The sequence below is a fragment of the Rattus norvegicus genome, chromosome 3 (assembly GCF_036323735.1).
Source record: "Rattus norvegicus strain BN/NHsdMcwi chromosome 3, GRCr8, whole genome shotgun sequence".
NCBI lineage: Eukaryota > Metazoa > Chordata > Mammalia > Rodentia > Muridae > Rattus > Rattus norvegicus.
In genome coordinates this window covers 164,927,977-165,168,062 of record NC_086021.1, presented here as the reverse complement: position 1 = coordinate 165,168,062, position 240,086 = coordinate 164,927,977, and the positions used below count along the sequence as shown (strand labels likewise).

Sequence of the window (240,086 nt, the reverse complement as noted above, 5' to 3'; positions counted from 1 at the left end):
TCTGAAGACAGCGACAGTGTACTCACATACATGAAATAAATAATAAATAAATCTTAAAAAAAAAAAAGAGTGTGCACCACCGTGAGGCTCAGTTAAAGAAGATACTCCAAGTATTCACTGGTATTTTTGTTTATTTTGCTTATATGTAGTCGGGTGTTTTGCCTTTATAGATGTCTGTGTACTACATACATGCATGGAGCCTACAGAGCCAGAAAAGGACTTGAGTCCTTGGGGAATGGAGTTACACATGTTTGTGAGCTGCCATGTGGGTGCTGGGGGTTGAACCAAGATCCTCTAGAGCAGCAGCCAGTGCTCTTAACCTCCAAGCCATCTCACTAGCCCATCCTCTGTTATTTTCTTTCTTTCTTTTTTTTTTTCTCTTTTCTTTTTTTTCCGGAGCTGGGGACCGAACCCAGGGCCTTGCGCTTCCTAGGCAAGCGCTCTACCACTGAGCTAAATCCCCAACCCCCCTCTGTCATTTTCTATGGTTCTTTTTTGCCTCTAGGTCTTTGAAAGACTATTGCTTTAATGTTTTTATCTGTATATTTGGGTCCCCCTATGTATTTCAGGCACATGCAGCCAGGCTTTCCTAGTTGGTTTTTTTTTTTTTTTTTAAATAAGACTTTTTTTTCCCTTGGTTCATTTTTCTTTTTTTCTTAAATTGCATTTTTTTTATTTACATTTTAAATGTTATCCCATTTCCTGGTTTCTCCCACCCCTTAGTTCATTTTTCAAAATAGGGGTTTCTCTGTGTAGCCCTGGCTGTCCTGGAACTCACTCTCTGTAGACCAGGCTGGCCTAAAACTCAAAGGTCCACCTGCCTTTGCCTCTCAAACACGGGGATTAAAGGCGTGGGACATCACTACCCAGCACGGATGGCACTTTTTCAAGGGGGAGGGATTATAAGACTGACCTCATGTTACCAGTCTCAGTTTCAAATCCTAGTAAGATTCTCCTTGTCTGCGTTATCTAGAAGTGTTCCACTAGTCTATGGGATTTTAATATCAAATGTGACATAATGGCATAATGGGACATTTAGATGAAATATGGATGGATTTGTAGCTCTTAGCAATACAGAGAGAGAGAGAGAGAGAGAGAGAGAGAGAGAGAGACTCTAGCATAATGGATTGATTACCAGTTTACCAGTAAAACGACACTGTGAGGCCAGGCCTAGTGCTCCAGCCTTGTCCTCCTAGATACTCAAAAGGCCAAAGCAACAGGATCACAAATTTCAAGGCCAGCCCAGGCAATTTAATGATACTTTCCCCCAAAATAAAAAGTAATTTGGCCATGGTGGCCTAGGGTTTTAATCCCAGCACTCCACAGGCAGGTAGAGCTCTGAGAGTTTGAGACCAGGCCAGCCACTGCTACATAGTATGACCTTATCTTAAATAAATAAACACATAAATAAATAAACAAGAAGTAAAAACAGGGCTAGCAAGATGGCTCACCAAATAAGGGTGGGCTGGCTGGGTTTGTGTATCAGTGTGACACAAGCTAAAGTCATCAGAGAGGAAGGAGCTTCAGTTGAGGAAAGGCCGCCATGCGATCCAGCTGTAAGGCATTTTCTCAATTAGTAATCAATAGGGGTTGGGGATTTAGCTCAGCGGTAGAGCGCTTGCCTAGCAAGCACAAGACCCTGGGTTTGGTCCCCAGCTCCGAAAGAAAAAGAAAAGAAAAAAAAATTAGTAATCAATAGGGGAGGGTGGCTGGTGCCATCGCTGGACTTGAGGTCCTGGGTTCTATAAGGAAGCAGGCTAAGCAAGCCATGGGGAGCAAGCCAGCAAGCACCACCTCTCTGTGGCTTCTGTATCAGTTCCTGCCTCCAGGTTCCTGCCCTGCCTGAATTCCTGTTCCGACTTCCTCTAATGATGGAATGAGATATGGAAGTATAATCCAAATAAACCCTTTCTGACCCAACTTGTTTTTGGGGCATGGTGTTGCATCACAGCAACAGAAACCCTAAGACAAAGTGTCTTAGGGTGACCTGAGCTCAAACCCCAAAACAAGTAAAGGGAAAGGAGAGGTCTGACTCCACAGGTTCCACCCCGCCTTCCACAGGAGCACCAGGACACATATGCATATAAACACACAAAATAAGGTTTAAAAAAATGTTTGGAAGGCATGGAGGGCCACACCCTACTTCGCCTGTGGAGGTTAGAGAACTTACTGGAAGTCAGGTTTTTCTCTCCAGTCATTAGGGTCCTAGAGACTGAACTTAGGTCTTCAGGCTTGGTGGTGAGTTCCTTTACCTGCTTGGCCACTTTCTCAACCCTTAGAACACTTTAAAAAAATTTTTCAAGGGCTGGAGAGATGGCTCAGCGGTTAAGAGCACTGACTGCTCTTCCAGAGGTCCTGAGTTCAGATGCCCTCTTCTGGTGTATCTAAAGACAGCGACAGGAGTTGGGGATTTAGCTCAGTGGTAGAGCGCTTACCTAGGAAGCGCAAGGCCCTGGGTTCGGTCCCCAGCTCCGAAAAAAAAGAACCCCCCCCCCCAAAAAAAAGAAAAAGACAGCGACAGTGTACTTATATATAATAAATGAATAAATCTTTAAAAAAAAAAGGCAAAGTAATTCTAGTGGGAATTGTTTATAACCTTTGACAAGAGCAGAGAAGCTACATGGACGAGAAATGGTCCGTGGAGATCTAATTCTAAGAAAAGGAAATCCAAGACCTCTGTGGCTGTAATAAGAACACCCAAACTTTGAAGATAGTGGGTTTTTTCCTATAGTTTGACCTTAGAGTGCAGTTAGATGTTTCTAAGCTGGCAGGTTTCAGGCTGGAGGGATCCTGGGAGAACAGAAAAACCTACCAACCTATTCTCCCAGTCCACGGTGTGGGGGAGGAAGAAGGGGTACTGTTTGGTTTGACTGCTTTAAAGCTTCACTTGTTTTAGGTACATACGTACATGTATGGCTTTTCTGAGCTAAGTCCCTCTGGAAACTTAGCCAATACTCCAAAGCTAAAACTAAAAGAAGGTGAATTGTAGATTAAATTATTTGTGATGGCTTTGAGTGTAAGAAGTACTGAGTCTACGCCCTGAGTTCTGATAGAATCTACAACAGATGCCACACACCTTTAATCCCAGTACTCGGGGGCTGGAGAGGTGGCTCAGTGGTTAAGAGCACCCGACTGCTCTTCCAGAGGTCCTGAGTTCAGTTCCCAGCAACCACATGGTGGCTCACAACCATCTGTAAAGAGATCCTCTTCTGGTGTGTCTGAGGACAGCGACAGTGTACTTATATATAATCAATGAATAAATCTTAAAAAAAAATCCCAGCAGGCAGAGGCAGACAGATTCCTGAGTTCGAAGGCAACCTGGTCTACAGAGTGTCCTGGTCTACAGGACAGCCAAGGCTACATAGAAAAGCCCAACTTGAAGAAAAATAAAGCAAAACAAAGAGAACTTAACAGCAGGAGAAACCTAACCTGAACCTGGGTTTTGTGTGTGTGTGTGTGTCTGTCTGTGTGTGTGGTTTTTTGTTTGTTTAGCTTTATTTATTTTTTTATTGTCAATTCTTTGTTTTGAGACTGGTTTTCCTGGCTGACCTGGAACTCACTATGTACAGCTAGCTGGTCTGGAACTCACAAAGACCTACCTTCCTTCCTCCAGAGTGTTGGAATTAAAGACATGCATGACTGGTTAGAAGTGGGTTTTGTTGTTTCAGATTTTATTTTATTTTGTGTGTTTGAGTAGTTTGCTGTCACGCGTGAATGGGCACCGTGTGAGGGCCTGGTGCCTACATCGGTCAGCAGAAGGTGTCTCTGATCCCTTGGAACTGAGATAGGTTGTAAACGCCATGTGGGTGCTAGAACCCCAACTGGATCCTTTGCAAGAACAAGTACTCTTTTTTTTTTAAAGTATTTATTTGTTTATTTTTTTAAGATTTATTCATAAGTACACTGTCGCTGCCTTCAGACACACCAGAAGAGGGCCTCGGATCCCATTACAGATGGTTGTGAGCCACCATGTGGTTGCTGGGATTAAGAACAAGTACTCTTAACCACTGACCCATCCATCCAGGCCCTGAATGGAGATATTTTGTCTTGCTCTGAGATAAGATCTTTTTTTTATTCATTTATTATATATAAGTACACTGTAGCTGTCTTCAGACACACCAGAAGAGGGCATCAGATCTCATTACAGATGGTTGTGAGCCACCATGTGGTTGCTGGGATTTGAACTCAGGACCTCTGGAAGAGCAGTTGGTGCTCTTAACCGCTGAGCCATCTCTCCAGCCCATCTCTCCAGCCTGATAAGATCTTATTGTATGTAGTCTAGGCAAGGCTTGAACTCCGAATGAGGATGGTCCCTAGCCTCCAGAGATCTGCCTGCCTGTGTCTCCTCAGGGCTGGAATTAAGCATATGCACCACTATGTCCTGTTAATGGAGTTTTTGATAACATTGCAAAGTCACCTGAACAAAGTCTCTCTTCCTAGTGCTTTGCTTTTAGAGATACAGCAAGTAAATCCCTTACAGAATCCTGACCTAATATGGACAGTTTGTCGTGCAGACCCTTGGCTCTGTATATACTGTGGTTTAATTTAGGGTACACTTGAATACTTTTTTTACTTTCAGACAGTATTGTAACAGACCCTATGACCTTAGAGAGGACCCCATACTTTAGCACAACTTATTCCATGATGGCATACCATATGGCCATAAAACTCAGCACATAGACACTACCACCAACCAAAACTAAAACAAATTCCTGATCCATCAAAGTCCATAGTTCTGGAAAAGTCTCTAAATGTTTTTATAATAAAGTTCCTTTGTGTTTATGCATACACAGTGAGACAAGCTTCTTTTTTTTAAAATATTTATTTAGTTATTTACATGTAAGTACACTGTAGCTGTCTTCAGACACACCAGAAGAGGGCATCAGATCTCATTACAGATGGCTGTGAGCCACCATGTGGTTGCTGGGAATTGAACTCAGGACCTCTGGAAGAGCAGTCAGTGCTCTTAATCGCTGAACCATCTCTCCAGCCCGTCTCTAAGTGTTTTAACCTTGCTTTTTGGATTCTGTAGTTCTGACTGTTCTTATTAAGTGAAGTATGTCAACCCAGGAGGTAGTTTTTATGCTTAAAAATCTCTCCCTGAGGGCTGGGGTAGGGTGGATAGGGTGGAGATAGCCCATGCTAGCCATGTTGGTGAGTTCTAGGCCAGCTTCAGCCACATAATAAGACTCTTTCGATAGAAGAAGAGTAAGATGGTTCAATAGATAACAGAGCTTGTCTTGAGAGCCTGGTAGCCTGGTAGCCTGAGTTTGAGCCTGGAACCCTCAGTGGAAGGAGAGAACAATCTGGAAAATTGTCTCCTGGCTTCTCTATGCAGGCCCTGGTCCAGCAGCAATCACACAACACAGACACACACACACACACAGACACACACACACACACCATCATCATCATCATCATCATCACCCCCCAAAATTATAGATTCTTCTCAGATTTTAAAAAAGATTTACGGGGGCTGGAGAGATGGCTCAGCGGTTAAGAGCACCGGACTGCTCTTCCAGAGGTCATGAGTTCAATTCCCAGCAACCACATGGTGACTCACAACCACCTGTAAAGAGATATGATGCCCTCTTCTGGTGTATCTGAAGACAGCTACAGTGTACTTATATATAATAAATGAATAAATCTTAAAAAAAAAAAGATTTATTTATTTTGATTTAATGTGTATTGGTGTTTCACGTATATGTATACCTTGTTTGTGCTGTGCCAGTAGAGGCCAGAAAAGAGTGTTAGATTTCCTTGAACTGGAGTAACAGGTGGCTATAAGCCCCATGTGGGGGTTGGGAACTGAACTCAGGTCCTCTGGAAGAATACCAAGTTCTCCTAACCACTGAACTATCTTTGCAACCCCTGCATATTACTACACAAATGATCTTTTGTTTTTCTACTTGATTCTGAGTATAGCATATTTAAGATATCTATCCAGGGCTGGAGAGATGGCTCAGTGGTTAAGAGCACTAACTGCGGGGCTGGGGATTTAGCTCAGTGGTAGAGTGCTTACCTAGGAAGCGCAAGGCCCTGGGTTAGGTCCCCGGCTCCGGAAAAAAAAGAACCAAAAAAAAAAAAAGAGCACTGACTGCTCTTCCAGAGGTCAAATCCCAGCAACCACATGGTGGCTCACAACCATCTGTAATGGGATCCGATGCCCTCTTCTGGTGTGTCTGAAGACAGTGAGAGTGTATTGACATACGTTAAATAAATAAATCTTAAAAAAAAAAAAAAGCAACAGGGGCCTCAATGGCTAAGAGCACTGACCGTTCTTCAAAAGGACTCTGGTTCAATTCCCAGCATCCATACAAAAGCTCACAACTGTCTGTAACTCCAGTTCCAGGGGATCTGATATCTGCCAGGAAGACATGCATGCAGGCAGAACACCAGTGTGCATAAAGTAAAAATTATTATGAATAAATAAATAAACATAAAGATAATAAAGACCAAACACACGATACTGTAGGAGTAACACACTGCTTTAATCCCAACATTTAGAAGGCAGGCAGGCAGATTTCTGAGTTCAAGGCTAGTCTAGCCTGGTAGAGCAAGTTCTAGGATCAGCCAAAGCTGCCCAGAGAAACTCTTGGCTGGGGAAACAAAACAAACAAAAAAGATACTAGGGGGTTGGGGATTTGGCTCAGTGGTAGAGCGCTTGCCTAGCAACCGCAAGGCCCTGGGTTCGGTCCCCAGCTCCGAAAAAAAGAAAAAAAAAAAAAGAAGAAGAAATGTGCATCACAAAAAAGATACTAAACTAGGGAACTGATCTTTCTCAAACCTGTTTGGCTAAACTTTAATACACAATCTCAGGACATTTACAATGAGGTCTGTCCTAAAAACAGGTTGTGTGTGTGTGTGTGTGTGTGTGTGTGTGTGTGTGTGTGTGTGTGTGTGTGTTGGTGAGAATTAAAATAAAGAAGCAAGGTCCTTATCTCTCACAGCCAAGAGGAACAGGACACCTTGTGTAGGTCCCAGCGGAAGAGGGCTCTGCAATCAGACTGTGTGAGAACTCAGGAAGCTAGAACCACAAACAGAGGAGACAGCCCCCAGAGCTTAAGCACCTTCCTGTCTCGCTCCCAGCAAGCTATCTTGGCCTCACCCTTATGTCTTTCCAGGCTGGTTTGATAGAAAGTTCCTGAGCTCTTCAGGTCTTAAGGCCTCCCTAAGTGAGAGGGAGGAGAATTTCTCAGAATGTCATAGTGCCAGCATTTGGCAATATGCTAAGGAGAGCAGAAGGAGGAAGAAAACTTCTTGTTGTAGCCACTAAAAAGAGAATATCTACCCAGACCACTTCAAGGGTACAGACTTCTTCCTAAGGTGGGGTGCTTGTTACAGGCCTGTAATCCCAGCACTAAGGAAGCATACATAAGCCAAGATGGTCTGTGAAGTAAGTTCCAGACCAGCCAGAGCTACATAGGAAGATCCTATCTCCAAAAAAAATCCAAACCCAACCCAAACCAAACCAAAACACCAGGGGCCTGGAGAGATACCTCAGTGGTGACTTTTTTTTTTAAAGATTTATTTATTATATATGTACACTGTAGCTGTCTTCAGACACAGTAGAGGAGGGCATTAGATCTTATTACAGATGGTTGTGAGCCACCATGTGGTTGCTGGGATTTGAACTCAGGACCTCTGGAAGAGCAGTCAGTGCTCTTAACCGCTGAACCATCTCTCCAGCCCCAGTGGTGACTTTTTAAAAATAATTACATAGTTTTATTTTGCCTTGGTGTTTTGCCTGCATGTACATCTGTGTACAGACAGTTGTGAGTTGCTGTGTGTGTGCTGGGAATTAAACCTGGTCCTCCAGAAGAGCAATCAGTGCTCTCAACTACTGAGCCATCTCTCTGGCCCCCACTTCATGGTGATTAAGAGACCTGGCTGCTGCTCTTAGGATCTGAGCTCTCTTTTCTTGAACCCACTTGAAGGTTCGCAACTATCTGTAATTCCAGACCCTGAGAATCCAAAGTCCCATTTTGCTCTCTGAAGGTACCAGGCATGGCTGTGAGGCACAGATGTGCGTGCAGGCCAAACAGACCTACCCATAACAAGAAAACAGAATAAAGTGAAACCATACAGTAAACCAATCAACCATGGGGCCAGGCCTAAGTGTAAAATGAGATAAAGAACCCATACTAAAAAAAAGGTGGGGGTTGAAAAAAAGAGGGCTCGGGGTTGGGGATTTAGCTCAGCGGTAGAGCGCTTGCCTAGCAAGCACAAGGCCCTGGGTTCGGTCCCCAGCTCCGAAAAAAAGAAAAAAGAAAAAAAAAAAAAAAAAGAGGGCTCAGTTCGTAAGAGTACTGGCTGCTCTTGCAGGGGACCAGGGTCTCGCTCCCACATACACATGACTGACTCACCCTGCTTCCAGGTTGTCCATCATCCCTGGGACACGCACACATGCAGGCAAACATTAGTACACATGAAATAAATTAATTTTTTAAAGAATTAAAGCTGTGTGTGGTAGCACAATCCTAGCACTCAGGAGGTAAAGGCAGAGTCAGGTGAGTCTCTGTGAGTTCAAGGCCAGCCTGGTCTACATGATGAGTTTTAGGAGAGCTGGGGCTATGTAGAAAGAGCAAGCATCAGAACAAACAAACAAACAAACATACAACAGGAATTAAAAGGGAGCAAAAAAAGGGGCTGGGGATTTAGCTCAGTGGTAGAGCGCTTACCTAGGAAGCACAAGGCCCTGGGTTCGGTCCCCAGCTCCGAAAAAAAAAAAAAAAGAACCAAAAAAAAAAAAAAAAAAAAAAGGGAGCAAAAAAGAGTCATTCAGTGTATTTTATATATTTAACAATTATGCAATAATCGATTCCACTAATGATGACCTCTTTCTTTTTTCTCTCTCTCCTTTTCTTTTCTTTGTTTTGTTTTGTTTTGTTTTGTTTGTTTGAAACAGGGTTTCTTGGCTCAGTGGTTAAGAGCACTGACTGCTCTTCCAGAGGTCCTGAGTTCAATTCCCAGCAGCCACATGGTGGCTCACAACCATCTCTGGTGTGTCTAAAGACAGCTACAGTGTAGTCATATACATAAAATAAATCATGAAGGAAAGAAAGAAAGAAAGAAAGAAAGAAAGAAAGAAAGGAAGAAAGAAAGGGTGTCTCTGTCTAGCCTCAGCTGTCTTGGAAGCCACTCATTCTGTAGATCAGGCTGACTCAACAGAGGCCTGCTTGGCTGGACCTCTGGTGTGCTGGGACTAAAGGGGTGCCACCAGCACATGGCTATGATAATCATTTATGTCTCTTTTTCTTTTTTTTGAGATTTATTTTTTCTTTATGTTTCAATGGTTTATGTGTACATATATTTTCAGTCCCTAACTTTTTTTTTTGAGACAAGATCTCTCTATTCTGTAGCTCCGGCAGTCCTAGAGCTCACTATATAGACCAGGCTTGCCTCAAACTCACAGAGATTCACCGCTCTCTCCTTCTCGAGTGCTGGGGTTAAAGGTGTGAGCCACCACCAATCAACTTTCTTTTTTCAAGACATGGTTTCCCTTGTAGCCTTGGCTGTCTTGGAACTTGTTCTATGGATAGGCTGGCCTTGAACTCACAGAGATCCACTTCCCTCTGTCTTCTCACGTTCCTCTGGGATCAAAGACCTACAGGAATACCACCTAGCTCTTTTTTGGCTATCAAAACTGGGTTTTCCTGTATAGCCCTGACTCTCCTAAAACTAGATCTGTAAACTATGCTGGCTTCAAATTCATAGACATTCCTAGCAAGCGCAAGGCCCTGGGTTCGGTCCCCAGCTCCGAAAAAAAAAGAAAAAAGAAAAAAAACCAAATTCATAGACATTGCTACCTCAGCCTTCTATGTACTGGGACTAAAGGCATGTGTCACCTCTACCCAGCTTACTTTTCCGTTTTTGAGTGTTGGGAATCAAACCTCAATTCTCTGCAGGAGCAGTCAGTGCTCCTGCTACTTTCTCTCCAGTCCCCCTTCTGTCTTTTTCATAGCCTTTCACTGTGTGGTACAGGTTGTCCTTGACTTGTCAATCCAGAACAAAACAATTAAGGACAGCTGTAGAGGGGTTGGGGATTTAGCTCAGTGGTAGAGCGCTTGCCTAGGAAGCGCAAGGCCCTGGGTTCGGTGCCCAGCTGGGGGGGGGGGAGAGGACAGCTGTAGAGAGATAGAAAACAGAGAGGGGCTTGATCTCTCCTTAGTTAGGCGAGACCCTGCTTACTCTGGGTGAAAGGGCATCTCTGTCACCCCTCACCCTATGGTCCAAATACCTATAGAGAAAGATGGGATGTGGCCCCTTATAGGGGCAGGGAAGTTTTGGTAGCCCATAAGGGAAGTTGGAAACTATCAGTGGTTTCAGGCACTGTGCCACATCTAAAAGAGAAATGCATATAATCTATTTTTTTTTTTTTCGAGAGAGGGTCTCACTACCTAGTTCTGGCTGGCCTGAACTCCTCAGATAGACTAGACTGACTTCAAATTCACAGATATACCCCTGCTTCTGTTTCTGAGGGCTGGAATTCTGGACAAGCACCACCAGGCATGCTAGAAAAGCCACCCCCCCAAACTGTTCTACATGGCCAGCCCCAAGAAGTTTCCAGCCATGAATCCACTCCATCTTCCTACTCCTAAGGAGCCTTCCTTCATACATTCCATGGAGAGTTTGCATGGTCAACAGACAACATCGACTGCTAAACCTGGGAATTCATTAGTGAAGGTTTGCAACCTTGGTTAGTGTTAAGCCTATCCTTGCTACTAGTTATGATATTCCCCTCTTCAGGAAGAGATGGAATTTATGGAGAGCTTAATTTACTTGCCCAAGGTCATACAGTGTTGGAGCAGCTACACTAACCAAGGTGTGACATTTTGAATCTTTAATACCCTCAATTATTAAGCTGCAGATAGGTTTCAAGACTGGTTTGATATTTCATTTTATTTCAAAACTTTTTCTATTACGTGAAAGGGAAAAAAAATCTTCCAATGATCACTCAGCTTCTCTGTCACAGTATGAACCACTCCCAAATACATAAAAAGCAAACAAAAGAAAAATCCAATAAAAAATAAACGAAACAGTGAATTTACACGTAGACAGTCAAAATCCTAGGGAAAAGCGAGGATACCTTTAAAGTAACAAATAACTCCGACACATAGCCCGACTAAATTCAGGGGTTAGAAAGCTACAAACTGCAGTTTCTTCCCACCCAGCCTCTGGTTTCCAAGGGTGTTTAGAAGCTTAACCATCGAGACCACATCCGACTGGTGACACCAAATGACAAGAAAATCGTACTTTTTATTCCCCTTCGCTTGTGTACATCTCATTCTTGTAAGCATGAGTTTTCACCGTCGGTGAATTTGGACACGAATGTCTTACCCTACAGCCATATGTATTCTAATAGGTTGCCTTATGGCGACCTTGACAGCCATATGTGTGGGAGGACCGGTGTCAGGGGTGGGGGGCGGTCGGCTGTGAGAGGGGAAACCTTCACACCCAGCCGGGATGACAGCAAAGATCCACTCAGCAAGGAATTCTTCCAAAGATTGACAGTCAGTGCACCAACTGTCTTTGCCCTGGAGACAGCGTAGCCTCGCGAGATTTGGTGCATATCTGGAGGGGGAGTCCGAGAAGCCTTTCCGAATTGGGGAAGGGAGAATGGGATCATCTGTGGCGCAATCATTGCACGAGATTGGGCCATAGTCGCCGGAGCCGTAGTGAGATCTCGCGATATTTCGTGCTCTCCAGTCTAGAACACCGGGCAGTTTCTCGCGAGAGCCCGTGCTGAGGCTCCGGGAGACCCCGGGTGTTTGTGTGTGTGTATGTGTTGGTGAATGTGAATACGGAGGAGCAGCGGCCGCCATTTCAGGGAGCTAGCCGACGCTGTCGCAGGGGTGGATCCTGAGCTGCCGAAGCCGCTGCCCTGCTCTCCGTCGCGGGCTCCTTTAATCCCATTGTTTCTTTTAGATTCGTTTGGGCCTAGACGCCCTCGGGGCCCGATATTCGGGTTGGGCGGTACCGCGGCCTGGGCCTAGTGACTTAACAGTAGCAACAGCAGCGGCGGCGGCGGCAGCCGACTTCCCGATTCGAGCACAGGCGCGCGAAAATCCGCACAGGTATAGGGCGTCGCGGACTGCTAGTAGTGGTCAGCCTTCCTTAGGTTGGGAGGTCCGGGATGCCGAGGCTTTAGCGGCTTTTATAGGTGCGCAGAGGGGGAGGGGGCCCTTTCGGCAAGGTCGGTCACTTCTCCCTGGCTGTGCCCTTCAATTCTGGCAAAGTCACTGTGGAGATTTTGGTAGTGTCAGGGACCTCCGTGGGTTCTCGGGCAGATAAAGATCTGTCCTTTTCGAGGCCGGGGCTGGTCGCGACCTCCCAACATGGCGCCTGTCGAACGCTACCTTGGTACACAACCCCTCCCAGCAGAGGGAGTTTCCCTCTGCCGCTAAAATGGCAGCGCGGGTTTTGTGTGAAGGGAAGCGCTCTGGTTCATATTCTCAGGTTTGGTTTTAGGGCATCCTGGGCGGGTTTTTAAAATCGGACATTGAGTTCTGCTCCTATGTTAGATGAAAGATACATTAAATCATTTACTTACCAAATGAAGTTTGTGGAGTGTGCATCGCACAATTTTAGTCACTGGGGCTTTTAAAGGATTTTTCTCAAGCTTTGAGTATTGTAGGTCAAGGAGACATTTTATTTTGGTCGTAATTGCAGGTTGTTTACTTACAGGACTGTCTTGTTCTTCTTTAGGCGAGTAGAGAAAATGGCAGACGATATTGATATTGAAGCAATGCTTGAGGCCCCTTACAAGAAGGTGAGAAAACATGCTAGTGAGCTTCAATATATTTCTTAATTTAGCATTATTCACGAAACTACTGCTGAAATGTAAACTAACCTTCCCGGAGCCCTCTTGATTATCTTATCAGAGATGCATTACGTGTAACTTACAAAAGTAAATATATGCTATTGATGTAATAATATTGTGCAGTAGTTTCACTTCAGCGTGATGAATAAATGCCCATCTATCTCTCTTTGTAGACTTGCCTAACGATATCTCACCTCTACTCCCATGAATTCACCTTTGATTCCAGTGTGAACTGTCAATCATAAGGTAGTAATTGAGTGACTTATCGCTGTACCGTGGTCCCCTAGGTAAAATGACTCAACTAAGAATTACCAGCTCCAGTTTGGTATAGCAAAAAGGTGAATGCAGTGGTTTGGGAAAATTGCAGGGGTCCAAGAATAATAAAATATAACCAGTCTCTGGCAAGAAAATCTTATGAGTCTTGAAAGAAGAAATGGGTGAGATTTAAAATTATACTTTATATAAATAGATATAAGGCTGGTGATAGTAAACCTTAAAACAGGCAGGTATTGATCTGCTTTTCAGTTAATAATTACTAAGATTCTTGGATCCCTGAATAGAAATTAAAGAAAAAAAAACAGAAAAAGAAAAGAAGAAAAGAAAAAAAAAAAAGGAAAGGCAAGAGACAGTATCACAGCTCAGAGTCACTTGATGACTGTTTTACTGCTCTCCATAGCATTTTGTTTTTAATTAGGCCCTGCCATAGTTTTTCACACTAAACTAGAAAGGCAGTATTTTGGCTAGTAATACAATATGACCCATTTCGGTATGACAGTAAAAGTAAGCACTCTTCATTCTTTGACCAGTTGGTGGTGAAAATAGCAGTGTGCATGCATGCATTGTCACTGGTGTCACAGACCTTAAGCCTTGTAACTTAGATATCCTATATTGGTGATGTATTCAAACTGAAATCAACCTTGCGCTTAAACCGTTTAAAAATAATACATTTGTCTTGGAGTGTAGCACGACCATGTGGTGCCTTTTGGATGAATTCTGATAGCTTTAAATAGTCTAATTTTGTAATGCTAGACTCTTGAAGCCATACTTTCTGTTTTAATGTTTCTTGTCTTAGTTTAACTTGGATATAATTCCATGTAAACAGGTATGGAAGTAGGAAATGTTTAGGCTGGAACTGGTGGATTATTAATTAACTTTTCTTGGGTTCTTGGGAGTCAACATTACTAAAGCAGTGTGAATCCCTGTTTGCTTCAGGGCGAGATGTGTGACAGAGGTGGCATCAAGCTCTTACAGTCCCAACCCTCCAACGGAAATGGGCGAAGATCTCAGGAATGGCATCGGTCACAGGAAATCGATAGTGGCTGGCTGCTAGCATGGCCACTTGGGGCTTAGGCAGAAATAGAGCCATGGTACCGACAAAAGGGACAATAGCACACGGAACAAAACTCAAAATGACTTCATGTTTCATAGAAATCTTTAACCACTTCAACATTGTAATTCTGGATGACTTATTTAATATCTAAACAATGTAAGAAAGTAAAATATAATATGTTAAATGTGGAAAGATTTTAATTTTTGTTTCTTGATGACTTAATTATTAGCAACAAAGTGGTTAAACGTATACCTTCTAAATTTTTTTATAGCCTTCCATGTTAAACTAAATAAGTGATTAGTTTTAAAATTGTCTTGTATTTTCTTATTCCTATTCCCTTTACCCTTTGACAACTTGAAATGTTACCACTTCGTCCTCATGATGTTCTTCTATCAACCTTGCTTAGGATGAGAACAAGTTGAACAGTGCTAACGGCCATGAAGAACGTAGCAAAAAGTAAGTTTGATTAAGGAACCTGGGGGGGTGGGAACTAACTTTGTGGAAATCTGTTCTTGTGGCTAAAGCATCAAACTATGGTTTTCTTCGTCTCTTAGAAAACTGCTCATAACATTTGAGATGAGAAAGTTCTTCAGGATATAAAGCCGTGGGCGTTGTGGTATATAGACTTCAGGATATGGCTTCAAAGACCTTCTGGACACTTTGCCCTCTAATCTTCCATGATTTTCTTGAGTTCTTATGTTTTAAATGTGATAACTTTGGCTTAATTTTTGGAGATGTGATGAGAAGAATCATTGAATTAGAAGGTGTTATAGAAAAAATAGTACCAAGGCCATGGAAATTACTGTTTACCTTCTTTTACTTTTTCACTAAAGGAACCAGCTATGAGTTTCTGTTTCTTGCTGCTTAAAAGCCCTTTTGATAGTAACAAAAGAATACTTAATAGGTATTGATGGGATTTTTTTTTTTTCTTTTTTGGGCCTTTTTATCTCTAGAGTATCCAAGGAGACCATTAAGAATATTTAATATATTTTAGATGACTAAGTTGAAATAAGAACTTCATGCTACAGACTCAACACAATACAGTATACAAAAAGGAATATTAACAGTTTAAACAGGATCCAATTTACAAGATTGGAGCCTATCAGCTGTTGTGAAATTACTATTCAGCTCCAAGATTAGTAATTCTTCACATGATAATGGTCATGCTATGTGCATCAAGATGATCTAGCCTATGTTTATAATGCCATACTAAAACATTTTGTCATATCATGACCACATAATACTTAATGAGAAACAATGATAAAATAGCCACTTATTTAATTCTTTTTGGCTCTTTTCCTCCTAAGAGCTCAAAGTGCTTCATAATAACTACCTCAATCATCCTCACAACAACTTTGTTAGGTAGGTTGTTATAATTTCATAAAATAGATGAGAAAATTGTTTGTGGATTACTTAAAGGTTTTGCTTAGCCAAGGTTTTATAATCTTAATGTGATAAGGAATTAATTTTTAAAATTTGGATTGGGTGTTGTGGTTCAGGCTTATGATTCTCTCACTTCAAATAAGCCAAGGTGATCATAAATTCCAGCTGGATTTCTTAGATCATGTGTTTAAAAATGATGTTAAGAGAAAAGAAAGGTCTGATTTATGGAAATTTTTTTCCTTGTGCAAATCTAGTTGGGAATCACTAGTAGTTTCTTAGTAATCCAAAGAGGATATGGGAAATAGTTGACAGGGTTCATAGCATACATTTTTAACCTTTTATGCATTGAATTTCCTAAAGTTTCAGTTTCATAGCCAAAAGAAAACCCAGGAATAGGTATCTACCAGTTTTTAAAAATTATTCACTTTAGTGACTAGTGACCTAGAAAAGTTGAAAAGGCTGAGGATAAACTTGAATGCAAATTCTGCAGTATTTTCTAACATCACTTGTTCCCACTAATATCTTCAGATTGTACTCTTAATGCTGTATCTAAACTCATTAAGATCACCAAGCTTTCATGAGGAATTAGAGCATTAGTGCTCAATGAAATAGTGTTGTGGTGTAGAGTAAGTTGGGTAATTTAATATAATAGTGTTTTATGCAGAGCTTTCCTACATTCTAATATCTTTACAATGCTCAAAATATTTCTGACTTTAGTTACTGCTGCTTTAAATTAGGTGATTGCTTAATTTAATCAGTTTTTACTCTGATGATTTAAAGGAACATGTCATTAAAAGTAATGAACATAATATAGAAGAAAACTTAACTCTGGGTAGATGAAACAAAAGAAATATCTGCTCTTGCTTAAGGTAATTTATATTAACCTAAGGTAGATGTCATTTTTGTGTAGTTCATGTGAAAACTATTGGTTAAAAGCCATTGAATGTGGAGATAACTATTGCTGGTAAGATAATAAGAATAGGAAACTACATTTGAACAAAGTCAGCTAAGTATATAAATAAGAAACTAGTCGTGACTGTAACACACTGTACTGTATCCCAGTAGTAAAGGGATCAAAGTTTAATGGAAAGACCTTTAGCCTATTTTCTGAAGAGGTTTAAAATTTCTAACACTGAGTTTGTCAAGGCCTCTAATGCACTCTTAAGTATCTGAGGTTACCCCTCATGGAAGTATTTGTTACCTTAACCAGATTTGCAGTCTCAAGTCAAACTGCATTTTGTTAAGTCTTTAAAGAATCAGAAAAGGATAACAGGGAAATGGCACAGTTAAAATATATTGGCTACTGTGGTGTCGATTATCAAATTTTGGAATAAATGACTTTTCTATTTTTTTTCTTATTTTCCAGAATACTTTGCATTTAAAATTTAGATCTTCTTACATGGAAGAGGTCAAATCCAGTTATAGCAAAACACCTTTACAGCAGAGGCCATATAACCAAAAAGTCCAAAGGCCCAGTGGACCATTTACTTCAATGATGTTCAGTACAAAATTCCACTGCCACTAAAGACTTGGGAAAGTCCCATTTAAGTTGTAACAGGATTTGACTATTAGGATGGAATTTATGACCATTTCTTTAGTTGAAAAATGTTTTCTAATGCTGGAATTTGTTCTAGAGAAGTTCTTTGGTTTCTTGTAACAGTCTTGTCTAGGCTTTTATATGGAAGATTGTATTTTCTGATATTTGAAGTATGTTGTCTATTTACCTATTTTGGGTTGCCTTCAGATGTGGGTGGGCATTTGCCTATGAAAAGTCTAGCAAGACGTTGAGTTAAAATTATTAGCTGGTTTGTTTTGTTTGTTTTTTTTTTTTAACTTTTGGAGGAATAAGATATGGGGCATATGAGAGGTAAATAGGCAGATGGACTCTGCTATTGAGCATCTTTGAGCAGAGCAAAACTTAAATGTCCTTTTTTTCCCCCCGTGGGGAATGGAATTAATTTTAGCCATATCCCCTAATTTTGAGTTAATAATAGGTAGGACTTACGGTTTTAGCCATCTCAGAATTCTTTAGTCCTAAGAAGTAGTGTCAGGGTTTGAAACATCAAAGTTGGAATGTGAATTGTTACCCTTCCTGAGCATTGGAGTTGCTTTGACTACTAAATAAATAATGAGTGTAGCCTAATTTTCTGTCATGTGCTACCTAGCATATTTCTGACAGTCAGGTGGATTATCTTGAAATTTTAGACAAAGTTTCTGCCTCCTTGGAAAGCTCTACATCTCCTTGTGATTGGAGTGTGGGTTTCAAGATTCCAGAAGGTGGGTGTCTTCATTTTCTATTTTCAATGCACTCTAAGATGACCTGCTTACAGGTTCTCTGAGGCACACCTCAGTTGTTCTTGTGCTAACTTTGCTTTGGTACAAATTAAATAGCTCATTAATTTTCCTAATGATGTAGAGTTGTCAAAATGTTCAGATCTCAAACCACTTACAAACGGACATTTTGGTGGAGTAAACTTAGTTTGAAATGTCTTTCAATTTACATTGAAATATCTGAAGGCACCTCTAATTTGGGTGATGAGGGAGGTACAGATTTCAAGGTTTAATTGTTAAATCAGTGGATGAAATATTGTGAGGAACCCAGAGATGAGTGGAAAGATAACTGACTGGCTTTTTTTTTACTTTCCAAGGAAGGTTAAATTGCTTTAATTGCGTCCCACAGGCTTACATAAACAAGCAAAAAAATGGCATTTTCTATTTCATTATAGCTTTAAGTGGTTACAATAAAATCTCGGGTTGTGAAAGTGAATTTTATTGGATTGTTAGGATCTTGTATTTCTTGTAATTTTGCCCATGAAAAGCAAAATGATATGTTTATTGTGTTTTGAAAAGTATAAAACATGCTTACATGTATACTGTATCAAAATTGACTTAAACTAAATTGTCGATGGAAAAAATTTATGTGACAATTACTATTTCTTGATTGTGAACATGCTGTAACTAACTTAATCTATAGCCTATAGATTACCATAATAATAGTTGGTCTATTAATGTGAATGGCAGTTAAACTTGAATTTTTTAAAGTTCAGGCTTGGTTTTCTACTTACCAGCAAGCAAGTCCTGTTTCTTCTTTCAAGCTGTAGCTGCCTCAGGAGATCATTGCAAATACTTCCTCTTACTACTGTCTCTCAATTCTTTTAACTATCTTCAGTTAACATTAAAGACTGGGTGTTAAGACCCATGCTTAGGAGTTGTTACCCTAAAGTATGATTTTTATACCATTGTACAGTGGTAAAAATAATTTAACAAAAGAATAGACATTCTGACCGTAGAAGGAAGTGTATGTTGGTTAGTATTAAATCAGCATGTAATGGTACTTTTTTCCCCACTTAGGAGAAAAAAAAGCAAGAGCAGAAGCCGTAGTCATGAGAGAAAAAGAAGCAAAAGTAAAGAACGGAAACGAAGTAGAGATAGAGAAAGGAAAAAGAGCAAAAGTCGAGAGAGGAAACGAAGTAGAAGCAAAGAAAGGAGACGAAGCCGCTCACGAAGTCGAGATAGAAGATTCCGAGGCCGCTACAGAAGTCCCTAGTATGTAATTGTTATTAGGACTGTTGTTAAATGTGTTTAGATAGCAATTTAACTGGAGGAATAGGAATAAATAAATCCTTAATTAAGGCTAAGGACATTGAAGGTAGTAAGGAAAAAAAAACAGTATGTGGACTCATATATAAAATACACAGTCTACCAAACTTAGCAGACTTTTTTCTTCACAAGCTAGAAATTGTATAACAGTCCAAATTAAAAACAAAGCACTCAGGGTTCGCTCAGTGGTAGAGCGCTTGCCTAGGAAGCGCAAGGCCCTGGGTTCGGTTCCCAGCTCCGAAAAAAAGAACCAAAAACTACCCCAGAAAAACAAAGCACTCCAGTGATTGATAGAGAAAAACCTAAAGTTTATGAACTGTAAAGTACAGGTAGATGAATTAATTACAAGAAAATCTTGTGTGTAGCTTTAGCTAGCTAGAATTCTTTTATCAATTTTTAGGCTTATTACTCCTATGTATGGTTTTAGAGTAAATTGGAAGTGATTTGTTTACAGATGAAGTTACTGGAATTTATATGCATTTAAACAAATGTAGAATTAATTCATTACAGGTGTTACATAAAATGAACCTGGCCAGGAATATGGTGGCTCGTGCATTTAGTTCCAGAACTCAAAAGCCAGAGCCACTAAGATCTATAAGTTCAAGGAGAGCCAGATTCACACAAAGAAACTGTCTTGAAAAACCAAAAACAAAAAAAAAAAATTTTTAACCTGTATTAACAGCATTGGGAAAGAAATCCATTTCTATGCAAGGGTTAAAACAAGCACAATTCTCCCTTGATGTTTAAATAAGTCCTTAATTCTTTATTAAACACACCTTTTAAAACCACTTTTAAAGTATGCTTGCATGGTGCCAGGTGCCACTTAGTATTGATTTCAGCTTGGGCCAAAAGCATTGGACTCACCCTCCTTAGGGCTGGTGGAGTTAAACTAGGCATTTATGAGCTTCTGCATATGTGGGTACTGTGAACTGAACTTGGAGATATCATGAAAGCTTTATTTCCCTTAACTGGTATGTTTATAAGAGTTAAGTAGTCAGAATTGAATTTAAAGATGGTCGACTGAATGAATCAGCATCTGAGCTTTTGTTAAAGAATAAAGTTAGGGTGTTGGGGATTTAGCTCAGTGGTAGAGCACTTACCTAGCAAGCGCAAGGCCCTGGGTTCGATCCCCATCTCCGAAAAAAAGAAAAAAAAAAGGAATAAAGTTAGACATAAACTAATATTAAAAAGTGGTTGTCAACAAAATATTCATCAAATACTTTTTTTTTAATTTAATGTATATAAGTACACCATTGTGATTTCAGACATACCAGAAGAGGGCATCAGACCTCATTAGAGATGGTTGTGAGCCACCATGTGGTTCTGGGATTTGAACTCAGGACCTCTGGAAAAGCAGTCAGTGCTCTTAACCACTGAGCCATCCTACCAGCCCCTAGATACTGGTATTATTTGAAGGTATTTGAGTTTGGCTTCTGGAGCATATATTTATAATATGTATGTGAGTCTGGATGCCCCTCTGCATTTGTGTTTATGTTAATGTTAGTAGCTTATGTAATAGACATCACATGCTGATAATACCACCATGATAATATTCCTCCTAGTCCCACCTCCTACCCCAGAGCTGAGGACCAGGGTCTTGCACTTAATACCTCTCAGCTAAATCTCCAACCCCTATGATACTGTTTTAATTTTGAATTTTATATTAGAATTTTTGTTTTGTTGATTTCCTCAAGATTTACATTGTTAAGGATTATAAATTTTCTTACAGGGGTGAACTAAATAGCCAACAGATAGCATTAAAAATCAGAATACTATTTTTGAGCAGCTGTTTTTGTTTAAGTCTGACTGGATTTAAATATTTATTGTTTTGATTTGAATTGAACTTAGAGGTGATTATTAGCTAGATGGTTTTATAACCAAAGGATAAATACAGCGAAACTGGCAGAGGCAGACCTTTGTTAATTCAAGGCGGGCCTGAGTACGTGGTTACACCCTGTCTCCAAAGTACTTTTCTGTATTATGCATAACAGAAGGGAAAATAACTTGTCAAATTATATTTATATATACTTAAATGTCCATTAATTCTCTTACTATTATGGATTAGTAAGGCAAAGTAAGAGGATCACTGCTAAGTTCCAGACCACATTGAAATACAAAGTGAATTGTAAGCAAAGTCAGGCACATGTACACTTTTTAAAAAAAAAAACCATTTTTTTCTTTTTAAGGTAGTTAGAAGGGACAATAGAGTTTTATTTGAAGTAACTTTGATTTTAAATTGAAATTTTTTTTGAAACTAAATGTATATAGCCAGTCTTTTGACTTCATTTTACTGAGCCTAAAGCACCCTCATAGTCTGTTCCTTACTATAATTTTTTTTTAAGATTTATTTTATTTATACGTGTACACTGTAGCTGTCTTAAACACACCCGAAGAGGGTATCAGATCCCATTACAGATGGTTGTGAGCCACCATGTGGTTGCTGGGAATTGAACTCAGGACCTCTGGAAGAGCAGTCAGTGCTCTTAACCACTGAGCCATCTCTCCAGCCCTACTATAATTTTTTAAAGCATTTTTTTTCTGATTGTTTTATCTATGTATATGAGTGTTCAATTTCATGTGTTCCTGTATGACAGAAGGTCATCGAATCCTATTATTGAAGAACAAGAGCCACCATGTGGTTTTTGGGAATTGAACTCAGGACCTCTGGAAGAGCAACCAGTGCTCTTACCTATGGAGCCAGTCCTCTTTAATGACTATTAGTGAAAACTATGGAACATATACCTTATGACCCGTTAAGTAAGCTTTATCTTTAAAAAAGTACAAAAATATATTTGTATAATGATTTACTGTGAAAACCCATCTTTTATTATGTTTTACAGTATTGCTGTCAGGCTATGGATCAGGTATATTCCAGAACTGAAAGTAGTCTTTGAATAATATCTTCTACAATAAACAATACCATGAATGTTGTAATTCTTTTTAAGAATTAGTACATGGAAGCTGGGCAAGGTGGCACATTTGATTCCAGCACTAGTCATACAGGATCTTTGTGAGTTCCAGGCCAGCTAGGAAGATAGTGACAACCTATGACAAAAGCACTGCGTGGTTGTGGTAGCAAACACCTTTAATCATGGTATTCAGAAGGCATGGTCAGGTGGACTCTCACTCTGGGTCTATAATGAGTTCCAGTACAGCCAGGTCTGTACCCTTCCTTGAGAAGGGGGAGGAGAGAGAGAGTAAGAGACAAGAAGGAAAATATCAGTAAGGGGTCTCAGGCCTGTAATTCAACACTGGAATTCCACTTTGAGACAGGAGGAACAAGAGTTCAAGGTCATTCTTTGCTCCATAGTGAGTTAAAGACTTGTCTGTTTTTCATGAGAACCCTGTTAAAAGTTTGTGAATAACAACGTATGAGTCTGTACATGTTAGTTAAGTGCACACCTTTTAAAGAATTTCATACGAATCTTATGTTGGGATGAGAGGACGGAGGCAATTGCTTTCATTCTATTTGTATGTTAAAAGACTCATGTTTATAATTACATGATTGAAAATAGATATGATGGATTGCTTTTTTTTTTAATCCTCAAAAAGGTTTTGAGGCTGTAACTTATTCTTGGCACCTTGAACCTGGTCCAGGATACAAAAAACAAGGACTGCAGGTCTGGGATAAAGTCATGATTCTTCTAAGTTCTGTTGTTTCCTCTATATAATTGATGTAGAAAAGCAGTCTAAACAGAGTTACACTTGTTGGTGAGCCCATGAACTTGATTTTAGCCACACACCCTAAACCTGTAACTAGTGTGATTTTGTGTTTTCTTTTTAGCTCCGGACCAAAATTTAACAGTGCCATCCGAGGAAAGATTGGGTTGCCTCATAGCATCAAATTAAGGTTTTTAAACATACTTCTGAATTGTTTAAATTGTATTTCAAAGAACTAATGTGATTGTACCTGTTTGGGTAATATGTCAAACTTTTTAACCTTGCAGCAGAAGACGTTCCCGAAGCAAAAGTCCATTCAGGAAAGACAAGAGCCCTGTGAGGTAACTCTTGGCTCTTTTTGCTTGTTTTCAGGGTTTTTTTTTTTTTTTTTGTTCCCCTCTCTATTACCCAAAGAGGTTTCTAATGGCAGTTATCCTGATCATTTTAAATAGTCTTCATTTCATATGGAAGTATTAAGTAGGAACACTTGTAATACTCTCAAAATAAAACAATCATCACAAGTTTTACTACTTGGTACTGTTTCATGAAAAAGTACATTTCTTCTTACATATCTTAGATAATTCACTGGTCATATCTGTTTATGAAAGTTTCTGAAATTAATTCCTCAGTAAGTTTCCAACTGTATAATGCATAATTTTGCTTCAGAGCACATTTTGTCATCTGTTTTCATGCTTCACTAATTGGTTGAACTTTTGTAGGATATTTTAATTTTATTTTCATTACTTTTTTAAAACATTTATAAATGCGAGTACACTGTCCCTGTCTTCATGCACACTGGAAGAAAACAACAGATCCTATTATAGATGGTTGTGAGCCACCATGTTGCTGGGAATGGAACTCAGAACATCTGGAAGAGCATTCAGTGTTCTTTACCACTGAGCCATCTCTTCAGCCCACTAAATTTATTCTTTTTTAGGGCAGGGTATCCCTCTAAATCATAGATAACGTAGAACATTCCATGTGGCCCAGACTTTCAATTCCACTTGCCTTTGCTACCATGCCCTCATATTTTTTTAAAACACTATTTCATGTGCATATTTGTTTCCAGTAATACTTTTGCAGAATATTCTCCCTGGTACCCTCTAAGGCCATAAAAAGGGTTAGATGTACTGGAACTGGTTTGACCTATAATTCTGAGCAGCATTAGGGTGCTGGGATCTGAACTCCTGGTCTTTGGAAAGAGCAGCCAGTTCTTTAGTTGTTGAACTTGTTTCTGGATATATTCTAATCATAAAACTATTAGATTTGATTAAAATCGGACTTAGACATAGGTAAGTAGATGCTCTTCTACAGAACTAAATTCCCATGTTCTGTGTATTAGTTTTAGTTATTGAAATAACGCCAATTATGGAATCCCAAGAACTATTCTTTTTGTGTGCTTCATTCTCACATTGCTTGTTTGAAGTTTTCAAGTTTAGTTTCATATTTTCTTTTCTGGATTTTTTTGGGGGAGTAGGTTGGTTATTCCATTATGAAGACTTTGTAAACTCCTGGAATTTGTCTTTCAATGGATTGACTGTTTAATATGGAGAACAACTGCTTTGGTGATTTACAGTTGTTTGTATCCTGGTATCCTGAATAGTGTGCCTAGCAGAAATATTATTCACTTCCTGTTCTCCCTATAATGTATGTAGTATATGCACTATGTGCCTGATGGTTTCTGGAGATCAGAAGACAGATACTCTGGACCTGGAGTAGTGATTCACAGTATGCATGCTGGGAATAGAGCATAGCCTCTGCATGGCACAGATACCCTTAAATGCTGACTCATCTTTCTAGCCCCTTGTTTACATTGTCACTAAAGTGTATACATTAAAAATTACCGGAGACAAACTTCAGTGTAGATCGTTTGCCTAATATGTGCAGTCTGGCCCTCAATCCCCAGAAGTGCACAAATTTGATTAAGATGTGTTACACTGATGTAAAAGTGCTTGCCTTACTGGTTTAAAGTTCAAGTTTAATGCCTACAACTACATAGAGTAATGCAGGTCTATGATCTCACAACCTGAGAAGTAGAAACAGAATGAAAAGGTCAATATAAGGGCTATAGAGATGACTTGTGGATTATGAGCACTTGACTGTTGCAAAAAGCCTAAGTTCAATTTTTAGCAGTTACATGGCAGTTCACAGTCTCTAATTCATATTTTGAGGGTGCTGATCTTCTGGGCTATGAATCATTGAGTACATTTGTATACCTTCAGGAATAAACTAGAGAAATGCCACCTAAATAAATGTATTTTTGTGTGTGTATACATACCATATCTTCTTGGTTTAAAAAGTTTCATCTGGGTTGTGGTTGCAGGTGACTTTTGCAGCACTTGGGTTGAGGTACGAGGACCTCAGAGTTTGATGCTTGCCTGGTAAGAGAGGTACAGCCAGGGTTAACAGTGAAACAGTCTTAGAAAACTAAACAAAACAACACGGAGTTTTAGGATAACCATGATACATTAATTCCTGTGTCGAATTTAAAAATGTTGAAAAGATAATTTTATGGCTTTTCTTTTGTTTAGGGAACCTATTGATAATCTCACTCCTGAGGAAAGGGATGCAAGGACAGTTTTCTGCATGCAGCTGGCAGCAAGAATTCGACCAAGAGATTTGGAAGAATTTTTCTCTACAGTAGGAAAGGTAACTGATCAAAATTCAAAGACTACAAGTTGGTTAGTAGAGGTGGTTTCCAGTAACTGTTATTAGTTTTGGTGTAGTGGCACACATATTAAATCCCATAATATGGTATATCACTGACTTCAAGGCTACATAGACTTGTGTTCACAAAATTAGGCAGTGCTCGTGGAAGCCTTTAACCACAGCTCTAAGGAGGCAGAAGCAGGTTGATCTCTAAGTTTGAGGCCAGCCTGGGTCAAAGGTAAGTTCTAAGACATTGGAGGCTACACAGAGAAAACCTGTCCAAAAAATAAAACAAGGGGATGGGGATTTAGCTCAGTGGTAGAACGCTTACCTAGGAAGCGCAAGGCCCTGGGTTCCGTCCCCAGCTACGAAAAAAAAAGAACCAAAAATAAAATAAAATAAAATAAAACAAATACTGTGTATATTTAACACAATAGGGTTACAGGTAAAAATCCTTACTTTACATCCCTTTAATTTCTTCTCATACTCATAAATAGAAATATAATCAGATGAGTTCATTTATTGATCTTAGTGTATCGTTTTAGGGTTGACCACTTAGTAATAGAAAACTAGGTTATCAGGTATGCCTTTTGTTTTCACCAGTGTTGATTTTTTTCCCCCGGAGCTGGGGACCGAACCCAGGGCCTTGCGCTTGCTAGGCAAGCGCTACCAGTTGTGTGAGTGCATTTTCTATTTTTACTTCTGGTCATGGTCATCTAGCTTTTACTTCATTTACTACGAGGAACCTCTGGGAAGAAGTTTCCGAGTTAGTTGCAGCTGAATTCCTCCAAGTCCTCTTTTTTTTTTTCCCAATAAGCTTGTACCATTAGCAATAAGAACTTAGCCTTCAAATTTTGGAGTATAATCCAGGATAGTGGCAATATACTGTTTTGCACATTTAATAGAAGGAAGCAAGGCAGTCTTTGACTAGCGTTTCAGGATGTAGAGACAGGCAGATCTACACAGCGAATTCGAGGACAGTCAGGAGCACACAGGAAATTCTGTCTCAGGAAAACAAAATGATAACCATAAAAGAACGTTAATAAAAAAAAGGGAAACAAGAGTAAGAAGTCACTTAAATTTGTAAGACTTACCATAGTTAGGAAAGTCTGCAATCTCTGGGCGTGTGGTTTTTGCAAGCTTACTCTATTGCTTACCCACTGTGTTGCCTTAGGTTATTCTCTGTACAGGTCATGTTCCTTATGTGTCATATAAAAATAATTGGTCCTTCATGGTTTGAGTTGTGATTATATTTGATGTATTGAAATGAAAATTTTGTATGTATGAAGGTGAGAACACTAGGGATATCCTGGATGTAGTGGCTTCTTAGATGTGTGCTGCTTGAGGTTTAGAGTTACATGACAACCTGTCATAACATCATTCCTAATTATTTTGTATTAAAGAACTTAATCATAGGCTGAACAGATTTTCATTATTATAGTTCATGATGAGGGGATTCAACAGCTAAAGCCCTAACACACAATTTTATTACTTTCCCCAAAGTCAATCCAATAATTTATCTCGGTTATTTTTTTAGGAGTAAGACTCAAGTGACTAATATAATTCTAGTAGAACATAACATGGGGTTAAATACTGACATCCCTGTCTTTTTTTTTTTTTTTTAAGATTTATTCATTTATTATATATAAGTACACTGCAGCTGTCTTCAGACACACCAGAAGAGGGCATCGGGTCTCTTTACAGATGGTTGTGAGCCACCATGTGGTTGCTGGGAATTGAACTCAGGGCCTCTGAAAGAGCAGTCTGTGCTCTTAACCGATGAGCCGTCTCTCCAGCCCCCTTAATTTCTTTTTCAAATCCATTGCTTGAGTAAAGCAAATCTCACCAGCCAGCTTGCTCTGGGGGTCGCTTAACCGCTGAGCCATCTCTCTTCAGCCCCCCCTTTATTTTTATTAAGATAGATTTATTTATTTATTTATTTTTTCCTTTTTCTTCTTTTAGGAGCTGGGGACCGAACCCAGGGCCTTGCGTTTGCTAGGCAAGCTCTCTACCACTGAGCTAAATCCCCAACCCCTTATTTTTTTTAATTATGAGTATACTGCAGCTGTCTTCAGACACACCAGAAGAGGGCATTTGATCCCATTGCAGATGGTTGTGAGCCATGATGTGGTTGCTGGGAATTGAACTGAGGGCCTCTGGAAGAACAGTCAGTGCTCTTAACCGCTGAGCTATCTCTCCAGCCCCTGACATTCCTGTCTTTTTTTTTTTTTTTTTTTGTAGCTGAGTACTGAACCCAGGGCCTTGCGCTTGCTAGGCAAGTGCACTACCACTGAGCTAAATCCCCAATCCATGACATCCCTGTCTTAATTACTAAGTGGTTTTGTTTTTTTATAAGCAGGGTTTATCTTGAGTATTCATGACTGTCCTGGAAGTTGGCTCTTGGACTGTGCTTAGGAGTAAAGGAATACACTACCATCCACATCTATTACTGATTATCGAGCCTCAGTGTATGGTGCAGGCTGGGCTGTAACTTAACTTAGTTCCACTTTTGCCTCCTTGTGCTTTATTAAAACTTTGCCACCACCATAACTCAGGTTCTGAAATTCAGTTCTTGAATCTCTTGAGCCCAGAGATTTACAGATTTATGTGAATTTAAGGCCAGTCTGGTCTAGACAATGAAGTTTAAGCCACAGGGACATATATTGAGAAAATATTTCTGATTAAAACAAATTCTGTTACATGTTGAAGAAATGATGTGAATAGTTTGTATTGGATTATTGACTACAGAATCGTAATGACATTTCTTTTCATTTTAGGTTCGAGATGTGAGAATGATTTCTGATAGAAATTCAAGACGTTCCAAAGGAATCGCCTATGTGGAGTTTGTTGATGTCAGTTCAGTGCCTCTAGCAATTGGATTAACTGGTCAACGAGTTTTAGGAGTGCCAATCATAGTCCAGGCATCACAGGTAACTTGCTTTAGCACTTAGGAGGACAATGCAGGAAGCTTGCCATCAATTTGCAGCAGATCATCAATCTGAGAGATAAATAGTTAAATTGATTTGGAGAACGTTTTTTGACAAAAGGCAAATCAGTGATTCTGTTGTTTACATCATTGTAAATCATGTAGATAATTTGTGGTCAGTGCATAGTAAATATCTGACTGAATAGCAATTTGGACCCATCTCTTTTTGACTTCTCACAACAGAAATAAATATTGTTCACAAATAGACATGGAGAAAAAATCCAAACAGTTTTTTTTATTATTATTAATTTTTATTTATATGAATACACTATACTGTCTTCAGACACACCAGAAGAGGGCATCAGATCTCATTACAGGTGGATTTAGGTATACACGTGCTCTACATGTACACCTTCATGCAAGTTGAGGCTAAAAGACCCAATTATAAATGTGTTGTGAGCCACCACTAAGTTGCTGGGAATGGAGTTCAGAAGTGATGGGAGCCAGATAACACTCTTAACCTGTGCAACATGGCTCCAGGCTCATAACAGTCCCCTTCCCCCTTTTTAATACTATGTGTATGTTTATGTATGTAAGTACCCTGTAGCTGTCTTCAGACACACCAGAAGAGGGCATCAGATCCCATTACAGGTGGTTGTGAGCCATCATGTGGTTGGTGGGAATTGAATTCAGGACCTCTGGAAGAGCAGTGATCTTAACCACTAAGCCATCTCTCCAGCTTCATGACAATCTTAATAGAGAAAAAAGTAGCAATGATTTAGTTAGGTCATTGTTTTATGTATATGATTTTTTAATCCCCTTATTATGTAATTAAAACTGGCTTGTAAGTCAACCAAGGCTTGGCTATGCCTGTTAGTACTGAATGAATTTACAAATACTCAGTGAATAGTCTAAATTTTGTCTGTAATTTTTTTTTGGTGGCATACTCTTCTTTATATTAATTTCCTTTATGATATTAAGAATATAATTTTGTAAATAACTATACATGTACACTTTAAACTTTATTAAAATGGTAAAATAAATACATCAGCTATTGTGTATAAAATTTAAGGTCAGGACATAAATATCTTTATGTTGTGATGTTTACATAACATTCATACAGCTCTGTCAATGCCATTTAGTGCTGTTAATGACATTTACTAAATGGTGTAACTATTACCACTATCCTTCCTCTGAACATTCTGTTTGACCAGAAAATACCATTCTGTCCATAATTCTGTTTCACTTTTCTCTTGTCCGAATGTTTTCTAAAGTCTTGTCTGTTTGCAGTGATTACTCTAAATTGATTTGGGATGTCTTAGTGTTTTGACACGGGTTTTAATTGTTTATAGGCAGAAAAAAACAGAGCTGCTGCAATGGCGAACAATTTACAAAAGGGAAGTGCTGGACCTATGAGGCTCTATGTGGGATCATTACACTTTAACATAACTGAAGATATGCTTCGGGGAATCTTTGAACCTTTTGGAAGGGTAAGTTTAATACTTTCTCCACCCCGACACAGAGATAAGTATGTAAAGCATGGTTATAATCTCTTTAGAGTTGGGTGTGCGTAGATTTTTCTAGGTTTTTTCAAAACAATCTCAAGGAGTAAATTTGTGTAATTTATGTCTTTAAATTCTAGATTGAAAGTATTCAGCTCATGATGGATAGTGAAACCGGTCGATCTAAGGGATATGGATTCATTACCGTAAGTAGTTGTCTTCTGTAACACCTAACAAGTTTTGTGTTTGGTTTATGGATATGGATAGTTAGTTGGAAGTGAGGAATTAATGTTTTCAAGTGATTTGTTAACATGGCCACATTTCTTTTTAACTTGTCGTTTTCTCTGTGTACTGTATGTTTGATATGTGCATATCAGTGCTGGTGTTCATAGTCTAGCCATGTCACATCCACGTGGATATGGAGTTCTTTTGTGTCATTGTTTCTCAGTTTATAAATCTTTTCTTTTTTAGTTTTAGTTTATTTATATGAGTACACTGTACCTGCCTTCAGACAAACCAGAAGAGGGCATCAGATTCTATTATAGATGGTTGTGAGCCACCTTGTTTCTGGAATTTGAACTCCGGGCCTCTTGGAAGAACAATCAGTGCTCTTAACCTCTGAGCTATTTCTCCAGTCCTGTTTTTCTTTTTAACTGTGGCTATAACTTTTTATGTAGGCTAGGCTGGCATCAGACTTAGATGACATTTCTGCCTTCTCAGTGCTAGGATTAAAGTCACAAACTACCATGCCAGTTTTCTTAGACACATTCTTACCTATGAGTCTAACCATCCAAGACTGTGATCTTACTTAACTTTAGCAGCCAGTCCTAGATCTAAGCATAAGCTACTACATGAAGCATGGTTAAAACATGCATTTCTGGGGTTGGGGATTTAGCTCAGTGGTAGAGCGCTTGCCTAGGAAGCGCAAGGCCCTGGGTTCGGTCCCCAGCTCCGAAAAAAAGAACCAAAAAAAAAACAAAAACAAAAAAAAAAAAACATGCATTTCTGTCTTATTGTCAAGTCCATGATCATCTTTGTAAATTATAGGTGTGGTTTACTAAGTGTAGGTACTTGGATATTATGAATTAGTTTGCCCTCATAAACTCCTCTACCACTGAGTGACTTCCATTACCTTTTTCTGTTTGGTTTTTTTTTTTTTTAAAAGATTAATTCATTTATTATAAGTACACTGTGGCTGTCTTCAGACACACCAGAAGAGGGCATCGGATCTCTTTACAGATGGTTGTGAGCCACCATGTGGTTGCTGGGAATTGAACTCAGGACCTCTGGAAGAGTAGTAGTGTGCTCTTTTTTTTTTTTTTTTTTTTTTTTTTCCCCCGGAGCTGGGGACCGAACCCAGGGCCTTGCACTCGCTAGGCAAGCGCTCTACCGCTGAGCTAAATCCCCAACCCCCCAGCTCCCTTTTCTGTTTTTCCATCTTACTATTTTCAGGACACAATTTAAATATAGAGTTTCAGTTTTTTAGATATATGATGTTACCATAAATTAAACCTTTAAAAGTCCGTGAAGTAATGTATTTATTAAATTACTTGTGGCACCAAGAACGCCCGAAGTTTTTATGCCGACTGGAATGCAAAAATCTATCTGCCTCTGCCTCCCAACTGCCTAGTCTAAAGGTTTATAGCACCATACCTGTCTGGAGCAGGTACTTAAAATTTTATAGTATGTATTTTGATCAGTGAATTATAATTTTATATTCATATATCAATAAGTCATTCAAAAATTTCAATCCAAAAATGTTGTTGTAAGTGAGTTTCTTTAGTGGTTATTTCTACCAAGTTCCTGAAGAAAGGAGGGAAGTTCTGTGTTCTTCCATGCACCTCGCCCCTAAGACAGGGTTTTTCTGTGTTGCCTTGGTAGTCCTTGAACTCATTCTGTAGATCAGGTTGGTTCTAAACACACACAGATCAGCCTTTCTCTTACCTGCCAAGTATATTGATTAAAGGCCAAAAATACATTAGGTAAGACTTTGGTGGCAAGCTTACTTATAGGTGCCACCAAATTGGGAAAGTAGTTTTGTAGAAGAGGGGAAAGGAGGTACAGCCTCTCTGACAGTGTTGTCCAGGCGCAGGGACTGAACGTTGATGGCAGTCCAGACATGTTGTATGTAAAAATCATGGACACCATAGAAAAGTTAATGTTCCTATTCTGATTGAGCAAAGAATATACACAGTATAGTGAAGTTAAGTAAAACCAAGCAAAAGTTCAAACAATTATTTACCTTAGCTGTGCTTACAGACCCATCACATAAAAGAATACTTGGATGTTATTAAGATGAATGGAATAAATGAAATCACAGGAATCAACAACAACAAGAAAGCTAACTTGGGGACAGTTTTAGTTTGTTTCCAATAACATTGATGTGTTAATTTTTTGTTTTTGTCTTTTGCCTAGAAACTTGTTTATACTGCTTATTACTAATAAACAAAGTTTTCTTTTTTTCTTCTGAGACAGGATCTCAACTAAGATCTTTTCATTTACTTTCTTAGTCATTGTGGGCCAAGGTCTATTAGTAGTTCTAGAACTCCTTATAAATATTAAGCTTTCCCTTAAATGATACACAGGATTTTAGCATAGCAAAAGCTATGATTAAAGACAAGTCCTACCACATTTGACTGGTTTAGCTAATTTTGCATTATATATGGCTTTGAATACCATATCTTCTTGAATTTGTTAGAATTCATAACCCAGGCCATGATATTTGACTACATCTGTCTTTTTCTGGATCTCAAAATATGATAAATGTCCAGCATTTGTGGGAAACATAGTCCAGTTAGTAATGCCCATTTTTATTCATGAACATTTGGTTCAATATCACATTCACCATTAATATCAATGCTCACCTTTAATCTTATCACATAGGAGGACACCACACTTTTCCACCCCCACTCCTGCAACAAGATGGAATCATGTTACTCAGACTGCAAATAATTTCAGAGTTCTGCCTCCCAAATGTTATAAGACATGAGCTATGATGCTCTGCAAAATTTGTATTTATTTTCTTAAATTTATTTTTATTAGTGTGTATAACAACATGTGTATGCAGGTGGTTAGAGAGATAGAAGAGAGCAGAAGATGACTTTGAGTTGGAATCATAGGTGATTTTAAGCAATGTAGAGTAGATGTTTGGAATTGAACTGTCTAGTCCTGGAAAAGAATAGCAAGTTCTTTTAAACACTGAGCTGTATGTGCCATTACTGTCAAGTTTTCTGGGGAAGTGAAAGGTATTGGAATATTTCTTGAGGCCACAAGAATCATCGATTGAGAAAATAGAATCTGATTTATTTTATTCAGAAGAGTTTCTGTGATAGTCTTAGAATATAGGGCAGAGGGCTGGAGAGTTCCTCAGCTGTTAAGAGCACTGACTGCTCTTCCAGAGGTCATGAGTTCAAATCCCAGCAACCACATGGTGGCTCACAACCATCTGAAATGAGATCCAATGCCCTCTTCTGGTGTGTAAGACAGTGACAGTGTACTCATATATAAGATGAATAAATAAAATCTTAAAAAAAAAAAGAATATAGGGCAGAGAAAATGAACCTGGAGATTGAAGGAAAGAAAGATATGAAAGAAGAAATAACTTTGTTACATTCAGTGGGTGTGCTGGTGATGTTAGAATTTCTAGGAGGAACATTTTTTTCTCCAGTCTGGACACTTGAGATTCTCTTATAAATTCAGTCAGTCTTCTAGGTATGTCACATTTAGTCCCAGAACTGGAATGCTGGGGTAGGTGTTATCTCCAGGCCAGCTTGTTCTACGTAGTTCTTTGCCAAAAGTTACAAATGAAAGTTGCCTAAAAATTTAAAAGGTTTCAGAACTCATTAAGCTTATACCTTTATTGGCAGAATTTATGGTCTAATTATGTGTGTGTATGTATATGTGTGTGTGTATTGTAATTTTAAGATTTTTTTGTATATTTTCAATATATATTAGATCTATTTGTAGAGATATAAATGTATATCAATCAGCTAATATTCCTGTTGTCTATTCTAGTTTTCTGACTCAGAATGTGCCAAAAAGGCTTTGGAACAGCTTAATGGATTCGAGTTAGCAGGGAGACCAATGAAAGTTGGTCATGTTACTGAACGAACTGATGCATCTAGCGCTAGTTCATTTTTGGACAGTGATGAATTAGAAAGGACTGGAATTGACTTGGGAACAACAGGTCGTCTCCAGTTGATGGCAAGACTTGCAGAGGGTAAGTCTTCAATAGTTACTGAATTATCATACAGTGGTGAAAAGGAAAGGTAGCATATAGTGGTGAAATGGAAGGAGCACGTTGTAATCTTTACAAGTGTCTCTTATTGAAATTTTAATGTGTTTTTTTACTTCAAGATTTGTGTTATATATGAGTATACTGTTATTGTCTTATGTACATGCCTGCATACCAGAAGAGGGTATAAGATCCCTTTAAAGATGATTGTGAGCGGGGTTGGGGATTTAGCCCTGGGTTCGGTCCTCAGCTCCTGAAAAAAAAAAAAAAAAACAAAGAAACAAAAAAAAGATGGTTGTGAGCTACCATGTGGTTGGCTGGGAATTGAACTCAGGAAGAGCAGTCAGTGCTCTTAACCACTGACCCATCTCTCCAGTCCCTTAATGTTGTTTTCATTTTGGCATATGTCAATACTAGTTTTTTTACTTTGTAAAAGTTATTAACTTTATTTTGTGGGTATGTTTTTTTATTTTGAGGATGTACTAATGTACACATCATGGATTAGGCAAGAGCCTAGCACCACTTAAAGGAAATATGTTTTTTGTCTGTTTTTTTTTTTTTTTTTAAAGATTTATTCATTATGTGTACAGTGTTCTGCCTGCATATGTGAGTACAGGCAGCCTCAAGAGGGCGCCAGATCTTAGTATCAATTGTTATGAGTCAGCATGTTGCCAGGAATTGAACTCAGGATCTCTGCATGAGTGGTCACTGCTCTTAAACTCTGAGCCATCTCTCCAGCCCCGAGGTGGAATAGGTTTTAACCTTCTACTACATACGGGTACTAAAGGGTACAGGTTATCATCCTCGGTTGTAGCATGGTTTGTTACCACAGAGCGATTTTTGCAGGCACCACTTCGTTGACCATCTTCTTTTAATGTAGTAATAATAACTTGAAGATTTATTCCTTTGCAGGTACCGGTTTGCAGATTCCACCAGCAGCACAACAAGCTTTACAAATGAGTGGCTCTCTGGCATTTGGTGCTGTGGCAGGTAGGAATTGAATCCTTTCTAATTTGAAATCATTGTATTTTCATCTAATTCGAAAATATGCCAAATTTCTTGCATTTCAAAGGACTAACTGAGAATTCAATTCATTAAGTACTTCTAGCATCTTAATGATTGCAAAGAAGAGTAGGTTTAGTATATATTTGTATTATATCCTGAGTGCCCTATGAGACCATGGAAACATCTCAAGTGTAGTTTAATTGTTACTATTAATAGTTACTTAAAACACTAAGCTTTCGGTAAAATTAAGGTTTGCATTACCAATAATACAAAGAAAAGTACTTACTCTTTTTTTTTTCTATGTTTCTATGCTATAAAATTTTGACAAATGTAATGGAATGGGAAACCCCAGTTAGAACTTCCCTGCTTACAACCATCTAAACTCCAGTACTGGCACGTCTTCTTTGTCCAACCTCTGGAGGCCACCAGCACACACAATACACCAACATATATGCAGACAAGTCTTAACACAAATTTCCATAAATCTGTGAGCTAAGGTTTTATTTGATATGCATGTCATAAGCAGAACTATATACAATTTATAAAGGATACATTTTAGTCAGGTATGATGGTGAGGGCCCTGTAATACCAACTTTGGGAGGCTGAGGCAGCATTAACATGGTGGTCTACAAATTGAGAATCCACAAGTGTCCAGATGTTCTAAGTGTGGGAATTTGTGTTCTAGTAGTGTGAGACATTTATAATGCTGATAGTCTAAATCTTCAGAGAGACCTGTGTGCTTGCTAAAGCATATTTATAGCATATGTCCTGGAACAATACCAACACAGATTATGAGAAGGGAAAAGTACGCATTCAGGTATTTGTGCAAGTAAACTGTTGTGTAAGTGCAACACAAGTATCTGTTACGTGTGTTTTCTGCTCATCAACTTTTTAAACATTACCTGTTATGTTTTGTTTTTTACATTGAATCAGTGGTCATAGCATTCTGCTCTTTTTAAGTGAAGTGAACTTATTTTAGAATAAAATCTGGAATAATGAATGTTGAGATGATAGAGCCCCCTGGGCGTGGTTGTTTCTACAGGATTTCATTCCAGTTTCCATCAAAAAGATTAACTCAGCTGCTTCTTCACGCTAGTTGCAGGGAATCTCACACCTTCTAATGGCCTCTCCAGACATCCATACATAGGGATTATGACTCACCTACACATTAATAAAGATAAGATAAAATAATTAAGAACAGTAATGTTTCAGGTTCTGTTGGTGCACACCTTTAATCTCGGTACTTCAAGGGCAGGCAGGGTGATCTCTGAATTTGTGGCCAAGTATTAAGTTCTAGGACAGGCAGGATAACAAAAGAAACCGCTCTTAAAAAACAGCAAAAAGATAAAAATAATGAAGTAGCCAGCCTGATCTACATAGTGCCCTCCAGGCTTTCCTGAATTGTGTAGAGAAACTTTCTCTGGAAAAATGAATGATTATCTAACTTGTTTCTCAGTATTCAAGGTCAAAATTTCACATAGCATAATTGTTACAGGTATTCATTCCACATTCTCACCCTTCCATAATGCTACCATCCTTTAGTTTCTCATGTCTGAGCCGTAAATGATGGCTCATGGGGTAAGAGCACTGACTGGACTTGGGGGTGTTCCAGGTTTTGTCCTCTTTCAGAAGAGATGCATGCCTGTTTGTTATTTAGTAGGTTCCTTTTAAGTATTCATTTCATTTATGAGTCCACTGTTGCTCTCTACAGACACACTAGAAGGGGAGGGGACTTTGAATCCCATTACAGATGTTTATGAGCCACCATGTGGTTGCTGGTAATTGAACTTAGGACCTCTGGGAGAGAAGTCTGTTTTCCTTTTTTTTTTTTTTTCTTTTCTTTCCGAGCTCTGGGGCCCAAACCCAGTGCCTTGCGCTTGCTAGGCAAGCGCTCTACCACTGAGCCAGATCCCCAACCCGCAGTTGGTTTTCTTAACCACTGAACCATTTCTCCAGCCTGCATTAAATTATTATAATAGGAGATACTTTCTTATGCCTCTATAAATGCATGGTTGTCAGGATTATATGTTATGTTGATGTAATCTTCTACCATATTTAGAATATGTACCATATGTAGATTGGCAGCCTGCTTGTTTATGCACTACCATTATATCCTGGTTCTCATTACTGAAGCAGGATGTTTATTCAGTATCCCTGTCATAACTTGATTTTGTGAGGTATTTAGTAACTCAGAGCAATCTTCTTCCCACAGTCTGTGCCTTAAGGACTTCACATTTGAGGTAGAGTAGGGGTTAGGTTGTTAGGTATATAGCCCAAGGTTCCCTTTCAATATCTTATGAAGCTGAGTCTGGCATTGATCTTAATTGTCCCTTTCCTTGGTGCTAGAATTTGAGGAATGCTCCAATAGCCTCAGATAAAGCAAGTTTTCTAGTAAACCTTGTGTAGGATACAATTTGTTCCTAATTCTGTAATGTCTATTGGAACTAACCAAAGTTATTTTTAAAATGTAAAATTGGGATTTGTGCTTATTAGCATAATTCTGATAGGTATACACTTTTTTCCCTATCATGTGAAAAAGAAACTAAGGTATTGATACTGGTTTGTTTAGCATATATAAATCAACAATTTTTCCTTGACATGTCAAACTTTAGCCCTGAGGGCCCAAAATGAATTAAATACAAGGCTTAAATTTCCTTATTCATGCCCCAAGTTGCATGTTTTGAATACTTTGCAGTGATAACAGGATTTTGGCATTTGGTTTAAGTCAAGGTCTCACTATGCTTTATCCCTGGCTGTTCTGAAATTTCCTATATAGATCAGGCAGACTGGCCTCAATGAAGAGCATTTCCTGCCTCAGCCCTGCTATTGCTGGGGTTAAAGACTTGGACTATATCTAATTTGTACATGAATTTGTTCTCCATCTTATGCAAATAGTCTTTACATGTCTGATGTGTTTAATATGCTTTCCTGTATAAAAACACCAGTTCTCACAATAGGTGAGAAAATTAACATTGATCAAATTGTGAACCTGTTGTAGAAAGAATTGACATCTTGAATCTAAGAAGCTCTTGAAAAGATATTCCAAATTGTTGGAATTGTGTCTTTCTGTGGTTAATTCTAAATTTGGAAATCATTGATCACGATCCTATCTCTTGAATTTGTGTGGTTGTATGCCTACAGCTTTAAGACAAGCTTCTGAAATGCTGAATTTTGATTGCTGTTTATTAAAAACAATTTTTCCCAAGTACTTGGAATTGAATTCTCAATCAGGGTTTTTCACATATTTTCTGACTGGCTAGCTCCTTTTTCCCCATTTCCCATTATTCCTAGCTGTGGTATTGTAATGGAACACTATATAACACAGGAGAGAATGCGTTAAGAATACAGTGATAATTTTGTAGCATAAGAGGAAACAAAATGTCCCAAAGCTTTGTCAATGAGGAATGGGGAAGGAGGCTTTGCTGCCAGGTGTTACTAACTTGATTTAAATAAACCCTGCTGTTGAAGTCCTCTTTTATTAATACTTTCCTGACATTTACCCTGTTAGTTGAGGCTCTTCATTGTTCCTGCACTGAGCTGTAGAATTCTCTTTTGTTATAGATTTGCAAACACGACTTTCCCAACAGACTGAAGGTGAGTTACTTATATTTTGACCTTTTTTTCTTTGAAATATAAATATATAAAATATAACTTGTTACTATTTAATATAGTTTTGCCATTTATTGTAACCAATAGTACATTAATAGATAATAAGATAATGATATTTATTTTTATGATTGTTGTGGATTGGTAGAATTTTCACTCGTAGCTTTTAGTTCTTTGATTACTGGAGAGGAATAGCTTAACCCACTCTCCTTGACCTAGAACTCGGTCTTGTATTTCTTTCTTTCTTTTATCCAACTGTAAGTTTTATATAAATGTAAAGATTTTTTACACGTGCCAGGCTTAAAACATGACAATGTGGGACTGTTTAAAGTTCAGTTACGGACTGGAACGATGGCTCAGAGAGATAAAATAGCAGTGACTGCTCTTCCAGAGGGCCTGATGTCAATTCCCAGCACCTACCTGGTGGTTCAGAATGAGTTGCAATGGGATTTTATTCCCTCTTATGATACGCATGAAAACAGTGTATTCATGTACATAAATACATGAAACTTTTTTCTTCAGATTACTTTGGTTTAGAATTACATGTATATTTGATAATGTTTTACTGATTCGTTTGGAATTGAGCCAAGAATAGGGTAGTGGATTGTTTTATTCACATGTATCCTTAAATCATGGCTGTGCATATGGCCATTAGACTGATTTCATGTCATTCTGAAATAAATGGGGAAGTATAAACCATTTTACTGCTTCAGTTTGCTGCCAACTTTACAGTAAAAAATATAAATATAAAAAATCTTGTGAAATTTTCTGGTGAGATGTATTTTAAGTTTCTTTAATATGCCCTATTTGTAATGCTATTTGTAAATGACTAACAGTTCTATCAGTCTTCATTACTCATTTGTTTCGTCCTTAGTACTCATGATCAGTAGTTCCCTCAGTTGTTTTCTTACAACTTTTTAGGTGTGTATACTTGTTTTTGTTTTGAGACAGGGTCTAATTGGTCTCATGGTGTGGCTTTGGCTGTTAATGTAGAGCTGGCTGGTCTAGAACTCAGATATTACTCTGGCTCCTGTTGTTTGTTGCCTCTCTTTAGTTATAACAATTGGATTGATGCTTTTGTTGTTTTTTTTGGTATACTTCCATTGTGTTTAAGCAGTTCTACCTTACATTCCTAGGTATCTAGGTGGAACTTAATAGATCTTAGATTATGTCAGGTTATACTTGTATTCATAGGAGGAAATACAAGGAAAAGACTTCTCAAATTTCTAAAAGAAAATTGCATTTATCTTTGAAGGAAATATTGGAGGAAAAGCACTTGTAATTCTATCAGATTAATTTTTAAAGTATTTCACGATTACCTTTTTTCAGTGAAATTTGATATTTCGATAGGTGATTTTTTTTTTTCATTTCAATCATCTCGATTTCTTAATGCATTATTTTATCCTTAGCTGTTTGTTGTTATACATTGGAATGGGATTTGGTCAGATAATATGATTACGGTGAGTTCTATAACAGCTGCTATAAAATCTTTGGTAATTCTCTGAAATTGGAGTGGCATGAGACCCTGTCTCAACAACAGAAAAACCAAACCTAAAGAACACCAAATAGACACCATTGCATCACCTCACCTGGAAAAGTGTTTAATTAACTACAGACACGTTTGCTTTAAGGTTGAATATTATGGTGTCCAGAATTTTCACGTTATAGTAGTCAAACAGTACATAAATTGCTGTTAATGGTTTTCTGTTTTGTTAAGACAAATTGCTTAAAATGTTACTTTATTATGACATTTTTCCTGGGGTATTTTATTTGCTCTTTTTTTAGGTTGATATATTTAAAACGAATTTGGACCAGACAGAGAGGACTTTAGTTTTAAGCTCTTTATACTTTTGCTTCATGACTAAGCGTGCTTCCCAGCAGCCACATCACAGCTTACAATAGCATTTAGCAAGGTTCAGGTTTCTGGCTCCTGAGGGGGAAACAGGTACCTGTGGTGCGCATGCATGTAGGCCAAATTCTCATACAAATAAGATTTAAAAAAAGAAGTAAGTCTTTGCCTGCTGTAAAGATGAACCAAGTTGTTCAGAGTTCTTATTATATAAGAATCTAATATACTTATATGTGTGTTTTTGTATATCTTTTAAAAAGCAGACACTATATTCCTGGCAAAAGGAAGGGAAATAGAAGAACATTATACTATTGAAGCTGTCCAACAACTGCATTTTGTATTTGCTATCATTTCAGGATAAAACCAAGCTTTCAGTTTTTTCCTTTTTCGTTATGGAATGTTTTGTGTGGAGGATTTGTTTGTTTTTAATATATTTAGGATGCATATCTGTCCTTAACCCTTCAGGTTTGGTTTTGGTTTAAGAAAATTGTCTCTCCATGTAGTCTTAGCTTTATTAGAACTTTTGTAGCCCAACCTGACCTAAGAGCTCTGAGATCTTTTTACCCCTCAAGTGCTGCTGGTATTAAAGCCATATGCCACTGTCCCCCTTTTTAAGTACAGTTTTGTGAGGACAGAGTTTTTTATATTGCTGTCTATCCTAAAATGTGGTAGGTTGGCCTAGATAACTTTGAACTTAAATTCCTCCTTCATCTACCTTTTTAACTCTTAAGATCATAAGTGCACCGAGTTTGTGCTGTGGTTGGTATCAAAACCGGAGCTTCATGCCTGTTTGACAAACACTTTGACAGCTAAGTTCCAAACCCAGCTCCCAAAATTTTAGGGAAATAGATTTGCATGTGGCTGAAATGTGTTAGCAATCCTTTCCCCTTCTCATTCTCTACATAATAGAGTATTTGTACTTTTTGTTGGCTCATATAAGTGAAGCTAAAGATCGTTTAAGGTAGTTTTAAAGGTAGATGTTTGGCTTACTTTGCATATGGTAAAGTTAACTGTCTTTTTTAATATTCATGAAAGTGATAAATAAATTATATCCATATAGAGATAGGGTTGATTTTTTTTCAGTTAATTGTCCAGGGATTCTTACACATTTTCCATGAAGCTAATTTTTAATGCTTTTTTTTAGCCTCAGCTTTAGCTGCAGCTGCGTCTGTTCAACCTCTTGCAACACAGTGTTTCCAACTTTCTAACATGTTTAATCCTCAAACGTAAGTACATTTGTACAAATGTCAAATGGTAGTTTGACATTTAGAATACTTCACAATTAAAAATGTATTAAAATGATTTCATTGCCTTTTTTGGGTTTGTTAGGTAATAATATATGTGAGTTACTCTATCTGTGTATGCATGATGTGTATGTCTCACGTTTGCTTCAGGAGGTTATAGTGGCATGCATCAGGATTGTTGTTTACTGGAACCGGAAGCTGGTATTCTGTAAGAATAAGTTAAAAGTGCTCCTAATCTCTAAGCATCTACCATTAGATTATATTTTTGTCAGAGAGTTAAAACCTGTATGCCTCTGAAGAACATCACAGAGCACCAGTTTTTTTGTTTGTTTTTTTTTTTTGAAACTCCCAACTACTATAGTAGCACTATAGTCCATATAAGCTTTTAGCCTATGATACCTTTGCCTGCTTTTAGTTTATCTTCTTTTTATTCATGTGTTATGTTAGTAATTAAATTTTCTATGTGTATGCCAAGTGTATGAATTCCAAAATTCAACATTTGGTTTTCCTTTTTCCGCCATTCACTTTGGTGTTTTGTTTCTGTGTTTGCCTGCACGTATGTATTCCACATGTTTACCTGTATCTGAAGGTACAGAAGTGTCACATTTTTATAGGATCAGAGTTTCGGTTTCTAGTAACCCTGTTGTTGTTGTTAACTAAGACCTAAATCCTCTGCCAGAGCCACAACTTCTCTTAACTGCTGAGTCAACTCCACAATGTTTACAGTGAACTTGGTAGTGAAAATTGGTAACTTTAACCGAGCCTCCTGTATATCTTTTTTATATATTATAATAACATCTTAAATTTGAACATGTTTAGGTCTTGGTTGATAGTTGAGCTTGTCAGGCTCTATCACATTTGCATGAATGACAACTTGGGCCATTGGTTTAAATACAAATACATGGAGCATGCTCATTGCTTAGCCAGTCCAGTTGAATTGCTGTGTTTCACAAGATTATATGGTTCACTCTAAATAAAGGTGTTTGTTGCAAAGTCTGAATACTAGAATTGGATCCCTAGTTCACATGTGGAAGCTAAGTGGACTCCATATTAGATGATCCACATATATCCCCATACACCCACAATGTACTTAAGTCATTACTTGAATATAATTTCAATGTTTTTGTTACTTTCTCACAGAGAAGAAGAAGTTGGATGGGATACAGAGATTAAAGATGATGTCATTGAAGAATGTAATAAACATGGTGGAGTCATTCATATTTATGTTGACAAAAATTCAGCTCAGGTATTTCCTTTTTCTTTTTTTTCTAGACAGGGTTTATTTGTGTAATAAATATGATGCTGACCTGTCCTACAGGTCTGCCTGCCTGTGCTTTCCCACGTGCAGAGATGGAAGTGTATGCTATTCTCTATCTTTTCAGACATTTAGGGAAAGGATGGTCACTGCTTAGGTTTCCTTTTGTTGTTTGGGTTGGTTTTGGCTTATCTTTTGAGACAGGGTTTCTCTGTGTATTCCTGCCTGACCCGGAACTCTGTACACCAAGCGAGCCTCAAATCAGAAATTGACCTTTATGTATGCCTCCCATGTGCTAGGCATGAGTTACCATACTAGTTTTTTTTTTTAAATGCATTGATTTGTGTGGCCCTTTATTGAAGTTAGCTCTTTTCTGACTCCTCTCCCCATGTTCTGGGATTTATTATAGTCCTGTACCACTGTGCTTGTTTAGTGGTTATTTCCTGAAAGGAACTTCAGTGTGCTAGCTAAATGCACACTCCAAAAAACAGGCAAGTTCAAAATAAAGAAAATTTCATGAGAGAAGTGTTAATTGATCAGTTAATTTGCATCATGTACCCCGGAACTCTTTACACAGCTTCTTTACTCTTTATATAGAAATAAGGGAGGGTGGTAATAGGGCAATAAGATCAATGAGAAATAAAAATACTTTAGTTTTCAAAAACATTTGAGGTAATGACCACATAAGCTATTAGAACAAACTAGAAAGGACTATGTTTCTGTCACCATGTTGGTTGTACTGTTGAGAGCATGTGTTGAGTGGTTGTTTTAATAATTTTTTCTCTTGATCCTTTTAGGGCAATGTGTATGTGAAGTGCCCATCGATTGCTGCGGCTATTGCTGCTGTCAATGCGTTGCATGGCAGGTGGTTTGCTGGTGAGTAACGGCTGTGAAGACTTTATGTTGAAACACTAAGTGATTATTAACATTGAGTAAACACAGCTTAACAAACTTTTTTCTCTCAACAGGTAAAATGATAACAGCAGCGTATGTACCTCTTCCAACATACCACAACCTCTTTCCTGATTCCATGACAGCAACACAACTACTGGTTCCAAGTAGACGATGAAGGAGATGCAGTCCCTGATGTATATAGCTTTTTTTTCTCTTGAGAATTCATCTTGAGTTATCTTTTATTTAGATAAAAAATAAAGAGGCAAGGGTCTACTGTCATTTGTATACAACTCCTGTTATCTGGAAAAATAAAAATGTTAACAGGAATGCAGTGTGCTCATTCTCCCTAACTAGCAAATCCTACTTTATGCAAAACTGTTCTCTTGTTCTGCTGTTTTAAATGTCCATGTAGAAAATTACATTAAGGATCTATAGAATAGCTCTAGGGGAACAAATGTGCTTTCTGTACAAAGGCAGACAGGTAATGTTTTAATGTTTCAGAAACTTAACTTTTTACACAGCAGTTACATTTCACATTCATGTATTCGGCTCATGGTTCAGCAAAGGTTTCCAGAATACACTTTTGGAGTGTGAAAAGTCTAAGTTGCTAAATGGCTGCTTAGCATTTGACCTTGACCATTTGGAAAGTGGGGGATTTCAAAATATTTCTTGATGGTAAATTTTTCAATTACTGTATCTGTAAAAGTTTCTTTGTAAATACTATGTGTTTTAGTGTGTCTTAAGATTCCAAACAAAATGATCCCTGCATTTCCTCAAGGTGGTTGATGTAACAGATTGAGTAAAACAGTCTTGGGCAAGAGATAGGAAATGTGGAAATAGGTTTTGTCTGGTTGCATATAATCTTTGCTCTTTTTAAGCTCTGTGAGCTCTGAAATATATTTTTGGGTTACTTCAGTGTGTTTGACAAGACAGCTTGATATTTCTATCAAACAAATGACTTTCATATTGCAACAATCTTTGTAAGAACCACTCAAATAAAATTCTCTGAAAAAGGCCGCAAGAAGATTTTCGTTTTTCAAATGTTTACATGTTACAATCTTAAGCATAGGCTATCATGATATCCCTTTTTTGTTTCTTCTAATTTTCAAATTAGTGTCTTAGCACTATGTAAATCAAATTTATTACCAAAGTATGTGGGGTGCTAGGAAAGGGTAGGTATATGTGCCATACATAGAATAAGGTTACTTCATTTTTTCTTTTGTAGTAGGGAATATTTTTTATGCCAAAGTCCCATCCAGTGTTTGTTGTCTACCACTGCTATCAGGCTTGTCTTCCATTGAATAAAACATGTTTGTCATTCTTTAGCACAGTAGTTCTTGCTATTTAAGTTGTAAGGAAGAAATGTTTTACAAAAGAATTGACTTCTGCCTGATCAAAAAACATCTCATGTTTCTGGGCAGCCCTGAGCTGTTTCCCACACTGGCTTTTGTGTGACCTTTGATCTGTGTCTTAGCACTACCATCCATGATTGGCTGAAAACATCACCACAAACTACTCCCGCCCCTCATTTACTCCACTCCACCAAATGTTGGAATAGTCTTGTTACCCTTTTTTTTTTTTTGACACTGGGCCTCCCTTTAGTCTTGACCTTTCTTTTTTTTTTTTTTTTTAAGATTTATTCATTTATTATATGTAAGTACACTATAGCTGTCTTCAGACACACCAGAAGAGGGCATCAGATCCCATTACAGATGGTTGTGAGCCACCATGTGGTTGCTGGGAATTGAACTCAGGCCCTCTGGAAGAGCAGTCGGGTGCTCTTAACCGCTGAGCCATCTCTCCGGCCCTAGTCTTGACCTTTCTAAAGCTTGTTACAGACCAGGATGTCCTCAAACTCAGAGCTCCTGCTGCTGCTGACTTATCCTATGCTTTAAAAAATCATTTTAATGCTTTATCTTTGGTTGTTCTACAGCCCTCTAGAAGTAGGTGTAAGGATGGTTGTGAAACAAAAAGTAGGTCATAGGAATTGAAGCCAGGGACTGCCCCTGCCTTTTTCTCAACCAATTAGCATAATATACATTCTAATAGCTACCTAACCTTTTCCAGCAGATCAGTTGAGTCAACCATAGAAGGATGTATAGGAACAAGGAAACTTAAGTTTGGCTTAATTGGGTATCTAAAGTTTGCCAAACAACACATTTTGTCTCCTAAGTGAGATCAAGGAAAAAAGTTGTTTCTTCAATACCAAGTTCAGGAAAGCTATTATTTATTGGCTAATTATGGGCAAATAAATTTCAGAACATGTTAAAGAGTAATCAGGAAAACTAACCAAGACCAATCAGGTTATCCTGTCAGAATTTTGTTAGCAACCTACATAATTAAAATGTTCAGTGTTGAGACTGATGAGTTTATCTGAGATGTCTCTGAACTAGACAATCTCATACACAATTTTCTACTGTTAGAGACCAAAGCAACTAATTTTTATGATTGTTATGCCGAACCAGGATTTTTTGAACAGATTTAACAATGTTTCTCCATCTTCAGAGTGCTTGGACAAATGTCCAAGCCTGGGTAGAGATTTAAGTATGAGTTGTATGCTTCCGTGTATTAGGGGTCTGAGATGTAGAGTTACGTGCACCATGTGTCTGCAGAGGACTTAAGAGTGCATTGATCATAGGAATGTTGGGTCACTATTGAGGTGGATATTGGGACTACAAAACCTCTAGGTCTAGGAAATACACTAGGTCTTTGAAGTCAAATTAGACTGATAACAAGAAGAAAAAAACTTTATTGTACAAGGTTCGAAATGGATGAGGAAGTTTGGGTGTAGCAGGGCATCCGTGCCCTAATTAGCATCGTATGCCCATTCCGATGGCCATGAAAGTGCCAAAGGTACCGCCACTCTGCATCATGGTTTTCCCAATGCCGCCCATCAGCTCCCGACCCCGCATTCCGATCCTGAAGAGGAAAGCAAGAAGGGGCCATTTGGGAATTCAAATACAGGAATACAGATTTGAAGTACCCCCTTTAAGCAGTAACAACTTGACAATCTTGTTTCATTTGTCATTCTTAAAATGTTTCCCCACGTAGGAAAGCGATGACAAGGAACTTATCCAGGGTCTCTAGGACGTGTACTGAATGCTGCATTGTAGATTGTAGACTACAGAGATTAAGGATGAAATCCATGGGTAGGAAAAGCAGTCATGTTTTTGCCTCTATGCTATACATTATCCAGTAGCCATTTTTCTTCTAGATGATTGCTTAGGGTTTGATTTTCTTTTGTTTAATCTAGGTTAGATTAAAAGTCAATCTCTGCAATTTATAAACTGCACAAAGTATAAAAGGGACATCATTACTTTTACAAACTCAGTAACTACATTTTTCAATTTTTTTCAATTTTTTTTTTTTTTTTTTTTTTTGGATACAGGGTTTTTCTGTCTAATTAATATCTCTGGCTGTCTTGAAACTCACTTTCTATACCAGGCTCTGCCTCTCCGACCAGAGTGCTGAATTTAAGGTGCTCATCACTACTGCTCGGCGGTTAACTACAGTACTTAGCACTACAATTTAGTTCGTGCTAGATAAATAGTAATTTATAAGTTCGGTATCCAGATGTGGCGATGACCATTACAATAGCACTTTAGAACATTTGACGACACCTAATTCTCAGTATAACAAAACGCTTCATCAAGTTTGCTTCACTGTATGTAGTTGGGAGTTAAAATGTCAGGCAACAATAATAACCCTTCGCTAAGTAATTACGATGTGTCATATAACATGTAAAACATACTAATATGATTGATTCTTACAAAAGTACAAGTGGTCAGTTAAGTAAATTCAGCCTCTAACTTGCCTAATGACCCTGAACTACAAAAGAGTCAGAAAGCCATTTTGACATTAAATACTGTGCTTTCAACCTATTCTAAGTGGGCTCCGGAGTCCTAGGAAGCCAGGAAGTTACGTCCGCGCGGCTCACCTGAGACAGGAGAAGGTGCCGAACAGGGCCCCGGCCGCCATACCCACGGCGCAACCCATGACAAAGCCCATCTTCACGCGGTCGAAGCAGCTGGGCTGGGACTGCCCGTAGGGACCCACAGCCACCGGCATCTAGGGTGAGAGGGCTCGGATAGTGAGGGCCTAGCCGCCAGCCGTGGCGTCGGCCAGGGACGCACAGCAGGGTTCCGTAGATTCCGGGACAGAAGCCACCCGCAGCACCCCTCCACCACCCTCCTCGCGACAGAGGACACCGCACGCGCGACGCAGGGCACCAAAGGGCCCCACCTCACCTCGTTCTCTGCCGCGGTCGCTCAGCTCGACGTCTCACACCGAAAGCTAGGCGGAGGGCGCTCGCGGCCCGCCGTATCGTTTCCGGAGCGCGGCGCAATTACTTCCGGGAGCATGGGCTGAAGACTTGCAAGCGACGCAGATGGTGGGCTCTGTTGCTGGGAACATGCTGCTGCGAGCCGCTTGGAGGCGAGCGTCGTTGGCGGCTACCTCTGTGGCCCTGCGAAGGTCCTCGGTGCCCACCCGGGGACTGCGCCTGCGCGGTACGTTCCCTTTCCTTTTTTTTTTTTGCTCCTACTTTTTCTGGAGGAGTGAACCTTTTGGGTCGGTGCTGCTAAGCTCTGCATTGTTGCGGAGCCTACCCGCCGTGTTCCATCACCCAAACCTTCCCGTCGCCTGGTCTCATAGTTTTTCAGAATGGCCCTTACATCCTGCCCCGCACATCCCTTGAGCCGGAGTCTCATCCTTCAGACCTCTCCTGGCCAAGTCTTAAAAGATACTAGTCGAGCCTCTTTCAGCCGCTAACCATTGCGCTTTTCACTTTTCTTCTAAACGGTTTTGCTTTTTACAGCTCATCCCACTCTGTGCTATATAGTTTGAACATTGCTCCCTACTGCTGCCAGCGCCCCTTCCGAGAACCCTGTGTCTATTAATTAACTCGATGTCTTTTAATGTGTGTTGTTGTTTACTTTGACACTGGACATTGGCCTTCCTTAAATTCACCTCTAAGAAGCTTTGACCATCTGTTGTCTTGCGTGCCCTTCGTCCACGGTTTCTCACTTTGCTACTGCACTCTGTTGTCAGTTGTAGATCATGCCCCCCATTCGGCTGTTCCCTCCGAGGCAGAGGCAGTGCTGCGACCTCTCTATATGGACGTGCAGGCTACAACTCCTCTGGTAAGGATTAACAAGGGTCCTTTGTAGGGAGGAAAGGTTAGAAGGTCAAATTTCACCGAAAGACGAAATTTCTGTAGACTTGAGAACCTTTATATGTGCTAGAAAAAGGAGCTGCCAGGAGTCAGGAGGCTTAGATGATAGTTTAATAGAAAAGGCTGTACTGCGTTTTAGCTACTGACCTTGTTAGATCCTTCCAGGGCAGGCATTATAATTAATAGTAAACGTTCAGGAACTGGACATTGTGGCATGGAGAGTTTGAGTGAGCTTAACACCGTCCTGCGCTATATAGGGAGTTTCAAATCTTTGTTGTTGTTGTTTTTTTGCTTTGGTTTGGTTTTAATTTTATGTATGTGTATAGCTGTCTTCCAACACAGTAGAGGAAGACATTGGATTCTGTCACAGAGGGTTGTGAGCCACCATGTGGTTGCTGGGGATTGAACTCAGGACCTCTGGAAGAGCAGTCAGTGCTCTTTAACTGCTGAATCATCTCTCCAGTTCCCTCAAACCTGTGATTAAAGAAAATAAAATGCCAAGGGCTGGAGAGATGGCTCAGTGATTAAGAACATGGACTGCCCTTCCAGATGTCCTGGAATTCCCAGCAACCACAGAGTGGTTCACAACCATCTGTAATGAGATCTGATGCCCTCTTCTGGTGTGTCTGAAGACAGCTACAGTGTACTTATGATAAATAAATAAATAAGCAAGCAAGCCAAAAACAAACAAACATGGAATGTGGAATTACCAGGACTACCATGTAGTAACTTCGTGAATTTGGTAAAGTGTTAAATGAGCGGGAAGAAATAGAAGTCCTGCATTTGATAAACATTCAATAATAATAGTTATTGGGGCTGGATATGTGGCTCAATTGATAGAGAACTTGCCTGGCATGTAGGAAGCCTTGAGCTCAATTCACAGCGCCACACAAAACTGAACTCCTGTAATTCCAATACTTCTTGGAGGCAGGAAGATAGGAATCTTAAGGTCATCCTTGGCTACTTCATCAGCTTAAGGCCTTCTAGGGATACTAGACCCTTTTTATTTATTCATTTACTTTTTTTTTTTTCCGGAGCTGGGGATCGAACCCAGGGCCTTGCGCCTGCTAGGCAAGCGCTCTACCGCTGAGCTAAATCCCCAACCCTATTCATTTACTTTTATCTGCCAAGTGTTTGTTTTTGAATGTTTGTCTCTGCACAACATTAGTGCATTGCCTGGGGAGCCAGAAGCTGGAGTTAAGTAGCCTCTTCTGAGCTGCTTTGTGAGTGCTAGAAATGGAAGCTCCGTCCTCCTGAAGAACAGTTACTGCTCTTAACCTCTGAGCTATATCTCTTCAATCCAAGACCCATTTTAAAAAAAAAACCAGAAACCTGGGCCTGGAGAGATGGCTTAGTGGTTAAGAACACTGACTGTTCATCCAAAGGACCCAGGTTCAATTCCCAGCACCCACATGTCAGCTCACAGTGTTTCCACACTGCAAAGTCACAACTCTCTGTACATGTTTTTTTGTGGCAGCAATGGAAACACCTGTAAAAATGGGTATAAGAGGGCTGGAGAGATGGCTCAGCGGTTAAGAGCACCCAACTGCTCTTCCAGAGGTCCTGAGTTCAATTCCCAGCAACCACATGGTGGCTCACAACCATCTGTAAAGAGATCCGATGCCCTCTTCTGGTGTATCTGAAGACAGCTACAGTGTACTTATATATAATAAATAAATAAATCTTTAAAAAAAAATGGGTATAAGAAGAAGACTGTGAGGAATACAAATACAGACTGCCGAGCCCTGGCCCAGCATTCACAAAGTCTTTGGTTGGATCCCCTAGCACTGCATAAAGCCAGGCATGGCGCCGTATAACTCTAATCCCACATGACTCTAAAGAATTAGGGAGGTAGAGGCAGGAGGATTGGATCAGAAGTTTAAGATCATCATTAATAGTAAGTTTGAGGGTATCTTAAAATAGAGAACTCTAAAAACTAAGAAAAGGACAAGAGAGTCTTGCTGGCAGGGGGATTATTTGATTGGTTTATTTTTTGGGCACAGTGGGGGGTGTTTTGAGACCCAGTCTCAACACCTGTCGCCCTGTTTGTCCTGGAACAACCTCTGTAGACCGGGCCTCCAACTCTGAGCTCTGCCTGCCCCTGCCCGCCCTCCAAATGCTGTGATTAAAAGTGTGTACCACCACATCTAGCAGGCTTATAAATCTGATGAGACCAGATTCAACTACGTAAGACCTTATCTTTCAATAAATAATGGAGAAATCAAAGACAGTACTTACAAACTACTTGCCAGAATGGTAGAACATTGTGATTAGAGGTGGTTTTGATGTAGACATATTTCAGGTTGCTATCTGATTAGCGTTTGAGGAGGTGGAAGAAAGCAGACAGCATCTGAAAGGCTGGAAATACACTAAGCAAAGTGGCCATGTATTGGTGATTGGAGCAGGTTATGAATTGACTTTGGACTCAAGGACACTGATCTGTTTTCTTATGTTCAGGACCCCAGGGTGCTTGATGCCATGCTCCCATACCTTGTCAACTACTATGGGAACCCACATTCTCGGACTCATGCGTATGGCTGGGAGAGCGAGGCAGCCATGGAACGTGCTCGCCAGGTTAGCACAAAGGGCTCTGAGAAGTTCCATCCAGTGGTCTGTGGGAGGCATTTCTTTCTTAGAAATGGAAATAGCTGTTTTTCTAGAAGAAACTCAGATAGGAGCTCTGGGGTTTGACTGTAGGTGTTTAATTAGTTCCCATATTCCCTAGGTAAAGTACCTCTGACAAATCCTCTCATGTCTCTAAGCCTTAAACGCCTCATCTACCGGGTGGAAAGTAAAATAGTTCATGCTGTGTAAGATCATTGGGTAAATGAAATGAGACAGTGCTGGTATAGGCTAAATAACACTATGTAACATACGTAGGGAGATTTCGATGAGTACATTTTTAGAAATGCATTTCTTTGTCAATGGGATGCCTCTGTGATACCTTAGCATAATAACTTGAGTTTGATCCCTAAAATCCATATTATTTGTAGTTTTGTTTATACCACTTCATGTTCCTGGCTGATTACAAGCGTGTACCTGCCTAGAAGCTATCTCACATCCAGGAATAGAAAACACACACACACACACACACACACACACACACACACACACACACACAGAGCAGTTATTCTTAAAATACCTTGGCTAACTCAGTAACTGGGTACTCCTAAATCTTCCCCTGCCACCCTAGGTCCAGTTGGGGAAGTGGCCAGAGGCCATGTACCCGCTGGTTGACTTTATCTCCTTCACTACTATACTACTGTGTCCCTTCTCTCTCCTCACAACTCCAGTGTCCCACCCTGTGCTGAGCCATTGGCCACTAGCCATTTTTTCCATAGATCAAAAAACCAATAAAAAAAAAACCAATTAGTTTTTAAAAACAAAACTTATCATTAAAAAATAATTATTTTGGGGTTGGGGATTTAGCTCAGTGGTAGAGTGCTTACCTAGCAAGTGCAAGGCCCTGGGTTTGGTCCCCAGCTCCGATAAAAAAATTATTTTATGTATATGGATGTTTAGCCTGTTCATGTGTGTGTGTGTGTTTATGCGTGTGTTTGTGTATGCACACACACAGAAAGGCAGTACATGCATGTCTAGTGCTTGCAGAGGCCAGAAGAGGCTGTCAGATCCCTTGGAACTGGAAGTTAACAATGGTTGTGAGCCACCACATGGGTGCTGGGAACTGCAATGCAGCCAGTGCCCTTAATCACGGAGCCATCTTCCTAGTTCCGTCCTTGCCTGTTTGTTTGTTTGAGACAGGGTTTCTCTGTGTAGCCCTGGCTCTCCTGGAACTTGCCTTGTAGACCAGGCTATTCTCCCTTCACAGAGATCAACCAGCCTCTGTCTCTTGAGTGCTGGGATTAATGATGTCCACCACTATGCCCAACAAAAAAAATTTTTTTTAAAGATTTATTCATTTGGGGTTGGGGATTTAGCTCAGTGGTAGAGCGCTTACCTAGGAAGCGCAAGGCCCTGGGTTCGGTCCCCAGCTCTGAAAAAAAGAACCAAAAAAAAAAAAAGATTTATTCATTTATTATATATAAGTACACTGTCGCTGTCTTCAGATACATCAGAAGAGGGCATCGGATCTCTTTACAGATGGTTGTGAGCCACCATGTAGTTGCTGGGAATTGAACTCAGGACCTCTGTAAGAGCAGTCAGTGCTCTTAACCGCTGAGCCATCTCTCCAGCCCCAAAAATATTTTTTTTTTTTTCGGAGCTGGGGACCGAACTCAGGGCCTTGCGCTTGCTAGGCAAGTACTCTACCACTGAGCCAAATCCCCAACCCCCCAAAAAATATTTTTTAAAAGTCACGAGTGTATGTGTGTTCATGCATGTGTGTATGTGTTGTGTGTGTTAATTTACTTATACACATATGTACTTAAGTATTCAGTGAGGACATCCCACAATACCTTGGAACAGTCTCTCTCATTCTACCATGTGGCTCTCAGGGAATGAATCCTAGGTCATCAGGTTTGACAGCAAATCCCTTTCCCCACTGATCCATCTCACTGGCCCCTATATTCTCCTTGTTTGAGGCCACCTTTACGCTTTCATCTAAGATGGCTTGGAACTCACTATGTATCCCAGACTGGCCTCAAACTCACGGCAACTGTGTTTTCTTAGCCTCCTAAGTGCACTTGATTTCAGGTGTACACCTCAGTACCTGGTCTGTGCAGAGCTGGAAATCAAACCCAGGGCTTCATAAATATTTTGTAGGCAGTCTACCAACTGAGCTACATTTGACTTTCTTTTGTTTTGTTTTGTTTTGTTTTGTTGAGACAACATTTCTCTGTGTATCCCTGACTGTCCCGGAACTCATTTTGTAGACCAGGCTGGGCTCAAACTCCTGAGTGCTGCAATTAAAGGTGTGTGTCACCATGCCCAGCTTACATTTGACACTCTTGACCTGTCTTAGCATGGAGAAAGGATAGAATATCTGAGCTGTGACAATCGGTTCCTTTTCAGTCCTAGTCAGGGTAAAAAGTTAACCTAAGGCATAGAGTTTCTTTGTAGGCATTTGGTTGGTAGGATGCAGCGGATCTTGTTTTGGTCCAAAACTCTTCCCGTAGCCCTCCCGCTGCCCAGGGATTGACGTGACACCATCTTTATCTCTCGCCTTGCAGCAGGTAGCGTCTCTGATTGGAGCGGATCCTCGGGAGATCATTTTCACTAGTGGAGCTACGGAATCCAACAACATAGCAATTAAGGTAGGAGGAGGGTTCCTGAGCCTGGGAGGGGGAGTGGGAAGGCGGAGGACAGCAGCCAACAGGAGGGAACCACACACTCTTTCTGGCTTCTTGGGGGTAGAGATTAGTGCCCTCTATCAGGTGAACTCAGCTGCCCACTTCTCCCTATTTCTTCCTCTGTCTTAAAAGGAAAATCGTGTGGAGGACAACTTTGTGGAGTCTGAAATCACCTCTCCCTGTACTTAGGTTCTGAGTGTCCATCTCCAGGCACCAGGCATGTATCTGCCTCCCGAGCCATCTGACAAGCTTTCTTCAGCCTTTTGCAGTCAAGTTTTTTTAGCCTGTGGATCTGAATTCAGTGTGGCAGTTGGTTAGGAAAAAAGCTGGCTCTTTGACCATTAACGGTTTGGGTTTTTTAGAATGTTAGTCCTTTAAAAAAGTAAGTAACAGTGAATGGCATAGGTTTCTGTTGCGGTGATAAAACACAATGAGCAAAAGCAATGTAGGAGGAAAGGCTTTATTTCACATTACAGCCTCCAGTCCTTGATGAGATGAGGGGAGGTCAGGGCCCAGGCTTAGGACAGGAACCTGGAGCAGGAGCTGAGGTAGAAGCGATGGCAGGGTGCTGCTAATCCGCTTGTTCCCCAGGGCTTGCTCAGTGTGCTTTCTTACACCACCTAGAACCAGGTGCCCGGGGTGGCCCCACCCCCAGCAGCACAGCACCAGCTCCCACCGGCCATTAACCATGTGCATGCCTTACACATTTGTCTGCAGGCGGCCCCATGAGGCCCGGTTCCAGTTTCATTGCTCTTCTAAGATGACTTTAATGTGTTTCACATTGGCAGAAAGCTACCTCAGGTAGTGACTGAATCCTCCTCTCTCCATCTGTCTGTCCCTGCCTCCCCTTTCTCTCCTAATTTTGTAACAGATTCGTTTACTCTTACTTGAACAAGGCCACTCTCCTGTCAGCTTTTTCTTTCCGATGAGATCTGTTTACAAAGTTCCTCTGCATTTTTAGGTGATTGTTGCCATTGTACCCTCTGTAGGCCTTTGGTCACTTGGGCTGGAATTGGTCCTCCTATTTTTGGGGCATGCACATGCTTCGTGCAAATATCTCACTCTTAATGGTCATGTTGATGTGTAGAACATAGCCATGTTTGACTCAGAACTTTGGTCTGTAAACTTATCTCTCTCTTTTTTTCCTTTTTATGTTTTGGTCCTGTACAGTGGACATAGGCTCTCAAGCTTGCTAAAGCCATACTGTACCACTGATAAGTTAATATTCTCGTATTCTGCCTCTTGTTTGTTTGTTTGTTTGTTTGAGACCAGTTTTTACTCTGCGTCTTTGACTGGCTGCCCTAGAACTTGCTCAGTTGACCAGGCTGGCCTCGAAATCTTAGAGATCTGCCTGCTTCTGCCTCCTTAATATGGTGTTAAAGGTGTTTACTACTACACCAGGCTCTTTTGAAATGGAAATTTGTTCTATTTTACTTTCGTGTGTATCTGTGTGGGGTACGTTCTTGTGAATGCAATCACCACAGAGGACAGAGGCCTTGAGTCCCTCTGGAGCTGGTTACAGATAATTGTGAGCCACCCAGTATGTGCTGGGAGTCACACTGGAGTCCTCTGTAAGAGTAGCACACTCACATCTCTCCAGCTCCCAGGTTCTCAATTAAAAATGTTCAGCTTTTGAAAAGTAATTTATGGGCTGGAGGGATGGCTCAGCGGTTAAGAGCACTGACTGTTCTTCCAGAGGTCCTGAGTTCAATTCCCAGCAACCACATGGTGGCTCACAACCATCTGTAATGGGATCTGATGCCCTCTTCTGGTGTGTCTGACAACCACAGTCTACTCATATAAATAAAATAAATTAAAAAAAAAAAAAAAAAGAAAAGTAATTTATGCATATGCGATGAGATTAATGTCTCTCTTTTTAAGGATGTGTTATTTAAATTTTTGTTGCTATTTCCTGTGTATTTCATTTTTCTTACATGTATGTCTGTGCACCACATGTGTACTTGTCTCATGCTGGCCAGCAGTGTGTCAGACCCCCTGAGCTTAGAATTACAGACAGTTGTGAGCTGCCATGTAAATTCTGGGAATTGAACCAGGGTCCTCTTCAAGAGCAGCCAGCTCTCTTAGCTATGAAGTCAACTTGTAGCTCTCTTATTGATCTTTTTAAGGTATTTCTATTTTATGTATATGAGTGTTTTTGCCTACATGTAAGTCTATGTACCAAATGTGTGCAGTGCCCTTGGAGCTCAGAAGAGGGTGCTGCATCCCTTGGGACAGGAGTTAGAAATGGGCGTGTGCTACCATGTGGGCACTTGGAACTGAACCGAGGTTCTCTAGGAGAGCAGCCAGTTCTCTTAACTGTTGAGTATCTCTCCTGCAAACCCCACCACACCACCTTTTTGGCTTGTTTGTTTTTTCCACACAGGTTCTCTGTGTACCCCTGGCTGTCTTGGAACTCACTTTGTTGACCAGGATAGCTTTGAACTCAGAGATCCATTTGTCTCTGCCTCCTGAGTGCTGGGATTAAAAGTGTATGCCACCGTGCCTGTCTTCCAGATCCTATTCTTATTTTCTGTGTACATCAGTGTTTGTCTGCATGCATGAATGTGCACTCCATGTGTGTCTGCTACTTGTAGAGGCCAAAGGGAAATGTCGGAGCCCCTGGAACTGGAGTTGCAGATGGTTGTGAAGTGCCATGAAGGTATTGGGAACTGAGCAAGGGTCCTTTGCAAGATCAGCAAATTTAAGTGTTGAAAATCAGCATACAAAGTATTGGATTTTTTTATGGATTTTGGTACTTGTATTCCACTCTCCTTGGTCCTTGTTCAGTCGCCTCCCACATTACCCTTCCTCAGCTACCCTATCTGTTCTGCTGCTCCCTTCTACACTCATCCCAAATAGTTCTCTCTCCTTCCTGTCACACACAGCCCATTAGCCTCTCATTCTCTTCCTTCCCTCGTCATGAAGATTATCTCTGCAGCCAGGGAGGTGGCTCAGTGGACAGTGCATTTGCTGTGCCAGTGTGAGGACCTGAGTTCAGATTCTCAGAACACAGGTAAAGCCAGGCCCAGTAGAGTGTGTCTGTGTGTCTGGAATCCCACTGGGGCAGACACAGGACACTCTCCAGAAGCCTGCATGTCAACCATCCTGGTGGGTGCAGCCTAGCAGCAAACAACAAAGAGACCTTGCTCCAAATAAGGTAGAAGCTGAAGATGGACACTAGACTACTAGATGTTGTCCTCTGACCTCCAAACATACAGACACACATATAAAGATCTTTCTCTCCTCTCATGGTCTCCTTTCTACTTTTATGACTTATAAACACACACATATATCTATATTCTCACACAGATGCAAAAAGCATTTATCTTTTTTAATTAGTCAATTTGTGTGTGTACATGCATGTACCACAGTACACGTGTTGGGGTCAACAGTAACTGGTGTGAGTTGGACCCATCGTGGGCTCCTAAGATTGGACTCAACTGGTCAGCCTGTGGCTGGTGCCCTCACGTCTGAGCTAGCATTCCAGCCCAGTATGTGTTTCTGTATCTGACTTATTTTACTTAACATAGTGATTTCTGGGGTTGGGGATTTAGCTCAGTGGTAGAGCGCTTGCCTAGCAAGCGCAAGGCCCTGGGTTCGGTCCCCAGCTCCGAAAAAAAGAAAAAAGAAAAAAAAAAAACATAGTGATTTCTGATTCCATTCATTTTTCTGTAGATACGATTATTTCATCTTTCTTTATGTCTGAATTAATGGTATTGAATATGTAATACATTTTCTTTTTTTTTTTTTAAGGTTTTATTTATTTTATGTATGTGAGTACACCATCACTGTCTTCAGACACACCAGAAGAGGGCATCAGATCCCATTACAGATGGTTGTGAGCCACCATGTGGTTGCTGGGAATTGAACTCAGCATCTCTGGAAGAGCAGTCAACGCTCTTCCCACTGAGCTGTCTCTCCAGCCCCAGTAACACATTTTCTTAATCCACTCATGAGTTAATGAACATGGAGGCTGGTCCTAGGTCTTAGCTGTATAAATAGTTAGTCAGAGCTGGGTGTGATGGTCATTGCTTTCACCCCAGCACTAGGATGCAGAGGCAGGTGGATCTCTGTGAGTTCCATGGCTACATAGTGAGAGTTTGTCTCAAAACCGTAAATCCCTGAACGGTGGTAGGGATTGGACCCTGAAGCATGTGCTCGTCACGAAGAACATCTCTCAAATAAAACAGAAGAGACATCTACACTCGTCAGTGTTTAGATTGCAAAACAGACACAAGACCATGAGAGAGCAAGGCAGTGTGGCTCATTAACTGCTGAGTCAATGACACCAACTGTTTAAATGCCAGATGGGAAAGTTAAAAAGAAATACAACTTACTAGTGAAGGTCCCTACATGGGGAGACCATAGGAGACTCGGGCATCAAGCTCACCAGCACCAGCCCCTCACAGCACTGGAGCTCCCTAACTGGGGGGGCTGCCTGGCTGGAGCCCCTGGGACTTTCCTGTCTTTGCCTCTGCAGGACTAGGACGTAGGAGCACTGGATTCTGGGTAGAGCTCAGTCCTGTGCCTATTTATTAAAACTTAAATTATTTATTTTTATTCTGTGTGTGTGTGTGCACACACACGCCACATATGTACCTGGTGCCCTCAGAGCCTGAAGGGGGGTGTCAGATCCCCTGTCAAGGGCAGCTGTAACCACCAGATGCTAAGTACAGAGTCCAGGTTCTTTGTAAGCACAGCAAGTGCTCTGAGCTGAGGAGCCCTGAGGAGCTGTCACCCCAGCTCCAAGAGGTCCTGGTGCATATGCAGCAAGCACCTTATGATTGAGTCCTTGGACACGTTTCTTCCTCCCTCCCTTCCTTCCTTCCTTCCTTCCTTCCTTCCTTCCTTCCTTCCTAAAGATTTATTTATTTTATGTATATTAGTACACTGTCGCTGTCTTCAGACACACCAGAAGAGGGCATAAGATCCCATTACAGATGGTTGTGAGCCACCATGTGGTTGCTGTGATTTGAACTCAGGACCTCTGGAAGAGCAGTCAGTGCTCTTAACCACTGACCTATCTCTCCAGCCCCCATTTATTTCTTTTTTTTTTTTGGTTCTTTTTTTCGGAGCTGGGGACCGAACCCAGGGCCTTGTGCTTCCTAGGCAAGCGCTCTACCACTGAGCTAAATCCCCAGCCCCTTCTTTTTGAGTCAATATCTCACTGTGTTACTCGTGTTAGTTTCAAACTTAAGAGTTCAAATGGTCCTCTGTCCTCAGTTCCCAAAGTAGCAAGGACACAGGCTACTGTGCTCAGCTACATTGGTTTCCTTCCTTCCCTTTTCCCTCCGTTCCTTTTGTTCCTTTGACTGGAGACAAGGCCTTACTAAATAGCACTGAGTGGCCTGCTATAGAACCAAAATGGTCCCAGTGTGCGGTGTCTTCTTGTGATGCCCTTTCATGCTCAGACTCTAGGTGTGTGGACTGTACTCGGCGATGCTTTGTTTGTTTTTTTGTTTGACCTTTTAATAACATAAATGTTCATCTGAAATTCCGGATATTTCCGTGTTTCTTAGCCTACCTTTATAATTTCTCCTGATGTTAAAAGTCTCACACACATGAGTGGAGCCTTGGTCTGTGCCTTGGAATGTCTGTAGCATGCTTGAGGCTCCAGGTTCGGTCCTGCGCGTACACTCACATCAGTGGGATTCATGTTATTGCCGCCTCCAAGTATGCTACCCTCTTTTTCATTACATTATTATCAATTCTTAGGGAGTGGCCAGGTTCTACAGGTCACGGAAAAAGCACTTGGTCACCACGCAGACAGAACACAAGTGCGTGCTGGATTCGTGCCGCTCCCTGGAAGCTGAGGGCTTTCGGGTCACTTACCTCCCCGTTCAGAAGAGTGGGATCATTGACTTAAAGGTAGGCATGCCACAGGCATGAGGCACAGATTGGGAGGAGCCTTGCTCCATCCCATCAGCCTGTCTCTCCAGCTTTGGGTAGAGCCTAGAGGTTGATCAGTGGCAAGAGTGGAGCATGAATCAGGCCTGACAGAAGATTATGTTCTTTATGTGTGCACTGTTCTTCTTCGTGGAAAACTTGCCTCTCCGTGTTTCTGGTGATCCTGTTTGTATGGGAGCTACTGGACAGGAGTGTAGGCAGTGAGGGACGTACATTCCAGAGAGCTCTGGTCTCTTTTTTCCCCCACATCGATGTTTCTTATCACCCTATGAAGGAAGCAAACTGACTGGAGTGGTAAAATCCTTTTTTTTTTTTTTTTTTTTTTAGAGATTAAATATATATGGTACACTGTCACTGTCTTCACATCAGAAGAGGGCATCGAATCCCATTACGGATGGCTGTGAGCCTCCATGTGGTTGCTGGGAATTGAACTCAGGACCTCTGGAAGAGCAGTCAGTGCTCTTAACCGCTGAGCCGTCTCTCCAGCCCGGGGAATTCTTGAATAGTATGCACAGGCTGTGGGCTTGATCCCCAGAGCTGCAAAAGCTAACATGTTAGTGTAGGCTAGATATGGGAGGTTCACTCCTAAACTCAGGACTCCGGGAGCTCACATGAGAGGCTCACCAGAGTTTGGGGATAGTCTGGACTCCAGAGTGCCTGTCTAAAAGAAAAGACTTGAGTATAGGTTTCTGTGCTTGTCCCTGTCTGACTGCTCTTATTCCTGTAGTTTTGTAGCAACTTGAAACCAGGCTTTGTTTATTTGGTCTACTTTGGGTCTCATGTAAGCTTTTTGGGTTTATTTATTTGCTTGTTTGTTTGTTTTATATTTTCGTCTTTGAAACAGTGTGTCAGGAATCTCAGGCTGACCTGAAGTGGCTATATTGACTTGAATGACCTTGAACTCCTGATCCTCCTTAATCTGTTAACTATTGGTATTACAGTCATGGTATGCAATACCTATCCAGAGAGATTTCTTTCTCTTTTTAGATTTGTTTTATGTGTACCTGGGTGTTGCAGGTGGTTATGAGTGTGGATGTTGGGACTCCAACCCAGGGCTTCTACCACAGCAGCAATTGCTGTTAACCACCAGGCCATCTCTTCAGCCCATATTTCTTTTTTAAACATTTATTTATATATATGAGTACACTGTCGCTGTCTTCACACACACCAGAAGAAGCATCAGATCTCATTACAGATGGCTATGACCCACCACGGTGGTGCTGGGAATTGAACTCAGGACCTCTGGAAGAGCAGACAGTGCTCTTAACCTGTGAGCCATCTCTTCAGCACCCGTATGTTTTTTATTTTTATGAGCTAGGGTCTCATGTTGCCCAGGCTGGCATTGAATTCATGTTCTTCTTGTGTCCCTACCTCCTAAGATCTGTGATTATCCACATGTGCTACCATATCTGACCTTTTTTATGACTTTCATTTTTTGTGTTTGAGAGTTTTGCCTGCATGTATGTCTGTGCCTGGTACCTATGGAGACCAGCAAAAAGTGTCCTATACCCTGGACTTAGAGTTACAGACAGCTGTGATCCTCCATAATGTGCTACGGGTCCTGGGGACGAGCGGGCCATGCTCACTGCCGCTGCGCCATGCCTACAGTCTCTTGCGTTGTTGTTGTTTGTCCGTTGTTACTGTTTTTAAACGGCAGTACTAGGGATTGAGCTCAGTGCCTCACACGTGCTAGGCAAGCGCTGAGCTACACTCCATACCTCTGTTACTTAAACATTTAGATAGGGTTATGGTAAAAGGCCCCTTTTCTAGATTTAAGTTTGTCTTCATTCTTATTTGTATAGCTGCCTCTTGGCATCATATAGACTCCTTACTCCTACATTCTTAGGAACTAGAGGCTGCCATCCAGCCAGATACCAGCCTGGTCTCCGTTATGACTGTAAACAATGAGATTGGAGTAAAGCAACCGATTGCAGAAATAGGTAAGTATGGTAGGTTAACCTGATTCTTAGCCTCTGGGGTCCATGGAAGGAGCAGGGACAGAGTTCTGACACAAAAGCCAAGTGGACCAACAGGAAGAGCTATGTGCCTTACTGACCTGCATTCTAGCTGGCTACTGTGTGAGTTTTTAGAATTTAGGGTTGCGTGCCCTTTATGGTTGTTGTTGCTGCTGTGCTGTTATTTTTTATTTCTGTTTTTGCCCAAAATGACAACAAAATAAAAAATGCCATATATCCTTTTTATCTTTTGCATGTTCTTTATCCTTAGATTAGAATTTACCTCATAATCCCTCTGCAAATTAGCAAAAAATACCTGTTGCTTTTTCTTCTTTTAAATAAAAAAGTATTTAAAAGGGGATGTTACATTCTCAGAGTCCAGGGTTAATGAGGTGGTATGAAGAATCTTGGGCATCAAAATATCAGGTGTGTTTGTCCTTTAGTGTTTTTGCCCTTGACCTTTAGAGTAATAGCAGAGAGGCCGGGAGTTGGGAGGGAGCTGGAGAAGGAGGGGGAGGGCAGAGGGGAAGGTGGAAAAGCAAGGAGTAGGGGAGGACACATGTACACACACACACACACATACATGCACACACATACACACATATACACATGCACACACACATACGCACACATGCACGCACACACATACATACATGCACACATGCACACACATACACACACATGCACGCTCACACATACACACATACACACATGCACACACATACACACACATGCATGCACATACATACACACATACACACATACATGCACACACATACACACATATATAGTATGTGTGTGTATATGTATAGAAACACGTGTGTATATACATGTATGTGTTTATGTATATATGTGTGTGTATGTATTATGTGTATGTATGTATGTAATCAATCACTTAAATTATTCATGGTGCCTAGCGAGATTGCTGTCAGGTTACATCCGGTGTGCCATGGGTCGTCTCTGTCTTTCCTCAGGCCAGATTTGCAGTTCCAGAAAGCTGTACTTCCATACTGATGCAGCCCAAGCTGTTGGGAAAATCCCACTTGATGTCAATGACATGAAAATTGATCTCATGAGTATCAGTGGTCACAAACTCTACGGCCCTAAAGGTACCAGTCCCTGCCTGTTCTTTCAGCTTCTCAGCAGCACAATCACTCAAGACTGTGACTGTTCTCCAAGGAGGTTGTACATTTAGAGTAGCCTGGACTGTAGAAGTATCACTCAACAATAGTCAAAGCCACGTGCCTCTTCGTAGATCCAAGCAGTTGCTGTGTATCTAGCTGGCATTCTTTCTTGATCTCTTCACTATGTCCTTAAAGCGACATAGCTGTCGATTTGGCTGAAGAAACAGGGTTCTGTTAATTCAGGTTTCAGTAGACATATGACATAAATAAAAACAAGAACAAAACAGATTTCATTAGTTAGGCTGATATTTCTATCTGCCCCTCCATGCTGGCTGTCAAGGGCACTCACAGGCTATGATTAAGTCTCGTGAGCTGTTCCTGTATATCTCAACTTGCACTTTACAACGCGACTTGATTGTAGTCACATTGTCTTCTGTCCCTGTTCATTCCTCCTGAGGCTCTTGAGACATAGACTTGCCTTTGAGTTTGTATTCCTCCTTCCTCAGTCGCGAGTTGTGGGGTCGTAGACATGTTTGCTGTGCCATGCCTGGGTGGCTTTTTACAATTGTCTGTTTATTTATAAGGACAGCCATACTTGCCTTCCCCTCCTTTTCCCCAAACTATATATGATCTGATCTTGCTTTTTCATCTAATACTACATCCTAAAATAAAATCCAATGTCATGCATATTCTTTAATTCCAGTGCCCTGTAGACAAGCAAATCTCTGAGTTTAAGGTCAGTTTGGTCTCCATAGTGAGTCTACGCAGTTAGACGCTATCTTGAAAAGAAGAAGGAAGGAAGGAAGGAAGGAAGGACGGACGGACGGACATAAGGGAATCTTCTGTTGATTACACATTGAGTTCCAGGTCTCCCTAGAACGCAGGAGACTCTAAAAGGAAAGCTGAAGCAAAGGAAGAAGCACACAGAGTTGGCCAGGCTCTCCTCCTTCCCTTTCTCATTCTTCGGGATTTTGTACTTTACCTAAGGCTGATGCCCCTCCCCAGTGCTGTGTTGTGGGCACGAGCCACCAAGCCTGACCTCACCGCTTCCCAGCAGAGTGTTTAGAGTTTTTACAATGACAGCGTGAAAGAGTGTCAGTCTCTCCTACAGTTGCTTGGTGTCTCACTGTAGGGACATTCCAAAATGTATTTGACATTCTCCCATGGCCGCCACCTACGCTGTTTCAATCTTTCTTTAAGATTTATTTATTTTAGGTGTATGTGTGTTTTGCCTGCATACGTCTAAGTGTACTGTTTGAGTGCAATGTCCATGAAGACCAGAAGATGTCACAGACTCCCCTGGAACTGTTTGAGCTCTGTATGGGTGGGAACTGAACCTGGGTCCTCTGCAAGAGCAGCAAACCATTGAGCCATCTCTATAGCCCCTAATGGTTTGTTTTTTCTGTTCCTCTTCTCCCTCCCCTTCTCCCTCCCCTCCTCCTCCTCCTCTTCTTCCTCTTCCTCCTCCTCCTTTTCCTCCTCTTCCTCTTCCTCTTCCTCTTCCTCTTCCTCTTCCTCCTTCTTTCTGAACCTTATTTCTTATTATTGGGGAGTTTTGTGATTATTTTTATTGTGATGAGTTTTATGAAAGTAAGTACAGGTCCCTGCAAAGACTCCAAGAGTGAAGGAAGGTACTGGGTTTCCTGAGCTGTGGTTCCAGGCAGTTGTGAGCTCTGTGGTGTGGGCACTGGGAGCCACACACAGGTCCTCTTTAAGAGCAGTATGTACTTATTGTCACTGGCGGGTTTCTAATCCCTTTGCTCTTAGGAATAGTCCTCTGTTGTATGCTGTCATTTCATCATGCATAGGAATCTGCTTGAAATCATTTTGGTCATTAATATATGTTTACCTGCTGTAACATATTTATGCTGAGTACTTTTGCTACAAATTATGCTTTTTCCATTTCTCCTTTTCCTTCTAGTTTTTTAATTTAGAAAAAGTTAACTATAGAACTTGAAATACTTTAACTTTTTTTAGAAAGTAATCTTTTGTTTCATCTGTGTTTCTCTTTTCTTTCTAACAACTTTTCTTTCCCAAGGGGTTGGTGCTATCTATATCCGCCGTAGGCCCCGGGTGCGTGTGGAGGCCCTACAAAGTGGAGGCGGGCAGGAGCGGGGTATGCGGTCTGGGACAGTGCCCACACCCTTGGTGGTGGGCCTGGGAGCTGCATGTGAGCTGGCACAACAAGAGATGGAGGTAAATATTGGGGAGAGCAGTACCCCGGTACTCCCCTCACACAGGCTCTCCCATTTAGTGACGTATCAGCATAGCTGTGTCTGATCTCTAGAGAAGGAAGTCTAAGGAAATTCTGCCTTTGGGCAGCTGGCATCCTATGCTTGTCATCCTAGTTGCTTGGGAGACTGAGGCAGGAGAATAATTTTCAGTTCAAGGCCATCCTGGGCTTCATAGCAAGACTCTGGATCAAAATGAAAAGGAAAGGGTTGGATCAGTCATAGAGTACTTGCCTAGGATGTGCAAGACCTTGGGTTCAGTTCCTTGGAAGTAAATGTAATGTATACATTTATACACACACAATTAAATTAAAGCTTGTTTTGTCAAGGAACTGCAGCCCCTTGTTCTGAAAGAAATGACTGAAAACCCATACATGCCCTGTTTTTAGTTACCAGGCCATTTTTCTGTAGGTTGTTGGCAGCTCTGAGCACCTTTTATACATCAGACACTGCTCCCAGTGCTGGGGATAGAGTGGTCTCCATACATAGGTCAGCAGAAGGGTCTGTGTGATACAGAGTCACTCCTCGGTAGGGAGAAGGGCTTCTGGAGTTGGGTGTACTGAGCTGATTGGTAGTCACTGTACTTAGTTCTCCCCTGCCTGCTCCTTAGTACGACCATAAACGGATCTCAAAGTTAGCAGAGCGACTCATACAGAAGATAATGAAGAACCTTCCAGATGTGGTGATGAACGGGGACCCGAAGCAGCACTACCCTGGTATGGACTCACCCTTTCAGGTTTCACCTGCTTTTCTTTTTCTTTTTTTTTTTTTAAATAAGGATTTATTCATTTATTATATATAAGTATACTGTAGCTGTCTTCAGATACACCAGAAGAGGGCATCGGATCTCTTTACAGATGGTTATGAGCCACCATGTGGTTGCTGGGAATTGAACTCAGGACCTCTGGAAGAGCAGTCAGCGCTCTTAACCACTGAGCCATCTCTCCAGCCCCTTCACCTGCTTTTCTTTTTGCTGTTTTTTTTTTTTTTTTTTAAGATTTACTTATTTTATGTATGAGTACACTGTCGCTGTCTTCAGACACACCAGAAGAGGGCATCAGATCCCATTACAGATGGCTGTGAGCCACCATGTGGTTGCTGGGAATTGAACTCAGGACCTCTGGAAGAGCAGTCAGTGCTCTTAACCGCTGAGCCATCTCTCCAGCCCCTTTTTGCTGTTTTTCTATGCTATTTTTTTATTTTGTTTTTTTGAGACAGGGTTTCTCTGTGTAGCCATGACTGTCCTAGAACTCAATCTGTAGACCAGGCTAGCCTTGAACTCAGAGATCTGCTTGCTTCTGCCTCCCGAGTACTGGAATTAAAGACATGCACTACAACGCCCAACTCTGTTTTTCTTTGTAAACTTTTTTTGTTGCATGGGGCTGGAAGATGCCTTCCACAATACACTTACACAGTCACTTTTCTCCTTCCACTCTCCATCGGTTTCAGAGACAAAATTCAGGTCACCAGGTGTATGTAGCAAGGGCTTTACCTGCAGAGCCGTCCTGGTGCCCCTCCTCCTTCCACCATTCTGTCTTTGTTTCTGAAAACCATTTTGTAGCTATTTTTTTTTGTTTGTTTGTTTGTTTCATTGTCTCCTTCATAGTAGGCACTCTGTACCCAGGCTCTGCTCCAGCTCTCAGTCTCCATTCTGGCAGAAGCTGAGGCCCAGAGCACCGTCACTGTGTGTTCTTTTCTTCAGGCTGTATCAACCTCTCCTTTGCGTATGTGGAAGGGGAAAGCCTGCTGATGGCACTCAAGGACGTTGCCTTGTCCTCGGGGAGGTGAGTTGGACGGTGTAAGCAGGCACTGTGGCAGCACCTGTTACCTGGCCTGTTGGTTTCCTGTGTGTCACTGAGCTTCCTGGTGTGGATATGTCAAGAACTCTTGGTCACAGTAAGCTCGGGCTTTGGCCAGTGGCCATAGGCTGATGTTACCATTCTAGCAGCTCTTGTTTAGAGAGAACTTGGTGACTTGTAGGTCCTAGAAGATGTTTTTTGTTTCATTTTGAGACAGGAGGTCTCTATGTACCCCTGACCATCCTGAAATGCTTTGTATAGATCCCAGTATTATCATACTAATAGAGATCCTCCTGCCTCTGCCTCCAGGTGCTAGAATTAAAGGTGTTCTCCACTTATGCTTGACTGAAGATGTCTTTTGCGTGGTTGAGTTAACAGTTTGGATTTAATCCACCAAGGTTTTGTCTGTCCTCTAGGGTTACATATTGTATTCTCTGCCCTGGCTACAGAGGTTCTCTGACTCTTTTGTCAGGTCCAGTTGGTGGGCTCTCATGCTCTTTCACTCCTTGGCAGTGCCCTTAGTCCAGAAAGTTATCTACTGTAGGGCCCAGAAGTACATACCGGCCCAACCACATTTCGAGGCTGTTTCTTCTGTCCCTGTGGTATGATTTCAGGGCCCTGCCTAGGAAGAATGACCCTGGGCGTGTCCTATGGATTAAAAGGATCATATCTCCATCCTTAGTGCCTGCACTTCCGCATCATTGGAGCCCTCGTATGTCCTCAGAGCCATCGGTACGGATGAGGATTTAGCACACTCCTCTATCAGGTCAGTGAGTTCATGCATGGTGTATGTATGTGAGTGTATGTATATGAGTATGTGTGTGAGAATGTGTGTGATGTGCATTTGTTTTTGTGTATGTGTGAGTAGATGTTTATGTGTATGACTGTGAGTGTGTGTATGAGTATGGGAAATGACTTTCTGTATGTCTGTGTGTGTGAATATGGGCATTTGTGTGTGAGTGTGTGTGTGGGTGTGTTTGGGTGACTGACTGTGTTGGGGTGGGTGTATGTGGTGGGGTGTGAGTGGGTGTGGCTTTGCTCCTGATTTGTTAAGGTCTTGTCAGAAATTCACAGGCTAGTCTTAAACTCTGTCCTGCCTTTGCTCCAGACTGCTGAGGTTGCAGGAGCGTGCTCACTATGCTGGTCTATGCAGTTTGGGGGAATGGTACATGGTAGGCAAGCACACTTGTGCTGAGCTGTGCCCCTGCCCCTTCTTGAATCTTGGTGAAGATGAGGATGTCTAAGTCCTGTGCTCAGATCCTCTGCCCATGAGCTCTCGAGTAGATGTAGGGAACGTGTCAGTGGCTTCTCATTCTCAAGCTGTGTTCTCAGAAACCTTTACCTAGAGAGGTGGGCCTACCATCTCCTATTTTCCTCTTTTGCTCTGGTAGCTTTCATACACCTGGTTGGCTTCCAACTGACTCTGTAGCCAGAGAATGACCTTGCTTACTCTGCCTCTACCTCCCGAGGACTGGAGGAGCACCACCAGTCCAGTCAGGGATTGAGCCCGGGACTTCATGCATGCTAAGCAGGAACTCCAGCCCTCCCTTTGTCTTTACTTAGTGAGTCCTCAGTGAGTATTGGTCAACACGACCAAAAGGCAAACCTGCAGCCAGGTGTGAGACCTTCTCTGTTCTCTCAGGTTCGGCATCGGCCGCTTCACTACAGAGGAGGAGGTAGACTACACCGTGCAGAAGTGCATCCACCATGTGAAACGTCTTCGAGAAATGAGGTGTGCGCCTGCCTGGGCTCTGGGAGACGCCATACTGCTGATTCCTTTCTCATCATTAGACTCTGTTCATACTGCCAGAAACCCAAGGGAAAAGGGTTTGTAGGATGTAAAGATTCCACAGAGCAAGGAAGGAGACCTCCTCGGCCTCTTGTTCTTCAGAATCTGTTTGCAAAACCAGGTTGCTTATACAGTAAAGGTTTGATCCCCAGCCCTGCAAAAAACCAATGGGAGGCTAAGGTAAAGGTCAGTGGTAGAGTGCCTACGTAGGAGACAAAAACCTCAAACCATAGATCATGTACATGCCTGACTTTATGGCCCCCAGGATGCAGCAGGAAGACTGTGTGTGAGTCCTTTAAGGTTGAGAACTGACCGGGGACATGAAAGCACCAAGCTCAGTAGTTGGCTGTCAGGCTCAGTTCAGCAGAAGACACTGCCTTATGTGTGTGAGGCTCTGTGTCTCATCTTCAGTGGCAAAAGCCAACAAAAAAACTTCTCATAGCTATCACTCCCACAACACACAAAGTAGGTTGGGTTGAAGGTCATTACCCACAATCTTCTCAGTAGCATTTCTTGTATAAGAGGGACAGGTGCTCAGGCCTGCGATCTATGACATCCTTTCAGGTTAAAGCAATAGATAGTCTTTCTGATTTTGGAAGGTCTGAAGAACCTGGGATGGAGCAGGACTTATAAAAACTAGAAAAGACTTGTTTGTCTCTTATATTGGGGTTCTCTTATATTGCCGTACCAGGGTAAGGCAGAGAAGCAACAAGGACAGGAGGCAAATGATTCTTCAGGCCTGAGAGGCAGTGTGATCTGCTGCTTTCTGTCTAAATCTCACTCACTCAGTGCTTCTTTTCTTTGGCAGTCCTCTCTGGGAGATGGTGCAGGATGGCATTGACCTCAAGAGCATCAAGTGGACCCAGCATTAGAAGAGTGGACTGTGACTTCGTGCTGGCCTGGCTGCTCTGGCCTCTCCGACCCATGCACAGCCAGGAACCTCATTACATGCTCAAGTCAGATTGGAAGTTCTTCAGTGGCTTCACCACAGAATGTTTTCAAGTGAGAACTTGAAGGGAGGATCTTTGCTAGCCTCAGCTCCTCTGTAGACACGTTCCCTATTCTCCTCAGGAGCTCTTCTCCGCTGTCTAGTGTGGCCATTCTTACCTGAGGACCTGTAGGCACTGCTGTGTTACTGCCACGGGGACTACCTACCCGTGGGCAGATGAAGGAACTAGAAGAAGGCTCTAGGTTCAAAGACTGCTTCTCTGTGAATCTTCACTCTTGCTGCTCAGCTGGACTGGCGCCATTAGGGACAGGCATAAACAATCTTTCTTTTAACCTTTTTTGTGGCTTCAAAAGACATCTTTTATATCAATAGCAAGTTGTATTAAAGTCTCGTTTCCTTTGGGGTCTCAGCTTCTTTTCTGTATTTTGATTTAATGTAGAAATATCCATGACTCCACCCATTATTCTAATAATTTGCTTAGTTCATTAAACTTTGTTGATTTGAAGATTGGAGAAATAAATTCCATTTCCCCTCTTATTCTGTAAGTTTTTTTTGGGGGTGGGATGGGTGCAGCGAACTTTATTGATGGGATTCAAGAGAGAAGGGAGGGCTCCCTAGGCCTCTCCTGTTATTATGGGGTCCGGGATGGAATTGTGAGGGAGATGCTCAGTGTTGGGGGCTGAGTTGGGACGGGGACTCCTCAGCAACTGAGGGCCTCTCTCTTGCTCCCAGTGTCCTTGCTGGGCTGGGGTGGGTGGTCCAGGGTTTCTTATTCCTTGGAGGCCATTAGGCCATGAGGTCCATCACCCTGTTGCTATAGCCATATTCATTGTCATACCAGGAAATGAGCTTTATAGAGTTGTCATTGAGAGCAACGCCAGCCCCAGCATCAAAGGTGGAAGAGTGGGAGTTGCTGTTGAAGTTGCAGGAGTAGCCCAGGATGCCCTTTAGTGGGCTCTTGGATGCCTGCTTCACTGCCTTCTTGATGTCATCATACTTGGCAGGTTTCTCCAGGCGGTATGTCAAATCCACAAGAGATACATTGGGGTTAGGAACATGGAAGGCCATGCCAGTGAGCTTCCCATTCAGCTCAGGGATGACCTTGCCCACAGCCTTGGCAGCACCAGTGGATGCAGGGATGATGTTCTAGGCTGCCCCACGGCCATGATGTCACAGCTTTCCAGAGGGGCCATCCACAGTCTTCTGAGTGGCAGTGATGGCATGGACTGTGGTCATGAGCCCTTCCACGATGCCATAGTTGTCATGGATGACCTTAGCCAGGGGGCTAAGCAGTTGGTGGTGCAGGATGCATTGCTGACAATCTTGAGGGAGTTGTCATATTTCTTGTGGTTCACACATATCACAAACGTGAGGGCATCAGCTGAAGGGGCGGAGATGATGACCCTTTTGGCCCCACCCTTCAAGTGAGCCCCAGCCTTCTCCATGGTGGTGAAGACGCCAGTAGACTCCATGACATACTCAGCACCAGCGTCACCCCATTTGATGTTAGCGGGATCTCGCTCCTGGAAGATGGTGCTGGGCTTCCCGTTGATGACAAGCTTCCCATTCTCAGCCTTGACTGTGCCGTTGAACTTGCCATGGATAGAGTCATACTGGAACATGTAGACCATGTAGTAGAGGTCAGTGAAGGGGTCGGGTCGTTGGTTGATGGCAACAATGTCCACTTTGCCAGACACAGAGCAGAAGGCAGCCCTGGTAACCAGGCGCCCAGTACGGCCAAATCTGTTCACACTGACCTTCGCCATCTTGTCTATGAGTCAAGGCTAGCACTGCACGAGAAGATGCAGCTGTCTCTGGAACAGGGAGGAGAAGATAGCCATTCTGTAAGTTTTTAATCGTCTGAGGGAGAACTGCACCCCAGAACTGTGGAGACTTCCTCCCACCTGCCTTTTGTAGACAACTCAGTTCACTTCCATATCTTTTCATCCAACAATTGAAAGGATTTCCAAGACGCACATTTTTTTCTGGGTACTGGGATGCACCAGTTAATAGGACCAGGAAGGGCACACTGTCCTCAGTGAGCTTTCATACTAGAGGAGAGACAGAAACTCAGAAATAGACACTCCCATATGTGGGACAGTGCTGTGAAAAATGGGAGTGTTCCAAGGAAATAGTGCTTCACAGGGGACTGTGATGATGGGTGCTCTTGAGGAGCTGTTCAGGGCACGCGTGAAGGAACTGTGGAGAGCCACTGCTAGCTGAGCTAGAGAGAAAGGAGCAGAAAGAGCCTGAGATAGAAAACCCAGAAAAGTCAGGCGGCTGCATGGCACACGCCTTTAATCCCAGCACAGTGTACTCATATACATAAATAAATTGTTAAAAAATAAAAACAAAAGAAACAACTTTTTATTTTAATATACTCTTCATATTTTAAAAAGCTGTTGGCAGATCTCTTTGATTTCATTTTTCAATTGCCTTTTTTCCTGCTTTTTCTTACACTATGCACGTGTGTCTGTGCCTGTGAATGCAGGTGCTCCCAGGACCCAGAGGCATTGGCTCCTCTGGAGCTGGCAGTGCCTTGTGAGTTGGTCAATGTGGGTGGGTACTAGAAATCAAACTTATGTTGTCTGGAAGGGCAGCAAGTGCTTTTAGGTGTTCATCCATTTTTAAAAATGTATGTTACAGGGGTTGGGGATTTAGCTCAGCGGTAGAGCGCTTGCCTAGCAAGCACAAGGCCCTGGGTTTGGTCCCCAGCTCCAAAAAAAAGAAAAGAAAAAAAAATGTATGTTACAGAGTCATTTCATGTGTGTTAGTATTCTGTCTGTATGTATCTATATATGTGCACCTTGTGTGCACCATGTGCTCTCAGACGTCAGAAGAGAGCTTTGGATTCCCTGCAGTTGGAGTTGGATGGTTGAGAGCCTCCATGATAGTGCTGGAAAGGCAACAAGTCCTCTTACTATGGAACCATCTTGCTGTGGTCGGTCCCTAAAAATACAAACAAATTAAAGTTTTTAAGGTTAGGCACTCTGAGTTCAGTGCCCAGTCCTGTAAAGAAGCAAAAAAAAAAAAAAAAAAAAAAAGTCTTTTTATGTTGAATGCGTTCAAATGGAACATGGAGGAGTGAGTATACTCTTATCTCAGCACTCAGGAGGCAGAGGCTAGCAATCTGAGTTCCGTGCCAACCTAGTCAACAGAAGTTCCATTTCCGGGATTAAAGGTGTGTACCACCGTGTCTGCTCCCGGTTTACTTCCTTTTGAGTGTAGTTGCTTCAGAGATTATTTGCATAGAATTCACCTCATGATTTCATGCTTGCAGCCTTCCACCTAGCGTTAGCTAGGGAGGAGGAAATACTCGGCCCCTGCAGCTTTCTGACCAGCCAATAAAGCCAAACTGGCAAGCTCCTTCAGTGAACTTCACTGAGAGACCTTGTATTAAAAAATAAGGTGGAAAAGGACCAAGGAAGACACCTGACATTGACTTCCGGCCTCCAAACACATGAACACAACAGATACACACACACACTTGCTCATATCCTTGCACACACAGCTACATACACAAGAGATGTGGTGGGGTAACTTAGTTATAAAGACCAGCTGAGGGCTGGAGAGATGGCTCAGCGGTTAAGAGCACTGACTGCTCTTCCAGAGGTCCTGAGTTCAATTCCCAGCAACCACATGGTGACTCACAACCATCTGTAATGAGATCTGATGCCCTCTTCTGGCGTATCTGAAGACAGCTACTTATATAATATAATAAATGAATAAATCTTTAAAAAAAAAAAGACCAGCTGATACATGCCGATGCATGCCTGAAATGCTAGGCTGAATCCTTATTACTTTATTGTTTATAGTTATATATGCACACACATAAAGATACAGGTATGTATATGTAAAGGGTAGGTTTCATGTTTGCTTTTTGAGACAGGCTGTCAGTATATAATACTGGCTTCCCTGTAACTTGTTATGTAGACCAGGCCTCTGCCTCCTTAATGCATAGGTCTGTAGTTTTGCTTTTATTACTATTATTATTATTGTTATTATTATTTGTGACATCAACTTGACTATATCTGGAATAGAGTTCGGAAATGGTAGGTACACCTGTGACCTAGATCTTGAGGCCAGAAGACACAAGTTCTGATCTAGATCTTGACGCTGGAAGACACACACACTTTTAATCCAGATCTTGAGGCATACCTTTAATCTGGGCCACTACCTCATTTCTGTTTGATCTGTATAAGCATACAAGTTCTTAAACAAATGAAAGGAAGGCTACATTGGATCATGGCAAAAGGCAATCTCGGCCAATGAATCAATTTCCAGACTTGAGCCAGTTTGCAGTCCCAGAACCCCTTGAATGAACCCTTTGAATGAAGTGGTGGCCAGGCTCCCCTGAGGAGCAACCTTGATAAGACAGCTGGCAGTTTTACTTGTTAGCCTTTCTCCAGTTCCTCCCCAGAGGGACCTACGGCCTTTTACAAGGGCAACTGTACACTGGGGGAAAGGAAACAGTTAGACTTTCCAGTATCTATTGGTTACTGGTTCTGAACTGACACTGATCCCAAGAGATCCCAAGCATCATTTTTGCCCATCAGTTAAAGTGAGAACTTATGAGGACCAGATGATTAATGGAGTTTTGACTGATGTCTAACTCTTGGTAGGTCCAGTAGGTCCCAGAACACATCCTGTGGGTCATATCCCCAGTTCCAGAATGTATAAATGGGATAGATATACTTAGAAGTTGGCAGAATTCTTACATTGGTCCCCTGACCTGTGGAGTGAGGGCTATTATGGTTGGAAAGGCTAAATGGGAGTTTTTAGAGTTGCTTCTGCCAAAGAAAATAGTGAATCAAAAAACAGTATCGTATTCCTGGAGGAAATGTAGAAATTACTGCCACCATCAAGGACTTGAAAGATGAAGGGGTGGTGGTTCCCACCACATCTCCCTCTAACTCTCCTATTTGGCCAGTGCAGAAGACAGGTGGATCATGGAGAATGACGGTTGACTATCGAACACTAAACCAGGTAGTAACTCCCATTGCAGCTGCTGTACCAGATGTAGTTCCGTGACTTGAGCAAACTAACACATCTCCCTGTACCTGGTATGCAGCTATTGACCTAGCGAATGCCTTCTTCTCAGTACCTGTCCATAAGGACCACCAGAAGCAATTTGCTTTCAGTTGGCAAGGCCAGCAGTATACATTTACAGTTTTACCTCAAGGATGTATTAACTCTCATGTCCTGTGTCATAAACTTAGTAAGAAGGGATCTTGATCATCTGTCTCTTCATAAAATAGTCATTGGTGCTCTATATTGATGACATTATGCTGCTGGGACCATGTGAGCAGGAGGTTGCTGCCACTTTGTACTCATTTGTAACATGTATGTGTATCAGAGGATGGAAAATAAATCCAACCAAAAGTCAAGGATCATCTACCTCATTGAAATTCTTAGGAGTCCAGTGGTGTGGGGCATGCAGAGGTAATGTTTCTAAGGTGAAGGATAACTTATTGCACCTGGTCTTTGTCACCACCAAGAAAGAAGCACAAAGTTTAGTAGATCTATTTGGATTCTGGAGACAGCACAGTCCTCACTTGGGTGTGTTACTGAGCCTCATATACTAAATGACTCAGAAAGCTACTAGCTTTGTCTAGGGCCTGGAACAGGAGAAGGCTCTTCAACAGGTTCAGGCTGCTATGCAGGCTGCTCTACCACTTGGACCATGTGGTGATTTGTGTATGCTTGGCCCAGGGAATGGCACTATTTGGAGGTGTGGCCTTGTTGTAGTAGGTGTGACCCTGTTGGAAGAAGTGTGTCACTGTGGGGGTTGGGGGGAGCTCAAAGCTCCGCCCATGTGCAAATGTCAGTCTTCTGGTTCCCATCAGAACAAGATGTAGAACACTCAGCTCTTTCTACAGCACCGTGTCTGCCTAGATGCTGCCATGCTTCCTTTCATTATGTTAATGGATTGACTTCTGAAAATGTAAGTTAGCCACAATTAAATGCTGTCCTCATAAGAGTTGCCTTGGTCATGGTGTCTGTTCACAGCTGGAAAACCCTAATTAATGCAGAAGTCAGTATTTTGCACGGAGTGTTGCTGTGATAGGCTCGATCATGCTTTTGTTGGGAGGAATTCGATTTGGGAAGCATGGTTTGGTTTACGTGGTGCTTACTGGGACATCCTAGTAGTAACATGGATGACATTGGTGCTGAGGGTGGTAGGCCTGGCCCAAGAGGTTTCAGTGGAGAAGAATTTCAATATGTGGCCTAGAGACTGTTCTTGTGATATTTTAGTGAAGAATATGGTGCTTTTTGCCCTTGTCTGAAGAATCTGCCTGAGGCTAAGGTAAAAGAGATTTATATTAATTACATTTACAAAAAAGTCCAACAGAGGCTTTGTTCTCTGGGTAAGACTCATGTAGAGGCTTTTGAACAAGCATAGCAAGCTTAGAAAGGAAAAAATATAAAATGTATAGTTAGAGTTATAAAGGAGCACCAGGTAGTGAAATGGGGCTGAATCCTGTGCTCAAGGAGATAAAGAGATTAAGGGAGTGGTGACTTTGCAGCAAGATCCCACCCAGCCTAAGCTTAATGTTTATTCGTTTGCCATTGAACAAAGAATATTAGGCATTATTATTATTATTTTATTATTATTATTATTGGGTTATTGATTTCACTTGGACTTTTTTTTTAAGACTTATTTATTTTATTTATATGTTAGTACACTGTAGTTCTCTTCAGACACTTCAGAAGAGAGCATCCCATTACAGACGGTTGTGAGCCACCATGTGGTTTCTGGGAATTGAACTCAGGATCTCTGGGAGAGCAGTCAGTGCTCTTAACCGCTGAGCCATCTCTCTAGCCCTCACTTGGACTTTTAATCTGGAATGGAAGACATAGGCTTTTGATCCCGATCTTAGGGAATAGTGGCTATGATAAGCTTAGACCCAGGAAAGGAGATCTTTTTCTCTCTGTCTCCCCCCCCCCCCCCCCAACCTCCCCAATCACCCCCTTCCTCCTGCACAGGCGGCATAGTCTGGTGCAGCCTAGGACTTCAGGTATAATCAGATACCAGGGATTATATGGGCGGCCAGGAGAGATTAAAAGACATTTTCCGGGCTGGAGAGATGGCTCAGCGGTTAAGAGCACCCGACTACTCTTCCAGAGGTCCTGAGTTCAGTTCCCAGCAACCACATGGTGGCTCACAACCATCTGTAAAGAGATCCGATGCCGGGGGTTGGGGATTTAGCTCAGTGGTAGAGCGCTTGCCTAGCAAGCACAAGGCCCTGGGTTCGGTCCCCAGCTCCGAAAAAAAGAAAAAAAAAAGAGATTCGATGCCCTCTTCTGGTGTATCTGAAGACAGCTACAGTGTACTTATATATAAAAAATGAATAAATCTTTAAAAAAAGACATTTTCCTTCTTTTTATATTTGTTCTTTATATTTATATCTATTTTCATTTTAATTTTATTAATGTCTCTGTGTAAGAGTTTGTGCACATGAGTGAAGATGTCTTCAGAGGCCAGAGGAGGGCGTCAGATTTGAGGCCCGAGTTACTTGAGGTTGTGAGCAGCTCAAGACTTCGTGAAGAGCAGTATGAGCTTTTATCCTTTGAGCCTTTTCTCCACCCCAAGGCAAAATATTTTCAATAGCCAAAAAAAAACAAAACAAAACAGGACCTTTTGCTTGGTGGTGCGTTTAATCCTGAAGACAGTTCTGCAGTGTAGGCACACTTTCACGGGGGCTCTAAAAGCCAAAGGAACCTGTACAAAAGCTCTGCAGCGAACCTTGGACAATAGCTTCAGGCCGGACTCTGCAAACAGCAATTAAAAAGCCGGGTTTAGCCAAATACCTGCAACTTCCAAAGTTTCCCCCTCCCCACTCCGAAACCTCAGCGCGCCTGCGTCTCCCACCAGGTGACGTCGGTAGCGGCGCTCCGCCCACTCTGGGAACGCGGAGCGGGCGGGCGGCCATTTTGTGAAGCGGCAGCGGAGGTGTTGGCTGCAGTGGGCTCCGGGAAAGCCGTTCGGGCTGGGGCTGTCGGCCGCAGGGCTGAGGCACTCGCGCGGGGGGTAACTCGGGTCTGGGTTCTGGTGCCGCGCAAGCTCTCCCCGGTAAGACTCCCGCAGCCCCGGAACGGGCGGGGCTGTGCGGGGCTCGAGCCGCCTCCTTGGTGCCTCGGGGCGGGGCCTTCCCAGGCCTCGGAGCCCGCGGCCGCGAGCGCCCTACACAAAGGGTCGCGGCGGGGCCGCGGGGGTCCTGGGGCGCTGTTCACGCTCCGCGGTCTCCGAGGATGCGAGAGGTGGAGTCTGCGTGCCGAAGTGGGAGTGGGGCCTTAGCGGGGACATCCCGGTGGTCCTGAGAGGGGAAGCGGCCAGCACTTGGTGGCCTCGCGGCCTGCGAACTACGGGGTTGGGGGATTGCGGTGTAAACGCCTGCACGCAGAATGGGGAAGACATCGTTGGCTTTAAGCGGGAACGAGGTTTTAACTCACCTCTGCCCCAAAGTGAAGAGGTCCCAGTGGCCTATGACCTGCAAAAGGGGACTACCTAGAGACACACCTAGGGGAAGGAAGGTCTCTTGGGAGGCCGGGAACTGGTCGCCTGAAGGTGCAAGGAGTTGTAGCGAAGTGTTTCCTAGGTCCACCGCTGAGGAGGAAAGGTTTCCTAAGGAGTCTAGGTAATTGGAGCCGCCCTGTAGGTAGGAGAGGGATGAAGTCTTGGAGAATTATAGATAGGATGGCTGGTCCTTGTTTCCCAAATAAGGAAGGGCCATTGTCTGCAGCACCTTTACCGCACCTTTGGGAGTTACAGGGAGGAAGGAGGGTAGGTGCCTTAGATAGTTTACTGTCTTGAGGTTGGCGCTACATTGCAGCCGCGTAAAATAGAAGAGAAGGCATTTAAGGATCTACAGGTTAGTATTGCAGTATGGACTAATGTAGCGGGTTGGGGTGCCCGTGAACCAAGTATGTGTGTGTGTTTTATAGTGAAAGTTATAAGGAGTCTCATGTGATCTATTTAGGGTTAATCCAAGTGCTAAAGATTCATTCATTCTGGTAGATAAAGTAGAGAATTACAGGCTGTGTTGCAGAAGTATTCTGGGTCCTAAAGCCTTCTTGGCTCCTAAATTCAGAGATGACCTAATGTGTGCAGTTGGCAGAAACCATTTTATTGGGTGCTTTTAAGATTTAAGTTGATGCGAATCAATTCTATAACCTGGTGGGGAAAAGCTAGGATGGCAGCTGAGCTTTTTGGATAGTTTAAGGTGCAGTTTTTGGAGAACTTCAGTCTTAGAAACAAAAATTGTCTGGGATCTTGTTAACCACTGTGTACTGTTAAAGTGTTAAAGAGTGTTTGCAGTTGGAAAAAAAATCCTACAAAAATATTAAAAAATAGGTAAATAAGACTGATATACCTGTTTTTGAAACTTGCTGCTTTTAATGAGATGGAGACTTTTGGATTAGTAGAAAGTGGTTGTATAGAATGTTCACATAACTTCGAATATAATTTTTGAAGGAAATGAAATGTTTGTGTTTAGGTGAGTTCACAAGGCTGTGCGTAGTGTGTATTGGGTAGTTTATCAAAACGTGTTACATTTTTATATCACCTTATGCTTGATTAAATGTCGGTCACTGTGGATTGTAATGTATAATTTTATGTTCAGATCTGTGAACATCAAACCGATGTGGTGGTTACTGCTCTAGGCTACTAGCAATAGACTTTAGGCTTCTTTTACTTTTTGTGACATGTTGAATGTTTTGATTGACTGAATATTGAAAGTTTGGGACTCCTTGGTACAGTTTTTAGGTGTAAAACTTCATTATACTTCTGTTTTATACTGTGGGCCAGATGTTAGACATTATTGCCAGTCATGACAGCCCCACCTAAGTTTGCATAGAGATGCTGCACAGCTTGATTCTTGGAGGTTTGGTTGTTTGTTCCTCATTGACCATAGGATCTTGTAGCTTAGGCTGACATCGAACTCTTAAACTGATGGAGTCACTGGTAACAGTTGGCTTTTGATATTTAGTTTGAATAAGTGATTGTTTTTCTGAAAATGTTGTTAGTAATTAGTTGCACATTGTATACTAATTTCTAAGTCTCCCCCTAAAATGCATGGTCCACTGGGAAATCTAAAACCTAGCCTACAGTTTTTTTAAGTGTGTGGGTATTTTTCCTGTATTCATGCCTGGTGTCATCAGAGCCAGAAGAGGGTGTCAGATCCCTGCAACTGGAGTTAAAGAAGGTTGTGAGCTGCCATGTGGGTGCTGGGAGTCGACATGGATCCTCTGAATAGCACTGATCTCAACCACTGAGCAGATTCTCCAGCCCTCTATTCTACATATTCTTAATGAATACTCAAAAAAATGAATGCTCACTAAAAATTCTGTTTTAGGCTAAAAAGAAAAACAATTTCACTTGTAGTTCTAGCAGCTTCACTACCAACTACCTGTGTGCCTTTGGTTTGCAGAGTTTTAAGTTTAAAGCCAGCTTTAAGATTGAAAACTAGTGAAAGTAGATGTGGTTAGTTAGGCTAGAAGTAATATTTTTATTTTGAAGTATAAATGAATAAAAAGGGTATTTTTGTTGGTATCAATGATAACAATATTAAAATTCTTTGGCAGGAGGAACATCTTATTTACAAATGTCTTGATTTGCTGCCTGAGTACTAAATGAGAAGTTAACGTGATATCAGTGTCAGAAAAATGTATTCATAAGGATAGTCCCAGGATTGGAAGTGTGTTTTACTTTGTGATGGGGACAAATTCAAGGGGATGAAGCTGTGGTTTCATGATTTCTTGGTGATGGGATTACACTGCTGATAACATTGTGCCCATTGTAATAGAGGCTTTGTTGCTGGTCTCTGAGGTGAACATTTCAGGGGTTGTTGGGATTTTTGTTTCTGCTTACCCTGATTCCTGTCAAGTAAAGGTTGATGACTCTGCAAAATGAGAGTTTACTTTCTCAGTGTTTACTGCCAGGTAAAGAGTGGAAATGCTGGGGTTTTAGCTCATGCCTTCTCTTTGTGACTAAAAGGTTTGTTGATGGACATTTTACTTGGAAGTTTCAAATAATTGGAATGGCTAGTAAAATAAGTATCTTGTTAATATGCAAATACTTAATGTTTGTATCTGATTTCTGCTGTGCTGAAGCAATATCTTTTTTAGGAAATGAAGTGGAAAATATGCTAAATGAGCAAGCTTGTTTTAGGTCTTCTGAATTAAATCTGTGGATTAGTGGCCAATTTTCTCCTTGCTTATATTTTATATGTAGATTAAAATATGTTTATAAGACTCTGTTGTAGTCCAGACCAACCTCAAACTCTTACTCTTTGTCCCTCTGCCTCTTTAAGTGCTAGCATTACACATGCAGTGTCTAGCCACAGTACCTATTTTTTATTTTTATTTTTATTTTACATTTATTTATTTATTATGTATACATCATACAGCTTTCTGTCTGCATGTATGCACCTGCAGGCCAGAAGAGGGCACCAGACCTGATTATAGATGGTTGTGAGCCACCATGTGGTTGCTGGGAATTGAACTCAGAACCTCTGGAAGAGCAGACAGTGCTCTTAACCACTGAGCCATCTCTCCAGCTCCTATTTTTATTTTTTATTTTCTTTTGAGACAGGGTCTTATTGCCTGCTCCTGGCTATCCTGGAACAAGGCTGGCTTCAAACCCCAGAGATCTGCCTGCCCCTGCCTCCATGCTTTGGACTTAAAGACAAACAGCCACATTTGGGTCAATACTTTGTGTTTTCATTTTTTGAGATAGCGTTTCTCTGGGTAGCCCTCGATGTCCTGGTATTCTGTAAATCAAGATAGCCTTAAATTCATAGGTCTGCCTTCCTCTGCCTCCTTGAGTGCTGGGATTAAAGGTGTGTAGGCTTCCCCTATCTACTTTTTTTTTTTTTTTTAAGATTTATTTATTATATATAAGTACACAGTAGTTGTCTTCAGACACACCAGAAGAGGGCATCAGATCTTATTACAGGTGGTTGTGAGCCACCATGTGGTTGTTGGGATTTGAACTCAGGACATCTAGAAGAGCACTTGGTGCTCTTAACCACTGAGCCATTTCTCCAGCTTTTTTTTTTTTTTTATTCTTTTTATTTATGTGAGTACACTGCAGCTGTCTTCAGACACACACCAGAAAAGTGTATTGGATCCCCTTCTAGATGGTCGTGAGCTACCATGTGGTTGCTGGAAGAGCAGTCAGTGCTCTTAACTGCTGAGCCAACTCTCCAGTACCGCATTTTTTTTTTTTTAAATAGAATTGTTTTAGTCATGTCCTTCCAAAGTTTGCCAGAAATTCAGGTGAGCAGGGTTTTTTTTTTTTTTATTTTAAAGATATTTATTTATTTATTTATTTTATGTATGTAGGTAAGGACACTATCACTGTCTTCAGACACACCAGAAGAGGGCATCAGATCTCATTACAGATGGTTGTGAGCCACCATGTGGTTGCTGGGAATTGAACTCAGGACCTCTGGAAGAGCAGTCAGTGCTCTTAACCGCTGAGCCATCTCTCCAGCCCCAGCAGGATAGATTTTTAAATTTGGGATCTTGCGTTCAATTAGATTTTAGCTCACATTTTAACACGTAAGAATAAGCAGACTCTAGGAAAAAAGCACTGCTTCTGTTAGTTTGTGCTTTGGGGGCTAGAGAAATGTCTCAGCAATTAAGAACACTGGATGTCTTCCAAACCACCAGGGTTCAATCCCAGAACTTAAATGGCAGCCCACAGCCATCTGTAACGCCAGTTCCAGATGATGTGATACCCTCTTTCTGGCCTCTACCAGTATTGTGTGCATGTGATGCACAGATATACAGCATCTAGGCAGAACATCCAAACATGATAATAATACATAATTTTTTGAGCTAATAAAAATTACTGGTCTTTACAAAGTGAGATTTGAAACAAAAATGCTGTAGATTTCAGTCTCCATCTGTCTTATTTTGAAGGAAGAGCTGTGGTTAAAAATAACGCTGGTCTGTAGCCTTGATGCGCACACCTTTCCTTGGTGTGGGTGCTGATGGTGTTTCTTGTCTGCAGATTGAGTCTGTACTGTAAGTTGAACACGAAAATTAAACTACACGGTGGCCGAGATCAGCTGGGCTTTCAACATTTCTTAATGTAATAAGAATTTTCCTTACTGTTCTTGTTTGGAACCTTGAGTATAATTAAATTTGTCTTTTTTAGTGTCTGAAAGGGAAAAAAGAGTGAGGAAACTCAGTTCTCTAATATGTGGGAGACATGCTCAGGCTCATACCTTGTGTTTTGTTTCTACTTGGTTTTTCTGCTCTCATTATATTACATCCTAGCTAGACTTGAATTCACTATGTAGTCCATTCTGACTTTGAACCCAGTATCTTCCTGCCTCTTGCCTCCTGAAGCAGTGAGGTTAGGGGAATATAATATAGTACTACATCCTGCTATGCCAGACCTTTCAAATTAGAATCTCCAATAGGTGCCAGATGTTTAGCACAAAAAATTAACTAGAAACTTACCCTGGTTCTTAGCTCCTAGTGCAGTTAGAGATAAGTATTGCAATAATTATTTTTGTTACTTTATTTGAAGCAAACTTTCTGTTTTATATTTCCCTTTGTGACTAGTTATAGAAACTGCTAGATACAGGTTTTGTTTCTGTTTGTTTTGAAACAGAGTTTCTCTCTGTAGTTGTCCTGGAACTCATTATAGACCGGCTGGCCTCAGACTCAGACCCGACTGCCTCTGCCTGAGTGCTGGGATTGAAGGTGAGCGGACCACTCCTGGCAAAAAGAATCAAGAGTTTGGTTAGGCTGTGAGATGCTCTGTGGGAGTGAAGGTACTGCCATCAAGCTTGACCATCCTGTTTCAATCTCTAGGACCCACATGGGGAAGGAGAGGACTGAGTCTCCAAGTTGTCCTCTGCCTTCCACACACACATATGCTATGCTTCTGTGGCACACAAATATACTAACTAGATAAATGTAACTAAATGGAGAGTTCAAGAAACAGCTGGCTAGGTTGTTCAGAAGGTAAAGGCTCTTGCACATACCAGTCTGGATGACTTGAGCTTGGTCCCTGGATCCCACATAAAGGAAGAAAGAAATTGAACTCCACAAAGTTGTTCTCTTACCTCCACACTGTGCTGAATGGCACATGTGCATAGACATACACATCATATACATGTACACAGTGATAGTTGGTACAAATTTGTATTAGGATAGATTTGTATATAACATGGCAAGGGATTAATGTAGTGCTCTGGCCTTTTAAAAGCTTGGATTTTTGTTGCAAAACTCACTTTTGTGTAGTACTTTTAAGATTTTGGAATTTTTGCTTTGTTCATTAGACAAGTTTAGAATAAAACAGGATTTTTTAAAATTTGTTTTACCTTTTTTTTTTTAAAGATTTATTATTTATTATATATGAGTACACTGTAGCTAGCTGTCTTCAGATACACCAGAAGAGGGCATCGGATCTCTTTACAGATGGTTGTGAGCCACCCTGTGGTTGCTGGGAATTGAACTCATGACCTCTGGAAGAGCAGTCGGGTGCTCTTAACCGCTGAGCCATCTCTCCAGCCCCTTGTTTTACCTTTTAGTGATAAAAATTATTACTGTGGCTTACTTGATCTCAAAGAATAGTAACAAAGTGAGAATCATTCAGATAAGTAGTTCTGTTACTAATCTAAGTACCAGAGAGTGGCAGGTTTTTTTCTCATTTTCTGAATTTAGAAATGACTGTCTGAGGCAGTGGTTTAATGGGACATGAGGATCCCCAGACTCTATGTAAAGAAGAAGGAAGTGCACATCTGCAAGCTGTGTTCCTCTGGGGAGCTGGGTGATAGACACAGAAGCCTGAGACGTTCATGGCCCAGCTGACCTGATGTGTTGCAGCCAAAAAGACAAGGAAAGAAGCCTTTCTTAAGGTGGAGGACGGCAAGTGTTGAGACTGAAGAGTCCCCTCTGATTTCCAGAAGCTCACAGATTTTTTTTAAGTCACTATTTTTAAAAATGGTAGCACATGCCTGTAATGCCAGCATGGGCTACAATGTGAGCAAGACCTTCCCTCAAAACAGTTCATACCTTTCAGTGGATCATGCTGACACAAACCTGTACCCTATAGCACTTGAGGGATAGAGATAGGAGGGTCAATAAAGGCCAGCCTCAGCTACTTACTGAGTTTGAAGCTAGGTTGGGCTGCCTGAGACTTGTCTCTGAAACAAAAACAAATAAATTAGTGTATTTGAGCCAGGAGGATCACCTGCCTGATTTAAAAAGTAGAATAGGATGACAATATGACTCTACTTGGTGCCAGTCGTAATGGTCTGAGTTCTAACCCCAGGACCCACATGGTAGAGGGTGAGAACCGACTTTTCAGAATTGTCTTCAGACCTCCACATGCACATCTGCACATAGTATACTTAACATATATAAAGCGTATATACAATAAATTTAAAATATTGAGCTGAGCGTAGAGCTCAGTAGTAGAAGATTTGCTTAAAATGTGTTAGGTTTACATTCAGTCTGGGACTGCTGTATTACTCCCGCCCCCCAAAATGTTAAAAATTAAAAATGCATTTCAAAATGGTCTTTTAAGTATAATTCTGGGTCTAGAGAGAGGGCTCAGCAGGTAGAGCATTGGCTCCTCTTCCAGAGGGGCTGAGTTTGTTTCTCAGTACACACCTGGTAGCCTAACACTGTCTATAATAGCAGTCTGAGGAATCTGAAGCTCTCTCTTGGCCTCTGGGCGCCAGGTGTGGACATGGTATACAGAGATAAATACAGGCAGAAACCTCTACACATAGAGATTACGGTTAAAGGATAAATACGGCTAATTGTTTGGTATATATTTTGCTTGTTAATTGTTAAGAACTTAACTAGTTTGGAAAAAAATTACCCTGAAAGATAAGTACCCTGTTACCTGTGTGTGGTTTGGAAAGTATCGTTATATACTAAGACATTTGCTGGAAAAGTACTTTGTTTTTGAGGCAGGGATTTGTTGTTGGCCTAGGTTGGACTTAGAACTTAGTATGTAGCCCAGGCTAGTCCTAGACTTGGTAGTATTTCAGCTTGTGCTTCTGGAGTGCTGGGTTACACTTGTGCTTTAGATACTTTGTATTAAACAAGTTCGTTTGGGAGTTACATTCAGAGAAATTTCCCTTAATGTGTTGAACACCAGTGGGATTAGTGCTTAGAGTTTAAACTTGCATTTCAGTTGTGTTTTGTGATCTATCATATGGTGCAGAGGTAATCTGTTTGAAAGAGCATTGCAGTGTTGTCTGTGACGGTCCATGTTGATGGCATTTGTCCAGGAATTGTTATTGTGCTTCTTCAGAAGTTTGGTGAGAACTTGTTGATAGTCTTAAGAAATTTTCTGGATTGTGTAAATGTTAAGTGATAAAGCAATGACCATCTGAAACTGAGCTTTAGAACTGTTTTTAAATTTAGGTTTTGGCTATTTTATGGTATATTCTTGATAAAACTACTTGACGTTTTCTTGGTAGAATGGTTTTCAGACTTGAAAGCAACATCAAATTAATATGTTTGGAATTTTGGTGTCTCTTTCCTTAAAAAACAAAACAAACTATACATTCTTATGAAATACTCTGCTGGTTTCAGACTCTTCTTCGTAATGTACAGTTCAGTGTGGCCTCTGCCTGTTGTTTCCTGCATTGATTTTTGCCTCCATTTATTCTCTATTGCAGTCTAAAAGTTGGTTTTAATTGGTTGCCCACAGGATTGACTTGGCCTCTACTTCTTAAGAAAATACATCTCTTGTTTTACAAGGTAAGAGATTTTGAATAGGTTCATTTTTATACAAAATAAAATGCAAGACCTTAAGCAGTATGGAAATAGGTGTAGTAGTAAACTGTGTGCGCGTGTGTATGTGCGTGTGTTTGCTGAGGGATGAGAATGGGATGAATAGTTGTTTCCTGAGAGTCTGTTTCATTTATGTATACATTTATTGCTAGGTAGTAAGCCGGTGCGCCATCCTCCATAGCATTATGATGCATGATAGATTCCAGTGCTTGGCATGGTTACTTGTAGTCCTAAGAAATACAGGGGTAGATGTTAGGGAATAGTTTGTGCAGCACAAACTATTTTAGACCTTGGCCATTGAATTTAACCTTTTGTTGGAGGGACCAAGCTAGACTCAAGATAGGTTAAGATTTGCTTTCAACTAAGTACTTAGTAGCAGAATAACAGATAGTTCTTTATATTTTTCAGAACCTAATAACTGTTTCTTCTTAAGATGGGTTTAGGGAGTAGATCCTGTACTCTGCTTGATTTATTAATCCTCCAACCTTTCCTAGTTGGCAATCTTAGGCAGGTTATTAATCATTGGGATGTTTTCATTGGGTTCATTGTACCGACTTTGAGTAAATCTCTTAGCAATATGGTTTAGAAAGTTACATGGATGTAATTTAGGCTTGTGTTCTTGGGACCATTTTAAGTTCTTATCTTATTCTTAGTTATAAACTAAAGCATGTTTTCCTTAAGTGTTGAATACCTTGCTTACTTACCTATGATGTTACCCCCATAGAAAGTGATGAAACATTTTTTGAAGTTGACCATAGTGCAATCATGATTTGGACATAAACATATTTCAGATTCAGTGAGGAATGTGAGTTTGACTTGGTTATTTGGAAATGTGCTGATATACTTCCATATTGCAATGCTAAATAGAAAATAGAGGTCTATTGGTGATGATCTTTGTTGTGTGTTTTTTTTTAAATAGTTGTGTGTGTGTGTGTGTATATGTGTGTGTATTTGTATGAAAAGGCACTTGCAGTGACACACTCGTGGAGGTCATAGGGAAGGTTACAGAAGCCAGTTGTTTTGTTTCTCCCTGGTGGACTCCAGGGATCAAACTCAGGTTACTGGAGCCTTCTTACCAGCCCTCTTGTTGACTCTAAACAGACCATACCTAAAAAAGCTTCACTCACCCACCCCAGCTCCGTTTCTAGTGTTAGTCCATCATTCTTGGTTACATGTGTACATAATTGTAAGAGTATGAAATCAGTTGGTAGAGTATGCTTAACAAGCACAAAGCTCTGGTTCAATCTGCAGTATAACATAAATTGGATATGGGATAGCACATCCCAACTCTAGGAGGTAGGAAGGAAGAGTCTAGATATATAATTTGGCTGTGTTTGATTTATGAAATGTTTTCAGATGTACTAAACAGTGAGATGAGCTTCGTTGTTTTAGGCTGCCAAGAGTAGTGGTACACACATTTTAATTCCAGCACTCCAGAGGCAGAGGCAGAGGCAGAGGCAGGCAGGTAGATCTTTGTGAGTCCAGGGCTACATAGTAAGAACATATTTCAGAATAAACAAAAGATAAGGGGAATATGTGTTGAGAAACAAAGAAACAAGAAAACCAAAACAACTATCAACTAAACAATATATTCCTATTTTGTATGTAGTAATTATAATATTGTTGATACAATTAGATTTTATTACATTAAATTGGAGTTCATGCAGTATTTGACATTGAAGAATTTCTTCCATTTGTGTAAGTCTTAGAGCTTGAAAAATTATTAAACCCAGATCTCAAGTAATTAAAATTTCCCTGAGCACTCAGAACCAGCTTAATAGGTTTATATTTAAAACTTGATTGATCACATTGGTTTCAAATGATCATTTTTCCAATCCCCAAATTTTGGTTCCCATTCTTTTACAAAAGTTGTAGAAGCAATTAAAAGTGAGAGGGTGATGCTGCCAGGTACTACAATAGGAGCAACAAACAAACAAATAAATGGAAATCTTGAAATCAGATTCACACCTGGGAGATGTAATATCTGTGTTCGCGTATCTTTGTGTGAGTATATGCACATGAGTGTAGGTGCTTATGCAAACCAGAAGTGTTAGAGCTCCTGGAGCTTGAGTTAGAAAGCAGCTTTAAGCCTTCTGACATGGTGCTTGGAACTGAACTCAGATTCCCTGGAAGAGCAGTTTGAGCTTTTTTTTTTTTTGTTCTTTTTTTTGGAGCTTGGAACGAACCCAGGGCCTTGTGCTTCCTAGGTAAGTACTCTACCACTGAGCTAAATCCCCAGCCCCCAGTTTGAGCTCTTAACTGCTGAGCTATTTCTTCATTTCATGTGGTTGCCCACATGTATGTGTATGTGTATCTGGCAAGGCCAGAAGAAGGTGTTGGAGCCCCTGGAAGTGGAATAACCATGTAGTTGTAAGCCACTACATGGGTGTTGGAAACGTAACCTGAGTCCACTGTAGAAACAAGTGATCATAACCACCGAAACATTGCTCCATTCCCCCTTCTATTTTTGAAACAGTCCTGTGTATCTCAGGCTGGCCTTAAATTGGTTAGGTAGCCAAGTACGACTTTGAACTGATCGTCCTGTAACTAAATTTCCAATGATAGGATTACAAGTATATGCCTCCATGCCCGGTTTATGAGGTGCTGGGATTGAACTCAAAGCCTCATGGATGCCAAGCAAGCACCAACTGCATTTCCAGCCCATCTTGTTACTACTTTTTGTGTTTTGAGACAATATCTCACTGTATAGCTCTACTGGCCTGGAGTTCACTGTAGACCAGACTGTCTTCAGACTCAGACATCTGCTCGCCTCTGCCTCCTGGGTGCTAGGATCAAAGATGAGTGTCACCACAGATTTGTCTACTTCTGCCTCCCAAGTGCTGCTGCTGCTATTATCTTCATCATCATTATTTTTTTTAATATATATGAGTATTTTGCTATATATGTATGTGTGTACTGTATGTGCCTTGGTGCCCATAGAGGACAGGAAAGGACATTAGATCTCTTAGAAGTGTTTATGAGCTACTATGAGGGTGCTTGGCCTCAAACTGATGCACTCTTAACTGCTCAGTTGTTTTTTTCTAGCTGAACCTTATAATTACAATTATTACTATCATCATCATTATGATTATTTATATGGCGTGCGTGTATGTAGAATTCTCTTCAGTGTATGAGTCCTAGGGATGGAACTCTTCAGCATTTATTAGCAAGTTAAGCCATCTCACTGAGGCCCACTTCCTTTCCCCCTTTTATTTATTTTTTTGAGAAGATTTTGCTATATAAATAGAGATTCAACAGGAGTTAAGTTGGGTTGGAGGCCCTAATAGTGCATTATACATTAATCTGTATACTTTGTGGTCTTGTTCTTGAATTCAAGATCCTCCTGCCTCAACTTCTCAAATACTGGGGTAATTGATATTCGCTGCCATTCTGAGCATCTGTGGTATTGGGGATAGATTCTTGAGCCTTATGAGTGCTAGGCAAACATTCTGCCAACTGATCTATGTTCCCAACTCCTATTTTGTTCATTTGTTTCTTTGAGACTGAATCTTACTATGAAGCCCTCACTGACCTGGAGCTCTATAGAGCAGAATGGCTACAAACTCAGAGAAATTGGCCTCCTAATTTGGCTCTAGTTGTCTTTTTTTAAAGCAAGATTTAATAGAGTCATTGGACTAGAGTTTTGGTCTAATAGCCATGACGAATAGTGGTGTAATAGGTTCTACTTTAGGGTGATAAATACAGGTTAACTTAGATTTTTTGTAATTCTATTTAGTGTTTCTTTGGAATCTCAGTATGTGTTAACTTTGTTTATAGTAAATCTAGCCCTAGAGAAATGGAGTGTGTGTGTGTGTGTGTGTGTGTGTGTGTGTGTGTGTGTGTGTGTGTCTGCCTGCATGTTTGTATGTGGTCACATGTGAGTCTGTGTATACAGGCAAAGACTGGAAGAGGATGTCAGGTCGTCTATCATTCATTCTGTGCCTTATTATCTTGAGTACCTTTCAGTATACTTGGAACTAGGCTTCCGCTAGGTTTTCAGACATAGGTAGTCATGCTCGTGTGGATACTGGGAATAGAGCTCATGTTCTTGTGATTGTACTTACAGCAAGTTCTTACCAGAGAATCATCTGTGCAGCCTCATATAGTTCTTTCTTTCTTTTTTTTTTTTTTTTTTTTTTCCTTTTTTTCGGAGCTGGGGACCAAACCCAGGGCCTTGCGCTTGCTAGGCAAGTGCTCTACCACTGAGCTAAATTCCCAAGCCCCATATAGTTCTTTCTTTTAATAAAACTATAGAACATAGTGAAAAGTTGCACTATGAAATATGGGATCTGTTATCATTTGAGATTTCTTGTGCTAAGGATTGAATTGGGGACCAGTGTTTGAATGCTAGTCAAACACCACCAGTCTTCATTTGAGACGACCCTACTTTATCATTAGGTATTTGTAATCCAGGAACATTACAGTTTTCTGTTTCTTGTGGCTTTTGAGATTGAACCTTAAAAGGTATCACTCTGATAACTATGAAATTATAAATTTTATATGTGAAAGATGCTAAATCAGCTTTAAATACTAATTTTGATGCATCATTTGCATAATTCCCTGTAGATTTTTGCGCATTTATTTTGTCTTACTGGAGGCTTAGTGATCTAAATGATTTTTATTGTGACTTTACTGTCCTTAGTTTTTCCTGGATCTTTTGAATATTAGACTGGACCTCTTCTAACTGTTGCCAAAATGAAAGTCTTTGGAAGTTGAAATTGTTGAGATCTTTGAATTATCTAAATTAAAGACCTTGTGATAGCTTGAGGGAATGTTTGTGGGATAATGTGGTAGCCGGTCGTTCTTGCAACTAAAAACTTGGTATAATAATGAGGAGTCTGACATGGCCGTTGCCTTTTCTCATCTGCAGGTGTGTTTGGTTTCAGCGCAGCATGGCTGTGGTCATCCGTTTGCAAGGTCTCCCAATTGTGGCGGGGACCATGGACATTCGCCACTTCTTCTCTGGATTGACCATCCCCGATGGGGGCGTGCATATTGTAGGGGGTGAACTGGGTGAGGCTTTCATCGTTTTTGCCACTGATGAAGATGCAAGGCTTGGTATGATGCGCACAGGTGGTACAATTAAAGGGTCGAAAGTAACACTGTTGTTGAGTAGTAAAACAGAAATGCAGAATATGATTGAACTGAGTCGTAGGCGTTTTGAAACTGCCAACTTAGATATACCACCAGCAAATGCTAGTAGATCAGGACCGCCACCTAGCTCAGGGATGAGCAGCAGGGTAAACTTGCCAGCAACAGTACCCAGCTTTAATAATCCTTCGCCAAGTGTAGTAACTGCTACCACTTCTGTTCATGAGAGCAACAAAAGCATACAAACGTTTTCCACAGCCAGCGTAGGAACTGCTCCTCCAAGTATGGGGACTTCTTTTGGGAGTCCAACGTTCAGCTCAACCATTCCAAGTACAGCTTCTCCAATGAACACAGTCCCACCACCACCAATTCCTCCAATCCCATCGATGCCATCTTTGCCACCGCTGCCATCCATTCCCCCAATACCAGTTCCTCCTCCGGTACCAACGTTGCCTCCTGTGCCACCTGTTCCTCCCATTCCCCCAGTCCCTTCTGTGCCACCTATGACCACATTGCCTCCCATATCAGGCATGCCACCCTTGAATCCACCACCTGTGGCACCTCTACCTACTGGAATGAATGGCTCTGGAGCACCTATAAGTCTGAACAATAATCTGAACCCTGTGTTTCTGGGTCCATTAAATCCTGTTAACCCTATACAGATGAACTCTCAAAGCAGCGTGAAGTCTCTTCCCATCAACCCTGATGATCTATATGTGAGTGTTCATGGAATGCCCTTTTCTGCAATGGAAAATGATGTCAGAGAGTTTTTCCATGGGCTCCGAGTTGATGCAGTGCATTTGTTAAAAGATCATGTAGGGCGAAATAATGGGAATGGATTGGTTAAGTTTCTCTCCCCTCAAGATACATTTGAAGCTTTGAAACGGAACAGAATGCTGATGATTCAACGCTATGTGGAAGTCAGTCCTGCCACAGAGAGACAGTGGGTAGCTGCTGGAGGTCATATCACTTTTAAGCAAAGTATGGGGCCTTCTGGACAAGCCCACCCTCCTCCACAGACACTTCCAAGGTCAAAATCGCCCAGTGGGCAGAAAAGGTCAAGATCAAGATCACCTCATGAGGCTGGTTTTTGTGTTTACTTAAAAGGGCTACCCTTTGAAGCAGAAAACAAACATGTCATTGATTTTTTTAAGAAGTTGGATATTGTGGAAGATAGTATTTATATAGCTTATGGACCCAATGGGAAAGCAACTGGTGAAGGCTTTGTAGAGTTCAGGAATGATGCTGACTATAAGGCTGCTCTCTGTCGTCATAAACAGTACATGGGCAATCGCTTTATTCAAGTTCATCCAATAACTAAGAAAGGTATGCTAGAAAAGATAGATATGATTCGAAAACGACTTCAGAACTTCAGCTATGACCAGAGGGAAATGGTGTTAAATCCGGAGGGGGAAGTCAGTTCTGCCAAAGTCTGTGCCCATATAACAAACATTCCATTCAGCATTACCAAGATGGATGTTCTTCAGTTCCTAGAAGGAATCCCAGTGGATGAGAATGCTGTACATGTTCTTGTTGATAACAATGGGCAAGGTCTAGGGCAAGCATTGGTTCAGTTTAAAACTGAAGACGATGCACATAAATCTGAACACTTACACCGTAAAAAACTGAATGGGAGAGAAGCTTTTGTTCATATAGTTACCCTAGAAGATATGAGAGAGATTGAGAAAAACCCCCCAGCCCAAGGGAAAAAGGGCTTAAAGATACCTGTTCCAGGTAATCCTGCAGTACCAGTGATACCCAGTGCAGGGATGCCCGCTGCTGGGATACCCAGTGCTGGGATACCCAGTGCAGGGATACCCAGTGCTGGAATGCCTAGTGCTGGAATGCCTAGTGCAGGGTTGCCTGCTGCTGGGTTGCCTGCTGCTGGGTTGCCTGGCTCTGGAATGCCTGGCTCTGGAATGCCTGGCTCTGGAATACCGGGTCCCGGAATACCCGGTCCTGGAATACCCGGTCCCGGAATACCTGGTCCTGGAATGCCCGGTCCTGGAATACCGGGTCCCGGAATACCCGGTCCCGGAATACCTGGTGCCGGAATACCTGGTCCCCCAATGCCTGGTCCCGCAATGCCTGGTCCCTCAATGCCTGGTCCCGCAATGCCTGGTCCCGCAATGCCTGGTCCCGCAATGCCTGGACCAGCAATACCCGGTCCCGCACTGCCTGGACCAGCAATACCTGGTCCTGGCATCCCCAGTGCAGGAGGAGAAGAGCATGTCTTCTTGACTGTAGGATCAAAGGAGGCCAATAATGGGCCACCATTTAACTTCCCTGGTAATTTTGGTGGGCCCAATGCTTTTGGGCCACCACTCCCCCCTCCAGGATTAGGGGGCGCCTTTGGTGATGTTAGGCCTGTTATGCCTTCGGTTGGAAATAGTGGTTTGCCTGGCCTAGGACTGGAAGTTCCAGGTTTTGGAGGTGCACCAAATAATATAAGTGGGCCATCAGGATTTGGGGGGATTCCTCAGAACTTTGGAAATGGCCCAGGTAGTTTAAATGCTCCTCCTGGTTTTGGAAATGGACCCCCTGGTCTTGGAAGTGTTCCTAGTCATTTAAGTGGGCCTCCAGCCTTTGGGCCTGGGCCTGGGCCTGGGCCGATCCATATTGGGGGTCCCCCTGGCTTTGGAGCCAGCTCTGGAAAACCAGGACCTACAATAATTAAGGTGCAGAACATGCCTTTTACTGTATCTATTGATGAAATTTTAGATTTCTTTTATGGTTATCAAGTAATTCCAGGTTCAGTATGTTTAAAATACAATGAAAAAGGTATGCCTACAGGTGAAGCCATGGTGGCCTTTGAATCTCGGGATGAAGCCACAGCTGCTGTCATTGACTTAAATGATAGGCCTATAGGTTCTAGAAAGGTAAAACTCGTTCTAGGGTAGCCGTTCACATCAGTTCTTTATTGGGTATATCTTTCTTTTTATTTTTGCTGCGATTAATGCATCCAGATTGTTTTCCTAGTAGTCCAGTTAGAACCTGTGGGTTGTTTCAATTGCAGATAGATTGGTTTCTCTAACACAGAGCATTGGTTGGCTGTTTACAACTCACAGAATACACATTGCAATTTGTTACAGTAAAGCTGTCTGGAGAGAACACAAAAACAATTTTGGCGTACAGTAGAGACCGTTTGTAATACTCGATCATATAAAGCTTATCAAGGAATCTAGATTGGTTTTCTTTTATACCACATGGGATGAAGAAAATAGAGACGTGAGTAGAGCTCGAGGAGGGTGCTCGTGCCAGTGCTGACAAGTAGAAGTTGGCCACTTTTGCAATTTGATTTAAAGTTGGACATGTTTGCTTTGTTATAGGGTCAAAGCTTTGTCTGAAACCTTTATTTTCTTTTAAAATTGAATAAAGTCTCTGTATCTGGATTCATTGTATGTACCTTTATTGCTTCTCGAGGGCTCCTGCTGTACAGACGGTCCTGCTTCAGTGTTGCCGCTTACGTGCCTAATTGACTCACTTGTAATAAGTACAACTGTTTTGTTAGCTTTAAATTAATTTCTAATATAAAAACTCCACACTTGTGGTTTGTGCTAAATAACCCTGAACTTTGATTTCTCATGTCACACTTAGGATTGTGTGAAATGACTTTTACCATAAATAAACTTCGGAGTCCTCTGCTGACCTTATTGGGTTTGATCACCAAGTTTTATTTAGTTTAGTAAGTTAAAATTTGTTCATATTGTTTGGATGACAATGAAAATCAGAAACCATTTAGTAATCAGTGTTTAGGTGTTTGATTTGAACTTTACTGTGATGGACTAATTTAGCAAATCGTTTTTGTCCCAATTTATGTGAATTTTGGAACAAAGGAATTCTAGGAAAGAACATTCTATCTTGGAATATAAAACTGAAATTGAAAGTGGTAGTTTTGTTAGCAGTATTGTAGAATGAAAAATCCCTCCGGTGGATCATAGGCTGACGTGTGGTTAATTCTGTTCATTTGGAGGCTTTTGGAGTAGTTGTTTGATCATGAGTCTGTTCACAAAAATTCTTTATGCCGAGTCTAAGTGCAGCTGCCAGAAGAGAGAATTGAGGTCACTCTGTGCATTTTCATAGTCTTTCCTTCTGGCAGTCAGGACACTCAGATGCGCAAATCTCTGGTTGGCTAAATGTCCTTTCCCTTAAAAGCATTTGGTTTATCACATCTTGTTCACTGACACTTAAGGCTCTTTTTTAAATTTAAAATGCTTGAAAGCTATTTCACATTTCACATTAACATACAGAATTGGAGGTTGATGAATAATAATGGGAAGTAAATAGTATCTTTCACATAATGTAGCTTTGGTTTGAAACACCAACATTGAGAAGTCTGCATTTAAGCATTTCTCACATACATTATATATATTTTATATATATATATATATGTATGTATATATACATGTTTCTATGCATGTATACACACATATACATATGCACACACAAATGTATGTATGTTTCTCTGTAGTGCCTTTTTTGTGTTCTAAGGGAGTGGTACACTGAAGTGAAGTTTCGTCGTGTAATTTTAGAGTTAAGAGTGGCAACAGTCTCTTGTGTGGAAAGTTTGGAAAGCCTGTTCACTACTCTAGTCTTAGAGGAGAGAGAGTATGGGGGTTTTGTTCAGGGATAGGATTGTGCAGACTTTGAGAAGTGGCTGCATTGTGAATCACTTGATAACTCACAAACATAATTTACCTGACAGATAGCTACTGCCTCAAAAAGCAATATGTTTTTATGTGAGGTTCAGTTTTAGTAATCATTTCTCGTTCCAAAGACAGAGTATACACACTTCAGAACTATTTTTGGGCATCTTATTTCAACTGCAGGTTATTTTCTCCATTGGAAACTATCTTTATTTTAGAAAAAAAAAATGATTGTTGGAAGGTAAAAATCTTTTATCCTTTCTCACAATTTATTTTGGTTGTATTTTCATACATGCTTATTAAATATTTCATACACTCAATTGCAACCATTGTTATTTCTACATCTTAGATAAATGCTTTAAAAAAAAAAAACCCTGGTTCTCACTGTTCATTAAATAAAGAAAAATAGTGTTGGTGTAGAAATCAGAGAGAATTGTGTTCTGCATTTCCTTTAATCACAGCAGAGCTTGTGGGATGTAATTAAATGCTCTGCCCTCTGGAATCTGAGCTTGTATGTTTGAGGCAGACCCAATTCCTAAGTATATATTGTTTTATGTTGTTTGGGCATTGAAGTTTCAGGTTTTTTGTTTTAGTAACCATGAAAATGTGTTCTATCAAACTATTCATATCTCTTAGACAAATTTTCTCCAGAACTAGACTTGGTATAGATTTGAATTTACATAATTTTTTCATTTGTATGGTATGGAGGTTTTGTAAAGCTTTGCTCAAAGTGTGTTTGTAAACACTGTCAAGGTATTCTCAACTTCATGTGCAAATTTTATTGTCTATTTTCGGTGACTTTGACATTTATGGAAAAGAATATTTTATTTAGGTTTAATTTGTTTCTCCTAAGTTTTTATTAGTGTTTATTTTTCTTTTGGTTTTATAGGATTAGAGAAACCTACAAATGTATTGTATAAATAAGCAAATTTGTAAATTTTTAAAACTCCAGTGCCAGATTTAGCTCATAAGCATAACTTGGAGGTGTTTCTGTGTCTATGCTAGTCTGGATGTACAATTACTAGTGGCTGTGTAGGTTTTGTTTTAATGCAACAGTGTTAAGTGAAATGTAGTTCCTGACTTGTTATTTTAAGTTGTCAAAGCATTGACAATTAAAGCTGCATTAGGAAATGTCAAACTTACAGAGAGTAATGCTCAGTGTAGCTAAGGTCAGTCTTGATCTGCTTGATGAGAATCGAGGAGTGCGTGCCTATATGGAAGTAAGCAAGCACACATGGTTCTAGGTGGAAATGCTCACCTGCACAAACATAAGGAAACAAAAGCGAACTCAAACTCCTTTTTGCTCAATTCTGTGATTGATGAAGTGTATAAAAATAAAATGCACTCAGTTTGAAAGCGCTGGAAAAATGAGTGAAGAACATGTACAATGACTCCTAGTTCGTGTTTTGGGGACGTTACTGGTGGTGATCACTGAGTACTTTTCCCACTCACACAATTGCCATGTGTAAGTTAATTTACCTCGGCGGTTTTATTGGCAGTTCTGTAGTCCAAAATTTTGAACTCAAGCACAGCCAAAGGGCTGTTGACAGTGACCACAGCTTTGCCAGCACATCCTACTTTGGCATTATTTAGCAATTTTTGTTTATAAAGAAGTCTTGGATACTGTTCAATAAACTTGTCACAAAATAAAGGCTGATGCTCTGCTGCTCTAACTGCACAGTACTTCTTTGAGCTGTATACCACATTCAAGTTCTTGTTTCTAACTCAAGAACATATTGTGTGCCTTTGGAAGTGTGGATTGGTGATCTTTGAGGTAACCATTGTTGCTTATTCTCGTCTTCTAATGCTGAAGTGTGGAAAGAAGAGGATGCCTGGGACGGCAGGGAGGAGACTTGATTCTAGGTCAAATCTGTGGTATCTTCGTTTTCAGAATTTCATTTTATTGTGTGTGCTTTGTTAGCTAATGGCTTCGTTATGTGGATTTGGAAAGAACTTGCGGACCAGATACTCCTCCTCACCAGGAGTCTCCAAGGGTCTCAAATACTGGTTGCAGTGGAGAAGGGGAAAGAAATGCTTGGAGTGGTTCTTAATTTCACTCTCTTCCACTTGTGTTTTTATTCCTATTGATGGGCTTGAGGTGGGGAGGAAAAGGTAGCTAAAACAACTGCTGCTTTGTGACATTGGTGTTTTCACATTTGTTCAACTTAATGAAATTAGTAAACGAAGTTGCCATAGACTTCTGGTTTTAAAGAACGGGTTAGAGTTGCTAGAATTAGTGGGCCGTTTCTTACAACCAAAGTTCTCGGGAAATGCTTGTAATTTCTATCTTTTTCATGTAAGAGTTTAGCTCATATTTGAATACCCTATTGCGTGTTAGAGAGTTTGAGCAGGCAGTCTGCCACTGAGCTGCATGTCCAGCTGTAGAAGAGCTCGGGCTAATTAATACATAATTCTACACAGCAACTAAGTGATTTTATTGATTGTATTGCCCAGGCTACTTAGAACTGAATTCGAGCATTCTTCCCACCTTGGTTTGTGGAATAACTGGACAACAGACACAAGCTGCGCTGTCTCGGTCTTTTTAAAACTGACCAATGTTGAGTGGGCATTTGTAGAATGATGAAGTGGCATCAGTACCCCCCCCCACACACACACACACAGACGGGTGGGCTTGAGAGAGGTCACTGCTGCCATTAGATGGTTTCTGCTTTCTAGCATTTTACACAAGAAAGCATCACCGTCCTCCCCAGAGTATATTTTTTTCTTAAGGGGATATAGTAGGACCTAAACTTAAAGCTTTGGCTTTTCATGTAAAAGATGTTATTTTTAGTATAAAATCTGATAGGGTGTGAAAGCTTCCTGTACAGTAGTTCAAAAAGTACTGTGGTAGCACATTTGCAGTGGAAATGGTTTGCAGAAAAGCCTTGTGTCCAGCAACATAAGCAGATTCGTCTCCTGTTAAATGCTAATTCTTAGTATCCTCTGCTGGACTTAATTGTCATGGTTTGAGCTACATTGTATATGTCTTTGAGAGTTGCAAGCATCCTTTAGTTAAGTATGGCTCCTTTTCTGGATTAACATATGTAACAATAAGCAACCAATGCAGCATATCATGCTTTCTACATACCATTCCCCTACTGAAGAGTCCAGGAAAAATGACCCTAATGTAAACATTGCAGCTCCAGGTACAGGAGAAAAGCACTTCAAAAGCACTGGGGCAGTATATTAGGGGAGATCTCTTTTTTTTTTGGTTCTTTTTTTCGGAGCTGGGGACCGAACCCAGGGCCTTGCGCTTCCTAGGTAAGCGCTCCACCACTGAGCTAAATCCCCAGCCCCCAGGGGAGATTTCATTAACCATGGGCTTTGATTTCTGTTGAGCCTCAGGGGCCTTCCCCTAACGAAATGTTAGAGGTTAGGACACGAAACTCAGCAAATAGTTGCAGAGAAGTAGTGAATGGAATAGAGTATTAATATTGGCATCCCCATGTCAGACATCTAGACTCTGGCCTAGAGAACATTATTTTTAAATTCTTTTCAATAATCTGACAACCTCCTATTATGGAAAGAGGAAAAACATAAATACAGATGTTGGCAGTAGCCTGACTCATCCCAGGAAGTCTCTATCAGCTCCTTGGTGTTTCAGCCTCTGCTGCTACCACCAGTTTTCTCCTTTTGCCTTCTCACATGTAAATATATCTGCTGGAAACCAGGGTGATTAGTGTCAGTGAACTGTAGCCGCCTGACAGGAGAGATCATTTACTTCAGAGGTTTTGATTACAAAGGATAGTTAAATGATTCATAGCAGACAGTAATAACCACATTGTGCTGCCACACACTGGCTGTGCTACATTTTAATTCCAGCACTCTGGATCAGCCTGGGCTACATGGGGCCTTCCAGGCCAGCCTGGGCTACATGGTGCCTTCCAGGCAAGCCAGAGCCACATAGTGAGACCTTGTCTCAAGAAGGAAAAAGAAAGGCGAAAGGAGACAAGCAGTAGTAGTCAAACATACCAGCCTGTGCTGCTGCTGAGTTTCTCATGCTTGCTGAACTCTGAGTTAGGCCTCTGTCCCCTACTCCTCATGGTAGGTCGCAAATGGAGACAGTGTGTCTGTAATTCCCTTTGGCCTTGTTATCTGTCTGTGAGACCACCAATGCCCCTTGACTATAAACTTGGAGTGGCTGTTTACTGCAGTAGGCAGACCATTTTGCTGCTTCGATGGTGGAACTCATCTTTGTTGGTCTTCAGACACTTACGTTTTCATCTAGATACAACTGACCATAGCTCTATGCCATGCTAACAGTCTTAGGTGCGGAGCTCAACAGGACTTAATGATGAGAAGGCAAATGCCACAGGATGAGTAAAGCCTTCCTGCCAGTTGACGGTCAGGCAGTTAACTCGTGTGAAATCAAGTTTGTGGCTGTACTGTAATTTCCCTGTTGAAGTTTTACTAGTTTGCCAGACAGAACTTTTGGAGGCTAATACTTAAGATCCTCTACATATCCCAGCGAAGTGAGGTATTAAACCAGTGAGTAGGGAAAACATGCATTATGAACAAAGGCTCTGGTCCACTGTGCTGCATGCACACTGGAGAGGCAATGGCTTTTGACAATGTTCTTTCCCTGGTGGTGCTCGGGAAGATGGTCTGGTACTTCCTCCCATTCTCCATGTATAGCAAGCACCGGATATGTATCTCATAACGGGGTAGGATGCAAGCAGAAGTGAATACCCTTGAAGCTCGCTGCTGTAAGTCACTTTCTTGGGTGAATTTTACCATACATGAGGTATTTGTACGTGTTGTTTAAAAATTATCCCTTTGAAGAAATCCTGTGAGTTTGGAGTCCTGCAAGTCCTCTGTTGCAGTTTCAGTGATAAGATTGTGATGGATATAGACTTCTTTGCATCTGTGTACAAGGCTAGTTAGTATATGTAGGCCAAGAGAGAAGACATATAGTACAGTAGGGGACCGTCTTAAGGAGCTACCTGGCTTTAAGACTGGCCTGAACTATAAAATGGGAGCAAGTGACAGAATGGGACAGAATAATTTCTTTTGATTCCATTAGTTCTTGTGACCCATGGCTAAATGTGTCCTTTGGGCTTTGTTCAGTAAAAGAGGATTCACATTATTCAGTTCTAAGTGTCCATGGTTTTATGACTCCAGTTTTTCCATTTCTTTTGGAAATTGGTATGAGTTTGGCTCTGAAGAGAAATTTAAGTGTGTTTGACTTGGCTGCTTTGGTGACCTCCCCTCCCTATTGAGTGCAGTAGAATAGAAGCCCCACATTGCTACTTGGAAGAGAGATGAGTCACTTTTCTATCATAGCCTGTCCCTATCCTGCCATTTAAGTCCTGTGTCCCACAAGCATAAGGATCAGTGGTGCTACCCCAACACTGAAAGGCACATTTACTTACCTGTGAGGACAGTCAGTATATACTAGGCATCCTGCTAGCCCAGGGACCCTATTGATCACTTAGTGTGTGTAACCATAGCCCCCAGAGTTGCCTTCACCACTCCCATTTTATTGATAGGGAAATCTAAGCAAAATAAATTAAAAATAACTTGTCTGAGGTTCTATTGCTAGCATTAATTGGATAGAGGTTTTTAAATTCCTTTATGGCCCAGGTTGACCTTGAAAACTGATTTTTTTTTCCCCCCTCAGAGTTGGCATTTCAGGTATGAGCTATGAAACTACAAACAATTTTCATGGATGTTCTCATGCTTCATAGGTAGCAAGTGTCTCCTGCTTCTCCCTCATCTGAGGGGCGTCAGGTGGGGCTGAATTCACTGTCTGATCCCCAGTCTATTAGGGAAGAGCCTCCCTCAATGCTCCATGATTTTAGTTCCCCCAGCTAAAATAAATCTGAAGTAACAAGCATTACCCACTAATGTGGTACTGATCAGACTAGGACTTGAGTGGGCAGATGTAGTTTGATATACAGTATGTTCAGAGTCTCTGGGTGGAGAGGAACTTCATATCCAGTTCTCTCTGGCTAGGTTTTCTACTATGGGTCAGGGACGAATGAAATGTGTTTGGTTTTGGGACGATCTTTGGAGATGCTGGAATCAAATGAGTGGCTTTCACATTTTTCTAACCTTTTTCACAAGTTGGGAACCTGCTGCATTTTCCCACTTATGTTCTTGTGTGCACACTTTAGGCTTTGAAGTATTGCCAGATTCTGTCTGACTCTTAGGCTTAGACATGGGTCTAAATAAGTTTCATTGTTTAAAATTGTAATTCATGAGCATACTTGAGTAATGTGCGAATAAATGTAACTACAGTAAGAACGTGGACTTGGTCATGCTGTAGCAATACCTTTAATAACAGCTCTTGAGAAATTGAGGCAAGGACTACTTGAATAGTAGGCCTCCTGCTTTACAGACTGTCTGAAAAGAAAACAGTTTGGGTCATAAATGTCTTTGGAGATGCTGATTTAAATCAGAACCCTAAAGTTAGGCGGGGATGCAGGGGTAAGAAGAGCAGCTGCCTTCTCCATGCCCCTTGCAGAAATGAGAAGGAAGAAAAGTGGTCCTGTCGGCGGTATGGGCTGCTCCAATTTTATGGGGGGAAGGGCTATTCAGTGGGTGGCTATGCTTCAATTGGGAGCCTCTGGAGGATTTCCTGATTGGCCTCCAAGACTTGTTCCAGCATCTGTGAGCTGCCCCATTTTGCCAAGGTAGGCAACAGCAGGTGTGAGCATGACTGAGTTGTCTGAAGGAATGATGCTGCTACACAGAGACTGACCTACTCATGGCCTCTGCCACTTCTGTACCATGAGTTTGAATAGATAAAGGGGAAGTAGGGGTTGTAGGGTTGCCTGATTAAGCTCTTGAGCATGAAGAGGCTCATGTAATTCATGAGCTTGAAGGACCAATAAGTGAATTTCAGGCCATTTGGCACTGAGCTAGATGCACCTGAACCCAGGAGGGGGAAAAAAAACCTGTCCTTGGGTTTATGAAGAGCAGTTAGAGCCTGCTAATGCTGAGAAAAGAACATAAAAAATGAAGGGCACATAATTTCTCTATTACTGAAGAAGGTTCCTATCAACAGCAGTATGCTGGAAACCTCTTCCAGGGAAAGGCAGCATTTAATCTTTCCTCATTCTTAAATATACCAAGGTCACCTGCTCACACAATCCTTTAGGTTCCTTTAAGTCTGGTGCAGTACAGTGCTGCTAGCTTTCCTGAAGTTTTTGTTGTGTGTCGGTCTGTGGCGTATGCGTAGGTCCGTGGTATGTGGCTAGGCATGCGTTGGCAGTTTGTGACCCACAGTCAAGCATTTGGGAGGTAGAGGAAGAAAGATAAGGACCAACTTAGGTGCTCTTGAAAGCTGGAGGGCACTGTGTGCTCTATGAGACCCTGTTACAAAGACTTTCTCAATAGGCAAGGTGGTTGAGGAGCATGGAAAGAGCACAGTTGTCCATTGTAGGTAAAAGGTGGTGCCTCCAAGGTTGAGTGCTGCTGTGAGGGAACTTGTATGAGGCTTGAAAAGATGGTGATGGTTAGCATGCTGGTAATTCCAGCACAGGCCTAAATACCTCAGACCTTGCACATAGTATTTACATGAATCTTCAGAGCTAATCATATCCCCCTTATAGCCAAGGAATCTGATACAGTTATTTTGCCCAAATTTAATAGGTAGGACACCCCCTGGTACAGTAGCATCTGGTGACGGGGAAGAAGTAGGAGCAGTACTGAGTGCCTTCACTGTCCGTTCTTTTGTGCTCTTCAGAGTAATAGTGAATATAAAAAAGTCATTTTTTTTTCAGGAGAGATGAGTTTATAATTCAGAAAGCTCTGGGCCAGGCATGAAGACACATGCCTTTAATCCCTGCCCTTGGGAGGCAGAGGTAGGTGAGTCTCTTAAGTTTTTGACCAGTCTCTTCCAGATTGCAAGTTCTAGGCCAGCCAGCGCTATGTGGTGAGGTGTCTCAAAAACCAAAGTTCTAAGGTCTTAGGAGTCCAGATATTAGAGTTCTCACCTGCATTTTACTTAACCATATGGCCACATTCCAAGACCTGCGTCTCCTGTGTGGGGTCACAGATTGTGGTCTAGACAATCACTCAATGCCATGTTATGTATGATATTACAAACTAAAAGTGAGATGGGGTTTTTCATTTAAGACACATTTTTCATTCTGTAAACTCACAGTTAACTCAAACCTTCAGTCCTCCTGCCTCCACTGGGATTGCAGACGTGCACTCCATGCCCAGCTGTGAGGCTGCTTTGAGAGAGGATGTAACTGTGTTCTGACATAGTATGGGGCTTACAAAGCTCTGAGGTTGGCTTTTGGAGGTGAAGCAAAAAGATAAGAAAATGAAGGGGAGTGAGCCTCCTACCCCCATGTGATCATGAACAAGACAGAAAAGGTTAGAACTCAACTTCCAGATATTTCCATCTGAAACTGTACTAGTCCCAGAGAGAAAGAAGATAACTGAATATGCCAAAAGCTCACCTTTCCCATGGTGGATTAGTCATTTCTGAAGGGCCTTGGCTCATCCTGCAGTTGGTTGAACAGGAAGTATAAGCCAGACCTCTTAAATGAGAAAGCTTGTTTTTCCTTACGGAGTCCAATTACTGTGATAGCCAAGGACTTTAAATGGAAGCCTCATGGTGACAATAGCACTATATGACAGTGAGTCTGGGTAAAGTCTGTAGCTAGCGACAGTGCGTGGTGGGCACAGGCTGTAATCTCAGTACTCTGAAGCCTGAGACAGGAAGACAGTGGATTTGAGGTCAACCTAACTAAGCCATCTGGAGAGGTGTCTCAAAACAAGTGGCTGCTTAGGAGAAGTAAGTGCACCAGGTGTTTTCATCAGGGATAAGCTTAGAAGTAGATTTTAAAGAAGGCTTGGAAAATTAATAATTCCACCGATTATAGGTAACTTAAAGGAAACTTGGCTCAAAAAGTAGAACACTAGCTTTATAGGTAGCCTGACAGTTTTTCAGCTGCAACCCCAGCACTTGAGATGAAGCTGAATTGGTCGTTCAGGCCCGTCAGGGCGGAGACTGGGGAGGGAGCTTAGAGGTAGAACACTTAGATCGCATGCACCAGGCTCCGAATCTGATGCTTAGCATCACAGTAAAGGAAACTGCAGGTTCATTTTGTTGTTATATCCTTGAGTCAGGGTCTTGTGGCTCAAGCTGGCCATGAGCTCCTCTGGCTTCGACTCCCCAAATGCTGGGCTTATAGACCTGGTTCCTAGTGACCAGTGAAACTGCAAATTATCAAGGTGTTTCTTTCCCACACAGTAATGTTCCGATAAGGAAAGGGGGAAAATCTGTGAGAAGAAAACAAAACAACAGGAACCTTTTAGCACAGGAAACTGCAACATTTCGACTAGAAGCAGGACACCTTCATAATATCTCTGAGAGTTGAGCCCTGCATGCTACTTTGCACACAGTGGGCCCCCAGGCTGTATGGTTGGAAATAAGAGTAGACCATGTGAGGCAAAGTCCTACCATGGCATGGTATCTGGCCATCTTACCTAAAGTTCTGGCCTTCCTCAGTCTTAGGGGAAGAGGACACCAGAGATTGGATTTTTATTATTTTTTTTTTTATTTTTATTTTTTTTTTGGTTCTTTTTTTCGGAGCTGGGGACCGAACCCAGGGCCTTGCGCTTCCTAGGTAAGCGCTCTACCACTGAGCTAAATCCCCAGCCCCGGATTTTTATCTTTAATATGCACCTGGATTTCAGGTATCAATCTTTTTCGTTGCTAGTTGATTTTCTGTAAGCATAACTGTCCATTCTATTGGTGGACTCTAGGAATGTTTTGGGCTATAGTGAGTGAAACGGCCGTGTACATTGTGTAAGAAGCTTGGGCAGGATAATGCTTCCGCTTAGACTCTGCTGGGGAACTACACCTGGCTTTGTATGTGTTTGGCTTCCTGACAACTCGGCCAGGCGGCTTACCAAGGTGGCACCTTTAGTGCTTTACAAATTCTTAGGATTCTTATATCCTTAGCCAAAATTTGGCCTTGGTGGTCTTATATTTCATTTTCTTTTGCCTTTCTCTGGTCAGGTTTGCCATGGATCGTTTCATTAGCTTATTTCTTACACATGTCTTATGGGGTGTCCTTGAATCTTTTGCCTACTTATTTAAATTGGTTCTCATTGATACAGAATTATAAGAGTCTTGCATTGAAATTTTATGGTTTGACTTTTGTTTCATTTACTTTGTGTTGAGGGTTGAATGCAGGGCTGTGTGTGCACTAGGCAAACACTCACTACATCTTAGCCCTCCAGATTAAAATTTGTCACTGCAGTTGTTAAAGGAGCAAGACAGGGAAGGTTTATTGTATTCATTCAAATGAAAAGGGCCTGACGTAATTCATTCCACAAGTTCATCAAATAACTGAGCACCAGCTTCCAACACTGAGTACTAGCACTGCGTGTGCATTTAGAGATTTAGTGCAAGTTCTAAGGAACCACATTTAAGTGGAAGAGGAGGAGGGAGACAGTTGTGATTTCAGTATTAACTCAGTTACTGAGTATTAACTGAGGGTCTATTATAAGTAGGTACCAGAGATACAGACAAACTAGACAGGGTTACTGTTCTTAACATAGCTTGCTATCCGTGGGAGAAGATATGGTACATCACCCTGAGCTGGATGGACTTGATACCATGGTGTGAATCAGAAGGAACAGCCCAGCGGGAACACACGTGGGTGGCTACATAGCTCCTTACACATGGGTTAGATTTGGTAGACCATTGTAAGAGCTATGGATTGGATTCGAGTTTTAAATTTTTAGGTTGATATTTAGTGTTGGGGCCATTGAGGAGATGCGGAGTTCATGTTAACAATCAGAAGATAATTTCCACTGTGTAAGTCCCAGGGATCAAGCTCTGGTGTGATGGCAGGTAACTGTACCCACTAAGCCATCTTGCCTGCCACAGAACTTAGGGGGTGTTCATTTGGTGGTGGGGAGGGTGTGTGTGTGTGTGTGTGTGTGTGTGTGTGTGTGTGTTTACTTTTTTGTGCTTGTGTGTATCTGTACGTGAGTCTGCATGTGTCTACAGTGCCTATGGATACCAGAAAAGAAAGAACATTGAATTCCTTGGAGCTGGAGTTGCCTAATGTGGGTGCTGGAAGCTGAACTCTGGTCCCCTGCTACCTCTCCAGCTCTCAGACTTGGGACTTCACACAGAATGTACTGGAAAGCTTTCCCAGGGTTTTAAGCAGAGAAGTGACATGATCTGTCTTCATTTAGTCAATAAACACAGAAATGGCCATGTAGTTACTGAAGAGTGACAGGAAACCACTGCAGTTATCCAAAGGCAATGAGTGAAATCTTACTGGGCAAGGACTCCTAGGGGAACAAGGTAGTCACCAGGTAGGATGTTAGTTCTAATATTCTGCCCTTCCTAACTGAAGGAGCTAAGGAAGGGCTTACACTTTCAGCTAGAAAATACAGGTTTAACTACAACATACCACTACTCACTTCTGTAGAAACTATCCCTTCAGGAGAACAAAGTAGTGTGCTAGAGAGTTTGGTATTAAATCTAAGGGTGACTGGGCAGTTACATAGGATTTTAAATCAGAGACTGGAAATTGGCAAGGTGATGCCGTACTGAGAAGAAACCCATAAGGGCCAGAAATGCTACAACTTCATCCTTCCTGAACTTAATAGTCGATGCCTAAATGTGGGGACTAGCGTTGAGTGGGAAGCTGACAAGACCTGCAAGTGTTTAATACTGAGAACAGTGCAGAAGTGTATAGACTGATAACCTGGTCATGGTGCGGCATAGCTGTAACTCCAGTGCTTAGTAGGGATAGAGGACGGAGGATCCAGAATCTAAGGTCAAATCTTCAAAGTGAGGATACAAAGTCTCAAAATATAAAAGGGGCAATATAGAACATTAAGAAATTCTTTCCCATTTCCATAACATCCCTAAAAGCAACATTGACATGCTTCTGTTTCCCCATACTCTGTGTGTGTGTGCGCGCGCGCGTGTGTGTGTTCACATCTGTTGCATATATATTACCTAAGTAGCATGTTTAAAACTGGGTTACACTCTTGCTGACACATGGTTCTACCGTTGAGCCGATGCTCAGTAATTCCTTCCTGTTTGGTAGGGAGCCCAGCCCCACCTAGCTGATGTACCTTTGAGTTGCCTTGGGTCTTGTGGGTCTCTCTCTTGTTTTCAATAGTGAAAAGAGTCACAAACACTGCCCCAGAGAACATGAGGGGATGACTGGCATCGAATTTGGGTTATGATGGAGCAAAAGCTGTGGTCTGTTGAACCGCTAAGGGAACCAGGCATCTGGAAGGTTCCAAGTCTGTGTGCCTCGTGTAGGCTCACCTTAGACCACTGGGTCCGCCAATCACAGTTTACTTGGGGTTGTTGACTGCCTCTAGAGCATGACCCCTCATGCCCAGATGGAATTGGATTCTGGGGAAACAGGAGGATTCCTGGGTAGGAGTGAGAATACACACCATCTGGCTTAGTTGGGTTCAGACTCTCGGACGAAGAGTAGCGAGGTTGTCCCTATTCATTTGTGCAGGGGGCCCAAGTGCTGAGGGTGACTCTAGAAATAATGTGGGTACTGATCTGGGTGGGAGACTAGAACTGAGGATGAAGTTCAGTGACAGATGGTTGCCTGGTGTGCACAAGGCTCTAGGTTCAATTCCAATGCCATAGAGACACCAACCAACAAGAAACTTAGGGACCAGAGTGAGGCAGCGTAGGCTGGAAGGAGAAGGGGTTGACTGGGATCGTGAGGCTGGGAGACCGCCCAGGAAGTACTGCTGGGCAGCTGGGCTGCTGAGGCACATCAGCAAGAATCTCTGTACACTTGATGTGGATGGTCATGTCGCCTACAGGTCATTATGGACTGTAGGAGGAACTACATTGTAGTCACTCTGGTGACTCATACAAGGTGATGATGTTCCTGACAGAGGAGGCAGGTGGATTGGAGAGGCTTGTTGCTGTGTGAATTTGGAGACGAGGCCAGCCTGTCTGAGAGTTTGGGCTAGAGATGGCCTTTTGGATTTCATGTAACATGCATATCTGGATGCTTGTGATAGAACGGTGCACAGACACATTCTCCTTCATACGGGAGTTTCCATCGTGGTGCTAGAGACTGTAACCAACATATGTGTAGTAAGTTAGATACTGCTGTGAGAGCCACAGTCAAGTCTGCCATGTGTCAGTGGTGGGCGCCAGGGTTTGCATTTCAGAGTGGCAGGCAAGACTTTGCCTGTGTAACATGTGATGATGAATGAACTATACGAGAGAGGAGACAGCCCTGTGGGTGATAAAAACAAGAGTCCCTGATGCTGCAGGCCTTTGTAATAGGAATCTGGTGGGCTTGAGGGATAGTGAAGAAGGCCAGACTGAATGCACAAGGGGACGGCAGGAGATGCTGTTAGAAGGACCTGGCAAGTCCAGCCACACATCAGAACACTGTGGACCGTGCATTTTCTCCAGCTGATGGTCCAGAGTGAGACAGCAGGGGGGTTCTGTTGCTTTACTTCTAATTATTGTCTATGTGTCTGTGGACTAAAGGTGTGAGTCAGAGGCATCAGATCTCCTGGACCCTGAGCTGTAGGCTGTTGTAAGCCACCCAACATAGGTGCTGGGATTGTGCTCAGGGCCTCTGCAAGAGCAAACCATTCTCCTAACTGCTGAGCTAGTTCTCAAGCCCTTTTCTTTGTTTTTGAGTTGGGATCTCATGTAACTCAGGCTGGCCCTGAATTCTTGTTCTACCTTTTGTTTCCCCAGAGCTAGAATTACAGGTGTGAGCCACAGTGTATTTTCTATTTGGTGTTTTAGGCAGGGTTTCGCTTTGTGGCCATGGGTGCCTTGCATTTTCAGCAGTCCTGCTTCTGCTTCCCGTGTGCTGTGGTTCCCATGTGCGCCACCATGTCTGACGTGTATTTTGCCATTGGTTGCTATATTAATAGCCTGTTAGGGGGGAGGTGGGAAATGGAGGCAGGGATAGCTCAGGTTAGGACACCAGCTAGAAAGACCGTTGCTGTTGCAACATAGGTAGCGGCTTAGACTGACCAGGACATGGAAGTGGTGAGGAACGCGCTGGAGCAGCAGGGTAGAGATTAGAAGACTCGGCGGATGGGGTGGAGCCCCAGCGTTTGGAGGGGATTGTTATCAGCTGTTGGGGAGCAGTGCCTGAAATACAGCGGAGTTCAGACCTTGGTGGGCAGTGAGTGATCAGAGTGAGATGGATTACCCTTCTCAGTGGCTAAGGGCTAGAGCCCCAGGTCAGGACAGCATTGCTAAGGTTAAGGCCACTTTCAGAGTAAGAACTGATTTGGAGCCAGAGTTTGGTGTCACAACTGTGTCCTGTGCTAGTGAGCTTACTTGGAGTTCAGGGGTGTGAAGTGTGTGGCTTTCCCAGGCCTGGGAATTACAATTGGTGAAAGACGGTGGAGAGGCCCTGATGTTTGACCCAGCTCTTTTCCCCACAGATGGCCCATTGTGTGACCTTGGTTCAGCTGTCCGTTTCCTGTGACCACCTCATTGACAAGGACATCGGCTCCAAGTCTGACCCACTCTGCGTCCTTTTACAGGATGTGGGAGGTGCCTGGGCTGAGGTGAGATGGATCATAAAGGTTAAGGTCATCAAGGGAGGTAGCATTACGTTTGGGAAGGAAGGTTTGTCACTGATCCTTAGTTACCTGTTGCCACAGCTTTGTCGGACTGAACGTGTTCGCAACTGCTCGAGCCCTGCATTCTCTAAGACTCTGCAGATAGAATACTACTTTGAGACTGTCCAGAAGTTACGCTTTGGAATCTATGACATAGACAACAAGACACCTGAGCTGGGGGATGATGACTTTCTAGGGGGAGCTGAATGCTCCCTAGGCCAGGTAAGTAGTATCAGGGATTCACAGAGTGATCCCCTGGAGCTTGGGTGTCCCTACAAGCAGGACCCAACCCTGCCTGAGATAGATGCCAACAGCTCTCTTACCTCACTTTCCCAGATTGTGTCCAGCCAGACGCTGACTCTACCCTTGATGTTGAAGCCTGGGAAACCTGCTGGACGGGGAACCATTACAGTAAGGAATGGACCCTGGGTGGGGAAGCTGTAGGTTTGATAAATAATTCATGAGTTGATACATTCTTCTCTACCTAGGTTTCAGCTCAGGAGTTAAAGGACAGCCGTGTAGTAACCATGGAGGTGGAAGCTAGAAACCTAGATAAGAAGGTATGTCTGGAAGGAGACCTTGAGGGTCCAGGAATTAAGGAGAGAGAGGGCCAATGCCATGGCCGTCTCCCTTAGTCTTATAACATGGGTCTCTTTGGCATTTGCAGGACTTTCTAGGAAAATCTGATCCATTCTTGGAGTTCTTCCGGCAAGGTGATGGGAAGTGGCACCTGGCATATAGAACTGAGGTGACTCCTGGCGTTGGTTGGATTGGCACAGGAGAGAAACTGCAGGGGTTGTGATTAGCAAGTTTGGGAACTAAGAGAGAAAGACTGTTGGTGGGTAGGAAACAGTGAGAACTCTTCATGGGCCCAACCAGAGCTCTCTACTCTCCCCCTAGGTAGTCAAGAACAACCTGAACCCTACGTGGAAACGCTTCTCAGTCTCTCTCCAGCATTTCTGTGGCGGGGACCTCAACACACCCATCCAGGTGAAGAGCTTACCTCCTTAGTAGATGGATCAAGGGAAGGGGTCATGGGAAGAGACTTTGTCTGTGGTGCATCTCCTTTATACATACACACGCCCTCTCAGGTGCGCTGCTCAGACTATGACAGTGATGGGTCACATGATCTCATCGGTACCTTTCACACTACCTTGGCCCAACTGCAAGCAGTCCCGGTAAGCATTGACTGTTTATAGTGTTTCGGTGGCCCACAAGGCTGCCACCCAGAGGAGAGTCTGGAGAGCGTGGCTTAGGTCCTCGGCTAATTCTTTGGTGGGTTTCTTTCTTTAATTTCTCCCTCCACCAGGCTGAGTTTGAATGTATCCACCCTGAGAAGCAGCAGAGAAAGAAAAGCTACAAGAACTCTGGAACTGTCTGTGTCAAGACTTGCCGGGTAACATGCTAACTCAGGTGACCTGGGCTCCCTGAGATCCAGGCTCTGAGGTCCGAGCTCTGGGCTTTGTGATGCCTGCCCCATTAGCCCTGTCCTAACTCTGCTTTATTCTGCAGGTAGAGACAGAGTATTCCTTCCTGGACTATGTGATGGGAGGCTGCCAAATTAACTTTACCGTAAGTAAATGGAAATGCCTCCTGGGGCAAGGGAACAGGCCTTACACTAAACAGACGCCACCTCCATTCGTGCTCTCTTCCCAGGTGGGTGTGGACTTCACTGGCTCCAACGGTGACCCATCCTCACCTGACTCCCTGCACTATCTGAGCCCTACAGGAGTCAATGAGTATCTGACAGCCCTGTGGAGTGTGGGCAGCGTGGTTCAAGACTATGACTCGTGAGTTCTGAGTTTAGGTCACTCCACTCCTGTACACACTTCAGCTTCTAGACTTGATCCTCCCTCCCACTGCCGCTTTTACAATTCATTGTCCCCCACAGAGACAAGCTGTTTCCAGCATTTGGATTTGGAGCCCAAGTACCCCCTGATTGGCAGGTAAGCATTCATCTTCCTTCCCTCTATTCTCTTTTTCATTATCAGGATCCTAAGTTCAGAGTCTGTGGTAAATTTATTTATTAATTGGCACCCACCAGCTTCAAAGAGAGACACAGGGACCCATTCTTGCAAGCATGTATACCAGGGCCGAGTAGCTCCTGTTAGGATCCTGGTGTGTATTGGAATGCCCATGTTTTGATCTTGCAATTTTTGGAGCTTGAACCCAGGGCCCTCAGCATGCTAAACATGCACTCTGCTGAGCTACACACGAATCCTGAGAGTGCCCTTTATCTTGGCCTAGAAAGGGCTAGAGGTGTCCTACGCAGATATCGCAGTAGTTGAGAGAATTGGCAGGTGCTGCTTTCTAAACAACCGAAGTTCAGTTCCCAGCACCCACAGAGGAAGGTTAGCTACCTGTAACTGCTGCTGTAAAGGGAGCCCAGGGCGTTCTTCCGGTCTCTTTGGGCGTGTATATGCACAGACATCAACATAGGTAAGAATAAAATCTTAGCACGTAGAATAAACCTAACACTCAGGAGGCACAGGCAGACCGATGTCTATGAGTTTGAGCCCAACCTGATCTATGTAGTGAGTTCCAGGACAGCCAGAGCTACAGAATGAGACCCTCTCTCAAAACAACAAAGCAGACAGACAGACAGACAGACAGACAGACAGACAGACCGACCGACCGACCGACCGACCGACCGACCGACCCAAGCTCTTTGCTGAGTGTGGTGGCTCATGTCTTTATCTCAGCACTTGGGAAGCAGCAGCAACTGGATCTCTGAGGTCAAGATCAACTTGGTCTACAAAGACCATGTTTGGGGGGTTGTGGAGGCAGAAGGTGTGTGTTGGGTGGTTTGGTAGGTAAAGGGGGTGTGGGGGAAGAATCTCATTTTTCCTTTTTCTGGTTTTCTTTGTTGAGGCTGACTAGGTGTACACCGATCCTCATCCACTCTGTGCTGGAATTGAAAATGTGTGCTGCTCTGCCCAGCCATGTTTGTGTCACTGTGTAACTCAGGCCAGGCTTACACTCAGTCTTCCACACTCTCCAGTCCTGGTCCCTGTGTGCTAACACGAGCGGGCTGCACCCAACGTGGTTCACTCCTTTTCATCTTGCCCTCAGGTCTCACATGAGTTTGCCTTGAACTTCAACCCCAGTAACCCATACTGTGCAGGTAAATCCCTGTCTCTCCAGTGCGGAACACTGAGGAGTGAGCTTTCGCGGGTACAGACCACTGGGAGGGAGGATCCTGCCCCTTTATAGAGAGGAATGGAGGTTAGAGCTAGTGTAATGAAGATAAATTCATTTAATTACTGAAGTGACTTAGTGCAAGTTGCTACCCCTGTGTGCTTTGGTTTCAAAATAAAGCTAAAATTTCCTGGGCCTAGTGGCAAGGCTACTTGGCAGGTTGAGGCAAGAGAATCCAAAGTTCATGGCCTATCGGGGCAACCTGGTCTCAAAAACAGGGGAGAAGGCTGGGTGGGTGACCCTTGTGCTAAGCATCCAATCCAGAGCCTGCATGGTGAGTGAGCCACACTCACTGAGCCACATCCCTGCCTCGGGCGCTCTGTGTGAGCCGCCCATGCTCCTTTGTAAAGGCGTGGCTTCCTAGACTTTCACACCATGCCAAGGCAAAGTGAAAACTTTGAGCTGATGTCATCTGATCTTACTCTTTATTCTTTCTCATTTGTATATGTGTCTGTCTGTGTGCATGAGAACAGATGCACACAGAGCCCAGAAGTATCAGATCTCCTGGAACTGAAGTCACAGATGGTTGTGAGCCATCTGATAGGAGTGCTGGGCGTCAGCCTCAGGTCCTCTGGAACAGTTCAGCCTCTTAACCACTTTTTCTATCTCCTTTCAGTTTTAGACAAGATCTCACTCTTGCTCAGACTGTTCTAGAACTCACTATTTAACCAGAGCTGGCCTTGGACAACAAGTAATCCTTCTTGTCTAAGCCACAGGAACGCTAAGAGTACAGCTGGTGGGTTACACTGGGAATTTGGCCTTCATTTTAAAACTTTTTTTTTTTTTTTTCGGAGCTGGGGACTGAACCCAGGGCCTTGAGCCTCCTAGGCAAGCGCTCTATCACTGAGATAAATCCCCAACCCCAAAACTTTTTTTTTTAATAAATATTTTTTTATTTATATTTCCAATGTTATTCCCTTTTCCGATTTCCCATACATAAGCCCCCATCCCATCCCCCTCCCTTTCTTCTATAAGGGTGTTCCCCTCCCCAACCACTCCCCCCTCCCAGCAACCTCCTCCCCAACATTCTCCTATACTGGGGGATCCAGCCTTGGCAGGACCAAGGGCTTCTCTTTCCATTGGTGCCCAGTAAGACCATCCTCTGTAGCTGGAGCCGTGGGTCTGTCCATGTGTAGTCTTTAGATAGTGGTTTAGTCCCTGGGAGCTCTGATTGGTTGGCATTGTTATTCTTATGGGGTTGCAAACTCCTTCAGCTCTTTCAGTCCTTTCTCTAATTCCTCTAACAGGGACCCCATTCTCAGTTCAGTGGTTGGCTGTGAGCATCCACCTCTGTGTTTGTCATGCTCTGGCTGAGCCTCTCATTTTAAAACTTTCTTTTCAGGGCTGGGGATTTAGCTCAGTGGTAGAGCGCTTACCTAGGAAGCACAAGGCCCTGGGTTCAGTCCCCAGCTCTGAAAAAAAGAACCAAAAAAAAAAAACAAAAAACTTTCTTTTCATTTTGTGGTAAAATTATATTTAGATGCCTGTGTAATCCTGGTAGAGAAAGAAAAATTAAGGCTAGCCTAGACTACATAGAATGAGTGAGTCTCAAAACAAAACATCAGACAGAGAAAGTTAACAGCAGTCATAGTAAATTCTAGAATCATTGGAACTGCATGGTCAGGGTATTTGTGTGTGTGGGGAGAGGGAGTTATGTTTTTTAAATTATATATTGCATATGTGTGTGAGCATTATGGCATGACTTTCTGGAAGTCCTCTCTTTCTACCATGTGGTACCCAGGAATGGAACTCAGGTAGTCAGGCTTTGTGGCAATTGCCGTGGCTATAGAGCTGTCACTGGCTCTGATTGTCTTTGTAAGTCCTTTTTCCTGAAGTATTTGGTCCTATCATAGAGAATAAGTCGGCTTCCCTCAGCGTCGTTCCCCGTGTCACTCACATTGCCTCTCACCCTAAATACTTTAGATGTGTTTCCTAATACCAGGACATCCTCTTGTTTTAAATAATTCTATTTTACTGGGGATTGAGTTTATTAGGCCCGTGTGTATGCGACGCACTATACTTTACCACAGAGCTATGCCTCAGCCCCTTATTAACTTGTGGTTGGCATAATGATTTTATTACGACTTTTTTTGCATATATTTTAAGTCAGGTTTTTGTAGCTCATGATAGTCTCACACTGCTGTCCCCAGCTCCCATCTATTGAGGTTGTAGGCCTGTTCTGTCTGCATACACAGCTATCACTGCACTTTCTGCTTATTTCACCTCTAGCCTCTCCTCGTACACCTTGTGGCTGGTCCTCTTGCCCAATAGTACCCCAGTCAACTTCATATTACATGTTCCATTAACTTACCTGTGGGACCCGCTCTTTAAGACCCTTTCTGCCCCCCCCATGGTCCCCTTTCTGTTACAACCTCCACATACATATGTGTGTGTGTGTGTATGTACATATATATGTATATATATACATACAAATTCTGTGTCCTTAGTCTGCCAAATCTATTGTTCCCTTTTTTTTTTTTTTTTCTCTTTTTTTCGGAGCTGGGAACCAAACTCAGGGCCTTCCGCTTGCTAGGCAAGCGCTCTACCACTAAGCTAAATCCCCAACCCCTATTGTTCCCTTCTTGAGACAGTCTTTCTATGTACCCTAGCTCGGATGGCCTAAAACTTTGTGGACTAGCCTTAAACTTGTGGCCCAGGCCAAGCATGGTGGTTCAGTCTTTTAATCCCAGCATTCGGGAGGTCAAGGCAGGTGGATCTTTGGGGTCAGTTCTCTCCCTCCATCATTACGAGGTCTGTGGATGGAGCTCAGGTCTCTGACCCTGTGAGCAAGCACCCTCCCTGCTGAGCCATCTCACTGGCCCTGTTTGCTCTGAAAGATTGTCCTGTACACCAGGCTCTCTTGACACTCACAGCCATCCTCTTCAGCTTCCAGAGTACTGAGATAACCAGGCTCAATACTCCCCAGCCAGCAGCTAACTCTAATTCAAGATGTTATTTATAGGAAGTCCTATCTGGTCCACCCCTTAGTTTCAATTTGTTGGGTAGAGTTGTATCCTAAGTGACAGAGTGAGATACTCCAAGTTCTAAAATTTCTGGATCTAACTTACTCCCATGAGGGCTAAGGTCTAAGTATTTTCTGCTTGTCTCTGTAGGCATCCAGGGTATCGTAGACGCCTACCGTCAAGCACTTCCCCAAGTTCGTCTCTATGGCCCCACCAACTTTGCACCCATCATCAACCACGTGGCCAGGTTTGCAGCTCAGGCTGCACAACAGAGGACTGCCTCGGTAAGCGCTGTGGGCGGCAGTGGTGCTGAGGAGCATCTCGGCAGTAGGAGCGAGCATCTGGTTGTTGAGAGGGTGGGGAGACAGTCTACCTCACTGTATGAATGGACTTGTCTGGTTGTTGAGAGGGTTGGGGAGACAGTCTACTTCACTGTATGAATGGACTTGTCTGGTTGTTGAGAGGGTGGGGAAGACAATCTACCTCACTGTATGAATGGACTTGTCTGGTTGTTGAGAGGGTGGGGAAGACAGTCTACCTCACTGTATGCATGGACTTCTCTGGTTGTTGAGAGGGTGGGGAAGACAGTCTACCTCACTGTATGAATGGACTTGTCTGGTTTGTTGAGAGGGTGGGGAAGACAGTCTACCTCACTGTATGAATGGACTTGTTTGGTTTGTTGAGAGGGTGGGGAAGACTGTCTACCTCACTGTATGAATGGACTTGTTTGGTTTGTTGAGAGGGTGGGGAAGACTGTCTACCTCACTGTATGCATGGACTTCTCTGGTTGTTGAGAGGGTGGGGAAGACAGTCTACCTCACTGTATGAATGGACTTGTCTTCAGCAATACTTCGTACTGCTGCTCTTGACTGACGGCGCTGTGACCGATGTGGAGGCCACGTGTAAGGCTGTGGTGGAAGCCTCAAAGCTGCCCATGTCGGTGATCATCGTGGGTGTGGGTGGTGCTGACTTTGAGGTCATGGAACAGCTGGATGCTGATGGCGGCCCACTTCGTACACGCTCTGGAGAAGCAGCTGCCCGAGACATAGTGCAGTTTGTGCCTTATCGACGATTTCAGAATGTGAGTGGGGAAGAGTTTGCAGGGTGATTATGGGGTTGGGGGCCAGTAGATAAAGCCTTTTAATCAGTGTCTGGGAAAGGTTGAGTTTTAGGTAAGATGTAGACCCTGGGAAACTTACAGGCCTCACTGAACTTGGCTTTCTTCTCCTGACAGGCTCCACGGGAGACACTTGCAATGACTGTGCTTGCAGAAGTGCCCACTCAGATGGTTTCCTACTTCAAAGCCCAAGGTTGGGCCCCATTAAAGACACTCCCAGCCCCAGCCAAGGGCCCTGCACAGGCCCCACAGGTGTAGGTCCCCTTGGAAGAGCAGGCTACAATCAATCTTCAGCTTGCACCATCCTCTGGGCGTGGACCAACCTGCACTCTTTCACTTGATGACTTTATATGTGCTTCTGCTATTGCTGCTCTTTGACCTGCCTGCCTGCCTGCCTGGCACCCTCACATTCAGGAAAGACAGACTAGTAATTGTAAAGATCTATTCATTCCAGTCACATACTTTGAAAAGACAGAGTTTGAATATAAAGCAAGCATGTGGTTGTCCTTTTCTTGGGGCGAGCTGAGCTGGGACCGTGAATGAGATGGAAAGTGCTACCTCATAGGAGATAGCAAAGGTGAGGGGGAAAAAGATGTTTTAGAGCAGGCTAAGGACTGCTCCTTAGACTTCCTATGCTAGCTCTGTCCCTCTGTTTCTTGGGAACATTTGTGTAGCCCAGGCTGGCCTGCAATTTAGCATCCTGCCACAACCTCTTAGACGCTAGAATTGCAGGCATGTACTATCACGCCTGGTTTACAGTCCTGATTTTTCATTTGCTTTTTTTTTTTTTTCTTTTCTTTTTTTCGGAGCTGTTTCATTTGCTTTTTGACATATGATCTTATATGTTCCAGGCTGGCCCTACATTGTGTAGCCAAGGATAACCTGAATTCTTGCTCTTCCTACTCCAGCTTCCCAAGTGCTAGCATTATAACCAGGCCTCAAGCGTGCTTCACTTTTAACAGCTCAACAATTTAATAGCTTTTTTATATTAAAGATTTAATAAGCATATTCATTTTGGGAAAACTTTATAGGACACATCCTAACCCACTTTAGAGTCTTTGGACTCAAGGTCCTGGAGTAGCTGGACTACAATTCCCTCAGTGCCTGGATGAGAAAACAGGTGTTGTTTGCAGGGTTATGGGAGGGAGGCTCCTAAATGTAGAATTAAAATTTCCCATAACCTGTGGCTCGGTCATGGTAAGGGGACCACATTGTGAATCACAGATCCCAGGAGACAGGTGTTTTAAATTTTGTTTGCTAATCTAATGAAACATTGTTTCAGATATCAGTATTATATAAAAATAGGAAATGGGAACAAAGATTGGTGGCTCATGGTTGTAATCCCAACACTCAGAAGTCTGAGGCAGGAGCATTGCTGTCTGTGTGATGTGGACTTAAGGTACACTGAGTTTCAGATCAGATAGAACAACTTTAAAAAGCTAGCACATGTGCTGTTTGTATCTGGTTTGCATTTATTTTGGATGCCTTCTCCACCAGAACTTAGTCTCCTCTCCTTTTCATGGCTGTTATTCTTTTGTAAGAATATACCAGAGTTTAGCAATTCCCTTCCTTACAGAGACTCGTTTTATTGTGCTTACACACCCTTTTGAGAAATTGGTTTTTAATGTGGAAACGGTAGACCGCAGGGGATATTTAGAATGTTAGCAGTTATTACAGAGAAGTGTGGTCATCTCATGTTAGCCCGTGCTCACCTTCCTTCTCCAGACCTACTTTCCATTTTCTTCCATTATTTCACACATTTCCTTGTTTCTCAGTCACCTGTTCTCGAGCTGTTAGAGCTTTTATTCTGATGTTCTTACATGATGAAAATATTTTCCCCTCAGCTGTTACCATTTCATGTTTTTATACTCGATATGCAAATTTATTTTTTATATGCCATCCTTTTAAAAAATATATCTGTATATGAATAATAATATATACCTTCCTCAGTGACTGCTTTGTTTTGTTTGGTGCTGGGGTTGTTCTCAGGCCTAAAGCATGCCGGAGTCATGCTTACCATGTAGAGGACAGCCAGAGCCACAGAAGACCATTTCAGAAGCATGAGAAGGACACTGCGAGATTGCTCACTCCTGGGTAGCGTTTGCCGCATGAGCCTAACAACCTGAATTCTGCTCAGAGGAGCCCTGTGAAGGCAGGAGGAGAGAATTAACTCCACAAAGCTGTCCTTGATGTCCATTCTAGCAATGGTGTGCACAGTCATACATGTATTAGAAATGTGAGCAGGGCTGGAGAGGTGGCTCAGCGGTTAAGAGCACTGACTGCTCTTCCAGAGGTCCTGAGTTCAATTCCTGGCAACCACATGGTGGCTCACAACCATCTGTAATGGGATCTGATGCCCTCTTCTGGTGTGTCTGAAGACAGCTACAGTGTGTTTATATATATAAATAAATCTTTAAAAAAAAAAAAGTGTGAGCAGAAGCCAAGCGAGGTGGTTTGTGTCTGCAGTCCTAGCACTGCAGTGGCTGAGGCAGGAAGACTACCTTGATCTTTACTAGCCTGGGCTACATAGTGAGTTCTAGGCCAGCCTAAGAAGGGGGCGGAAAACAAGTATGAAAAATCTTAAAGATTTTGCTTCTATGGCTAAGCTGCCCTCTGTATATGTGTACTGAGGACTGAAACCTTGACCATGGACTTTCAATGGTTTACTTATATTTTCTAGGCATTGGTGTTTTGCTTGCTTGCATGTACTGTGTGAGGGTGTCAGATCCCTTGGAACTGGAGTTACACTGTGAGCTGCCATGTGGGTGCTGGGAATTGTATCCTGGTCCTCTGAAAGAGAAGCCAGTGTCCTTAACCACAGAGTCATCTCTATTTCTTTCATCTTTTCTTGGAGTCAGGGTCCATATAGTACTGACTCTCCTGGCTTCAACCTCGCAGAAATCCCACCTCTGCCTCCTGAGTGCTAGAAGTACAGGCGTCTCGGCACCACTATGCCAGACTCTAGTTCTATCTTTCTAATTTTTCCCAACATTTTATATGTGTACACGTGTGTGCTCCACTGTATACATGGAGGTCAAAAGACAACCCGTGGGAGTTAGCTATCTGTTAGAAGAGCCCCAGAGATTGAACTCAGGTCATTAAGACTTGGTAGCAAGCCCCTTAATTTGTTTTAGAAAGTTTCAGTTATTTTGTGTAAGTGCCATGGTGTGTGGGCGTCAGAGAACAATTCATGGAATTGGTTCTCTTCTCCCACCTTGCGGGTCCCAGGGGTTAAGTTCTGATTGTCAGGCCTGGTAGCCTTTCCCTGCTGAGGGAGGCAGGGCATCCCCCCAGCCCAGACCTTAGGTCTTGTTAATTTTCATGTGTTCAGATGTTTTGCCTTTGTTTATGCACCACATGTATGCCTAGTGCCAGAGAAGGCTCGAGGGGGAATCAAATTCCCTAGAACTGGAGTTACAGGTGGTTGTGAGCCACCATGTGAGTGCTGTGAAGCAAATGCAGGTCCTCTGGAAGAGCAGAGTTAGGAGCCAGTGCTCCTAACCTCTGAGCCACCTGCTCCCGCTCGGTCCCTCCTTTCTATCCTTAAGAACTCTGTACCTAGCAGGAACGGAGGGCATTTCCAGGAACTGGGGGGAAGAAGTGAGCACAGGTATGTGTTCCGCTGCCTGGTGGCTCTCCAGCTGAAGGGGAAGGCCCATTGGTGGTGCTTTTGACTGAAGCAAGTTGTCTGCCTGAGCGGTCTCCTCAGTGTTGAGGATCGAGTTGTGTCATTTACAGTGTAGACTGTCCACAGCACCTTCTCTTGCCGTCAGTAGACACTGTAAACCATAACTGCTACTACACGACTCTGGGCTTTTCCAGGCAAAGGGGATGTGTTGAGGGGCGTCTCCCGTCGCGCTGCTATACACAGGAAAGCAGGGGCTTTCCCCCAAAAGATGAGCTCCCAGCACCAATGCCCTCTTTTTTTTTTTTTTTTCCCGGAGCTGGGGACCGAACCCAGGGCCTTGAGCTTCCTAGGCAAGGGCTCTACCACGGAGCTAAATCCTCAACCCCCCAATGCCCTCTCTTTAGCACAAACATCGATTCTACTCCAACCATCAGCATTTTAATGGGGTCCCCCTGTGACCCCCATGGCATTATCCTCTGCCGACTCTGAGATCCGCACACCATGGGCACGGACTCGATATAAGCATGTGAAGCGTGGGTGGCCCCAGTTGCTTAGAATCTGAATCTTCACCTTGGGGAAGGCAGATGGAGGGTCATTCTGGGGAGACAAATGGGTCATGCCAGCAACTGCTGTCAAGATTGTCCTCCTCCCCATCCTGCCCAGATGTCTTAGCCCTGTCACCCCCAGAGATAAACGCACCTGGAGGTGGAAAGTCTGAATTTCAGATTTCTGCACTTCAAAGATGAATTTTCCCAAGAACACTTCAGTCTCGTCATCATCAGCTTGGAGCCCCTGATGGGTGAAATGTGTGGAGGAACAGTGAGGCACAGAGGGAGCGGAGAGAGAACTGCTCAGTGGTTACACACACTCTGGCTCATGGTAGCGTGTGTAGTTTGAAACATAAGCTTCGAGGAACCGGTAATAGCAAGGATGTCCTAGAACCAGTGATACTAAGCCAAGATTGTTAAGTTGGAAGTCAACCTGAGCTACATGGGGCGAGCTTGTCTTAAGCAAACCAACCAGGCTATTAGAAAGTTGTTAGCAGGGCTGGACACAGCTCTTGCAGAGGACCCTGCTTGGATTCCCAGCACCCACACAGTGGCTCACAACTATTCTCAACTCCAGTTCCTCAGTATCCAACACCTGACTTCCTAGGGCACTGGGCATGCATGTGGTGCACATAGGCAAAAACGTACACTTTAGAAAATACATATCTTTCAAGTTGTGTGACTGAGCTGTAATCACTTGTCTTAGAGCACTACTGTCCCTCTTGGGAATGGGAGAAACAACAGCACTCCACAGGTCTGGCAGTTGCAATGAAATAGTATGTATAGAGTTTGGTGAGGCCATACCTAAAATCTGGATGTGGTTACGCTCACTTACAAACCTAGAACAGCCGGTGAGGCAGATGGAAGGACATCCAGTTTACAGATGAGCAAACAAGGACAAACCCCTAATCAGAATTCCCCACCTCCAGGCCTCAGCCCCACTCACAAAGACTGCGAAGTCCCGGGGCGCACTGCTGGCTCCTCCGGTGTGTGCCACAGTGGGTGGAGGGTGCTGCAGGGTGATGTCGCTTAACTGCACATGACCTGGCAGTCGGATCACCACCTGGCCTTGCTCACCTTCAAAAGCCCAGCAATTTCCAGGGAACACATCTGGCTGCAGGGGTTCGGACAAAGCGTTGGAACGTAAGACAAACCCAGAAGAGCAGACAGTATCGGGCAGCCCGAGCTTTACAGCAAGACCTGCCCGAGGACTGCTGCTCTGCCCAGAGCTCTGCCTTCTGCCCTGGTGCCTGCCTAGCCAGAGGAGGCAGTGCTGGCTGCCCAGCACTTACAGTTCTCAGTTTAACGCTGTCCTCAGCCTGGCTGCAGCCCTACCACACTATGCTGACCTCAGCTCCAGTCCTCCCTGCTCCAAGCTGATTCTTGTTCTAACTCCAGCTCTGTCCCCTTAGGACCATCCCCAAGCACTCTGGCTTCAGGCCCACCTCCAATATGACAGAGGGTGGGCGGGCGTAGTTCCAGAAGCTTAATCGGTTCCAGAAGTAGGCAGTATTCCGGTCCTCGTAGTCACTGGATGTCTTCTCCAGGTCGATGGAGGCTCCTGGAACAGGCACAAGTCACTTTCAGGGGCTCCGACTAGGATCTATCATCAGTGCAGTAGAATGGCTGGCTGTCAACCTCCCTCCAGCTCTTACCCACAGAGCTCAATGCATAGTCAGGCTTGCGCACGAAGTCCTCATTCAGCCTCTGGAACACGAGCTTGGCCACTCTCTGAGAGAGGCAGAGGGCGTACCAGGACTGTGAGCTAGTTTACAGGTAGGCTTGCTTCTCATTAACTCAATGCTCTGAGGTAGGAACTTAAGGGCCTTGAAAAAGATTCCCCACCCTGGGACCCAGGATGACGTAGTTCCAAAGCAGCCTTCAAGTGAACACAGCTAGGCCCCTGAGCCTCTCAGCTGGGCCCAAGGCCTTGGGTATGGAACTCACCTCACTGTGGGCTGCACGAACACTGGTCACCTCCTTGTGGAGTTTACTCAGTTCTGCCTGGAGCTGCTGCAGTTGCTGGCCCTGGGAGTGCACGCGGTGGTGGTATTGGCTGTAGTTGGGAGGTAGGTACCATGCGGTTAGCTACCTGTCCCTGTGCATTCCTCTCAAAAAGCACCCACAGGTACATTGTCAGTGTTGCCCGGTCCTGCCCCAGCCGCCCTCTTTCACCTTAGAGTCAGCATCTCCTTAGGTTCCTGTGGAGGAAGGGATCAGTAAGTACCCTTCTCCCCAGGCAGTATTTCCCTACCATTCTTGGTTGGCCTCAGGATTTTGCTCAGTGCTTCTACACTGCCCCCTCCCAGCAGCCCAGGGATCCCCCCACACACACAACCTCCACCCCTCCTGGGAACATGGGTCTCCCCAACTCACATTCTCCAAAGGAGGGATCAGGTACAGGAGCCCCCACCAGAGTGCTGGAGAAAGAAAAGGGGGAAAGGTGTCCTCTGATATAAAACAAGGAAGAAAGCGAGGAGTTGGGGTGAAAGCTAGGCTCCAGGAGTACGTGGGAGACCAAGTGGGGGGAGTCACTAGAGTGGGCTGAAGGCCACTGAGACGAGGGAGCTGGACTTGGCTGCCAACGTACAGAGCTGGGGTCCCAGGCAACCACTGCTCCTCACCTGCCAGAAAAATGCTCAGGAGCGACACAGCGGTGAACAGGAAGCGGATGGAGCAGATTTCCCTGAAGAGCCAAGGTGGAAGCTGATGCCTAGGGGCCCTAATCCACTGAAGCCTCAGGGTCCCAGACCAGCCCAGTTTCTGGGAACAGGACTCCACCGGATCTGGATCCGCTCTAGCCTTGGTGGGGCCTAGCCCTGCTGCCCTCCCTTCAGCCCTGCCGCTACCTCTGACCTGTACACACAGACCAGCCCGTCGGCTACCAAGGATAAAAACACGCTGAGCACCTGAAAGAAGAGGCCTAGGGACGGAGACAGGAGAAGTAGGTCAGAGAGGGTGATCCATGAAGGTGAGGTGGTGCAGGTTCAGAAAGACTCAAGAGAAGCTGGGGTAGGGGTCGGGGGTTAGGGGTGGTGTGGAGGACAAGGCCTGGGACTCACAGGGCAAGGTTAGGTTGGGGAAACGAGCTGAGGCCAGTTTTCCCACTCGGACAGGAGAACTGGGGACGGGGAGGGGGTCCGAGAGCAGAGGTCAAAGGGGATCTGGGCTGGATTCTCAGACCCATGCTCGAGCAGAACTGGGGTTCCGAGTGCCGAAGTCAAGGGGGATGGGGTTGGCCTGGCTCGTACTCAGGAAGCTCTTGGACACCGGCGGGGGAGGCATCTCCTGCCTCAGATCCAGTATCGGGAGAAGGTTGAGTTGTTCCTCCAAGACTGCAGGAGACCCAGACGGTTCTGCGAGAGCCCAGGGCTCCATTGAGGTTTTGTGCACCACAGGCCCGCTCTTCCCCTCGGGGCCCGGGCGCAGGCTCCTGACTCTAGTGCCAAACAGCTGGGCAGCCTCTCAAACAGGCCTTTGGTCCTGCCTCACCCCCAGACCCGGAGCTGGAGAGGCTCAGTCAGTAGAAACCCGCCCCAGTCTGAGTCCCGGTGCGGCCCGACCAGGGTCCAAAGCTTGCCACTCACGCCAGCCCTGCGGCACCTCCTCAGCCATGCCCAGGCACAGGATTTCCTCCGCCCCCTCCCGGGAATGGCCATGGCACCGAGCTCGCCCCTCAGGGACACGTGTTGAGCACGACCCCTCAGGCGCCAGGTCGGTTCTGCATCCAGGTCCGCGCCGGGCCCCGCCCCGCGAGCCCGCCCCGCCCTCTCGCCCCCGGGTTCGACCCCGCCCGCACCCGAGGCCCCGCCCCTCACGGTTGCCGCGCCACAGGCGGTCTGCCCATTGTGGCTCCGAGGCGCCAGCTTCGGCCGAGAGCTTCCTGCCCATGTGTCTCCTCCGGGCACTCCTGAGCTTAAGGCGGGCTCACCACAGCTGGAGCCCCGGGCCCTTCTGCCCTCGGGCTCCCCGAGCTCCGGCCCAGCGGACCGGCGCCCATTGCTGTCCCCCGAAGTCGCGCTGTGGGAACTATTGCTGTTCTCGCTGTAGAAGTTGGGTGTGTGATTGTGGGAGGATGCGGCCGAGCCTGGGCGGGGGCTCCGCCGCATCCTGACCTGGGCTACCCCTCAGGGAAGCCGAAGTCGCAGCAGCCAAAGCCCTCGGCCCTCCCTCAGCTGCCTCGCGCCGCCGGGTAGGACCCTGCGTGAGCCCCGGACGGCGCGGCAGACTCAGCCCTGGAGTCTGCGACCCTCCCGCTGCTGTGCTGTTGCCACCGTCACAGAGGAGCCGCGTCACAGAACACCCGTGACGCCACTCGTGACGCCACTGGGAGCCAAGCAGCCCACCCCCCTTTTCTGATTTTTTTTTTTTTTTGGTTCATGGCTTCTTGTGTGTGAGTGCGTGTGAGTGTGCGCGCGCACGTGTATGTGTGTGTGTGAGTGCGCGCGCGCGCGCGCGCGTGTGTGTGTGTGTACTTGTAATACAGTTCCTCATGGTGGGTGACCCCCAACCATAAAATTATCCTCATTGCCATCTCATAACTATAATTTTGTTGGGCTGGAGAGACTTAAGGGCACTGACTGTTCTTCGAGTTCAATTCCCAGCAATCTCATGGTGGCTCACAACCATCTGTAATGGAATCCCATGCCCTCTTCTGGTGTGTCCAAGGAAAGCAACTGTGTACTTAATACATTAAATAAATCTTTTTAAAGAAAATTTTGTTACTGTTATGAATCATAAATACTTTTGAAGATAGTTTGCCAAAGAGGGTCACGACCCACAGTTTGAGAACCATTGAACTAGGGCCTGGAAGATTCCATAGTTCCACTTGTCTCTGCTTCCACAGAGCTTTGATTACAGGCATACACCATGGCACCCTTCGTTTATGTGGATTCGGGGATTAACAACCAGGTCTCAGGCTTAGGCAGCAAGCATGAGGCTTATCCCTTACGCCATCTCAATCCCTTCACTTTATTTTGAGTTTCTTACAGGCTTGACTAGAGACCCGACCAATGAGTCCTAGGGATTCTGCTGTCCTTACCTCTTCAAAGATGGGATCACAGTCGCCTGAGCTCTGGCCTATAGCTCGTTACCTACAGTGCTGGGTCCTCAGGCTTCCACAGCAGACATTTATTGATTGTGCCATTGCTCTAGTCTCTGTATTTTAGACAGGAGGTTTTGCTATGTGTGTCTTGCTTGCCTGGTACTGGATGGTCCCAAGTCAGGACAATACTTCTGACCCAGTCCCCCAAGTGCTGGGACTCCAGGCATTTAAGTACCTTGACTCCTAACCTGTACCTTACTTGAAAAGAGAGCAACCTGGATTGGTGAGATGGCTCAGTGGTTAAGAGCACTGCCCTGAGGACTGAGTCCAATTCCCAACATACACATGGAGGTTCACAACCATCTGTAACTCCAGTTCCTGAGGATCTGGCGCCCTCTCACAGACTTGCAGGCAGAGCACCAATGCACATAAAAAGAAATAAATCGGGCTGGATGGATGGTTCAGGGGTTAAGAGCACCGGCTGCTCTTCCAGAGGATGGGAGTTCAATTCCCAGCAACCACATGGTGGCTCACAACCATCTGTAACGGGATCTGGTGCTTTCTTCTGATGTGTCTGAAGACAGCTACAGTGTATTCACATACATAAAACAAATCTTTAAATAAATAAATAAATCTTTCAAAAAAGCAACCTTGGACCTCCTTGGCCAACAATACAAAGGGAGGTTTTCCATGCTTGGTACTAGAGATTTTGGTAGTTTTTGGATCTTGAGAGGAATATTATCACCTCTCTCTCTCTCACACACACACACACATACACACACACACACACACACATACACACACACACACACACACATACACACACACACACACACACACATATATGACACTTCTTTTTGGGGGGGCAGGTGATTCAAGACCATGTTTTCTCTGTGTAGGTCTGGCTGGCCAGAAACCTGCTATGTAGAGCAGGCTGGCCTTGAGCTCAGAAAGATCCACCTGCTTCTGCTTCCCAAATGCTGGAAAGTATATGTGTTAATAAGTAAGCTTATAAAATCTGTTTCCCTGTGACTTTTTCAAGCTTTGTGAGTGTAATTTCTCCCTTTCCTCCTTCTGTATTACTCTTGTCCCCAAGTTAGAAACCTCTCCAGTTTTTCTCCTTTTCCACGTTAGAGAACCCACATCCCATTGTCTCTCTCTAGAGCCCTCCCCACTTCTACCGTCCTGCTTTGTGGGATTTCATGCTATATACCCAATATAGACTCATTTGTTACTTTTCATTGCTGCGATAAGACAGCACGGTCAAGGGTACTTACAGAAAATGAATTGATTTGGTCTATGGCTCCAGAGAGATAAGAGGCATCATGGCAAAGAGGTGTGATTGACAGCTAACAACAGCACGGCAGCTGGGAGAGCGCACTGAAAGCTCTTACCGTGAACAGCCAACACAAAGTTGAACTGGAAATCACTCTTCCAACAAGGCCACACCTCCTAAACCTTCCCAAACAGTGCTACCCACTGGGTACCGATTGTTTAAAACCAGAGAATGGGAACTGGAGAAGGGGAACATTTCTCATTCAAGTCACTGCAGTAAGCTATTGCCCTTGTCCTAGGCTGCCTCCCAGAACTTGAAGGTAAGAACCTATTGCTGGAGACACCAAATGCTTAGGTCACAGAACTTGGAGGAATCAAGCTACAACGTTCCCAGAAGCCTCCTCCCCAAGGAGAAGCTCTCATCACAACTACTATACAAGGCAAGGGGGAAGGCAGTCAATAGTTCTATCCAGCTATCCAGCCTATGAACCACAAGAGTGACCGGCCTGGCAAGATGTCCCCAGTGGTACAATGTGGCATTATTATCCCAAGGGTTACCAGCAGTTGTCTAATTGGACTGAAGACCTGCTCGATAGGAAATTCCTGCCTGGTGTGGTAATCCTGGCCAAGTATCTGTTGCTGAAGTGGCCCTAGACCTTAGAGGAGAATCTACTGTTATCATTTTCATAAATCAATATAATTTCTAAATGTATTCTAAATACTTATCCTTGTGTGCACAGGGAAGTGTAGTTCTCTTCTTCTTTTTTTTTTTTTTTTTCTTTTTTTCGGAGCTGGGGACCGAACCCAGGGCCTTGCGCTTTCTAGGCAAGCTCTCTACCACTGAGCTAAATCCCCAACCCCAGGAAGTGTAGTTCTCATCCCTCATTAAGGAGCTTCTTTGGTCAGCACACAGAGGCTACTACAAAGATCCCAGTCTGGCTAAACTGCAGAGAATAAATGCCAGTTGTCACCCCCATTTGGCACGTTTGTGTAGAGGGCCTGAGGTCCTTGTGCTCACAGCTCAGCACCAAGCAAAGCAGGAATGTAGCACACAGTGTCGTCTTTCAGAGAAAGGGATGTATAACCTGTTTTCCACCCAGGAGGCTGGGAAAGGATGTAGTTTATACCCTGGTGACCTCTTCACTCCATGCAGCCGGACCACACCTGACTCCCGCAGACTCATATTTATCTCAGTCACTCTCCCTAGACCCTACTGAGCGCTGTTTCCCAGTCAATAGACCAATCTTTATGGAAGAGGCGACATGTACTTCCCAGTGACCTTTGCACTATCTGTGTGACCAAGAACATACTAGATCTCTCCTCAGACCCTTACCTTGACACATGTAGTCAATCTATAGGGCCCATCTTTATGAAAGAGGTCACACATGTACTTTTCAAGAAGTTTCAATGTAGTCATGACTTAAGCTTTATTGTATGCATGGGATTGAGTTAATTATCACCAGGAATATTATTTTCCAAAGTTATGCTATACTTAAACACACCTAATATAAACTTTCCTGTATCAGACTCAGATTGAACCAACATTGGCTACTGAGTGGTGTTGAACCAGACTTCCTTCTTGCCTCCTTCGGATCCATGCTGTGCTGGCTCTGGTGGTCACAGAGACCTCCATATACGTACTATGCAGCTCCCGATGCCTTCGAAAACATTGGGAAGGAGCAGGAGGATGAGACGAGCTAGTGACGCTTCATCCATGCCTTCGTAATAATGCCAGGCATGATAACCCAGAGGGAGATTTCATAAGGCTCCACCTCCAGATGAAGAGCTACTGACCAACAGTGGCCACTGAGGGAGGGAGCATCAATCCTCTCCAGAGACAAATGTGCCCTGGGTCTACTCTAAGCCCATACACGTAAGAGTCACACTAAATGGGATTGGTAGGGTGTGTGAGTGTGTGTGTGTGTGTGTGTGTGTGTGTGTGTGTGTGTGTGTGTGTTGCAATAATAATTCCAGAAGAGGTCATGAATTTGAGAGGGAGTAGGTAAACATGGAAGGAGTTGGATGGGGAGGGTATTAGAAATAATAAAAATAGCACCTATAAATTCCACCTATAAACACCACCTATATAGGCTGGAGAGATGGCTCAGCGGTTAAGAGCACCCGACTGCTCTTCCAGAGGACCTGAGTTCAATTCCCAGCAACCAAATGGTGGCTCACAACCATCTGTAAAGAGATCTGATGCCCTCTTCTGGTGTGTCTGAAGACAGGGACAGTGTACGCATATGTAGGAAATAAATAAATCTTTAAAAACATAAATAAATAAATAAATAAATAAATAAATAAATACATACATACATACATACATACATACATACATACATACATCATGTGTGCTGGAGACTAAACCTGTTGCCTCCCGCATGCTAGGCATGTATTCTACAAACTGATTTACATGTCCAGGTCACCCTGGTGCCAGTATTGAGATGGAAAAACTGACACAAGGAACGTCCACGTTCTACAGCTTGAAACAAGACCCAGTTCTTCTGAAGCTCCAGTCTTATGTGAGGGCCGCCCTGAACATGCCTTGTATTTCAGCCAAGCTGAACAAATTTCAAGTCCCAGCACACATGAGTGTCCCTGTCCTAGAACATATTCCTAGTGTCTGAATGATGGTTTCTGGTCCCAGTTTCTATCTTCCAATCCTATTTTGAAGACTTCCTCTTCAGCCAAGTTCTCTGTCCTTCTTCCTCGGTGATTCCCAGGTTTGACCCTTCCCTACTCTGAAAGCCACTGTGCTGTGTTGGATTTGGTTCTGTTGTTACTGGCATCTAAGTCACTTCTGAGAGGTAGAGAACACATCCGTTTCCCTTCTCATTGGCTGCATCTCTTTGTTTATGAGAGCACACCCTTGACCCCAGCACTTGCAAGGCAGAAGCGGACGGATCTCTGTGAGGTCAAGGCCAACCTGGTCTACAGAGCTAGTTCCAGGACACTTGTCTTGAGAAACAAAAACGAAAACAAAAAAAACAAAAAACAAAACAAAACGAAAAAACCTCGCTGCCCTGACTTTGATTCCCAGAACCCACTTGATGGAAAAAGAGAAGTCACTCCTGAAAAGCTGTCTTCTGATCTCCGTATGTGTGCTGTGACGTGTGCACACACTCTCCAAAACAAACAAATGCATAAGTGTAATTCAAAAATAAAAACTAATCTAGGGGACTGGAGAAACGTCTTAGGGGTGAGGAGTGCCGCTCTTCCAGAGGACCGAAATTTGGTTCTCAGTGTTTCCATCTGGACAGTTCACAAGTGCTTATAATCCAGCCCATGTACACACATACACATCAATAAAAATAATGAAAAACTTTAACAACTAGGAAGGACATTCATATGCAGAAAGATGCACACATAGTTAAGTGTTAGCTTAATTCCAAGGTTTGCAGACTCCCCACAGCCTATTCACGGCTTCACTAGAGTCCTCGTACTGAGTAGAGTACTCTAGTGTACTGAGCTAAGGATCGCTGGCTTCTGGCTAAGAAGCACTAAGTTCAGCTACTGTACGTAGGCTAGGGATGCATTCAACCACTCCTCAGTTGAGCAAACTAACCCTGGGGGAAGGGGGTTCATCTTTCACCCCATCTATTCATCCAGACTATTTTTGTTGTTGTTTTGAGACTAGGACTCACTTTATAGTTCACGCTGACCTTGAACTAGAGATGCTACTGTCTCAGCCTCCCAACTATTGGAATTACAGCGATACGCCACTATGCTTAGCCCCAGCCAACGCTTTCAGGGTCCGCTGTGTGTGGTGCACCTGGAAGTGGGCCCTGAGAACTCAGAACGAGAAAGGGTAGAGATAGGAGTGTTGGCACATACTTTAATTCTATTACTAGGGAGGCAGGAGCAGGTGGATCTCCATGTTTGAGGCTAGCCTGATCCACACAATGAGTTCCAAGACAGCTGCAACTACACAGAGAACCCCTGTCTCGAAAACCAAGGAAAATTATTATCATTGTGTCAACCCGACACAAACTAGGATCCTCTTAGAAGAAGGGACCTCAGGAAGCGCAAGGCCCTGGGTTCGATCCCCAGCTCCGAAAAAAAAAGAACCAAAAAAAAAAAAAAAAAAAAAAAGAAGGAACCTCAATTGACAAAATGCCCCAATCAGCTTGGGCTGTAAGCAAGCCTGTGGGGCATTTTCCTAATTAAGGGTTGATTTGGAATCTTCTGTGGGCAGAGCCTTCTCTGGGCAGGTGGTCTGGAGGTATATGAGAAAGTAAACTGAGACGTAGCCAGAAGTAGCAAGCCAGCACATGGTGGTCCTCTATGATATCTGCAAGCCAGCAGCACACGGTGGTCCTCCATGATGTCTGTTTTGGTTCCTGTCTTAGCTTCCCTTCATGATGAACTGTTACCAGCAAGCCAAATAAACCCTTCCCTCCTGTCCTGCCTAGCTATATGTCAATTTGACCCCAGCTAAAGTCATACGATAGTCTTCAACACCGAAAATAAGATCTGGTATAGAGGCTGGAGAGATGGCTCAGCAGTTAAGAACACCGACTGCTCTTCCCGAGGTATTAAGTTCAAATCCCAGCAACCACATGGTGGCTCACAACCATCTGTAATGTGATCCAATGCCCTCTTCTGGTGTGTCTGAAGAGAGCGACAATGTACTCACATAAAATAAATAAATATTAAAAAAAAAAAGATCTCGTATAGGCAGGCAAGTCTATAGGTTGTCCTCTTAAAGAGTGATTGATGGGGGCTGGGGATTTAGCTCAATGGTAGAGTGCTTGCCTAGGAAGCGCAAGGCCCTGGGTTCGGTCCCCAGCTCCGAAAAAAAGAACCAAAAAAAAAAAAAAAAAAAAGAGTGATTGATGATGACAGAGGAAGGAAGGATGCCCCTTGCTAGCAGTCCTACGTTCTATTAAAGGGAAAAAAGAAAGTTCAGGCTGAGCAATCCAGTAAGCAGCACTCCTCCATGGCCTTCACATCAGCTCCTGCCTCCAGGTTCCCACCCATTTGTGTTCCTGCCTTGGCTTCCTCTGATGGACTGTGTGTGGCTAAGGACATGGTAGCCAAATTAACCCTTACCTCCCCAAGTTGCTTTTGGTCAAGGTGTTTCAGAACACCAGTAGTTAATCTTAACTATGGCAGAAATTGGTTCCTGGGACAGGGATCTTACTGTGGCAGACCTGACCACGTGTTTTTGGAGGACGATAGAAGAACTTTGGAACTTCGGGCTAGAAAAGCCATTGGGTGCTCAAAGCTTGGTGAGCAGTTCTGTGGGAGCTTGGAACATAAGAATGTAAAGAGCAGTGCAGTCGTTGGAGGCCTGGCTTGTGGAGTTCAGAGAGAAGCTTGAGAGTTAAGTTAACTCTATTGGGCCTGTTGCATGTTTGAATTAAGTCTGTGGTGGCTGGTGAGCTAGTGCTGAATAATTGACTGATTAACAAGATACCAAAAGCTTTAATGTGAAAACTTTTCTTTCTTGTGATTATCGACACTGGTCAACCCAAGTTAAGAAATTAGTGATGATTAGGTAGAGTTCAATGTCCCTGGGGTAGTGTTTCCCTAGGGTTAACACATACAAGCTGTTTTCTAGAGGAGCCTACATTGTATCTCATGCTGTCAGCTGAACTTGGATATTTCTAAGAGTCACTCAGGTAGTACTGCTTTTGAAGGTATGAAGGTGTGAGAGGTCTGGAAAGATCATGATCAAGATGTAGCCTGAGTAGCAGTTGAAGGCGCAAGATTGAGCGGGTCGTGAAGAGAAGCTGAGGCTTGGCACCATAAAGGAGAGGCTATTGGTGAAAGTGCAGCCTAATTGCATCAGGAGACCCTGCATTTTGGAGATGTCAGTACCATGGGTTGGCCACCAAAGACAGAAACAGCCATGGTGTAGAGCTGTCCTGAGCCTCTGAGACAAGCTTTGTGTGCTGTGGCAAGGCCTTCCCATTGGAGGAGCCCAGAAGATTGTGAGTGAGTCCATGAAGTCTGCTCTTGCTTTGTTCAGATCATGATTGTGCCCTTGCTCTCCCTTCTTGGAGTGAGAAAGTATGCGTTGTATTTTTGATTTCACAGGACCCCTCAATTAAGAGATTTTGAAACTTTAAAGAGATTTGGGGATTTTATAAAGACTGATGTTTTAGAAGAGACTGAATTTTTAAGTGTTTGAATTTATAAAGACTGTGAGACTTTAACATTTCCAATATGATTCATATTGAGTTATTTATTAATATGAGATATTGGGGATGAACAAAAAAAGTAGAGGTTATTGTTAAATACTGTTGTCTTGGTGTGTCAAGTTAACAAGGGGTCAATTGTTCTGGGTAGTTTTTTTTTTCTTTTTTTCGGAGCTGGGGACAGAACCCAGGGCCTTGTGCTTGCTAGGCAAGTGCTCTACCACTGAGCTAAATCCCCAACCCCTTCTGGGTAGTTTTATGTCATCTTGAAACAAGCTGATGTCATCTGAGAAGAGGGAACCTCATTTGAAAAAAAAAAACAATGGGGGCATCTTCTCAACTAGTGATTGATAGGAGAAGGCTCAGCTCATTGTGGATAGAGCTGATTCAGGTTGATAGTCTTTGGTTCTATTTAAAAAAAAAAAGGCTGAGAAAAGCCATGAGGAGCAAGCCAGTAAACATAACCCCATAGCCTCTGCGACAGCTCTGCCTTGAGCATTCTGCACTGCATGAATTACTGCTCTTTAATTCGAAACTGTGAGTGAAGTAAGCCCTTTCCTCCCAAGTTGCTTTTTTTTTTTTTAAAGATTTATTTATTTTATGTATACAAGTACACTGTAGCTGTCTTCAGACCAGAAGAGGGCATCAGATCCCTTTATAGATGGTTGTGAGTCACCATGTGGTTGCTGGGAATTGAACTCAGGATCTCTGGAAGAGCAGTCAGTGCTCTTAACCGCTGAGCCATCTCTCCAGCCCCCAAGTTGCTTTTGACCATGGTGTTTCATCACAGCAACAGTAACCCTAAGAAAACTCTCTAAGTTACTTCCGGTCATGGTGTTTTATCACTGTGATAGAAAGAAAGCCAAGGCACTGCCCTGGAGGCCTCTTAGGCTAGCACAGACCAGACTGAGATCTTGTCTTCTCCATTCCTACCTATCCCAGCTCCCATCCTATTGAGGCACAAGCTTCTTGGCATCCTACAGATGGTAAAGGCAGAATTCTGTGCTGACAACAGGGACCTTACCCCCACACCTCTCAGCCACGTTCCTTCTCCAACCATGACCTCCAGGCCTGCCCCCACCACCCCCTTCTGTGTGTTTGACTAAAGGGAAGGGATTGCTGAACCTGCTGGGTGAGCCCAGTGAGTCATGGACAACACAGATGGGCAGAAGGGCAAGCAGGCAGCCCGAGAGCCAGTGGCACTGTGACCATGGCTCTGACTGTGTGTGTGAGGCACCTAACAGGGCTGCCGGGCATCCATGACCGACAAGTGAGGCTCTGCTTCCGAGGTGAGACTTGCGAGGATGATCTAAGTCTTTTTAGAATTGGGAAGTTCTGCAGTCTTCATTCCGTAGACCTCCAACTTACATCCTGGTCGGCTCTCTCTAACCTGCCTCCCTTCGCCCCAGGTTCTGCTTCTTTCCCATCTTCTACTTCTTCAAGTGTGAGAGGAGAACTAGACAGTGGGGCAAGAGTCGGGGAAGCAAATGATTGACTGTATCTGTGTAGGGGCTGATAAATGACTAGTTTCATTTTTTTGAGCAGGCTTTACTCAGAAAACAAGGAAAATTCACTGTGGCCGAGAAGCAGACGTTGGTGAGGTCAGTAGAACTGGTTCTTTTCTGGATCCATCCTGGGGCAGAAGGGCTCATTCCTGGGTTTGGAAGGTGTGAATCTCAGGTTGGAGAGTTCAGACCTGGTTTGAGATGTCACTCTCAAAACTAGTGGGATTGGTTCTTGATTGGCAATCAGTCCCATATCAGCCTTAGATTGACATCAACTCCATGTTGGAGGGATTTGTTCCAGGCGTTCGATTCGAGATCAGTCCTAGAAGTAGCCTCGTGTTTGAACTGTTGGGGATAGGCTCTGGCTTATGGTGGGAGGGCCAGTCAGCCTGGCACCCGGTATCATGAGCATTTTTCTGTTCCTAGCTGTTCCGTTGGCCCCACTACGGATCTCCACTGGCTGGGGAGAGTCTGTCTGTGCAGGTGGTCAACTGTAGCCGAGTGTTCAGCCCCAGGTGAGGAGAACTGAGGGAAGCCAGATGATGACTTGATGTCATCCACCTGGCTCAGTCTTTTGCTCCATGCTGTTCTCCTAGGCCCCTGGGAACCCTGGTGATTTCTCTGCAGCGGCTGCAAAACACTGGACATTTGGTGCTGAGGGAAGCCCTGGTGGATGAGAGACTCCGGGTATCCCCGGTAAGTGCCACCAGCCTACCTTCAGCAACCCAGAGATGCCTCCAGTCAGAGGTTCAAATTAACAGAGAGGAAGACTGAAGCTAGATAAGGGGGGGCGGGGGGACGGACCAAACACCCCGCCCAGCTTAGGCTCCGTTGCAGCCCTTGCCTGAGTCCTACATGGGCCAGGAGCTGACTCATTTCTGAGTCCCAAGGGTGTGGTGTGTGTACCATTGCTCCTTGGGTCTGGGTGGGTTCCCTTCTTTTCTTCTGGGAGACAATGGTGAACCTGATAGGGTTTTCCCTGGTATTTCATTTCTATCATATGTATCCTTAGAAGAGGTGGACCTGGCTTCAAATCATAGCTCTGCCACTTGCCATTGGTGTACTCGAGTTATTAGCATCTCTAAGCTGCCTCCTCATTTACATAATGACAAGTCGGACTTCTGCTTGACTTTCTTTTCATTCGCTCATTGGTTAAGTTGAAGGATGATGTTGAGCGATGGGGACTCGGCGGTAAGCAAAACCGGAGAAAGATTTGCTTTGTCGAAGCCCACTAACTGCATGAGGGGGTCAAACGTTAAGCAAGCATCCACACAAGACAGCATAAGTTTGCCACCATGAGTGTTACAAAAGAGCCAGTACACCGGTCGGTGACCCTGATGGGGAGGCCTGAAGACTCTCGCTGAAGAAACTAGGCCTACGTTCAGAACTGAGGGTGATGGGCACTAAGTAGAAGGGAGAACGTTCAGACAGAGGAGCCCAAACATGTAAAACCCAGTGTGCCAATGTGGGAAGCGGGGGCGCAGAGTAGGTCAGAAACCTAGGATATGGAACTGGAAAAGCTATTGAGGTGCAGGCCGTGAGGGCCAAGAGCTGTGAAAAAACAGGATCAAGGGGCTGGAGAGATGGCTCAGTGGTTAAGAGTATCAACTGCTCTTCCTGAGGTCCTGAGTTCAAATTTCAGCAACCACATGGTGGCTCACAACCATCCATAATGAGATCCGATGCCCTCTTCTGGTGTGTCTGAAGATGGCAATAGTGTACTTATATACAACAAATAAATCTTTAGAAAAAAAAAAAAAAAGAACAGGATCAGGAGGTGACGCGCACATTGAGGTGGAGCCTTGTTGTACGAGTGTTTGTTTTTGTATATTCCATGTCTAGGTTTGACTGTTTTCAAACCTGAGTGTGGGCTCCAGCCTTCCTGAAAGCCAGCCACTCTGCCAGCTGAGCTGTACCCCCAGCCTCGAGTCCTTTTGTCTGTCTCCATTCTGTGTATAGCTGAGTGTGGTAGATAGCACATATCTTTAACCATGCCTTTAATCCATGCAGGGAGGCAGCGAGGCAGAGAGGCAGAGAGAGAGGCAGAGGGGCAGAGAGAGAAGCAGAGAGGCAGAGAGAGAGGCAGAGGGGCAGAGAGAGAAGCAGAGAGGCAGAGAGAGAGAGGCAGAGAGAGAGAGGCAGAGAGGCAGAGAGACAAAGGCAGAGAGAGAGGCAGAGAGGCAGAGAGACAAAGGCAGAGAGAGAGGCAGACAGGCAGAGAGACAAAGGCAGAGAGGCAGAGGGGCAGAGAGAGAAGCAGAGAGAGAGGCAGAGGGGCAGAGGGGCAGAGAGAGAGAGATGGGGGCAGAGGCAGGTGGATCTCTGTAACTTCAAGGCTAGCTAGGGCTACATAGTAAAACCCTTTCTCAAAAAGATTAGTTTAAACATTTATTATTTTATTTTTTTCTTAAAATTTGTTTATTCTTGGGGTTGGGGATTTAGCTCAGTGGTAGAGTGCTTGCTTAGCAACCGGAAGGCCCTGGGTTCGGTCCCCGGCTCTGGAAAAAAAAATTGTTTATTCTTGTATTTTATGGCTATGTGTGTACCCTGCCTGCATGGACACCTGCATGCCAGGAGAGGGAATCAATCCCATTACAGATGATTGAGAGTCATCATGTGGTTGCTGGGAGTTGAACCTGGGTCCTCTGGAAAAGGTGCTCTTAACACCTGAGGCATCTCTCCAGTCCTTTAAACATTTATTTCTTTTTTTTTTTTTTTTTGGTTCTTTTTTTCGGAGCTGGGGACCGAACCCAGGGCCTTGCGCTTCCTAGGTAAGCGCTCTACCACTGAGCTAAATCCCCAGCCCCTAAACATTTATTTCTTATGTGTCCATGAGCCTTTGTGTAGAAGTTGGAGGACACCTTCTGGGAGTTGGTTCTCTTCCTCCGTTGAGTAGATTCTGGGCATTGAACTCACGTTGTCAGGCTTGACAGCAAACATCCTCTAAGCTCCTCAGCCTATTGCCATTTGCTCTGAGGAAGGTCATGAACATCTAAAACATGACATTCTTTAATAATCCTATGAGAAGGTAATAGGATATGTTTGATCATATTCACCCTCAACTCTTCCCAGGTCTCCTCTCCACTTCCCTAGCTACCAGACTGAGTTCTCTTAATTTTTTCACTCCTCGACAAGCGTTCGGTTTGTGTTGTCCAGCTGCTCTTGGGAATAGGGCCTACCTTGGATACAGTCAGCCTACCAGGGTCATTAAAGAAAGTCACCTCCGCTTCTTCTAGCAGCAATTCAGAAGGTTGTAAATGTTAACATTATTATAATCGGAGAGGAACACGCCACTGCAGACGTAAACAGAGGTTCTCTCTTTACAGATGGCATGTAAGGTGCTGGTACTCTCTTAGCTCCATGTCAGTTTGAGGGCACCGATGGGTGCTGTGTTTGGTTTCAGATCCAAGTGGAGCTTGACCTAAAGTATCAGCCCCCTGAGGGAGCTGCTGGAACCTGGGCAGAGGAGGACTTTGGGGCACCCATTCGAGACAGGTAATTCTCTAGTAACCTATGCAAGGCCCCCTGTCCCCAGATGAAACTCACCCAGAAGAGAGAGAAGTAGCGTTCATGTCTACCCTGGGTCTGCTGGCTGCTGTGATCTCACTATTCTACAGTCGGGTCTTACCCTCTTTATTTTCCCTCTCAGCTTAGAGTTGATCATCCCCAATGTGGGCTTCCAGGATATGGAGTAAGTATGTGGGCGTGATAGGGAACAGCCAGGCTCAGTTTTGGGGTAAAGAGCCTGTGACATGATTTAGTACTAGAGTCTGAGACTCCAGTGATTGAACTATAAGGTCAGAGGTCAATCCTTGCATCAAGACCAGGTTGTGAAATCAGACTGATCTCAGGATTAAGAGTTAGTCCAAGGGGTTGAGGATTTAGCTCAGTGGTAGAGCGCTTGCCTAGGAAGCGCAAGGCCCTGGGTTCGGTCCCCAGCTCCGAAAAAAAAAGAACCAAAAAAAAAAAAAAAAAAAAAAGAGTTAGTCCAAAACTGGGTGTGGTGGCGCACACCTTTAATCCCAGCACCTGGAGGGCAGAGGTCGGCAGATGGCTGTAAGTTTGAGGCCAGTGTGGTTTACAAATTGGCTTCCCAGACAGCCTGGGCTACACAGTGAAACCCTGTCTCAAAACACCAAACCAGGGGTTGGGGATTTAGCTCAGTGGTAGAGTGCTTGCCTAGCAAGCACAAAGCCTTGGGTTTGGTTCTCAGCTCCGGAAAAAAAAAAAACAAAAAACAAAAATCCAAACCAAAGGGTTCGATCCCCAGCTCCGAAAAAAAAAAAAAAGAAAAAAAAATCTAAACCAAAACAAAAAAGAGTTAGTCCCAGGATAAGTGGGGTCAAGCTGAAGGTTAAAGGTCAAAGCAAAGACAAGGGATGCCCAGCGCACGTGACAGGTCCTGTGCATGATCTTCGGGGTCTTTCTTCTCAGGCCTGGGGAGGCCCAGCTGGAGCGACGGGCAGTGGCTATGGGCCGCAGGCTAGCCCAAAGCCTAGGGACACAGGATGACGAAGAGAATGAGCTGGAGCTGGAGCTGGACCTGGAGGAACCTGACGTGGAGATTTCTGGGGTGGTGTTCAGCCCCCTCAAAAGGTAATGTACTCACATGCTCCCGGTCTCACACCCTGTCGCTGAGTCAGTTTTCCTCACATAAGCCACACCCATCCACACCAGGGTACCAGGAAGGCTACCCTGGCGTCAAAGGTCATTCGCTTACAGTACAGACACAGACAAAGTCACTTATAGAGGCTCCCACTAATTTGTAAAGGAATTTGATGAGGACAGGTTGTGTCTGCTGCAATGTTGCCACGGAGCAGGTCTCAACCAGCTCTTGTTCAGAGCTCCAAGAGTGAGTCGAATTGCATGTAGTCTATAAGACGGAGGAGATAGGGCAAGGCACTCCGACTCGCATCTGTGTGGGTGGGAGAGGAAGGACGACCAGAGTTGACCCTATATTTCTTTACAGCCGCGCCCTGGGTTTACCTCGCAGGGATCCCTTCAAGGCGTGCAAAGCCCAGGACTTCCAGGTATGACTCTCAGGCCACATTCTAACCCTCATGGAATCTCACAGGCCTCTCTCTTCCCCCAGGCAGCTCTGGCTTTCTTCCCTTCCTTTGTTTCATTCCTTACCTAGGTGGGGGTCACAGTGCTTGAGGCCCAGAAACTGGTGGGAGTCAATATTAACCCCTATGTCACTGTTCGCGTGGGGGATCAGCGCCGAGTGACTGCCACACAACGTGGAACCAATTGCCCCTTCTACAATGAGGTGGGGCACCACCAAGGAAGAGGGCGGGGCTTGAGAGAACGGGAGGCATCCAGAGAGACCTGTCCCTGGAGAGGGCGGGGCCAGGATGCAAAAAACAAAACAAAACAAAACAAAATGTTGGTTCAGGGTTTTGAGCCAGGATAGGTCAGTCATGGGGAGTCGGGGAAGGGGCGGGAAGGGAAGGGAAGGGAAGAGTGTGTAGCCCTTTTGGGAAAGAGAGCACATTCTCTGTGCAAGAATTCCGGGTGAGCTGAATGAGCTTTTCATGGCTAACCTCTTTCTCATCTCACCCAACCCAGTACTTCCTGTTTGAATTTCATGAAACTCGGCTTCATCTCCAAGACTTGCTGCTGGAAATAACTGTGAGTGGGAAAGTGGATTCATGTCTGGAAATGGAGTTGCTCAGCTGGGCGTTTGGGTGACTGAGGCAGGAAAGTCGCCATGAGTTCAAGGCCCAGCCAGGGCTACAGATTGAGATTCAAAAGGTGGGCAGGGCGAACATCCTAGAGCACCAGGATTAACCCTTTCTCCCCAGGCTTTCCACTCGCAGACTCTCCCGTTTATGGCCACCAGAATAGGAACCTTCAGGATGGACTTAGGGATGGCCTTGGACCAGCCAGGTATTGAATCCCCCGCTCCCTCATTGCAAGGTATGTGTATGATCAAATTAACTGAGCTCTCAGACTCACCTGCTTTATGCCCGGAGTACTAACTTCAAAGACAGCCATCTCTTGTGAATGCTGACCTTTCTTGTCAGGTGGTTGGTTCTTCTCTCTGTATGAGACACGATGTGTTGCCCCAACCCCAGCCATTGTCCAATGTCCTGAATCTGTGTCCCTTAGATGTCCCCTCACACCGTCTTCTTCTATCCTTAGATGGCCACTTCCACCAAAAGTGGGCTCCTTTACATGACCCCCGTGACACCCGTGCGGGAACCAAGGGCTTCATCAAGATCACCTTGTCTGTGAGGGCACGTGGGGACCTTCCCCTTCCACCACCACCCTCAACCCCAGGGACCAGTGCAGACATAGAGAAGTGAGCTGGGGTATGGTGGGAGTAAAATATTGGATGAAGCTTGACTTTGGGAGCGCAGAGAAGCAGAGGGGCTAGGACTCCAGCTTACTCCTCACGTTCGCTCTTCCTAGGAATCTACTCCTGCCACGTGGGGTGCAGGCTGAGAGACCATGGGCAAGGCTGCGAGTCCGAGTGTACCGTGCAGAGGGGCTTCCCACAGTGCGCACGGGGCTGCTGGGCAGTCTAGCCCGTGCCCTGCATGACCAACATGTCCTCCTGGACCCATATGTGCGGGTGAGCTTCCTGGGGCAGCAGGTAAGTCACTCCTATCCCCCATGCTGCAGCTCGAGTCTTTTATAGAGTATTTATCTGTTAACGATAATCATTATTTATTCATTTAGTGACAAGGTAGCCCTGATACTCAGAGATCCATTTGGTAGGATTACAGGCATGTGCCCTGGCTTTTTGTCATTGTTTGTTTTTCTTTTCTTTCTTTCTTTTTTTTTTTTTTTTTTTTTTTTTTTCCGGAGCTGGGGACCGAACCCAGGGCCTTGCGGTTGCTAGGCAAGCGCTCTACCACTGGGCTAAATCCCCAACCCCTGTTTGTTTTTCAAGATAGGGTTTCTTTGTATGTGGCTTCTGCTGTCCTGGAACTCGCTTTGTATACCAGGCTGGCTTCAAACTCACAGATCTGCCTGCTTCTGCCTCCCAAGACTATTTTTATTCTTAATCCTGGATGCATGAATAACTCTGTGGAGTAGGGAGCACATGAGGACAGGTGTTCATGGAGGCCTGAAGCGGGTGTCAGATCTCCCCTACAGCTGGAGTCATAAGTGTTTGTGGGCTGCTGGATGTGTGGAGGGGAAACCATGCTTGTGGAAGAGTAGAACTCACGCTTGACCTTAACCATTGAGTCATCTCTCCAGCCTTTATTTCTTTTGTGTATGTGTGTGGTGGGCTGAGGGCCACAGCACAAGTGTGGAGGTCAGAGGACAACCAGTAAGAGGGACAAGAGTATAGGACCTAGGGCTCAAACTCAGGCCATCAGGTTGATATCAAGCACCATCACCTGCTGAGCCATCTTTAAGGACCCTCATTGACCCCTTCCTCCTGACTTGGCCTTCAGGGTGAGACTTCGGTTCGGGGAGAGGAGACAGCGCCCGAGTGGAACGAGCAGTTGAGCTTCGTGGAACTCTTCCCGCCGCTAACGCGCAGCCTTCGCCTGCAGCTGCGGGACGACGCACCTCTTGCAGATGTGGCACTCGCTACACACATGCTAGACCTGAGGCAGATCTCAAACTCGGGTCGTGCAGGTGAGTACCTCTGGTCAGCGTGTGTGGGCCCATCTGCTGTGACTCACATCAGCTCTTCAGAGCAAAGCTCATCCTTAGAACAGGTGGCCCAGGGAGGACCATCACCCCACAAAACAAACTGTTCTAGACCAGGCTCCGCCTTCCGACCATGATCCCACCCTCAGTTTTCCAAACTCTTAAGCACAATGGCCAGTCCAGTCAAGCCTTGCAGGGAAGTGACCACTCTGAAATATCCACCCACTCCCTCCGACCTTTACCATAACATGAGTACTTCCACCCCAACCTTGCCTCCTCTCTAAAGCCCAGAAAGGTCCTCTGCCCGATACTGTTATCACCTCCTCCCTTCAGAAAGAACCGAACCCTGCCTTCTCTTCCCCACCCTAGTACCTGGAGGATACAAGGCTATACAGTTCAGAACAGTACCCATTTATTTGGTCCTCCCCTTCAAGACCTGCTTTTGTCCCCCTACAGCGGGGTTTAACCCCACTTTCGGTCCAGCCTGGGTGCCCCTCTATGGCTCACTCCCCAGTGGCAGGTTCCGGGATGGTCTTCAAGGTCTCAATGAAGGCCTCGGGGAAGGCATTTGGTTCCGGGGTCGACTTCTGGTAGCTGTGTCCATGGAAGTATTTGAAGGCAGAGTTGAACCTAAATCCTCCCAGACCACACAAGGGTCCGGATTGTCCCGGCTCACTGGAAAGAAGAAAAAGAAGAAGGAGAAGACCAAGCAGGGCCAGACCCCAGCTGGCACTTTACAGCCTGCCAACGCCAGCACGGAAGTGGGTGTGCCCGAGATTCCGAGCTCAATGGAGGTGGACATGGAAGAGCTGCTGCCTCTGCCAGAGGTAGGGGCTGGAGTCGCCCTCAGCATCAGACATCGTGATGCTGTTTCCAATTGGGGGACTTGGATGAAGAATCCTGTGTATGCGCTCACATGTGCTGTTGTATCTAAACATGGTAGATAGGGAGGGGGTCAGTTCCCTGGGAGGTAAGAAAGGGAGCCTCCTGGACCTTGTTTTTGATGTCTTTCTGTAGGCATTTGTGATCAAGTAGAACAGACTGCTCCTCGGGAGGGTGGGAGCTGACCCCAGCCTTACTTATCTTTCCTAGAATGCTCTGGCACCCTGTGAAGATTTCCTGCTTTTCGGGGTGCTCTTTGAGGCCACCATGATTGACCCTTCCCTGGCCAAGAAACCCATCAGCCTGGAGATTTCCATTGGTGCGTAGCCCGGATGAGCTCAGAAAGCCACGGGATTGAGAACGGTCCCTTGTGTCAGACTTTAGGCCACAGGAAGGGGTGTTCACTTCAAGGAAAGTGGTGGGTTCTGCTCTACTGAGGGAGGGGCTGTAGTGAGAGGGCCTGACCTTCAGCCGGATGTTCCGATGCTCAATGGGGCACAGGTCATGCAGGCCGCCGGGAAGAGCAATTGGGTCCAGGATCAAGGGCTGATGGGGGATCTGAAGGCAGCACACTGGAAGCTCAGCCTCTTCTGGAATCTGAGGACAGAGGGGCAGGGCAGGAGGAGCAAGAGTTGCTGGGGACACCTGCTCAGTGGCCTGAACCTGTGGAGGGCAATGGGTAAGTGACCCGGGTCACTTGAGGAGGGGATAAAGAGGTCCTGGAAAAATCAAGATGCCCCCAAGCCCCTCTCTTCCCTCAGGCCGTATCTCTGCTTGCCTCTGCGTCACCGAAAGCCCTGCTTACATGTATGGAGCCGCTGGGAGGATTATACTTGGCGCCTGCATAGCAGTAACAGTGTGTGCAAAGTAGCTGAGAGACTGGTGAGGGCAAGATGACACCCAAAGGGAAAGGCCCAGCCACAGAACGCAGGAGACCGAGGCTAATGGAGTGGAGCTGATAACCTTGTAGGGCAGGGAAATGGCGGACAAAGCTTGAAGTTTCTAGGCAAACTGAGAGGAACAAAGTTGTGGGAGCCATAGAGCTATTGATAGAGTGGAGACAGAAGGGGGCTAGAGAATCAGAGCCGGAATCCAATGAGGAACCATAAGGAGAGTAGTATTCATGGTGGGGTATGGGCCAGGGACTCTCAAGACTGACTTCTCTTGGATCCCACACAGGACCATGGCCTGCAGGAGGTTGAGAAGATACAGCGCAGGTCAGTGCTGGGTGCCTGTACACGACTCAAGCAGACTCTGGAAGAGCTAGTGGCTGGCAGCAGGTGAGCTGAGAGTCGACCTGTAGAGCTTCCTACCTGTGGCCACTTTTAAGATGGGAGAGAGACTTGTGGTGACTGCCTAGACCAAGGGTAGTTTAAGCTGTGTTGGTCCAGCACCTGCAGAAAAATGAAGAGAGATGCCTATACAAGGAGATCACAGGATGTTGAACTCCTGAGGCTTATGGGTTTTTTTGTTTTTTTGGTTTTTTTTTTGGTTCTTTTTTTTCGGAGCTGGGGACCGAACCCAGGGCCTTGCGCTTCCTAGGCAAGCGCTCTACCACTGAGCTAAATCCCCAACCCGAGGCTTATGTTTTTTAAAGATGTATTTATTTTATTTACATGAGTACACACTCGCTGTCTTCAGACACACCAGAAGAAGGCATCAGATCCCATTACAGATGGTTGTGAGCCACCATGTGGTTGCTGGGACTTGAACTCAGGACCTCTGGAAGAGCAGTCAGTGCTTTTAACTGCTGAGCCATTTCTCCAGCCCTCGAGGCTTATAAGGTTTATATTTCACAAGGGAAGTAAAACTTTGCTTAGTTAAGGTTTCTACTGCTGCAACAAAACTGGATGATCAAAAAGCTGAAACGGAAAGGGTTCATTGGCTTACACCTTCACACTGCTGTTCATCATTGAAGGAAGTCAGGACAGGAATCCAACCACGTCAGGATCCTGGAAGCAGGAGCTACCGCAGAGGCCATGGAGTGCTGCTTACTGGCTTGCTGCCCCTGGCTTGCTCAGCCTGCTTCTCTATAGAACCCAGGACCAGCAACCCAGGGATGGCACTACCCACAATGGGTTGGGCCCTCCTCCACTGGTCACTGATTGAGAAAATGCCTTACAGCTGGATCTCATGGAGGCCTTCCCTCCCTCCTCTCTGATGACTTTAGCTTGTGTCAAGTTGCCAAAAACCAACCAGTAAACCTGCCTTCTCCATCCACTCTGTACCTAGCCAGCTTCTGCATCCACAAGATGGCCCTACGTGCTAATACAGGGAGGATGTCCTGCTTCCTCAGCAGCGCCTCTGTGGTACTGATTTAACCCTTCATCTCCTGCCTAACTAGCTGGCATCTGTCCCTCTTGCATCCTTACCTGATCCTTTCTCGGCCATCACATGAACAAGTCCTAGTTGCTCCCGTCTTTCATCCACACATCCGTGAATTTGACCACCTGCTCCAGGCACTCAAGTCTCTGACACTTTTCTCAAGAGCTTTCTTCTGTATTCCGCAGACACTGGTGGCACCTGCTAGGTCATTGTGATGGCCATGGTTTCTTCTTTGAGTGGCCGAGGAGAGCCCACTGAAGGTCTTGAAATTCTCATGTATAATTTTTGAAAGGATGAGGTGGGAGGAAGGGGGTGTGAGGGAGAAGACAGGATGACTAATGAAGGCCTTGAAGTGGTTGAGGTGATAGGAGATGAACGGAGTCACACCGTGGAGGTGGGGTGAATGGGTTCGAGAGCTGTGAATGCGGATCACTTGACAGACTGATTGCCCAGTGTGCACAGATCCCTGGGTTCAGTCTCCAGCATGGTGGTGCACGCTTGTAATCCCAGCACTCGGGAGGTAGAGGCAGGAGGATCACAAGTTCAAATACAAGGTCAGCCTCAGCTTGAGACAGTGTGGCATACATGAGATTGTTGTCATTCAATCAATCAATCAATCAATAATCAATCAATAAGCAAGCCTAGGCAATGTTGGCACATGCCTTTAACCCCAACACTTAGGAGGCAGAGGCAAATGGATTTCTATGAGTTCGAGGCCAGCCTGGTCTACAGAATGAGTTCCAGGACAGCCATGAGCTAAACAGAGAAACCCTGCCTCAAAAAACCAAACCAAACCAACAGTAAAAAGGCCAGGGAGTGAGTTCAAGAGAAAATTTGTAGTTGGATATACAGTGTAGCGCAGCGTGGCACGGGATGGCATGGCACGGTGTGGCTTGGTGATAAAAAGGAGGAAAATGGGGTTGGGGATTTGGCTCAGTGGTAGAGCGCTTACCTAGGAAGTGCAAGGTCCTGGGTTTGGTCTCCAGCCCCGAGGGGGGGAAAAAAAAAGGAGGAAAATGTGTGACATCACAAAGGACCTCCAAGACTTTAGATGTTGTGTCTGTTGCTTTCCTCATTGCCGTGAAAAGATACCTCTCAAAAGACAACTTAAGGAAGGAGGAGCTTTTTTCGGTTTTCAGTTTTAGGGTTGCAGTCCATCACAGCAGGGAAAGCACTCCAGCAAGAGCTGCACACAGACGGTCCCACCGCCTCTATAGTCAGGAAGCAGGAAGGACCAATGCTTGGGGCTCAGCGCACTCTCTCTGTTCTTTTCAAGGCAGAGTCTCAGCCCGTGAGATGGGGCCATCCACAGTGCTGGTGGATCTTCCCAATTAAATTAACCCAACTAGAAAACCTCTCACAGGGGCTTGTTTCCTTGGCAACCGTAGAACCCGTTCAGGTGTTGGTCAACATTAACCATCCCAGCTTGCCTGGCTTTGCAGACTGTGCTGTTAGCTAAGCTGTGATAAGAAGGTGTGAAGGCAGGAAGGGGGTTGGAAGCTTATTTCTGGAGATGTTAGCTAGCCTCGAAAGTAGACATGGATGGAGTAGGCAGGCAGCAAGATGAACTGAATTCTGGGGATAATTATTTGCAGGAGATGCAAATTTGCATTATGTTGATGAGGTTGGACATTTCTGGAGCATGGAGAAAGAGATCTTAAAAATCTGCAGAGACTCAGCCATGATCCCAGGACAGAAGCATCAAAGTCATAGACTCAGGGTGCCCACTTCTCCTTATCTGTGCCAGGGGACACAGGCGAGCCCACTCCTTCCAGAAACACTGCTGTTGGTGCTGTTGATGTCTACAACACTCTGAGCTTTCTACCCGAATGCCTGCTCGCTCCTTTTGCCACGCCTCCCACCCCCCAACAAGACGGGGCCTCACTGCATAGCTGTGGTGGGTGATGTGTGTGGTATAAATTTATAGAGGTTCCCTGCAGGCAGGGAAACAACCCATGAAGAGACAAGAACGAAACCTTAGATTCCGATGATTTTTGCACACGGGTGCTGGGCCAGGACTTTTGTATTCTGACCAAGATGATTTACTTTAGCCATTTTTGAGCACAGCACAACTTTAGGGGAAAGGGTTTTCTGATAACCCAGTCCCAGGTGGACAAGAAATTTAAAACATGTTTACCACTGAGAATTTTTGCAAAGTACATCTGGCTTCTTTCACAAAGATGGGTATTGTTGACTCAGATAGGTAACCATAAGGCCTGTGGCCGTGAGTATTGTCCTGGGCTTAAGACAACACAGCAGTCACTAAGGCTGTTGTAGAGTGCGCGTGGCCCACTCATTAGGATGGGTTTCATGGCCTAGAAGCAATGCTCAAGGTTTTAGGGGGAAAGGATCTGGGATAAGTAAAACAGAAACTCTGGGAGACATGGGCAGAGCCTCCATCATCAGGCATCAAATGGCCACCTGGTTGTTAACCACATCCATCCCTGGCCTTCCAGGAGGGACAGCTAAGCGGCTCATTCCAAGAAAGAGGCATGCTGTGTGCTTGACTTTCCTGGCATCTCCAGGGCTTCTCTGTGTGCACAAGGATGCTTGCTCTCTACATAATTTACAGAGGAGCAAAGAGGCCGGTGTGACACAAGGTTGTCCTTGATGGGACAGGTCCATTTGATGAGGGTAGGGAGAATGGATCAGATGTGCAGAGCCTTTTAGTCCATTTTTAGAGTTTTATATTTTACCCTTAGATAGGCAACTGCAGTAAGCACAATAGATGGGAAAGGCTTGAGAGCCTTCTCTGTACTTGTGAGAATGTTCTATGCATCGTGGGCGAGAGCAGCAGCCGGTGTGGTGAGGTGGTGTCTGCCATGATCCTGTGTGAGAAAGAAACTTAGACTGGTTGGTCCTGGGGGAAGGTGGGAGAAGGGGCTGGATGCATGTGTACGCACGCATGTGCTGGACATTAAAGTCAGCCTCAAGTGCGGGAAGCATGCGCTCTGTGGCTGAGTCTTGTACCCATTCTGGTTCTGGTTCTGGATTTTTAAGAAGGAATATAAATTTGGTGAAAGATTAAGGTAATAATTGAAATTTTGACTTCTATGCGGGTTTTCGTTTGGTTGGTTGGTTTTGGTTTTTGTTTTTCAAGACAGGGTTTCTCTCTATGCAGCCCCAGCTGACCTAGGACTTGCTCTGTAGACCAGGCTAGCCTTAAACTGACAAGCCTCTGGGTCCTGAGTGCTGGGATGAAAGGTGTGTGCTACCACCAGCCAGCTTGACTTCTAGGTGTTTGAAAACCATTCCTTAATTACATTTAAAAACCTTTTCAATTGTGTGTACACGCATGCATTCATATACAAGGGGGATGGGGAAGTTAGAAGACAATTCTCAGGAGTTGATTCTCCTCCATGTGGATTCTCTTATCGTTAGGCATCCAGCATCCTTCCCCTGAGGCCGTCTCAGCAGCTCAGTTTTGATGTGCATTGGTTGGAAGTGGTCACTGGGAATCATGCATTTGATTTGGCTGTGTTATATTCCAGCTCTCTGTCTCCGTCTCTGTCTCTCTGTCTCTGTCTCTGTCTCTGTCTGTCTGTCTCTCTCTCTCTTTCTCTCTTTGAGACAGAGTCTCACTTTATTGCCTTGGCTGTCTTAGAACTCCCTGTGTACAGCAGGCTGACCTCAGACCCACAGAGCTCCACCTTCCTCTTCCTCCCAAGTGCTGAGATTAAAGGCGTCGTGCACCACCTCCCCTGGAAATCTAGCTATCTTTAGTACAGCAAGCGGAGACTAAAGCAGGCGTTCCTTTCTGATTAATGTGGGTGCCAGACTCTCCCAGAGTACAAACAAGTAGGCCTCGATGTGTAGGCCTTGGGTGGAGCTGGCATATCTAACTAGCAAGCGGAAGGTAGTCAGGCTGTTGGTCTGCGGACCTGTACCTGAAGTAGCTAGAACAGGAGATGTTAAATATTGGTGGCTGCTGGGCTTGTTGTATTTGGGTATGGGGCCCTCTGAGGAAGGACTGTCAGAGTCAGGAAGTAGAGACCTTCCTGAAGGAAGAGGTTTCAGGGTCCTGATCTCACCCTTGACTTCTTTCTGCAGACAATTTTGCCACGGCGCTGAGCGTAGGACGATGACTCGACCCAATGCCCTGGATCGTTGCCGAGCGAAACTCCTGACACACAGCCTGGTACAGGCCAGGGAGGGGAGAAAGCAGGGATACCTGGAGGAGCCCTTCTACTCATGTTCTCTGCCTGCCCTTCTAGAATCTGATGGCAAGGCAAGGATTGCGGCTTTTACGGAGCCTGAGGCAGAACAACATTCAGAGGACTGTGGCACTGGCGAAGAAGCTCCTGGCAAAGCTGCACTTCCTGGCTCAGGAGGTGATGGCTTACCTACCAGTTTTCTACTCCACATACCTCACCCCCTAAGTTCTGGACCCTTCCAGAGACCTTTGGGCAGATGTAACTGTTGTCCTTGGCTGCTGCATGCTTCCTTTGGTGTAGTTAAGGATTCCTGGGTTCGGCAGGGATCCCGAGGTCATTCAAGATCAGTTTGGAAGGACAGGTGAATGATATGCCTTGGGCATGGCCTCCTTTGACTGGAATGTGTGAGGAGAACTTGTGCACACAACGGACGCTCACAGTCTAGCCATCATGGTTGGTCCTCCTGAAGCAGCAGCTGTAATTCCAAGCACATTTGGTAGCTAGAGTTTGGTGTGCGAGAGAAGATGGATGCCCGCACGGCATGTATGAATGCCTAGAATTGGGAGGCTCGAGTGGGCAGAAGTCAGCATTGGAAGGAGGAGCAGGATAGGAATGGCACTGAATTAAATCTTAGAGCAAATTTAATAATATTCCTTCCTCTTTCCCTCTTCCTCTCTCTCCCTCCCTCCCTCCCTCTCTCCCTTCCTTTCTTACCTTGCCCATGATAAACATGTGTTTTACCATTGAGTTATAACCCTAGTTTGTCTTAAAATGTTTAATGAAATCCTCCCTTTGTCAAAGGCTATTTCATGACCCTATTTAGTTTCATTGTTGTTGTTGTTGTTCATTTGTTTTTAAATATTATTTATTTAATGTATATGAGTACACCATCGCTGTCTTTAGACACACCAGAAGAGGGCATCGAATCTCATTACAGATGGTTGTGGGCCACCATGTGGTTGCTGGGAATTGAACTCAGGACCTCTGGAAGAGCAGTCAGTGCTCTTAACCACTGAGCCATCTCTCCAGCCCTGTTTGTTTTTGAGACAGGGTTTCCCTGTGCAGCCTTGGAACTCACTCTGTAGACCAGGCTGACCTTTAATCCAAGTGCTGGGATTAAAGGCATAACTTACCATGCCTGACTTCATCATTTTGTGTTTTTTTAAAGGCCTGTTTAGTTTGCCTGCATAGATTCTGTGCCTGTATGCATATTTTTGCACCATGCTCGTGCCTGGTGTCTGTAGTCAGAAGAGGCCTCAGTTCCCCTGGAACTGGAGTTACAGACAGTGAGCTGCCATTTGGGTGCTGAGAACCACACCCAGGTCCTCTGGAGGAGCCGTGAATGCTTTTAAGCACCGAGCCAGCTCTCTGCTCCTAGTTTTGTTCTTACGAGTTACATTATTTTGCCTTTTTGTGTTACTGGGACCTGGACCCTCAGCCGGAGATGAGGAGCCCATGCTTAGCGGAGTTTTGTAAGATGCTAAGAGTCATGGGCATACATGGCCACCAGCCCAACTGTGAATGTGCTCAGCACCACTGACCTTTACATGTAAAATGATAAGGGCAGGATGCTGGATGCCAGGCAAAGACTTCAAGTTGGACCTCGAGTCTGAGATGCCCTACGGTGCATCCAGGAGAGGTCAGGGAGCAGTGGCCAGCGGTTGGCATTTGAAGTATACGTCCAGCCTCCGGATCAGATAGTCTCAGCTCCAACCTCCCTAAGCAACCCTGTCCTCACTCGCAGCCACAGCCACCCCTCCCTGATGTGCTGGTCTGGATGTTCAGTGGCCAGCGCCGTGTGGCCTATGCCCGGGTCCCTGCCCAGGATGTGCTGTTCTCTGTGGTTGAGGAGGAGCGAGGCCGAGACTGTGGGAAGATCCAGAGTCTGCTACTCACAGTGAGCGGGGACTGGGATGGAGGTGCTGGGGAGAGTGGGGCGAGGCTCACTGACAGGGCAGGGCATCAGAGCTGGTGGCCTGTGGTTCCCAACCAGAAACTCCCTGACTATTTTCAACTGTCCAGAAAGGCGGAAGGGAGTTATGACCTCTGTCCAGGTCGGCCTGGGAGTGAAGACAAGCACAAACTTGTCTGTCCTGGGCCTACAGTGGTCCTGACATACATACAGGCAAGGTGACGAGGAAGGAGAGTGATCTTTCTTGCAAGCAGAGCTGGTTTACAGGTAGAGAATTTCCAAATAAGCTGTCTCTGGAAGAGACACCAAGGCAAATTCTTAATGGTGAGAAGCTGTGACCCTTGGGGTAAAGGGCATAAAATAAAAAGGTGCTGAGGCCAGAGGGGACAAAGAAGAGAAGGCAGGTTATGCATTTAGGCTGTGGATATAGCAGGGGCATTGTAAGGCATGGGGTGGGATGGAGGGCACAAGGAAGGATGCAGAAGTGGGAGCAGACCTCCTATACTGGGGAACTTGGGTACCAGAGAGATTTGGGGCATGGGGCTTCAGCATTCCTCCTTCCCACACAGGCACCTGGGGCAGCCCCTGGGGAAGTCTGTGCCAAGTTGGAGCTCTTCCTGTGGCTGGGGCTGGGTAAGCAATCGAAGGCTTGCCCGTCTGAGCTGCCCCCAGATCTTCTGCCTGAACCCTCACGTGGGCTGCCCCACAGCCTATACCGGGATGGTGAGTTTGGGGCCAGGGTCAGCCCACCTTGCTCTTGGCCCTAGGCAGGGGTTCATGAGTCAGGGAACCCCAGTGTTCCTCTGAGAAGATATGACTCCTTCTTTCCCCTCATCTCAGACTTCAGCTACTTCCAGATGCGGGCTCACCTGTACCAGGCCCGAGGTGTGTTGGCAGCAGATGACAGTGGCCTCTCGGACCCCTTTGCCCGTGTCCTCATCTCTACCCAGTGCAAGACCACACGGGTGAGAGCCAGGCTGGGACAAAGACAGAGGGGAGCAGGGAACAGTCTTGTCCAAGCCCCTACATTCCTCTTCCCTCTGGATTTTCAGGACAGAGCCCTAGATAGGACTTTGGCCTGACTCGGGCCCTGATGTAGAACAGACAGCCATTGTTTCTTGGGGTTGACTTTAGGGTTAGGACAAGAGAATGGCAGATGGTCATAGAGAGACACCGAAACAGGACAGCCACGCCTTTAGTGATAAGCATCTAGTTAAAGCATCATGTGGACTGCCCGCCTGACAGAGGAAGGGGCTCCCTTCTGACATCTGTCTTTGCCCCTTTGTCTTCATGATTCCCAAGGTCTTGGAGCAGACACTGAGCCCCCTGTGGGATGAACTCTTGGTATTTGACCAGCTGATCGTGGATGGGAAGCGGGAGCATTTGCGGGAGGAGCCTCCTCTAGTGGTCATCAATGTCTTTGACCACAATAAGTTCGTAAGTGTGTCCCCTCTTTCACCCCATCTCCAGCTACCTCTTCCCCACTGTCTTGATGCCTCCCCTTTAGCTTCTGAATATTCTTCCCCTGCCCCTGTATTTTTGGGGTTGGGGGCAGAATACCTTACTATGTAGTCCTGGCTGGCCTGGAACTCACTGTGTAGACCAAGCTAGCCTGGAACACATGGAGTCTACCACCTGTTTCGTAGGTGCTGGGATTAAAGATGTAGCCACCACAACCGGCTATATCTTTCTTATTTCCTTACTGCTTTGCCTCCCGCAGGGCTCTGCTGTGTTCCTTGGCAGGGCATTTGCAGCCCCAAGGGTAAAGTTGATAGAGGACTCATATCAGCGCCCTGAGCTGCAGTTCTTCCCCCTGAGGAAGGGACCTCAGGCTGCTGGAGAAGTCATTGCTACCTTTGAACTTATCGAGCTGGATTACAGTGGCCATCTTGAGGTTGGGTACCCTGGGATGACAGGCAGACTGTATCTCCATTCTTATTTACCACACCATCCTATCTCAGGGTGTCCCAAGGATAACCGTCTAGTCCCTTCCCCAAGAGAATGCTAGCTGCATGGCCTTATTGGATACTCTGACCCCAGGATTTCTGATGGATATACCCACGGTTCATCTTGTCAGCTCTCTACCTGTACTGCTGTTCATCCTGGGCCTATCCCATCCTGAATGTCTCAGGCTCCCATTCCACTTTTCATACACACGTCTGCATCTGCTTTCGGGGACGTCCTTCCCGAGAGTCCAGCCCTGCCCTGTCTGGTTCCCCTGCACTGGCACGTCACAGAAACCCACAGCCCTTCCCCAAGCCTAGACTTTCTATGGTTTGCTGTGAATTCTGATTTTTTTTTTTTTTTTTGGTTCTTTTTTTCGGAGCTGGGGACCGAACCCAGGGCCTTGCGCTTCCTAGGCAAGCGCTCTACCACTGAGCTAAAACCCCAACCCCTGATTTGTTTTTTCTTGTAGCCCTCAGTGCCCAGTGATGTGGAGCCCCAGGACCTGGCTTCACTGGTCGAACCCATCTCTGGACACCTGTCTCTGCCTGCCAGTGTGCGCCCTGTGCTCCGAGAGTTCCGTGTCGAGGTAGCAACAAGCACTGGAGCCTCTTCACTTCCCCCAACCTGGTGGCCTCATGTCAGTCATAGCCCTTGAACCTCCCTCTTCCTGACCTCAGGTACTGTTCTGGGGTCTTCGAGGACTGGGCCGTGTACACCTGTTTGAAGTGGAAAAGCCTCAGGTTGTTCTGGAAGTGGCTGGGAGACGTGTGGAGTCCGAAGTTCTGGCCAACTACTGCGAGAACCCTAACTTCACAGAGCTCGTCCAGTGTGTGACAGTGGTGAGGGCGGGCACAGAGCGTGTCCTGTGTGTGACAGTGGTGAGGGCGGGCACAGAGCGTGTCCTGTGTGTGACAGTGGTGAGGGCGGGCACAGAGCGTGTCCTGTGTGTGACAGTGGTGAGGGGGCAGTGACTTGGAGCCATGTTACGATGATTCAGGAGCAGCATCCCCATTAAAGGTCAAATACTAAATATTTTAGGCTCTCATCTGCAACTCTTCAACTTTGCTACTTGTACATGAAAACAGCAAGAGACAATGTAGAAACTAATATGGCAGTCTAATAAAACTTTACTTATAAAAACTGCCAGTGGGCGGGACATGAATCTTGGCTGCAGTTCCATGACCTCTGGATTAAGCTCTAGATCGGTGGCATTCTCTTGGTGATATTGAACGAAGGTGTTAGCCAGAGTCCTGAAGAATAAACGTCAGAGACTCTATCCAATCTCTGAAACACAGGAGAGGAGAAGAAATATACACTACAGTGGCTTCAGAGATGGCTCAGCCATTAAGAGCCAGCCCCTACTTCTAGAGGCAGAGAGCCCCTTCCCCCTCCCTCTTCCCTCCTCTCCCTCCCCCTCCTCCTCCCTATTCCCTCCTCTCCCCTTCTCTTTTCTCCTCCTTCCTTCTCCCCTCCTCTCCTCTACTCCCCACCCCTCTCCTCCTCTCCTCCCCTTTCCTCTCCCCTCCTCCTCTCCTCCCCTCTTCTCCCTCCCGTCTTCGGGAGGTCAGAGGACAGCGTTGAGGAGTCAGTTTTCCACCTTACATTTGTTTCAAGGATCAATTCAGGGCCATCAGGCTGGGCAGCCAGTGCTTTACCCACTGAGCAAGCTTGCTGAGATCAAAAGCAAACACCACCACATCCAGAAGAAAGAGTCCTTAGAGTCAGAGACAACACAGGTTGAAGTCTGAGGACGTGACTTTGTTGTAGATGGATTGCGTAGCATAGCGTGGTCGAGGCTCAAAGCTCGACACTCAGTATCACAAAAATAAATAACAAATTAAAAAGATATGCATACATACATTGGAAGAACTGGGAAATAATTGGGCAAACAGTAATTGAAAGGCAGAGAACATACACCATTAGTTAAAATAGACTGAGAAGGGGGCTGGAGAGATGGTTCAGTGGTTAAGAGCACTGGCTGCTCTTCCAGAGGTCCTGAGTTCAAATCCCAGCAACCACATGGTGGCTCACAACCATCTGTGATGAGATCCAATGCCCTCTTCTGGTGTGTCTGAGGACAGCGACAGTGTACTGTCGAAACAGTGAAAGTGAAAGTGTCTGAGGCTAAGGCAGGTGGTTCTCCATGAGTTCAAGGCCTGGGGGTTTCAGGGAAGTTACAGCAATAGGAACCTGAGATAGCCTGTCATGTCACATCCCACGGTCAAGAGAGGGAATCCACGCATACATGCTTACCTGTGCTCAGCATCTCCTCTATGCCTACACAGTCCTTTATATACGCACACACTTCCGTAGTCCAGGATGCCCTGCCTAGGGGATGGTGCCTCCCAAGGTACTCTGTGTCTTCCCAATTTGTAATGAACATAATTGGGAAGAGCCCTCCTGCAACCTGATATAGACAATCCCGCCCTGAGACTCTCTTCCTAGACACTTCTGGGTTGTAGCCAATTGACAACACATCAAAAATATGATGCTGATTCTTCCCAGCTCACTTCAGATTATTACTCATTTTTGTTTGGTCAGGGTTTTCTGTGTTTTTGTTTTAGTTTTGTTTTGTTTTGAGACAGGATCTCACTATGTAATTCTGGCTGTCCTGGAATCACTATGTAGACCAGGCTGGCCTCAAACTCACAGAGATCCAGGGATTACCTGCCTCTGCCTCCCAAGCTGGGAATAAAGGCGTGCATCACCGTGCCCAGTTACGACTCTTGCTCCTCTCCAGGACAGCAACTTCCAGGCCAGCCAGAGCCATATAGCGTTTTGTTTTTGTCTTTGTTTTTTTGGAGACAGGGTTTCTCTATGTAGTTTTGGCCGTCCAGAAACTTGCTCATTCGACCAGGCTGGCTTCGAACTCACAGAGCTACCTGAGTGCTGGGATTAAAGACATATGCCACAACTGCTTGCTACATAGCATCTTACTAAAAGCCTTTTAAAAACAGACAATAATTTAACTCCTGTTGGGTGCCAGGGATAGTTAGGGAATCCCCTGGTTAAAGTCCATAATATTTTATGGTTTGGATTCTATATTTGCATGGTGAGCATTGTGTTCTACCTAAGAGCAACACTAAACTGTGTTCCTGGGGGCACAAAGTCCCCAGGTGTCAGCCATGTCACCATATTTAGGACAGTCTGTTAGTCCAGGCTGGGTTACTGGGCAGAGTCAGAAGGCCATGATGTCTTATGGGGCTGACAGTATGGCAACTATGGGCATTGAAACAATTGCTTGTTTCCCCTCCTGCTCCCTGCTCCTTTCTTCCTTCCCCAGAGCTTGGACTCACTTCCTGTTTCCCTGTTTCCAGGACTTGCCAGAACAGCCATATCTGCAGCCCCCGCTGAGCATCTTGGTGATTGAGCGCCGGGCCTTTGGCCGAACTGTTCTTGTGGGTTCCCATATTGTCCCTCACATGCTTAGATTCACACTCCAGGGTCAGGAGGATCCCCGAGAGGAGGAAAGAACAGAGGAGGAGACAAGGGGCCTGGTGCCACAAGGGCTTCAAGGTTAGGAATGTTCTCCACAGGGGCCACCAGGTAGAAGCCCCTCTGGACCCTGGTAGAGATGGCTCCGGTGGACCGTCTGATGGGGTCCAGAATCTGGTCTCTACTGGCCTAAACTCACGGCATACTTCCCTCCTCGCAGGAGAGAAGTCTCTGGCTGAAGCAGGAATATCCAGACAGCGTCTGAAGGTGAGGGAATTTTCCATACACTGAGGAGGGATGTCAGGGTTTGCGGTGGTACTGGCTGACAACCACAAGGTCCTCTCTGCCTCAGGCTCCTCTGAAGAAGCTCACCTTAGGGCTCCTGGGTCAAGGCCCTGAGCTGGAGGAAGCCATCCCAGATCCACAGGAGATGGACTGGTGGTCCAAGTACTATGCCTCCCTGCAGGAGCTCCAGGGGCAGGTATGAGGAGCAGGACCCAGGGCCAGAACTGGGGGACTAAAGACAAGGAGGGCTCTCATGCGACAGACCTGTGTTCCAGAGCTCTTTGTCCCAGCCATCTTTTCTCTTCAGCTCAATTTTAGAGAATGGACATCAATACTTCATTGGCCAGTACTCGGTTGTCTAATAAAAATAGAACATGAGCCCATTAAACTCAGCCCTCCAACCCTGTGAGTTCAAGGCCAGCCTGGTCTACATAAGTAGTTACAGGCCAGGCAGGGGATGCACACTCTGTAGACCAGGCTGGACTCAAACTCAGAGATCTGCCTACCTCTGCCTCCCAAGTGCTGGGATAAAAGGCATTTGCTGCCACTGCCTGGATCAATTTTTTTATTTTAATTTTTATTTAAAAAGTAAAAGGTATGGTGGGGTATACTTTTAATCCTAGCACTCAGGAGGCAGAGGCAGGTGGGTCTCTGTAAGTTCGAGGTCAGCCTAGTCTACAAAGCAAATTCCAGGACAGAGAAACTGTAACTTGAAAAGCAAGCAAAAGAGAACAAATGAGATTAATTTTAATAATGTCTTACTAATCTATAAAGCATCGTTTCAAGTAGTAATTATCATAATAGTAATAAGCCATTTTGCATTCTCATAGTAAGTCTGGTGTGTGCTCGAATTCACAGCACCCCTCAGTGCGGACTAACCGCATATCAAGGACTCGGCAACCATATGTGGGTGGTGGACCAGACAATAAAGGAAACTTCTGAAAAAGGAGTGGCTGTGTGGCTGGAAAGGGGGTGGGCCATGGAGGGGCGTGGCCAGGAGGGCTCTCTGACCTGCCTTTCGATTTCAGTCCAGCTCCGATGATGACGAGATGGACGATGCCAGAGATCCAGGTGAGAGTCCTGGCCTTTTGCTCTTCTTCCTTTTGTCCACCCACCCCCATAGTTCTCACCCGGGGCAACTTTGCTGTTTCCAGATGGGACGCACCTCATTTCTGGGGAGAGAGAAGCCCAGGAGCAGGGGGAGACTGATATCAAAGTCTCTGTGCCTCGGAAGAAAGCAATCGCCACCCTGAAGGTGACGGGGTGTTGGGAGAAAGGGAGTCCCAGGGATCTGGGGTACAGAGTTGTTACCGAAGCCCCTTGCCTTTCAGATCTACCACAGCTCCCTAGAGGATGAGTTTAACCACTTTGAAGACTGGCTGAGTGTGTTCCCCCTGTACAGAGGACAAGGCGGCCAGGAAGGGGATGGAGAGGAAGCATCTGGACACTTTGTGGGCAAGTTCAAGGTATATGTGGGGGAAGAAAGGGAGACAGTAAAGGACCAGTAAAGCTTTCTCTTTTTTTAAGATTTATTTATTTATTGTATGTATGTGAGTACACTGTTGCTCTCTTCAGACACACCAAAAGAGGGCATCAGATCCCATTACAAATGGTTATGAGCCACCATGGGGTTGCTGTGAACTCAGGACCTCTGGTCAGTGCTCTAACTGCTGAGCCATCTCTCCCCCCCTAGTAAAGCTTTCTTACATGCTGGAGAGACGCTCAGAGGTAACTCTGGCTGCTCTTGCAAAGGCCCTAGATTGCATTTTCAGCACCATAGTGTGGTTCCCAACCACCCTTAAATCTAATCCCAGGGGATCTGATGCCCTCCTCTGACCTCTGGAACCACACCCACCCATCATCACAGACATGCAAGGAAAACACACAAAACAAAATAAGTAAATCTAATTAACTGATTTTTCAGAACTTACCTTTCTTCTTACTAAGCCTTCTTCTGTCTCCTCCACCTCAGGGCTCCTTCCTAATTTACCCTGAGTCAGAGGCCAAATCCTTCTCTGAGCCTCAGATCTCCAGGGGGATCCCCCAGAACCGGCCCATCAAGCTTCTGGTCAGAGTGTATATAGTGAAGGTGAGTAGTGGCTAGTTTATCCCCATGGCAGCAAAGACAATAGTGTGAAGTCTACAGAACAAAGGCTCTCAAAGTGTCCTTAGAAATTACAGAGGCTCCTTCCTTCAGGGTTTAGGTAGAAAACCTGGGTGTGGTTAGACTTCCCCTCCCTCACAAAGTCCTGGTATCAGGACTTATTCACATTCTGGTCTTGGGTGTGGGAAGTCGAAGACTGGGGTACTGGATCAGCAGTTCCAGAACACCCTGAAGTTCCTCCCATTGCTATGTCTGACATGCGGGACTAGTAGGATCCCAGAATTTCCTTAAACCAGAATTTCCTTAAAGGAGTCTTGGGGAGCAACAGGGAAAGTTGTTTTGCTGGTTGTTGTGCCCCCACTCCCCTGTCTCAGTCACCAGTGCAGACATTTTGCTCCAGTCTGACTTAGGGATCTAAGACATCATTGGAAGAGACATTCTGTCACCACCTGCCCCCCCTAGGGAGCTCCTGGGTAGTAGAACTTGTCCTTATCGTCCCTTTTAGCAACAGGGCAGACTGGATCATCTGAGATAAATTACTTTGTAATATGTCTAGACGTGCCAGATAAAATTCTTTTTAATGAACACAAAGTTCTAAAGAACCCAACCCACCCAACCCACCCAACTCAACCAACCCACCCAACCCAACCAACCCACCCAACCCACCCAACCCAACCAACCCAACACAACCCAACCAACCCAACCCAACCCAACCAACCCAACACAACCCAACCAACCCACCCAACCCAACCCACCCACCCACCCAACCCACCCAACCAACCCACCCAACCAACCCACCCAACCCAACCCAACCAACCCACCCAACCCAACACAACCAACCCAACACAACCCAACCAACCCAACACAACCCACCCAACCCACCCAACCCAAACCAACCAACCCAACCCACCCAACCCAACCAACCCAACCAACCCAACCCAACACAACCAACCCACCCAACCCAACACAACCAACCCACCTAACCCAACCCACCCAACCCAACCCACCCAACCCAACCCAACCAACCCAACCAACCCAACCTACCCAACCCAACCCAACCAACCCAACCCACCCAACCCAACCCAACCAACCCAACCAACCCAACCTACCCAACCCAACCCAACCAACCCAACCCAACCAATCCAACCTACCCAACCCAACACAACCAACCCACCCAACCCAACCAACCCAACCCAACCAATCCAACCCAACCCACCCAACCCAACCCAACCCACCCAACCCAACCCAACCCACCCAACCCAACCCACCCAACCAACCCACCCAACTCAACCCAACCCACCCAACCCAAACCCACCCAACCCAACCCACCCAATCCAACCCAACACAACCAACCCAACACAACCAACCCAACACAACCAACCCAAACCAACCCAATGCAACCAACCCAACAAATTTAACCCAACACAACCCAAACCAACACAACCCAAACTAAACCAACCCAACCCAACCCAACCCACCCAACCCAATACAACACAATCTAAATCAACCCAACCCAAACCAGCCAACTCCACCAACTCCACCAACTCAACCCAACCAACCTAACCCAACCCAATCCAACCAACCCAACCCAACCAAACCAACCCAACAAAACCAACCAAAACCACCCACCCCACCACACACACACAAAAAACCCTAACCCTCAAAACATAACTAGGTATAGTCATGTAGATCAGCAATCCCAGCATTTGTGGAAGCAGAAGAATCAAAATACCAAAGCAGGGCCTGAGAGGTAGCTCGACAGTTAAGAGCACTAGCTGCTCCTCAGAGGACCTGGGTAGGATTCCCGGCACCCACGAGGCAGCTCACTAACTAGCATCTGTAACTCCAGTTCCGGGGAATCTGACGCTCTCTCCTGGCCACTGTCTGAGGCATTCACCTGGTGGGTACATAGACATGCAGGCAGGCAAAATACCCACATACATAAAACAAAATGGAAGTGAAACAAAAACCCTCACCAAACCAAAGAGGCCACCTAACCAAAGCCAAGTGAGCAAGCAAAGAAACAAAAGCCACACACGCTAGTTGTGTCCTCTCATGTCTACAATCCCAGAAGCAGTGGGGGCAAGAGGATCAGAAACTCAAGGCCAGCCTCAGCTACATGCTAAGCTTTAGGCTAGCCTGCTCCACCAGAGACCTTGCCTCATAAAACCGAAACGTACAAACCAGCAAACAAAACCAAGCAAGAGATCATTCAAAGTGACCGTAAACCCAGACTCAGTTTCCACAGGGTTAAAAACAAATGAGGGCTCACAACACAAAATTATAGACTATGTAAGAAAACAGGGAAAAATGACAAGGACAATTAGAGGTCACACTGTTCCTTATGTTAGAACTGTAAGTCATCAGACTGAAAATAGCGGCTTACATTGTGTTTTTGTAAGCAGAGAGAGCTCAGCTGTCAGAAGTGACCTGAGAAGATGGCAGGGTTGTAAAGGGTTTGCTGTATCGGCATGAGGACTTCAGTTTGATCCCATAACTCACTGCAGGGAAAGAAAAATCCCAAACATGATGTTTTACACTTGTAACCTTAACACTGAGGTGGGCCCCTGGCCAGTCAGTTGAGCTTCATTGCTGAGTTCAGGCCAATGCACACGCGCGTGCGTATACACACACACACACACACACACACACACACACACACACACACACACACACAAAGAGAAATGACCCAGGATGGCAGGAAGGTAACTTAGTAGGAAAAGCATTTTCCTCAGAAGCACAAAGACCTGGGTTTGATCCCAAAAACCCATGTAAAAACAAGCCAGACTGGGCCACATACTTGTAATCCTGGAGCTGGAGAGGTAGAGACAGGTGGCTCACTGGGCACTCACTCTAGCTTACGTGGCCACTTCTGATCCTCAACAAACAGAAGTGTAGACACTGAGGAACGGCCCCTGAGGAGGTGCTTTGACCTCACCCTGCATGCATATACACGTGTCCTCATGAACACACAAAAGCAACTCAAGAGCCGGGCCTGCTAGCACAGACCTGTGATCCCAGCTACTCAGGAGGCCGGGGTAGACAGAGTGGAAATTTAAGACCCTGAGGACTGGAGCCGTAACTCAGAGTTACAATGCTTTCTCCGCATACACAGAGTCCTGGATTTAATCCCCAGAATCACACACTCCAAGTGTGCACATGCCTGGAATCCTAGCACTCAGGAGGTGAGGGCAAAGGGGTCAGGAGTTCAAGGTCATCCTCAGCCACAAAGCAAGTTTGAGGGTACCCTGGGCTATGTGAGCCCTTGTCTCAAGCTTGAATAGGGGCTGTGAGATGGCTTGGTAGGAAAAGTGCTTGCTGTCTAAGCATGGAAATGTTTGGATCCCTAGTGCCCATGTGAAAGGTTGGGGTGGGATAAGTGGTGAGTTCCAAGTTCAGTGAGAGACCATATCTTAAAAAATGAGAGAGACTGGGCTGGAGAGATGGCTCAGCGGTTAAGAGCACCCGATTACTCTTCCAGAGGTCCTGAGTTCAATTCCCAGCAACCACATGGTGGCTCACAACCATCTGTAAAGAGATCTGATGCCCTCTTCTGGTGTATCTGAAGACAGCTACAGTGTACTTGTATATAATAAATGAATAAATCTTAAAAAAAAAAATGAGAGAGGGACTGAGGAAGACCCCCAGTGTTGATGTTAGGCCCTCACAGGCATGCACACATTCATGAAGGCCATACTACATACACACAGAAAGACTTAGGAGGTGGCTGACGACTTAGCTGGGGGTGGTGGAAAATTTGTCTACCAAAAAGGAGGTCCTGGGTTCGACCATCAGTTTTGAAAAAGGCTGGCAGAACGGTTGGGAAAAATGCCCCTCATATTTCTAAAAATGAAAAGTCACTGTAAAAACAAGTGCCCAGGCATATAAGAATGGCGAAAGAGAATATTATAGAACGGTTTAAAATGAGTGAGGATGTGCTCTGTGTCCATAAACCGAGTAATTTCCAGGAGCTTGCATAACGTGAAAATAGGAAAGTGCAAAGGACTGTGGGTAGTGTATTCTTTACGTATGTGAGAAACACTGATCCTCGTTTCATAATAAAAGTCCTGGAGACTCAGTGTAGCAAAAGCAGGACAGATTTATTTTCAATGCAGAAGCCAGAGGCCGACCTGGACGAAAGGCAGAAATTACCGGTATACTAGTTTGGTACAAAATAGTAAGTTTTAGATTTCCCACTGCCCAACCCCCAAGCAAATTCTTCAGAGAAGTCTGACCTTCCTAGTGTTTAGTATCGTCCCCTCTCCTAACCTCAGCCTATGGGCTCATCCTGTAGCTGAGCTGTTAACATAAGAAAGACACCAATTGTCTCCAGTTTACCTGCCATTCTCCGATGGGTTCTAAACACACCTACTGCAAATGGGCCATCTGGATTTATTTCTAACAAGGTAATGAAGAAGAGCAGGGGCTGTGACACGGCAGTTGACAGAGTCCTTGGCTAGCATGGAGGAAGCCCTGGGTGTGACCTCCAGCACCTCCTAGAATCCCAACTTTAGGTCCAACAAGGGTTTGGGCTTCCAGGATGTTTTACCTCCTGACTCCACTGGGTTTGGACTCCACTCTCTAGGCTACCAACCTGGCTCCTGCAGACCCCAATGGCAAGGCAGACCCCTATGTGGTGGTGAGCGCCGGCAAGGAGCAGCGGGACACTAAGGAGCGCTATATCCCCAAGCAACTGAATCCCATCTTTGGAGAGTGAGCTTGGCCCTGGGCTTGGGAATGGGGTGTGAGCCCTGGCTCCATGGCTTCTTACCTGGGCAGCTGTGGTGAGGGCTGGACACTGCCGCCCCAGGTCTCCTTGGAGGGCATGGAGCTGTCCTTAGCCACTTTTCCTTCCTGGCCAGGGTCCTGGAACTGAGTGTCTCTCTCCCAGCTGAGCCAGAGCTGACTGTGGCCATATTTGACCATGACCTCGTGGGTTCTGATGACCTCATCGGGGAGACCCACATTGACCTGGAAAACAGATTCTATAGCCACCACAGAGCCAATTGTGGGCTGGCCTCCCAGTATGATGTGTGAGTCCAGCAGGGCCCTAAGAAGCCATTCCCAAAACAAACACACGAAAAGCCCACAATCCCACTGAAAATGTTTTACTCTTATATTTTGAATGTGCTGTGTTTGTGGAGTACACTCGTGTGAGAGTATGGGCACAAGTGTTCCGTAACGTGACATGAATGTCTGAGGACAGACTTGGGTGTTGAACTCCTTCTGTCCTGTTTTGAGGCAGGGTCTCCTCACTGTTGTGTGCCAGGTTACCTGGCTCATAAGACGCCAGTCTCTTGTCTCCACCTCCATCTCTCATAGGAGTGCTGGGATTACAGACACTTGCACTGTGTATAAACCTTTATGTGGGCTCTGGGGATTTGAATTCAGGGCCTCACTGTGAATGCCACAAGCCCTTTGATACATCTGCAAATAGATACAGCTCCCAGTCCTCACCGCCCCATTGCTGTCTCCAAAACGGGAGCTTCTCTCACTCCCTAGCAAGACATCCTGGTTTAGTGTCCAGGACTTGAGCTTGGGTACTAGGGTTTCGGTACTAAGTCATTTGGCCTCTTTGATCTCATTCCCTCCTCAGTGTCTTTGTGTCCCACTGTGCTCACACACAGCCCTAGCGGATACATTGTTCCCTTCTGCCCACAGGGATGGGTACAATGCCTGGCGAGATGCATTCCGGCCTTCACAGATCCTGGCCGGGTTGTGCCAGCGCTGTGGCCTTCCTATCCCTGAGTACCGAGCTGGGGCTGTCAAAGTGGGCAGCAGAGTCTTCCTGACACCATCTGAGGCCCTGCCTCCAGGTACCAGACCCTGTCTGTTGGACAGGCCACAGCAGGTCCGAGGGAGGCAGAGCAAGACACAGGACACAGCAGGTGTCAGGCTCCTATGCCCAGGGGAGCCCACTGGTTGCAGTAGGCACAGGGATGTCTGTGAGTTTGGCTGAGTGAGGACAAGATTCCTGGATGTTGGGAGAAAGTGATCTCAGACAGACCCCTCAGAGCACGGGATTCAGATTTATCCAGTCTGTGGATATGGAACTCACACTTCACAGGGCTGGTAGGGTACTCTCTAAACAGGGTTTGATCAAAGGCGATGGCTGGCTCTCCACAGTCTTCAGTCGGTAGTTATAACAGGAACCCACCCACCCACCCCCCAACCCCTGCTTTTTGTAAATGACAGACTTGCTCTCCCAGGCCATAGGCTTTTGGTTTTGGGGTTTGTTTGTTTGTTTGTTTTAATTTTTTGGTGGAGGGCAGCTGTCGAGGAGGTCTCTATGTAGTCCTGGCTGTCCTGGAACTCTCACTATGTAGACTAAGTTGTCCTTAAACTCATGGACATCCTCCTGCCTCTGCTGGGATTAAAGGTGTGAGCCACCATGCCCGGCACAGGCCACAGACTTTATCTAGTACAGTATCGCTCTCAGCGGAGAAATGCTGAGGAGGATGGGGTGGGGGAGGGGTAGCAGAGGGAGGGGACTTTGTGAATCCAAGCCCATACCCACTTGTTTCAGATGGCCGGGATCCCAAGGGGGCAAATGAGGCTTCTGAAGAGGCCCAAGCGTTGCTGGTGTTGAGGCGCTGGCAGGAGATGCCAGGACTTGGAATCCAACTGGTACCTGAGCATGTGGAAACGCGGCCTCTGTACCATCCCCGCAGCCCAGGGCTGCTGCAGGTGAAGGGACCTCAGCGCCCTGAAGACTTACCAAGACTCCCACCTGACTGTGGCCCCTTTCCCCAAGTCCTCTGCCCACACACGGACCACTGACCCTGGCTCCTGGTGTCAGTCAGCAGGCCGCCCAGCCTTGGAGTCTTGAACCTGTCATGGACTGTATACCCCATCCCTGACTCTGGCCCTACAAGATCCCCCAACCCTGAGCCCACAAGGTTCAGACCCAGGGCTCCATCCTAGTTATCTGGGCCTTGAAAAAGCCATATTACTACCCAATTTCAATTTTCTTACAATGGAACCTTATCCTAGACCCAAACTTTGCCTTGACCTTGGGACCCTCACTTCAGACTCTACCTTTACCCTAATACCCTAAATCTACCCAGTAACTCCTGCCCCCGGTCCTCCTCTCTTCCCCACGGGGGACAGGCAGCCACTGGATTCTCTGCAGAAAAGGAGTTCTCTACCAAGATCCTGCATTCTGATTTTGTGCTCTTAGGGATCCCTGCACATGTGGATTGACGTATTCCCCAGTGATGTGCCTGCCCCACCCCCAGTTGACATCAAGCCTCGGCAGCCAATCAGGTAAGAGGATTTGGGTCCCTCTACTCTCTGAAAATCTGAGCCCCCACTGAATGAGGCCAAGACTTCTGACTGAGGCTTGTGGGTAGTTGAGCTTCATAACCTTCCCTTCCCCGTAAGCCACGAGCATTGTGTCTGTATAGTGTCCAGATGTCCTTCAGTAAACCCTGCTCCTCCCTGGGCTAGCACAAATGCAGCTCTGTGAGGTTGTCTCTTCTACCTCTGGGCTCTGCTATTCTTGGTGTAACTCTTAGGGCGCCTTTTTTAAAATGTGCATTGGTCTTTTGTCTGCATGTATGTCTGTGTATTGTAAGCATGCTTGTGGCCTGCAGAGGTTGGAAGAGGAATGGCATCCAATCTCCCAAGCCACAGAAGACTATAAGCCGCACTGTGGATGCTGGGAACTGAACCTGAGTCCTTTGGAAGAGCAGAAAGTGCTCTTAACCACTAAGCCATCTCTTTAGCCCCTCAGAGAGTCTTTTGCAGCCCAGGGACAAGGTAGCTTCTTAGAGTGTTGGCTCATCTCTTACTAACCAGGCCTCTTGAGTGGGAATAAATGCCTTTAGAGCCAAAGCCCAAAGCCACTTCCCACGGGACTGCTGCTGGTCTAGATGCTGCTCTATCACTGTGGGTAGGGGCTCTGGTACCACGGATTGGCCAGTTCTGTGTGGTCCTCCCAAGCCTGGAGTATAGTAGATGCCTGTCCCATCAGAACCACATTGATTGACATTGCGGTTGGGCAGAGTCAGAGGGAAAATGGTGTGGTAGTGAATCCTTGTACTCAAAAGGCAGAGACAGGAAGATCAGGAGTTCAAAGGCCAGCCTCGGTTTCATAGAGAGATCAAGGATAGCCTGGGCTACATGAGACCCTGTCTCAACCAAGCAAAATCAGAGAGGATTAAAAAGTGAAGGGAAGAAACAACCAGGCAACCCTCTGACAACCATGATGCCATGCTGGGGAAACCAGAATGTTCCGGCTCTCCTCTGTTCTCATCCCTTCCCTCTCTGCCTGTCTTTCCTCACATTTTTCTATACCCAGAACTTGGGTTATACGTCACGTGACTTGCTATACTATTCAACAAGTGTAAAGGACCTCATTGTACTGGCTTGGCTCAGAGCACTCCTGGTGCTACAATTGTAGTGGGAAATGGTCAGTGACACCTGACTCAGCTCCCTTCTGTTCCCACGTCCCCCTCTTTTCTTGTCTTTTGAGTCAAGCTCTCGTGTAGCCCCAGCTGGCCCTGAACCAGGGATGCAGCTGTGGATGGCCTAACTCTCTTAATCCTCTTGCCTCCACGGCTCCATTGCTGGGATTCGTAGGTGTGGATCACCACACCTTGCTGTAGTGCTACAGTACAGTAGCCCAGGGCCTCTCCACACTCAACTGAACAAAAGTCAAAGTTTTTCAGCTCCTGTGGTTTGGGGACAGCGTCTTATGCAGCCTCAGGGATGACCTCTAAACCTCTGGGGTCGGGGGTGGGGACTGATATTTCAGGACTGTGTGCCACCATCCCTGATTAAGAGTTGCTGGGCAGTCAAACCGGGGACTGTGGTGTGTTGGGCCAGCAGCATTCTGCCCACTGAGCTATACTCCCACGACCCTTCTTAACAATCTGAAACCATTCATCCTCAGCTATGAGCTCAGAGTTGTCATCTGGAACACAGACGACGTGGTTCTGGATGATGTGAATCCACTCACTGGGGAGATGTCAAGTGACATCTATGTGAAAAGGTAGGTCTACAGGCCAGGATGGCCATGGCTGCCCTACAAGAAACTGCAATTGGGGAGCCTGTGTTCACACCCTCTGTGCTGCCAGCTAAGTTCTGGTTGTGGTCCTGGTCCTGATACCCACCTTGCCCTGGGCTGCTCCTTCCTTTCAGCTGGGTGAAGGGTCTAGAGCACGACAGACAGGAGACAGATGTGCACTTCAACTCCCTGACCGGAGAGGGCAACTTCAACTGGCGCTTTGTGTTCCGCTTTGACTACCTGCCCACGGAGCGGGAGGTGAGCATCCGGCGCAAGCCTGGACCCTTCGCCCTGGAGGAGGCTGAGTTCCGGCAGCCAGCTGTGCTGGTCCTGCAGGTCTGGGACTACGACCGAGTCTCTGCCAACGACTTTCTTGGTACTTAGCTTTCCTAAGCTCAAGCCCACACTTGATCTGTCCATGTTCTCCCTGCGCCAACCTTTGCCTCTTTGTCCCTTGGTTCAAACGCTAACTCAACTTTGGATCCTGTTGATTTCAGACCTGGGGCTTAAACCTAATCACAGTGTTCAGGGAGTATGATTAGTAACCTCTTTTTCACCAAGGCTCTGCTTCAGACCCACAGACGGTCCTGAAATCACTCCCTCTGTAACCTTTGACAGGCAGTCTGATTCTAGACCTCTATAGCTATGGCCTGACCACTGTCTTCCCTCTAGGGTCTTTGCAACCCTGGGTGCTGCCTCTTCAACTCCTGGCCCTAACCTCCTGAGTTCTGCTCTCACAGGGTCCCTGGAGCTGCAGCTACCAGACATGGTGAGGGGGGCCCGGGACCCTGAGCACTGTACTGTTCGACTAGCCCTTGATGGGGCAGGGCCGAGGTGCAATCTGTTTCGCTGCCGGCGGTTGCGGGGCTGGTGGCCCGTGGTGAAGACGAAGGACATGGAAGATGTGGAGCGGGAGGCCAGAGAGGCTCAGGCTGGCAAGAAAAGGAAGAGGAAGAGGAGGAAGGGTTGGCCGGAGGACCTGGAGTTCACAGACACAGGGGGCAACGTCTACATCCTCACAGTGCGTAGCGCATAATGACCAAGGCCTGCCTCAGGCTGGCCTGTCCACTGACTGCCCCATTTCTTTCTAGGGGAAGGTTGAGGCGGAGTTTGAACTGCTAACTGTAGAGGAGGCAGAGAAGCGGCCGGTTGGGAAGGGGCGAAAGGAGCCAGAGCCTCTGGAGAAGCCCAAGTAAGTCGCCTGAGCTTAGGGAGGGGGCGTTCACTGGCAGGGGCTTCCTGCTCACTGTGACTCCACCCTTCCCCAACAGTCGCCCCAAAACCTCCTTCAACTGGTTTGTGAACCCCCTCAAGACTTTTGTCTTCTTCATCTTGCGCCGGTACTGGCGGATCCTGGTGGTGCTGCTGCTGCTGGCGCTAATCACCATCTTCCTGCTCCTTGTCTTCTACACCATCCCTGGACAGATCAGCGAGGTCATCTTCAGCCCCATCAACAAACACTAATTCAAGTGACCAGGGACACACCTCAGGGTTTTTCAAACCTGCTCTGGAAGTCCCTCCTACCAATGCGACCTGGAAGGGTTCAGTCCTTGGGTTCAATAAACTTTCTCAGAGGCTATGGGCTGTTTTTTATAGGTGGTGCAGATAAATGCTCCCAGGCAGCACCAGAGGCTGGGGATGGAGGACTGCCCTCCAGGGAAAGAATAAGCTGCAAAGTCCAAATGGACTACGTTATCTGCGCATGTGCGCATGCACAAACACACACACACACACACACACACACACACACACACACACACACGCACAAACACACACGCATGCACACACAAACACACACACGTACCCCCTCAGTCTTTCAGTCCCTGCCAGTGGCTGGGTCCCTCCTTCATCTGCATGCATGCACAAACACACACACACACACACACACACACACACACACACATGCACACACACACGCACGCACGCACGCACTTGTCAGCCTTTCAGTCCCTGCCAGTGACTGGGCCCCTCCTCCATCTGCTCATGGCTCTGCCCTCTGTGACGTCTAAGCACTTTGCTTCGTTAGCTTTCACCAAGCCCGAGAGTGTGAGTTTCCTAAGAGTATGGGGCAGACCAAACCACAGAAGCCAAGGATGGGCCCATCACCAGACGGACTCCAGGCTAACAAGGGAGAGAGTCATCACCACTGACTTGTGGGGACACTGGACATGGCTCTCAGGTGGCCATCACCTGGACCTCAGGCATAGTGCCATCCAGTGATCTTGCTGTCACCACTGCACTTGGCTTCCCTGCCATGGTCTTAGGCTCTGATCACCTGGCTGCTGCCCTGGCTCCAGGGTGTGGACTGAGGCCTCTGGGCCCTGATTCTCCACACACAGATGAGGGTTGTGGTGAGGAGCTGTGGTCTGTGCTGGCTGGGCTCTAACATGCCACAGGCTTCCTCCCCCTTGCGTTTTCAGCTTTGCTTCCATTCAGGAGTCGGCAAAGGTCTATGTGTTCTCTATGCAGAGACATGATGGGGCCTGGCAGTGAGAACGACAGCACTGAGGCCAGGCTATGGGAAGCAGCCTCTGCTTTAGCTGTCTGTCAGGGCAGAAGTGACCAATTCTACCCTGGGCCCAGAGCTCTGTGAGAGAGGCACTGAAGTCATCTATCCACCAGCTGTGGTGGCTCCGAGATATTTACCCTAGAAAGTTCTATCTGTTCACAGCAGAGGACTATGGACATGGCTGTGAAGCAGGTACCAGTCTGGTGTAAGTAAAGCCACACTAAATAGGGGTGCACATGGGACTCCCACAGGGCTGACCCTGGCCTGTCAGTCACGAGGGATTTCGATATGTGACCAAGGGGGGGGGGCGTTCCTAGGTCCCAGCCAGATCCCAAGAATCACACTGAGACCAATAATTCCTATCACAATTCATATTTATCACCCTGGGCTGGGCTGACTGAGGACAAGAGGAGGATGGGTAGGTGACAGGCTGGAGGATAAAATCACAGGGGAAGAGAGGGTGGACGGACGACGACGACGGGAAGGAAGAGAACTAGGTTGTCTTCCCCAGATCAATTTTCTTCTGGATGGCCCGAGCCGAGTGGTAGATGAGTGAGTCAATGAGTCCAGCCACTGAGAGAGAGATGGTGACTAGCAGTGGCCCCTGGGGACCCTTGGTGTCACCTAACTGGCCAGCTGGCATTTTCCTTGGTCCTTAAGGCATTCCTCTTCCCCAACCAAAGCCTGGGCCCTGCTGAGGATGCCACTGAGCAGTGGGCACCTGCCTGGTCTGTGCATGCCCTCCAATCTGCAGCACAGGGAGCCTGGGGACCCGTTCCCCGCAGAAGTGCCCTGGGATCTCTTACCTGTAAACATGCCTCCAATGATGGCACACACACCCGTCAGGAAGTGCGTGAAGGACCTGCAGAGGCAACCAGAGGGCTCAGCAGGCACCTGCTCTCGTTGGCAATGGCAGGCCCGGCAGGCACCCGCTCTCATAGGCCCTGAGCCTTGACTACTGCCACTCCATACCCTCACCTGTGTTTCTCTGTCAGCTTCACCATCATTGGTGAGAGCTCATACAGCACAAAGACCCCCGGCAGGCCCTGATCACCCAGTAGGCCATTGGCAACCTTCTCGTGCCTGGTCACAGAGAACTGGTTTGTCCTCAGCACCTGCGGTAGGAAGAGCCCCAAGGGCAGAGTGAGGCTCAGAACCTGGCTTGGGGTGTTCTGAGCCCTGCCCTTTATGAGGCTGTGACTATATGAGGGGACAGATGAGGATCCCATGTTGGTAACTAGCACTGTAAGAGCTCCTGTGGACCCCTGCCAGCTAGCCCTACTAGTCAGCACCTGACAGCTGACCTGCCCTAGCTCCATCTACTTTTGCTAGAGGTCCAGGAGTGAGAAAAAAAATCCTTGCAGTGGCACCGTACGTCTGGGACTTTCTTCCTTGCCCCTCAGCCCTGTTAAAGCACTCCACAGACTGGCTGCTCCAGACCAGAACAAGTCCAAGGGATGCTTGGCCTGGCTAACCCCGCCCAGAATGGACAATGGGAGTCACTGAGCACCCGAGGGATGTCTGGAGGCAGTGTGGGAAGCAGGAAGACCACGGGGTGTTCCTAACTCACCTCCCCGTCCACTTTCATGTACACTGTAGGCACCACCTTCACAAAGTACTGGAACATCATGGAGGCTGTGTGGAGAGGCAAGCACAGGCATGGGTGCCAGGCAGGGTTTTGATGGGAGAAGGGGCTACCTCCCAGGATGGTACCTTGCGGTGCAGTGACGTTGGTGTGGTCCAGGGGGTTCACAATGCCGGGATAGTCCTCCCCGAATGACAAGTGCTTGATGTAGTGGGTCATGTTGATCTGCAAGCGATATCGGTGGCTGAGGCCGGACAGTGCACAACCCAACCGCCCAAACTACCCAGAGTAGCAGAGGGCGCCTGAGTCTGTCAGGGCAAGCCAGAAAGGGAGGGATGAAGGGAAGACCCCTGTGTGGGAGAGGCTTTAATGGAAGGAGTGGTTGTACCAAGCCATCTCCTGTTTTCATTAGGGACTCCCTTCTCAGTCCACAGGTTCCTGGGGCTCCAGGGATAAGGTACACCTTCAAAGAGTCATGGAGTGCACAGTACACACTGGCCCTGCCTGGACCCCCTCAAGGGATGAAGGCCTAAGCAGAAGCCCCTAGTTGCCAGCTTTTTGAGGGATGCCTAGAAATACAAATCTGACCACGTCATGCCCTCGTCTCTAAAAGCAAAGAGTGGAATCCTCAGAGTGGCTGCCAAGCCCCATGTGCTCTGGCCCTGCCAACTGTCAGCTGTGGCCATCTACACCCACCTGGGGGCTTCCTGGAAATGTCACACTCCCTCCTGGCTTTGCTCTGAGGTTCCTTCTCAAGGATGCACTCCACAACCCTGTCTCTGCCCTGAGTCTGGAGTACCAGCCGAACAATGGAGAGAGTTTTCTCTGCTCCCCATGCCAGACATGAGTAGCCCAGTCTCCACGCCACCCAACCTCCATGGTTCCCACCTGGTACGTACATTGTCAAGGCCAAAGCTCTGTAAGTCATGAACTAGGAGAGAAGAGAAAGTGTCGTTAGGTCGGCAGGACCAGGCTCCAGGCTGCTCTTGAATCTCTTCTCAGGCTGTCCTCCTCCCCTGTGGGGTATGATGCACCCAGCTCTTCTCGGACCCATAGTGACCCTCGCCCTGACACCTCTGGCCCTGCTTAAGGACAGCTGGCCAGGGCCTGCCCTGGACCTGGGTGAGAGGTCATATCGTCACACTGGGGTGGGCAAGAACACATATCTTTCTTCCCTGACAGAGGAACTCTAGGCAACTGACTCCAGGCGGGGCTTTTAGCTCAGGAAACAAAATCTACTGACTGGTTGATCACTAACTAGAGTTAATGGCAAATCACTGGACCCCAGCAGGGATGGGTGGGTGGGGGTGGGGCAGAGACTCTGGTGATGCTGCCTTCAAAATTCCCCAAAGGGATCTCAAGGGGATCTTGAAGCAACAATTTCATCCCGTCTTCTAATCCCAACTGCCCTGCTGTGAGGAACCCCACCTCAAAGACACATCCCAGACCCATCCAAACCTTCCCCATCTCAGGAGGGCAGGCTGCCTCAGAAGTGGGGCTTGGCCTCCCTGGGGGCGGGGCCACTTACTCTCCACAGCGTGGACTGCAGCATGGGGGAAGGAGAGAGGAGGAAGAGAACAGAGATTCAGAGCTTCACAGTGAGATCTATGGAGCAAGATCCATGATCCATGGCAGGAGGGAGGACTGACACTCCTGCTTCAGCCCAAGGGTCTAGCCCCAGCTAAAAGGCCTCTTCCGGAACCAAAGAGGCACAGAAGACAGCATAAGCAGAAAAAAATAGCCAGTCTAAGAAGAACCAAAGACCCTGAGCCCTAAAACCCTCTCCCAGCTGCATGACCCAGATGAAGTGCAGAGGGCTGTCCTAAGGGCCAGGAGGATCTAAGAGAGGCAATACCTGGTCAACTTACAAGATCTTATACCACCCCGTATCATTCGCCCTGCGATCAACAAGGATTTAAAAATACGCTGAGGAGCTCTGGCCACAGGCACTGGAGCTCTCGTGTGAGCATCGCTGTACTCAGAGTGAGTTCCCTGGAGTTCATGACTCTGAGGGTGGACCTAAGAGGAGGTGCAGACATGCCACTGTGATGCCAGCCCCACCTCCTGAGTGTCTGTGACGCCTCGAGACGAGTTTTATACAGTGACAGGGTATCTTCCTATAGTCTCAGCAAGTCTATTTTACTCCTCAAGAGTAAAGGGATGCAGGACCCCAGAGCTCTGTAGGGTCCCCTAGGCCCCTTACCTGCTTCCCCTGCCTTTCCCCCAGTGCAGGCACAGACCACCTGAAAGACCTAGAGGGCTACTGTACAGGACAGGACCCCATACACGCTCACCTTAGTCACTGAGAGCAGTGCAGGCCCTGACCATTCCCTGCACTCCTCTTACCTGGCAGCCACCTAGTGTATCCTAACTCCACGTCCACACCCCACCAGGAAGAAAGACTCCTGTCTTCAGCCTCTACCTAAGCCCTTCACTCTTCCGTGTCACCCAGGCACCAGCTCTAGCTATCCCCTCAATTACAATGTGGTCGGTCTCCCATATGTATCCCTGCTTTGGTCAAGACAGAAACCATTCTAGCTCCTTACTGCCACTATCAGATCACTGTTCCCTGATCTACTCTCAGTCCTCAGCTCTGGTGCAGCTCAAAGCACCCCTACTTGTGTAATCACAAAATACTTCTAGGCACCCCCAGAACTCTCCATCCTTGGTGACAGCTGAGTCACAGCTCCTGTCACGTACAGGAGTCGTCCAACATCCTGTCCTCACATTTCCTTGGCAGCCCCCTCCCTGTTCTTCTCTCCCAACCCATACCTCCAGCTGTTGGTCATTCCCTAATCTGACATTAGCAGTAGCTACACCCCTTTTAGTTTTAACCACAAGTACCCCATGCTCTGGCCACTAGCCTGCTAACTTCCTCCTGTTCCTTCCTGCCCACTAGTACCCCAAATCCAACATCCTCTTCCACCACACAGAAGGCCTACAGCAGTCTGTTGCCTCAGTTTCCTCAGTAGCTACCAGTCCTACCAATCCCAAGTGCTCACTTCTTTCCATGGTCCCCCTCTGTGATCGCCTCTTCATGAACTCTTGACTCCCATCTGGGCAGCATGGAGCATCCCCAAACCCTAGAGGATCCTGTGGTGTTCTCCACAGATCCTATCCACCGTCCCAGAAACCAGAGGTGCCCACTGTGGCCTCTCTCAAGCCTCTACCACTTCCATCCCCTTCTCCTCAGCCTTTAGCTAACGACCTTGCTTCCTGCACCAGAGCGGCAGCTAGAGGCGACCCTGCATGTGCCTTCTTGCCTGCCACAGCTGGTCTGTCGTCATGTTTAGGCACTAGACTTTCTTCTCTGGACCTGCCTGCCACACTGTCAGCCTCACTTTTGCTGTGTTACAGTGACTTCCCCCAGCCCTGCACACGCACAACCCTGCACATGAGCCTTCTGAGGTCTGTGCACCAGTCCCTGGACACTCCTTCCTTCCTTCTCGGTCTCGCCCTCCAACATCATCTAAACTTGGACAATGGCACTGATGACATCTGTCCACGGCTTCAATTTCAAAGACCTGTACCCTTAACACAATCTTAGAACACGCTCCCACATGGCCTGGTGAGAGCCATGTTCTGTCAGGGCCACCGATGCCCCTAACATTGCATCCTCCGCTCCCCTGGCTCACCAGCCATCCTTGGCCTCCTCTAATGCTTGAGGCCTGCAGGCACTGAGCCCTCTGAGTTCCCCTCTTCTCCGACTTCAGCTGCAGCTCTAATGTGTGGGCGGTTCAACATCTGTATCTCCGGGCAGTTTCTCCTCCCAACACCTGGTAAACACTTGGTAACCACAGAACCCAGGAAATGGAAATCCTATTGGTCTGAAGGTGTCAGAAGCTGAATTCTATACCCACACCTATAAACAACCTCCCAGCCGACCCTCCTTAGGTCTTCTGACCTTCCCATTACTCAGGCATAAACTCTGCAGCTGTCCTGAACTTCTTTGGCTTCTCTGTCACATTCATCAGTGTCTTCTCAGTTCTACATTTAATGTACCCAGAACCCACCGCTTCTCCACCAACACTCTGATCCATGCTCCACCATCTCTGCTGGTCACTGCGACCTCCTTCACTGCACTCTTACACACTGCCCTGCCCTCCTCCAGCCTTCTACACACCATCAGGTACTTTTTTGGTGGGGGCCTCACTATGCAGCACTGGCTGGTCTAGAACTCATGGAGACCCTCCTTCTGCCTTCTGAGTGTTGGGTCAAAGGTTTGAGCCATCATGCTTGACCTTATTGGCAAGGTGAAGTCGGCTTCTCACACAGCACAGAAGCCTGGGCCCAGCTGCCCTGTGTAGCTGTCTTCCCTCAGCTTGTGGTCAACCATGCTCTTCTGTGTTCCAGACACCCTGTCTTACCGTCACTGGGATGTGCCAAGCACAGACAGGCCCTCAGCATCTATAGTCACTGCCTTCACCTGCTACACTGTCTAGGCATCAACACTGCCGGCCACCCCACTTTGCTCAGGTCTTTGCATAATGTAATCCCATAGCCTTTCCCTAACCACCTTAACTAAAACAGTGACAGTATCCCCTACCATCTTTATCCTGCCTGGCTTTGGTCTACATTGTTGTACTGTTATCTATTTATTTAGAGCCAGGGTTATGGCTAACCATAACCTGTAGACCATGCTGGTCTTTGGCTTGGTTCACATTACTTAACAATAGAGGATATATCATGTACTTATCTGCCTATTTCTTTTTCTTTTGTATGTGCGTGCATGCGAGTGTGTGTGTGTGCATGTGTGTGTGCGTGTGCGTGTGTAGGGTGTTGAGGCAGGGTCTCATGTAGCTATGGCTAGTCTCAAACGTGCTACGTGAGGATGACCTCGAACTGATCCTCTCTCTACCTTCCAAGTGCCGGGATTATAGAGGTGTGGACCACCCCAGCTGTCTGTCTGAACATCCCGAGTGCAGGGACTTTACTGACTGCGCATCTTCATATCTAGACTAACAAACACATGGCGCTCAGTAGGTGATTACTAATGCCTAGTGAATGAATACATAAACACAGCTAAGGCCCAAATCTGAGTTTCAATCCAGCTTTGCTCGCCCAAAGCTTCACAGACACAGCACCTGACTTTGGGCTGGGGAGGGATGGTTAGCACTCAACAAAGCAGCACTTAAACCAGGCTCTGTGCAATAACCCTAACTCCTACACCACACAGACGGGATCAACGCCTTCATGCACGACTGACCGAGCCATATCCCTGTCCTATACTCTTTACGACTGTGCTCAACTGCTCTCCTACTCTGGCTCCAAGTTAAAAGAATACTGGTCTAAGAAAGGACACACCAACCTTCGAGGGGATCCCAGAGCTAAGCGCCCCCGGCTGACCCTGATCACTCACCGTGCACATGGGACTGCTGGAAGCTCTTCCCAGGGGCAAAGTGGAAGTTCCCAGCCACCTGGGGGAGACATTTCTTCTCATTCTCCACACCCACTGCAGGGCTCGCCCAGCTGTCTCACCTCCATCCCTCCTGGTACCTTGTTGACCTCCAAGAAGCCGTACACCTGGCAGCCCTCGTTCTTCTGCTCCTGCATCTTCTGGCTGAAGCCCTCCCGTCGACACTGCTCAATAGTGTCTGGGTTCTTGAAGGCCCAGCCTCGGCGGCGATACGCTTCCCGCACATCTTCACAACTGTTACAGCACCTGTCGGGAAGGCACGAAGGGCTGAGAGCCCAGCCACAGTGCCCTGGGGAGTAACACCGAACCTATTCTGCCCACTGCAGAAGGTAGTATATGTCCTTAATGCCAATTAACTGTACACATAAAAGCACATATAATGGCGAATTTTACGCTACGTGTAGCATTATTATAATTTCTCCCTCTTCTTTCTAAGAGTAGATCTCTCTAGACCTGTTGCATCAGTCTCTCAAGGGCTGAGGCTGGGGCTGGGAAATCACACAGTGGTTAGCACAAACTGGAGGCTTACTAATGTCGCTTTGGCCTTGTACGTCAGGGCTTTACATGCAACATACACTTGATCCTTATGTGACTTTGGCAAGAAGGGTGTCATTATCATCCTTTATTAATACATAGATAAGTGATGTGACTCGGACTGAAGACAGGACTGGATGACTCTCTAGACAGAAGAGCAAGAGCCATTCCACCTTACCCACAGGGATGCAGCTGTCAGTGGGCCCGCTTACTGTCATTGCTTGCATCGGGATCATTAATGATAAAACTCTCAGGTCTAACTCCCCATGCAACAGTCTGGACAAGGCTGAGGCTGGCTAACCACAGAGCCTGGTGAAACCCCGCTTTGTGCCCGAGGGCATGGCTCACTTGATATCTTCTGATTCCGCACCATAGCAGCTCTCACAGCGATTGGGGTCCAGGGAGTCTGGGTCAAACACTGTCACCTCGACTTTCCCAAGCTCTAAGGGCAGGGCAGAGGCAAAAGTTCATCATGAAGCAGACACAGGGACATCCACAGCCACAGCTCCCTCCCTCCCACATGAGTCCCTGGGAAAAACCGAAGCTAATATCTGTACAACTATGACAGTCAGATGTTAAGCCCTTCACATAGACTCAGTATTAATTAGAAAACAGCGTAAATACTAAGTATCAGCTGGTACAGGTAACTCCAAGTTGTCTGATCTCATCCCCAGAAGACCCTGAAACTGGGTCTGAGCTGGAGTCGTGGCACACGCCCTCCGTCCCAGCACTGGAGAGACAGAGGTAGGAGGATTTGTGAGTCCCATGCCTGGTCTACAGAGTGGGTTCTAGGTCAGCCAGAGCCACGTAGTGAGATGGGCTGAGGGTAACAGACTGCAACTATGGGATAGGAATCGCAAGTGAGTAGCACTCCATACCAGGTCTTTTATAAAGGTTACATATGGGTTATGTCACTGACCATGTATTACTGATCCTCAACTCGGGATGAGGCTACTGTTGGTAAAATATCATGTTCTGATACTTTAGAACGCACTTAATACACCTAAGATACGGAACATTAGAGCTTAATGTACACTGCCTTAAATGTGCTCGGGATACTTAGCCGAGAGACCGCTGGGCAGGGCCATCTGCTGTGACTCTTTCCTAACGAAGGACTGGGGATCTCTAATAATCTACTGATACCTCTACTGAAAGCGAAGACCTGGACGGTGGGCCGGGCATGCTTTCAAACCATCGCAAAGTCAAAGCACCGTGAGCTGACATCTGTCTGCCCTGCATCCAACCCTTCAGCTTACGCATGGGTTGCTACTGCTTACCACCAGTTTATAGCTAATGCTCTTAAACCGCCAACAATGCCAGATCCGAACCCAGGCAATTCTCCTTGAGAACTTAAACTCTTCTGCACTGCAGTGGGGAAAAGTGCTCTAGCCAATGAGTTGAGCAAGTGAACACCTAACAGCTTTTTCCTAAGGAAGACCCATGCTCAAGCTTGAGAAATGTAACCAAGTAAAGCATTTTGCTCTTACCCACTGAGCCACCTCTCCAGCCCCTAAGGTCTTCTACTCCATGAAGCATGGATTCAACTGACTCTTGACTTTTAGTCAAGCTGTAGAACCCTAGGCAAGCCACCTGACTTCTGTCTGATGTGTCACTGGGCCTGCAACAGCCCGCTTCTGGAAGGCAGGGCAAGAATGTCCAGCTCTAGGGTTGGAGGCCTGTCCCCTCCTCCCTTGGTTACCATGCCGTTCAGCCTCTGAGCTCACGGGGATGCCATCCTTGTCCAGTCGTTTCTTGAACAGGTTGTGCTCCACATCCAGCTGCTGCTCCCCGGCCACATCCATGGCATCGATGCTCAAGTCTGTTAACAGAGGTAAGCTAACTATGACTCCAGGGCCCTGGAGAGCAGAGCTGTGATGGGAAAGATGTATCTCGAGGAAGAACTGGATTGGGGAATGAGGATGACCTAGCAACTACTACAGGATCTAAGGCCAGAGGTGTACATCCAGGGGTTCAACTCCCACTCACAATCAGGTACTCACAGGCACAAGGCATGTGTGGGAAAAGAACATCGATGTTGATCTTCAGTTTATCCCCCCGAGACTTGTCCACGTAGAGCTCAGGATGCACCTAGAGCGTGACTACCTCAGTCAGATTAGCCCTACTCCTCTCCTCCCCTCTCCCACCTTTAAGGGTCCTACCCTTAGAACGTCAAGCCCCGCCCACGTTCCAGGCCACGCCCCTCACCTCGGTGGTGAGATAATACTGCAACTCAGACAGGAACAGCAGGAGCATGAGAAGGCCACTCACGATGGTCACTGCGGAGCGAGAGCGAGATTTGGCATGGCCTGCATCCCACCCCTCAGCCCCTAACAGGCCAGGGAGAGTCCGGGAGCCCGGGCCAAAAGCGAGGACAGCTCCCTCCTTGCAACCCTGCCCGTGCCGAGACCTACCCGTGGCGCCCCCGCAGGTCTTGACCCGGAAGTCCTCCAGAGTCTTAGGGTAGGCATCGAACTGCTTCAGCTTCCCCAGCGCCTCCATGGGGACCGGCCGGAAAGGGGACACCAGCCGGCCCGCCCCTCCAGCCTCCCGCTTCCGGCCCGAAGTCGGGGTCACGCCCCTCGCTGTCTTGCGCAGGCGTAGCAGTGCGTAAGTGGGGCTCCACCCCTCACTTGCCTTCTCAAAGGCTATCAAGCCTGCGAACATTGTCACGCCCCCTGGCGCAGATTGGGCGGTGCTCCAAAGGGGGTGGGCCGGGAGCACAGAGGGCGGTGCTTGAGTGCGGAGTGACAGCACCTGTGGTAAGCGCTTCTCCTCGGACCTTTGGATCTCTTTGGACAGCGCTTCCAATATGACCCTGACGTAGGGTCACAGCATTGATTAGAATTGGCTCCAAACCGGGTTGGGCACACAGCTTTAATCTCAGCACTCAAATGCAAGTCTGTGAGTTCGAGTTCAGCCTGGGTTACAAAGAGTTTCCAAGACATCCAGGGCTGTTACACAAAGAAACCCTGTCTCGAAAAACTACATAAGAAAAAAAGAAAAAAGAAAAAAAAAAAAAAAAGGAATCCGTTCCAAGTAAATAATTGGTTCCCTCATCAGAAAATCCAAAAGTGACTCTGAGGTGCTTCCAATGGGGTTAAGGCATGAGAATCTCTGCAGGGGGAAGTGGGTATTAACTGGCTGGTGAGTTGGCTCAGCAGATGAAGGCACTTGCTGCCGATTTTGAGTTCTATACCCCGGACCTTTATGGTGGAAGAAAACTGATTCTTGCAAAATGACCTCTGACCTCCATATGAGTGCCATAGTATGCCCATAGCCACACTCACAAATATGTAAATATATTCTATAAATCGTTTTTAAAAGAGTGGGGATTAATTTTAATTTTTTTCAAGCTCAAACTGATCAATAGTGGAACCCAGTTCTGGACTTCAAGGTACCCTGGGTTTTTAACTCAAAAAGCTTCCCTGTGCTAATCCCAGTGTGGGTCAATAAAACTTGCACGGTTCGCTGACTCCACCCCTCCAGGCCAAGGCTGTAGAGATTCAGCAAACCCTTATTTGCTTTCTGCTGTAACCCACTGGCTCTAGATGGCTTAAGATAGCTGTGGTAACAAAAACAAAATGCTCAATGATTTTGTTTTGAGATAGTCTCTTTATGCTGCCCTGGCTGACTGGGAACTCCTAGACTCCTGCCTCAGCCTGTTAGCATCTCATGGTAGGCTTTTGTCTTGAAGATTTAATATTTATGTTTATGTATGTTTATCTACATGCATTTATATGTACCAGGTGATAGTGCAGGGCATTGGATCCCCTAAATCTGGACTTATGGGCAGTTGTGAGTCACCAAGTGTGTGTGCTGGGAACTGAACCAGGGTCCTCTGAGATAGCAGCAAGTACCTAACCATGCTGAGCTCTTTCCCCAGCCCTGAGGTATTGATGGAGAAATCTTGCTTTAGGTAATAAATCCACTTTAGGAATCTAGTTTCTGCTGTTGAATGACTATATACCCATAATATTGAATGTTTTCTCTTCAGCTTAAAGAATTTTTAAGATTTTATTTTGTACTTTATTTTAGACAGGGTCTCACTATATAGCTTGGGCTGGCCTTGAATTCACAGAGATCTGTTTGCCTCTCCCTCTCAGGAGCTGAGATTAAAGGCATGGGCCACCACACTAAGACCTTAAATGCTTTTATTAGGATATGCTATTACCCACATAATGGGTTTATGACATCTTCATACGTATTCATTTTTTTTTTAAATCTTTTTTTTTTTTCCGGAGCTGGGGACCGAACCCAGGGCCTTGCGCTTGCTAGGCAAGTGCTCTACCACTGAGCTAAATCCCCAACCCCTTCATACGTATTCATAATGCATTTCATCACACATACACACAGGCCCAGTTAGTTACCCTCCTTCTGCCCCCTTCTTCTCCCATTAACCCCTTTCACTTTCGTTCTATGTTCGTCTTTCGTGTGTGTGCGTGCGCTCATGTGACTCACCACTTACAGAAATTTCTCTGCTTCTCCAATCAACCATTATTTGTGTAGAAACCCTCAGGTGCTGACTGGCCCTGCTCATGGAGATTTGGGGCAGATAACCTCAGCTGCTATGAGTTCAGTAGTGCAAACACAGGTTGTGCCTGGAATCCAGAATTCCACACCGCTCCCCCTGCATCACCCCATCTCTGGAAATGTTCCCTGAACCTTGGTGGGGGTTATGTCTGAGTATTCAACAGCCATTTCTTTCCTTTTTCTTTTTTTTTTTAAAGATTTATTTAGTATATATAAGTACACTGTAGCTGTCTTCAGACACACCAGAAGAGGGCATCGGATCTCATTACAGATGGTTGTGAGCCACCATGTGATTGCTGGGACTTGAACTCAGGATCTCTGGAAGAGCAGTCAGTGGTCTTAACCGCTCTCAAGCCCGAGGTTTTGTATTAAAAACTATTTGGCCTTAAAACCTTAGAACTTAAAAGTATTTGACCTTAGAACTATTGATCACTAGAGCCTGCATTTCAAAAAGATGGCTACAGGGGCTTGAGAGATGACTCAATAGTTAAGAGTTTGGCTGCTCTTTCACAGGACCCAAGGATCAGTCCCCCAGAACCCACATGGTGGCCCTCAATCATCAGTAACTCCAGAATCTGAACCCTCTTCTGGCCTTTATGGGCACTGCGTGCACATGGTGCACATGTATGCATACAGGCAACACATCCATACTTCCCAGCTTTTGTGGGAGTTCTGTATGGGGAGCCTGGTAGCTGATCCGCAATGGTGTCCCAGCACCAGAACGGCGGCCACCAGCTCCCCGGAACCTTCGTGCAGAGGAATGTAAACAAGCGGCAGACCTTGACAGGTCAAGACAGATGTCTTCAAGCTGCAGGATCAAATCCACGTCATCAGCCCGTGTGGCAAGGGCTTGTACAACCAAGTACTGACCCTCGTAACTGCTCTTAAGTTAATTATCATTCCTGGGATCTGGGAGTAGCTCTGGCTGGCCTGGAACTGGTAGCCGGACTGGTCTCACATTCACAGGGATCTAGCTGCTGTCTCCCAAGTGCTGGGGTTAAAGGGCACACCACCATGTCAGGCTGGAAACTGGTTTTAGTAAATAGAGATGAACTTATCATTCTTGTCTCAAGATGAATTACACGGTTTTGTTTTTGTTTTTTACCAAGACAGGATTTCTATGTGTAACCCTGGCTGTTCTGGAACTTGTTCTGTAGATCAGACTGGCCTTGAAATTATGGGATCCACCTGCCTCTGCCTCCCAAGTGCTGGAATTAAGGCATGTGCCACCACCGCCCATCTGTTTCTGTTTTATATGTATTTACACATACGTATCAAATCTGGGTCTTGTTTCATTACTCATGTGAAAAATAACTACATTCTAGTGGAAATCAGGTTTAGCCTAGTGGTTTTAAAGGGAGAGTTGTTAGGGTTTCTCGCTTTTGTTTTTATCTGGCTGTTTGGAGCAAATGAAAACGCTCCGCAGGGTTAGTGAGGTAACTCGGTGACAGAGTCAGACAATTCCTAGAACCACACGGTTCTACGACCGCCACACACACGAACCATGACGTGTATACCTACACACATATGACAGACACTCTAAATATGTAAATGTGATACAACTTAGAAAGCTTTCTCTAGTTGCTTCCTTTGTCAGGGAGATGGTTTTGATACCACAGTATGTGTATATATTAGGGGCTCTCTAAAGGAGAGAGTAAGAATTCTGGAGGCTCACAGTGAGACCATGGCTGTGGGGGATGGTGTCTGACAGAACCATCTCGGAAGGCCTGGCTTGTGGGGGAAAACTCAGGTTCAGGTCAGCAATCTCAGTCACCTAATTCAAGAGAGACGAAGACACTGTGTACTCCTGCGCTCTCACTTTCAGCACTAAAGAGCCTGGTGACTGTCCCCTGCAGGGGACAGGACAGTGTTCAAATGTGGACTCTGATATAATGAGTGGAGCTGACAGCCAGTCTTTCCTTCTGCAGGGAGAACCTCAGGACAAAACCTGTGCTGTGTCCGTGCTAACACCTTCACCAGGCTCAGTCAGGATCCTCCCTGGGGGTGAGGGAATGGACAGGAGGGAAGGCCGGGGTGCTGTGGAGTCCAGCATAAGGGGATGTTCATGCTGTCTGTGGCCTCAGCCTGTGTTCTTTCAGGTGGAGAAGCCAGTCTGTTGCCTACCACATGAGCCATCGTCTGGGCAGACATGGAACACTGCTGGGTCGTCGTCTTGGGGCTTGTCTTGTGGCTGATGCCTCCCTGCCTGGATCTGACACATGAACTGGGACCCCAGCAGGAATGGACATACGTGGTACCACACCAATGTTACTGGTTGTGCTTCAAATTTGGGGAGTGTGGCTGCCATTCAAAAACCCCCAACTGCTCCACCTGCCACCACACAGCTGGAGAAGCATGTTACCAGAAGACCATGGGGGACTTGAGGACAAAAGCTCTCTGGTGGTTGGTCAGTGGTTAGCACCTGACCCTGTGCTATTGGTTTCACTCCCCAAGCTCAGTGCATCTCCCATCCTCTGGCCCAAACCCTTTCTCTTGGCTGCTCTATGAGCCTCTCCCCTTCCCAACCTTGGCCCCCTGATCTCTCCTCCTGTTTCCCAGAACTAAGGCTGGTGCCAGAACTCCCACCTCGTCTCTGTGCTGTTACCAGGGCGTGAACTCAGTGAGTGAGCATGAGACAGTGTGGACGAAGCCATCAGAAGTGACTCCCAATCCCCTCCTGCACCATTTTGATTTCCACTGTGTGTCCTGTGCCATGTTGGGGAATTCTGGCCTCAGCAATATCAACCAATTATTCTACATGGCTTTCAGGTGGGTACCAGGAAGACAGTAGGGTCCAGGTCAGGCTTGTCTCAAGTTCAGTTTCTGCCTTGGTTCCCAGGATGAATCAGGCCTCCAGACACAGCTCCGAGGCAGGGATGAGGAACCAAATCACAGGACCCTTCATCTGTCCCAGGAATGCCAGTCACCAGGGTTCCTGGGGGCAGCACTGGTTACTGCAGCTTGCAGATCTGGTACCCCAAGTGACGAGGTAATGGAGCTGTGCTAGACAGTCTCAGCATGGGGGGACAGGGAGCTTTCCCTGGGGAGATGGGAGGGATTCTGAGGAGTATGGCTGCCTCGCTGAGGGCACCTGAGGGATTTTCTCAGGTCTCAGGAGCTTTCTAGAGTTTCACCATCTCCAATTCTTTCGTAGATTTTGGAAGACGTCTGATTCCCTAGAGGTACAAGATAGTAAAGATGAGGTAAGAAGGATGTGGCTCTGTTCTGCTCTGGGTAAGAACTCAGGCTAGCCCAGGTACACCTATAACATGGGCTGGGTAGCCAGGGTGAGTGGGTAACCTGCGTGAGTCCTGTGATTCTGGTCTGCACGGTCAGCATGGACTCACTGCATAGTCGACATCTTCAGCACAGAGGCCAAAGTCGTGTGTCTGCACTCTGCTCCCTGCCTTCCTCCTGCCCTTTGTGTTTATGCCTGCATGTGTGCATGTGCATCATGTTTATGTGTGTTGCCTCAGAGGTCAGAAGAGGGGCTGGATCCCTTGAATATGGAATTACAATGGTTCTGAGCCATCACGTGGTGTAGAGAACCAAACACAGGTTCTCTGCAGGAGTGACAAAAGCTCCTAACCAATGAGCATCTCTCTAGCCGCTCTCTCTTCTCTCCTCCCCCCCCCCCCACCCAGGGCATAACAGGGATCAGCTAGGTTGATGCTCTTTTTGAGGTCCAGGGTAAGTCTGAAAGTGTTTATCACACTGAGTCTGTCTTCCCTAGGGAAGTGGAGCTCTGTTCTCTTCCAGCTCTAGAAACAGCCTGTCACTAGATGATGAAAGAGGGAACTTGGGCTAAGGGACAGGATTCAGCCTGCTGACATGCACATCCTCGCTCATATGCTAGGCCGCCCTCTCTGGAATTGGATCAGAACATCAAAGAAAGAAGTTCTATTACTAACAGAGTGATAGAACAAAGGCCCTCAGAAAGATCTGTCCACATGAAGTTGCTTGTCAGCTAAGATGGGCAGACAGGGCCACCATTCACAAGTGACAACGAACTGAATGCTGGATTTTTGCTATCACAACAGCCATGTAACTGTGAAGACATTCATGGGTAAAGATAAAATGGTGTGACATCAGCCTGCTTCTGAATAAAATCTTGGTCTGCTACTCTCTGCAAACATAATATCTGGGAGGAAGTGTCAGGTCTCAGGGACAGTCTCTCCCCCATCCATCTTTCTATCTATCCATTCATCCATCCATCTATTTATCTAGTTATCATCTGTTTGTTTTTGGGGGGCAGAACTTTACAATGTAGCTCCAGGCTGACCTTGAACTCATGCTGTTCCTGTTTCAGCCTTCTGAGGACTGGCATTACAGGTGTGCCCAGTATTATATAGCATTTTCCTACAAGACAAAAACCTTTCATTTTGGAAGAAATCTTCTTAAGACCTAGAAGGTTCTAAGGGGAGGCAAAAATTCTCTCTTACAGGGAAGATTCCCGAGTAACAAATCAAAAGCTTCAGGAAGTTCCAGAAACTGAGTAAATTCACTAGACTCTTCACTCTATTAGTACACATAAACTATGAGGCCTACAGAGTCACTCCCAGACAAGCCCAGCTGCCTGGCAGGAAGCAGACCAACTGAATTGCCTTGAAAAGACTCTACAACTTGTGCAGCTGGCCACAAGTTGTACAGTGAGCAACAAGTTTGCAGCATTTGTGAGTGTCACCCTTTTTTTTGGGGGGGTGCTTTGGTTATGTAGCTGTCTTTGCATCATTTTTGTTCCTCCTATTAAGTACACCAATCAAATGCATTTGTTCAGTTCCACTGAATAGCATGGCCAACCTCATTAAGTTAGTGTCATTGTTTTCAGAGGGGGCTCCAGTACAGGGAACCAGAAAAAAAATGGCGGGCTGGAGAGATGGCTCAGTGGTTAAGGGCACTGACTGCTCTTCCAAAGGTCCTGAGTTCAAATTCCAGCAACCACATGGTGGCTCACAACCATCTGTAATGTGATCTGATGTTCTCTTCTGGTGTGTCTGAAGACAGCTACAGTGTACTTATGTATAATAAATAAATAAATCTTTAAAAAAATGGCATGAAAAGATGAAACTGGAATTCTAATATCTGCAATATATATACACATGCTTGTGTGTGTGAAGAACTTAATTGTCAAAACCACAAAGTTCAAGAGTAGCAAGAATGAGCATAGCATGCTCAGATCAAGCACAGAGCACTGGGAACCATACTGTTTGGGGGGCTGGTGACATGGCTTGGTGGCAGAATTCCTAGGTAGCATCACTGACACCTGGGGTTCTATCCCCTACACTGAAGGAACTGCTCTTAGGCTTTGAGGAAGTCACCAATAATGGTCTCAGGCCTGGGAGCTCTAGTCTATATCCACTAGGCCTTTTCTGTAAGTGACAGTCTGCTGATTGGCTTGATACATGGTTGGACTTGGGGGCCAGTCACTTCCAGTTGATGTGCTCAGCAAGGGACATAAGAATAATCGGGCAGACAACTATATGTTATGGGGAACAAAGCCAGATGGATTTCTCAAATCAAGGCTTTGACTTTCGGCAAAGAAAGTTTGGTGCTCTGTAGTACCTGTTACTCTGTATTAATTGTCTCCGAGGCTTACTGCCTGTCTGCTAACCTAGGCCCAGTCCTGGAAGCTCCCAGCCTCTGTACAATCTAATCTAGGCCTAGAATGTTTTCAGCTTCTGAGACTTACTGTTGAATAAGTTCACCTTTTCTAATTCTTTCTGAACTCTGGCTGGCTGGTCAACTCAGCCAGCTGTTCTGGTTCAACTCCTCTCCACACTGATTCAAACAGGCTTCTCCTAAATTGCTCTGCCTGGCCATAAACTATCTCTAGCAATATGTTCTAATCTGGCTCTGTCTTTACCTATGTCTAGTCTAGCTTGTTCTCTCTTCAACCTATCTATGAAACTCAGTACGACGGCCTCCTCCCTCCCTCCCTCTCTCTCTGCATCGCCACTTTCTCTTTTCCCATGAGTTGGGCATATCCTATTCTGTCAAATCTTTCTGAGATTCGTCATTTTGTCTGACACTCAACTAAACAGTACTTTCAAACATGGGTGCTTCCTTCTACAAACTAGCTTCGTCTTCACTGTTTGACTAAAGGTAAGTACTACGGGAATGTCTTTATCCCAGCAGAAGGGATTAAAGGTGGGTGCTAAGGGCTGAGCCGTACCACAACTGGAAACAGGTTTTTTCCCCAGTAAACACCACAATCTCAGGGCTCACCGTGTGATCAAATATCCTTCAGCAGATGGCTGCTTAGCGTCAAGGTTAGAGCTTGAGGCCTGCCACAATCCAGCCTGTAACCTTGGCCCCAACCTTTGCTACAATAGACCAGTTCCCCACCAGTGAGCTTAGCAGCACTCTCAACTTCCCCATCCCCAAAGGTCAGTGGGTAACTCATGGTCCTTCTGTTCATCCTCACACTGTCTCTAACTCATTAGTGTGTTATTTGGTACTTGTTTTGTTTACAGTGTACATGCACGTGTATTGGCATGGATGTGCTATTGCACATGTGTGGAGGTCAGAGGGCAACTTACTCACCTATCTGTGGGACTAGGGGATAGAACTCAGGCTGTCAGGCTTTGCAGGAAGTGCCTTTACTTGCTCAGGCAAATCACCAGACCTATTGCATGGTTCTTATCAGTCACACTTCAGGTTGGCCTGGGCATTCCTTTTCCTTTTCTTTTTTTTCTTGGTTTTTCAAGACAGGGTTTCTCTGTGTAATCTTGGCTTTCCTGGAACTCACTGTAGACCTAGGCTGGCCTCAAACTCAGAAATCCTGCCTCTGCCACTCTGCTAGATTAAAGGTGTGCACCACCACTACCCAGAGGAAATTTTCTTATGTAGCTTCCCAGTTAGTCAACATACCGTGTAGTACGTTCATGCCACCATATAAAAATCAGTAAGTCTTCCTGAGTTCCCTTGATGCCCTGCTTCCACCCATCCACATAAGCAGAGACAGCAGCCAAGGACTAATGCAAAGACCTAGGATTTACTGTTGAAGGGAAGGAAGGGAAGGGAGACACCGAAGACAAGTGGCCGGGGACGCTCCCTTATTCCATACATTCAGGCTGCTCCTGCCCAGGACGGAATACCCACATGTTGTTGGGTCTTCAGGCTTAGTGTAGATCATGGCTGCTTCATCGGGTAGAAAGACAACAGATGCCCTGTAGTCAGGGCAAGGCACTTCTTGGGTAACAGTAGGTTAGCAAGGAAATGTGACTTGGCTCGCTCCCATGTGAACTGGACTCTTCTCCAGCCTGGAAGGTTCTTGTTTTCTTCCTGGGACTGTCGGCTGGCTGGGTATCTCAGGTTGGGTAACAGCTAAATCTTGCCTTTGGCAAATCTGTAGCTGGGTCGGGGGCTGTGACCCTCTGCAGTCGTCTGATGTACCACCTGGCTTGTGTCCTGCCCTGCCTATGGCTACTACCTGTGGGTATTTTGAGTAGTGTCCAGACTGGGATGTAGGAATGGCGCTGGGGATGTCAGACTCTGATTCAGAGACTCATCCAGCTTTTTCGTCTCGGCCTCCAGAACAGTGGCCTCAGGGGCCTGGGCCACGGTGAGGAGGGAGTGAGACAGGCTGTGATGCAGGCCTGCTAGCTCACGGCTGGTCTGCACGGATCGTGCGATGTAGTCCTGCCTCTGCTTTCGCTCCAAGGCCAGTTGGGCTCGCAGCAGGGCTACCTGGTGGATAGGAAAATCAGGGACAACAGTTGAGGGCTTTGAAGCTATCCAGGCCCTTGTGCTCTGTGCTCTAGTGGCTCATGGCTCCACACTGAAATCAACCCTGCTACATATATGAATCTCATAATCAGGGGCTAGGGCTAGGGAAAGGGCCCCATGGACTCCAAATCCAGTGATTCTCAACACTGCCTCCAGTTATGATGGCTGGTTTAACTGTCAGCTTAACACAACCTAGAATCACTTGGGAAGCATCTCAGGGAGGGGCCATCTCTTCCACATAAACAATGTGAGCCCTCAGCTCATGCAGTGGTACCACTCCGTGGCTCTGGGTCCTGGACCATAGGGAGCTGACAGTGGTCGTGCCCCATCTGCTCTCTCTGAGCTGCTGCTGTGATGTGACTAGTTGCTTTAAGGTCTGTAGCCATGAACTCCCTGCTATGATGGACGATTACCTGAAATTAAAACTAGAAAACCCTTTCTCCTGTACATTGTCAGCATATTTTATCAATGTATACAGGACAACAGGTGACACACAGAGAGCTACAAGCATCAATAAAACTCAACAATTTTTTTTAATTTTTAAAAGATTTACTTTTAAAAAGTGTGTGACTCTTTTGCCTGCATGTACATGTGTGCATCGTGTGCCTGGTGCTGCAGAGGTCAGGAGAGGGCATTAGATTCCCTGGAACTGGAGTTCGTGGATGGTTGTGGTGGGAACTGAACTCAGGACCTCTGCAAGGGCAACATGTGCTCTTAACCACCGAGCCACCTCTCCAGCTCATCACCAAAGCTATTGAAGGCAAGTTTACATGTGATAAACACCCAGAGTCTTAATTTTAATGATTTCCAGAATGGATATGTCTGTGCATAACCACAACCTAATCAAGATATGGGACGCTTTAATACAGTAAAAGTCCCATCAGACCTTTGGAAGAAAACATTCTGACTTAACTAGAATGGTGTGAAACCCCAGTATTGGCATTTTTTCAAAATTCCTGCCCGGGTACTCGAGCCTTCAGCAAAGGTTGAGAATCACCAACTAAACATGTGTGCCTCAGCTGCACGGTGAGGTAAGCAGACAGCGGGAAGTGACTGGAGAGTCAGGACTGTACAGAACTACTGAGGGCAGAGGCAGCAGGGAGCAGATCTGCACTAGGAAAAGAAAGGGCTTCTCTTGCCCCAGGCTGAGTCAGGATTGCATCTCATAAATCTAACAAAATTAAAACCAACAGGCAAAGTGCGAGAGCCAGCCCTGATAGTAATAACTGCTGACTTCTGAGAGAGGCCCAGAAGTCAAATTCTACACTTCTCAAGGCTCCTCGGCAGAGGTAGGTGGAGGGAGAAAGGTGTGGGGAAAGAAGAGGGTGGGAACCTTAGGTAAGACTCTCCAGGCAGGCAGGGAGGCACTGATGTCGTCTCCCTGAGTGTGGTGGCCTGCTGGAGTCTGTCTGGGTACTCTGCCTACTGTGCTGTCGGAAGTCCTGCCTGCCTACAGCCGAGGCAGAGGCCAGTCACTGCTCCCTGGTCCACTCTGATCTAGACACCCTGCTTCTTCCCCTCTGTAAGTATGGATGGAGGCCGGCCTGGACTTCTTCCCACACTCCAGGTGGGGTTGGAACTGCACCACAGTTTGCCTCCCATGAAGGTGAAAGTTCTCTGAATGCCAAAGCCACTTCCTTTCTCCAGCTGGAGAGAGGCACCGGGCCAAGCACATAACAGACACTGAGCCTTGTTGCCTGCATGATGAGAGGGAAAGGGAAATAGAAAGTGGAATCTCCCAGAACATACCTCTCTTTGAAGCTCAACCATAAGCATGCTGTCCGAGGACCCCCTCTGACTTCCTCTCCCATCCTAGAAAACAGATATGGATCCTGTTACCTGGGCTATCCACAGCACCCCACCTCTGCCCCAAGGTCAGCTGGGGTCCCAGGGGTCTATCTACTTGGCAGGTCCTAGGAGTGCTGAACTTGTCATCCTACTTCTGGGGGTCTAGGCAACATCTGAGGGACAGAAGCTCAGAGGTACCTGAGCTCAGACTGAAGCTCAATAGGGCGTCGTTCCAGGGCTAGGGGAGGCTGAGGAGGACCCACAGCAGCACAAGGGCAGCATCCTCTGTGAGGAACTTTTGTATTTAACATAAGGGTTCACAATGGATCTGTTTTGTGGCAGCCGTGGGCTATGAGCCAAAGATATAAAAGGGAAGACAGTGTCTGCTCTTGGGAAATGAGGTGAAGCTGGAGATGTTCAGGTCTAGAAGCAGTCTCTCCCTCCCATACTGATGGGCATGCCGACCTAAGGCAGCCATAGCTAAGAAGGGCAAACACCTCTCCAAACACTTTCCCTGAAAACGGGCCTCATGCCAGGAGCTATCAAGAACCCTAACTTTGTAAATTCAAAACCAAGCGCTCTAAGCGAGCTGCAAAGCTGTGATCCCACTCCTGGGCATGTCAAGAGCTGGTAAGCATGACACAACTCCTGGACACCAGGGACTCTGGTTCACCCAAGGTGAACCTGAGACACTTGTCTGGGAGTGAGTGGATCTGAACTAAGAACGCAGGCCCACTATCCCTGAGAACACACTTACCTATGTAGGAATCCTTCTGAACAAGGGCAGACTAGGGCAGACAAGCCAGGAGGGCTCTGGATTAGCTAGAGTGGCTGTCTCTATACAGAAGAGTGCTGGGGTATGCGCTACAGAGGGTGGAGTTAAGGCAAGTAAGGGCAGGAAGAAAAACAGGTAAACCTGCTGTGTTGGGGATGAATTCATTGTTTCTCTGGCCTCCAGCGACCCTGCCCGTGATGCACGCAAAGAATCCCTCTTCAGCTTCCTCCGCTCTCGCTCCACCTGCCAATATGCAATCGAGAAATCACAAGTGCAGGCTGAGTATTAAGAGCTAGAAGCTACACAGGAAGTAAGACTGGGCTGGGGAGGGCATACGGTAGGGTGCAAGTGCTCCTGGCAGAGGAAGCAGGCTAGCCTTCAGGCCTTGGAAGCAGAGGCTAGCTTTGTGGGCTGTTCCAGCTCTGTCATGACTACCCCACCCCTGGTGGTGACCAAGCACCCATAGACAAAGCACAGTTGTAATTTAATAAAAGTGATTCAGAAACAGCAGGAGGAATGGAGACACAGGCCCATGCGGCCCCCGCGGGAGACGGCGGAAGTTACTGACCTGCTCCAAGGTGGTCCGCAGCTGCGCATTGTGGCACTGCAGCTTGCTCCGGTCAACTTCCAGCTCTGCCACCGCTTGCTGCAGACGTTCAAGCCTCTGTCTTAACTGTTCCTTCTCCCCCACTCCAGGACTGGGCTCAGCCTCTATTACCTGCAGGGGAGACCTATGATGCTCATCTGGGGAGAGGAGCTGGAGGGCAAAGGGACCAAGCTGACAGTTTGGGTTCAGGGCACATTCCCAAAAGACAAGTGGTTGACAGGGCTCCCCCTATGCCACTGGGCCCCACTCACCTCTCCGGGCTCTGTGTCCTGTCCAGCTTTGGGCCCCTGGTCTGCTCTGCTGGATGAGTGTGGGCCACGTGACTGCTGCTCTTCCAGAGCCTGTCTGCTGAGTACCAACTCCTCCTAAGGTACAGGACAAAAGTCACACTGTGCCAAACTGTGTCCAAAGTTGTCTCATCCTCTACCCTCTTCATAATCGAGCCATGCTCAAGAAGGGAGACAGATCTGCAAGTGTGTGTTGTGTGTGCAAGTGTGGTGTATGTCTGTGTTTTGTGTTTGTGTGCTATGTGTGTATGTATGTGCTGTGTGTGTGGTGTTTGCGTTATGTGTGTGGTATGTTGTGCGTGTGTATGTGCTGTGTGTGTGTATGTGCTGTGTGTGGTGTTTGTGTTATGTGTGTGGTATGTTGTGTGTGTGGTACAGCACAGGGTCACAGGAAAAGCATGAGTCAAGTGTTCTCATCAGAGTCCTTGTAGACTGTCAGAGCTAACCCACTTCAACCAGATGTCTGACTTTGGGTAAGTTCAGGTCTCTGGCATTTTTCAACCCTGAAATGAACATAGGGTCAGTTCCTTCTCTGAGGGAGGTTAAAATGAAAACAATGGGACCCAGCATATAAAACTGTTCACAGTGTGTAAATGCTAAACGTAAAGAGAGGTTCCCAGCGCTCACATGGCCTGGCTCACAACCACCTCTAAGTCCAGCTCCGGGGATCTCTTCTGCCCTCCACAGGCACCTACGACATGGAGCACACACTCAGAGAGACATGCACACGTGCTCTAACAACAGCCAGGCAGTAGTGTCGCACACCTTTAGTCCCAGCACTTGAGAGGCAGAGGCAGCCTGGTCTATAGACTGAGTTCCAGGACAGCCAGGGCTACACAGGGAAACCCTGTCTCGAAAAACAAAAATATGAAACAACTGGCCCCCACCACAAAGCGCTGTCTCTGAGAGCTGCTTCTGTAGGGTCTGGGGAGGGGAGTAAGCCAAGTGCCCCTGATCCTCATATATAACGTACCCGCATGCCCACATTCGTGAGTCCCAGGGACAGTAAGATGGCTTGGTAGGTGAAGATGCTTGTCACTGAGCTGATGACCTGAGTCCCATTCCAGGAACCCACACAGTGAGAGGAGAGAACCAACTCTCGCTAGCTGTCTTCTGAGCTCCACACTGCGGATGGCATCGGTTTCATTCCTCACCCACCGGCCCACAACTGCCTGCTAGATGTCTCCTGCACGGCTCCATGGGCCTCGCTCCACTTCCGAACCAAGCCCATGTTCCTCAAGCCTACTTTTCTTTATTTCAGTGGGTGGGACCCTGGTGCTGCCTCTGTCCTTTCCTTATTCATACCTGCCATTTGAAGTCTCCCTGCACCTGTCAGTCCCCCTTTGGTTTGCCCAAGTCTGCTGTCGCTCCACATGCTGTCCTGAGCAGTTTTCCTGAGCTTGCCCTAAATCTTCCATCTACTTCCCACTACTGACCCAGTCCTTAGAAGTCCCGAATGCCATGGCTTCTGCTGTCCTCTTCTCTTGACAACACCATCTATGTCCCAGGTGACTTAAACCTCCCTCATGGATCTTCCATTTGGCCCTTCCTCTTTGTTTCCTTTCTCCAAGAAAGCCCTACCCCCACTCTACCTGGCTAATTCCTTACCAGTCCCTTCCAACCAAACCTTAACCACCACCTTTACCAGGAAGCTGTTTAGTACCCACCCTTGGAGGCGTGGGTGTCCCCACAGCACACTGAAGTTCCGACCAGGCATGGACGAGGCTGACTCTAGCTGCTCATCTTCTCTGCTAGCTCTGAGGTGTGGCGCTCGCTGTCTCAATTTTCCTGCTCTGAGGTACCACAGGCAGGCAGCTCTTGAGCTCAGCTAACGGCCTTGTTCCCTGCCCTCCCTCTGCTTCAGGGTGACTCACCTGCAGTCTTTGTTGTTCTGATTCCCGCTCTAGGACAGAGGCTTGTAGGAACATGGCTATCTCCTGCAGACTGCTGATGCTGGCCTTGCTTTGGGCCAGGGACAGGGCCAAGCCCTGAGCCTTCTCCCTCCATTCAATCTCCCTGGCCTCTGTTTGCCTTAGGGCATTCTGCAGCCGCTCCAGATCCTGCTGCGCTAGGAGCAGTTGTAGAGATGGCTTCTCGGCTGGGAAGGACCTGTGGCTTGGGGAAGAGGCCTCCTGATTCTGCCTTTGCTGGGCCTCCCTCAGCATCAGAATCTCTTCTTCCTTTTGGGCTACAGTCAGCTGTAGCTCCTTTAGGCTCTCAAGAAGTCCCCGTGTTTCCTCTTCTTTCTCTTGCTCCAGACTTTGCTTCTCCTGGATTCCATTTTCTTGACTCCTCTGGGCCACAGCCTTCTCTAGTAGCTGCCTCTGCTCATCCTGTTGCCTCAGATCTTCTTCCTTCTGGCAAAGTTCCTGCTGGAGGTGCTGCATAGCCTCCTGGTGTTGGAGAGCCTGGGTCTGGATCTCACCTTCCCGAACCCTCAAGGCCTCTTCCAGCTGCCGGGCGCGTGCCTGGCAGGTGTCCAGTGTAGCTTGCAAGGTGGCAGTGCTGGCCTCAAGAGTGCAGCTCAATTCAGCCTGCTCAAGGAGCCTCTGCTCTTTCTCCTGCAGGGTGGCTTGGGCTTTACTGAGGGCCTCCTGAAGAGCCTCTGCCTGGCCAAATGCAGCCTCCTCCTGTTGGCGGGAATACTGGTTTTCTGCTCGCAGAGCCTCTAGCTCTTGCTCCTGTTCTGCGAGTGTGGCCTGGGCCTGCAGCCAGCTGTCCTGCAGGGTCCTGGCTTCTGCCTCATGTTCCTGGGCCTGTTCAGCACACCGTTGCTGAAGGGCCAGCACGGTCTTCTCGTGTTCCCGAGACTCCGCTCTTAGGTCTCCCAACACCTCCTCCAGGGCCCGTACCTGCCGTCCCTCTACTATTAGTTCTTCCTGGAGCCTTTGCACCTGTCCCCGGTGTTCTTCCAGCTCCCCCTGACGCTCCTTCAGTGTCACATGCGCCTGCTCCAGCGCGGCCTGCAGAGCACTTGTCTTCTGCTTCATGCTTTCCTCCTGGCCCCGGGTCTGCTGCTGTTCCTGCCGGAGGGCCTCTAGTTCATGGTCCCTCTGGGCCAGAGCTCTCTGCGCCTCCTCCAGCTGACCCTGAAGCACCTGCTCTCTCAGCTCCCCCTGTTCCTTGGCTTCCTGGAGGCGCTGCTGCAGGGTTGCCGTCTCTTGCTCTCGATGGGTCAGGAGCAGGCTCGTCTCACCCACCTTCCTGTGCAGCCCCTGGAGCTGCTGTTCCAGCTGGCCCATGTGCTCCTGAAGTTCCTGGATGCGCTCCTGCTGGCACTCCACCTCCTTCTCCTTATCACGCAGGATCAGCTTCAAATGCTCCAGGCTCCCTCGCTGGGCTTTACTCGGGCTCTTTCCATCCTCTGCCCGCTCCTGCATCAGCTGCCACTGAGAGGCCAGCTCCTGGCCACGTTCTCTCAGGGAATGCTTGATCTGTTCTAGGTCCTCTTCTAAGATCTTGGTCTGCAGCGTCCTCTGATCTTCCAGAACCTGAATCCTTTCCTTCTGCAGCACCAGCTCTTGGCCTTTCCTCTCTAGGTCCTGAGTCAGCTGTTCTTTCTGCTTTTGTAGCTCCTCAATCTGCTGGCGTTGAGACATCACCTCCTGGTCCCTCTCCTGCAGCTCTTTTGCCAGACGGGTGCTATGGTTCTCCAGCTCATGGAGCTGGCTGCTTTGTGTCTGCAGCTCCTGGCTCCGTTCTTCCAGGTCCAGTGTGAGGTGGGTTAGAGCCACCCTCTGCAGTTCCCTCTGGCCCTCCAGTTCTGTGATCACCTTCTGCTGGCCCTCCACTTTGCGATGGCTTTCCTCCAGTTCCAGGGCCAGGCACTCCAGTGTCCCCAGTTGCTTTTTCAGATCCTGAATCTGTCCCCTCTGGGACTCAATCACTTGAGCCTTCTGCTCAAGGTCCAGAAGCTGGTGTTCCAAGGCAGTCCTCTGGGCCTCCCGGTCATTCTCCAGTTCTCTGATCTGGTCCCGCTGCACACTCAGCTTCTGCTCCCGCTCTTGGACGGCCATGGGAAGGTGTTCCAAGACAGACCTGCATTGTTCTAGCTCCTGAATCTGTTCCTGTTGCAGGTCTACCTCCCGACTGCGCTTCTTCAGGTCCAGGGAGAGCAGCTCCAGAGCAGCCTTCTGCATTTCCCGCTGCTTTTCCAGTTCCTGAACCTCAGCCTGCAACGTCTCGACCTCCCGTTCTCTGTTAGACAGGGTCTGTGCCAGCAGGGTTAGATTCTCCTGCAAGGCTTTCCCCTGAGCCACCTTCAGTTCACCCTGCTCCTGCAAAGCCTGGGCTCGCTCCCGTTCACTCTCGATCTCCTCGTTTTTCAGTTTAAGCGCAGAACGAGCCGTTCGCAGATCTTCTTCCAGGACACCAGCTGCACTTGCCTGAGCCCGGGCTTCTGTCACACATGCTTGCAGATGCTCTACCTGGGCAGACAGCTTCTCCTTGGATGCCTGAAGCAATTCTCGATCATTCTGCAAACCAGAGGCAAAACATCTTAAGACAAGATTATTTCCTTTTTTATGGGGGTTGGGTGGGGGTTGAGACAGTTTCTCTGTGTAGCTCTGGCTGTCTTGCTCTGTAGACCAGGCTGGCTCCAAACTCATAGATCTGTCTGCTTCTGCCTCCCCGGATATCAGGATTAAAGGTGTGCACACTACTGCCAACAAGACTATTTTCTTGATACTGTTACCCTAACCCTGGCCTCTTCTATGGCAGCAGCAGTGACCAGGCCTTAACAAGTACTGAAGAAGTAATGTATTCCACTTACAGTGATCCCCATAAAAGAGCACCCCTACCACCTTCCAAAGCTCCTGTGCCCAGGGGAGATAGCCTGGTGCAAAGAGGCATTCTAGATCCTGATCTTGTAGACCAAGGAACAAGTTTCAACCAATTCAGAAAAAAATAGAGAAGGTTCACCATGACCTTGACAACAGACATGTCTAAGCAGTTCTCCCCAGGCGCCCTTCCCTAGACCAGCACTTTACCTGAGCTTCCATTTTTTGTAGCTCTGCCTGCCGTAGGCGGCTCTGTAAGGATGCCATGGTCTCGTGCAAGTCCCTTAGCTCAGACTCCAGGGAGTTCTGTTTCCCTTCCCACTTGGATTTCTCTTTAAAAGAACAGAGGCGTTGGAGGAGTCAGGTGCATGGTCACAGGTGGAAGAGCACAGGTGCAGGCGGAGGCGGGTGCAGCCAGGAGGAGAGAGTTACACCCCTCGCCCTGTACCATCCTTACCTGCCAGCAGCCACGTCCAGCCTCACACCTGTGTTTGCTGCCAGCCTTGGCCCGGCCCAGCCTGCTAATCATCCTAACCCGTCCTCACCTGACACATCAGTTCTCCAGGACAGTTAGCTGGTAGCCAGCCCACCTAGCCCCAAACTATCTAAGATTGTGGGAAGTTCCTAGAAACACTCAAGCCTGAAGATGCGTCAGAGCCAGCTGTCTGTAAGGGTCTCAGGGAACCCTCGAATGACAAAAGAAAGGCTCAAACCCACCCAGGTTGACCTCTTTCCTTCTGCAACAGAACTCCTCTCCTTTCCAGTGGCCACCACCCCCTGACACCCCCACCCCCACCCCCAGCATATGACAGCAGGTTCTTCCCCACTTCCTTCCAGGCCTTTTTTACAGTAAGTTTATAATTACCCTGTCCTCAAAGGCTAATTTAGAGAGTAAAATGGGAGATGATAAAAACCATGGAGAAATGACAAAAGAAACACAAATCTAGGTTCTGACAGTTCTGAACTGGGGTTGCTAGGATTTGTGCTTTAGCAAAAAAGTAAATAAATAAAACCTCCTGTCTGGGCTGATGAGTTGGCTCGGGAGGGGAAAAGCTCTGACTACCACAGTGGGATCCCCCGGGAACCTGGGAGGTGGAAGAAGAAACTGATGTCAACAAATTGCCCTCTGACCTTCATGTGTGCCATGGCGCGCATGCATACACATACACACACACACACACACACACACACACACACACACACACACACACACACACGCACACACACACACACACACACTCTAATAAAAATAAATAAAAAGTGTGCAATTTTAAAAATGCAGAGACTAACAGCAGGCTAGGCAACAACTTCTCTCAGTTTACGGAACCTGTTCCTTCCAGCTCCTTCCTTGATGGCCACAGGAGCTAAAGGAATGCGGTAAAGGAGTTGAAGAGGTCCTATCCTTTCTGGGTGTCTTATCTCGTCTCCCACTCCTGTGCCCACCTGCGCACCTCACCTTCCTGGCTCTGTGAGAGCTGTCTCTGCAGGTCTTGCAGCTCCGAGTGGACCTGGCTCTTCTGGGCCTCCGTGTCAGTCAGGCGCTGCACCAGCTTCTGGACCTGGTCCCTTAGGTCATCCTGGGAAAGGGAAGGTGGGGTGAGCTCCTGTTCTTCACACAGTTGTCCCACAGGAGCTCAACCTCTGTCCCTTCTCTGTAGCCCTTGCCGTTATGACCCGACTCTAAACCTTCCTGATGCTATAACACTTTCCTCATGCAGTAGTGACCCCAACCATGAATTATATCTGTTGTTACTTTATAATTGTGATTTTGTTACTGTTATGAATTGTAATATAAATGTCTGTGTTTTCCCAGTCCCTGTGGAGGGGTCAGTCACTGAAATCCTAAAGGGACAGAGACCCACAGGTTGAGAACCCCTCCAAATTCTCATGCATTTAGTTCCCTGGGGGGAAGGTAAGCCTGATGGGCACTGGGGCCCTTGGGCCTATGTGTTGTTATTTTAGTCTCATGTAGCCGAGGCTGGCCTTGAACTCCTGATCATCTTGCCTCTACATTCTAAGCACGGGGATTACAGACACTCAAGGTCCCATACCTGGTTATCTGCCCAAGTCTTTAAATTTTGGGATGGGGGTGGGATGTGGTCTCAATAAACTTAGGCTGGTCTCAAATTCTTAATCATCCTGCCTCAGCCTCCTAAGTGCTGTGACCACGCCTGGATAATTTCTTTTGAAATAACTGTTCAGTGTCCTATTACAGGGCATAGTCCTTCCCTCCCCATAGCCTACCTCACTCACAGTTTAGACCAGTTGCCTCTTCTCCTGACACTCCCTCCCAGTTCCAACCATGCTCTAGCTATGTCGGAACCAATGGCTTATCAGTTCCACTAGCAGAGTGCACTTTGGGCTCCACCTTGGAAGGGCTTCTTGAAGGCAGGTTGGGTCTTTATGTTTCTGTGTCACCAGCTGAGTGGCTGGTGCACAGGCAGCTCAGTACTGACAGGTGCATGGTAAGGTGGAGTAAGTTCAGTCTTAAGCCTAGAATGTTCTTATAAATAGTGATTCCATATTCCCCAGTTTACTTGACTTTTCTCAGAGGGTCTGATACTAAGAACACATTCATGAATGAGAGGAAATGACACAAAACAAAACCCACATGTGTTGAAGGTTTACAGTTCACAGGGCAACTTCAAGATTCACACTCACAGCATCAGGGGCATGAAGTAGTGTGTGATGGTGGGGGTGGCGGAGGAAGGGGACACATTATCTGCCCTACTTCCCAAGAGAAAACAGGGCCCAGGAAATCCAAATGCCCTGTCCTATCTGCAGGACAGTAAGTGACAGAGGTGCAGAGCTCAGGGTGACTGTCCTGTGGCCCATCTTCCTCCATCACAAGTCTGTCTCAGCTCTACAGGAGAAGGAAGGAAGACAGGACCTACCCGGGCCTGCTGAGCCTTCCACAAGTCCTGATGAAGCTTCTGGAGAGCCAGTGCCACAGCCTCAGCTGACAGTGCAGTCAGGAGGGGCCCTCTTTTTAAGAGTCTCGAAGCTCCGTTCTGATCTGAAGAAAAGGGGAAACTCTCCTCACCGGGCTGCCACAATAAGCAGCAGTCACCCCTTCCTCCCGACGGGGTCTTGGCAGTCCCACCAGCTCCCTCTCCAGAGCATCCCTTCTCTGGCTCATCCACACTTCCCATTGGATAACGCGGCCCACAGGCTGCTATGCTTTCAAATGTAAGTTGCAAAATTTTTTTATCTTTTTTATTTTATTTGCTCATTTATGTTTTTCTCCAAGACAGGGTTTCTCTGGGTAGCCCAGGCTGTCCTGAAACTCACTCTATAGACCAGGCTGGTCTCAAACTCAGAGATCCACCTGCCTCTGCCTCCTGAGTGCTGAGATTAAAGGTGAGCGCCACCACTGCCCAGCTTATTTTTTATTTTTATTTTTTTAAAAAGACAGGATTTATGTAGCTTGCGCTGGCCTGGAATTTACTATATACTTGAGGAAGACTCTGCACTCTTAAACCTCCTGTCGCAGCTCTCACTCGAAGCAAGTTCCATCATGCCCAGCAACTCACATGTGCTTCAGACTGGTGGAGCTTAGAACCTACAGTGTCCTGAGTGCTGGGGGTGCAGGCAGTTGGCCCACGGTTGACTCTTTAAGTTTGTAATCTCCTTAGAAAGGTCCTAAGATGGACTTTCAACACTTTCATTTTATGGTCAAGAAAAATCAAGTTCAGAGAAGTTAGGTGACTGACTTACTACCAAACAGACTTGGGTTCAAACTCACCTGGACCAGTTACAGCACCTATGGCCTTAGCCTTGATGCTATTTCATAAGAGGAGCTACAGTCCCCTCCCTTCCCCCAGTTATGCCCCACAAGATGGCTTCCTCACCTGGATCAGAGCCCCACGGAGTAGGAACAGAATCACCTCCACCCCTCAGCTCAGGCCGCCTCTCACATGCAGACCCCAGGGCCTGCTGCAGGACAGAGTAGAGGCTCCTCAGCTGTGCCTGCGCCTGGTTCTCTGGCTGCTGTTCTGCAACCAGCGCCTCTAGCTGGGCCTCAGTGCTGCGCAGCTGCAGCTGCAGTTGGGCTGCCTTGGCTTCCTGGGCCCACAGAGACGCTCGCACTTGCCGCTCTGCAATCCGTGAGGCCTCCAACTCCTCCAGCAACTGTGCTTCCCGGGCCACAAAGTCAGCCTCCTTTTCCTTCACCTCCTGCCTCAGGAGCTCCACCTGCCAGGAGGAAGGAGACTCCTGAGCAGTGGCACCCTCTCCTTGGTCCTCCCACACCTGACCCCACTTGGCAAGGTGGGAAGAAGTCGGGCAGGCTCAGCTCTGTAGCAAGTAGGACAGACCCTGAAATGAGTTGTTCTGACAACTAGGGTTCCTAGGTAGACAGCAGACAGCCCCGGCTGTGACTGAACTCTGCTCTGAAACTGATAGAGCTAGTGAGACTGCATGAAGATGAGCAGGCCGACCTGTGCCCCTGCCAGTGTCTATGGTTCCTTTTCTCTCCTTCCTAACTCCATCTTGCCAGGTTCAGGTCTCACTGTGAGCAAACTGAGTACGGAAGTCCTCTTGCTGGGTATTTTTTGATACCCTCCAACTTCTTCCTGCTGCACTTTGCCAATCAGATAAAGCCTATTTGCAAGTGACTGCATGAGTCAGGTCCACATGGGCACTCTGTGAACTCTGGTCAGGATGTCAGGCTCCCCACAGGGACATTCTCTGGGTCAGGTTCTCAAGGCCCTGGCTGCCAGCCCTGGATCCCCCACAGCCAGGGATGCTGAGGTCCCAATCTCTCCCATTCTTTGGACGAACCAATTCATTCAGCCTCTCTAAGTGCAGCCCATCAGAAAATGGGACTCGGCCTAGTAGGGCACCTGTACACCGAGCTCTCTTTGCCCTTCCTGGGCCTCCTGGATGTCCTGGCGCAAGGAGACCAGCTCCCGCTGTCGAACAGAGTCAGCTTCTTGTAAAACAAGGAGTCTTTTTTCCTTTTCCACCAGTGACAGAGTCAGGCTGAAAACAGGATAGAGAGGCAGGTCATTCTCTCAGGGAGTGAGACAGCATGCTTCGCCCACCAATCATCGGACTGTATTAAATACGAACAGCAGTGGTGATGAGAGGCTCACGGGGAAAACTTCTATTTACTGAACACCTACTAAGGGCTCGTGGGATTGTCATGCATATGGAGACTCATTTCAGCAGGAATGTATTCTTCTCTGATAAACTCCACACACATACTCGCACATTTCAAATTCACTACATCCAAACCTCTCGACCCTTTGAGTCCCCAATTTCCCACACAATCATCTCTCACTCTGTCCCCTGGCTCTCTGAGAGGCTCCTTCCTCAAGTGTCACAGTATGGAAGCCATACCATTTCAGATCCCACTTCGTCCGACCCACATGAGTCTTAAGCCCGTGTGTCTCCAGGTCCTTTCTTCTTCTCTTCCCTACTACTTATGGTGGCTCAGTATTGCTAACTCTCCCTTGGACAGCTACACCAGCTTCCTGACTTGTCTTTAGGACTCAGGTGTCACTATCAAAAAGACCCATCCCTTCTCAGACTCCTCAGGCATTCTGAATGGGCTCACCCCACTCCAGGTGCTTCAGGACATTACTGTCCCTTCTAACACAGCAGAAACTGGACTATGCTGATTTCCTTACTTGAAATCCTTGTAGTTTCCTGCTAAATATTCCTTGCTATGGACATAGCAAACAATACCTATACCACTCTCTGGGCATCACCATACAGGGCGTACTGCCTTCCATCGGCCTCGGGACTTCTAAGCATGAAATCTACTCTTACTGAGCAGAGTTTTCTTTCTCTGCATGGGTGCTCTGTTTCAGCTTGCAGCACTTAGTTTATTTACTTCTGTGTATGTAGGGCACATGGAGGCCAAAGGACAATCTTCAGGATAGAGTCTCTCCTTCCATTACATGGTTCCTGGAGGTGAAACTCAGATTGGCAGGCTCAGCACCAAGCATCCTTACCTGCTGAGCCATATCGCCAACCCTAGCATTCATGTCAATCAATCAATCAATCAATCAATCATTTGTTTTCTTCTTTATTTCAGGATACCTTTGGGTCGCCCTGGCTGCCCTGTTTATTTCAGTGTTTATCTCTGTGTTTGTTTATCTATTATCTATTTATTTAAGGATTTCTCTGTGTAGCTTAGTATTTGTTTGTTTCGGGGTTTCCCTGTGTGTAGTGCTGGCTGCCCTGGCACTCACTTTCTCACTGTGTAGACCATGTTAGCCTCAGAGATCTGACTGCCTCTGCCTCCTGAGTGCTGGAATTAAAGGTGTGCACCATCATGCTCAAATTAGCATTCAGTTTAAATTCAACTTTCTGGGAAAGACTTTCCCTACACCTTTCTAAAGCAAGTGTCTGTCTCTCTCTCTCTCTCTCTCTCTCTCTCTCTCCCTCTCCCTCTCCCTCCCCGTCCCCCTCTCCCTCTCCCTCTGCACCTTGCTTCTTTCCTCCATACCGTGAACTATCTTCCCTACAGAATATATTCTACTAAAGTGGGAGTCACACTGCCATCAGACAGTGGTGCATCAGCCAACGGTCTTCTCTAGTTACTAAATGACTCAAGTATAAGATTTGAGGTAGAGACCATGTCCACTCCAGATGGCTACATGTATACCCTGGAGTAAGACCTGGAGGTCAAGACAGCCATGCACAGACCATGCCAGAGTGCCATGTGGAGAAATGTGGAGACAGAGACACAGTGAGAAGGAAAAGCCACCCCTCTGGCTGTCTAGCCTACCTGGCTTTCTCTTTCTCCAGTTCCTTCTGAATCCGGCTACATTCCTGAGCCTCTCTCACCTTCTCTTCAATCTCTTGTTTCACCAGCCTCTGGGAGTCATTATGGGTTACCAGCTGAGATGTTAAGTCTTCTACCTGGAAGGTGACGAGCATGAGGCTGAGAGGGCAAAGACAGGCCAAGAGGGAAGAAACTTCAGGCTCCTGTAAGCTGTACCAGTCAGGGCTGTCTCCACAGTTCTGTGGTTTCACTAGTCCTGACACTATTTTGTTTTCTTTACATTTACACGTTTATTCATTTATTTGTGTACACACTCGAACACATGCCAAGACATGTTTGTGGAGAACAGTAGATAATTTGTAGAGTTAGTTCTGACTATCTCACTATGATGTATGTGTGAGCGTGTGTGCACATGTGCGCGCGCGCACACACACACACACACACACACACACACACACACACACACACACACACTTTCTTGTTTTGTTTTGTTTCATTCTTCAAGACAGGGTTTCTCTATGTAGCCCTGTCTGTCCTGGAACTCACTCTGTAGACCAGGCTGGCCTCAAACTCAGAGAACCACTGCCTCTGCCTCCCAGATGTACACCACCACTGCCCAGCCACACACCCTATTCTTGGTCATCCTGTTCTGTTCATAGCATGAGAAATGCTATGTAGATGCAGACATAAGTAAAAATCTTGGTTGAATACAACTATCCCAAAAGGCAAAGTGACAGACATGACCATTGTGGCCACACACAACCATAAATACTACTTTTCTTTTAAACAAGAACTCAGAGCATCCTCTGCTATAGGCCTATGGGAAGGAAAAGCTGTTTGGTAAACATGGCAAGGTGAGGACAGGACAAACAACCGAGACTGGCTTGCTTTAGAAAAGTCAACTTAGCGTCACTCCAGAGAAATGGAAAGCAGTGGCTGCAGTGTCCTATAACACATCTCCACTGGAATAAAAATCTGCAGATGCTCATATAAACCACATAATGGGTTCTCTGTTCTGTATATATGGTTCTAAGTGTGTGTGGGTGTGCATGCATGCACGCATGGGGGGGGGGGTCAGAGGTTAATGTGTGTCCTCATCTATCACACTCTAACCTTTTTTTCCTTTTTTGAGGCAGGGCTTCTCTTTCTCCTTAAGCCCAGAGTTTACTTTCAGCAAGACCAGTCAGCCAGTGAGCTCTAGAGACCTTCCTGTCTGCCTCTTCAGCCCGTGTGTCAGCACATGGCATCACACCCACATTTTCATGTGGGGCTGAGAGTCTCAACTCGGATCTCACACGTACACCTGTTGATACTTTATCAACTGAGCCACCTTCCGAGCCTGTCCTTGTTTTAGAGACAGAATTCCACTGTGCAACTTAAACTGACTTCAGACTCGACAGTCCGCCTCTTCAGTACAGTCATTGAATAAAACCTATTCACATTCTCCTATGCATTTTAAACCATCTCCATATTACTTATCAAACCTAATATGATGTAAACACTACCTAATGAAATGGGAATGCTACCTGAACGGTTATTATATACTATTTAGAGAACCAAAAAAGGTCTATACATTACACTAAAATGTCTTCCCAACATTTTCAATTGGCCACTGGCAGAATGTGTGGATAAAGGCTAGTAATACAATCCCAGAACTTTCACAGATACGTGCTCAGCTCTGAACACCCTTCAACTCTGCACTTATTTCTGGCCTATCTCTGTTCTCCCTGGCTCAAGAAGCAGGACTCAGGTCCCCTGTCTGTAGAAGGGAGTAGGAAGGATTGGCTACATAGGGAAGGGCTGTGGGGCGAAGGTACCTGCTTCTGCAGGTCTATCTTGTCCTTCTGGAAGGCAGCAAGGTCGTCCCTGTGCTGCTGGATTGCCTCCTTCAGCTCTTGCTGTGCCCCCCGAAGCTGGGCCTGCAGCATGCCAGTGGTCTCCTACAGAAAGAGGAATTGGTGAGCACAGAGAAGCTCCACAGGAGCTGGCTGCTGAAAGCCTTCCTGTGTGAACAGTTGATGTTTGTTCCTACTGAGTTGACAGAAGCTGAGGCAGGAACTAGCAGTGCATACTCTTTCTCCCTCTATTCCCAGACCCCATTTCCCCTCCTTCCATGTGCCTGCATGGGTTCAGACAACATTTCTGGACAAGCCCTAAAGTTGGTAACTATCCCTTACCTAGACCAATTAGCAGCTTCCTGAACAGATCCCTCTCTGAACAGATCCCTCTCTCCACTTAATTGCATAAACACACACAGACACACACACACACACACAGACACACACACAGACACACAGACACACACACACACACACACTTCCACTTGGTCAAGTACTGCATTAAAAGAGATCCTGGTCAGGCATGAGGAGGCATGCCTATAATCCCAGCTCTAGGGTAGCAGAGGCATGTGGAAGACCCTTAACAGAGAGACCCTGCCTCGAAAGAAAAAGATATTCTGGGGTGGCATTGTAATTTAGTAGCTGAACACTTGCTTAACATATATAAGGCTCCAGGTTTGTTCTCTAGAACCACAAAAAGATAACAATAATTAAAAATAAAATATGTATACAGAAATATATAAAATCATGCATGATGGGAGATAAAGAAATAGCACTTGCTACTCTTTGCTTCTTCAGAATACCCAAGTTCAGTTCCCAGCACACACATGGTGGCTTGAAATGTCAGTAACTCCAGTTCCAGGGGATATGACATCTTCTTCTGGCCTCTGCACATACCAGGCATGAACATGGTATATATACATACATGCAGGCAAAATACATATAAATATAACATAAAAATAAATCTGGGACTGGAGAGATGGCTCAGAAGTTAAGAGCACTGACCACTCTTCCAGAGGCCCTGAGTTCAATTCCCAGCACCCACATGGTGGCTCACAACCATCTGTAATGGGATCTGATGCCCTCTTCTGGTGTGCCTGAAGACAGTTACAGTGTATTCATATAAATGAAAATAAATAAATCTTAAAAATAAAAAAAATCACGTGTCTCTCCTGTGCTTAAAATACCATTCACCAGTTTTCTACTGGCCTCAAAACAAACCCCAAGTTCCTATGGCTAAAGAGGGGTCCTGTCATTCTCTCCTTTCTTCTGTACTCACCCCAAGTTTATCACACTAAAGACAGCCATGTACCTTCTTTTATCCAAGTCTCTGTCCATCTGTTTCAGGACCCTATGACAATGAAATCCTGTGCCCAACATGCCCTTCAAAACTACCCTAAGGGGCTGGGGATTTAGCTCAGTGGTAGAGCGCTTACCTAGGAAGCGCAAGGCCCTGGGTTCGGTCCCCAGCTCCGAAAAAAAAGAACCAAAAAAAAAAAAAAAAAAAAAAAACAAAAAAAAAAAAAAACAAACTACCCTAAATGCGTAAGGTGCTTGCTGCCAAGTGTGATGACCCGAGGTCAGTTCAGGGTCCTAGATGGTAGACGACAAGAACCAACTCCTACAAGTTGAATTCCATACACATGCCATGCCATTTGCACATCACATGCATGCTACACATGCACACAGAGTAAATAAACGAATGTGATTAAAAGTAATTACAAACTGGTTCCTTCTTGCATTCAAGAAGCCCCAAGGTTTGGTCCCTAACAATACTTAAAACAAGGTGTTATGGTCCACACCTACAAGCCCTCCATTTGGGTGGTGGAAGCAGAAGGATCAGACCCAGGACTACCCTCCATACCTGCTCCTTTAACTTCTGAACCTTCATGTCCTGCCTCAGCCTTTCCAGCTGTTGGCTAGCATCTGCCAGCTCCTTCTGGGTCTGTAGCAGCGTCTCTAGGAGGGATACTCTCTCCTTCTCTGTTTCTAGCTGCATCTGTGGAAGGGCAGGAAGGGCAAGGGCTTCATGGCTCTGGGTTATCATGTTCACCCAGGAGGCCATAGGCACATCAATCAGCTCTAAGTTCTTCCAACAATAGGATGAGAGGCGGAGGGCAAAGGAAAGTCTCAGACCATTAACTTAGGTCAGGAAGTGCAAAGACTGCCACTGGTTCGTAAGCTGACAGGATGTGGTCAATGCTGGCCCTCCCTCAGGAAGTATGACATACTGCCTGCTTGCAGCTAACTGTATGCTAGTCTCCTCACAAGCAGCAGGGCGGTAGCTACATTCTTCAGGAAGCCCCTCGTAAGCCCTGCTCTTAGGAATGGAAGAGTAAGGGGTAAGAGACTGGGCATTCAGAGATCACAGGGTCCAACACGCCAAGCTGCTTACTTGGTACAGAGCGCTGTCAGCCTGGGTTCGTTCCTCTTCCCTCTGTGCACGGAGAGCTTCCGTTTCTGTATGCTGCTCTCTCAGCTTCATTTCCAGCTCTGTTCTCTCCCTTTCTAGGGTTTCCAGGGTCTTATCCAGCTTCTGCTGCAGCAAGGCACGCTCCTTCTCCTGATCATGGAAGGAGAAACCAGTGAGTGAGAAGAGGAGGCAGGGGAGCTTGTCTGGATTCAAATCTCTTCACTGTCTCACTGTGACTTAGGCACTGCTCTAAGCCTGGTGAGTCATTTCTGCAGGGAGGTTTAAATCTCTGTCTCGCTAAAATTTAAAAGTCATTTGAGATTTAAAAAATATTATTTTAAAAAATGTATAAGCTGGGAGTGGAGGGCACGCCTTTAATCCCAGCACTTGAGGCAGAGGCAGGCGGATCTGAATTTGAGGCCAGCTTGGTCTAAAGAATGAGTTCTAGGGCAGCCAGGGCTGCACAAAGAAACCTTGTCTCGAAAAAACAAACCAAAACTAAACTAAACTAAACTAAAATAAAATAAAATTGTGAACCATGCAACGATCATAAACACTAAACCTTCAGGGTCAAAAAGTCAACTATAAAAAGAAGAAAATCAAGCTGTTTGCTCCATCTAAATGTATGGCCACCAGAGAGCTGAATCTGTGATGTCAAAACAGGAAGAAATAGTCCATCACTGCTATTAGCCTATAAGCAAGCAAAATATTTTGCTATTAAAAGTACTACATTCTGGGGTTGGGGATTTAGCTCAGTGGTAGAGCGCTTGCCTAGCAAGCGCAAGGCCCTGGGTTCAGTCCCCAGCTCCGAAAAAAAGAAAAAAAAAATGTGCTACATTCTGGGCCAGCAAGATGGCTCAGGAAGTAAAAGCAACTGCTACATCAGTTTGATGACCTGAGTCCTATCTCCAGAACCCATACTGGAGGGAGAGAACCAACTTAAGACCATAGATTATTTTGCTTTTGAGTATTTATTTTTATTTATGTGTATATGTGTGCCACATATGTATGTATGGGCACAGAGGCCAGGGGAAGGCTGTAAAGGCAACTGTGAATCACCTGAGGTGGGCGCTAAGGACCAGCTCAGGTCCTCTGAAGAGCAGACTCTCTTTTCTCTCTCTTTTTTTTTTTTTCTTTTCCATCTTTATTAAATTGGGTATTTCTTATTTACATTTCGATTGTTATTCCCCTTCCCGGTTTCCTGGCCAAGAGCAGACTCTCTTAACCACTGATCTCTCTAGCCCCTTGACCATGTTTTATGATGAGTTTTCTGGCAAGATGGCAGCCAAAAATTTGCCCATTTTTAGAATTTTGTGCCTAGATGATAACAGGTATTTGAAAATACTTGTTGAGATGCGTCCACAAAGCATTTATTTTCTCTACCAAAATTCAGGGATGATACCTACTGAAAGCCCCAAAGTAAAAGATTATAAACCTGTTGACTGATGGGTTAATGGCCTCAGATTCCCTGGAAGGAGTGACTGTCATGGTCACACTTGGATCACGGTGGTCCCTTCTCTCTTTCCTTTTCTACACAGACATACTGCTCTTTTCTTTCTTTTTTTTTTTTTTTTTCCGGAGCTGGGGACCGAACCCAGGGCCTTGCGCTTCCTAGGTAAGCGCTCTACCACTGAATTAAATCCCCAGCCCCATACTGCTCTTTTCTAACTTTCTTAAATTAAATAAATGTTTAGAGAGGGTCTCATTATGTAATCCTGGAACTCATTAAGTAGATCAGGTTGGCACTGAACTCATAGACATCCATCTGCCTCGGCTTATGAAGTGTCAGAATTAAAAGTGTGCACTGCCACTACACCCAGTTAGAAAAGGGTTTTACAGGATGTGTGCTGTGTTCTCTGGTGCCTGATTCTGCCTTATTCAGAGTGACACTGATAGGAAGCACTTGTCCATGTAAACACCATGGGACTCCTTAGGAGTGTAACTACTGTAGTTCCTCAGGTCCCAAAAGCATAACAGTAAATCTACATGTGTATAAAATTAAAATAAAAACAAGAAACTTAACTAAGTAATTAGAAGGCAGAAGAAACAATTCTTTTTTTTTTTCCACCAGACAGTTCCAGTCCTGGCTGTCCTGGAACTTGCTCTGCTCTATAGACTAAGCTGGCCTCAAAGTCACAGAGATCTACCTGACTCTGCCTCCTGAGTGCTGGGATTAAAAGCCATGTGCTGGGCTGGAGAGATGGCTCAGCGGTTAAGAGCACTACTCTTCCAAAGGTCCTGAGTTCAATTCCCAGCAACCACATGGTGGCTCACATGGTGGTAAAGAGATCTGATGCCCCCTTCTGGTGTCTCTGAAGACAGCTACAGTGTATTTATATATAATAAATGAATAAATCTTAAAAAAAAAAAAAAAAAGGCATGTGCTACCATGCCTGGGAGTCTCCTAGCTTTTGGGAAATGGTATTCCTTTGTAACACAGGTAGCCTTGAACTCACAAGTCTACTGCCTCCTAAATGCTCAGACTATGACTGTGCTCTGCCAGGTCTGCTCCTAGGCTCCATACTTAATTCTTCAGACACACAAGCAAGCAAGCAAGCAAGCAAGCAAGCAAGCAAGCAAGCAAGCAAGCAGCACACACACACACACACACACACACACACACACACACACACACACACACACACACACACACACTCATTCTTCTAAGCAGCAATCACTGGAACAAGAGGCAGCAGGTGGCAGACTCACTGAACGGTGGCCATGTCTGCCTCTCCTAGTCCCCAACCACATCCACCACCTACCCATTTCTCTTGGAGCCTGTTCACCTCCTCCTCGTGGGCCACCTTCTGTCGCTCCAGAGCTGCTTGCCCCTCTTGCTCAGCTTGGGCTAGCTGCCTGGCGACTGCATCCCGCTCCTGCTCTGCATGGCTCCGCTCAGTATCCAATTCCAGCTTCAGGCATTTCACTTCTCCTAAGATACCGGGCGAGACCACCTCTGAGCTTCTGTCCACGCTGTCTAGCTAATAATCTCCCTGCCCACCCATCTCATGAGCAGTTTCCACCTTGGAGGCCTGAGTCTGGCTGCAGAAAGCTTCCCTTTGCTTTCTGGGCTGTTACCCTCTCCCTGGAACGCAGTGTGCCCCATCCCAGCCAGGCGCTCACCTTGAATTACTTCCTTGGCTTGAATAATAGTTTGAATCTGGACCTCCAGCTGACTCTTGGTGACCTGTATCACAGAATTTTGCTGTTGGGCCTCAAACAGATTGCCCTCCAGTTGCTCCTTGGCTGACCTATGAGATTTAGGAATCAGGAAGAGTTCTAACCCATCAAGCCCCTTACACTTTCTCAAGAGGGACTAGGTTGTAAGTACAGGTTACCCAGGGAAGTGGCATGTCTACAACTCATTTAGAACAGGGAGCTTAGCTTGGCTACTCTTGGCCTTGCAAAGCTCTCTGTGCTTGGTTGAACTAAAGTATGGACCGTACCTAAGCCCCAGAACTTGTTCGGCGAGGTCCTGTCGGTCCCGCTCCACAGCCTGCAGGCGAACCTCAAGAGCTGCCCTCTCCCGTACTAGGGCTTCCTTCTCCTGGCCTGCCCTGGCCAGTGCTTCTTCCTGCCTTTCTGCATCCTGATGCAGCTGCTGTAGCTGAGCTGTAGCTGCTTCTTGCTGGTGATGTGCCTGAGGGAGAGAAGCTGATGAGACGCAGAGTAAGGCAGAATCCCAGGAGTCTTACTCCAGAGCTGCTCCCAGCAAGTCAGGCCCAGGGGGTCTTCAGATCCCAAACTCAGCCCTGTGAGCTCCAGGCATTGCTGACTCACTGGCATTTATTTATTTATTTCCTTGATCAACTGAAAGTCCCCAGGCCAGAAAAGAAGCTCTCCTGTGGGCAAGACACTGTGCCGAGGCCAGCAGGACTCACATACATTTGACAAGAAAGTGACCAGCAGCCTGGGAAGGGACTCTAAGAGTGGCATACTCTAAGCATCAGGGCAGTGAGAGGCTTGGTAGGGAAAGGTACAACTGTCACGATTGATCCTCATTGTCAACTTCGTGACTAAGAATCACCGAGGAGACACACCTCTGTGTGTCTGTGAGGATGAACGAGAAAGGCAAGCCACCTGAGATGACGGCTCCTGAGCTGGAGTTAAAGATCACCAAACAGGGAAGAAAGCCCAGCGGGACCTCGATCCCCTTCCTCTGCCTCCTGGTGACTATGATGCAAGCAAGCAGTATCTCTGCTTCTTTCCTTATTGATTGGTTGGGTTTTTTTGTTGTTGTTTTGAGACAGTGTCTCTTGCTGCAAACTCTGGCCACCACAGACATCAGCCACCATGCTTCCCCCACTTTGACGGATCATATCCTCTCAAGCTGTGAGTCAAAAAAACATAGGTAGACCCCACCTCGAAAAGAAACAGAGAGACAGACAGTGTCCACAACACTGTATAGCTGTAGACGACAGCTGTAATCTCAGCACTCAGGAGGCAGAGGCAGGAGGAACACTGTAAGTTGAGGACAGCCTGGTCTACACAGTGAAGTCCAGGCCATATAGGGCTAGAGTTAGATTTTCTCTCAAATGACCAAAATAAGTAAGTAAATAATGCAAACTGATTTTTAATACATAGGCTGTTTTAAAATACAATTTTTTAATTTTTGTTATACAGACAAGTAATTATAGCATGAAAACTATACATGCTCGAACTCCATATGAAGTGAGAGCAGAGAATTCAGGAAACCCATTGAGGACTAGGATGTGAGGTCAGTGAAGGACTTCCATAGGAACTCCTTAAGATAACAGGAAGAATACTCATGCCACGTCCGAGTCCTTTCTGCTAACAAGTGACACTGGCAATGGCCTCTCACCTCATTTAACTTCTCTTTAAGTTCTTCCTTCTCTTCTCGGGCGCCCCTGAGTTCTGCCTGTAGCTCAGCGCCTGTCTCCTCTGCCTTCCGCAGCTGAGTCTCCAGGTGAGTCTTCTCTTCCCACAGGGCTTCCCTGCTCCTTTCGGCCTCTGCCAGGTCCACCTGCAAAGCACTTCTCAACTGCTCTGCGGCCTCCACTCTGCTGCACATAGACTGGTTCTCCTGCTCCAACTACTGGCCAGAAAGAGAAGGGAGTGCAGGGCATCAAAGGTCAATGGTTAAAATTCCCCTCTGCTTCTGACAGAAACCCACCTACGGGTGAATAGAAGAGAGGATCCACCCATTCAATCCGGTGTCTACATTCTAGGCACCAGCTGGCCCTGACGCTGGGACAGAGATAAAAAAGAAAGGCAAAATCTTGTTCTCAGAGAATTCAGAGTAATACCAGGTGGTAGGACTTGCTATAATCCCAGCCTTGGGAGGTGATGGAGGATCAGGGGACAGTCTTGGCAGCATGAGACACTGTCTCAAAACAACAACAACAAAAAACCAACCAATCAATAAGGAAACAGAAACATTTCTGGATCTCAGGAGAAGTTTTCTCTACTGAAATGACAGGTGAAATATCTAACCAATGGTGATGGTTTGGGGGTAATTTGGGCTATTCAGTACATGTGCCTCACCCAATAGCACGAAATACTTAGTCTCCCTTCCTGGGACATGGTCTGACCCTATCCTGGTAATTTATCCAATGCTTAAAGGTTGCTGCAGGTGGGGCGGGGCCGGGGGTTGGGGTAGGGCCATTATAGTGCTAAAGTCTAATCCTTTGCTCACCTCTGCACTGCAAACTTCTCTTGCTCATTTCAGCTACAACTGGAGGCTGACCTGCCTTCGACTAACCCACTGAGGACTGTCCCACCAGCCCTGGCCTGGGAATCACACCTTTGCTCACCTGGAGAAGCTGCTGGTTCAGCGCAACTTTATCTAAAGCCAAGGCCTCATTTAAGGCCCCAAGCTTGACAGCGGCAGCTCGGAGATCAGCTACCTCTGCCTTCAGGCTGTTCTCCGAACTCGATAGCTCCACAATGGACTGTTCTGCCTAAAAACAAGAGGGTGAAGTGTTTCCTGCTTCGAGTTTCCTTGGAAGAGTAAACCAAACACACTCTCAATACCCACTTTTTTAATGGTAAGCTATCACTCCATTTCCTCCCTTGCATTCTAAAACACGTTTTTCATTCATTTATTTATTCATTCATGAAACAGGTGGCTACAGCATAAAACACAGAAAGCCATGCAAACACCTACAGTTGTCATGATACTATAGAAATGGTAAGGCAACTGAGAACTCAAAGAGGGCATCAGTTCAGTTAGGGAGAGGAGCTGTTATGGAACACAGGCAGGGAGCTGGTTCTTGGGCCAAGGTGAAAGGGAGGTGTGTACAATGTATCAGTGTCAGGAAGGAGATAACTTGACCTCAGCTGATGCTCTGTGGCAAGAGCAAAGGACACCTGGAGTGAGGGTGGGCTTGGGAAGGCAGGCCACAAATGGTTTAAGGCAGATGCAAGAGGTGTTGAATGTGGTACTAGAGTTGACAAGCCATTAAAGTTTTCATATATTGATATGTTTTTTAAGATTTATATATTTATATCTTAAAATCGTGTGTATATGTGTGTATGTATCTTTGTCTATTTTCTCATGAATGAATGAATAAATGTACAAATATGCGTGCAGTGCCTACGAACTCCAGAACAGGATGTCAGATTCCCCTGGAGTTACAGGCAGTTGTGAGTCACCTGGTGTGGGTGCTGGGAAATGGCCTCAGAGTCTCTGCAAGAGCAGTCAGTGCACTCTTCACTACGGAGCCATCTCCAGCCGCACTGGATGGTTTTAAGAGACTAACAACCAGATTTATACTTGAAAAAACAAACTGAATTTCAATGCAGAGGGTGTGGCATGTTGGGAGGGAGAGGACCCAGAAGCAGACTAGTGATTCCAGCCCCTTTTCTAGGAACACAACTTTCCAGCGAGTGAGGTGGCCACGTACCCTGGCCAAGGCTGCAGCCACTTCCTCTTGCTCCTGCTTCAGTAACTCTCCTGCTAGGCGACTTGATTCCAGGGCTTCTCGAAGGGCGATCAGCTCACTTAGTGATTCTGACTGCTTGGCTTCCAGGCCCACCAGTGTCTCCTGACTAAGAAGGGAAGCACAGGGAGCTGGGGAAGTGTTTGGGACTGGCCACAAACCAACTGGAGGCAAGAATATACTTACTTTCTCTATGCACAACAACAAACCAAACAAACACTCGGAATAGGAATGCTCTCCCAGGCAAGTGACAAGGAAAAGTGTACAAAGTGTGCCCGTGGCCCACGGTTCACACAGAGTGAGAGAAAGTGGCACATTAACATGGGGCGGACTGGAAAGATACACGAGAAATTAACTGAAACAGTTACCCACAGAAGAAAAGAGGGTGGGAAGAGAAAGCACAGATGTGGGGAGACTTCCCTGTGTGCATCTCTTTAAATAGGTGGGGGTTGTTGTTGTGTGTTTTGTTGATTGAAACAGGTCTTGCTCTACAGCCCAAGCCGGCTGTGAATTCAGCAATCTTCTTGCCTCTGTCTCCCAAGTGCTAGGATTGCAGGTATGAACCAACATACCCTGGTATCTTTTAAACAGATTGGCTTTTGACTTGCCTAAATCTATTATTGAGTTAAACAGATTAATGGGGTTTTGTTTGTTTGTTTGTTTGGTGTATTTTTTTGAGACAGTGTTTCTCTGTGTTACCTTGGCTGTCCTGGAACTCACTCTGTAGATCTGCCTGCCTCTGGAGATTAGAATTTTTTTTTAAAGATTTGTTTGTTTTATTTATATGTTAGTACACTGTAGTTCTCTTCAGACACTTCAGAAGAGAGCATCACACTACAGATGGTTGTGAGCCACCATGTGGTTGCTGGGAATTGAACTCAGGACCTCTGGAAGAACAGTCAGTGCTCTTAACCGCTGAGCCATCATCTCTCCAGCCCTGGAGATTAAAATTTAAACACACATGTATGTGTGTGGACTGTCTGTCCTTCCTCACAGGGCATGGTCCTAGCCTTTGGCAGGTTTTCAGGATTCCTCAAGCTTCCACCATTTACAAGGTGCAAGGAAGGAGGCACAGAGGAAGGGAATAGGCCAAGGGGAAAACCTGCTACCAGGCTCTCTGCTAGCACTAGAGTGAGCTCAAGCTGGGCAGTCATGGTGCACACCTTCCACCCCAGCACTTAGAATCCCAGCTGGTGGTCTCTGAATTTAAGGCCAGCCTGGTCTACAGAGTGAGTTCCAGGATAGCCAAGGCTACACAGAGAAACTATCTCAAGAAAAAGAAGGGGGAGGGGCAGGATTTAAGGCTAACCTGGGCTACATAGTGAGACCCTTCTCAAACAAACAAGCAAAAAACTTATATTTGTGTCGGGGGAGGGAACCACAATGTGCATGGAGAGGTCAGAGGACAACCCATGGGCATCAGAAGAGTGACTCACATTGAGCCATCATGACAGCCCTGTGCTAGTATTTTATGAAGTACTGCCCCATGTTTTCAATAATTCTTCAAATATCATCTCAAATTTGCCAAGAGACTTACCTCCTGGTGGCAAAGTCAAAATCTACAGCAACCCTCTACAGTCCCTTTCCTTTCTGCAGCGTTACCTAGTGGAATTACAGACTAGTTACTGCCGGCACTGACCCTGGTTTCCCTCTTGACTAGTGGGTCACTTCGCAGTGGTCTTTTCTTCACAGCCAGCGAACTCTAAACTCAGAACTCCTACCTCCTTTTCTTTGCTATTCTGTCCCCATGGTCCCTTTTCCTATAAATTAAAATAGATCAACGCCCCACTCAAAACCAAACCAAACCGTCCTCTATAAAAGTGCCCCTATTTTCAGTAACTATTGCTCCTATGCTTGCGAGACACCGAGTTCGCACTCTAGTGCGGACATCCTTCTTTTAGCTTCCTGTCACAGCATTTGCTTGTCTGACTTTTCACTAGATCTCAAGCTCCTTGACACCACAGTTGGTATCTTACTCATTTTTGTGGCCTTCCCAGTCCCTCATCCCCACAGGGACTCGAGAATGCCTAGATCCCTTTGGGGCCACATACTACATATTCTGCATATTAATACTTATATACAATTCATAACAGTAGCAAAATTTCAGTAATGAAGTAGCAATGAAATAATTTTGTGGTTGGGGTGGCTGTAACATGAGGAACTTATTAAAGGGTCAGCATTAGGAAGATTGAGAACCACCAGGCGACATGAATGTACTGAACTCATCTTTCTACAGAGGAGGAAGCAGTGAGCTAACGTGACCCCACCATGTGTAGGCTTTAGGATCTCTATTTCCTAAGAGTGGGGAAAGCCAGGCCCTGGTGAGGAGATGTCTGGTCACACTCACAGGCGCTCCCTCTCACGGACAGCCAAGTGCAGCTCCTCCTGCTGCTCCAGCTTCTCCCCTTGAGCAGAGTCCCCCTGCAGCTGCAGCTCCACATTCACTCTTCGCAGTCGCCATGCCTCCTGTTCCAGCACCTCTAGTTGCTGCTGCAGCTCACCCCTGGCTGTCTGAAGCAGCTCCCGCTCCCTGAAATTGAGATCAGAGATGAGCAGACCTAAGGACCAAAGGTCAAAGATCCTAGTGGAAAAAGATCTTGTGGAGCCAAAGGCAAGAGAAGCTTGTTTCTATTCAACAACAATATATCATATATATAGCAGAAAATAATTTATTATATAATCTTAGAGACTGAAACCCAAAGGGCTTTCCCACAGGAAATAGAATAAACACCAAAGCAGGCTCAAGCATCTGAGGGTCCAGGACAGCAGGAAGAGTCGGTCAAACACGGGACAGTGAATGGGAAGTGGCTTAATGAGGAATGGGGAACCGAGAATGTGGCTCAGTCCTCAGAATGCTTTCCTGACAAGCCTAAGGTTCTGGGTTTGATTCCCAACCCTGCAAAACTGTAACTAAAAACAGACATGTAGCAAAATAAATTTTTGAAGGCTTTGCTTTCATTAAAAAACAAACAAACAAAACCCAACCAGACATGGAAGGGGAGGAACTAGCAGCCTGCTCACTCACTTGCTGAGAGAGTCCACCTCTCCCTGAAGGTCCACAGTCTGGCCTGCCAGAGCATCACGCTCCCCAGTGAGCTTTTGTAGCCTTTCCCTCAGGGCCTTGCCCTCTTCCTCCCACTGATTGTGCTGCTGCTGCAGGAAGCTCATAGCCTCCTGGCAGCCTGAAAGCTGCTGCCTGAGGTCCTGTGGAAGGAGAGCAAAGGAAAGAAGGCGATGAACAAGAAGCCAAAGGCAAAGGAATGTCTCCAAGGTAAGGGGGCTGGGGTCAGTGGTAATAACAGTCAGCTGGAAACAGACATAACAGTCAGCTAAGGACAGATGTAACAACAGTCAGCTGGGAACAGACATGTGGACAGCTAAGATGCTAATGGATCAGAGGTTATTGGGCTCTGTGGTTCTAGACCTTGGAGCCCACCAGATGTAGTGGCATGAGGGGATATTAAGGGTCTCTTGGAATAGGGAACATTTACATTTTCCCAGGCCTCTGCTTGCTTGTACTCAAAGATTACATCCATGCACTTGGGAGGGAGGGAGGGAGGGAGAGAGAGAGAGAGAGAGAGAGAGAGAGAGAGAGAGAATGAGAATGCATATATACATACGTGTATGTATGTATGTATGTATGTATGTATGTATGTATGTATATATGTATCTGTAAGCCACAAGAACCACTGGGCAAACAGAGACATTAATGAGCATTTTGGGGTACAACTTAATGTCTTGTGACTGGCTAGATGAAAGGGGTAATGCAGACTAGAGGTGTGCCTACGGGCACCCATGCCAGTGGCTGAGGAGCAGCTCTAGGGGCTCTCACCTGCACAGCCTGCTGTCTCCGAGTCAGCACGGAATGTACCAGAGTAAGAGCCTTGTTTGGGTCCTGGGAATCAAACTGGGAAAGGTCATTATAGTCTGACTGCAATGAGTTCTCAGAACCTGGGGTTTGGGTCACAGTGTCCTCTTCTTCCACTGAGGCCTGAAATGCAAGCCAGCGTTACAGAGATTTGCACTAGGCAACCTGAAGGGTTCCTTCACAGGTCCCTCCCTGGGCAGAGCAAAGATGACTGGTCCCTTCATCTCCTCATGTTTGTTCATTTAACTCAGAGTTTGCAACACGGCTAGAATCCCCTCTGGGGCAGTATGTAAGTGGGGAAAAAGGAAGAAAACGTTACTGCAAGGACAGAGTTGGAATTCAGCCTACGACCTAAGAGCCATAGCAGGCAGAGAACCTACCCACTACACAGCGCAGGAAATGACCACTTTACCTACACCCCAATCCCAGGCTTCAAGTACACTAAGGAAACTTAGCCTTACATGACCCTCAGTCCACACCTCAGGCTAGAACTCAAGGCAGCCAAGAACATGGAGAGGTGGGGGCACTGTGCAGTTACAGACAAGAGGCTTACCAGGGCCTGGGTTATATCCTTGATCACGTGCTGCAAAGACAACTTTTCCTCTTGAGCATTCCTGCTGAGAGATGCCTCATGTTCCATTAACTCTGCATGGTTTGTCTCCTGGTGAAAGAACAGAAGAGAGGCTCAAAGTCAAACTCTCAAAGAGAATTCATCATTCTCCTCCCCACATTAGTTACAGACACATTCTGTCTCTTCCGTCAGCCGTACTTTCCCCAAGGGGTCTAAAAACAAGGTAATAGGGCAATAAAAAGCTCAGAATAAATGATTAGAAATCTAAATGACTGCCTAGGTTAAGGTCCTTGTTCTAGCATCAGTGACTACTATGACAGCTCTGGAAAACCAGAATTCTTTACAATCCAACTTCACTCATTTTAAGTTACATGAGCCCAGTGATGTCTGCATTGGTGAATTCCCAACTAAAAGGAATTAAATGGGCAAAAAGAAGTCAGCTTCTTAGTGGACTCCAACGTAAATGGGGTATACATGTGGATAGGGGCTCAGGAGCTGCCAAAAGTCAATGACCAGAACATGTGTTGCGGTGAAAGGAGACATGTAAACAAGCTGATGTCCCATCTTAGAGAATTGCTTTTGTGGCATCCCTGACATAAGTCAGTGAGTATAGCCTCACTCTTTCACAAGACACACACTGTTCCAGTGACAGTCCCAGCTTGTCAAACCTCCTACCTGTCTACAGTTCATAGCCACTGACGAAGCTTCAACCCACTTCTCTCTTCAACTCTTACTTTCAGAGATGTGATGGCAGCCAGCCATCTTCCTCATAGCCATCCTGCTGCAGGATAAGTCCTACCACACTCTTCAGCGGTCCCCCACTGATTTAAATCTTGATTTCAATCTCTCCACAGATCCCTTCCCTGATACCTTGCTTATTCCCACCTTTTAGCTTTTCTTAGGGTTTCATGTAGCTCACACTGGCTTCAAAGACACCATGACAAGTCGCCTCTCTCTGATAAAGACACATTTCATATACATGTACTTTCCCCAGGAATATAGACAGTTATTAATATTCTATTGCACAGGTAAATGAATGAGTTAACAAATTTCCAGGTGCAGCTAAAGTTTATTTTCCGTGTTGGAGAATTCCATCAAGGGCTATTTAACTGGCACCATTCACCACTTGTCCACAAAGAACAAGAAACCTGCCAACCCCTTCTCAGTGCCTTCACAACACAGAGGAGCACGTAACATACCAGGATCTCCATTGTTCCTCTTAGGGCCTTTACCATCTCTTCGTAATCTTTGTTTTGTTTCTGAGACTGGGTTAGCAGAGCAGAGAGTTCTGTCACTCTAAGAAGAAAAACATAGCACTGTCACCCGAATAGCCCAAGGACATGGACAGGCCACACAATAGCACATCTCAGCCCCCACATGGACACACTCACGGCAGCCCCCAGAATCCCTTAGGTATACCCAGTCCCTTGCACTCCCTGAATAGCTTGTGATTCTATATTCTCGATCTGGTGGGGAATGCCAAAGCCACTCAGACACATGCAGGGATTTACCACATCTCAAGACTGGAGCGCGGGTTTGAGGGCCCAAGAGCTGAAGGAAAGCCCCGGCCCAGGCCCTTCCAGGCCTCGCTTGATTGTGAAGTCAAGCACCCTGAAGCCAATAAGAACATCAGAATTGCCACAGGGGATAGTTCCAAGGTCCCTCCAGCCCAAGGTTTTGACTCTGATAGGGAAAAAGGGCAGGTGACTTGGGGGACAATATAACTAACAACGTTCTGCAAAACTCACAAACACCCATACCATTCAACAGCACCTTGGAGCTTTGTGCCCAGCACGTCACAGACGGCTTTCTTTCCCGTTTCCCTTTTTTGATCTTTTGGGGCTGGGGCATCTGACTGTGTGTGCCAAGCTTGTCTAAAATGCTCTATGTGGTCTTGAACTAGAAACCCTCTGCTTCGAGGCAGGAGTACTAGCTCTCTTGCTGAGTCCTGGGATCATAGGATGAGCCAGGCACCGGCATAACAAGTTTCTCAAATGAATGTCACCTAGGAGCCCCTCTTCCTTTCCTTATCTCTTACTATTTGTTCATTCATTCAGTCCCTTTTTGTTTATTTATTATGTACTTTTGAGGCAGGATCTCACTACATAGCCCTGCCTGGTCTAGAACTTGCTGTGTAGACCAGGCTGACATCGAACTTACAGAGATCTACCCGCCTGTAACTCCAAAGAGCTAGGATTAAAAGTGATGACTAATGCACCTGGCTAAAAAGAAAAATGTAAGACTTAATAATTTTATTATGAATCACCTCTAGGGGCCCAAATCACAATCTTTCATTTAATTTTATGAGAGATATAGCATTTAACATTATGAGATGAAGTTCAAAACACTATAGAGACACAAACTTGCTAAGATCTGATCTCTGTTGTTAATCAAAAGCAAAGAGAAAACAAAATAGTCCCCAACTTATATGCACCACCATAGGCAGAGAGTCCTAGCCATGACAGACTTTGCCCTGATAATCAATAGGACTCTTCTTATGTCTTCCCTTTTATCCTTTAAAAAATTCTATTTCATTATAACCCAAAAATTAAAAGAGCCAAGGTAGGGGCACAGCTCAAAGGCAGAATATCAGATTAGCATATGCAAGGTCCTGAGTTAAATCCCCAGCACAGAAAAAACAAATAAGCCTAATGTATCCCCCCTCAAACAGGACGGATAGAAAGAAACAAAGTTATGAAAGAGATACAGTAAGATTAGGATCTAAGGAGCAGGTCGTTAAAATGCATAGGACTATGAGCTACTGAAGTCAGAGAAGTCACCTAAGAGGTGACATGGGAACTCTACGTTAAAGGGCAAGGCACAGTGGGAAGGAGGGAGGCATTCCAGGGTAAGGCTGGTATACAGGAAGACATGACTATTTCCACAGTATGGCTGCAAGGAGACTGCTGTCACAGAGAACAGTTGACATTACAAACTAGCAGGAAGAGACTGCTTGCAAGGTAGCCAGTGACAGTGACAGACCAGCTGGGCCACTGGACTCAGACGGCACACTTCCCTTCCTCTCAGGGCAGGGGTGTGTTTGACATCTTTTCTGCCCACTCACAGCCCTCTAGGAGTCAGCTTTCCCTCAGAGATTCCTCCTGGACCCACGACACTCACCGATCCTGGAGCTCTGCCTTCTCCAGATCCCCTTGACTCTTGAGCTGCATTAACTCTTGGCTCTTCTCATGGGCTTCCTTCTCCAGCGCCTGGGTCTTAGCTACAAGCAGCAGCAGCTGGGCTGGCTCACTCTCATCTGATCGCCCAGACCCACTGGAGTCCCGAGACTGTGCTCTCAGGGTCAAGCGCAGACAGCAGGTCAGCAGCGACCCCGAAAGCCTTGCGTGCTCGGCCTTTAGCTCTGTCAGATCTCTGAGCACAGGAAGGAAGATTGAAGACTCCAAGGAACCAAGGAAAAGAGTTTGGCCATAAAACCCAAGAAGTCTAAGGAGCAGGTCTGAGAAAATCATCTACCCAGTGACAGCAACTCTCCCTCCCAGGCACTGCCCCCATCCTTCTCTTACAGAGCCTGCTGCCTTAAGTTCAGAATCAGCAGAGGCAAACCTCTCCTCTAATCCCCACACTGACCTGTCAGTAGCTGACTTCATTTTCAGGAAGTGACGTCGGAAGGTTACCACCTCTCGCCACACACTGAGAAGACGACCATGTTCACCTCTCAAATAGCCCTTGAAGAACTGTGTGTTCAGAAACCCAAGTCACACCCAAGGGCAGGGGACCTAGCACCAACACAAGAGTCTTGGATTCCTCATGGCTGCTGGGAGACGGGTAAAGGGAGGAAGGATTCCAAGGAGATAGCTTATGGGTAGGAGTCTATATTCAAGTTATACTGAAGAGTTTAATAAAGTTGGCAGTGAGATTCAAGAGATCAGAGGCCCCTGGATGAAAAGCAGCCTTCCACTTGGCTAATCAGAAGAGGACATGCAGTGGCTGCTTAACAAATAGGAACTGAGTGGTCTACTACATGCAAATCACCCAGACCCAGAACCCAGCAAAGGTTCAAGAAACATTTGCTTTCTATAGCTCTGATCTGAACATTTCCCAGGGCCCAGAACCACTTTTTATCCTTCATTCAATTCAGCAGCTACCTGCTTAGCATCGAGCTATGCAGCCCTCCAGATGAAGGCAGACTATAAATTTTCAGATCCATTTGAAACCTAAGCTAGTCACTCTTGCAAGAGGTGAGCCTTTTGCTACCTGCCAACAAAGCCTTGACTCGGCTGAACTGGGAAGAAAGCTGAAACAGGGCACAGCTGTCAGCTTGGGCAGAGCTACTCAGAGGCAGGAGCAAGGACAGATCGGTTTCCACCGGGTCCAAGTTAACCCTTCCCCGCACTGCCTGGGACAGCACCCAGAGTGCCCAGCCTACTCCTGTTCTACCTCCTGCTCCATCCGCCATTGGCTCTCCTTCCTCATTAACTCGTCTCGGGCCCGGCTCCAGTCCACTGTCAGTTTCTCCACATCCTCCTGCAGGGCTTTATTTACCACATCGGCTTTCTCCATGTGCAGCCGAAGCTCTGTGTTCACCTCCACTAGGCTCTCACACCTGCGTGGGCAGAGCGAGTGCAAAATAAAGGTCTGGCCCCGCCCTTGGACCTCTTGGGAGTAAGACAGGGCAGAGAAGTTTCCATCACCAGGAATTAGAAGACTAGAGTCTTGTTTGCCCTTGGGACACAGGATTCCCTTGAGCCCCCTCCCCTCTCCCTGCCCCTCTGCTTTCTGCCTGCCTAGGTTACACACAGGAACCACCATGCCCACCCAGTTTCCCACCTACACGTTCACTCTTGGAACGGAGGTTTCCCATCCTTCCCACCCACGGCCTAAGCACTCAGGTCAGGTAAGTTGGGTCCATCACCTCTGCTGCTCCTCCTCCAGTCGGATCAGCAGCTGTTCCAGGTTTGGCTCTTCTACACTTTCCCACCGCTGAGGGATTAGTCCCTTGTGAGACAGAGACAGGCCTTACAATGCTGCATGGAAACCTCCCCCAGGACAATTCACTGGTGCTTCCTTCAGTGGTGGCCCACTTTCTTTTTTTGTTCTTTCTCTTGGAAGCAGTTTGGCAGTTTGGCATCTAACCTGTGGCATGGAAGCTGCATCTTTCACCCTGAGCCTTAGCATCTGTTATATCAACTTGGGTCCTTGGGAAGTCACTCATCATCCCCAACCACAAGATGATGTGACTGCCATTCTTCTCCGAGTTTGCAACTGAGGTGACCCAGAACAGTACAAGGTGCCTAGGGGTGCCCTGGCCTGCACAGAAGGTGTTCTTTCCTTCTCCCGAGAACCTTTCTGAGGGGAATGAGAAGGTGCTTAAGGGAGTTGGAACAAAGCAGGACAAAGGGGTCTTTCAAAGACAGTCCAACCCAGGCAACAAAATAAATGCATCCCTCTGCCGCAGGCATGCCTGGAGACCTGTATCTTCCTAACATACAAACACTGACACCTGCTGGGTGAACAATGAATTTTCCCTCTAATTCCACATACCTATTCTACTATGCTAAGTCCCCACAAACTGCATTATTTATGGAAAACCACAGCTTGGAATCTCTCAGGCCAAGGATCTCTAGAAGATCACATTGATAGAGCTCTAGGAGCTGAAGACAAAGGGACTCCTACCAAATATCTATATAGCCACGGTCTGCTTTGGTAGCATATAAAGCCCAAAAAGTGTAGTTTGGGGACTCGGGGAAGTCCAGAACTGAATCTCACTCACTCCAGTGGCTTCTAGCCGCTTCTCCAGGTCTTGGCACCAGCTCCGGTACTGTAAAACCTGAAGTAAAGAGAGCAGGCCCTAAGCTCAGGCACAGCTCACATAAACAACACACCCAAAGGCTCCAGGAATCTTGGACAAATTTGCTGTGAACCTGGGAAGCAGTTGGGAAGTAAGGCCACATCGTCTTAAGAGTTTCTAAATAATACTTTCTAGGGAGACAGCTCAGTAGGAAAGTGCTTGCTGTGTAAGCATTAGGACCTGAATTCAGATCCCTAGAACCCAAGTTAAGCCAGAGGTGGTAGTGTGCGTCTACAGTCCAGCACTCGTGTGGCAAGATGGGAAACAGGGACAGGAGAAAGCCCTGAAGTTCACTGGCCAGCTAACCTGATGTATACTGTGGCAAACAAAGAGACCCTATTTCAAACAGGTAGAAGGCATAGCCAACACCTGGCATTGTCCCCTGACTTCCATACCGTGTGTAAGGTACACGTGTGCTTGCTTGCACTTAACACACACACACAATTTTTTTTAAAAGATCAATATTTCCTAGGGTTTGAGGAGATGGCTTGGTCAGTAAAATGTGCCTGGTGGTGGTGGTGGTACACCTCAGGAGGCAGAGGCAGGCAGATCTCCAGAAATTCAAAGCCAGCCTGGTCTACAGAGTGAGTTCCAAGACAACCAGGGCCACACAGGAAACTCTGTTGCAAAACACAAACCAAGAGTATGTTTACTGTGCAAGCATCTAGACCCAAGTTCAGAGCCCCAGTGCCCACATAGAAAGCCACCATCTCAGTGTTGAAGAGGACAGGCAGCAGATCCCTGCAGCTCCCTGAACAGCCAGCGTAGTCAAATCTATGAGGTCCAGTTCTGTGAGAGATTCCATCTCAAAAAACAATATGGTGGAGGCTGAAGAGATGGATCAATGCTTAAAAGCTTGCTGGTCTTTCAGAGGACTCAAATTCGGTTTCCCTGGGCTGGAGAGATGGCTCAGCGGTTAAGAGCACCGACTGCTCTTCCAGAGGTCCTGAGTTCAATTCCCAGCAACCACATGGTGGCTCACAGCCATCTGTAATGGGATCCGATGCCCTCTTCTGGTGTGTCTGAAGACAGCTACAGTGTCTTATATATATATAAGACATATATAATAAATGAATAAATCTTTAAAAATAATTCAGTTTCCCCACACCCAGCAAACATATTACAACTCACAACTGCCTATAACTCCAGCTGCCTCCCAAGGTCACCAGCACACACATGGCATACACTTATACAGGCACATGCACACGAATGCACAAAGTAAAACTAAAAAAATAAGGTGGAGATAGAAGACACTCAATATTGACCTCTGGCCTCCTTATTCACACTCACAGCTTTATGTGCATTTGAACACACACACACACACACACACACACACACACACACACACACACACACCTTTGTATATTAGAAAGACAAAATCAGAAATCCTAGGGTTAGGGCTTAGCTAACTGTGGGCTCTGAAACTGTGGGTCATTACCCTTGAGTGGGGGGTATCAAACAACCCTTTTAACAGGGGTTGCCTAAGACCATCAGGAAAACATACACATTTACATTCGATTTATGACAGTTATGAAGTAGCAATGAAAACAATTTCATGGATGGGGGTTACCCTAGATGAGGAACTGCACTAAAAGGCTGCAGTATTAGGAAGGTGGAGAATCACTTATCTAGACTAAGAGAACACACCTAGGCGACTAGTTTAACTACTGTGAATGGAATGTCACATTTGGAAGGAACATAATCCACTCTTTGGAGTGATTGTGACTATCACAGAGAGGCTATGGTTGAAAGTCAGAATGTCTGGGCCATCCTCACCAGGAATGTTTGGGCCTATATGGTCTCTCCCTCCTCCAGCCCTTATCCTACCCTAGCATCCAACTCTGGGGGAGGCTCCATTTTCTCCTTCACCAGAGGGCCATCTGCCTCACCTTGGCCTGAAGCTTCCTCACGAGGGTTGCTTGCCTCTTCTGGGCCTCTTGGGAGTTCTTCAGCTTCCGCCAGGAGGCAGCCTGGTTCTGTGCCATCTGCTGCTGCAGGGCCAGCACCTGCTCCTCCAGCACCAGCTGTAGTGACTGGGGCTTCATGTTCAACCCAGGGCTTCCTGTCTCCATGGGCTCACAGAACAAATCCGCAGTTCCTGTGTAGCTATGGGTTGATTGCAGGAGGGTGTCTAACCATTGCTGTATGTGTCTTAGACGTCCTCTTGAGCTAGGGACCAAAACATATGACAAAATTGAAAAGGCTAGGCTTCTCAGATTTATTGGGCAGACATTTATTAAGTGGAGTGAACCTGGGCTGAATGAACTAAATAGGTTTCTTCGTTACAGGACTCCTCAGAACTTTGTTTTAATATTTATTTATGTGTATGAGTGTTTTGCCCGTATCCATGTATATGAATCATGTATGTACTTGGTATGTGAAGAGGCCAAAACGAACATCAAATACGTGACCCTCAGTCTTTTTTTGAGATAGGGTTTCATACAGGCCTGGCTGTCATGGGATTTGCTATGTGGCTAAGGATGAATCTGAACTTTCGATTCTCCTGCATCTACTCCCCAAGTGTTGTGATTACACGCATGTGCCACCATCCCATAAAAACGTTAAGAATTCACAAATAGATACCAACATTTGTGATTGAGAGGATACATATGCAAACATGCGTCTCGGGCTCTTCTGAATAACCAGGCTACCTAACCCCTGGGGCAATGACCGGGAAGCTCCTGCCTCTCCAGCATCTAAAGACCGAGACCTGTCTATATATTCAATCTCTGCGTAACACATGTAACAATCTCCACTAGCCAAACTGGTGAGTTCTGAGTTTAAGTGTAAGATCCTGAGTCCACACCTAGGATAAAGAGAGACACCCAATCAATCTCCAGCCCCCACAAGTGAACATGAATACACACATGCACACCGCCATACAAATAAAACAACAACGACAAAAAGAAAACAACAAAAGTCCACCCAACCACCACCACCACCTCCACCACCAGCACCCAACCACCACCACCACCACCACAAACTTAAATCGAGCCTAAGTTGGTCATGGTGGCACAGGCCTGAAGTTCAGCTACTCAGGAGATCAAGGCAGACGGATCAAGAGTTTAAAGTCCTTCTCAGTTACATAGTGGTTACATGAAATCCTGTCTTTAAAAAAAGATGGAGACACACACACACACACACACACACACACACACACACACATGAAAACTGAATCTTCTCTTTTTGTGTGTAGGATGAAAAAGGGATATAAGGCTAGACAGCTGGCCCAGCAGTCAAGAGAACTTGCTGCGCATGCAGAGGACCAGCGTTTGGCTCTCAGTCCCCAAGATGGTAGCTCAAAACCACCTTAACTCCAGTTCCAAGGGCTCTGACACCTTTTTCTGATGTCTGAGGGCAGAAGTGTGGTGTATGCACACGCAGGCAAACATCCATACACATAAAATAGTAAGATAAATCTTTAAAAATGTTTAGGTAGAAATGCCTTCTGCAACAAGGTCACAGAAAGTGCCATGGCTTGTTGCTTGTTCGCTTTTTCTGATCAACCTCTCTGGAGAAATACCTGCTCTGTCCTGAGGACACACAAGTACCTGAGGAGGCCCAGGAGAAAGCATCCGGGCCTTCTGCCAACAGCCCTGCTGAGAACAGATCTTCCAGCCCCCAGTGGAAAGCTTCAGATCAGGGTCACCCTTGCCTGAGCCTGCTAAGCCAGAAACACCGCTGATCTGCTCGACACTTCTCCGTGGTGAGCGCGTGAGGTAATCAACAACTGCGGCTTAATTCTAAACTTTGAATGACTCCTTGTACAGCAGCACCACTTCATCACTGCCACACTCCTCCCAGGTGCTACCGATACCTCCCGAATTCTGTCCTTTTGTTTTGTTCTCAATGGGGCAGTTAGAGAATCCTTTCAAAATACAAGACAGGACTGCTGAGGTGGCTCAGGGCTAAAAGTGCTGGTTGCCATCCTGACAACCTGAGATCAACGCACAGAACCCAGAGTTGAAGGAGATAATGGGACATGCCTAAAGTCAGGTGCTTGTGAGGCTGAGGCAGAAGGACTGCTACAAATTAGATTTTTCCAAGGGGCTACATAGTAAATTTGAAGACTGACTGGGCATACAGAGACCCAGCCTAAAAAAACAAAACTCACACACCCTAGATAGCAGCAGTAAAAGTTAAAGCAAATCTTTGTACTTGCCCAGTGTCCTAACTGACCCATCTTAGCCAAATGAATTAATCCTATTTCCTTCTCTTCTTCCCTTAGGTCACACTCCTCAGCCACACAGCCACTGCGTGTGTTGTAGAACACAGCAAGAACCACACTCATTTGCTACCCACATGATTTGTTCCTAACCAGGCTTCTGATCAAATATCACCTTAGTGAGTTGTAAGCTGTGAAGTGTCGCCACCACTATCCATATGCACTGGCATTTTATTTACCATGTCTATCTTTCTCTAACTACCATGCATAACAACTAACCAAAATGTAAGTTGCTCCAGTACAAAGACTGGTTTGTGCTTCTTTGTCTCAGACAGTGTCTTGCTTTGGTGGCTCAGGCTGGCCTAGAGCTTGTGATCATCCAGTTTTTGCCTTCTGAGTACTGAGATTACAAATGGGCGGGCACACACACACACACACACACACACACACACACACACCACATACATACACACACACCACATACATACATACACACACCACACACACACACACCACATACATACACACACACCACATACATACACACACCACACACACACCACATACATACACACACCACATACATACACACCACACACACACCACATACATACACACACACCACATACATACATACACACCACACACACACCACATACATACACACACACCACATACATACACACACCACATACACACCACACACACCACATACATACACACACACCACACACACCACATACATACACACACATATATACATACATACACACACACCACATACATACACACACCACATACATACACACACACCACATACACACACACCACATACACATACATACATATATACACACTACACACACATACACGCACATACATACACACACCACATACATACACACACACCACATACACACACACCACATACACATACATACATATATACACACTACACACACATACACGCACACACACATACACACACACATACACTTACATACACACACACCATGCACACACACCACATACACACACACCACATACACATACATACATATACACCACACACACACACCAACACAACACACACACACACACACACACACACACACACACACTAGCTAACATTATTTGAGTCAATGCTGCATTCCCTGCTCCTAAAACAGACCTGGTGTCTGAAGTGCCCATTATATTTGAGTGACAACACTAAGTAACGTGATCTTTCTGATCACCAACACAGCTTTACAAAATGTCGGCGGTTCATAGAATAAAAGTTAGACCATATACAATGTGTACCATGCTTCATTCTTACAGTAATCAGCTGCAACTTTCATCATCACAAAGGAAAAACTTAGAGGTACTAATATTACTGTCCTCATTTTACAATTAAGAAAACTAAGACTCAGGGTCCTGTGGTTAGGAACACTTGCTCTTGCAGAAGACCTGGGTTTAGTTCTGAGCACACACATAGTGAGTCGTAACTACCTGGAGGATGTAACAGCCTCTTCTAACATCTGATGGCACCAGGTACACAGACAGTGCACGTACACACATGTAGGCAAAGCACTTATACATACAAAATAGAAATAAATAAAATCCCAAAAGAGAAAGGATGAAAGAAAACTAGGATTCAAAAAAGGAAATGTGGGGTTGGAGAGCTGGCTCAGTGGTTGAGAGCACTAACTGCTCTTCCAGAGATCCTGAGTTCAAATCCCAGCAACCACATGGTGGCTCACAACCACCTGTAAGGAGATCTGATGCCCTCTTCTGGTGTGTCTGAAGACAGCTACAGTGTACTCATACACAATAAATAAATAAATCTTTTTTTTTTTTAAATGGCAGTGTGAGCTGGGCATAGTGGTGCATGCCTCTGACCCCAGGAGAAGAAGGTAGACCTCTGAGTTTGAGGCCATATTGCTCTTGCAGGGCATGCGAATTCTCATCATGTACTCTGGGCAGCTAACAGCTGCCTCTGAGCTCTAGGAGGTCTAAGGCTCTGACACCTGCATTTGTGTCCACCCTGCCGCCCCCCCATGCACATAATTAAAAAAATAAATATTTTTTTAAATGGGAGTATGGCTCAATAGGTAAGGAATCTGCCTGATGATTCTAACCCACATGGAGGCTGAAGGCAAGAGACAGCTCCACAAAGTCCTCCATACCCTTCAAGTGCACACCAGGGCACAGCTCCCCCATCGTACACACACACACACACACACACACACACACACACACACACACACACACAGAGTCAGAAACTATAAAAACCACAGCCCTGCAGAGCATCTCCTAATGGGTATGAAATAATGACATTCACACCTGAAGCTTTCTGAGGTAAAAGGAGTAAAATGTGATAGAGCGTTCCTAGAGCACAGGGTGAGGGTATACCCGTAGGACAGTGCAAGTCTGGCTTTGATTTCTGTTAAGAAAACTATCCATTTGGTAATATCAATTCTCCTTCGTAACCCTTCTCAGGGCCCAGCCTAGACTCACGGGCCTGAAATCTTATTCTTCGGAGGCCAAGGCAAATGAACATCAAGTTCAAATCCAGCCTTGGTAAGTTGATAAGACACTGTCTCAAAATAAAAAGGGAAAAGAGGACTTGAGCTTAGTTCAGTGGTAGAACACTGACTGGTGTGCATACGACCCTGGGTTCAATTCGTTACCAATTAAAGAAGAAAAAAAAAAAAGCAATCCTTTTATTGAAATGTGAGTTGTAACACTGACCTCCACATCTTACAGGCTAATGTGTAAACAGCCATTCAATCTAGTTAAGTCATAATACACATAGGGGATTCTAGCTCACTGTGGAACTTGATTTAGGAGTGTTTGTCTCTTCGTGCATAAAATGTGACTATGAAGAACACACACCATAGATCGCTGCGTGGATTAAAGGAGCCTTTGAAGGTAATGCATTTAGCAGATCTGTCATCTATTCAGTAACTTTTTAGTTACCAGTAGTCATCGTGGGACTTAAGAGTTGAAAAAAAAACAAGACTTATAACAAACAAGCCCAGAACATGAAAGAGGGGGGCCGGCAGAACACTGACTTGGGCAAAGATCACAAAAGCCAAGAATCAGATTAGCTGAAGCCTGGAGCAGGCCTTAAGAAAGGTTTTGAAGAAGTGATCTTTGAGATCTGAAAAATAAAAGTTCTGATGATGGGGCAGCGGGCTGGGACCCGACTTTCAGGGACGGATCACGCGCAAAGCCCATAGGGGCACAGGGAGCTGGAAAGCTCCCAGGTGCAGAGAGAGATCCGCAGGGAGCGCTGCATCTCATCCCGTCAGCTCCGGGCTACGGGAGTGGGCCACTCAAGTGTGAGGTTCTCCGGAGGGGCGGCTGCAGCAGGAAACTGAGGCAGGCAGGCCCCGACCCCTAGGACCGGTCCCAGCCTCTCTCTGGGCCCGGGGCTCCTCCCGGGATACAGGGAGCCGCTATCTAGGCGACATCTCCGCGGGCGCTCAGGCCCTCGGACCGTTACGCTCGGCGCCTCCCGCCTGCCCCAGCCCACCTCACCACGGTCGGTTCTCGGAGATCTCGTAGCGGTCCGCAGCAACCGAGGCCGCTGCAGCAGCCCGCAGGCCAGGCCCTGAGCGTCTCTCAGCCAGGAGGCCAGGCCCCGCCCCTCCAAACTCCCGCCCTTTTGTGGGGGCCGCCCAGCCGAGCTAAGCGCCCGGGGTAAGTGCGCGGGTGCAGACCTCTCGCCATATTAGGTACTGGCAGCCAACTTACTAGAGAAGCCCAAAAGGAAAGGGAAGTTTTGGTGAGACACACAGTCGCTCTCCAAAAATAAAGACAGCCACAGTCTTTGAATTCTAGCACTGAACGTTCTGAGGTGGCGAAGAAAAACTCGCCCTCAGTCTCCCGCCTGTGGCTTCAGAGTTAAATAATGCGCATGCGTAAAGCCGAGGTGCACCTGCGCACTGTCCCTCCAACAAAGCCTTGTACTGTAACTGCGTGAAAGCCTCTAGCTGCAAATAAGTTTAGGCGAACGACTGTCCTTGGAACAACTCAGTGTCGTTTTGGAATACTCGGTACTTCACAAGCATTTGCCCATAATTGCTTTACTTAAATGGTTTAAATGCCAGGAAAGCTACTTTGTCTAGTTGTGACTACCTCTACAGTACTGTGTTCCGCTAGGAACGGGGAGTTATGTTGATAATATGTTGTACAATCATCATTACACGTTTTCTTAGCATTGAAATATCATTTATCTGGTTCCCAATTGGTTCTAGTTTTAGTAGAGACAAGACAAAAGCCAAAAATAAAAAAAATGGGTTAGGGGTTGGGGATTTAGCTCAGTGGTAGAGCGCTTGCCTAGGAAGCGGAAGGCCCTGGGTTCGGTCCCCAGCTCCGGAAAAAAAGAACCAAAAAAAAAAAAAAAGAAAAAAAAAGAAATGGGTCGCCTAAGTATATACTTTGATTCCATCCCTGAAGACTCAGAACACCAAGGGTGAAGCCAGGAATCTGCATTCTTGCAAATAACCCAGATGATTTTGCACTATGGGAACTACACAAGAGTGAATCCTTGAGGACGGAGCACTTCTTGGGCATACATGACTCTAGCACACAGTACAAGGCCTGACACAAAACGGATCTTCAGCAACTATTGAGTGAATTAACGTATACATGAGGTTGTGTGAACATAAGAGACCCAGCCGGCTGGGCAGTGGTAGCACACGCCTTTACTCCCAGCCCTGGGGAGACGGAGGCAGGCAGATCTCTGAGTTAGGGGTCAGCCTGGTCTACAGAAGGAGTTCCAGAATATTCTGAGTTACAAGGGAGTGGGGAAGAAGAGAGAAAGAGGGGAGTTCTAGGTGAGAGAAATAACTACCTTATAGCTTTTTAAATGTTTTAGGTTTTTTGGATGGTTCGGTTGGTTGTTTCGTTGGTTGGTTGGTTGGTTGTTTTCGAGATAGGGTTTCTCTGTGTAGCTCTGGTTGTTCTGGAACTTGCTCTGTAGATCAGGCTGGCTTGGAACTCACGAGATACTGTGCCCAAAGTGCAGGGATTAGAGGCAAAGACACCACTGCCAGGCAACAAAATAATTTTTTTTTTAAAGATTTATTTATTTATTATATATAAGTACACTGTAGGTGTCTTCAGATACACCAGAAGAGGGCATCAGATCTCTTTACAGATGGTTGTGAGCCACCATGTGGTTGCTGGGAATTGAACTCATGACCTCTGAAAGAGCAGTCGGGTGCTCTTAACCCCTGAGCCATCTCTCCAGCCCCAACAAAATAATTTTTAAAAAGTAAAACTTACCTCATGTTTTCCCATCATGGTTCTTTGTTTATTTCATAGCAATTCTGCCTTTTATTTGCTGCCTTATTGTTTTCATACGTTTCCTCTCTGAAGCTATGAGTGTGCTATTCTGAATGCTTCCCGTAAGGTCTCACAAGCGAGTTGTGGTTTGCCCTGAAGTTATCTGTATTTTGATGCTAATTCCACTGCCCCAACGACAGCTGCCTAGTGACTTCACCAGAACCTTGCCATTGAATTTGTAAAGTATAGGTGAGGGGCAGGTACAAGATAGAAGGAGACCTGTCATTGAGGAGAAGGAAGGATGGGTGGGAGAGAAGTTTGAAGGAAGAAGAAGAGACAGGACAGAGGAGATGGAGAGAGGGGAGAAGCCATGGCAGGTGATGTTAAGATTCTGCTCTGTGTATTTACAGGTTGTTATCAATGTTCCTAAGGGATGGATGGTACCGGGCTTTGTATGTTTAAGTGGGCAATTATATCATACCAATTGGGTCAAAGATTATTGTGTTGTGTGTCCCCCCCCACCCCCCGGGGCTGGGGACCGAACCCAGGACCTTGCGCTTCCTAGGCTCTACCACTGAGCCAAATCCCCAACCCTGTGTTGTGTTCTTTAATGTGTAGATTTAAGTAATGTAATGGAGTGTGGGGTGACTGGTCTGGGCCACCACGGAGTTGGGATGTGTTTCCGCCAAGATACCTAGCAGATGTCTTGGGGCACTGAGGTGCGGACAAAGCGGGTAAAAGACAACTATACTCTTTTTTATTTTTATATTTTTCCAACAACACAGGCATTGAGTAAGTATCCTTTGAACTGAATAAGTCACGTTATCCTCAGAGTTAAAAAATGTTAGACATAAAAATCCATCCCAAGGGTTTGGGTTGTGATTCAGTTGATCTGTTGCTTGCTTAACATTGTGAGCCCGAGGTCTGACAGATCTGGGCATGGCGGGTAGGCCTGTAACCCCAGCATTTGAGGTAGAGGCAAGAGTCTCAGAAATTCCTTGGCATTCTCAGCTACTTAAAGAGTTTCAAGGCTAGCCTGGGCTATATGAGACCCCGTCTCAAAAATTAAAACAGAAAATCCATCAGCAAACAGCCAGCGTACTTTAGGGAGTAGCCATAGGTTTCAAAAAGGGGCCAGTGAGGTAGTAAATCAAAACCAAACAGTAATGATTGGCCTTTGTAAAGGGGGAATCGTTCATGTCTGTAGGAATGTATCCATTTACACAGCAAGCATTTGTTGGACAATTGTTATGTTCTAATATCAGATAATAATACAATGTGTTAACAACCAGTTGGAAATTCTACTAAAATATAATAAAGGGTAACCACTGGGAACTACCTGGGCCAAAGCAGAGTGTGGGATTCCTATGTGGAAGAGTGGGTGACAAAGTCTGTCTCCCTCCAGACTGCAGAGGAGGAGAGAGAGAGAAATAAATGAGTTAAAAGAAAACCACCAGGACTGGAGAGATGGCTCAGCAGTTAAGAGCACCGACTGCTCTTCCAGAGGTCCTGAGTTCAAATCCCAGCAACCACGTGGTGGCTCACAGCCATCTGTAATGGGATCTGATGCCCTCTTCTGGTGTGTCTGAAGACAGGGACAGTGTACTCATATATATGAACTAAATAAGTAAATCTTAAAAAAACAACAACAAAACCCAAAAGGGAAAGAA

General features: G+C 45.7%; 10 protein-coding genes and 1 pseudogene across 43 annotated transcripts; 6 read left to right on the top strand and 5 right to left on the bottom strand.

Annotated features, from left to right (window-relative positions):
* The first annotated feature begins 11,609 nt into the window (after positions 1 to 11,609).
* Rbm39 (RNA binding motif protein 39) lies at positions 11,610 to 44,976 on the top strand. Of its 12 annotated transcripts, none has more exons than XM_006235331.5 (17): positions 11,610 to 12,077; positions 12,709 to 12,772; positions 14,560 to 14,609; positions 18,888 to 19,082; positions 22,921 to 22,986; positions 23,084 to 23,137; positions 25,328 to 25,445; positions 28,223 to 28,375; positions 29,724 to 29,861; positions 30,014 to 30,079; positions 33,888 to 34,092; positions 35,020 to 35,097; positions 38,656 to 38,706; positions 41,712 to 41,793; positions 42,952 to 43,057; positions 43,864 to 43,942; positions 44,035 to 44,976. In XM_006235331.5, the coding sequence occupies exons 2-17, from the start codon at positions 12,722 to 12,724 to the stop codon at positions 44,133 to 44,135; spliced, it is 1,593 nt and encodes a 530-aa protein (XP_006235393.1). In that variant the 5' UTR covers positions 11,610 to 12,077; positions 12,709 to 12,721; the 3' UTR covers positions 44,136 to 44,976. The 12 variants fall into 12 exon arrangements, with proteins under 12 accessions (XP_006235393.1, XP_063140252.1, XP_063140250.1 ...); XM_063284182.1 differs by adding an exon at positions 17,742 to 17,813 and having other exon boundaries at positions 12,709 to 14,609; XM_063284180.1 differs by having other exon boundaries at positions 12,688 to 12,772; positions 38,674 to 38,706.
* Positions 44,977 to 46,668: 1,692 nt separating this feature from the next.
* On the bottom strand, positions 46,669 to 48,269 carry Romo1 (reactive oxygen species modulator 1). The gene is made up of 3 exons (NM_001195490.1): positions 48,208 to 48,269; positions 47,898 to 48,028; positions 46,669 to 46,879 (listed from the first exon to the last, which is right to left on the bottom strand). The coding sequence occupies exons 2-3, from the start codon at positions 48,026 to 48,028 to the stop codon at positions 46,771 to 46,773; spliced, it is 240 nt and encodes a 79-aa protein (NP_001182419.1). The 5' UTR covers positions 48,208 to 48,269; the 3' UTR covers positions 46,669 to 46,770.
* A 63-nt stretch (positions 48,270 to 48,332) lies between these two features.
* Positions 48,333 to 70,673, top strand: Nfs1 (NFS1 cysteine desulfurase). Of its 2 annotated transcripts, none has more exons than XM_006235451.4 (13): positions 48,333 to 48,468; positions 49,010 to 49,101; positions 51,591 to 51,707; positions 54,266 to 54,346; positions 60,098 to 60,250; positions 62,136 to 62,229; positions 63,219 to 63,353; positions 65,407 to 65,564; positions 66,210 to 66,315; positions 67,302 to 67,383; positions 68,081 to 68,164; positions 69,041 to 69,130; positions 69,996 to 70,673. In XM_006235451.4, the coding sequence occupies exons 1-13, from the start codon at positions 48,348 to 48,350 to the stop codon at positions 70,057 to 70,059; spliced, it is 1,377 nt and encodes a 458-aa protein (XP_006235513.1). In that variant the 5' UTR covers positions 48,333 to 48,347; the 3' UTR covers positions 70,060 to 70,673. The 2 variants fall into 2 exon arrangements, with proteins under 2 accessions (XP_006235513.1, NP_445914.2); NM_053462.2 differs by having other exon boundaries at positions 54,263 to 54,346.
* Positions 70,674 to 70,922: 249 nt separating this feature from the next.
* On the bottom strand, positions 70,923 to 71,937 carry LOC108350619 (glyceraldehyde-3-phosphate dehydrogenase pseudogene; annotated as a pseudogene).
* A 6,131-nt stretch (positions 71,938 to 78,068) lies between these two features.
* Rbm12 (RNA binding motif protein 12) lies at positions 78,069 to 98,319 on the top strand. 2 transcript variants are annotated; one of them, NM_001037657.2, is made up of 3 exons: positions 78,069 to 78,210; positions 86,827 to 86,876; positions 91,780 to 98,319. In NM_001037657.2, the coding sequence occupies exon 3, from the start codon at positions 91,802 to 91,804 to the stop codon at positions 94,898 to 94,900; it is 3,099 nt and encodes a 1,032-aa protein (NP_001032746.1). In that variant the 5' UTR covers positions 78,069 to 78,210; positions 86,827 to 86,876; positions 91,780 to 91,801; the 3' UTR covers positions 94,901 to 98,319. The 2 variants fall into 2 exon arrangements, with proteins under 2 accessions (NP_001032746.1, NP_001396020.1); NM_001409091.1 differs by having other exon boundaries at positions 86,795 to 86,876.
* Cpne1 (copine 1) lies at positions 78,069 to 120,448 on the top strand. Its single transcript, NM_001256465.2, is given in 17 exon segments — positions 78,069 to 78,210; positions 86,795 to 86,876; positions 111,038 to 111,163; positions 111,260 to 111,439; positions 111,554 to 111,628; positions 111,706 to 111,777; positions 111,885 to 111,965; positions 112,118 to 112,207; positions 112,309 to 112,395; positions 112,527 to 112,613; positions 112,730 to 112,789; positions 112,874 to 113,007; positions 113,109 to 113,163; positions 114,290 to 114,341; positions 117,529 to 117,662; positions 118,223 to 118,459; positions 118,613 to 120,448. Coding segments are annotated over 15 exon segments (1,611 nt in total). The 5' UTR covers positions 78,069 to 78,210; positions 86,795 to 86,876; the 3' UTR covers positions 118,754 to 120,448.
* On the bottom strand, positions 120,100 to 127,381 carry Spag4 (sperm associated antigen 4). Of its 4 annotated transcripts, none has more exons than XM_063284655.1 (12): positions 126,471 to 127,381; positions 125,923 to 126,027; positions 125,528 to 125,594; positions 125,296 to 125,357; positions 125,048 to 125,091; positions 124,847 to 124,872; positions 124,619 to 124,727; positions 124,327 to 124,402; positions 124,117 to 124,232; positions 123,618 to 123,785; positions 122,823 to 122,915; positions 120,100 to 120,639 (listed from the first exon to the last, which is right to left on the bottom strand). In XM_063284655.1, exons 1-12 carry the CDS (start codon positions 126,778 to 126,780, stop codon positions 120,610 to 120,612), a joined length of 1,206 nt encoding a protein of 401 aa, XP_063140725.1. In that variant the 5' UTR covers positions 126,781 to 127,381; the 3' UTR covers positions 120,100 to 120,609.
* An 8,962-nt stretch (positions 127,382 to 136,343) lies between these two features.
* On the top strand, positions 136,344 to 171,880 carry Fer1l4 (fer-1-like family member 4). Its single transcript, NM_001106534.2, has 45 exons — positions 136,344 to 136,422; positions 136,679 to 136,734; positions 137,065 to 137,153; positions 137,235 to 137,334; positions 140,042 to 140,133; positions 140,288 to 140,329; positions 141,073 to 141,234; positions 141,608 to 141,668; positions 141,776 to 141,907; positions 142,207 to 142,269; positions 142,443 to 142,527; positions 142,783 to 142,942; positions 143,053 to 143,236; positions 144,048 to 144,234; positions 144,706 to 145,076; positions 145,342 to 145,450; positions 145,633 to 145,810; positions 145,893 to 146,013; positions 146,311 to 146,411; positions 151,507 to 151,594; positions 151,671 to 151,787; positions 153,355 to 153,507; positions 154,092 to 154,245; positions 154,363 to 154,487; positions 154,825 to 154,959; positions 155,243 to 155,416; positions 155,939 to 156,055; positions 156,147 to 156,308; positions 158,787 to 158,985; positions 159,125 to 159,171; positions 159,257 to 159,385; positions 160,218 to 160,260; positions 160,344 to 160,444; positions 160,521 to 160,655; positions 161,162 to 161,278; positions 165,879 to 166,006; positions 166,156 to 166,326; positions 166,955 to 167,109; positions 167,820 to 167,980; positions 168,474 to 168,559; positions 170,190 to 170,288; positions 170,438 to 170,679; positions 171,044 to 171,324; positions 171,395 to 171,495; positions 171,575 to 171,880. The coding sequence occupies exons 1-45, from the start codon at positions 136,344 to 136,346 to the stop codon at positions 171,765 to 171,767; spliced, it is 5,985 nt and encodes a 1,994-aa protein (NP_001100004.2). The 3' UTR covers positions 171,768 to 171,880.
* A 1,285-nt stretch (positions 171,881 to 173,165) lies between these two features.
* Ergic3 (ERGIC and golgi 3) lies at positions 173,166 to 182,955 on the bottom strand. 2 transcript variants are annotated; one of them, XM_006235314.4, is made up of 14 exons: positions 182,759 to 182,955; positions 182,553 to 182,623; positions 182,348 to 182,435; positions 182,047 to 182,166; positions 180,696 to 180,789; positions 179,894 to 180,059; positions 179,757 to 179,814; positions 175,926 to 175,940; positions 175,297 to 175,328; positions 174,526 to 174,622; positions 174,383 to 174,447; positions 173,791 to 173,927; positions 173,619 to 173,674; positions 173,169 to 173,385 (listed from the first exon to the last, which is right to left on the bottom strand). In XM_006235314.4, exons 1-14 carry the CDS (start codon positions 182,844 to 182,846, stop codon positions 173,306 to 173,308), a joined length of 1,167 nt encoding a protein of 388 aa, XP_006235376.2. In that variant the 5' UTR covers positions 182,847 to 182,955; the 3' UTR covers positions 173,169 to 173,305. The 2 variants fall into 2 exon arrangements, with proteins under 2 accessions (NP_001100003.1, XP_006235376.2); NM_001106533.1 differs by lacking the exon at positions 175,926 to 175,940 and having other exon boundaries at positions 173,166 to 173,385; positions 182,759 to 182,892.
* C3h20orf173 (similar to human chromosome 20 open reading frame 173) lies at positions 182,868 to 195,315 on the top strand. Of its 10 annotated transcripts, none has more exons than XM_063285321.1 (7): positions 182,868 to 183,106; positions 186,806 to 186,881; positions 186,962 to 187,131; positions 187,486 to 187,646; positions 187,717 to 187,866; positions 188,032 to 188,080; positions 188,734 to 188,999. In XM_063285321.1, exons 3-7 carry the CDS (start codon positions 187,027 to 187,029, stop codon positions 188,785 to 188,787), a joined length of 519 nt encoding a protein of 172 aa, XP_063141391.1. In that variant the 5' UTR covers positions 182,868 to 183,106; positions 186,806 to 186,881; positions 186,962 to 187,026; the 3' UTR covers positions 188,788 to 188,999. The 10 variants fall into 10 exon arrangements, with proteins under 10 accessions (XP_063141391.1, XP_063141389.1, XP_063141388.1 ...); XM_063285319.1 differs by lacking the exon at positions 188,734 to 188,999 and adding an exon at positions 189,322 to 189,937 and having other exon boundaries at positions 182,873 to 183,106; positions 186,962 to 187,284; XM_063285318.1 differs by having other exon boundaries at positions 182,875 to 183,106; positions 186,962 to 187,284.
* Positions 191,853 to 237,030, bottom strand: Cep250 (centrosomal protein 250). Of its 8 annotated transcripts, none has more exons than XM_039106869.2 (33): positions 236,881 to 237,030; positions 230,867 to 231,146; positions 228,900 to 228,956; positions 228,042 to 228,124; positions 227,567 to 227,732; positions 226,757 to 226,863; positions 226,289 to 226,540; positions 224,368 to 224,464; positions 223,151 to 223,258; positions 222,562 to 222,720; positions 221,755 to 221,933; positions 221,077 to 221,259; positions 218,694 to 218,838; positions 217,602 to 217,748; positions 216,650 to 216,880; positions 215,274 to 215,467; positions 214,951 to 215,078; positions 214,590 to 214,759; positions 211,810 to 211,977; positions 211,279 to 211,413; positions 209,394 to 209,516; positions 207,580 to 207,713; positions 205,685 to 205,823; positions 204,692 to 205,034; positions 203,735 to 203,856; positions 202,297 to 202,417; positions 201,051 to 201,172; positions 197,937 to 200,537; positions 196,027 to 196,140; positions 195,737 to 195,886; positions 195,310 to 195,411; positions 194,355 to 194,417; positions 191,853 to 192,566 (listed from the first exon to the last, which is right to left on the bottom strand). In XM_039106869.2, the coding sequence occupies exons 2-33, from the start codon at positions 231,047 to 231,049 to the stop codon at positions 192,306 to 192,308; spliced, it is 7,287 nt and encodes a 2,428-aa protein (XP_038962797.1). In that variant the 5' UTR covers positions 231,050 to 231,146; positions 236,881 to 237,030; the 3' UTR covers positions 191,853 to 192,305. The 8 variants fall into 8 exon arrangements, 7 of the variants coding, with proteins under 7 accessions (XP_038962797.1, XP_063139918.1, XP_038962799.1 ...); XM_063283848.1 differs by having other exon boundaries at positions 227,672 to 227,732; XM_039106871.2 differs by lacking the exon at positions 236,881 to 237,030 and adding an exon at positions 236,660 to 236,816 and having other exon boundaries at positions 227,672 to 227,732.
* Positions 237,031 to 240,086: the final 3,056 nt, after the last annotated feature.

What these genes read in the sequence shown, in the direction of transcription:
- Spag4 (XM_063284654.1), bottom strand. Translation starts at nt 126,518, where the DNA reads ATGGGCAGACCGCCTGTGGCGCGGCAACC. An exon ending in TGATCCCTCCTTTGGAGAAT is followed by an intron (nt 124,873 to 125,047) that starts GTGAGTTGGGGA and finishes CTTCCTCCACAG; the next exon opens with GAACCTAAGGAGATGCTGAC. An exon ending in CTATGCATTGAGCTCTGTGG is followed by an intron (nt 124,233 to 124,326) that starts GTAAGAGCTGGA and finishes TGCCTGTTCCAG; the next exon opens with GAGCCTCCATCGACCTGGAG.
- Rbm39 (XM_006235331.5), top strand. Translation starts at nt 12,722, where the DNA reads ATGGCAGACGATATTGATATTGAAGCAATGCTTGAGGCCCCTTACAAG. An exon ending in TCATAGTCCAGGCATCACAG is followed by an intron (nt 28,376 to 29,723) that starts GTAACTTGCTTT and finishes AATTGTTTATAG; the next exon opens with GCAGAAAAAAACAGAGCTGC. An exon ending in GGCATTTGGTGCTGTGGCAG is followed by an intron (nt 35,098 to 38,655) that starts GTAGGAATTGAA and finishes ACTGAGCTGTAG; the next exon opens with AATTCTCTTTTGTTATAGAT.
- C3h20orf173 (XM_008762408.4), top strand. Translation starts at nt 187,027, where the DNA reads ATGGAACACTGCTGGGTCGTCGTCTTGGGGCTTGTCTTGTGGCTGATG. An exon ending in CAAAAGCTCTCTGGTGGTTG is followed by an intron (nt 187,285 to 187,485) that starts GTCAGTGGTTAG and finishes TGCTGTTACCAG; the next exon opens with GGCGTGAACTCAGTGAGTGA. An exon ending in CTGGTACCCCAAGTGACGAG is followed by an intron (nt 187,867 to 188,031) that starts GTAATGGAGCTG and finishes ATTCTTTCGTAG; the next exon opens with ATTTTGGAAGACGTCTGATT.
- Fer1l4 (NM_001106534.2), top strand. Translation starts at nt 136,344, where the DNA reads ATGGCTCTGACTGTGTGTGTGAGGCACCTAACAGGGCTGCCGGGCATC. An exon ending in AGCCGAGTGTTCAGCCCCAG is followed by an intron (nt 137,154 to 137,234) that starts GTGAGGAGAACT and finishes CTGTTCTCCTAG; the next exon opens with GCCCCTGGGAACCCTGGTGA. An exon ending in AAGCAATCGCCACCCTGAAG is followed by an intron (nt 160,445 to 160,520) that starts GTGACGGGGTGT and finishes CTTGCCTTTCAG; the next exon opens with ATCTACCACAGCTCCCTAGA.
- Ergic3 (XM_006235314.4), bottom strand. Translation starts at nt 182,846, where the DNA reads ATGGAGGCGCTGGGGAAGCTGAAGCAGTTCGATGCCTACCCTAAGACT. An exon ending in CAACGTCACTGCACCGCAAG is followed by an intron (nt 174,448 to 174,525) that starts GTACCATCCTGG and finishes CTCTCCACACAG; the next exon opens with CCTCCATGATGTTCCAGTAC. An exon ending in ACATGAAAGTGGACGGGGAG is followed by an intron (nt 173,928 to 174,382) that starts GTGAGTTAGGAA and finishes TTCCTACCGCAG; the next exon opens with GTGCTGAGGACAAACCAGTT.
- Nfs1 (NM_053462.2), top strand. Translation starts at nt 48,348, where the DNA reads ATGGTGGGCTCTGTTGCTGGGAACATGCTGCTGCGAGCCGCTTGGAGG. An exon ending in GCAACCGATTGCAGAAATAG is followed by an intron (nt 62,230 to 63,218) that starts GTAAGTATGGTA and finishes GTCTTTCCTCAG; the next exon opens with GCCAGATTTGCAGTTCCAGA. An exon ending in CAAACTCTACGGCCCTAAAG is followed by an intron (nt 63,354 to 65,406) that starts GTACCAGTCCCT and finishes TTCTTTCCCAAG; the next exon opens with GGGTTGGTGCTATCTATATC.
- Romo1 (NM_001195490.1), bottom strand. Translation starts at nt 48,028, where the DNA reads ATGCCGGTGGCTGTGGGTCCCTACGGGCAGTCCCAGCCCAGCTGCTTC. An exon ending in GGCACCTTCTCCTGTCTCAG is followed by an intron (nt 46,880 to 47,897) that starts GTGAGCCGCGCG and finishes TTTCCTCTTCAG; the next exon opens with GATCGGAATGCGGGGTCGGG.
- Rbm12 (NM_001037657.2), top strand. Translation starts at nt 91,802, where the DNA reads ATGGCTGTGGTCATCCGTTTGCAAGGTCTCCCAATTGTGGCGGGGACC.
- Cep250 (XM_039106869.2), bottom strand. Translation starts at nt 231,049, where the DNA reads ATGGAGACAGGAAGCCCTGGGTTGAACATGAAGCCCCAGTCACTACAG. An exon ending in AGGATATAACCCAGGCCCTG is followed by an intron (nt 222,721 to 223,150) that starts GTAAGCCTCTTG and finishes CTTGCATTTCAG; the next exon opens with GCCTCAGTGGAAGAAGAGGA. An exon ending in GAACAAGTTCTGGGGCTTAG is followed by an intron (nt 215,079 to 215,273) that starts GTACGGTCCATA and finishes TAAATCTCATAG; the next exon opens with GTCAGCCAAGGAGCAACTGG.